The following is a 264,931-nucleotide window of genomic DNA, read 5'->3' on the forward strand; positions in this document are numbered from 1 at the left end:
TTAAGTGCCTTGAATATGAGTGCTAAGGAAAGAGAAGGTATAGGATCCACCCTCCATAGGGGCTCCTAGAAATCATGAAGATCTACGCAAGAAATATTGCAGAGTGTGAAGTAATAGCTGAGAGAGCACTCTAGGCAGAGGTAAATGATGTGAACACTTGGCTCTTTGTCTGCATCCAAGGTAGACTTGATCCTGAGAATTTGAAATTTCACTTAATCTTTTACCCTTTTCATAAATTATACCTCCTAGAAGACATTGACTTAACTTACTTAGAACTCAAGACCATAATCCTATAGAGGAGTCTATGATTAGACAGATAAAAATATGGAAGTACTTGACTGCCATTTCAGGCTCCCAAAGGGAAGTTTTTCAGAGGTCCCCACTATGGCTAAGCTTCTCAAGGATTGGCTTTGTTGTCAGTACAGGGAGGTTTGTTCCTTCTCAGGATTTTCATCTGCAGTGTAATCTAACTAGGGAGTAAGTCCTCTAGTCTTCCAGGGGCAAAAGAATCAGCTTCCCTTGGTTTTGTTCGTGGGAATATGCTTTTCCCATTATCCAGAGCTGCTTGTGGATTCCTAGTTGGTCATTGATATGGAGAGGGCCTGTTTTCTCTGGGGGATTGGCAGAAGCGTCATAAGCCACAGTTGGACCCACTAAGATGCCCATATCCAGAATAAGAGAAGAAGGGGGAGAGGAGAGGTGAAGGATGAGGAGAAAGGGGGGGGGGAAGAAGAAAAAGAAAAATAGGAAACTCATAGGTAGCTTTGGAGCTTACCCAGAGACTTGTTACATGAGCTGACCTCCAACCTGTCAATCCATAGACAAGGCCTTTTACTTTGTTCAGGAAACTCTGGAGATTTGTGGTTTCTAATATTCACGGTGCTATGTGCCAACTCACATAGCCAATTTTGCAAGCAAGTAGTGCTGCCGACACATGACCCATATTTCTCACAAATCCCATTATTCAGTGGTCTTTCTATTCTTCTAATTATACCAAAAAGAGAGTTTCTAGTGGGTAATAATCTCTCTTTGCTAATACTTTGTAGTTGGGTTCCAAACCAAGACCTTTCCTCTATCACAGCTTGAGTACGTTATTTTTATTTTAGAGCCAGTCACGACTAACGGGGAGGAGAGATTCTCTTGGCCTCCTGGGGTGGTGGTCAATGGATTTATCCTTTACTCTTCCTTCCTTTTTGACCCAGTGCCTCATTTGGTTTGACTTGCCTGGGCAGATGGGGAGATACCTGCCCAGAAGATCTCATTCAACGGGCATTGTGTGGTCTGGCTTGCTTGTTTATTTTTTTCAAATCAGATGCTCAAATAGGGCACGTTGTGAAATCCTTAACTAAATTATAGTCCAAATACTTGGTTCCAAGGAATCTTGAAAAAGGAATAATTTCACTGTTTAACAAGTTTGATTACTATTTTTTTAAAAATTACAAAGGAATTTCATGGGATTTAAAGATTCCTTTTTTTATTAAAAAATTGTTTAATGTTTATTTATTCTTGAGACGGAGAGAGACAGAGTGCGAGCAGAGGAGGGGCAGAGAGAGAGGGAGACATGGAACGAAGCAGGCTCCAGGCTCTGAGCTGTCAGCACAGAGCTCGATGCGGGCTGGAACTCATGAACTGTGAGAGCATGACCTGAGCTGAAGTCGGACGCTTAACTGACTGAGCCACCCAGGTGCCCGTAAAGATTCCTTTTTAATCTATAACTCTTATGTTGAGCTTATCTCTGTAAGCTCATATTTTCTATATACATGTATTATCTCCCCTAGACTGTAAACACCTTGAAGGTAAGACTGGTGTCTGCTTCTTTTTGTGTGCCTCAAATTCCCGGTACAGTCATCTAAGGCAGCAAGGCAGATGGGGATGCATGCTGGATCCGGGACTCAGAACCTGGGCCCTAGGCCTGAGTCCACTAGCCAGTGTGACCTGGCAAACTCCAAATGGGCCCCACCTTTCCTCATCTGCGAAGTGAAAAAAACAGGACTAGATGATCCCCAAGGTCTCCGTCTTCCTAAATTATGATCCAGAGAGTCAGTTAGATCTTGAATTGGAAGAACTGAAGTTATTTTCAGCCTTTATCATTAATTTTCCTTTGTTCCTGTATCTCACAAATGAATCACCTAAGTTTTTCCACTTTGGTAGAAGGTATTGATTTTACCTCTACGATAAACCGAAAAGAATCCTGGATGAGAAGTAAATCACTAATATAACCATTAAGTGTTAATAAGTTCCTTGGGGAAACTATTCTCTTTCGTCAGCCAGAGTAGCTTAATTTATTTTTCTTTAAATTAAAAGACTTGCAATACCCGAACAAAAGAGAGTCCCAGAAAAGGTGAGGTATATCGCTGTGGTCTGCCGTCTCTGTGGCCAAAATATGTGTGGTATGTGCATCTGTGGCTGAGGGTGGAGGGTTCTCTCCTTTGCTCTTCTTTCATTTATGAAATGTGGTTGAAGTTAACATCCAGGGATGCATAGAAGGCAGAGATGGGAGGAGACCGACTTCTGCTGTAGAAGGCTTTGGGAAGGGGGTGTGGGAGCGCTCATGTTTATACACTGGCTCCGCATGTCATTCGTTCTGCTATTTACTTGCTGAGTGCCTACTGTATATTCTTCAAGGTGCTGGTATTTGCTAGTTGTATTGCATAGTACGGATGCTGCCTTTTCTTCCTCCTTGTCTCCCTGGTGCTTTGAACCCCTGGAAGCACTGAATAGATATTTGCAAAGGAATTGGCCTCTAAACGCTTTTTATCGTGGCCTGTGGTCTCTTCCACCTGCCCCCAGGAAAGAGCTTGCTGGACCTGAAGAGCTTATACACAGCTGCCTAAATTCTGGGGTCATGTCATGAATAACTGGGTAGCTTGTACACCCAGTGGAGCCTTAAAAAAAAATGTCTTTCTTGTCCTCAGAAATCGGGAGTTTTTTAAACCACTCAATGTTGCCATGTCTGGTACATTCTGTGTTCATGATTTCCTTCCCTTACGTTTTCAGTCTGTTCGGTAAATATTAACTTGTGAGTCCATATTATATGCCAAGGACTATGCTGGTCACGAGAGATGTAAATAGGAAGCAAATTCATTCATTTCCTAATGCTTCTGTAATAAATTACCACAAGTATGGGGCTTAACACAACACAGATTTCTTCTCTTAAAGTTCTGGACTCTTAAAAGTCTGATAGGAGTGGGGCTAGAGTCAGGGCATTGGCAGGGCTGGCTCCTTTGAAAGTCTCTACGGAAATCTGCTTCCTGACTTTTCCAGCTTTAGATCCACCTTGCCTCATGGCTCCTTTCTTGTCTCATGGCTCCTTTCTCTACCTCCAAAGCCAGCGACATAGCATCTTCCAGCCTCTCTCTGTCCCTCTGCTTCCATAATCACTTTACCTCTGTGTCTCTGAAACCTCCAGCCTCCTTCCTGTAAGGACCCTTGTGATTACATTGGGCCCACCAGGATAATCCAGAATAATCTTCCCATCTCAAGGTCCTTAACTTAATCACATCTGCAGAGTCCCTTTTGCCATCTAAAGTAACATAATCACAGGTTCCGGGGATTAGGATGTGGCTGTCTTAGGGGGAGGAGGGGCCATTTTTCAGCCTACTGCGGCAAAGCACAAGGCCTTGCTTACCTCAGAGAGCATAGGTTCTAGTTGCACAGGCAAGACAAAATGGGGTAGGTTTTTTGTATGCTTGCTTCCTTGTCTGCTTGTTTGGTTTTGATGCCTTATTCTAGCCATGAAGTTTCAGTGGAAATAGGTATGGAGAGGGTATGTCTGTTAAATTCAAAATGTATCAAGGTTAAAACTAAATCTCCCTCTTATAAAATGCTACCTTCAAAACAGAACATTAACCATATCATCCAACATCTTACGGTATACATCTAAATTGTTGCATCATCCACATTTCAGCATGAAATGATTGGAATCTTTATTTGCAAAGGGAAGAAATAAGACTTCTCTGTCCTTAGCCTGTGAGAAACTTTGGTCAACAAGTCATGAGTCACTAGCTACTTTGATTAAAATGATAGACATTCTAAATCCCAACCATCCCAAAAGGCAGCTATCACAGGGAAAGAAGAGAACACACTTCTTCATCTCAAGTGTTGGCCACAAAGTCCAGGGTTCTCCTGGTAGAGTTCATGCTCTCGTTGAGACTTTAATTGTCCCTCAAGTTCTTTGTAGTTTTGAAAATGTCAACATGAAAAATATTACCCTGGGGAATTCAAAACATAAATTATAACATTAAGCAAATAAGAGAACCAACTTAGAGAGGGAGAAATAATCTGGTTACAAATAGCAAGAAATATAATATCAGAGGCAGAAAACAAAAATGAGGCCGGGTGGCTAAAACATGGTCTACTAGACAGGTACAGTCAGACTCTGCACTAAAAGCCACCCAAAGAGTACAGTGTCATGAAAAGTCCCAAGGCCCAGAGGCATCCTCATGTGGTCACATTTTGCCTCTACAACCAAGTAGGATTAATGTGGCTGTGAGCAGGCTATTTAACCTTTCTGAGCTCCATGTGTAAAATAGGGACAATACTACATAGCTGAATAACTAACATCGTGTGGGTGCAAGCCCATGCTTCCCCAGGATCTGGCTGATCGATGGGCAGTCAGTGATGACAGTGCTCTGTGAGCAGCCTTGGCACGCCTATCCCTCCGTGGGCACAATGGCCTTCATCTCCTATGGCCCTCCTCCAGTGTAAGGCTGCCCTTGATATTCACTTTGGCCAAACAGAAGTCATTGTTTGCAAGACACGCTTATGATCTGCTTCATGTCCCAGGCATGTTCAAAACACACACACACGCGCGCACGCACACACACACACACACACACACAGTGTCTCCCAGAGGTCGACCCTGTGTCTGTGACTCATACGTGGCAGCAAATTTTCCAAGCAAACTCAAGCACTATAACAAGGGTTTGGGCTTTACCCAATCAGTTGGGATTTGTCTGCAGGCTCATAGGTCATTGCCCCTAGCAAGCTAAAAAATTCACTTTCAAAGTGGTTCATAACCTGTAGAAATGAAAGCGCACAGTGTAACATCTCAGGTAAAAAATCCGATGTCACTCAGATCAGGCTTACCAGCTGAACTCTGGTGATTATGAAGTGAACTCTGTTGTTGGAAACCTGCGTGAACATTAAAGTCTGTCATCACTTTTATTGGCAGGTGCCACGGGCTCAGACAGCAAGAGGGCAGGATGGGAGAGTACTGCCGAGCTGGTCAAACAGAAACAATGGAGAGAAGGAGAGCAAGAGGCAGCAGAGAGAATTTTGATTTTTCTAAAAATGGAACTATTTGTGTAGTGGGGAGTCATGAAAACTTATGGCCATGTGGTTTGTGTTAAGTGTTTCACAATGGTTAAATGTGTTCTAGCACTCGGTGGAAATGGGATTCTCTACCAACTAATTGAATGGAGGAGAAAAACATGGGAGGGATTAGTTTTCTAGAAGGAAAATGAAAATGAGAAAAAAATCATGTCACTTTACTTCTATTCTCTTTTGGGGATTTTGAGAAGATTTATCTTGGCTTTTCTGGAAGGACACATATGCAAATCAAAGAATCATCAAATTTGAAGATTAGCAGGGAAATTTGAAGTAGCCAGGCTAAACTCCCATCTATTCTCAGGACCCTCCACTCAGTATCCAGCTTAGGCACAAAACCTGCAACAGAAGATGTTAACTTCTTCATTTCTTTTCAACGCAGCCCATTATACTTATGAACCAGTCTGGTTTTTATTTTATTTTATTTTTTTAGTTTCGTGAAATTTTTTTAATATGATATTTATTGTCAAATTGGTTTCCATACAACACCCAGTGCTCATCCCAACAGGTGCCCTCCTCAGTGCCCATCACCCCCCCTCCCTTCCCTCCCACCCCCCATCAACCCTCAGATTGTTCTCAGCTTTTAAGAGTCTCTTATGGTTTGCCAATCTGGTTTTTAGAAAGTTCTTCTGTCTACTAGGCAGGAAATCTCTCTCCCTATAATCTCTACCTATTGGCCCTACTCCTACCTTTCTTACGCTATTGACTATCTTTAATAATTTTGCAATTGGGAAAAACTGGAGCCAAGGTGGGGTCAGATAACTTGTACATCATGTCATAGCTACAAATGGCAGAACAGAGATTTAAATCCAGATCCGCCTCACTGCAAATCTCCTGTTCTTTCTATATGTCACCTAGCCTTTCAATCTAGGCAAGAGAAAGGCAGCCTGCCGTCTAGCACGGGGGACAAGTCTGAAGACCCAACAAGAGCGGAGTGCAGAGGAGGGAGGGAAAAACTGGTGAGCGCGAGTGAGATGGAGGCGGGCAGGAGGACACCCCTCTCTGATTGGGGTTACACTTTCTTAAGCCAGGCTGACTGTGGTTATCTGACTATAACTCACATCCAGCTATTGACAGCTTTCCACCTGGTGACATGCTTAATGGCCCATGAAATTCTAGCCCTCAGGGCTCAAGCCTGATATTTATGGTTCCCCACATAAACCTAAAGTGGATTGTAAATGTATCTCTCTCAGATTTAGGTGACTAAAATGGCTGTTCGAAACTCTGGAAGGGATAGTCGACTTTATGGACATGATGTACCAACTTTAAAAAAGATTAGGGTGGGAGGAGGGTACAGAGAGCCGCTGCTCCCAGAAGCCTCCTGGAGTGAGAGCCGCCTTGTGTGCCTGAGGGTATTGATGTTATGGAAGAAGAGGGCCAGGTAGGGGGAGGCACATCAATTTTGTGCCATTGAATAGTCATACATATCGTATGATCAAAATCCATTGTATTGTAATGAAAAAAGGGAAGCTGTTCAGCATAGGGGAGCTTTTCCTAAGCTCCAAAGTAAGCCAAGTGGATATCTGTATAAATTAGGCACGTATGTAGTAGGAGATACCTAAATAGGAAGACTCTGCTTGTTGAAGATTTGTCCTTGCTGAAGTATGGATAACCTTCAGGAGACTGTCTCCAGAAGCAAGCGTCATTTGGTGTTTCTGTTTAGGTGTGTGCATCCTTCAGACTTGATGCCTCTAGAGCCAGCTGTTTCCTCATCTTCGGCTTCTCTGGTGTGAACTTGCACCGTATGCAGGATGTGACTTAAATTTCACCAGCAAGTTCCAACATGCAGATTTTAAAAGGAATACTCCCATGAAAAGATGGGGACATAGTAACAACAACCAAGTGACCACATTTCCCTCTACTGCATGCCCACTCCCCGTTCTAAATTCTTTAGTATTTTTTTCCAAACGTTTCTTTCTCTTCCCACCAATCATAATGTGGGTTGTTAGAAAGGATGTAGTTAGGAGCCGATCTGGCATGTTAGTAAGAAGTCCGGCATAAGAGGCTCAAAGACCCAGGTTTGAATCTTAGCTTTCCTATGTACTATATTTACTGTGTAACTTGGGACTTACTGTCTGAGCCTCAATGTTCTGATCCGTCAAATGGGGGTAAAAACACCAACGAAAAAACATTGTGAAAAGCATGAATGACACCAAGAACTAAAAAGTAATAGGTTTATAAAACAGGAGTATTGTTTGCCAAGGGGTGGTGTAGTTCCCCCTTTATTGCGGAAGAGAATTTGCTTGACCATTCAACTGTGCACCAAATCCTCTCCCCAGGGACCAGCAGAAAATGGCAAGCTTCTTCTGAGTGGAAACAGGGCTCCCCAAATAGACTCTCTGGTCTCCCAGTTTCACCCAGGAGAAAAGGCATTCTCCTAGCAGGCATGTTCACACCATGAGCAATCTTTCTCACCCTCTCTCAGTGGAATTCCTCTCTCCGGTTTTTGAGATATCCTGGCCTCAAGGACAGAGCAGTGGTTTGGAAACAAATTCAGATTTGAATGCATCCCCTCCCCCTTGCTGGGGGTGGGATTTCCAGGCTGCCTTTTCTGAAGATACTTTGTGAGTAACCTGAAGTCGTTATGCCCTCCTGAGGTCGATGTATAAAAGCCAGCGCATAAATAGGAACTAAGGCTGAAGTAAGCATAAATGTTCCCCCAACAACTTCAATAGAGAAAGGCTTGTTTGATCCTCTGGAAACTTCCTGAAACTGAGCTGAATATTTGTTTGTTTTGTGGTAGCTCCCTTTTTTTTTTTTTTTTTTCAAGCCTTGTAGTGCATGGCTGTTGGTTTCTCTGTTTAAAAGGAAAGTGCTCTTTCTCAGTAATGATGCTCGCGTTCTGAACTTGGCAATACCCACTTCTAAAGGCCATTTCATCATAAAGATAAAGTTCTGCTAACTCTTAGACCTCCACAGATAGAGGATGTGGCCAGTTACCATGACTTGTGCTTACCTCCCAAAGGGTGGCATTGGGAAGACACAGCCTAAAAGCGTGTGACAGAAAGTTTCTAGATTTATTTTCACATTGAAGATTTGACCCCGCTGGGGAAAATGTCAACATAAATGACGCTGCAAACAAAACCGTAGCATTCTGACCTTTTAATCACCAAAGACACAAAGACCAAGTTAAAGTGAGTTTGCTATTCTGTTACTTTTCGAGGGCCCTTCTGGTAATTAGCACTGTTGTTTATTATTGGAATATTGGTGGAACTTCAGCTCCACGGATGCTCCGTCCAAATTAGACAGCCCAAGAACAATACGTGGAGATAAACGCCCAGGGGCAAAGCAGGGGGATCATTTGCAGGAGACCGTGATAGTGGTGAGTCCTTCCTTTTGGCTTCCTTTCTGGTAGATGTGTATCAACACCATAAAACCAGCATATGATGTCGAGGTGACAGTTCCTAAGACAGAATGTTCTGATGTTGGAAGAGCTAAGAAACGGCATGTCAGGCCTGAGGTGCTTGGCAGAGTTTTCAGGTACATGTAGTGTTTTCCTACACCTTGTCTCCAAAACGCTAATGTTCCCTGGTGCCTGTGTTTCAGACCCCTCAAAGTGTGGGAGACAGCACTTAAGGCCATGACAGCAATGGTCAGATCCCATCTCTGTAGCCTGTGAACACAGGGGAAATTTGCCAGGTGTCAGATGTAAGAATCGTATATGCCATGGATTTTTTTTTTCCTGGAAGCAATTGGAAACCAACTTAGTGACACTTAAGTCCTTCACCTGCTGCATCACTGTAGCCAGTGGGTGTGAGCCAGAGTGGTACCAAGAAGGGCCCTCATCAGAACAGCCGTGAGAGTTACGGGCTCTGGCTTGGAGTGGAATGTTATACTACGTTCAGAGTCATGGCAACTTGAACTTGGCAGCCATATCTGCTTCTGACATTACAAGTGCCTCACAGCCAAGTGCACCTGTGACGAGAGTTGACCTCAGAGTGGGATGTCGATTGAGAAACCTCTTTACTGTAGCTAACGATTCCTCTGGACTCCTTTTAACAGCTGGATGGTTAAGTAGTAGTTTAAGTGTTGGAATTAGCCGGCACTGCTTTTCGCCTCCCATATATTAACTGTGAGATACCAATGGAATCGCTGAAAGCTTCCCCACCCCCAAATAAGAAGGGTGCTTAGAACTAAAAGGATGTTTTCATATTGTCTTTTGTTTCCATTATCAATGTATATAAAATTAACCCCGTTTGAAATTGAGACACTTCCATGAAGTTAGTAATAAGTTCTCTTTGCAAAAGGGCTATTTTTCAAAGGATTGTTCAGACCGTGTTTCGTGATAGACAGGTTCCAACGTATTTGCACCCCTCAGAACACGCTCCATTTGCTTTCATGTGTTGTGATTAGCTGTGCTTAATCCGTAGCATGTGGCATTTTTCTATAATAGTGCTTCTATAGAAAATTTTACTCCCGGCATGTTGGAGACAAGTTATAATGCTTTGGTTTAAAAAAAAAAAATCTGTCCAACATTTCCAACGGCCACATTTTCCTAAGAAAATGATGTGTGAGCGCCTAAGTTTGAAGTTCCAAAAATTATTTTTGCATTTTCTTCAGGTGATTTTTTTTAATGTTTCTTTATTTATTTTGAGAGATGGGGGTGGGGAAAGGGCCAGAGAGAGAGAGAGAGAGAGAGAGAGAGAGAGAAATCCCAAGCAGGCTCTGTGCTGTCAGCGTGGAGCCCGACACAGGGCTGTGTCCCACGAACCGTGAGATCGTGACCTGAGCTGAAGTCAAAGGTCAGATGCTTAAGCAACTGAGCCACCCAGGTGCCCCCAAGTGATTTTTAAATGACATTGAGTAATGGTATTAACAGCACATCTAATGTTGATGTAATTAGGATATATATCATATTTTACTAATACCAATCTTCTTTAATGTTTGCATATATTTAAAATAGCATGTGGTTTTACTGCCTATCAAGTTTCCCATTTATCTCCACCTCCTTCTGTGTTATATGTGGAAGGTACCTTCGTGTTGCATTCAGATGAGACACTGTCATGCTTTCCAAAGTCTTCCATCCTTCCCTCTCTCTCCTCCCTCAGTCGGCCTCATATTCAGTTAGCCAATCAAAGTCAACGTTACATTTTCCCCTTTGGCCTACCTTCTCCCTCCTCCTTATATAAGCTTTGGTGGCCCCACACCTCTCCAAAGCCACCACCACACCTGGCTGGGCAGCCTGTAATAGCCGTTTCACACTTCCTCCTCCTCACCTGATCCATGTGGCTGACCCACCTGCCTCGAGGGTGTGATGCCAGGGATTCTGAAGACAGCTGGGGCAGGATGAGGGTATAGAAGAGGCACTGTGTAAATAATGGTCACCTTATGGCCTCTATTCTTCTCTCAGCAACAAACACAGCATATGACACGTGTTTTCTCTTTCTGAACAACTTTGAACTTTGAACATCCCTAGCACAGAGACAGCCTCTATGATTAGAAAACCAAAAATGTGGGACTCCTGGGTGGCTCAGTCCGTTAAGCGTCCGACTTCGGCTCAGGTCGTGATCTCACTGTTGGTGAGTTCAAGCCCCGCGTTGGGCTCTGTGCTGACAGCTGGGGGCCTGGAGCCTGCTTCAGGTTCTGTGTCTCCCTCTCTCTCTCTGCACCTCCCCTGCTCGCGCTCTGTCTCTGTCTCTGTCTCTCTCTCTCTCAAAAATAAATAAACGTTAAAAAAAAAAAAAGAAAGAAAAAATGTAGTGGTAACAATATGGATTTTTGGTAACAAACCACTTGTTCGGTGTGCTTTTCTGTCTCTCTCTTACCTTCTCACTCTTGCCTCGGGATTACTTGTCCTTTTGCTCAATCATCCAGCCAACAATTAGCAACAAAGCCAAGGCCCTGGCAGTGATGGAAACCCTGGACCTGCCAAGGTCTCCAGGTGCTGAGAAGAGAGGTAGGTGTCACAGAGCCAGGCTGAGTTGGGGAGTCGCTTTTGCAAAGGTTTACAAGACCCTCTTTTTGGGCTCAGGGAACCAACCGCTGTGGATTTGCTCACAAACATTGTGTCCCATCCGCGAACCTTGTTTCTGAGCAGATTTAAAAGTATAGGGACTGGGATAAAAATTGAAGGCCTCACAACACATCTGAGCATCAGGGAATCAGGGAGAAAGTCTTTGTAGTCAAGGAAACTGAGACCTAGAGGTAGCAAGCTGTACACACAAAGTTGGCAGCAAGGGCCACAGAACGAACTAGAATAAAAGAAATAAGTGTGTGGTCCATTTCCCCGTCCGTACCAAGTGAGCCATTTTAGAATGAATGAGAATAGTAGTCGCATTTTTTCACTGGGTTCCTCTTCTAGGTCATAAACACTTCCTACCACAGGTTACTGAGCCCAAAAATAAATACGGGAAGAAAATTCTTTGCGTGTGTGAGGCACTTTGTATTTTCTGCCTCCTTCTCAATCCTTAATTAAGCTTTGCAGCCACCCTGTGAGGCTGGTCATTACCACTGGGTGAGGAATCGGAGTCCCACAGGAGCTATGTGACTTGCCCAAGCATACGAGCCAGACAGGCCGGGCAAGGTGAGACTCCCAGTTTCTGATGCCCACGCCCCATGTGCAATCCAGCCTCGTCACCCTGGGTCTTGGCACGGGGAAGAAGTAAACAAACAAATGACTATTACATTGCTTTTACTTCTGGGGAGCGATGGGTTCTTATTCAAAATAGGTACAAGGGGAAAAACAAATGGTATGTCACAGCAAAGCTGTTGGGGGAGAGAGGTGCAACTATTTAGGGGCTTGGGGTTCTGCTCTTCCTGAAGTTATGTGTCCCCCTCTAAGTTTCCCTTTATTGCTCACATACCCAGGATTTATTCAGCAAAGGGGCCACATATCTTGCTGGCCAGTGGGGATTCCAAAGCAATACCATGAGGTCGACTCTGTTGTATTCAGGTTCAATACCATGTAGTACCATGCGATGTGTGCTGTAATACAGATATTTATGGAGACAGAAGAAGAAAATTACCCTCCCTGGGGGTCAAGGAACGCTCCACAGATAAAGTGACATTTAAATAGAACCTAAAGAAAGAAGCAGGAGTTTGCTAGTTGGAAACAAGGGACAAGAGCATCCGGGCAACTATGGTAGAGGTGTGATAAATTATGGCTTCAGAATCCACCCCCATATTCAAATCATGTTCCCTATAACCTTCAGTGTAAAACTAAAACACATAATAAGCTCAGCCCTCAACTCCAATGTCAGATTAGGTCTCTCTGTCCTTGCAGAAGTCTCTCACTGCACTCTCCCTGTATCATACGGAAAGCCAGGACTTCTGAGAGCTCCGAGGTTTGGGAGTTTAAGGGGAAGGCACCCAGGGCTGTGTTTCCAGTCATCCCTGGCTCTGAATTGATGCACTCCACTGATTCATTTCCGTTCATTTGATGTCTTTTTTACAATATGTACATGTCTCTCTATGTATACACATATATGCATATATACATGGATATATATGTACATACACACATATGCATATGTACACATGTATATGAAATTCACCTCCTACTTGATTTAAAAAAATCTGTTTCACTGAACATTTTACTGGGGCGGGGGGGGCGACGGGGAAGGATGGGTAGCAAACAATGGATTTCTCTTACAGAAACATAAACCTCACATGGCTCTTGAGGGACCTTTTTGTCACAGCCCTCCAGCCACCATAGGTGGACCACCATGGACTGTTTGCACTTCAGTCACGCTGCCATGTGCCCTCTTGTCTTCTGCCTTTGTCCCTTCCTCCACTCCTGTCTCTCCTCTCTGTCTCACCCTGAGGTTCCTAGTTTTCCCTCTCCCCCTCTTCTCTCTCCTTCCTCCCCTTCCCCCACAGCCCTGCTTTGTTCAGTTGAGTTGTCTCTTGGTTCTTATTGCTTGCATCTTCAAGGTCACCCCTTATCGTGGAATTGTCCTAAGAAACACAGTTCTTTTCCTAAGAAAAATTTTGATATTACAGTGGTTTTAATTTCCATTTGTCTGTGTGTGACTTACCATATGCCTACACATGGCCTAGTCCCTGACAAGAAGTGGGCAAAAATCAGTATTATCTGTTCTCTGAATTAGTTAATCGATTAAATAGTGCTTTTAAAAGATCTGTCTTATCTTGCTGTTTGACTATATTGTAATGTTGCCCTGAATGCTGGATATAAGGAGGTTTAACCACCTTAAAAAGACAGGCCCTGTTGGTCCCCATCGCGTGGTGATGCCCACCAGTCACTAAAGCCAGATTGCCGAAATACTCCAAAGGCCACATTTGTTAAGCCAAGCTGCTACGTGGGCAAGCCTGCATAAAGGCCAAGAATGGAAGGACATATATAAGCTGCAGAAGAGAGTTTGCCTGTTGGGAAAGAGGAAGAAAGAAGCATGGGAACAGGCACAACCATAACATTTAGTTTCTTTTTAAAAGAGCCTAGGGTTGCCTGAGTGGCTGAGTTGGTTGAAAATCTGACTCTTGATTTTAGCTCAGGTCATGTTCCCATGGTCATGGGATTAAGCCCCATATCGGACTCTGCACTGAGCATGGAGCCTGCTTGGGATTCTCACTCTCTCTCTCTCTCTCTCTATCTCCCTCCCTCCCTCTCCCCCACTCATTCCCCCCCCCACTCATTCCCCCCCCCTCCCTCCCTCTCCCCCACTCATTCCCCCCCTCTCAAAAATAAAAATAAAAACATTTTAAAAAAGAGCCCAAGTAGCAATTGTAAAATCTTGGAAATAAGGATGTACATTTACCAAGTCTCTGCATTTTTATATGCTTTAAATATTTTGTAGGTTAAAAAAGATTCCAAAATTGCAAAAAAAAAAAAAAAAAAAAAAAAGGAAAAAGGGAATCCCGTACCATAGATGCCCATTGAAATGGACCTGCTAATGAAGAGGTATTTCAAAATATGGTGCTCTTCCAAGAAGAGAAGTATCTAGGGCCCTCAGCACCCCAAACAGGAGATTGCTCTCAACCACTGTTATCAGCATAAGACCAAAACCTCAAGATTCACAAGAAGTCTTTGTTGCTTGAGGTCTGTGTCTCTTACCACTGTTACGTGATTAAGTCGTGAAAGGCCTGTAAGGACTTCAATACGTGTCCACAGAGGCATTCAGGGGGAGTCCCCAGTTCTTAGAACAGCCTGGTGAATTGTCCCCTCTTCTTACCTCACTCTCTCTGCACAGGGAATGTTACAAAGGACTTTAAGGAATTTTCTCAAAGTAGTCCCGTCCTTATGTCCTTTTCAAAGCAACATGGAAATGGTATGAAAATATATCAATAAAACAAAAAACATCCCGGTGGCTTCCCTGCTATTCTCATAACTTCCTGGGAAGGTGAGAAAAATGCACAGACATTCCTACAGCCACTTTGGTTACTAATAAGTCTCAGAGAAGCCTGTCACGAGGTTCTGTCCAAGTTGCCCCACACTGTCCTGAACCTTCCTTCTCAGTTTATTTATTTATTTGTTCCCATTCTAGAACAGCCAGCAAATGATTTCACACCTTTTTGTTTAGCTGCTAAAAGCAACACAATAACTCCCCTCAGGGCTGCCTCTGTGGGTTCCAAAAATAAAATGGGCTCATTTTCATGCTAAGCATGCAAAGGCTCCTAGGAATTCTAAAGAAAGGCAAAGGAAGGAAAGGAGGAGAAAAGAGGGGTCAGGCTGGGGGTGTTGCTGTGGAAGGTCAGCTTCTGCCTCCAGTTACCAGCTGCCCCTGCCAGAAGGGATAGGTAAAAATAACAGACCGTTCTTAGGCTACAAATTAAAAGGTGATCTAATTCAACCCTGTACTCTGCAGCCTTATCGGCTATCCCTAAACCCAGGGTTATGCTTGGAACACAACCTGTCTTTCACCAAGGATATAGAAGAGTAGTAGCCTCCTTCAGCTTTCCAGAGAAGAAATCTCTTGGGCAGGAAATAGCCAGTAACTTGCTTCCAGGTGAGAATATAAAATCACGGATCTATGAAATTCTAAGTTAACTTCCGAAACTCAAAAGTTTTCTGGGCTTGAGCTGTTATTTAAACGGCACTCATCGTATCCCATATGTTACTGTTAGAACGGTATGTGATACAGATCACATAGTATTATGAGTCCCTGCTAGCCAGCCTGGAATGTGTGAAGAGATTTCCGTGAGAGCTTGCGGGAAGTGTCTGTGCTGCCCACCTGCAATAAGAGGAATCCTTGCTCCTCTGCCGGCCCCCAAATTTAAACATCCAGTGATGGTACCTGCTCGTTGTATTTACGGGCAGGCTTTTGCTTATGTATGAAGACAGACTGTTGGAAATTCTCTCCATTTGTTGAGTCAAAATCTGCTTTCCGGTAGCTTCTACTCATTGGTTCTAGATTTGTCCCATGGCAGATGCAGCACAGAATCTGCCTTTTTATGAGAAACCTTCAAATATTTGACAACTGCCAGCCTTTACAATCTCCTCTCCTTTCACTTAAGCCTTCCCATTTTCTTCTGTTAACACGGTTTCCAGTTTCTTCCCTAGGATGTGATCCAGTTTGCACAGTGTCCCTCTTTTTTTTTTAATATTTATTCTTGAGAGAGAGAGAGAGATGGAGTGCAAGCAGGGAGAGGGACAGAGAGAGAGAGGGAGACACGGAATCCAAAGCAGGCTCCAGGCTCTGAGCCACCCAGGTGCCCCCACAGTGTCCCTCTTGTAACACAGCCCAGAAGTGGACTCACCTGCCCAGAGCACAATGGTATGAATACCTCCCTGAGCCGAAGAACATACAAGTCACAAAGCCTGAGCTTACCTGAGCCATTTCTTTTAGCAGATGTGTTATGCTGTGGAATCATATTCCCTTCCAAGATCTGTGAAGAAAGGATGTGCTCAGCCAACTGTAAATAGGATTGCTCAGAAAATCTAAATGCTACTTAAAGGAACACAATTTTTAAATAGTTTAAAAGGATCCCTTTACATACAAATATTCCACATGCAAATAATAAGTCCTTCTTATTTTTTTTTTCGTTAAAGCAGGTACCCAGAGTGCCTCCGTCTGGCAAACCTAATATAATTTTTTCTGTGTTGAGTATTTGAAAAATTTCTAAACTATGTTTCTTTAAAATTATTCTGGGATTCAGACTTTCTGTTCAAGGAATCCTAGAATCTTTTAGAAATGGAAAGGGCATAGAAAGACTGTCAAATCTAGTCACAAACTTTTAAGAAGATCTTACCACCTTCTCTTACGTATTCATTCCAAATTCATTCACCAAGTGATTGCTGAGTACTTACTCTGCTACATGCATTGTTCTAGGCTTGTTCAAGATAGATAGATAGATAGATAGATAGATAGATAGATAGATAGATATAGTCCCCTTTGTTCAGAGTTTACATTCCCAAGAGGAAAACAGACAAGCAAAATTTCACATAATTCTAGGTCGTGATAGGTGCTCTGAGGAAAGTAAAATAGGCTAGGATAGACACACTAGGTGAGGAAAGACAAATTTTAGGAGGGACCACCTGCCCGAACCGTTGAAAAGGTTTCAACCGCTGCAGAAGCTGGAAGAAGCTTCTTCCAGGCTATGGAAACAGCAAAAGCAAAGTCCCCAAGGTAGAAACAAACTTGATGTGTTCTGGGAAGTGAAATTAGGCCAGTACAGTTGGAAAATATTAATAGAAGAAGAAAGTGATAGCAGATGGGAGTCAAAGAAGACAAAGATAAGCAGGGACTAGATCGCACAGAGCATCAAAGGCTGTAGTGAGAAGCTTGGATTTTATTCTAAGTGCGCTTGGAGGGCTTTAGATAGGGGAGTGGCATGATTTAACTTACTTTTTTTTTTAAAGTTCTATCTACCTGCTGTGCAGAGACAGATTATACAGGGTTTAAAAACAGTTGGAGAGAAACTAGTCAGGAAACTATTGCAGTGCCCTGGCAAGAGATGACAGTGGCTTGTACTGGTGCGGTAGCCATGGAAATAGAAGTGGGTACATTCTCATTATATTTTAGAGGTACAACCAGTAGGACTTGCTAAGAGAAAAACCACTGGAGTCCAGGGAAGCTTAAGTGACTTGCCTAACAGGGAAGAAGGAGAAGGGCACCGAGCAAAGATGAGTACTTAGCCTTGCCATGTACTTCAATCCTATCATTAGTCCTAATAATACTGTGAAAGAGATATTAGTTTACCTACGTTTTATATAGAAGGACCCTGAGGCTCAGAGTATTTCAGTAACTCCAAATCAGACATAGGGTCAGGTTAAGGTGGGATCCAAACTCAGGACTCTTTGACTAGGTATCTCATAGTATCTTCCCACTCTACCACATTGTTTTCCAAAGTGATGGCAGAGGGGGGACCTTGAGGGCAGACTCTGGGTTAGAGCTCCTTCTACACACCTTTTCTTCAAAGTTACTGAAGCTTAATGAGAGCCACTACCGTCATTTGCTACAGATCCCCCAGTGTGCCATTATATTCAACCAAAGCTAAGGTGCCTCTCTCCTCTTTCCATTCTTGCCCCCTTCCCTTGCAGCTCACAACCTCTGAGTGGAGGTCCACTCCTCTCTCTGCAGTTTAACTGCCAGAGACACGAGCCCCTGGACCTGCCTCCGTTCCTGAGGAGCTGTAGCTGGAAATTGCTTGTGCAGGCCGATGACAACTTATCTATATTTAGCAGAAAAAGTGGTGGCAAGGATCTGTCCAGCTCAATTTTTTTTACAGTTTCAATGTTCAGAATCTCACAGACCATCTCTCCCGAAAGGCACATTGGCCCTGACAGTATCTGAGTGGAAGGAAGTTTCCTCCATCTCACCGGGTTATCCACTAGAAGCCTTGTTCCAAGAAATTACGTGGACGTCCATCCTAGAGCAAAGATGTGACGTGCGCCGTGCTCCCCCACCCCCAACACCAACAGCTGCTGGCACTGTAGGCACTTTGATGACTTTCAAGTGTTACTCTAAGACAGGAAAACAAGCACGGAAGGTTTGAGGGGGAAATGGACTATTACATAATTGTTTATGTGTTTAAGTGATACGTACAGCGCTTGATTTTTATTGCTTTTCAATGTGGCATGGAAAAGAAATACAAAGTGCCGTTGATGGTTTAAGAGCAAAGATAAACTTGCCTGGGGTGGGGAGGTGAAAAAAGTGCGGCAGGTATTCTCAAGCGCTTAGTATGATGAAATCATTGCCACGGAGGCTGATTATCACTTAAAGTAACTTAATTCGAGGATGAGGCACAGTTTAGCTTTTCTGGAGCCAGACTAAACCGGATAGGGTATATTGTCCATGACTCTGACCCTCCTCACTGTTGGTCAGCCAGAGAGAATTATCTACTAATGAAAAGCAGAACGATTAAGAAGAGCAAAGAAAACAGGATAGTAGAGACCGTTAAAGAAAAATGGGAATTTTCAAGACAGTGAAAGAGCGCCAATTGGATCACAAAAAGGGAATTTACAGGGGAAAAGAATTGTGTCCGGGGAGCACTTACTTACACACAGCCCTCTACTTTCTGACACGCAAGATGTATCAATCCTTGGTTGTCAAGAGAAAGAAAACCTACTGTGAAAGGGTTTTTATTAGCTTTAGAAATAGAAATTTAAAAAAAAAAAAAAAAAGGTTTTTTCATACCTGCTTCAAGTCCCCAACTTCATTTTGGGTTAAATCTTATTCGGAGGAAAAGCACTTAGTTTAGAAACGTCCTGTCTCATTTTCACAAAATCTCTTCTAATGAGATGAGTTTTAGTGTTGCTATATTTACTAAGGAAAAGAGATGGAGAAGTAGAAAACCCACTTTTTGTACCATTGCACTTCTTGGGGCTAAAGCTTCCAATATTGTATTCCAGAAGTTAATTAATTAACAGACCATTATTAAGGGGGCAGGAAGAACATATGGAATTTGGGGTAAAATGAAAACACAAACTTTTAAAAAGACAAAGAAAAAAGTCACCTAAAACCTCAACACTCTAAGATTTCACTGTTAAGCCTTAAAAAACAAAATTATTTGGCACATCCTTTCTAGAACCTTAATGGGACCACTGTAATTCAGGCTTTCTCTCATGTATCATTTTGTGACAGTTTCTGGCAATTTTCTACAGGTCTATGGGTTGGTATCTTTACTGGTGCCCCAGAAGTCCAAGCAGAGGTGATCTTCTAGCATTAAATATCTTAATCTCCTCACTGGACATTTTCTTTGCTTGAGATGAACAAAAAGATATATAATTCTTCTTTTTTATATCACTGTTCCCATGACTATCAAGAAACCAAGAAAGTCCTTCCTGATTTTCTGTGTCATAGCATGAGCTCCATCCTTCATAGACACAAGAAGAACTATATTTTTCAACTAAGACCTGAAACTTCAAAGGCAGACATCCTCTTTAAACAGTTTTCTTTGTATATCATCTTGGCCATCTTTTAAGGAATTCAGTGTAAGAGCTAAAAAGAACTTCTAAAAAAATTGGGGGTGATGAAACTACTGGCAAAAGAATAGGCAAAGAAATCAGTTAGAAAACCCCCAGATATAATCTTGTGTATGTAAGAATAAACTGAAATATCTATATATGGAATACATAAAAAAAACTGTAGGGACAAGTAGTCAGCAAGTGACCCTATGATAATTGTTAGCTTATCAGGAAAAGAATTATTTTTTATCATACCATGTAACAAGATCTAGATAAAGAAATATTATTTTTCAGAAGTTAAATAGCTAAAAGAGTAATCTCTACATATTTATCTATTCTAGGTGGGTGAAGATTTTTCTGTACTTTAAAGCAATGGAAGAGGTCACTGAGTAAAGGGTCAATAAGTTGAAATACAGAGTAATACAAAATTTCCGTGTGTCAAAAATAACCATAACAAAATCAGAGGCCAAAAAGCCAAATGATAAGAAAATGTATTTTTTTTCCAAAATGGAGGCACAAATCATCTTATTATATAGTGTCTATATAAATTAATGAGCGTATCAGATAAAGGTCATGAGCTGACAATTCATAGAAGAGAAAATACAAATAGCTAATTATACAGTAAACAATTTTCAGCCTCACCAGTGAATACCAAGTTAAATAATAGGGACCTAACAAAGTAGCAAAGATTTTTAAATTACATTAGTCAGTGCAGTCAGAGTTTCAGGAAGACACTGATACACTGTGTTAATACAAATTAATACAACGTTAAAAATGATTACACTCTTTGATCTGGTATTTCTCCTTCTATTAGACTATTCTAAGGTATTGATTTAAGGGGTGCCTGGGTGATTCAATGGGTTAAGCATCCGACTCTTGGTTTCAGCTCACGTCATGATCTCACCATTCCTGGATCGAGCCCTGCATCAGTCATAGCTGTCAGCGCCGAACCTGCTTGGGAGTCTCTCTCTCCCCCCACCTCTCTGCCCTTCCCACATATGCATGCTGTCTGTCTTTCAAAATAAATAAGTAAACTTAAAAAAAAAAAAGAATTTGAAAGGCTAACATTTATGCATACACATAAAACGTTAATTTAGGTATGCCCTAAATGTCCAAAATTAGGAAAATTATTAACAAATTATAGCAGAGTCATATGATGAAAAATTATACTGCCATTAAAACAATATTTAAAGAATTAATAATGGCATGAGGACATACTTTTGATGGATTGAACAAAAACATGGTGTGTGAAATTCTCTGTAAAGAATGATCTCAGTTACATGAAGATAAATCCTAGGAAAGAATACTGGAACCATTCTTAACTGTGGTTGCGTTTGACTAACAGGATAAGATTTGGTGATGTTTCTGCATGCTTCTTTTAACGTCTTTCTAAATTTCAAATTTTCTACCATGTGTATGTATTATTTTTAGAACCTTATGAAAAGAAAGAAAAATTGAATGTGAAGGGGTTTAGAGCCTACCACCCCTAAGACATGCCATTCTGGGGTAAGGCTTATTTTGAGCCTCAGTTTGACAACTGAGGAGAAACAGACTCAGGACAAATTCTCTGGCCTCCCCCTCTCTACCAGGAAGGGCTGGAGGATTCTTAATTTTGTTTTTTAACGTTTATTTATTTTTGAGACAGAGAGAGACAGAGCATGAATGGGGGAGGGGCAGAGAGAGACGGAGACACAGAATCGGAAGCAGGCTCCAGGCTCTGAGCCATCAGCCCAGAGCCCGACGCGGGGCTCGAACTCAAAGACCATGAGATCGTGACCTGAGTTGAAGTCAGACGCTTAACCGACTGAGCCACCCAGGCGCCCCTAAGGGCTGGAGGATTCTTAACCACCAGAGACTATTCTAGCCTCTTATCAGCCCAGGGTCTGCACCAAAGGAATCTAAATAACAAACCTTACTAAAAACAATCTTTATCTTCTGTCGGTTTCCCCTCATATATCTATCTTCCTACAGTTTGCCACCCCTAGAAGTCTAAAACCCTTTTCCTTCGTCTTGTCACTTCTCTATAGGTGTATCTTTCTTTGAGTTATTCCTCATTAAGTATTCCACGTGTTGTGTGCTGCATGAATCAATAAACTTGCTTGTTTTTCTCTCTTTTGCCTGTCCTTTGTCAATCTAATTTGCAGGAATGAACCCAAGACAGGTAGAAGAAAAAGAAAAATTTTCCTCCCCTACAGACTACTACAATGATGATGATGATAATGATGATGATGATGATGATAATAATAATAATAAAAGAACCAATGGTAGGCATCCTTCTCCTTCAGCAGCTTCAGACTGCCTTCTACTTGATGGCAGGCCTAGTTGGATACCTCCAAGCCCATAGAAGCACTAGTATGTACTACGAGTCAGCTTACTCAAAAGGGCAGATTGCTAGGTGTTCTGGGGGAGAGGGTGGATAGCTATTGCCCTTCTTCTTTTTCTTCTTCCTCCAGGTTTAGTTTCCTCTTCTCTTTCTTCCTTTCTCCCATACTTGATCCAAGTAAAAGCCAGGAATTATGAGCACCGTACCTCAACTCCTTTCTCAAAGTGGTGACGTAGGGTTGCTTTCGTCTCTTTCTCCCAGTCTGATAAGATAGACCTGAAAAGGAGAAGAACACGGGTTTCCTACGTGGGTACAAGGAATGGTCTCTGTAAGGAATTGCACGAGCTTCTCCAACCCTTTTCTTGTAGACTGCATCTGGATATGCACCGAACACACTTCCTGAAGGAGTTCATCCGAGAAACAAAGGGAATGTTTAACCTGAACAAAAATATTTTGGTATTTCACAAGGGTAACTCTTAAGGCGACAAACCCCGTGACTACTAATGCTACCACACCACAACCTCTAAGTGAGGCAGATCTGAAAATAAAGGCATTAAGAATGCAGTCTTGCCTGGAGTTGACTCAGGCAGAGAATAGAAGACGCAAAGGCTCAGAATGTGTCTCCAGCCAAGTCCAAGGTTTTATTTTGTTCTGTTGAAATTAAAAGCAAAATGCAGGGTGTACTTTCCCTAACTCATTTGCCCTAACCATTTCAAGCGTGTTTCTGTTGCCGAGGGAATTGAGGGCCAAGTCTCTGATTCATTTCCCCGATGCAACAAAGCATCCTTGGGAGAAAGCGTCACTGTCTTTCGCATGCATTTGCAAAGCCCTGTAAGGTGTTCTTTCCCCTTTAAGTCTCATAGCTGTATTCTGATTGCAGAAAGCACATTTTAAATCAGTAGAGGCAAATGGAATCAAAATCTATCAAGAAACGCCTTTTTAAGGATGATAGCTTCCTCCAGTTTAATTACTATATTACTAATTGTGGCTATTTTCTTCTTTTTTCTTTATACCTAGAATCCAGAAACTAGGAAAATCTAGCTTTTTCCTCTCTCTCTCTCTCTCTCTCTCTCTCTCTCTGCTCTCTCCTCTCTCTCTCTCTGGATTTGAAGCTCTCTTTTCTTCCGTCTCCCCAACAACAACAAAAAAATTTATTCTAGTCAGGCTAAAACACATAATTCAGCAATATGCCACCATCACCCTAAGGTTTAATGTTCTTTCCACTGAAAATAAGTAAAAATAGCACATTGTCCTCAAACTTGGTGGTTCGGAAGAGAAGCACGTGGGGAGAGGATAACCTAACAGCTATCTTTAAATTGCAATTTGAGGGCCACAGTTATTCGCACTCTTCCCTTGCCCTGAGGCTGCACACCCCGATGCGCAATGCCATGGTCATGCTCGTGGCTGCTTGGTCTGGGTGACAGAAACCATTAAAGACAAGCACAGGGCCCAGCTGCCCTTCGTGGGTTTCATTAGCTTACTTGTGTAGGAGGAAAACGGTGTCTGAAGGGCTCTGGACTCGCTAACCAAAATGTTAATGGCTTAAAGACAGTGAGAAATTAGTGAGATGTTTATCAAGTACCTGGAACGAGAGTTGACTTTCTGTGAAACATCACCCTGGACTCAAAGCCAAAACCTTTCTGTTGTCTTCAGTTGGACCTGAAAAGAATAATCGTGTCAGAATTAGTAAGGCAAACAACAGCAAGTGAGGAATGAAAACAAGCTGATATTAAATAGAGCTGAGGGCAAAATACCTGAGCTTCAGTCATTACAGAAGGGGTGGGATTTAAGAAGTTAAAAAAAAAAAAAAATGGTAGCACTCCTTCTGAATGCGACTTTGAATCTCTCAGGCAGGACACTGAGGGGTTGCAACTGGGAGGTGATGTTAACTGGCCTCCTTAGAGTTCAGGTTGAAGTGATTTTTAATGGGAGTGTGTGTTTCATATCTTTTTTTTTACTTATTAGGTAAGATAAACAATTACAATTTAAAACTCTGTCACTACAGGGGTGCCTGGGTGGCTCAGTCAATTAAGCCTCTGACTTTGGCTCGGGTCATGATCTCGTGGTTCACGAGTTCGAGCCCCACGTCAGGCTTTGTGCCGACAGCTCAGAGCCTGGAGCCTGCTTGTCTCCTTCTTTCTCTGTTCTCCCCGTCTCACACTCTGTCTCTCTCTCTCTCTCTCTCTCTCTCTCTCTCTCTCTCTCTCAAAAATAAATAAACCTTAAAAAAATTAAAAAATAAAAAACTTTGAAGTTTCCCTGGTAAAAAGTCTTTGTATGTGTTTCTCAAGAAGAAACTATATACAAGACTTGGGTTGGGAAGTTGATTTTAATCATGATTTCTGTTAATAACTCAGCAATTTCACATGATTCTCCACTTTTACACTAGAGTTTTTCCTTGTGTAAAATGGGAAGGATGATAGAAAGTCTGAACTTGGGAACTTGCCTTTTGGCATGCCCAACGACGCCTGCCTTTTGGCCAATACCCAACTCTTCTCGGCCAGGATCACACATTCTGCCAGTTCACAAGAGCCAGAATTACTCATAACTACTAATTACTTGTCAGAGATCTCTGGATTCTCTGATGAAGGGGCTTTAAGTTCAATGTCATATTATCCAATTGCTAAGCGTTCTTTTTACGGACATAGGGACGAAGAGCACAGAGATCAGGCTGTGCATCAAAGGAAGTTTAGAAAAGCTTAGAGAAAGGTTTTCTGTGTATTCTAAGTGGAGGAAGTGCTTCATGGTCTGACAAAAGTCACCTAATATTTCCACACAATTAATAAGCTTCTCCGAAATGAAATACTTAAATTAGATGGTAACATAAGGTCATCAAAAGTCGACCTTCTCTTTCCTTTACTTGAAAGTGCTCTGTGGTTCTCTCCTAGCAGCACAAACCTGTGTGATGTGTGACATTGGTACTGTCATTTTACTGGGGCTACCACGGCATCACCTGGTCTGGGTGTTCTCAGATCCCAGGGCCTGCGCATCATTGGGATGGAGTTTTCACAAAACCAATGACTGTACATCGGAAGGCTGCCAGTTTTATTTAAGAAGCATTGCTCTTTTGGGGCACCTGGGTGGCTCAGTCAGTTAAGCATCCCACTCTTGATTTAGGCTCAGGTCATGATCTTAACCATTCATGAGACTGAGCCCCAGGTTCTGCACTGACACCATGGAGACTGCTTGGGATTCTCTCTGCCCCTCCCAGTGGTCTCTGTCTCAAAAATAAATAAACATTAAAAAAAAAAAAAAAGTACTGCTCTTTATTCTAAGAGTGTGTCCTTCCTACTTTGGAGATGCTCAGATGTTACTTTCTTTTATGAGTTAACAATAATTGAAAGTGGCAGTGTGGTATTGTTTAACATTTTATTTGATCAGATTTAAACTTGGCAACAATAAATATATTAATCTTCTCACAGTGTCACAACTTTCTTTTCTTTTTACATTTTACTGGTCTGTAAAACCCAAACTCTGGAAAACATCAGTCTGTGGCTCGTTCTGTCTATATGGTAATAGGGAGGATGCAGATAATTGCCATTTTCAACCCAGTATATCACATTCCTTTCCTACTAAAACATGTGTCCCAGCCAATGATAAGTAGGACACCCAAGGTGGTTGAACTGTATTTCTGTCTCTACCCTCCACCATAGGGGTTCCTAAAATTAAGCAAGTGAAAGGTCAAAAAAGGAGGCAGAGGAAAAAAATAATCTGGATAACAAATGAACTGGCTAGTTAATGCACCCAGTGTCAAATGACAAGAATAAAAGCAGGTTCCATGCAATATTTGGAACACACTTACACTAACGAATTATTGTTTATTTTTAATTTAAATTTAACTGGATTTTCTGTAGTTTATCTGGCAATCCTATATCCAAGATTATATGACCCTTTAGAAAATACATAGGTACTCTATCATCTAAACATTTCACATTTAGATATGAAACCTAGACAACATAAAGACAACTAAAAGAGTGTTTTAGTAATAGCCACTTATATGTATTTCATGAATAGCTATTTATAGGGAGAGGCTACTTCAATTCATATTTTATTACATACGTCATTCCTTTTTTATTTTAAATGTTTATTGATTTATTTTGAGAGAGAGCATGATAGAGTACTCACGAAAGCATACCAGCCTTCAGCTGAATCAGGAGAAGAGTAAAAGAAGTTACCTTGCTCCCAGTTGGCTGACATTATGAATGAGCTGATACGCAGTGTTTACAAGTAGTTCCTGCCGAGCCACTCAGCTGCCCACTTCTGAGCCGGCTGCTCAGGTGATGCAGAATAGTTCCCTCCAACCCTCTCTGATGTTTCAGGATCGGAAAGGTTGTGGGTGGGAAGTAAGGAGGAAAGCTAGGATCCTGTGAAACGCTCTTTGATGGACTCAGCTTGCAGCCAACGCAATTGTTCTTTGTTTCTTACTTTTCCTTCCCATGGTAAAACTGACACAAAGTTTAAAAGTCTACATTTTTCCCCCCACCATGCTACGTGGCAAATGTAGATTTCCTCACCTTAGCTTGAAACAAAAGTAATAATAAAACTGTCAAGTAGCACTAGTAACCTCTCTGGGTGATATTTGCAGGGAAATTACTTTCCATCTACAAAGTTGACACCTATTTTCTGTTAGGGAAATGAATTTAGATGAGCTCAAGATTGGCAGGGAACTAGGAGTCTAGGTCAGATACCTGGTGTGCCTTTCATTACAATGAATGTGAATGTGCGTGGTGTTTTGTTTTATTCTCCCCCTCCCCCCGCCGCCACCTCAAGGTTGTTGCAAAAGTAATGCGAGGGGGGAAAAATACGGTGAACAGTGTTCATAGATTCGAATAAATGGAGACTAAAGATCAAAATGTAGAACCGGAGCCGATTTTGTGGTCAGTCCTCAGATGGGCTGCTTAGGGTTGTCATGGGAAGCAGTGTTAGGTCTCACCAGGCTCAGGCGCAGTCTACCAGACTGACTCTGGGCAGGTTATGTTGTCCTCTGGACATCAGGTTCCTTCCTCCTCAAATGAAGGGACTACATAGGCTAATACTAATATGGCCCCTTCTAGCTCTGACGTAAGGAGGCACAGGGGAGAGGACGAATTTTGGAGTTACCAGTTGTGAACAGAACTCATCCACTTACCCTCTGGGGATTCTAAGGCTATATTTTTGAAATAACAGACTTGCTCTCTGATCTCGTGTGCTGACCTTCCGATGTACAAGTGCAATCATTCTTTACGCCTTCGTCTGCCCAGCCCTGTCTTGTCAGAGAAAGATCAGTTGGACCGTGTTCTTGGTCTTCCTGGGAACCCTGTGAGCTCTGTCACAGACTGTCCCTCTGGACTCCCATACACACAGGTCACTGTTATCTTTCTTTTTCAAAGCTGTTACTTACGTTGGATGAAAAATAGGCAGAGTTCAACCATCATAATTATTTACACGGGTACACAAAGACGACACGTCCCATGTTTTTTGTTTTTAAATCATACTCTGGACTCTCAGAGTTTCTTTGCCATGTGCTTTCCAGGCCTTTTCCCCCTGAGCTTATTCCAGTCAGAATCTGTACGAAACACTGCATTGGTCCGTGTTTTGAAACTGAATTTGGATGGGAAAATACATACTTTTCAAGGTCGGCGGTGTATACACAGATTCTGTCCTTTGTAACCATGTAGGAAACATGATGGAAAATAAAGATTTCTATGGGATCCTTTCCATTCTGAGCCCAGAATGGAAACAATTGCATTCTTCTATATTTCCTCATGCTTCCGAAGATGGCTGTCCTTTCCTAGTATGAAATCCTATCGAAAAATCCAAGTGTTCACCTTCCGTGTTGTCCACAGTGTGCTTTTTTCCCTCGCGTTTGTGCCAACACCAGAGAAGTTCATTGGGGTACCTCCCTGGCCTCTCAGGAGCTCTTGTGTTGTTCTAATTCATGGGACACATTCTCAATTTATGCAGACATTCCTCCAGCCCCTCCCCCTTCCTTGACCCTAGTTTTCCCTTATTCCCCATTCTTTGTCCTATGAACCCTTGTTGCCCTCCCCAAGGTGGAAAATTACTGGACAGCCTCTACCTCTGTGCAGCCCACACCTAGAGCATTGGCCTTTGCCCAAGTTATGCCACCCCGTTTGAGATCACCTGACACCATTGTGATCAGTCTCATGACCTGGCAGCATCCCACCTGCCTGCCTGGTTCACTCTTGCTCCATTCAAGTGCCTCTTACCAGCAGGTGCTCATGCATCTTCTTGTCACTCAGGCTTATCCAACACCCACCCTTTTATTCATTCAACAAGATAATTCAAGTACCTCTGTTTGCCGGGGAATGCACTCTGCCAGAGTAAGTCAAAATTCACTACTTGTCCTCAAGGAGCTTAGACTCCAGGGAGGGAGACTGACAATAAAGGGAACGATGAATCATCGGAAACATTGAGAAAAGTTGTGAAGAAAACAGACAAGATCTCTGGACATAGTGGCAAGTTGAGCCTATTTTGGATAATGTCATCTGCAGAACTCGCATTTAGCCCTGCACCTAAACAATGAGAAGACATCAGCCATGGGGAAAAGAGGAGTTGGAGGTGTCTCTCAGGTTTTGGGCTCAGCATGTGAGCAGACTCTAAGGCAAGAACCAGCCTGGTATGCTTGAAAACTGAAAAAAGCCTCTCTAAATCCTCCCCACTTTTCCAGGGCCTTCCTTCACATAGATCTTTGCTGACTGCACCCACTCACCCTCGTTAGTCCATCTCCTGAGCTGTTGTAGGTCATTCAGTTCCACTTATTTGACACTTGTTTGCATGTTGCCTTTTATTATTCAGCTGTGTGGAAGAGCTTTACGGAACTTGAGGTCCATACTTCATCTCTCCAAAAGCATCAATCAGGGTTCTGTTTATATAGGAGGTACCAAAGAAGCACTTGAATTTAATTCAGTTCAATAACCATTAATCAAATGCCTGGTCTACACTAAGTGGTACATGCTAAGTATTTAGCTCAGGGCTAGTGTTTAAAAATAAATAAACCCCAATCTAGCCATGAGAAAAAAAAACATCAGATAAACCCAAACTGAGGGGTATTTTACAATATACCTGCTCAGTATGACTGAAAGCTCTCGAAGTCATCAAAAACAAAGTTCAAGAAATTCTCACAGACCAGAGAAGGCTAAGGAAACATGACAACTAAATGTAATGTGGGACAGGAAAAAGACATTAAGGAAAAATGAGTGAAATCTGAATGAGCTGTGAAATTTACTTAAGTGTCACATAGCCATGTTGATTCCTTAGTTGTAACAAACATACTATAAATCTATAAATCTGAAATTATTCCAAAATAATTTGTTTAAATTAAAAACGAATGAACAAATGACCAAGCCATGGTCCCTGCCTCTGTGAGTTTACACTCCAGTAAAGAAAACATATATCTAAATAAATATTGGCAGGACAGCATGGTAACAGCAACAACAAAATTACATGCCGAGTGCAGAAGGAGCCCACATGAGGGCATGCTGACCTCTGAGAATTTAGGGAAGGACTCACTGAGGCGGGAGGGGAATGCCTGGAGCTAGGTTTTGAAGGATCACTAGGAGTTTGAAGAACTAGGAAGACAAGCCTAGAAAAGATTGATTCCGGCCGTTGTCGCCTTTGACAAGGCATACAATCCTTTCAAGCAGTTTAGCTTTGACAAAAGGGAAGAAAGAGAGAAAAGCAGATAACAGCTTGGGTATTTGCTACAAATTATGGTACAACAGTTAGCAGTCTCATTGTTTGTAGCTAGGACTCAACTGCCCACGGCAGCTGACCCACAGGGCCTCTGAGTGGAGCCCACCAGGCCTCCCTCCCATCACTCTCCACCAGCTGTTGAGGCCATCTGTTTGGTCACCTTGGACTCCCCAGTACAGTGGGGCAAGGCACATTCCCAGTTTCTGGAGGTGGATAGATAATGGGAAAGGACGTGAATGCAGAGAACCACAGGAGGCAGTGACTTGGGGACTGAGGCAAGAGCTCAGTGGTCAATCATGGGCCATTGTCTCCAAACTGGACAGGCCAGAATGTCTGCCACACCCATAGCTGGAGGTAAAGGAGGTAGAAGGCAAATCCATGGAGAGCAAGGGCTTTGCTTTATTGGCGCTGTGTCCCCAGTATCGCAATGCTTGGCTTAAGGTCAGTTCTTCAAAAAGGAAATTGGTGAGTATAGGACAAGACTAACCCCATGAGGCCTGGTAGCCCTCACCACAGGTAAATGAGACGGCCAGCCCACAGGAAGTGGCTGTTGGAATGATGACCTCTCAAATTCTCTCTCATGGGACTGAACAGGAGATCTGAAGATGAGGAAGCAGTTAGGAGACAGCTGACAAGCAGAGGGGACCTTGAGGTAGGAGAGGGCCTCAAAGGACCCTGTGGGAGCTGGTGTTATAGGGGCGCAAAATGACCGAGTGAGCCCAATAGGTAGTGAATAAGCCAGCTGCTGTCAGAACAGAGAAGCAACATCAGGTCCCTTGTTGCCACAAAGCACTTAGCACAGTGCTGGCACCCAAGTGCTCCGTAATTGTTATTTTTGAAGTTGTTTTATTATTCTTATTGGATTCCTAGGAGAACGGTGCTATTCTCATTGCTTCACATGTATCCTTTCAATAAGTGTCCCCTCACTTAGTGAGTTGTTGTTCCTTACAACCAAAACAACAACAACAAAACACACACACACACACACACACAATTCCAAAATTATCCCTGGTCAGAATTATAGCAAGTATGTTTGGCATAGCTCGGCGTGGGCGGGGCGGGGGGGGGGGGAGGCCCTAATCCCTAGGGCTCATTTTCTCTATCAGTCCTACAGCAAAGGTCCCTACATACTAAGACCTTTGTCTGATAGATCTGGTACAGATCAAGGATTTCCTGGTTTGGGGAGAGTTAGGCCCCAGGCACGAGGCTCACTCACCCTGAATTGAGCTGTAGACAACTGGAGAAGTCAGAGGCTGGAAAGCCTGGTGTTGAGACCAACGTGGAAGGGCTTCTGAAGACACATCTCACCCAGCTCCACCCCCAGAAAATGGTACAAAGTTCGTATTTTTACTTTGTCATTTAATCAGTGGTTTCACACACATTAGTATTCTTTATCTTTTGAAAAGGTCACATGGGTACATGATGCAGTATTCAAAAGGATATAAAGTAGACATATGCCCTATCTTCTAACCAATGACCACTTTCTAATGCTGCCTTCCAGAAATAATCCATTCTATGGATATAAGAGCATGATGAATCCCAACACGCATAGTTACATCTACACGCACACACGCACGCACGCGCGCGCGCGCACATACACACACACACACACACACACACACACACACTCTGTTCTGCATATTGAGTTTTTCGATTCCCACTACCACCCTAGAGCTAATTCCATATCAAGGCACACAGAGCTGCCTTAGTCTTTTTAACAACAGTGCTACACAACATTTTGTGGATACACCAGCAGCTATGTAATCCCCTGCTAATCAGTGTTTAGGTTGTTTTCAGACCTCAGTAACACAAACAGTGCTGCATTGAATATCCTCAAACATATACCAGTTTGCCCTCACGCAGATAGATGTGCAGGATAAATCCCCAGACATGGAATTGTTAGGACAATGGGAAAGTTGATTCGTAGTGTCATTGAGTATTGCATTGTGGGCCTCCATAGAGAATTTACCAGTTTAAACGTCCACCAATAACATACGTGATTATACCCTCACCAACACAGAATGCATAGTTGTTTTTTTATTTTTATTGTCTTAAAAGGATTTAGTTTTGTAGCACATATGAACATAAAAGCAAAAGCCTTTTGCATGGCTTTTTTTCTGAAGCCTAGTCTGTCCCTCTGAATGTCTCTCTCTTCTCATCTCCTGGGAAGGTATGTGCACCCATACAATGGCTTGCCCTCTCCCCATTGGAGACTGATTTTTTAAAAGCTTTAATTCTTTCTTTTTCATATTGCAATGGGTTTTCATCTTTGGTGATTTTCATTTGCAAAAAAAAAAAAAAAAAGAAAGTTTTCACTGAATCTTACATTCCCCAATGTAGAGGGTCTCTTAATCTTTCTAGAAAGCAATTGCTGCTGCCAGTATGCCAGGACCTGTTTCTTCATTAATTTTTCCAAAGCCCTTATAATACTGAGGGGACTGATACCAGGGCCGATAATGCCCAGTAATTCTCGGTATTTACAGAGCTTCTTTGTCTGAGATCTCAAAGCACTTGACAGCATTAAATCATCTTTCCCTTGTCTCTCTCAAAAGAATCTTTGAACCTAGAGGGATGATGCACAGAAATGAAATATCTGCTTTCTATCCAGATTGTCTGAAAAGTGACTGGGGAGAGAATACGAACCAACCAACGTAGTTTCTAGCCATTAGCAGCATGTCCCTTTGGTTACTCCAAATTCTGCACTTTTTGTGGGTGCATTTCCAGTGAATTATCAATCGTCTGTGTATAAGCAGCAAATAGAAATGTGGTAAAAGGGTTATATGCATCTGGTAAAAGGGGTTAAGTGATATCAGGAGCGTTGAGTCCCTGGATGCAAAAACAGGTGTGCTCAGGCCTTCGAGCCTCTTACATTCTCTCTGATCTGAGTCTCTGCCAATCTTCTCTGAGGAAATGTATAAATATGACAAAACACCACTTCCTCTAGCCCAGAGAAAGAACGAAGGAAGGGGGGAGAAGGGAAAAAAAAAAAGAAGGAAGGCAAGGGGAGGGGAGGACCTGATTCAGATCTGATGTTTCCTTCTCGAGTTGGATAATACCTTAGGAGTTGAAAGCCCAGCCCAACCTCATGCATCTTGTCTGATTCCACTAGTGAGTAATTGCCTTTCTAAAGAGTTTTTCATCCTCGCTCCATCCTTCTCCTCCCCACCCTTTCTGACCCCCTAGTCTCCACACCCTCCATACCCTACATGTACCACACACAGAATATCAACCATATAGCAAGTGTTTAGCGGGGGAATGTTAGCAAACATCATCTCATATTTCAGATACAGAAACCAAGGGACAGAAAAGCTATAATTTATTTAGTGGTAAGTATTCTATGTTAGGCACACATATCAAAAACTGCATCAACTGGGTCAAGAATTATCAATCAGGGGAGCCCGGGTGGCTCAGTCTGTTAAGTATCTGACTTCAGCTCAGGTCATAATCTCATGGCTTGTGGATTCGAGCCCCGTATTGGGCTCCGTGCTGACAGTGCAGAGCCTGCTTGGGATTCTGTCTCTCTCCCTCTCCCTCTGCCCCTCCTCTGATCACATTCTCTCTCTCAAAATAAATAAACTTTAAAAAAAAATATTTCTACAAAAAGTTATCAATGGGATTGATTTTTTTTTAAATTTTTAAACGATTTATTGCACAAATAATATGGAAGATCAAAGTAAAAGTGAACATCACTGCAATCCCACCACCCCAACTAAACATTCTGCTTTCTTCCCTCTTCCATAGCCTTTGAAATTCATAGTCCTCATGCACATACCATAGTAACCAGTGTGGGCAAGAGCCCAGAGAGCAGAGCCAGGCAACTTGCACTTCTATCCACTTCTACCATTGACCAACTAGGCTTTAGTCCCTGCATCTATAAAACGAGCATCCTAATAGTATGCACTTTATAGAAATGTTATGAGGAATCAATGAGATAGCCACATTACCGCGTGTTACCTGCTCCTATTATTATTAAATTTTGCTTTCTGCTTCTTGAAATGTATCATAAGCAATTACAACAGAATTGTCAGACAGATCCCAAATCCTTACTAAGGTGACTACCCACCCCAGGTGCCACCACTTCTGGGTTCTTGGGGGGTGGGAGGTGGGAAGGAGTCCTTCCTGCAGAGAGAGCCAAGCAGCATCTTTTAGCCCCTCCCCTTTCAGGGCCTCTGTAGACTGCACCTGTCTTGGGCTTCACTACTGTCCTGCCCCTGTCACCCTACAAATCTCAAGGTTTCAGGGGGAAAAGTGGGAAAATGAGAACCACAAAAGTCACTTCACTTCACTCCTTAGAGTTCCCAGGGCCTTGTGTGAGAATAGCTGCTTCCCTCTGACCAAATTATGTTCTGATGATTGCTGTTCCTTTTCAGAATAAAGGTAGTAAGAGGCATTGTCATTTTGGTAATTTTAAAACTTACTATTTTTCATACTTGAAAATTTTTTGTTAATGTATGTCGGCGTATTTCTTAACTTCCAGAGATTTACAGGCATAGCACAAGTAACTCCTATATGCCCCTTTATCACTTTTACACACACATCTATACGTACACATACGTGTGTATGGATATGTATAAAAGATAAAGAAAATGTTTCTCTTTACTTCTTTTCCGGGTGGATTTCCTAAAAATGTGGTCGTTCTCTTCCATGACCACAGCAAGAGCGATCATAATCAGGGAATGTGATGTTGATACAATGCGATTCCCCACCCCACAATCTGTTTCTGTATTTTTAAAGCCTCACTTGAAAAAGCAGGTGTGGGACAAAGATGATACATGTACATCACAGCCTAATTAGGCCACTCGTTCACCTGGTGACCTTCTCGCTGGAGTCGTTCTTCAAAGACCTGCTCTAACAAGACTCCCCTGCAAGCCTGTGCGGGCTGCTCTCCCACCTGGTAGAAATCATTTCTCTGCCGGGCAGTCCACTGTGCAGGCCACGGTGATAGCCCTTTATGTGGTATAGCAACAATTTACCGTCTGTCTCAGCACTGGACTAGGAGCTTTTTAGGGTTCCTGGGGCCCACTTGAGTAACTGACAGATAACTGGTGCTCAGGAAATGTTTGCTGGAAAAAAAAAAAAAAAAGGAATGAGCAAATAGACTAATGCAAGCCTCTGCTGAGTTGAATTTGATAAAGAGTTAGGTGGTGGTGTTTTTTTAATCCATCAGATGCAAAGTTCAGCGGTATGCAATACAGTGGATGAAAATATACACGCATCTTAGGGCAAGCAAAAAAAAAAAAATCATACGTGGGATCTGGCTCATGCCTTATTGCCACTCCTTCCAACTTTTTTTCTCCTCCCTCTGCCCCAAAATATAGTAGCTGCTGAAAGAATACAGTTATATGCAAGGGACGTGTGTAGACTAGCTTCTCAGAAGAGCCGTGCCTGTGAGCCTAAGAAACACAGCCCAGGATTTCAGCTCTTGGCAGACCTGCGCTTTCCATGGTTCCTGCCACGTTAGCACGCAGTAACTTTCCGCGCCGACTCCGGGCTGCGAGGCCGACCGGGGGCGGAGCTCCGGGCTGTCCCCTCACCGCAGCAGCCACCGCCTGTGGGCGCCAGGGTGCCCGGCAACTGCTCCTCCTCTGGCTAACCCGAAAAGCCACACGTCGCAGCCCTGGGAGTGCGCCAGCTGAACCGAGTTGGTGGCAGAACCTGGTACCTTCCAAGGCCCTTAAAGTGGAGCACGGAGTTTGCTGTGTTCCAAGGGCTTCACCTCCTGGAAAGCACTGTCACCAACCAGCCCATCGGTCCTGGAAGCCGCTCCCTCCCAGGCCTAGCTGGTTCCAGTGTCACAAAACAGAGTAGGGAGTTCAGCCTTTACTGATCATCTACCCTGTGTCAGGCACTATGGTAGAGTTTGGCAGTGTGATGTTATTTAGTTTTTATTTTCATGTAACAAATGCCTGTGTGGCGTTTGCTGCGTGCCTGGTGCTGTTCTAAGCACTTTGCAAATACGAACTCATTAAGTCCTCATGACAGCCTATGAAGCGGATACTATTATTATTTTGACTTTTTGGATGAGGAAACTGACACGCGGAGAGGTTAAGTAACATAAACGGGTGAGAGTGGATCCCTGCCCTTGTTTGAACTAATACCATAATGTCTTTTTTCTCTTTCACATTTTCTATGTTATTTTCACTTACTTAATTGTCCTTTGGGCAGTTACCTCAATCCACAATGTTATTTAGATCAGTGTATAAATATCCATTAATACTTCCTGTGCTCTAGATACCCGGGGGACTCCAGGGAAGTCTCAGGCAGAGTCCTCACTCTAGGAACAGTGGCGTGAAACACGGACCCTCTTGCAACAAAGGGAGATGCTGAGAGATGCTGGCCATGGGAACTCCTGGAGTTGAAAGGAAGGCAGAGGACAGTCTTAGGGGCAGGAATGGTTGAGGAAGGCCCCCAAGAAGGTGGATGGAACTCTCTGGAATAGAATCTGCTTTGGATAAATAGGATCAGGAGGAGCCTTGTATGGACGATGGCTTTCTGTGCCTGGAGGCCCAAAAATGCAGGCAAAGCTACGCATCTTCTGCAGAAAGTACCTCAAGCAATGTCTGTGGTTCCATACCTTAAAAATCCCAGAGCCCTAAAATCTTGGGCAGTTGGGTTGTCCTGCCATCTTCTGAGCCACAGTGAGGTGGTCAGGATGGCTAATGCTTGTGTTATAAGCCATCTTGATCCATTATGATGAAGCATTGATACAGAGAAACATGGGAGCAAGACAACTTGTGTGTAGACAGATGTCACGGCTGTGAGAGCAAGGATGAAGGAAAACCAGTTAATGTGTTTAAGGTTCCAGAGTTAGGAGTGAGTTTCTTGGTTTCCTTATATGTTATGATATTCTTATGCAATAAAATTAAAATTTTTTAGCCAACAGAGCAAAGCCAACTATCCCTCAACCCTGCTGATTATGAATGCACCCAAAAGGAATCACCATGATACATCAGCTGTGAAGATGGGTGGCCCTATTTGTAGCCCCAAGGTATTTTCTACCACAATGGATCAGATGCAGTTGGAATGGCTGCTGACAGTACCCAAAACTGAATTCAATCCCCAACAGTCGGAGGAATCAGAACTTGCCTTTGTCTCCAAAGAAAGATGAGCTACTGAAGAAGATGTGTCCGTTTTTGTAGTGGTTTTATTACCATAATCATGCTTTCCATCAAAGAAGCCATTACTGGATATTGAATTCTGGAGAGTACACTTTTCATTATGAAACATTACGGTAAGCAGCTTATGTCCAACATGATTGCAATTAGAGTGTAGTGAACCACAAGAAGGGACAATCCATGTAGGATGCATCAGTGTAAACTCGTTTGCCAAGAACAAGTTTTAACCTTTGTACAGCTGCTGAGGGAAAGGTTCCAGTATTCCCTGTGAGAATACCTGTCAAGTTTTCATTTGAACAGGGAACACCTAGTTTGTGTTTTTGAAGACCACTCCCTTTTTAAGCTGAGCATCTTTGGGCATGTGTCAGCAGGAGGTGTTGGGACAGATGCAAAAAAAAAAAAAAAATTTGAACTTCAAATCCAGCAGATTAGCAAGATTTGGGGAAACGAGAAAAATTCCAAAGAAAGTGTCCATTCCTATAACATGCAAATTTGGGGAAGTGACATTCAAAAAGTAATTCTGGGGGTTCAGGAAGAGATTGTCTTTAAAAGGTAAGACTCAGAGGACAGGCACCTGGCTGGCTCAGTTAGTAGGCCATGTGACTCTTGATCTTGGGATTGTGAGTTTGAGCCCCATGTTGTGCATAGAGATTACTTGGAAAAAAAACTCACAGGAAAGATGAATTTCTGCTCTCTTGAAATGAGAAAGTCATTTGTTTTTACTTTTGTCACCAAAGTCTAAAGAACATATTATCTATGTATCACACAGTTCCTTTATGGAGAGTAAATACATGGGAAAAAGTTGTGTCCACGTAATTTTATGGTGAGTTGAAGCTTGGGGGTGGGCGGGGCAAATACAACATGAAGTAGGCACCTCCTTCCTAATACTTTAATCTAGTCATTCAACATTTAACATATTTATTGGGCACCGCTGTGTGCCAGGTACCTGGAGTGCACACAGGACAGGTTTCAAGGTGTGTGTGTGTGTGTGTGTGTGTGTGTGTGTGTGTGTGCTGTATGTCGGTGTGTACTCCCATGTGTTTTGAGGGGCTGTGTGGGGGTTGGTGGGGGTTATGGGGGGGGCGCGGAATGTAGCAGAGCTGGTAGTCTTTTCACCTTGGTCAAAGCTGAGAGAGGCTTTATCCCTGCTACCCAAACATTGCTTCACTGCCCTTTCTGAGCATGATGTTGCCATCAGATTCTTGGAGTCTCTGGTTACCTCTGCCACACCTGAGGAAAACAAGAGGGGAAAACCAGCCAATGTAAATGTTAATGGCTAAGAAAAGAAAGATACGTGGTAATGGAAGAATGTTGAAGAGCTTATCTGTGGCCCCTAATGGTCCTATATGTATATAATCATTCGAAATTGTCCTCAGCTATAAGCCCCAATCACTTCTCTGTGACTTCATAGTTTTAAGAACCAGAGTCCAGAGTTTGACTCCCATTATCACTCTCGAGAGCACAACACCCTTTTAAAGCATTTCTCAGCCCCAGCTGCCTCCCTGTCTTCCCCATGCACACAGGGGCAACTCAGTCCCTAACACAGTGGAACACTACCCCTGAAACAGCTCTGCTCCCACTTGGGCTCAGCACCTGTTGTCAAGGACTGGAGGAAGCCAGGCTTTCCGCCCTCCAGGAGGCAAACCCCCATCACTAGGTTTGCAGACTTTATGAAGACTGGGCAATGAAGAAGCTCACTGTTACGGGTTTTTATGTATGAATATATGTATAAATATTTTTTGCTTTATTCTTTCTTCCTGATGAATATGGCTTATCATCCACTGTGTTATGAAACTGCATCAGGCATTGAAATTGGCCCATGACGACGCTACCCGTAATACCTCTGTGGGAGCCTGTGGACAGGCTGTTCTCTGAGTGGGATTCTCACTCCCTTTTCTGCTTCTTGCTGAGTTGCTGCCTTGTGCTGCCCTTCAAGGCTTGGTACAAGAGTTCACCTTTTGCTCCTGTATTTTGGAGATAAAAATAGAGGTCCCCAATTTCACTGGCACCAGGTATAATCTTTTTGTTTAGATTAGGTCCACTTATGAGGACCAACTGAGTTCCTCGCCCTGCGTGACATATTTATTCAACAAATATGAACAATGAAAAGGGCATCTGTTGAGTGCAAAGCACTGTGGTGAGGGTCTGAGGCTATACCACTGAGCCAGAAAGCGACAGCCCCTCTCCTAATGGATGGACCAGTGGAGTATATATATAAACTTTGCCTTTGATAAGTTATGCTAAGATAGGAAGGAAAAATTATGGGGCTGCCAGTAGGTTTGGGGTTTTTTTAATGCATTTTTATACTGTGGAAGTCTTCCCCAAAATGCAGTATCTTTTTTTAATGTGAAGCCTATCTATCACAGTAAGAGCATTTCCATCCAGTCTTCTTCAAGTTATTTTCCTGGAGGACCGCTCCAGAGTTACGTGTGATGCTGGGCTGGGAACCGGGGGGTTTCCTAACACCTTGCCACTGACTCAGCAAACCTTTGAGCTAGTTGGGCTGAACCGGGATTTGCCCCAGCCGTAGAACAGAGGTGTGGTCATTCTTATTTGTGCAAAGTGCAAGATTATTCAGGGAAAATCAGTTTATTTTTACCTGACAAGCTTCCTTTTCCAAGCTCTTTTCCTGGAACGAGGTTCTGACATATTTGGGGTCTGTTTTGGTTCCAAGATTAGAATCTCTTAAACTCTCTGACCACTGGAATTCCTTGAGACTTCCCCTAAACACGCCTTTGGGGCTGTTCCAAACTCTGGATTTCTTTCTGAACCTTTCTAAGGACTACAAGGGATATTTTCTAACTTTTAGTTAACAACAGATACCAGTAAAACAACAAACAGAAGTCAGAATTTCTCAATCCTTGCCAACCAGTGACAATCCTTGTGCGATTGGGAGGGTGCCCGGCAAGTGTGGGAGACAGATTTTAATAGACAACGAGGTGAGAGGAGAGAGCGGGTGCATGTGCTGGCATTAGTCTCATACTCGCCAAAGACACGTCATTACACCAGCCCGGAGAAACACACACCCTTATGGGGTTTGATCAACACTTCTATTTAATTGTTTAACACTATCGATTCACATGTGGTTGAATTGACCTTGTTCTTGTTGATACCCAGACCACAAATACATACATGTATATATACGTATGCACTCATACATTAAACGGGATGGAAAGTGTTTTGTGTATGTGAGTGGGTATGTGTTTACCAAATTGTACGTATCTCTTAATACTCTTTCTACGGAGCTTTGTGCGTCTTGGGGAGCTGCATTTGCTTTCTGCCACAGCAGTGGCACTTTCGATGAAAGCAGCTTACCCAGATGAGACATGACCATAACAGTGCTCATGGGCTGCCCCGTGCGAAGGAGCAGGATGGAGTGAGAGAACAAGACTTCTTTCCAAAGCAGCCCTCTCCCCCTCTCAACCTTGAGTCACAAGACTCCAGGCAGCTAAGGGTATTCAGAGCACCCGGCCTCATCAGTCATTCCTTGCTCATTAACAAAAGGACTTGTCATCTGGAGAACTGGTTGCCATGTGTTTATTGTTAGGAGTTCAGGACAAACAGGTTCCAGCAACGCACAAAGGTTTTCTTGGCAAACAGAAAACATAAACAGTTTCCTCATGAGCTAGCTGGATTAGGGGAGAGCAGCTCCCCCAGACCCTGGTTACCATGCGCTGTCATTCTTCCTCTGCCTACCAGGCATTGCCTGTCATGGGGTTTGCTGTGTAAACTCAAATCCCGGTGTTAGCCTTCTCCTCCCCGGTTGCTGATGGAGCCCCTGGTACAGAGTTACCTGCCTGATCCCAGTAAGTGCTTGGAGCCCCATCTCATGAGACTTTGGGGAGAATTTCCCTCCTTTCTCACGTTGCACATGTTGTAGGTTAGAGATACTGGCTGCAGTGTTATGCTTTGCTGTTACCAGCTTCCCAGATGGTTAGGCACACCTTCAGGACTTAGAAACAGTCTAAGGGCTCAGTAGAGAACAGAAGCTGCCCTATGCCCCTTTATCCATGTCCCCTGACCCCAAGCATGGGGTATTACAGGATTCAAAACACAGGTATCAGAGCCATCACCTCAGCCGAGTGCTCGAACCCGAAGATGAAGAAACATGAGCGAGCGTTAGGGCTTTCGACCATGGGTAATGGCAGCTAATCCACCACCACATTCTAGGAAGCAGAGTGGGGGCCTTTGGGGTAGTGCTGTCTTCTTCCCTGGCAGCATGGGTTTACCATGACTCCCTGAGAAGGCTGTTCTGGTCCCTCCTTGTGTATAGAAAGCTGGATGGACCCACAACCTTAACTTTATTAATTTTCTTATCTTAGGATGGGAGTTCTTATCTCTTCTGCTCCCTATAGCAAGATTAGGTACACTCTTTGAGAGATTACTATATACACATGTTGTATGTGTGCAATTATGTGTATATGTATGTATAATCTCATTTAAACCTTATGGTAACTTGACCATGAAGTATGAATATTAATGGAGGAAACTAAGTTTTTCGATGTTAAGCAACTTACCCAGCAACCCACATAGCTAGTGAGCCCCAGAGGTGGGCTTGAATCTAGTTCTGTCACACCCCTGTGTCCTTGTCCTTCCTACTGAGTCTTGCTGTCCCCCTCCCCTCAAGGCTCATAGAGCCAAAGGCAGAAGCAATGTCTTTATAAACCAGGATGTCAGTGAGCTATCTTCCAAACTTTTTAATACTTTTCTTGGGGCTTTCTTGAGAGATATTGAGCTTATTAGTGCACCTGAGGGATGCCTCTTTTCTTCACAGACACACCCCCCACCAAAAGAATCAACCCCTTAATGCATCTACCTACATTACTTGCCTTGCCTTTGCAACTTTCCCTTTTCTATGTATTCCACCACCTCCACCTCCTCGAGCTCCTGTCTAGAGCCCACTCTCTCCAAGTCTGCTCCCCTCAGCTGGTGACCATCCTCCAAAATCGCCCTTCCTTCCTCTTCCTCACCTCTGTCAACATTTGTGTTCCCTCTGTGCTATTGCAAGGGAAGTATTCCATTAAAGCCAAATTGTATTTAAGTTCCATTCCTGAGATAGTTACCTTTTGACTAGAGAGCCCATCAACCTAAATGGACGAATCCCCGTAGAATTCTCTAGTTTCCACCTAAATGTCTAACCTCATTTTAAGAATGAAAAAGGATCTTAGAGAAGAGGAAAACAATATACCTATTTTTCTCACTCATCTGCCAAAAAGATTTTCCTGTTTTCCTTTCTCATCTTTTATCATATACATGTCACTTTTGTGTTTTTGTAATTACGGTATAGACCCAATGTTGTATTCTTTTTTCTTTTTCCCTGCATGATTTCTCCACATCAGACATCACCTGTTTGGTCTGAAGGACAGGCTTACTGAGGTCCCAGCAGCAAATTCATTACCCCATCGTTGTGCCTCCGCAGGAGTTATCTACATGGAATCTGAGGGTCTCCCTTTAATAAATAGTAAAGATAAAGGGTGATATTACTTTTTCAGGGGACTTTGGTGACCCTAATCGTCACACAAAACAAGACATCAAATCCAAAATGTTACGATTATTATCCTCTCTCAGATATTAATTATTTTTAGGATTTTCAAAGGAGATCAGAAAGAGACATTGCTTGAACACCATGTGCCTGGCAGTGTGGCGGGCCTTAAATCATACGACAGCCCTGTGGGGAAGGTACCATTACCCTCATGTACAGATGAGGAAACCAAGGCTCAGAGGGAGGAAGCCCCCTGCCAAAGTGACAAGCGATGGGACAAGATTCTAAGTTAGATACACCTGATTCCACAGCTCCTTCCAACTTACCAGCTGACCTTCTCTCCTCTTGGAAAAACCTTCTGTAAGTTAGCATTAGTCCGAGGCATACCCGAGCAAATGTAACAAAGAAGAGGAAATGGAGAAGGTTTTATGGTCAGTGACACACACGTACATTACAGGCACACAGAGAATATGAAACAAATGTAAATTTATTCAAAAATTATGAGAGAGACAGTTGTAGTGATACATGTTAACAGGAGACCTATTACTCATAATTGATTTTACTAATATTTTAGCATCTGACCTGTTTCTCTTAATTGAATTGAAATGACTTATGCAACACATTTGTTTTACTGACTTTGGAAAGATACAATCACCTTCACCTACACTTTTAATTTTAAAATAGAAGTTTTTTGTTGTTTTTTTTTTTAATTCCTGAACAGTGGCCTTAAAGATAAGTAAAATGCAATTAGAGTTTTCTTCCCTCGGAAATGTCTAGAAAATTGTGGTTATTTTGTTTTAAGGGGAAGGAAAACAACAAAGAGAGGGCATTTTGCACAATGATTGGTGAGGTCACCCTGAACGAAAATAAAATGTCCATTAAACTCTTCCCAAGAATCACAGATCGAGTCACTTGGGAGTCACTACTCTGCCCTGCTTAACTTAGTCGAAATTAGTCATTCCAAAGCCCTTAAAATATAAACTAATTTCATGTTTGCAGAAAATACTTTACCACCGGGAACAGGGTAAATCAGAGAGACAGAGAGGGATTCTTATGGGAGCAGAAGCGTCTCACATCTCAGCTTCTCAGGACAGATAACTTGCTCTGCCAAGTGGCAGAGAATACCAGTCTGCTGGGTTTGCCAATGCCCAGGCCTGCAATATACCAAGGATGAGAATTCAAGAACATACCAGGAGACTGTTCGCTAAAGCAGGTAAAAATTATGGCTCTAACCTCAGGCTTCAACTGGGCGCACATCCACCAGTTTCTGCCCAGGGTTAGTTGAGGCTTGGAGAAACATGCCAAAGTTAGGGGAGGTTCATTTTTGTTTTTCAAGTTGGCAGGTCTCGTCTTGGAAAAGAGACAGAATTGGTATACGGGCTTTAATGGATTATAAGATGATTGGGCGTTGGGTGAGAGCAGAAGGGGGAAAAAAGGCAAGCAAAAAGAAAAAAATCTATTTTTGAGAACTTGCAAGAAATAGGTCTTGCTGGCCAACAGTGGCCCTAGGTTGACATCTGTTGTATGTTAGTTTAGAATGTGTCTGTTTCTTAATAAATGATCTCATAACTTCAGTGATAGCATCCAAAGGAAAATTACAAAATGAGCTTGAGGAAACATTTTTCTGGGTTCCTTCTCCCCGTGCCCAACAGGGAAAGAGCCGATAGAAGCCCTGCCTAGTCTGACTTGAGGCCACCCATTGGCTGGTAGGACTAGGATGAAACATCAGCACCTTTAATGTGGGGTTGAAAAACGGAATGCCAGGAAGTTAAAAGGACTTAGGGGAAAATGTCCTTTGGCCTTCCGCTGCGTGACAGGATTCTGAAGTGGCAGCTAGTGAGCAGAGTAGACTCAGTTAGTCCAGTCAGAGGAAAAAAGCAGCAAAACCAGAGGACCAACATCAGTAATATCTTTGAGTGCAGTGATGAAAGAGCGAGATGGCTCTGCCAGAAAGGCGGGTCTCTTCATCAGGTTTCCCAAAGCAGTTTGTGCCTCTGGCCAGCTGTCAGAGGAAGCGAGCCCTGCCTATTGGCTGGAATTTATTGAGCACCTACTAAGTGCTCAGAGTACTCTAGACCCTTCAGGCCAAGAAGACTCCATCCTTCTTTATTTTTGCCAAACTTCAGATTGTTTGAGATGGAGACAGACGGTGATTTTGTTTCCTACCAGGACAAAGAAAGTAAAATGTGGGAAAGGATAAGGCAACAAACCCACAATGCTAGGAATCCGGTCATATACAGACGCTGAAGACATTGAGAAGGGGTAAAGCCATGGCGAACTGAATCCCTTTTTCCTCCCTTGTGTGACCCGTTCTCATGCTCATTCAGTGCTGGACACCTGGTGGGGTATGGAATGAACAGCCAAGGGGGAGAGACAGAAGAAATCAGAACAAGGCTCTGGCCACTTCTGCTCTGGAGACTCTTGGAGATCTTTTGAGATCTGAGAGATTGAACCCGTTCAAGAGTGAAGAAGAATTTTCTGTTCCCCACTGCCTAGGTAATAATATGCCCAGCCAGACAGAAGGAAGATAATCAAGTGGGAAGAGAAATTTTATTTCCCTTTGTATGCAAAGTCCCTTTGATGTACAGGGACTAGGGATTACCTCCTCCCTCCCTTTTCTCCTAAATTAGGTTAAAGGTTAGTACAGGAAAGACCACTGGAGCATAGACATTAGACAGCATGACTTCTTAGCTTTTCTACAAATACATACACCACTTTTGGTCATCTGAACCAAAACACTTACCTGAACCAAAACACTCTCAGTCCAGAGGTGTTCTGGACGACCATCTGTATGAAAACAAGAATTTTTCAAAAGTCTCTATATTTTATCTCCACGATGCAATTTACCAGCCTTGTACGTGAGTGAAATTGAACGTTTTTATTCAGGCGATTGCCCCGCATCGGATACCGTCTTAAGGAGCCTGTCTGATCCGTTCATTTTCTTTTACTCTGTCTTTCTCTCTGATCTGGGTGCTGTTGCCCAATTGTGCTGTTGCTATCATTACCTACTTAGTAGCAGCAATGGGAAATAAGCCTTAAAAGTGGTAACCTGTCATATTTTTTTTTTTTTATTCTGCTGGTCTCATAAAAAAACTACCAGTCGTTTATTTCATCTCACTTATTGTCGATCAGTCCCGCATTTTTTACCTCCTTACCGTGGTTTTCTTTGTGCTGTGGTTCCCAGCCACGGCCCGCTTCCTGCTGAATTAAACTGCAACCCAGACAAAACCAAAGAGCACGTCTCTCCCAAAGTTCACTCAGAAGGTCGCCCCTGGTGAGATGGACATTGCAGATGTGCTAGAAAGATTAGAAGCCGCTTTGATAAAACCTGCGTCTGTTCTTTGCTTCGGGTCCTCAGAGTGGAAGATCGGATGGATTGCCACTGCCTTGCATTATTTAAGAGTTTTGATGAGCAGCTCCCATCAAAATTCCCCACAGACTCCAGACCGTGTGTGTGTGTGTGTGTGTGTGTGTGTGTGTGTGTATGTGTGTGTGTTTTAAACAGCACTTTGGAATGATTGAGATGTTCAAAAGGACATTGCCAAGTGAGCTCTCTTTGCAGGGTTCACATTCCATTAGATTGTCCTTCCTTAAGGTCTCTTGGTGGCCCTTCTGTTCTATTTGATGGCAAATTCTGTTCATTCCAGATTGTGTTAAATCCCTTTAGCAGCTTCAAACAGCTCTCCCGTGCTGCAGTTTTAGCATTTGGGTGCTGATCAAATCAGTCCCTGGACTTTTGTTATTTTTTACTCCTTTGATGGTTTTCCTCCGTTCTTCTGTTTTCGTTGGTTTCTACTTTCATCTCGACTGTCTGTTCTTCGATGGTGTTATCTATTCATTCGAGAGAGTCCAGCCATTCAGCCCTCTGAAGAAAGGGCCGTTCCCTCACTTCTCTGGCCTGGCTGCCCCAGTGGGTAGTCCATGATTTGTGCCTTTTATCCTGCAGCTGTGGAGGCCCCTCTTTGGGCAACCACTTTGGTGATAGGATAAGGATTAGTGTATCATGATTTCGTTTTTATCAACCTCTTCTGTGTCTTCTCGTTTTTAGTTGAGATGCAGTGGTTTCTGTGACGGGAGGGCAGGCATTTTTATAAATGGCTTCATTTCTGATCATTGCGAACGATAAAAGTTAGGCCACCTCATTTCCATCTCGTGAAGTTGCCACAGATAGATATTTATTGTCATTTCCTGGAGTGTGACCGAATGGTCAGAGCGCTGAATAGAAGTGAGACCTTGAGGATTTTATCCCGGGTCTGTCAGTATCTCTACCTGAGACTTGATGTAAATTGTTTACTCCCACGGCTACCATGTTTTTGTTCTATCGAAATTCCTTGGGGGTGCCTGGGTGGTGCAGTCGGCTGAGTGTCCGACTTCAGCCAGGTCACGATCTCGCGGTCCGTGAGTTCGAGCCCCGCGTCGGGCTCTGGGCTGACGGCTCAGAGCCTGGAGCCTGTTTCCGATTCTGTGTCTCCCTCTCTCTCTGCCCCTCCCCCGTTCATGCTCTGTCTCTCTCTGTCCCAAAAATAAATAAATGTTGAAAAAAAAATTTTTTTAAAGAAATTCCTTGCCATAATTATTGCATGTTATTTTGCCCAATTACATACTTCATGTTTTATTTCAAGAGCCCTAGTCCCAAATAATACAACTTTTAAAGGTAATATAACCTATTATGGTTCTCTTGAAGCTACTTCAGTGTTTCATACCAAGGAAAGGATGGTAAGAGCAAAGTTCTATGGCATAGGGATGCCAGATGAGCCTCCCTTAAGTGTGGAAGATGGTCAGTGTTAGAACTGATCGTAGGAATCAATTCTATGGATCCCCCCTTCCCCATTTGAATGGACAACATATTAGAAGGTACAAGGGAGGCTTAAATAAATTAATGAAAAAGATAACCATAAGAGAGAGAGAGAGAGAACAAAAACTTAAAATTCAAATATCCCTCAAACCTTTTCAAGTTCTCTAACCTCCTAGGGTACTTTCCAATCGTAATACACCGCCTCCCATCAACAATAAGCCTAACTATAAGTCAAAAATCTGCATCGATACTATTAGACATAATCTGACTAGAAAATGTATTACCAAAATTTGGTATTACCAAAATACCAAATCTGGCCCTTCTGAGGCCAGAGTCATGTTGGGTACCAGGCTCTAACAACCACCCTGTGTGTCCCTATCCCACTGCAAGGACTAGAAATTATGACCAGGCTTGGTTTAGGCTCTGCATCATAGGAGTTAGTTTTCTGTAGCCTGTCTAATTAATTAACAATTAATTTGCAACTTATCGGTGGCATATTGTTGAACTATGTAAATTATCTCTTGCGGTAGGAATGAATAGATAATATAAAAACATATAAACTGAAAGGAATTCGTGATAAAAATCTTCTGAAAAAGTATAAGACAGCCTCCTGTTTTACTTTCAAAAATCCTCTTAATGGAAAACTTTCCATAGTTACCAATCTGAGTTCCTCAGAATATAAATTCTTAAAGAACTGGAAATCGGTTTTCAGTATCAAGCATGTGCCAACATTTATCAAGCACTAGACTTAAGGAGTCAGAAACCCTGGTTGAAGTCCCAGCTCTACTCTTAGCAGCGTGACCCAGGCTATGCTGGGAAACCTCCCCAAGCTTTATTTACCCCATCAGTGAGTGGGGATTATGAGCCCTGCCTGCTTGCTCTTCTTCCCGGACATTTGTTAAACGTCAGGTGGTAGCCTTTAGACTGCATTTTCATGAACAACAACAACAACAACAACAACCAAGTACAACTACTAATGATGATGATAAATTTAATAGCAATTCAGAGGTGATCATGATGATTTTAATACAAAAAGCATTATTCTGGAGTCTGGACGGGATGTGCAGTGAAAGCCACAATAATGCAAAAAGTATGGCCCAGAACATTCACAGCAGCGGCTTCCCCCTTGCTCCCATCTAGCCTGGAGCGGAGAGAATTCATCTCGGGACCTTCGGTTCCTGCATTGTAGAGTCTGTACAATGTGAATCTAGCCTGGCAGGTGTAGAGGCAGCAGTTTCTATGACTCCGATAAATTAACTAGTGTTCACGGATGTTTTGCAGCTGCCCTGGAAACAGGCTAGCAGTTTTGAAAAGAATCGCTGCAGCCATAAAGGAGGTGTTGGTATCCTGTGTGTGCCTGTGTAAAGCGTACTTTTAAACACCTACCACCTCACCTGCACGGAGTGAAAACAACGCCCAGTTGTGCCTCTGTTTTTCTTTCTTTTTTTTCCCCCACGCTGAACGTACTTAACAGCTAACCTTTGCTTCTCCAGAATTCTGGCAGGTTAAACATTATTGTATAAATAGCATTTGCTACTGTATAAATAGCAAGTATCTCAATATAATGATACATATTTAAACCTCAGCGTTGAACGCTCAAAATTCAAGTAAACATTTACAAAAACACTGTAGCTTAAAAAAAAAAAGAGGGTATTTGGACAGCTTTTATTTTATTGATATTTGGCTAATATTAGAATTGAATAAAATACCAGTGTATAAAACAGTTATTCGTACTATGAAAATCTCTTTATTTTTCCAAAAGTTTGCAGAGTACTGCTTGTTATAACTGAGAGACCCTCACTGTAAGGTTTTAGTAATTAGAGTTATTATTGAATTATGCATAGCGATGCTGCACCCACAGACGTTATTAGAAAATGGGATATCCCATGTAACTTAATTTTCTGAACTAGATCTCTGTAAGTGCCTCGGGTACTTCCCTTTTATTTTGGTGGGGATGAGGGAGGTCTTTCGAAATAGATGATGTAAGTCCTTGTCTCCTTAGTTCAGGGTTAATCCATTCTTAATGTTTCCAAATCATTATAAACATTAATTATTATGGTGTGTATAGTATGCTGTAATACAGGATGTCCTCAGAGTCCCTGAGGTGTGGCGATCTGTTTGCCCCTACGCTAAATGGCCCCACGCTGCCATACGTTTTATCGTTTTTCATCTCTTCCTTCAGTATTTATTGTTTCTCCTTGCTCCTATGAGCAGAACTCTCCACTCCTTTCGCCGTACTTTTTAATATATTTTATACACTGGAAAATCAGATCTCAAGGTTTGCAGAATTGTGTCTTACGTAAGAGTAAATAGTCTCTGAGTGAATGCCCAAGAGACTTTTCAAGCAGATAGGAACTTGAGTTCTTAAAATTTTCGTGGTATCTTTGCAGATCTTTCCTTCTGTCTTGCTTTCTTCCATGTTCCATTCCACACCACTTTCGAATGAGAGATCTCTAATTATGAAAAGTAGCATAGCAGTTATTTATACTTCTTTAATAGTTCTAATTTCGTATAGCTTAGATAACTATTTGCCTTGTGGATATACTGGCATACGTTCTACTAGTCTTAATGATGATTTTTTTTTTGCGTGTAAGCAAGGGTAAAACTTTTTAACTTCCGTTTTCAAATAGCTCACACAAGGCCTCACCCACAGTCTGTTCCCAGAAAATATCTGATGATTAACTGAGATTTAAACATAATTATCATGCACAAGCTACATACAGATGAAACTTTCTAAGAACTATACTTGTCTGTCATGTTCTGGAAAATGCTTATGTGCTTTTCACACTTTGGTTTAAAAAAAATCAAGGAAGACAAAGTGGAGCATAAATGATAAAAAAAAATTGTAAAGGAGCTGAGGATCTAATCCTTCACAGATATGAATTACAAGAACATCGAGCTTTCCTATGGGATTATTTTGTTGATGGAGGAATTTGTAACTCATAATTGGAATCCCTTTCATTCATTCATTCATTCCAACAATAGCATTTATCGAATGCCTGCTGAGCCCCACCAGGAATGCACAGGCTTATCAGACACAATCTCAGGAAACAGACATTTTGGCCAGAATTTGAAGGTTGCAGTTAGTCAGAGCCCAGCTGCCATATGTTAGAAGCATTCCCCCAGTTAAAACTGAAAGCTTTAAAGTGAAGCTTCACTTGCTCTTAAGCTAGCTTTGATTCTATTAGAATGACGCCAAATATTTCATGTTGTGGGAAGAAACCTGGAGAAGCGGTGTCATAATGTTTTCCTGTTCCCTGACAAGTCAGTCATTCAGTAGCCCTGTCCAGGACCATTTAAAATAGCCTGGAAATAATCGGATGTGATGTGCCTCTGTGGAAAACACTCGCAGGATGCCTGTCGGCAAATGATGTTTTAAACCCTAGGTTTAATTTAGACCTGGTGGTAGGTTCCTTATAAGAATTCAGGTGTTTAAAAAAAAAGTCATCTCAAGAAAAATTAACATACGTCTAAGTTAAGAAACAATATTGCATATAAAATAACGATTCTTGATTCTGAGGTTTTACCTATCTGTTCTGCTGTGTAATCAAACGCACAAACGTAACATCTCTCCCTCCCTACCATTAGCTTCCTTTGCCAGTGAATCATCGTGTTTTGCATCTACTGAAGACCAATAATCTTATTCAGTGTCATTTAATCCTATCTGATCATAATAATTTTGTAAGGCAATAATATGTACACATTTTGAGTGATGTAACCACTGCATTATTTATGCAGCTTCTTTTCCACTGCGTTTTACCATTTATGTTATATCATTATCCTTAGTTGCACACAAGAGGATTGTGATACTTTTATAGAAATTATTGATTTTGGGGGTGCCTGGCTGGCTTATCCAGTGGAGCATGCGACTTTTGATCTTGGGGTTGTGAGTTTGAGCCCCACGCTGGGTGTAGAGATTACTTAAAATCTTTAAAAAAAAGAAGAAGAAAAAGAAAAAATAATGGATGTTTATAGCCTCAAAATCTTAAGGGACATGGTAGATCTTTTTAAGAAAACATTTCAGGTAGATCTTTTTAAGAAAACATGGGTGGCTCAGTCAGTTAAGCGTCCGACTTCAGCTCAGGCCATGATCTTGCGGTCTGAGTTCGAGCCCTGTGTCGGGCTCTGTGCTGACAGCTCAGAGCCCAGAGCCTGCTTTGAATACTGTGTCCCCTCTCTCTGTACCTACCCCACTCACTTGCTCTCTCCTTCTCTCTCTCTCTCTCAAAAGTAAATACACATTTAAAAAATTAAAAAAAAAAAAACAATTCCAGGCAGAATCATATGCTTATTAATTGCATTTAATTCTTTGTTTAACAGGAGTGTTTGAAAGAGAAAAAATCTTGTTTTCAGAGAATACAAACTCTAATTATGTTATTGAAGAATCACTTTCAAACATCCAGAAGATATTTTTGAAATAGAATGGATAAATCATCAATTCTTGTGAATACATATTCATAGTGTAGAGGATGTACATAACCTTTGATCTTGAAGAGTGGGGTTGATTGACAGAGTGAGAAAACACCTATTTTCTTTTTTTTTTTTTTTTTTTTTTTAAGGGTTTTTTTTTTTTTAATTTTTTTTTTTTCAATTTTTTTTCATTGTTGGGGCAGAGAGAGACAGAGCATGAACGGGGGAGGGTCAGAGAGAGAGGGAGACACAGAATCGGAAACAGGCTCCAGGCTCTGAGCAGTCAGCACAGAGCCCGACGCGGGGCTCGAACTCACGGACCGCGAGATCGTGACCTGGCTGAAGTCGGACGCTTAACCGACTGCGCCACCCAGGCGCCCCGAAAACACCTATTTTCTAAAGTGAAAAATTCTCCAAACTATTTAAGTTCCCTGACTACATACCACTAAATGTGTAAAGAGTTAATACTATCCAGATGGCTAAATACATTCATTGCTCATACTGTAATCAGTATATTTTGTGTAGCTCGCCTACCTAGCTACAAACATCTAATGTGTCTCATAAACCACTCCAATTCATTGATTATTGGATATCACCAGTATACCAGATATTAGTGGTTTTCACGTTTACTGTCTAACTTTTAAGGTCTTTAAAAATCCTGAAAGATAGGTATTATTTTTCTAATTTTACAGGTAAGGAAACTGAGGCTCAAGGAATATAAGTAACTTGTTACCAGTCATATAGCCACTAGATATAAGAACCGAGATGAGAAATCAAGTTTTCCAACTCCAATTCCAGTGTTCTTTCCACCATACATACTGCTTTCAAAAGAAGTATTAATTTATTCAACAACTCTTTATCCATCATCTACTATATGCCAGGCACTGTGCTAAGTCTTCGTGTTACCAGAGATACAAAGTCTTAGTGTTACCAGAGATACAAAGGTGACTAAGACAGATGTGTTCCCTGCCTCTTAGAGTCCAGAGGTTTTTTTACCAAAAAAAAAAAAAAAAAAAAAAAAAAAAAAATGTTATGAAGAATCAGGTTTATGGAAAGGGAGGAACAGGATGCCAGTGGGAACTCAAAGCTCATCTGATGTAGGCTAGCAGTTTGTCTCAGACCTCCTGAAGGCAGTGACATTTAAACTGAGACTGTAGGATGGCAAAAATGATAGATAAATAGATATACAGATACATACATATGTAGGTGGATAGATAGATACATAGTTAGAGTTGATTCTCATTATTGGCAGATTCTGTATTTGCAAATTCGTCTGCTCACTAAAATGTGTTTACCCCCCAAATCAATACTGGCCGCCATTTTCAGACTTGCTCAAGGGTTGAACGTCCTAATACACATCCCAGCTGAGGTCTGATGAGGCAGTGCTCTGCCTTCTTGTTTCAGCTCTCATCCTGTAAATACGTGTCCTTTTGACGGTTTATTTAGTGCTATATTTTCCTAATTTTGTGCTTTTTGTTCGTGATCTTACTATTTACAATGGCCGTCAAGCATACTGCTGAAGTGTTGGCTAGTGTCCTCGACTACAAGAATGCTGTGATGTGCCTTACAAAGAAAACATGTTAGATAAGCTTTATTCACTGATGTATAAGCATTATTCAATGTTGGTGAAGCAACAGTATTTATCAAATAAGGTGTCTTTACAAACACAAAGAAAACAAGGTTATATATTGATGAGTTGGCAAAAATGTTATGAGCACAGGCTCAAGAAACCTAACTTTATATTTCCCCTAGGGACAGTGATTCAGTATTTGCTACTTCAGTGGTCCTAGTGACTTTATAGAACCTCAGTGCATTGAATAACAAGAACTGATAACAGATAAATATCTAACACCACCAAGTGCTGGTGAGGGTTTGAGGCAACTAGAACTCTCAGACATTGCTAATAGGAGTGCAAGCTGGCACAGCTACTCTGGAAAACCATTGGGCATTTCTTATAGTTAAACTTCTATATTCCATACCCTCTAACGGTTCTATTTCTAGATAGCTACGCATGTAAAATAAAAACTTATGTTTGCACAAAAACCTGTACATGAAGGTTAGCAAATTTATTTGTGAATGGTAAAAAATGGAAATAACCTAAGTGTCCTTCAGTTAGGGAATGAATAAACTGTGGGATGAAATATTACTGAACAATAGAAAGTAACAAATTATTGGCAAGGGTGCCTGGGTAGCTCAGGCAGTTAAGTGTTCGACTATGGCTCAGGTCATGATCTGGTGGTTTTGTGGGTTCAAGCCCCATGTTGGGCTCTGTGTACTGACTGCATAGAGCCTGCTTGGGACTCTCTCTCTCTCTCTCTCTCTCTCTCTCTCTCTCTTTCTCTCTCTCTCTTTCTCTTTCTCTTTACCCCTTCTCTTTTTGCTTTTTCTCTGTCTCTCTCAAAATAAAAAAATAATTTAAAAAATAAAAAAAAAAATAAAGTAACAAATTATTGATATGCTCAACAACATGGGATGTATCTGAAATGCATCATGCCATGTAGAAGAAACCAGAGTCAAAAAACCACATATTATTCCATTTAAGTGATATTATTTATAGGCAAAAATACAGGGATAGAAAACAGCTATGTGGTTGCAGGGTTTGGGGAAGGGGAATACTCTGGCTACAGAGGGGCACCGGAGAATTTAGGAAGAAAGGAGACGGAACTGTCCCATATATTGATATGGTTGGTGGTAATTCAATTACATACCTTTGTCAAAACTCAAAGAATTATACACTAAAAAGGGTGAGTTTCACTATATGTAAATTATACTTTACTAAGAGATGCAAAAACTGAGATTTACGTGATGAATCAAAATACAGTTCTTCTAGTTTGCCACGAACAACATCAGAAAATACCATTTTGTGCAGCATAGGGAAGGTAGTCAATAAGATGGTAATAATGTTGTTGAGTGGCAGATGGTGATGACACTTATCATGGTGAGCACTGAGTAATGCAGAGAATTTTTGAATCAGAATGTTGTACACCCGAAACTAATATAGTACTATCTGTTAATTATATTTACATATGGGGAAAAAAGGAAAGAAAATGCATTACAACAGGGTACTCCATGGGCTTCACTCTACTTCTAGTTGATAAAACTAGTGTAAAATAAATACCATGTAATTCATGTTATTCTATAAATTGAGCAGTGGAGGCTATGAACATACAAAACCTGTTTTCTTTTCTCTTGTTTTGTAATGCTTGAATTTAACCTGGCCCTTACTGGTTACAGGAAACAGCCTCTTACTGATTTTTTGACAAATGCTGAAATCTGCAATCTATACGATAGTTCTAATATATACATTATTCATAATAGAACAGAACTTGCGTTTGATTGAATTACCCAGTTAGATGGCATTTTGACTTTAGGATTAAAGAGGAGAAAACAAGGCAATAGAAAAAATATGATAATATCACTTATCTTGCTTCTATGTGATTACTTAATGATTGGCAACTGTCACACATGGACGGTTTAACTGCTCACATCCTTGGAAGCAGGGAGACCTACCACCTGACCTTGAGTGTCTTCCAGTTCTAGTATTTCTTTTTATTCTTGCTTGTTCATAATGGCTTTGCCACATTCCCTCTGTTATATTTCAAGGAGCAAAGATGTAAATCAAGTCACCATTACATTTTAGTTTATGAAAGTGACTTTCACCATAAGATATGTACCTTGCCTTTGGAATAGTGGGCAAGTTGGGGTTTCTGTGGCTATTATTATACTTAGGCCTTTACAATAAATTCAATAATACATATCAGTAGTTTCTCAATAATGTGTTCCATCACTCACACAAACAAGTCACTCTTTCTTACTTGTATTATGACATTTTCAAAATTAATTTTATCTATATTTTAATTAAGACGTGTTGTCAAAACGTCTAAAGGCCGTACATGGACTATGTCTCTGTATAAATAACAAAGTCGTGCATGACTATAGTCCATAAATATGGACAACAATTTATTCAAAGTGAGTTGAAAATTAAGTGATTGTGCTAAATATTTTACACTATCAAAGCCATTTGTTAGGTGATCAAATAGGTGAAGGAAATGCTATACTAGGTGATATGTTGCAAAAACTATGAAAAGAGCATCAATTATATTCTTTGGAAAAGCAAAACCCGTCAATATCCCTATCTTGTGCTTTTTCTGTAGAACAGCGTGAACTACAAATTTTTTTTTACATTTTTAACAGATGTGTTCTTCTGTTTGAAGTCTTTTTAGGAGTGCAGTCTTGGCCTTTGTAGCTTTTAGTTTCCTTGCGGCCCTATCGAACATTCCATTACCAGTATTTAGAGTTGTTTAATCATCCTAAAATAAGAAAGAATTCCCCTTAAGAGTTAACTTTGTAGCAAGTGTTTCTTAAATGTACAAATGGCAACATTGTTTTCAAACAGGATAATTACAACTGTGTACAATATGCTTCTTCATTAGTAAGTAATTAAATAATTTACTAAATTGTGCAATAATTCATAATGACACATGCTAGTCTACTCGATTATAGAAGCTAGTGATAAAAGAATTTCTTGCACACATGCCTAAAATTTATTAGAGTAGTAATTCTTGATTCCTGAAAAAGTCAGCTTGCCATTTTCAAAATACTGAGTAATGCTCAATTTAAGGCAAAAATTTTTTTTAATTTTGAGAGTCCGTAACATGATGGTTAAGAGTACAGACCTTAGCATCAGTTTACAAAGGTTGTTCTTATGGTCCCACCATGTTTTAGCCTTCAAGAGAAGGTAACTGGCAAGTTACTTAATGTCTCTGTGCCCCAGTTTCTTTGTCGGTAAAAAGAGAGCTCAGGCTGAATTAAATGTTAAAAAGAGCATAACATAAGTGCCTGCCACAGAGTAAGTCCCAAGGAATTGCTCACCAATGGGAGAGGTAAAAGAAGCAACAGCAACAGTGTTGTATAATTATTGGAAAGCCCTTTTGATTTTGGAAAGTTATCTTTGGGGATATAAGGTTTAACCGGATACTCAAAATCTCATGTGAATTTTGGAGTCTTCTGAATATAACGCCTAACTTCATCTACCTCCTTCCATCTTACAAAATGAAAAAGAAGAGTGCTAATTTTTTTTAACGTGAATCTCACATAGTTAGAAGAATTTAATATTTTTTTTCATTAAAACAGAAGAACATAACCAACCTATTATTGTTTCAGTACTCGAAGCATACTTCCTCAGTGCAGGACTGGACAAAAATAATAGCTGTACTTCTGAGAGCAGAGAAGACTTCTGATCAAATGCCGTCAGCCAAACGAATCCCATCCTATAAGCTGCAGCTTAAATGTGATCATCAGAACCACTATTGACATGTGGCACAACTGTCTGAAATGTCAATAGTTATAAAATGAGTATTTCATAATGCAGAATAATTGATTACTCTGCTTGACTGAACAGAAACATATTTTCTCTGCGAAAGCAAAATAATGCCAGCATTTGCTCCTGGAACGCTCCTAGCTGCGAGACTCGGATTTCCCAATGAAGCCCACCTACTCTGCCGCCCTTGATCATGCATGACAAAAATAGAGAGAACCATCTGTAACTGCTTATCTTTTCTCCATTATTTGAAAATATATTTTTAAGAGACTTCTTAAAAAATAAAATATGGCCCATATACAAAGCCTCTATATTAATAGAACTGTCGCAGATAATTTTCAGAACTTAAATGGATGAGATACAGAATCAAATAACATTCAATTTATCTTGTTCATCCTAAAATGCCCCGCATAGCTTTTCACTCTGATGAAATAACACCCATTTCCAGTTTTATTCTCCCTCTGTGTGCTGTGATGTGGAACTCTTTTGCTCTATGTGTTTTATTAAGTGTAATTTAACTTTATGACTATCAAACCAACTATTAATCCTTACAATAAGCCTATGAAATGGGTGAGCTGCAAAGAGATTTATTTTCTAAAGCGCAATTCTCTTCTTCTGCCCTCAATTATTTTTTTCAAAACTCATCCTCTGAATGTATATAGTTTGCAAAGGTCTCTGCTAGGCACTGTGAGGAAAAGCAGAAGAAATAGTAACAACCTACATTTTGAGCTTTTTCTCTGCCTGCTTCTTGTCCATATGTACTTTATGTTGCTATGAGCCTTCACTACGAGTTTCTTAAGAAATGCGTTTTCTGTCTCTGTACTTTCATCTGTGTCCTGCCCTCCTGTTAAGATGTCCTTTATTCCTTTCTCTATTCATTAGATTCTATTTGCCTTTCAAGGTAGAGTTCAAGTGGCACGTCCTCCATGAAGTCCTTCTCATAAAATTTAACTTTAAAAAAAAAATTTTAAGTTTATTTATTTTGAGAGAGGGAGAGAGTGGGCAGGGGAGAGGCAGAGAGAGAGGAAGCGAGAGAACATCTCAGGCAGGCTTCGTGCTATTGGCACTGATCCTGATGAGGGGCTCAAACCCTCAAGCCATGAGATCATGACCTGAGCTGAAAGCAAGAGTCGGATGCTTAACTGACTGAACCACACGGGTGCCCTGTCATAAAACTTAAGATTAATCCTGCACAAAGTAGCCCCTCTTACTTGTGGTTTACATAGCACCTTATTCTGTCCTACATTCTAAGTACTGCATGCGTTTATCTGCTAGATGGCAAGCTCCTTGAGGGAAGACCTGACGTTTTAATCTTTTTGCTTCCCTCTCCATGTCCTGACACACATTCTTTAAATTGTAATGCACAGAGGTTTACATTGTTCATCAGATGGGAGCTTCCACTCTGATGGCTAAGACATAAGAAAGCGAGACCATAAGGCTCCTGAGACCAAGGAGTAATTTAATTTGTATTCATCTTTGTATTCTTAATATATAGCAGGCACTTAATAAATGCTTGTTCTATACACCTACACACACACACACACACACACACACACACACACACGTTTTCAGAATTGTAAAGAGCTTAGCAAAAGTGCATTCTAATGGCCATTTTAACACATCTTTATTAAGGTCAATAATTTATGCCATGCACAGGCTCTGTGTGTACAACAATGTAGGGACTGGTGGTGGTGGTGGTGAGGGTATTCCCACTCGTAAGCCCTGCTACGTGGTAGTCACTCTGTCCTTTCTTCAAATTGTTTAATCCTCCCAGTGGCCCTACCAGCCTTATTTCACATATGAGGAAACAAAAGTTTGCTGAAATCACTCAGCTAGTGAGTGGGATAAAGGTTGGTTTGGGGCCCAGGTCTGTCTAATGCTGGAGTTTATTCTACCATACCGTGGAGTTCAGTGACACAAAGAAGCCTCCTTGGAGAGGGAAGTTGATGTGGTGCAGCAGGGAGAAAGGGATGGTGTTCCTGAGAAGTGGATAGGACGTGATCCTGAAAGTCGTTCTGGAATGTTTGAGTTGTAGGAGCCCTTCAAGGTCCGTTCCCATTCCTTCATTCTACAGGTGAGAGGCCTGAGGTTCTCGACATGACGCGCCCAAGGTGGCATTGACAGCTAGTTGAGTGTGAAACTTGAACCCAGGCTCCAGGTTTTGAGTTTGCTTCTCTTTTTCATATTCCTTTAACTAAAAAATCATTTCATGGCCTGTTCCCCTTCCAGCTGCAGGAGTGGGGTGAGAACACCCCCTGGGAACACAAGGCAAGAAGGTCTCTCTGGCCTCTGATGTGCACCTCCTTCCTTGCTCCCTTGGCAGGTGTGAGTGTGTGTGTATAGTGAGCCACCTGCTACCTGCCTTTTCTGGGGAGGTTACTCATGTCTGTGTGCCTGCGAACTTCACCCTTTCCCTCATTGTGATGGTTACAAAACACCTGCCAGTTCTTGAATTTCCCAATAGATGTATGAGATATGGGGTTCCAGAAATCTCAGAATCCCTTCACCATTGTCTCAATCCAGCCAAATCTTTCACCTCCAACATCCCATTACACTAATAGCCACACTAATGATTCGCAGCTGTCTGTCAACTGTGAGGTTCAAAGTGCTGTGCAAACATCTTTTCAATGGGCAACCAGACACTGCCTTTCTTTAGGGTTGCTCAGATGACTTGGGGAGTGGACTTCTCTACAGTTTTCCGAGCCAAAGTCAAATGAGGAGAGAGCTTGTTCTTGTCTGAGTCTCCAGGACACCAGGCACATAATACACATTCAGTAAATGTGCTTGATAATGTGACATATGTATGTGTGTGTGAGTGTGTAAAACTGACGATATCTCTTGCCACCAAAATCCAGTTTATTTCACCATATTTCATGGACTATATAGATATATATATACATGCATGTATGTTTACATCTACAACTATATTTGTTACAGATGTAACTACATTGTTTTAAAGTCATGAATGGCAAGCAATCTATATTAATCTGTTCATCCCCTCCCCTTACACTCATAAATAGGTGGGAGGGCCTCTCTGATACCCTTGGTTTCCAGGTCTCACCAATATTATTCCATTTGTAAACGTTCCTTTATGAGACACTGACTTTCCAGACTCAAAATTAAGCACATTTGTGATATGTTATAGGTAAGTCTGTGCCTCCTCTGTAGCTTTCCAAGTAGTCTTTATATAGAATTCTCTGGGTCGGAATCCATTTGGTCTGCAGGAGACCTATGGCTCTATGTCGGTCAGAATGGCCCAAGTCCTACAGATCACAGTCTAGTGGTGGCTAAGAATTCAGTTGAATCAAGCTGCCTAGGACCACATTAACCTTTCACTGATCCCTTTCTTGTTCAGCTAGAAAGAAATTAATTGAATTAGCAAGCTGCCACACACCACAGAGGGAGAATCAGGCCTGGGTGAGACACAGAGCCAAAACGCTCTCTCACATGCAGCAGCAAACTTTGAAATCATCTTGGTACTAGGAGCTACTTGGCCAGTCATGATAAATCTGTTGATCCATTGGTTTGCCAACCCTCTGCAGTAGCAGCTCTGTGGTGCGGTTCAGATTGGTCTACCAAACCCCATTTGATGGGAAACCAAATGTACCCTCATAAAGTATCATTTCTTTATTTAATCTCTGAAAGCGGGAAGATTGGCACCAACTTACCGATCACACTCCTCTCTAGATACCCTGAAGAAATAGAGCAGGCTTTCCTCTTAGGCATTTGGGAACAAGCTGGCATCAGAGGTGTCTCTCCACTTTCTTGCTAAGTGACAGATCAAATGTGAAAACCAATATATAGGGACACAATATGGGGCGGTGACCATCTCTAGAGGACTCTGAGTTGAATTACATGATAAATATGTGGTGTGCCTTCCTTTTCCAAGATTAGCCAACAGGAACATCTGAATCAAAAAGTAATGTATAACTTAATTCTGTTCATGGTGAAGAACTCCCATCCTGTTTAATTATCTCCATGTAAGCAATATTCCTTTTCTATTTTCTTTTCTGAACACTCGGTAAAAAATTTTTAAACATAAAAAAAAATAAAACTTTAAGTGGAAAGACTATATTGCTTAACACTGTTTCCCCCATAGTATTCTAAGCATTTGTTTACTATAATCCAAATACCTATTTCTACATGTTAATATATAGATGGTAAAACTTGAACTGAAATGTGCATCGTTTATGGCTCAAATTTGGTAGTATTGAAGGGGAACATGGATCCTTTCATTCCTGACTGATTTATTTGGTTGAGGATTTAGAATTCCATAGAAAAATTATATTTCAAGAGTTTTGTGTGTGTGTGTTTTTTAATAGCCTCTCATTTTTACTTTCAAAGTTTCATGAGAGCTTTGTGTTAATATAAAGAACAATATTATACCCTGGGTTAACAGCTGACGACATTTAATAGAGGCATTTATTACAAATAGCATCTAGCCACACAGGAAGGTTAAGACTTAATATCTGAAATTCTGTTGCTCATTAGTTGTAGGATGAGAATGAAATACATTTCCAAAGGCTAAGGTCAGTATTACATTATCCTGGAAATGTCTTTGTTGAATATATGTGTAAATATTTCAAACAAGTATTATGAGATTATATTTCTATTGGGGACATATCTATAGAATGAGTGATTCTACTACTTGTAATTGCAGGAGCACACGTCAGGTTACATGTCATTCCCGATTACCGATTTCATTTGAAATGGTCTGGAAATAAATACCGATTACTAGTAATGTAAGACTATTTACCTTGGAGTCAGATGTCTGACAGGCAGGCTAGAGCTAATGGATTTGGTTATTTTCAAAGCATTGTTTTCTAGAGCAGGATACTGTTTTTTAAAGGAACCCTGCAAATTTTCCAAGTTGTATTTCTGTATTCATTTGCAATGAGTATGAAGAGCATACCCATGAACATGCAGTCCCTGATGACTTTCCATCCTTCAACAGTACAAAGGAAAGAAAATTGTGCTGGGGACCTACCTACTGGATAGCTTGGCTGTACTCTTCCCTGTTAGAGTTGTTAGGCCAAGGGAAATCAAGAACCAAATATGAAGGATGGCGTCAATGTAACCGAGGGGCGTTGCCTCACTAGGAGATGCACTTGCATCATGGGAATGTGGTGTGATTTAATTTCATAACTGTAAACATCACAGTGGATATGGTTGATTCATTTGAAATTTGGGTCCACTTCGCTATGGCTGGAAAGCTGAATTAACATGGGTAGGTCTTGGCTTCACACTTTCATAATTTCTGATTTTTGTGGTTTTATTTGAAAAAAGAAATCTAAAGGAAAAACTGCCAGGATGGCGTTAGCTGAAATCAGACTTTTATAAAGCTATGGTTTGATTTAAGGTGTGATGAATTTTACTGACCTTCTAAATCAGGACTGTGTAAATTTTGCCTGGAAAAGGAGGGTTGGGAGGGTGGGGAGTACATGAATCCTAAGTTTTCTAGAGGGCTGATTGTATGCATGTGTTTTAAGTTATAGCCCAACTCAGGGGCAAGGACAACTCAGTTATATGGGAAAAGAATGCTAGCTAGGACTCTCCTTATTTAATCACCATGAAGGCATCCACTAAAAACTATCTGATCTTTTAAGTTGTAAATGGAAATACAGACCATCGGGAAAGAAAGCAGAATTGAAGTTGTGTGAAGGAACAGTAGCAGGTATGCAGACTGGGCTTTTGAATTGTTCTTCCTATTATGCTCAATGGTATGGACACAGTTGGCAAATTTTTAAATAATGTGAACTCTGGGTACGAAGCATCTGAAATTCATCCTAAGAAGATCCATCTGACAATACTGTCAAGAGTTAAGTTTCCATATGGCCAGTAAAAAGGATTAAGCTTCAAAGTTCAGAGGGAATTCACTCTTAGTTGCAAGTTAAAATTCACAGAGTTGACCTTTAGAGGTATTTTTGTTTTCCTGCCCAGAGTGCCACAATGTCTCATTTTTAGGATGTGACCACTAGAGCCTTTTCCACCTGTAAATGGGTTCTCTGGAGAGAATGGAGTTATGGAAGAGCCTGGGAATTCAGTGGCTCAAATGGGCTGGCGATTGGATTATCATTTAGGTGATTCACATAAGAGTTTTCTGCTCTCCTTCCAGGTAACATTGTTCCCCGTGGAATGGGGGAGGCGTAAACAAGGACCTTTGGTGTTGGTGTGATGGGAGATTACCAACCTCTTGGTGGGCGGGGTTCCCCCCGCTCTGGCCGAGCCTCTCCGGAAAGACTTAGGAGGCACTTACTCCACTCCCCGGAAAGGTCCGGGTGACAGCGTTCTCCACGGCCCCGTCTGGGGGACCTACCTTCTGAACAGAGCTGGGGCGCTCTGGGAAATGAGGGTGACTACAGCCTCCCCCCTTCAGGCCAAACCCCGCTTTTTCTCCGGCCAACTGGAGCATTTAACGCCCCGCGGGCTCGGGCGAGGAAGCAGAGTGGCGTGGGGTTGCGTGCCCCTTGCCCCACGGGGTGGGGACAGAGAGTGGTCAGGCGCGCGTTCCGCGGGGCGCTGCGTGCAGAGAGCACCCGGGCGACCACAGGTGTTCGGAGAGGCAAAGGGAAGGCTGGGGGCCTGGGCGCGGGCCGGGGGCGCGGCAGGGCAGCGCGGGCCCGGGGTGTGCCAGCCGAGCCGCCGCCGCTCACCTGCCCGCGGGGGCGGGGCGGGGCGCGGCGCTGGGGCGCGCCTGCCTCCAGCCTCCCGCCTCCCGCCCGGGGAGGAAGCGGAGGGGCGCGGTGTAAACAGAGCGGCGGCCGTGATGTCAGCCGGTCACATGGAGCCTCTTATGGCTCGGGATGGCTCTCGGCGGGCGGGCAGCTGCGGCAGCTGCTGCTGTGGCTCGGGCGGCGGCGGCGCGGCGGCGGCAGAGGGGGCTCCGGGGTCGGACCATCGGCTCTCCCTGCGCTCTCCGCACCGCGGCTTAAATGATGTATTTTGTGATCGCAGCGATGAAAGGTGAGCCGGGAGCCCCGCCGGGGCCGGGTGGGCTGGCTGCTCCGGGGGGCGGGGAGGAGGGCGCGCAGGGGGAGGGGTGGGCGCGCCTGCCCGAGCGCACGTACTGCCCCGGGCTGGGCGCCGGAGCCCCGCCAGGGCCTTCTGGGCCACAGCAGCGGCGCCACCTGAGCCCGGCCGCGGGATCAGCCTGCCTCCTGTAGGGGGCAAAGGCGCACGGGCTGGACCCCCCTCTTCCGCCCCCTCTGACTCCTGTCAGCCGCCCAGGTCCGCCTGGCACCCGGCGGGGCTCTCGGAAGAAAGTTTGCTGGGAGTCGCGGCGCTTCTGGAAGGGAGGGTAGGATCTGGGGAGCTCGGAGGAAGCCGGGGACGCCCGCGGTCGGTCCCCAGGGCCCGCACCCCAGACAGCTCCGGCCTACGTAGGGAAGGCGCTGCGGCCGGGCCGGGCCGTGCGCGCGCGCGGGGACGCGATGTCATCCCTGGGGACTGGTCAGCGCCCCAGGCCTTGCGCCCTCCCCCCGTGGCGGCCCGAAGGCCCCGAGCGGCCGCGGGCCGGGAAAGTGCGGCCGTTTTCACTCTGCGTCCCGGCGCGGCTACTTACGAAAGCGCCCGGGCCCGAGCGAGACGGGCTTCTCGAGCGTGCCAAGACTCTCCCGGCTGCCGCCCGCAGCCGCAGCGCACCCCCACTGGATATTTTGCGTTGTGGAATGGACGTGGGGAGGCAACCCTGCCCACAGGAGTCGCGGGCAGCGGTGGAAGTTAGACCGCGGTGAGGGCCGACCCGCGGGTGTTGGTCGCGGTCAAGTCTCCCCGTCCGGCCTTCCGCCCAGATCAGGATTCCTTAGCAGGCTGGTGGGGGATGGCAGGGGGGACTAGTTGAAGAGAGGATCCATTCGAGGTGTTCCCAGGTGAGGAGGAGAGAAACCGAGGCAAGTTAGGGAAGTTTCTAATGTGAAAGCCAAAGTTTGGAGGTGTGCAGGAAGTCGCCTGTGTGGCCCGGAGGAACCGAGCCACGCTGTTAGGACTCTTGCAAACAGCCCTGGAGAAACTCAGCCAGCAGCACGCTGCCCGCTTGTGCGCCAGCAGGTTCCTCCGGGAGATAATCTGCCCGAGCGGCTTCGCGGACCCGGCCGCTGGGAGTGGGGATTTAGAACCCCATCTGCTTGCGGCGCACAGGGAGCCCCTAATGCGCCGCGTTTTTGCAGACCCGGACCGTCCTGCGGGTTCTGCCCATCCGTGCGGACGCCCGGAGCTCCTTAAACGTTCAGTAGGTTGAGGTTTTGTTGCAGTCCAGGATGAAGGACACTAGTTCGGTGTCTGTGCTGCGTTTACTTTCGGATCACCGAGCTTTGCCTTTCTCCACTAGAGATTGGGTGGCATCTCTTTCATTAATTATTAACAGGCCGAAACGTGCTGGACACTAAGATGAGCTGCTTGAGATGAAATCTTTCTATACGACGTACCCACAGCAAATTTTCTGTCTTTCCCTTGTGGCTTTCGGAAAACGGGATTTAATCATTTTTGGAATATGCAACGGATAAACGAGGGAAAACCTCCTTGTGTTACACGTTCTTAAGCATCTTAAAATCATCTTGTAAAGAAAAAATGTCAAGTTTTTCTCTATGCCCCTCCCCTCCCCCTCAAAAAAACTTTTATGCTATTTCCTTAGTTTTATTAATCCTCTAAGAATAAAACGACCCAAATAGCCTTTGTAGTTAAGATATTTTCCTCCCTTTTTTTTTTTTTTCTTTAAGCTATAAAATAGATTTTGTTGCTTGGAAGATGTCAATGCCAGTCTTTATCCATTTTATGTAGTATAATTTGTGTTGATTGAGGGAAGGGTGAAAAGCTAAGACTGTTTCCCCTAATGAACAGTAACTACCAATTAGTAAGGAAAGTATGTTTTAATATTTTAATTTAATGTGATGCTTTCGGTACATACAATTTTGCTTTTGTAGCTCTAGTACAAAGTCGAGTACTATCCCTTGCTAATATAATCATGAGAATCACACAGCCATCATCCCCCAAAAGCTCTAGCCCACACATTTGTCTTGGAGTGACCTCTGGCTGCCATTAGATAATAGATTCATAGTAATGTGCTTTGAGAAAAGTAGCTCAGTACTGGCGATGCAGTTTTCCTATAAGCGTGAGAGAGAGAAAGAAATAGAATGCATCTGGACAATTAGAATATTTCATTTCCAATATCATAACATCCTGTGTTTTAATGGGATTATCTTGCTTTGGTGCAAATTTAAACTGAAGAAGTAGTTTGTGGGAAAATGAGGAATGCTGTAAATGTTTCCATATCAGATTTAAGGGGAAAAAAGCTGGCCCAGAATCATATTAAATACTTCCCTACTGCCTCTCATTTTTAATAGTTAAATTGGTTCCATATGTAAGAGAGTTTGTATAATTAGATTTTTCATGCAAAACAGAAATACTCTTTACAATATAGCTTTTTGGTACGTGTATGCATGTGGACGAGGGGAGGAGAAAACAAGCGACCATAAAAGAAAAACATTCTCTTTGTTGGCTGATTACTTGTGTTTTTTAAACATCATTAAGTCAGGTCCTTTGAACTCACCAAGGAAGAAAATCCTTGCCTCTGTGTTAGTTGTCAAGTAAGTTTAAGCTTAAAGTGGTTTCATGCTTAGAAGTAATACATCTTCATTTGAGCCATTCTCGTCTCATCCTTCAGTTTTGTTTTTGTTTAATTAACAACAAAATTCCAGTACCCTTTGGATTGCTTCTCGGGCAAACAGAGAGAGCCAGCGATAACATTTGTAATCAGGGAAGCACTAGTTCTGCTCATCAGAAAAGTGCATTGGCCAAATGTCCGGCGGCAGCGGAGCGCTGAAAGGAAATGCAAGGACTTCATCAGTTTCCGTAGATTATATACCCCTTAGCTTCTTGAGGGCTCAGCCTGTGCTCATGTAAATGGAGTTAGAGTGAAGGGAGAGGCTTAAAGGGAATTTCTGTCCCATAATAGATTCTTCCCCCAGCACAATTCATGTGCAAAATGCAAACTTCACCTTACTGCTTTGAAAATACTTTAGGTGTTGGTGATGAGTAGTATTTCCAACTCCAATAAATTTGATTTCATAGTTTTGAAGAATGTGGCCTTTCTTTTTACCAAATGAAATGTGAATTTTATCCCTGGTCTTATTGCAAGCGCCCTATCAATGACACCTTTAGCAGGGATTTTTGTCCCATTTTTGTGACCTTTGATGGGTAGGATTGGGAGAAGGGTGATGGCTAGATCTTGAAAAGAGAAAATGTAAATGGCCGCTCCACGGAGCAGAGTTGATCCGGCAAAGAGGGGTCAGTTCTTTTAAAGACAAAGAGGATCTCTGAATCCATTTGTTCATGGGGGTTGGGAGGGCGGGGGGGGGGTGGGCAAAGCTCAGACCCTCTATGAAGTAGAGAATATTTTTAAAGCGCCATTTTCTTGAGCAGCCTCTTAATTTTATATCAGTCACTTCACTTGAAATGCAAAGTAACATCATACTCAAGTAAACCACTTTGCTCTCAATTTGAGTTGAGTACCATGTAATTTCTTTAAAGCTGCCCAGTTACAAAATAATTTCTAAATGGAAATAATCTGATAGATACATAGATAGATAAATGAATATGATTTAAATCTTAGAGAGTATTTTATAACTAGTAGATAAATTAGTAAATATATAGTAATAGTTCTCACTAGACTCCTTTTTCTCTCACCTTTCCCTTCCAGTCAAGTGAATCACAATGAAATGGATGAGATCAGCAAGTAGATAATTGCAAAGCACCTGCACTAGCACCCAGCCGCTTTGTAATTTGCTCATGGGCATTGAAGGAAATAATATTTACAAATGGCCATTTACTGGGAGAAAAAGTTACTAGATACATGGGTAGATAGATCTGCAGAGGTGGAGTTGGAGTTCAGTTTTCTGAAAATTCTCTTAAATTATTTTAGTCATCAATAAAACCCATCGTATGGAACAAATCTAAGAATACTTTGTCATAGAAATGTTTTGATGCATTCTAAATATTCCCAGTCCTTATTAGTAAGAACTCAAGGTTGCTTTAATCTACATAGTTCATATTTAGTAAGTTTTAGAACCATAGAATCTCAGAATCAGCAGCATAAAATCATGCTTTATGTTTCTCTACTTAAAAAAAAATAACTTGGAAAGATCCACCAGTGACAACACAGGTATGAATTAACATTTAATATTATCTCCAAGACTATATACTGACTCTCTGAGGAATGATTTGCAAGTTTCCTCTCCCTACTTATAGATCCTCCACTGAGGATACCTCCCTTCCACCCCAACCTTTGAGTCATGGCCTTAGAGATTCTTGGAGCTTTCTGTATTTGTTGGTATTGTGTGTGACGTGATGCATGCTTTTTCAGTTAAATTGTCAGAGTGTTATGTCCAAAGAGGTCTAAATAGATAGTAGCATATGATTAGCCCATGTGCAAAATGCAGGAAGGCAGTTGTAAACTTTTGTATCTGGATTTTCTTTTCAAAGTGACATTTGTTGGGGTGCCTGGCTGGCTTAGTCGGTAGAGCATGAGACTCTTGATTTTAGGGTTGTGAGTTCAAGCCCCATGTTGGATGCTGAGCCTATTTAAAAAATAAAAACAAAAAAATAATAAAAATAAAGTGACATTTGTCAGCCCTCATCATATTATAAGGCGGTAATGTGATAATTTAAAAATCTTTGCTCCCATTAGTATAAAAAGTCATGTTACAACCTATTCCATACGTTTGCTGGTAATTTCGTTTTTTGACTTTTATTGCCTCTGAAGTTTACTAGGCATTTCATAAATAAATAGATGGATGATGTTAACCTGTATTTGTTTTGTGCTTTATGTTTTACAAACATTCTTCTGTCACTTAATCCTCCATGGAAAGTCACTGATACTCATGGTGTTTGGTTGAAAAAATGAAGCTCATAGAGGTTATGTGCTGTGGCCAAGCACTTCCGGCGGATAAATGGTAAAGCAAGGGCTAGAGCCCTAATTTCTACTATTTTCATGCTGCCTCCCCTGGAGGAAGCTGTAAAAATGTCCTGGATATAACTTTGTCTCTAGTTAGTGAAAATTATAACTCTGGCATTTATAAGAGGAAAAAAATAGATTCAATTATGTAATGCTTTGCTGAGCCTAATATCTTTAAATTACTATTTAATAAAATCAATTTGGTACAAATGGGGTTATTCTTATTTGCTCATCATTAGCTCTCTTCATCCATGATTTTCATTAAGTCTACTTGTTGTAAGAGGATCTGGGTGAAATGTAAGCATTACCTTTGTAAAGAATATAGAATACTATGAAACGCAGCTAACCTATCTCCATTACGAGAGAATCGAGCTAGAGATTTACCTATATGTGTTCCACTTATCTTTAGGCAAAGGGAGCATTTACAAATGCATCTTCTAATTTTAATATGCCTTTATGTAGAAAGCTGATGAATCCTTGGGCTGGTGAGTGTTGTCCTGGTTGTTTCCATAACAGCTGAAGGGCATGATTGTGGACCTAACTCTTGAGAAATCTGTTGTCTTTTAGGAAATCACAGGAGAGTAAAAGTTTCCAAGTGGATAGATCTGCAAAAGCTCATTTCTTACTTGATGGGTGTTTACTTTTCTGGTGACTGGACTGAGATGTGTTTGTCTGAAAGCAAATAAACATTATTTCATAGAGTCTTGAGGGGAGAAGAAACTTTAAAAGTCATTCAGTTACAGGTCCTATTGGCATTTGGTTCTTCTCCACACACAGCATTCCTGCTAAATGGTTGTCTGGTTATGCCCGAACACCTCTTATGACAGGAAACTCCCAATTGTTAGAGGTAGCTTATTCCATCTTGAATTAGAAAATTCTTCCAATATCAAGCATAAATCTCTCCTTTGTATTTTTAATTCCTTGATTATGACCCTTTCTTTTGGGACTGTGGAGAGCACATTTAACCCGTCTTTCAGGTGAAAGATTGTCAGCTATTTGAAGACTAGAAGTGTGAAACACACACATACACACAGCTCTAGCCCTTAATCTTTGCTGTCCCCTGCTCCACTCATTCACAGTAGGTCTTCCTGCAATCTTAATCAGTTTCTTCCTCAAGCATACTTAAATTTGTCTAAAACCTCTTGACATTTTGCTACCAAAAGTGGAACCCGAGTACTAGGTGTGTTATGACTGACTCAGCACTTAACCACATAGTAAAGACTAAAGACTTGTTAATTTTGTTTTAAAATTTTTGAAGATACACAGGCTAGGCTGTAACTTTAGGCCATCGCATGACCGGTCCCTGTGATATTGTTGTAATGTGTGAAAGTAGATTTTTGACCTGTTCAGAAATGCCTTTAGATGAGCTGAAGTTGATTATTAAATATCTAGGAAAACCAAAGATATTCCAAAAATAATTAATGGAACATAGAAGCATTGTGAGGTGTTTTTCTCCAAAGTAGTGTCAGAGCTGAGATAAGGCTGCCCTCTAGTGGTTACCTATTCACGGAAAGCTAAAAGCGTAATGGTGCCATTGAATTTCCCATCAGGCTAGTGGAGAGGGTCAAAGGTTGAAATTATTTTCTCAGTTGCTGTGGGGCATTCTTCATCAGATTCCAAAGTGTAATTCATTGTTTTAAATGGTTATTAGAAATGTATCTGTGGGGGAGATAATGAATTTCACAAGTTTGCTTGGGAGATAATAAAGGGAAGTTTTAAAGCTGAATTAGGAAATTTTGTTTGGCTCCATAGTAAATTTTAAAATGTAAATGAGATTTGGTTTGTGAATAAACAATTATTATGACCTTTATGGTAATCCTTGTAATTTTTTTTTTTTTTTTTAGTTTCAACCTTAATTCTATTCCTCGACCGTCAAATAAAATTTCAAAAGAGACTGTCATTTTTTTTTTAATTTTTTTTTTCCAACGTTTATTTATTTTTGGGACAGAGAGAGACAGAGCATGAACGGGGGAGGGGCAGAGAGAGAGGGAGACACAGAATCGGAAACAGGCTCCAGGCTCTGAGCCATCAGCCCAGAGCCTGACGCGGGGCTTGAACTCACGGACCGCAAGATCGTGACCTGAGCTGAAGTCGGACGCTCAACCGACTGCGCCACCCAGGCGCCCCGTGAGACTGTCATTTTTTAAAAAAATTTTTTAATGTTTATTTTTGAGAAAGAGACAAAGTGCAAGTGGGGGGAGGGACGGAGAGAGAGGGAAACACAGAATCTGAAGCAGCTCCAGGCTCTGAGCTGACAGCACACAGCCTCACTCGGGGTTCAAACTCATGAACTATGAGATCATGACCTGAGCTGAAGTCGGACGCTTAACTGACTGAGCCACCCAAGTGCCCCAAAAGAGTTTGTCGTTTTGATCAGCATTCTCCCCTTTTAAATCTAGAGCTTTTTTTTTTCCAAAAAAGATAAACATTTAGAAATAAGCAAACTATTGGAGTTTTTGGCAATAAAACAATTTTAAACATGGATGCAAAACTATTAACCACTTGATTTGTGAAGACTTGTGGTTAGATCACTTGGTTCACATAAGTGTAAGCAGTTTGCCCAAAATATAGAGTATATGTTATGCAGGACTTTTAGAATATTATATAGAGCTTATGCTTTAAAACGATGGAAGTAAAAATATGTCTGTGTAATTTTTTAGGATAATAGATAATACAAGTGAATTGTGGGCTCAGATTTTGGTGGTTCGTCAAGTGTGAAACAATCGTAAAACAATCTGATACTTATGTTGGAATCAGAAATAAGTATTGATCCTTAAATATCATGTAAGGAAATGATGCCTTGCAGAAAGAAGAATGAGGATACAGGCTTATGAATGTTGCATTGCTCAAGAAGTCAAGGCTTCAGAGCTGAGCTGAAAACCAGGATAATAATAATGACAGGTAATCACCAAGATTCTCAAGGGTAACAGTGCTCATTTGTTCCTACTGGAAAGGTGCAATTGTATCTTTATGTGAAAAACAAGGAGGGAGGAGAAAAAGCAAGGAAAAGCTACCGTTTAAACTTTTCCATCATAGAAATAAGATAGTGGCTTGGAAGTAAAGACTTGTGGTTAGGTTTCAGACCAGTTATTGAAGCAAACCGTTTTTCAGATGACGCCACCCAGAAGTGTGATTCTTTCACCACATGAGAAATATTCTCTTTCATAGAATGTTATTTTCATTTTGCAGTTGTTGGGTTTTTTTCACCTTCTTTTATTTGTTTATTTCATGTCACATCTTCTGCAGAACACGGAACGTAAATAACTAAATAAATTCGTTTCAGCAGATACTTAGTAAGTGCCTACTGTGTGCTTTTATAGAGCAGAGACACCCTCCTCCCAATTACCTCTTAAGCCGTGAATCAGCATCTAAAAAATGCACCGGGAGATTGGCAGCCACACTTAGCCAGAGAAGGCTGTTTTAAGACCATTGCTCTTCTACGTTTGCAGCTTCTGTGAGCTACACGCCATTTAAAATAAAGGAGAATTTGCGACCCACAGTGAAATGTTACTATAATTGAATAAAGCCAATCATTCTACTTCTGTGTGAACATGATTTCCTTCCAAATCAGCCATAGGTTAGCTCTGAAATCCTGCCGAAAGCAGTGGTTCTGAAACTTAAGACTGCAACGTGTAATCCACAGAGTCTGTTGAAAAGGCCGATTCCTAGGTCCCCCCTGGAGAGAGCCTCACTCTGTCAGTCTGGTCCTCCTGACCCAGGAAGCCCTGTGTTTACAAGTGTCTCCAGGGATTGGGATTCAGGTGGTCCTCAGACCACCAATTCAAATAGTCCTCACCTACTGGAGCTGGGATGAGCCTGGGATTCTCTAGCCCTTCAGCGGTTCCTAAATATCCTTGATCTTCCCAGTCGACTGGGAAGCATTCAAAAAAACAAATGCCCGTTCTCCATCACCACATGAGTGGATCCTGCTTCTGATAGTCTGGGGTAAGACCAAGGAATTTGAATTTGTAAAAGCTCTTCTGGTGGCTGAGGATCCGGTAAGTTTGGGAAGCATTGCTCTGGTCTAACCCTCTTTGACTAGTGTGGAAAGTGGAGCTCAGAAAGGTGAACAATATTAGGCTAAAGCACAAGCCTTTGTTTAGTTCTCGGAATCTCCTTTCGAGCTTAAGATGCCCAACGTGAGCAGTTCCCACCATTATTTGGATGTAATTAACACACTTGAGATAATCTTCTGATTATCTCGGCCTTTCTATACCACCGTGTGGGAGGAAGTGGACATAACCCAAATCTGTTAACCCAAGTGGCCCAAGCAGGCAGAACACCCTGAGACTTTGGTGTGGCAAATGCCTTTGATACTTTCCAAACACTGTGTGCCTTTTCTGCATAAATCTTCCTAGGCAGCTCTGGCCTTCTGGCATTCGGTGAGCCCCGGGGCTGGGTCTTGCCACCATGGTGACCACTCAGTAGGGCTAGGTTAGGGATTGTGCCACAGGAGTCAAGGCCAACTCCAGTGGCAACAGTGATGTCTTTTCTGTGTTGCTTTTCTCAGCAACAAAGTTAAGGTGCTAGCACCTGGCTGTCTCATAGTGCTTCCTATTTACGTGTTTCTCAGGCCCTGCACACTTGGCGGGCCTGCCCACTTCCAGGCGCTGGAGGTAACTAAATACGAATGAGGCAGACACAACCCTGCCTTCATATAGCTTAGATTCTAGAATGATGAAACAGATAAAATTAGAACTGCTTGGGTGATGTGGAAGGCAGCCTGCTCCCTTGCACACCACAATTCCAGACCCCTCTTTCTTTGGAAAACGGCAGTGCAATATCCCATTATTGTGGGAGGTATGATGCTGGGACTGTGGGAGCCACAGTGAACACAGTGGGCTTAGTCTCCGGCCTTTGCGAGTGTCCATTCTGTTGGGAAGAGGCACATAATACCTAAGTGAACACATAAATGAGCCAGATAAGAACAGGTAGTAACAACAACAAGGCTAACATGGCAGACAGTGTGACAGTTTAGAAATGCGTATGGCCTCATGGGTAACTTTTAGGGAACAGAATCCAAGAATGTTTTTTCCAACTGATGGTGAACGTTTGGCAGTAGACTCAGGAAGGAGCTTAGAGGTCATCGGGTCCCTTAGTTCTCAACCTTCTCTGCACAGTAAACTGTCTACAGAGATTTTTAAAGATACTCAAGCCCAGGCTGTCTCCGAGGCTCTTATTTTATCAAGTATTGTTCATTTTTAAGCTTCCCGTATGATTCTGGCTGAGAAACCCCCAAGTCCAACACCCTTGCTTTACACATGAGTCGTTGGTGCCCACTGCAGGGAAGCAGCACTGAGTGGTGCAGACCACTTCCCGCTCCATGTTGGGTGGGGGAAGATGTGGGTTCTCCTCCCAGATCTACTACTCAAATTATTTTCGGGTTACCTCAGTTGCTCATTTTTCCCGTTTGTTAAGTTGGAGAGACTGGAGAGCCATCAAGGTCTTTTCCAGCTCTCCCATTTGATGAAGTGTTTGTATTAAAACAAAAAGGTCGTCGGGCTCTGTGCTGACAGCTCAGAGCCTGGAGCCTGCTTCAGATCCTGTGTCTCCCTCTCTCTCCGCCCCTCCCCTGCTCATGTTCTGTCTCTCTCTGTCTGAAAAATAAATAAATTAAAAAAAAAAAAATTAAAAAAAAAAAAAAAAAAAGGGGCGCCTGGGTGGCTCAGTCGGTTGAGCGCCCGACTTCAGCTCAGGTCACGATCTCACAGTTCGTGAGTTCGAGCCCCACGTCGGGCTCTGTGCTGACAGCTCAGAGCCTGGAGCCTGCTTCAGATCCTGTGTCTCCCTCTCTCTCCGCCCCTCCCCTGCTCATGTTCTGTCTCTCTCTGTCTCAAAAATAAATAAATTAAAAAAAAAAAATTAAAAAAAAACAAAAAAACAAAAAGGTGGTCTGGTTTCTTGTTCAAGACTTGGAAGAAACAGATGAATGCCTTCTAGTTTCCTTATTCCCCCACCTCAACCCTCAGTTGCTGTAAGTGCTTTAATCAGCTAATCCCTTCCTTTCAGAAGTAAAGAAAATTTAAGATAGAAAGAGGTGATTACTTTTGGCCAACTATTTAAATGTAAGCACAAGCAAGCTTTCATTAATACTAATAATAAATATGCCCAGACTTAGTTCTGGTAAATTACAGAAATATTTATCAAATTCTATCCCAAAGCCTTTCCCATTTTTGATGGTTGAGTTAAAACCAAGGAGGTTGGGGGCAGGGAGGTTGCGTAAAAATGGAAACCCTGGAATAGTCTTAACTCTTGCATACCACAGTAATTTTATTCTTTACCAAATATTCCAGGCCAGAAACTCAACAAAACTTTGAGTCTGTCCTAATATATTATTTGCAGTTTATTAGCCAGCAGAAACAGTGTATCTCCTATGTTGCCAGCTTACAAAAGGAAAATAACAGAACTCAGCTCTGTCATGAAAAATAAACTCATTGTACTTCCTCATTTGAAATCCAGTATCTCTAAGAACTTGGGTTTCATTGAAACATTTATTCAGAAAGGTAGCAGTTCATCATTAGCCAGGCTTGTGTGATGTAAGCACCTTAACTTTATTTCCTTTTGGTGTGGAATGTCCCCAGTGGGGTTTGATAATATTCAGCAGTTCCAGAATTGATAAAGGAGTTTGAAAAGTAAATCTGATGGGAGCAGGTAAATGAAATTAGAGCCGTGTCTTTTTCAACAGAGATTTTTAAAGATGAATATATTGCCTACTTTATGTGTATACGTTTAAGAAATGGGACACGCATTGTATACACAGCCATAGGTTTGCCTTACATATTAAATTATGGAAAATCATCTTCCTCTGACTTAAATTGCATCCATAACAGCAAGTATCTTCTGAAATGATACTGTTTAATAAAATAAGTGGTTTGGCAGAAATCTATTTCAAAAGCAGTGTTTCCATCACAAGCAAAATCATGTAGAACAGAAGCGTTTTGTTTCCACCATTGCGGAGAAACAAAGTTGTCTAAGATGAGTTAAGATGTCTTAAAGTTTTGGCCGACTTTCTGAGCCTCCTGCTGGTGTTGCATTCAGAATCCCTTTTAACGTGGCTTGGAAGTTTTCTCTGTGATTTCAATGGCTGCTTAGGGGAAATATTGGCTAAACTACTCATTTTGACTGTTAAGATGGCTTGCGCGTTTTCAGAATGTTTTCATTTGCTAGAAATATGTTCTGCGCTCAGGCTTCTCTCGTTGAAGAAGGTTGGTTACCAGCCATCTGATGATGCCTCAGGGTGTTTACAGACAATGTGGGTGCTGTACTATTTGAGCACAGCCCTCCCCCAACGAAGATAGTGTGGTAATCAGCAGGAATGTGAAAACATGTATTTAAGGGTTGATGCTTGTAAAAGGGGTGCCGTAAAGAAACATGGTTGTTCAGATGTAAGAAATGACTGACAGCTCTCCTTGTAGGCATGCTAGTAACAATAAAGTCTAGAAGTTCAACATCAAAGCGATCACAGCTTACTCCACCAGTGACTTGCACATCAAAGAGGGAGTGCAAGACAAAGGAAGTGCACTGAGGTATGTTTCTGCCTCACAGCCAGATGCTCAGGGGGAGCTCCCATAGCTCCCTTCATGAATGCAAAGTGATTTTTGCAGATCAGCGTCTTCATTTCATAAATGACCGGGAATATAAAAAAGCAGGGCAAACGAGCGTGGTAATTGCTCCCCATCACTTTAAGTTTGGCTAGGAAAGACTCATCGCACAGAGATGGGTCTCTCTGATTTCCTTAAGTAACGATTTCTGTAGCAGTGTGGGCAGCTCTAACGTCACCGAATAGAATACAGGCAATTATTCACAAAATAAGAGAGTACAAATTGGATATATTTCAAGTGCGTTGTGTTGAATTCTGCTTGAGAACAGAAAACTGGACCTAAGTTTGTAGAGTTATGCCTTTCTTTCTTTCTCTCTTGCTTGCTTTTTAATTTTTTTAAATTAACCTTGTGGGTGGATTTTTGCTGAATCAGGTATGCATTACTTAACAGGTGTGTGTGATAATGAAATCTGGACCTGTTAAACCGGCTCTTAATTAATTACCAGATCTGTACCTCAGTTCTCTAAATCAAATGGCTGGTACTCCACAATGCCAAAAGTAAAACAAGAACAGCCTAGATTTGACTCCCCCCCCAACCCTTAATATTAAATTGAAAATAAAATTAACCATGCAAGGATTATGGGTGATTTGAAATACTGTGCCTTTTTTTTTTTTTTGCTTGCCTTTGAAATTTGAAGTTCTTTTATAGTTCGTCTTCAGTAATTTACTCATTTTTAAATGCTATTGAAAAATAGTAGTGCTCTGTGTAGTCATTAATAAATACAAAGCAGCTCTCTCAAGGCTCTGGGGAGACCTAATAAACACAACTGTGTTACTAATTGATGCTATACTGAGCTGACAAAAGTAGTGCATCGGTAAACAGAAGTTAGAAAGCAAAAAGTTAAAGAACTATAGGGGATTATGTAGACATCAAGGGTTGGAAATTATAATAAGGCCTCTTTAGGGGAGCAGTAATTTGCATGTGGCTGAATTAGGACACCCAATTATTTCTGAGGACACTACTAAGAGCTCATCTGAAATACCCCTGAAGTGAAAGGCTTGGGAGGGTTGGGTGTTAGACGGGATAGAGGGGGGACTGAGCAGGTCATATTTCCTGTAACTCATGATAGTTTTCCCAATAGCTTGTTAGAGCAGCTTTCTTTGTTAGGGAGGAAAATGCTGATGAAATCAAGAGTACTGCAATTTCTTTGTTCTATACACACAATTTATGTTGAATTGCCACAATGGAATTTTTTTTTTTTTTCAGCAGGGAGGGCAGGAGGGTGGAGACAGAAATAAACCTTTTAAATCTTCTTTATGTGAACCCCACAAGGACATAAACACTGAGCAGATTAGAGAGTGGATTTATGCTGTTAGTATCCTCTATGCAGTGGTCCTCAGCGTGGGATCCAGGCACCCCTGGGGGCCCCAAGGCCCTTCCCGGGTTCCAAGAGGTAAAAACTATTTGTATAATGATAGTGAGGTACCGTTTGCCCTTTTCACTGTACTGACCATTTGGCATCAATAGTGCCAAAGCCTTGGTGGGTAAAACTCCTGGCATCTTTGCAGGAATCAAGGCACGGACACCGACTTGGACAAGTCGTCATCGTATTTGTTATTACTGCGGGCTTGCTGGTAACAAAACATTGCCAGGTTCATTTGAGAATGTCCTTGATGAAGCAGTAACAATTATTAAGTGTATTAAATTTCGACCCTTGAGTCCAAGTCTTTTTAATATTCTTTATGACAAATGGGAAGTACACATAAAAGCACTTCTGCTACATGCTGAAGGAAGATGTTTGTCTCCAGGGAAAAGTACTGTGCCGTTGAGTTAATAGCTGAACTAGCTGCTTTCTGAGAGGACTGCCATTGTACTTACTAGGACGACTGACTCTAGCTATTTAGACTTGGGTATAGGTCATTTATTTTCTCAAAAATGAACCAAGTGAACCCATCATTTCAAGAAAAATAGCGGGCAGTATTTATTCCCGATAAATTCAGGCTTTCAGGCAAATAGAAGTTTGAAACACGTGCATCCAACACCATTCATTTGACTGCCTCTCAGTATTTCAAGACTTTTCTGATGATGTAGGTGGTGATAGTAATAAATGTGATTACTTGGTATAATCTCATTTGGTAATGAAATATGTCAACATCTGGAAGAGCTTCGTAACTCAATGAACTAATGGTTTCCAAGTGGCCAATACATGGGTAGAAGATTCGTTCAGAGTACAAAATACAGGGGCACCTGGGTGGCTCAGTTAAGTGTCTGATGCCAGCTCAGGTCATGATCTCAGGGTTCGAGCCCTGCGTGGGGCTCTCTGCTTTCATTGCAGAGCATGCTTCGGATCCTTTGTCTCCCTCTTTCTCTGCCCCTCCCCCACTCATTCTCTCTCTCTCTCTCTCTCTCTCTCTCTCCCTCTCTCCCTCTCTCTCTCTCTCTCCCCCCCCCTCAAAAATAAATAAACATTAAAAATAAATGGGCGAAAAAAATAAAATAAAATAAAAATAAATGGGCGCCTGGGTGGCTCAGTCAGTCAAGCTTCCGACTTCGGCTCTGGTCATGATCTCCCAATTCGTTCTCACAAGCCCTGCGGTGGGCTCTGTGCTGATGTGAGGAGACTGCTTGGGATTCTCCCTCTCTCCCTGTCTCTGTGACAGTCCTGCTCATGCTCTCTCTCTCTCAAAATAAATAAATTAAAAAAAAAAAAGAAAGAAAGACACCAGCACTTGGGGAGTTTTGGTGTAGTATCAAAGGCTATCCAAAATTATCTGAAAAAGCTGTAAAATGTATCTCCTTTTTCCAGCTATAAATCTATGTGAGGCCTGATTGTCTTCACTTCAACCAAAAGAACACAACAGATTGAATGCAGAAGATATGAGAATCCAGCTATCTTCCATTAAGCTAGACATGAAAGATGTGTAAAAATGTAAAAAAAAAAAAAAAAAAAAAAAACAAAAAGGAACTCTTCTGATTAACCATTTTTGGGAAAATATATTTTTCCTAAAAAATACTTTGTTAATCTGTAATGAGCTTATTACTGTTATTTTTAAATTAGTTGTAAGTAAATATTTTCTCAGTTTCCATTTCTTATACAGTAATTATTGATATATAACCCACATAAACAAAAGCTCTTTCGGGCTTATAAGTACATAAAGGGATCCAGACACCAAAAAGTTTGAGAACCACTGATGTATGGTTTACTCTAGGAGACAGGAGATTTTTGTGCCAAAGCACGAGGTAATAATAGAGAGGGCTTTAAATTTAGATAAATTTAATTGATGAGCCGTGAATTCTATATTAAGCAAAACTCTTTCAAACATGGATTCAAGAACAAGTTTTCTAATGTCTATTTTCGTTATAAAGTCTTTCCCTTTAATGGCCACAGAAGACCAAAATCATTGCTGATGTTACATTTTCAGAGTTGTCTTCTTTTTTTAATACAACAGAGATTTGGCGTAAAATTGTGGTTTACAGAGGCTTTACGATTTATCTTTAATCATCTGCAACCTACATTAGCAAAAACTGTAGTAAATTACTGCCGTTTGTCTTTTCAGTTTGGGCTTATACTGAGGAAAAAATATTTTGTACCATTAGTGCAACTTCCAGAGCTATCCCCAAATCCTGACAGATGGGAGACTCTCCCAGTAATGGGGGCGCTTTGGGGACTTTTACTACTGTCTGCAGTGATGGAAAGAAAACCCTCACGGGTCTTGCCACACAAGGAAAGGATCCCCTCACCCGCTGTCCATCACCTGTGCTCCCTCAGACCTTCTCTAGGAGGGAAGAGTTCTGCCCAGGTATCTGTTGGCACTGAGAGCGTGGCAAGAAGGCTGAGCCTTCGACTAACTTCAGATGTGCTTGGCAGAATCAGTTCCATTTACTAATTAAATGTATCAAAGTCCAACCTTCTCTGAAATGTCTTGTGAAAAATAGCGTGCAGTTAGAAAGCCATGCTCAAATACTTGTTAATTTTATAATCGCTTTGTTGGCATCTAACATATAGGCATTTACGTTGTCCTCTGTGGCTGGGCCATTGGCCTCTTCGTTGTTATCAAATAGGGGGCACATGGGTCCGGGTGCCATTTGGTTTCCTATCAACAAGCTGTCCGTTGATTGGGAGCAAATGCATTTTGGCACATTCTGCTTTTCCAGGGTCTTGCTCCTGACTGGTAATTCAGGGAGGAGTTGGCACCCCTAGAGCCAGATTGGTGTCAGGGTATCGGGATCCCTCGCTCCTGGCACGGTTTTATTAGCCAATTAAAGGCATCGGCTGAAACATACTCACTGTGTAAACAGAGGTTGTACAGTGGCCCCCAGCTAGCCTGGCCGTGAGAAAAAGCACCTCATTTCCTCTTGGATCTGCCCAAAATGAGGAGGGCTAAGGGGAGTGAGATGGCCTAGTTTCAGAACAGCTCACAATGATAATGTGGGGGAAGGATGGGAGTGGAGAGGAAGGAAATGAAGATGGCATCCTCTCTCCCTGGGCTGTTGAGAAGGTGAAGCTGTAACCTTTGCAAAAAGGGTGAGAGAAGTAACTACATGCCTACTCATGGTGAAAAAGAAAACCAAACTTCCTCCAAATGCCCAAGATAATCATCCTCTTTGAGGTGAAATGGCTCTTGAAACTCTTAGCATTTTCTTGCGAACTGAACTTAAAATAATACATTTTACACATTTTGTTTGGCCTTATTCACTGGTCTTGACCCAGGTGTAGGAAACTATTTAAAAAACCAAAAGGCATTTTTATTCTTGATCTAGGAGTATTCACTCTCTGAAAATTCATCAAGCTTACATTCATGATGTGGGCCTGTTTCTGTAGGCATGTTGCACTTAAGTAAAAAGCTTACTAAAAGGCTGGGGCATTCTAGTGCATTTTTAACGTAAATAATACACTCAGTACTGACAAAATTCTCTAGACCTAAGGCTTTGGAATTTTTCACTGTCATTTAACACACGTTTTGTTTATTCTCTATTCCTTTGTACCACCACCTCACAAACGTAAAATTGAATCTATGACTGTACAGAAGGGAAACTAAAGACATTTATATGAGTCAAGTATGTCTACAAAGCCATAACTATATCACAGAGACTTGAGAGCAGCCCTGTGGTTTTCTTTTCTTTTTCCCTCCCTCCCTCCCTTTCTGCCTTCCTTCCTTCCTTCCTTCTTGCCTGCCTGCCTTCCTTCCTTCCTTCCTTCCTTCCTTCCTTCCTTCCTTCCTTCCTTCCAGCATTGGCTCTTGAATGACCTGTGAGGAAGGTAGAAGGAGAAAGTCAATCAGAAGACACTGGGATACTGTTATAGGAATAAGAATTTCTCTGAAGACTTCATGCTTCCTGTGTGCTTTTTAGCTCTTTGCCAGAGGTTCTGACCCTCCATAAGGATGGCCTCAGGCAAATGGGCTGTTTTCATAGTCCAGCATTTCCCTTCTCATGCTCTTTGGGGTCTCCTGACTTAGCAGCCGACGGCAGCGTCGCCCTCCTTCTGCATAAATATTGAGTAGTGCACCTCTCCCTTCCCTGTGCCCTGACTCAGTGCTATGGTCTTATGTTTCCTTCTCTCCTGGCTCTTCCAGGTGGCATGGCTGAAATGAATAGGAAGGAATGTGAGACATTTGGCATCGGTGTAAGAGCATGAGTGGATTTGGAGATATTTCCAAATAGGAGGTTAAAGTCCCAGAAATGCTACATGCTAGCTGAAGGATCTTGGGCAAGTCGCATACCTCTCTAAACCTCCGTTTCATCAATTAGAAAATAATAAAGAAATTGACCTCACAGGGGTTTTAGAAAGTAGACAGTAATACATAGAAGGTGCTTCCTGCAATGCCTTGCCCGTAACAAGTCCTTAGTACATAGTAGATGCTGAATAAGTGCTGTGATTAATATCACTCTGTTCACATGGGGAATGGTACACATCACGTACACAAGTTTGCAGTAGGGGTAATGACGTCACCCCATCTTAGCTGGTGCACACTTTTAATGCCAGTGCCCTGGCATCTTAACAGAGGCCTTTGCTGGTGCCCAGAGATAGGAGTTACGTGATCTGATCAGATGGGGGTTGACCGAAGGGGCACTTTGATGATATTCCTCATCATATAACATAGGAGGCTTCAGATTCTTTATTATCCCAAGCACTGCCACTGTAAACAGCACTACACATCCTAAGCCTACCATGTTTAAAGTGCTTCTTCTGTGCCAAGCGCTGTGAAGTGCATTATTACCACGCTGAATACTCATGTGAGCCTTTCATCCCTCTTTTTACAGAGTTGAGACTCCAAGAGACAGAACATCCATCCAGGATCACAGAGCTAGCACTTAGGGAGGCCAGGCCTATCTGACTCTCAAGGCTGTGTCTCTAGCCTCCTTGTGATTCTGACCCAAGATCGCAGCACCACAGGAATCCCACAAAAACACATTGTTCCAGACTCGGAGATGGGGTCATCATACACATTGGGGTTGGGGGCTCTTTCAGACCACTTCGGTGGAATGAGGGTAGGTAGTACAGACACAGATATTTACTGAGCCTCTGCTGTGCCAGGCACTGTGTACAAAGTATTAGACCCACAGAGATGAAGAGAGGTGTAGTCCCTGCCTGCAAGGACCTCCCAGGCCATTAAGGACCTGAGGTGGACATACAATCACAACACAGTGAAAGTGCCAGCTGAGAGAAGGAGAGATGCAATGATAACATACAGGAAGAGCCCTCCTCAGGCCGGGGCAGGAACAGCCCTCTGGAGGGAGGAGGTAAAGGCCTGGCTGAGCTGTGAAGTGAAGGAAGGTATTCCTAGCAAAGAAGAGAGCTTGCGAACATTCTCAAAGGGCTGGACAGGGAGTAAGGTGAGTTGGTGGACGGCAGGTAGTTGAGTGTGGCCTGTGGGGCCTGCAGGAGACGAGACAGGTAGAGGAGTCCAGTGCGCTTCAGACCACAAAAGACCCTGGCTGGCCTTCCAAGGGAGTTGTTCTCTATCCGGAAGTGGGTGGGAAGCCACTGAAGGAGGTTGCCCAGCATTTTCAAGGCGCATGGAATCATTAGGAGCAATCAGATGTTCCTGGCATCTTCTTTTCCCCCTTAATCACTTCAGGGGGAAGAAATAAAAAAGCTTTTTGGATGTAGCAAAGGACCCTTCTATGGTATGATTTGGGTTTCTGTGCGGACACTTTGCCTCTTGTGTGCTCTCGAGAGAGATATGAAAGGCATCCGCCACAAGACTCCTTCAATGGATTTTTGCACTTTGCTTGTTATAAATTGATTCAGGGACTTCATTATGATGTCGCTAAGATGAATGGGGCAGTAGTGTTTTGGCTTGCGCTGTCAGGAGGAGGGAAAACAAGTTTCTGTGGTGCCGCAGTTCAATCACGCTGCTTACAGAAGTAGGGCCATGAAAGGATGAAGGAGTGTGTCTTTGATACTAGAAACCCCGTAGCCCTGTTGGTGCTACAAGCGAATGCTTAAATTAAAGGTTGGAGCCAGCTTTCAAGTGTTGACTGTCGAGCAAAAAGCTCAGCCCACACTCGTGCACTTACTCAAGCTTGTTAAAATAAAAATACACTCTCGGCGAGGCTCGTGTCACAGCTAGTGTAATTATTACATTGAAGATTGTTGTTTGAATTTGAGATGCTGGAGCACTCGTTTATTTAAAGATATGCTTGGCAATTTAATACATTAGTCAGGACTTATGCCCACACCATGGAGAAGTAAATATCATTGCCAGCTGCCTCTCGGGTTGTTTCTCCTTCACACGTTCAAGGTAAACACTGGCATTCGGCAGAGTTATCCACAGTGCAGGTGATTTCACTTCCTTTCCATAGTAGCCCAGTTCCTTAACTGACTCAGCTCTCATCTGCCAACAAAGGTAATGATGGCATTGCCCTCAGTGGATAGTTCTGAGGATTAAATAAGATAATACATTTAAGGTGCTTGGCCCATCAGTAAGTGCTTCAGAATGTCACTTTATTATTGGTATTATTATTATCTTTTTTAATGGCGGGGTAGAGTATGACTTAAATGCCACTCTTCTTGTCTGGCTACCAATGGCAAAAGCAGGACAGTGCAACTAACTGTAATAGCTGTGGGCTCATTAGCCCTTTGAGTTATACCCCCTGCATTTCTTGTGGTTGGATTTGCCCAAATTATTCAAGTGTTTGAGAAAGTTGTGCAAGACTGTACAAATATGAGGCGTCACGCTCATTCTTTTATTGGTTTCTCATGGGGTTCTAAGTCACTCTCCCCACTTGCTCTGTCTTGGCTGTGTGAATGCAGGACATCTCCAACAAGTGAATCCACTTTATACCCATTTATTGAGTGGCTTTCTATGTTTAAAGCTACTCAACTTTGCTATGTTGTTTTAAGGTCTGAAATTCAAATGGTGGATATTAAAGATGGGGTATACCCAGTGTCTTTTCTGCAGACGGAACATAGAGGTCAGTCCTCCCTCTCCCCATCTCAGAATGCTGGGATTTATGACCTCTGCAGAATGCTTTGGGATGTTTTGGTCAGGACATTGTTTTGTTTATAGACATTACTCTTAGACCCTGCACTTTTGCATGAACGATAACTTTTTAATGAGGTGACAGAACAGTGGTGAAGTCGATTTATGTGTCGGCCCAGTGTCGTGATGAGTGAATTTTGATAACTCCCTAGAGGAGAGCAGAATTTTGATGGTGGAAGGTGATGTAGCTATAAAAACATCAGTCCCTTAGCTAGTGGGCATTTTATAGAATATTAGACCTATAAGCAAGTTCAGAGGCCGTCTAGTCCGGTGTGTTTACTTCACAAATTAGGGAGGTGGGGGATCAAATGGCATGCCCCGGGTAAGTTAGTAGTACACTTTAAGGACTAGAATCAGTCTCCCGCTCCCTGCCACAATTGTTTCACTGTTCATGCTTCCTCTGAGTGCCGCAAACAGCTTACATGTGATATTATATCAAAAAGGGCTGTAAGTGATGTGTTAGGCCTGTTTCACTCTTTAGCGACAAGATTGTACATTTTTATCAAAAGGTTTGATTGCATAATTATTTGTGTTTTCATAGGAAAGGGCAAAAAATTAATCCCACCCAAGACTGACAGCACAGAGGACCATATGCACCAGAGCTTTAATGTCGGCTTTAAAAGCGCAGAAAAACACAGGAAACCACTTCAAATATACCATCACAAGGAATTCAAACTGTGTCAGAGAAGCCAGCAGAACGGTGTCCCTTCACGCTGAGCACTGTGAAAATCTATTCTTGTTTGCTATGGTCCCCTGTGAAAGGCACAGCGAAATCCCCCTCCTCTTCCCGCCCACCCCAAGAATAAAAAAAATAGCAGAACAGTAAATAACAACCCTCAGATAATACAGATGGGTAAACATTTCCAGAATTGATTATATAAAGTACTGTTGACAAGCCACTAGCAGGCAAAATGAGGAGTCGGGGGAGGGGGGAGAACTTTTATCTGCCAGTCAACTCCGGGCATACAAGGCAGGATAGACACAGAGCAAAATCCATGATTAACATGGTCATGTTCTTCATTCTAACAGCCTAGTCCAGAGGAAGGGGAAACTCAGAAAGGTTAAGTGGCTGGCCCAGGATCACACACTTGACAGCAAAGCCAGTTTGGGGACCCTGGTCTCTTGACTCCTGGTGTAGTGCTCTCACAACTGTAGCGTGACCCCTGAATCGAGTCTATGACACGACCAGCGTCACGGGTGCAAGATGAGGTTCACAGAAATTTCTCTAAATGGATAGCTGTTTTTAAAAAATCCTCCTGAAAGCTGTTCGTGATTTTTAGCATCCCCAGAGAGCAGAAACTTAATACCATATCGTGTAAAACCTTCTTATTGCCAAATTCAGAGAGGAAGGAACTTTTCGTGTATATTTAGTTATTCAGTAAATATTTGCTAAATGCCTGTGCTTGTATTTGCGTGACCCCTGGTCCATGATCAATTCTCCTCTTGTCTCTGAGACAACGAATAAGGGGGATCATTGGATCTGTCCCCTTCACCCCTCAGTCTAAGGGTGTCATGCGCACATCCTCTTACTTTTCTCTGGTTTTTCCTATCCTTTCCATCTGGTCTTTAAATGTCAGTCTCTGTTCTCAGCTCCTTTTTTAGCCCGTGTGGGTTTCTCCTGTTTGTCTTGCTCTCCTTTCGCTGACGTATTTGCATCTCTGTAGTTGCGCTTAATATCTGCTAAATCAAACCATATTGGCTTGAATAGCTTCCATTGATTTGTGAATAAAAGGATGCTTCAGCTGCCCAGCCCTGCTCTTTGTCCGTTCTTTGTCACCAGTAGGTTTAACTTACTCAAACCCTCCTTGTCCTTGTCCCTCTTTTACCCCGGTATTGTTCCTGCTCCCCCTGCTCTAACCAGCTCATCCTTTTGAGCTGTCCTTGCTATAAACACGGTCTGTGTTGGGGGGGGGGGGGGAGGGGGGCGGGTACTGCTGTTTCATTTACTCATTATTCAGTGAATGAGGTGGCCAATTGTCATTTTCTCTTTGCTGTTGTCCTGTTTTCACTTTTCACCACCACCGCTCCCCCAGATTATCATGATGACCAGAATCACTGTTGTCATTAGCTAAACCACATTGAGTATCTACTACATATTGGCTAATATCATTCAGAAGACTTGAATTTTGTAGAAATGGAGTCTGGCTGCTTCTGAGAAGGGATGGAAAACAAGCCTGTTTTGTTGATTATTTTAATTCAACCAATTTTCTACATACAATACTCTCACCACAGAGAAATGATCAGATACTATGTGCCAGAAAAAAGAAGTGTGAAAAGGCACTAACCACAAAAATATGATTTTGTAAGCGTATCATCAGCCTGTCCATTTTACACTTCAGGAAATGCCCTAATCTTCACATTTTTTTTTTCTCAGCTCAAAACCAGTCCAACCCGAAATCCGTATGAAAAATATCAAAACTCTCCAGTCACCTCTTACCTACTTCTTGGCTTTGTCATTCAGCAACTGCCCACTCCTCCCCCACAAAAGCTCGCCTTTTCTTCTTTATACTAGGAAAGCATACAGAATCATACTGATGGTTTGCTAATCTAACAATAATGCTTAGATTCAAGATTAATTTCATTACAGGAAACATGAAAGGAACTCTCAGATGTGTGAGCTCGGAGGCCCCGTTGCCTGTGGACGGGGAAGCCCAGGAGTGTGGTCTGAGGTGTTCTCGGACCTGGGCCTACCCTGCCTCTAACCAGCAGGTGTTAGCAGCAACAAGTCCCCCTGTCCCAACCAGACCAGACCGGACCTCACCACTGCCTGGTGTGGGGAGAAATGGCTTTTTCTCTTCTCAGAAGCATTCTCACACCACACTTGGCCAAGGTGTGTGAATGGGGAAGTTTGGGTCTTGAGTTTGGGTCATGTAACTACATCAATAAGAGCATTAGCAAGAGGAGCCTTCACTGCTGTGCCGCCTCATGGGTACGTTTGGAGGTTCTCACAGACAGGAAGGCCTTTGGGGGCTATTTTGCTATCACTCTCTGAGGCCGCCCAGCTGTTCCATCTCCCCTTGGTTGGGAGAACCTTTGTCTCTGGCATAATAGAAGGATGCACAGGGGTGCAAGTAATGGCAGCAGATATGAGGCATCGTCCTGTCCGTTTTCCAGCAGAGCACCGCTCTCTTACCCAGAGCTTGTTTTTCTGGAAGCCCTTCTCCCTGTGGAGCAGTGGTTCTCAACTGGAGACAGTTCTGACCCCCAAGGGACATTTGTCAATGTCCAGAGACATTTTTGATTATCACCGCTGGAGAGTGCTACTAGTATTTGGTGGACAGAGGCCGGGGATACTGCTACCCATTCTGTACGATGCCGAGGACAGCCACCCAGAATAAAGAAATCACAGAGCCCAAAATGCCAGTAGTGCTGAGGCTGAGGAATTCTGCCATGGAACATGTTCTTTACCTCATGTTCGTCATGGGCCCCTCACACATAACATCTTCATTTTCAACCCAAAGACCTTATATTTAAAAGCATTTAGTTTCAAAAGATAAAGAATTGAAGTGAAAAAATTAAAGCACTTACTTTCACCTTTAAATAAAGGAATAAGTGGGAGACCTCATTGGCATGAGGGACAAAAAAGGGGGGAAAGTAATGCATTAGCAAAAACAGCCAGAGATAATCCACATAAATTAACTCAGTTAAGTTCATTTATACTTGCCTGCATTGGTAGAAAGACTCTGTGGTGAAAGACAACATCTTTTTAAAAGAGAAGCCATAAACCTCAGTGCTTAGTGTCTCCAGGCAGGTGATATGAATGTGGCAGATAGAAGAGGCACCTGGACCTCTGGACAGCACATACGCCATCTGGGACGAGCCACCTCCCTTGGCTCTGACCAACTGTCGCCATTTAGAATCACTGGTCCACCATTGCCAGGTCTTTTGATTTTTCAAGAGAATCTAGAAGTCTGAGCTTCGCTGTGAAAGTCCCTGGTTACCAATTGTTAGAAACAAATTTGAAAACTCAAAAGCTTTGTGTGGCTGAATATTGGGCAGATGAGACAAAATCTCTGGTCTAATACATGGGTCTCACTAGGTTCCCCTGTTACAAAAACTTTAAGTGACTTGGAAAATAAGTCCAAACTCGTTAGCAGAGTGTTCAAGATCCTTTAAGATTAGGACTCACCAACCTAGCTGCCTACTTTGCACCCACTGGCGCCTGTCCACCCTTCCTTTGAGATGCAGCATGCCTCTCTGAACAAACCATGCATGCTCTTACTGGGACCTCTGCCTGGCTTTCTCTCCCTCCCAAACCAGTTTCCACTGCCTATTGAAATGTGATAATCACTCTTCGTGACCCAGATCAAATTACACATGATCTTCCTGAATTCCTTCAAAAAGCTGGGTTTGCTGTATTATGTTATTCTGATCTTTACAACTTAGCATACATTCCTATATTCATCTCCCCACCTCAAGTAATGTAAAAGAGTTGGAGGCTAGGAACCCAGCTGTATTTATTGTTTTCTCCTCCACGTAAACCTAGCCTTTAGTAAACTTAAATCACCTTCTCCTTAATCATCCACCATCATGCATGGTCATTAACATGGCAGTTTCTGTAGGAAATACCAAATTTTCTCCCTTCCCTTTGTATGACCAAATTTGCCCCCCGCCAAATTAAAATAACACTAAAATAACGTTATTAATGGCAGTAATGGAATTATGTAGGGTTTTTTTGTATTATCTCAGACCCTTTATTAAGAGGGAAAAAGTAAAACTTGAGAGGTAATACTTAAAAAACATTTAGAATAGCAATTATATAAGTATTTTTAAATGGTTAAATATTTGCGTCTATACTTAGATGTATAAATCGGTATTCTTTGAACTTGAAGTGGATTTTGAACTGTGCTCTCCATAATTATAATAATCATACATTTTATTTATATACAGTTGGACTATATAGACATTAACCAATTAATTCTTGATGGCATTGCCTAATAAGAAGACTTTCCTTGGTACCCTATTTTTAGAGTGCACATATGAGTGTATATTAATTATAGACCTCTGTTATTAACTTTGCATCCTATTACCCAAATGCTTACTTAACAATTTACCAACAACATCAAGGGATAGGTGGGCAAGAAATTCGTATCAGAATTAACTTCAGTCTTGAAGCCAGGAAGCGAGTGACATTTATTAATCCATCAAATACTTGGCCTGAGTTCAAGGACAATTCATTTTCCTTAAGTGTGTGAGTGGTTGTTCAAAGGGATATGTTGACTTTCTCAATTCAGGTCACATTATAATTAGCTAATTAAAAAGAAAACGGATAAAAAAAATATACGTAATATATATGTGTGTGTGATTGATATATATATATATATATATATGTATGTATATATATATATTTGAGCCAAATTGAGTTTTATTATAATCCTGGTTTTGTGTAGGTGATATAGCTAATAATTAAGTTATCCCCATTAGGTTATGCTTTCAGAAGTTGCTATGGCCTGCTGCCTATCCCATTAAAATACTACCTTTATCACTAATTTTAACATGAAACAGATCCATTTAGAGAAAATCCATTATGAGTGAGATAGAGTAAATTGTTGAATAGCATAGGTTTAGGCTCAAGGCCTAATATAAATGTGATATAAATGGAAATATATTGGACAAATGCAATTTATCTCATTATTCAGGAGTGAGATATTCCAAACGGTTTTGCTAATGAATACATAAAAATAGATTACATGTAACATGCACCCTGTAAGTTGCACTTACAGAAGTATTTTTGCCACCTCTACTATGCCTGGAATTAATCCTGTTTGAACAGCAACAGCACTTGAGTCTCTGGTTACAGGAAGCAGCTCCTTTAAAATTTAAAATAAAAAATAAAAAAATGACACACCGACTTTTCTTCCTTTTTATTTTTAGCTGTGGAAGTTACCTTTATGGAAGAATTCTGAGGAGTACACCAATTTTATCTAAATCTGCTTGTGTTGTCTTCTGTTAATCCTCTATTGTCCCTTGAAATCAGCCCACATGAAAAGAAGGCAGTGTTCTTCAAAGCTCTGACGGGGAAGGCAAAGACTGAGGTTTCAGGAACACTGTCTTTTTGCTGAGATACTGGTAGAACACAATAGATAATATTCACCGAGCTCACAGGGAGGTCACTGCTTGCCCATAGGAGTTTGTAAGCCGTTGGTTGTGGCATTGAATTTAAAAGCCCTAAAGAGTAGGAAGAAAAACAAAGTATAATGATGCTATTATTGCACTGGTTACAGGGTTTTAACTCTGGTATTATTAGGGTATCAAGTTATTTAAATATTAATGCTTCTCGGGGGTACCTGGCTGGCTCAGTGGGTTGAGCATCCGACTTCTGCACAGGTCATGATCTCTCACGGTCCATGAGTTTGAGCCCCACGTTGGGCTCTGTGCTGACTGCTCAGAATCTGGGGCTTGTTTTAGATTCTGTGTCTCCCTCTCTCTCTGACCCTTCCTCGTTTGCGCTCTGTCTCTCTCTCAAAAATAACTAAAAACATTAAAAACAATGAAAAAATAAATATCAATGTTTTTTGCTCTCCTGTGATTTTCTTAGAATAATGATTAGTTTATATTGAGAAAATAGTTTAAACTAGAACCCTCACTGGTTCCCCATCCCCCGATATATTTGAGCAATAAACTTGTTAAAAGTTCAACAAGTCGAAGAGGATTTACTTTCACAGGCCCTATCATTCTTGGTTAGAGGATTGTCACAGATACTAAAAGATCAGAGTTATTATGGCACAGGAGGCTTCAAACACAGGAAAGCGTATTCCGCAGCCCTTGTTGGTACCCCAAACCCTAGCCAGCTCTTATAAGTGAAGGTAAAAGTAACAGGGTGAAAGGGTATGGATGATTCTTACCAAATTATCACTACAAGTTAAACAAACAAACAAACAAACAAAAACAGCTCCAAAAGATTTTAGTTGGTGAGCAGATGTGAAGAGCACCAGATTAGGATAAAGTCAGCAATAGTAACAACGCAAACTGACGTTTATTGAACCTTTTCTATATGCCAGGCACTGAGCTAAGCAGTCAACGTGCATGATCACCCTTAACTTTCATCAGCTCTCCAAGTAGGAACAGTTGCTGTCCCCCTTTTCTAGCTGAGGGAACCAGGGATCAGAGAGGTTAAAGTGACTTGTACGAGATCACACAGTGTTCTTGGAGGAACACTGGGAACTGAGATTTGAATTGAGGTGTCTGACCCCAGAGCCCTTCAACCCTGTCTCCACCGCCACAGCCATTCTGTAAGCATGCCTGTGTGAGCATGCGTATCTCCGACGGTAGATTCATTGCCTCGACCTGTCATTCACAGGCTAAAGGAAAGAAGTGTGTGGTGACAAGCATGCTCCAGTTAGGAGGTATGTGGAAGGCTGCATGTGAGAGCACAGAGTGAACTCTGGACCCAGGCCTGTGGGATACCAGGAGTGTTCTACCCAATCCCGAGTGTCATATTTGCTGGTTAATAGATACAGAGGCCATCGTTACCTGTGCATGTACTTACCATAGTGGAGTAATTTCCCAGCGGCTGCTAACGATGAACCACCGTGAACTAGAACCCGTGTCCCCTGTGGTGTGACCACACAGGGCAATTCATGATTTGGACCTGTGGGGAGCCAGTCGCCTAATAGACCCTTTGGCATATACAGTAAGAGCTACCGTGAGAAGCTCCCATCACCCAAGCGCTGTACTATCTCATTTTCTTTTTAGAACACTGTGAGGTGAAGTGAGGTGAGTGGTAATATCCTCCTGCTACAAATGAAGAACTGAGGCTCAAGGAAATTTCCCTGAGATCTATATAAGTGCCAGCACTGGAATCCTGAGTGTTCTTGACCACTACAACGATTGGAAATACACATAAGGACCAAAATCTCATGACACTTCCCTAATCAAACTTACAAGGTAGACTTCATTTTGAAGTGAAGCGAGACACCTGCTAACTCAGAAGCCTGTTTAATATCTTCTATCCATTAGAATAAATGCCTCTTGAGCCACTATACAATAAGTGGAATCCCATGTGGAATGCTACAGATGTATCTGATTAGGGAAAGAGAAGCAGAAAAGGGCGGGCAGTTGTTTGGCATACCTGATATTTGCATAGTCTGAATCCTGCACATGGTAGGTGCTAATAAGGAAATATTTGTGGTTTATTTCAGTAACAGGGATTTTTGTCTGCATATTTGAATATTCACCTCATTTTGGCTTTGCTTTGATAGGCTAACTCTTCATTTGGGGAGAATTTCAACTTACATGGGTAGAGTTATGGATTGACATTTACTTTTCTTCTCTTTTCCTTGACCCTCTTTAAAATGCGCTGGTAGGGGCGCCTGGGTGGCTCAGTCGGTTAAGCGTCCGACTTCGGCTCAGGTCATGATCTCACGGTCCGTGAGTTTGAGCCATTCTGTGTCTCCCTCTCTCTCTGCCCCTCCCCCATTCACATTCCATCTTCCTCTCTCTCTCCCTTAAAAAAACATTAAAAACAATTTCTTTTTAAATGGGTTGGTATTTTGCAATTGAGATCAGTTATGTCACGGAACAGGGTCCAAAACCTTGGGAGCTATCTTGTGGTTAAGGCTTCTTCCTTAAGTTTTCCTGAGTCTATGACACTGGGTGAAATTCTTGTATTCGTTTCAAAGTCAGAGTTTTAAATTTTCTTCATTACTTTCTTATCATCACAATTATAATTATGTTTCAGTTATTTACAATTAATGTGCATTTTCCATATTTAAAAAATACAAATTAAAACCTCCTCAGGTATGGAAATTTTTATATTTTAAAACATCACCACCAATATGTGTGTGTGTGTGTGTGTGTGTGAAGATGCATATATACAAATGTGTGTACATTTTATAAGCCTTGATTATCTCGAGGAATGAAGATTGTGAATACGTTTTTTCTTTATACATTTCTGGATTTTCTAAATTCTGTTCAATAAGCCTGTGTCAGTTTTAAATAGGAAAAAAAAATGTAGCCTAAAATTACAGTTAAACATTAGCAGCTGCTAAGGGCAGATGGACAGATTGCCCAAGCATCCACATTAGAGGGAGGATATGCACTTGAATACACATATTAAGCATAAACATAACAAAAATGGACTGGCAGTTCAGTTCCTGTGTTAATGAAATATTAAGGGTGTGACTAGGGCAAGCTGACCCTGATTATGTCACATGAATTTGACTGTTTCAGAAGACACTCTTGAAAACAAAAATAAACAAAAAGAAAAGAATTTTACAAAAGCAGTTTTGTCACACAGTGTTTTTTAAAGTGACATACATTTTAAGATCTAGCCAGACTGCATTTTATAGCTGTAGGATCATTTTCAACCTGAATCTCCTTAAGAAGTGAGTCACAATCTCTAGAGAGATCTAAATTTAATACAGTCTCGTAGGGAACGCAAGTAAGAGTCGCTCTGATAAACTTTTTGCTTTGCCAGATATGGATTACACATGATTGGCTGACGTGGGCCAAAAATGAACCAAAACCGCAAATTCAAATCATTCACAGACTTCTTGTTGTAACTTAAATTGCTTCCTTAAGAAAAAACAACCAGTGTAACTTTTGACTGTCTGTAATAAGAGGGGGGAAATGGCCAAAATTTATAAAGTATGGATATTTGGCTTAGAATATTTTTTAGAGCATCAAATTTGTTTTGATTAGTATTAAGTCATTTTTCCATTTCTTAAAACATATCTACTTGAAGCCATTGAGAAGAGATCGAGAAACTTTCTCAAACTGAATGTGCTTTCTGTAAAATTATCCAGCCATAATGGAAATAACAGAAAGGTGATGGCCATACCTTGTGCACCACACTTGATCTGGGAAGGTTAACGAATGTGCTCTTTGGATTACCTTTTTTGCCTTCCTGCCACAGCAGAATTTCACTTAGGATGGATCTGCCCTCTTGCAGCCTCTTCTAGCAGCAACCATCTGAGAATTTAGGAAGTAAGGAAATAGGCCCGTGGGCTGCCAAAACAGAGTCCCAAAGTTCAAGCACTGCAGCTCATGCACTTGACTCAGAGGAAATCCCTTTGGACCCAATACATCCTACTTATAATTGGCTTTTACACAGGTCATCTGACAAGTTTGGCTATCTGGTTACGTTCCAAGCACATAAGTAATTCCAAGATGAAGTATTAATTACAAGTAGAAGGAAGGCCGCATAAGAGCTAGCATATGACTATGTATGGGAAGAAAACAACTGATAAAGAGGAAAATAACTATAAGAAGGACAACAGAATGGGGCATTTAGCTTTGGGACAAAATGTCATATAAATCTTAGAAGTCCTTAAAGTCATTACTTTAGAATAATATAGAATAATTTTGCTTTTCTGGTAAGTTACTAATACATTTTAAACCAAGTTTTATTTTGAGAGAGAGCGTATGCGCATGAGCTCAGGAGAGGCAGAAGTCTGGGGGGGGGGGGTGCAGGGGAGGATCCCAGGCAGTCTCAGAGCTGTCAGCGCAAAGCCCTGTGTGGGGCTCAAACCCACGAACTGTGAGATCATGACCTGAGCTGAATTCGGATACTCAAATCAACTGAGCCACCTAGGCACCCCTTAAAACAAGTTTTATAATGTCACTTCATCAAGAAAGAGCAAGTTATGTTCAAAATACTTTAAAAAGAAGAGAAATATGTCACACTTTTAAAATACTCCATAAAGGGGCACCTGGGTGGCGCAGTCGGTTAAGCGTCCGACTTCAGCCAGGTCACGATCTTGCGGTCCGTGAGTTCGAGCCCCGCGTCGGGCTCTGGGCTGATGGCTCAGAGCCTGGAGCCTGTTTCCGATTCTGTGTCTCCCTCTCTCTCTGCCCCTTGCCCGTTCATGCTCTGTCTCTCTCTGTCCCCAAAATAAATAAACGTTGAAAAAAAAAATTTAAAAAAAAATAAATAAATAAATAAAATAAAATACTCCATAAAACATGTTTAGGATAACTATCCTCTTTGTTTTGATGTGCTTTCTTGGATAAAACTTCAGCTCTTTGGAAATTCAGCAATACCAGATTACTTATTAGGGCTCTAATCAGCTGAAATTCACTGCTGTTTGCTGTGGTGATGCTCTAAAATACATAATGTTCGCAAAGTTTTTGGAGTTAGGAAAATTTACTTCATCGAATTCTTTGAGAGAACCATCTAGAAAATGACTTCTGTTTGTTTCCAGTTTGCAAGATGTTTCTCTTGTAGCCCAAGGGAATGTTCTCCTGATGGATGGTGGGCTTGACTAACTGGAGGACCAAGGACAGAATTTCCTGTGTTCATTCTCCCATCCCAGAGTTTGTAACAGTTGACTCTGGTTATTTGAACTCCAAGGCTGAGCTTGTATCTCATTACATAACAGTGCAAAGTAACTTCACCAAAACATGCTGTTCACTACACTGGCCCTTCCTGTCATGTAACCGTGACCTCTGCAATTTTTGCTCCTTCCAAATGAAGGCCAAACCATACATGTCCTCTTGTACATCTTCTTCTAGGACCAGAAAGCCCTACTTTCTAGTTCCTGGGTAATTGTAACAGCTATGTGCATCTTAGATCTTACTTAAGAAAGTGGGCTAATTTTAGGTATGACTGTAGAGGGATAATGCAGAATCTTCCATGGCAACTTGAAGCTCAACCTTCACAGGATCAGAGCACTAGGCAGAAAGAATACAGGTAGCAGAAAATTCTTCCTGGCAGCAAGTAGGAGGAGGAGAAACTTGCTTAGAACATAAGGAGAAAAAGACATGTTCAGTGACAGTGGGATTAAACCAGTCAGGATTGGCTATTTAAAGAGCATTTATTGGGTACTTATTGCCGTTCAAGCATTTGGGGACGATGCAGCAATGTATGCTCCGATAAATCTGTTCCCTTGTCGTTTATCTTTGAATTGGGGTGGACAAACTAGTGTTCCTAGAGGATGATGACAAGGCAGCATACTCACAGAAAGGAAGATAAGGAAGTTCAAATTGGACACGTGAGTGGTAAAAAGAAGCGTTTATTATAATTTGTAAGGTTTCTTCATTTTAGAAGGTTTTGAAAGGAGGAAGTGAGGTTTGAACCAAAGATGGGGTCTGCAAGAGAGCCTGAAATGGTGAAGAGAGAGGGGAAGCTATGACCTTCTAGGCACAGAGGACTTCATTCGTGGCCAGTGGACTCGGATGCTGACTTTGGCTTACGCCCATAGGCACATTCACCCAGTGCACCTTCTCAGAAGTGTGGGGAGCAGTCAATGGTAACAACCTCACCTGCCAGAGTAAACAGAACTAAGAAAATAGCCTAGACCCCAGAGCAGGAAACGTATTTCCCTAAAATTTTAGATAGATAATACAAAAACTCTTATTTTCAGATCGGTAACTGCTTTAGTTCTCTACTTTTCCATGATAGGTTCATAAAAGAGAAAGGGCATGGGAGGAGGTGAGAATAAATGGTTTAAAGTCAGAATTTTTTGCTGAGGCTAGATTTTCTTCCTCCCTCTTCCTATTTATGCAGCTATCCACAACACCTTCGGTTTTGAGGGTAGATTTCATCTGGGGACAGATGGGGAACACAGAGCCCCTGGTCTCCCATTGAGTGAGTCTAGAAGGAAGGAGAGCATGAAGTAGAAATAAAAGGAGCATCCAGGATGCATCCCTTTTTGGGTTTTTTGTTTTTGTTTTTTCATAGAACTCACCTGAAATGCCAGTTACTCCAAAAGCTTTCAATTTCAGGTAACTTAAAATCCCTCTGCCTTCTTTGCCTCATTGGCAAGTAGAGAGGGACCACTCTTTCAAGTGGGGGAAATGTATGTAACAGAAAGAAAAGGCAGAAAATAGGTCAACAAAGTCGAGTGACCTACACAGATGGGTGTTTCGAGATGTGTCAGCTGTGGTTCCACAGTCACTACCCGGGTTCACTTACGAATATTGGGAGTAAAGGCCGGAAGTGGAAAAATATTTTCTGGGCGGGTGGGAGTAAAGAAGAAGGAGAAGTGGGTTATCTTTCTTCTTTCAAAGAACTACCACTTGAGACATTTTTTTAAAGTTTCCTTAAAAGTCATTTTGCTCAGCAGAGGACAGTATTTCTAAGAAGAGAAGTCAAAAACAAAAAACAAAAAACAAAAAAAAAACAAAAAAAAAAACACAAAAAACCTTCAAACAATTGGAGTGTCCTCCGAACCCCCACCTTCTTCCTCTTCCCACCTGTGAATACAAGACCATTTCTTTTTCCTTTATTGGCCCCATTCTGCTTAAATATCACAAGATCGCACCATCACTTCTTTCAAACAGTAACCTAATACCAAACAGAATTTTAACATAGCCACTAATTCTTTTGAACAAGGCTGTGTTGGCAATTATGAAACAGGGTAGACGTTGGCAAGCGCTTTCAGAATAATTATAGGGTTCCTCGAGTAGTACAGTATAAATAATTGCTGGTTTAAAAGCGTTATTGTGAGCAGCAATTTATACTAAAATTTATATTTGCTCCTTGAAACCAATATACGTCAAGAGTGCCTCGCTTCCACCCCCAACGTCCCCACGCTGAGATCTCAAGGGCTTTGGAACCTTTTGATTCCATTTCACGTTTAACTTAGCAAGGCAACTACAAGGCACGTCTGAGCTGTAGTAAATAAGGGTAAGAGTAATGCATTTAATAAATGGGCATGAATGAAGTAATGAAACCATTCCAGCCCTGGCCACCCGGTGTGCTCCCAGGATACTGACATGCAGAAAGGCCATTTTGGTACAGAGAGAAGCTAAGAACTGCAGCGGTATCACTTTTGCCTGGCAAGTAGGGCACGCCGAAGAACATTATCACCTCCTCTTTGGCTTATGATGGTGTGGATGGGAGGCACAGAGGACTAAGACACAGGAAACTCGTGGAGATAATGCCGCTCTAAAATAGCCAAGGAGACTTATTAAAATATATATTTGCCTCTCTGCGGAAATTTTCATTTTATCCTATCGCACATTAAAAATGGGTAGGTACCTCAGAAAAGCAGATTGGAAGGGTGGAAGGAAGCCCGGGGGCTAGGGGGCTGTTTGTGAAGGACTCTCCTCGAGGGGTGAATGCTGAATAGAAGCACTTCTTTTCCAAGCAGGTGACTGAATGTGTCATCTGCTTGTCTTTCTGTGGATCCTAGTGGCTTCTCTTACCCAGTGTGAGAACTCCCCTGAGATTTTCACATCCTGAATGTTTCTCACCAAAGTAGCTAGTGTTCTAGGATAATGTGTTTTTTGTTTCAACTGCTGTTCCTGGTTTCTGTTCTCTAAAACCCTTTTAAGCCATATTTTCCATGATTGTTCAGTGCTGGCTTTGGTATTTAAATAAGCCTTTCAATGGGTCATTAGCTCTGTAATTAATTCCAGCTATTTTTAAATGGTGCCTTGGTTATTAAAGAGCTGCCATATTCTCAACAGCCTTGTCTTTCTTGGAGCATCCCTAAGCATTAGCTGATTTTTTTTTAGTGCCAAAAATATTGTAATTTTTTTTTCCTCCTTTCCAACATATTCTTCACTGGTAGGAAGAGTCAAATTTTTTGAATGAGGACAGAAAATATTTAACTGTTACACTTCTGTATGATATCCCTGGCCTTTTATTTTTCTTTCAAATGATCTCAACAAATAACCATCCAAGGACTTCCTGTAGGACAAACCCTGCCCACTATTTAACTTACATTTTAAACATCCATTGTGGCAAATCACAGGATTTGAATAGGAAGTGACTTTGTGCAGAAACGACTGTAACAAAATCACCGGCCAGTTAGTTGCAAAGCTTAGAATTAGAACCCAGACCACCTGACTCTTAGTCCGTTCTTTCCATTTCTTTGTGCTTTGTTATGTAATATCAACATAGCTGTTAGTCTCTGTCACACTGGAAGAGGCTTACCAATTCTAATATTAGAACCAGCGAGTCCGGCCCCACACCCTTGGCAGACGTCACAATCAATCACAGCACAGTGCACCTCGACCAGCATCCTAAGCATTCATGAGAACTCCATCTGACTTAGGAAATGAGCTGAAACCCACTTGCCACCTTGACCTTATCGTAATCCCAGGATAAAGCAGTAATTCTTGGTTCAGAAAAGCAGATGGAGATTAACTTTGATTATTGAGTATTATCTGAGATTAGATAAAAATACCAATAGCTCACATAATAATAGTAATAGTGTCTACCATTGTGTGCCAGGCACTGAGCTAATTGCTTAGATGTATTCTTGCATTTGAACCTCCTAACAACCCTGTGAAATAGTTACTGCTATCTCTTGTACAGACGAGGAAATTGAGGACCGGAAAGGATAAGTAACTTGCCCGTGATCACTGAGCTGGTAAGTGGCTGACTTAGCATTTGGGCTCAGATTTATCTCTAAAGCTATTCCTTGGCACCTAACAGTACACGTGGGATGCCTCTGTGCTGTCCATTGTGGACCAGCCTCTGATGTCAGAAGAATAGTTACTACCTTTCTCTCCGTGACAGTTCACCTTCTCCTTCACCTCCAGCCCCTGGCTTCTTTTCTTTTTTTTTTTTTTTAATTTTTTTTTAACGTTTATTGATTTTTGAGACAGAGAGAGACAGAGCATGAACGGGGGAGGGTCCGAGAGAGGGAGACACAGAATCCGAAACAGGCTCCAGGCTCTGAGCTGTCAGCACAAGGCCCGACGCGGGGCTCGAACTCACGGACCGCGAGATCATGACCTGAGCCGAAGTCGGACGCCCAACCGACTGAGCCACCCAGGCGCCCTTGGCTTCTTTTTTTAATCCTGTGAACTCCTTTGGCATCTTTGAGTTACAGGTTCTAGTAAATGTAGTTCAGAAAAGGATGCTTGCCCAGATGATTTTGTTTTTCATTTTTTTAATAAATTAGGTATCCTTTAACTTATTTTGGTCCTTGCCATACAGTTTCCATGCTAGAAGGAAAAGCCTAGGTCTGTCTAGGATATCTCTAGCAGCCTTCTTGTTCCTCTCTACAGTAATAGATTACATGCTAAAAGGGGGCAATAGGGTTCCCTAATTTAATCATTCCTTTGGAGCACCTGCCATATGTCAGGCACTGAGCTTGACACGGGTAATATAGGATGAGGAAGAAAGACGGGTCCTGCTCTATATACCTTCCATTCTAAATGTGTAAAGACAGCTAATAAACACAAAACATTCCAGGGAGTGATAGATGTTATGAAGAATGAATCCAGATATTACAATAACAGATGACTTGTGGGGAGAGGGTAGGAATGCCTCTGGTTTTTTGATTTTGTTTGTTTTTGTTTTTTCCTATGGTCCCTAGGGCAAATATTAAGGGGGACTATAAAAGGTAAGTTTAGGTTCTGTATTTCTAGATACGTCTATAGCTCACTTAGGGCTAGGACTGCGGTTGGGGGAGAATGTCAAGTGGACACAACTGTATTTCAGTGTAATCTTCCTCTTCGGCACCCGCGTCATTTCCCCACTCTGTTGGGATCTTCTCTCCTGATCACTATCTCCACTTCCAGCTGCCCAGCGTTCTGCCTGCCGTGCCAAAGCTTGCCGCCTCTCCTTATCATCACTAGCTGAATCGTGAATGATCCTCTTTTTTGTGTCCTCAAGGTCAGGCCCCCTGTGGCTGCCAGGCCTCAAGTAGCCACCCTGATAAACTAACCTCTGCTCACTCCTCCCACATGAGTGATTTCTGTTGACTCTGGTTCCATTCTTTTCATCTGTGAAGTGGGGACGTTGGGATAAACGTAGTTGAAAGATGGCAGGAGAATGAGCACATGTGGGTGGTGGTTTCTCCTGGGTCTCACCCCAGCTTGGTAATCTTGGGAGAGTCACCTTGCCTCTCTGAGAGCCTCATTTGCCTTGGCTAAAAAATAATGGGTTCGATTGAGCAATCTCACAGGTCTTTACAGGTCTGGAACTCTGTAATTTGGTTTAGCTCTTTAGAGCAAGCTAAACAAAACAAAAACTATGATTCATGAGACAGAGCACCTCTACCTCTATTGTCTAACTCAGAGAAGGATCTTCAGACAAGGAAGGGGGCCCAGCAAAGATATCATTGCAGGGCAGTGGGGGAAATTATTCAAAGCCTTTTAACTTCCCTTCCTGAGGACAGTTAGTGTTAGAATGGACTCTTACTGAGATTATTAATGAAATAAGAACAAAGATGACTCTTCATATGCCCAAACTATGTTTAATATCTTCAACCTTAGAAATAGTAGGTTTTAACGAAGTCAGCCACATCTCCTGACCAGTCCTGTGGCAACTGAGCAGGGACCAGAATGAGCCAAAGCATCAAAATCACATATTTGTGTAAGTGACTAGCTTCTACTTCCTTGTCATCTGTCATTTACTCCATATTGAGGTCAGAGTGGTAAAGCTATTATGCAGTATACATTTACATTAGATTATCAGGAAGACAACGGGCAAGGGCACTGAATCACTCTCACCAGTAATTTCTAAACGCTGAAAATAAATGTGCGTGATCTATTCTACATGGATGCATCGTGTTGTATATTCCCTTTGCAGCCATAGCTTTTACTTAATTGATTTCACTTACGGAATCCTGTGAAATCTCCTTGCAGAAACCTGAAAGATGAAAAGGTACTACTTAATTCATCACTGCCTTGTCTTCTTCTTAAGGGGTTTGTTTACTGTGATGAAGAACAAGTGGTCCACGCCGCGAATCTTCTGCACAAAGTAAATTAGCGGAAAGAGCAGCAAAACCAGCATGGTTCTGCAAAATGCTTCTTTTGTTTTCTGTCAGCATGGCAATGGCGCCACACAATTGAAAACTTATTTTTGCAAGCCGGTGTTCAATGTAATTTTGAGGTGTGAATTCAGCCATTCATTATTTGAACTTTTGTTATTTCAGAATGAAGGTAGCCTTATTTAGATTCCTTCATCTCCTTTGGGAGCCAACATTTACATGATAATCTGTACATCCATTTACATCTTCTTCTGACTGTCCTTGAGGAAAACAAACAGCATCAAAAAGGATTAATTATTTTCCAGTGGAAGCTTGTTGTGTGCTGACAATAACTTTAATCCCTTTAATGTCCAAGTGAGGAGGATTGATAACTGATAACACTTCTATTGATATTTTCCAGATAGGATTCTGTAGCAAAAAAACAAAATTTTAATGCCTTTTAAGTAAGCATTAAAGGGGGAAACCCTTTTACATAGACTATAAATTCTTGGCTTTAAGCAATATTTATTTATTTATTTATTTTAACATTTATTCATTTTTGAGAGTGAGAGAGACAAAGCTCGAGCGGGGGAGGGGCAGGGGAGGGGCAGAGAGAGAGGGAGACACAGAATCAGAAGCAGGCTCCAGGTTCTGAGCAGTCAGCACAGAAACCGACGCGGGGCTTGAACTCCCGGACCGCAAGATCATGACGGGAGCTGAAGTCGGACGCTTAACCGACGCTTAACCACCCACGCGCCCCTAAACAATATTTTTTTAAATGAGTGTGTTTGGAGTTGGATGTGAACAGCTTAGAACATTAAAATTTCCATCTACACATCAAGTCTTAGATGTTCCTCTCCTATACATTTTACTAGGTCAAAAGCAGCTCAAATATGAATAAATAAAACCTTTGGCCATACAGTTTTCAAATATCATTTATATTTTATTTTATAAAATGAGCTACATTGTCCTTGTGATTTAATTGACAGCTGGAAGAAAATCAGACACTTTACATACAGCAGAATTTATGAACCCCTGGAGTCCTATTTGTGACTATTTCACAATACAAGTTAAAAATACATTTTTTTTTTTGCTTTGTTTTGTAGATTAGAAAGGAAGTGTGAGAGGATGGAGAGAGACATTACAGTTTGAATTTATAATTAGAAAACACAGAAAGTGAGTGAAATGAAAAGATTGTTACCATGAGAGTATCACCAGATGCCCCGCCCCACCTCCCAGCACCCAGGCAATCTCTTTTTGAGAATCCACCTTGGGTGTTTAAAAACCATTGCAATAAGCAAGTGATATTAAAAATGGTATATAACAGGGGCGCCTGGGTGGCTCAGTCGGTTGAGCGTCCGACTTCAGCTCAGGTCACGATCTCGCGGTCCTGAGTTCGAGCCCCGCGTCGGGCTCTGGGCTGATGGCTCGGAGCCTGGAGCCTGTTTCGGATTCTGTGTCTCCCTCTCTCTCTGCCCCTCCCCCGTTCATGCTCTGTCTCTCTCTGTCTCAAAAATAAATAAGCATAAAAAAAAAATAAAATAAAATAAATTTTTAAAAAATGGTATGTAACCACTGTAGCAAGCATGACACATATGTGATATCCTGAGAAATTGCCCAATACTTTTTTTTTTTTTTTTTTTTTTTTTTTTTTTTAAATTTTTTTTTTTCAACGTTTATTTATTTTTGGGACAGAGAGACACAGGGCACGAACGGGGGAGGGGCAGAGAGAGAGGGAGACACAGAATCGGAAACAGGCTCCAGGCTCTGAGCCATCAGCCCAGAGCCTGACGCGGGGCTCGAACTCCCGGACCGCGAGATCGTGACCTGGCTGAAGTCGGACGCTTAACCGACTGCGCCACCCAGGCGCCCCTGCCCAATACTTTCTTATCCCAGGTTTGGTCCCTTTCTTTTAAAGTGTTTGAAACCAAAGAATACAGCGAATACCGTTTTATATTTAGCCTATTCCCTTATGCGTTGCTTGTTTCTTAAATCAGTTCATGGGCAATGAATGAGGAGAGGAAAATAACAGCAACCACAAAATACCCTGGTGATATGATAGTGATTACCACTTCCTAATGCTTCCTTCTTACCTAAGAAAATAGCTTTATTTTCTTCTCTCTTGTGCCAAACTTGATTGCATAGAGCAAGAAAGTAGAGAGCAACTCTGGTTTTTTAATGCTGTGCTATTAATTTCACTCCGTACAACATGTTTAATTCCTCATTCCTTCTAACTTTGGGATTAAGTATAGTGTTTTGTTGTGTGTTTACAATACAATCAGGCAACAGACACAGTACTTAAGAGGTGCTACCTACCATCAGACACATCAAGAATGCCACAGATTTTTCTGCTTTCATCACTAAGACTTTGTTAAACTGTACATATCAAGAAGTTCAATAGGAGCAAAGCTAATCTGGTATTTTAATATTTTTATCCACCACATCATTTTGAACCTACACTATGTACCTTTAAGTGTAGTGTTCGTAACTTCTCACTTTCCAAGGTTGAGGATGTCCTCATTAACTTTGTGTTTCTCAGGAAGGAACACGTTCTCCTGTGGAAATTCTTGACCAATTTTAGCAAATTGAGGCCACCTATTCATTTAAGAGTGTTGTATGTGTTTGATTACCTCGAATGGCTTGCCCAAAGATTCTCTTCTGGAGAAGTACCAGCACAATGCCCGAAACGAAACGCCCGAGAGTGGAAAGTCCTAGTATCCATGAGGGGAGGGGGATGACTGGAGTGTTCCTGGAGACAGTGTTTTCGCATGGCTGACATTAATGACAACCCAACGCTACACACTCACTAAATGTTTTCATTTCAGAAGAACATCAAAACCACGGAGTCCTTTTAAGTCGTCTTCTTTTACTGCGAAACTAGAAACCATGCGAACAACTACTTTGAGTAATAACCTGTGTCCCAGCTACAGGCTGTATTAAACTCCTTGTCATATAATTTTCTAATTTGTGTGTAGGTAGTTGTAGCAAACAACCGAGCTTATTTCAGAGTATGACATCAGAAAGCATATTTTAATGCAGCGGTGATGGGTAATGAAATCAGAATTTCCACAAAGTCCACTCTAATTGAACAGTATTGTAAGGAGAGGTAAAATATGAGACTCAGAGTTTCCTCCCAAAGTCATTTACACTATTAGGTAATGAGGCTGATTTTATTTTAACAAATGTACCAGGAGGTATGCTTCCTCGTGAACATTGCCCCCTTCAAAGCAGTCTTCTGGGGAGGCTAAACATCTGTGCCAAAAACGCTGTCCCTGCCAAAAACTAATATGTAATCTCTCTTCTGGAACTGCTTTCGGCTCCTTTAGCAATGTCTTAATAGTCTCCATGGTGGCCATTGTTCTCCTGGAAGAGTGACATCATTTGATTTCTGAAAACAACCAATGGTTAATATGGTGAGGAAGGGACGAGAAGAAACCAGGCCAAGCTGTTTTCCCTTAAGAACAACCACCACAAAAGTGACTATGAAGTGACAAACTTGTCTTTATCAGCACACTGGCACTGAATGTGGTTGCCAGAGAAGCAGTTCAAAGAAGTCTGTGACAACGACAGCCTCGCTCCTATGAAGACCAATCTTCATTTTGGGTGAGAGGCCGGTGCCAGTAATTCTGTGGGAAGAAAATATCGGCGGCCATTTCTCTTCTTCCAGAAAATCAACATGGTGGGTGACAGCCACGACAAAAAAGAAAGGACATTCAAAGGCCGTCTGTGCCTCAGTACAGAAGCACCTCCACACACACGATGCGCGGCCCATATCCAGATATCACCCCCCTCCCGAGAGTGTGCGGTTTTGGCCGTGTCAGAATTACTCCTCCCTGACTAACAAAACTGCACAGTGAGCAGTGAGTGTGGGAAGCTGAAGGGTGGGGGGAAAAAGGGAAACTCCTAGATGGTGACTTCCATTGTCATAACCTGATAGTGATCACTGGAGAATTCTGACGTAAGCCACCAGTTCAGAAATCACTAAGGTGCCGCCAAGTTTGGTCGTGGGGCAGCTGAGTGCCTTTACTGCAGTCTGCACAGAGTTCCCTGATTCTGGGCTGGGCAGACCTCACGTACTCAGCGGTGGGGTTCAAGACCAGGGCGCCGTGGGGATTTCGATGAAGGGTTGGTGGGGCGCCGAAGCATTCCCGCTGGGAAGTCCTTTGGAACAATCCATGTTGTGTCCCATTGGGTGGTTCCATGTGTTTGGGGATATTTAAATTGGTTTCCTTTAAGTTTCACTTTGTAAGGTTTATGAGATGCTGCTGAAGGATGTATAGAACTGCCGCCTGTTTTCTGGTCCCTGTGCCTTTCTCCGAGGGACCGTTTTTGTCTTGCTACGGTTGGGGGAGGAAGAGCTACACCGGAGTGAGATGAGTGGCAGTATTCCCGGGGAAACCATTCTTCGATCTGCCAGTCATGATCTCAGACCCCTTGGCCCACTGGCCATTTACACCGATGGCCAAAGTCTTTGTGAGCGGTTTCCTCCAGTTTTAGCAATTACTCTCTCACTAGACAGAGCAAACATGAATTCAAATAACAAGGGTTTTCCATTTTCTCCTTTCTTACTCCCGATTTTGTCAGTTGTAGGTGAAAGAAAATGGAAGTCTTGGCAAATGAACGAGGGTGGAGAGCCACACGGCTCCTTGTCCATTTGACGGGTTAGGAGAGGGCTCAGAGGCTGTGGCATCCTGTGGGACTGAGGGCTCCCCAGCCTCCTGACTCTCCGATGGGAGTTACACTGAAGGCAGCCTGTCTGAGACTTTCAAGTTTGGTCTTCTCTATGTTAATCTCTTCCTTAAAACCTCATTAAGGAAAACTCCTGGAATGACACATATAAAAACGAGATAGACCTTTTAAAATCATTGTTACCACTGTTCCTGAGAACCCCCTGCCTTATTGAGGACATTATGTTTTTCACAAAGTGCCTTGAACTTTAATGTAGGTACTCAAAGAATATTTGTAAACTTATGCCCAAAGAAAACATTCTTTGAAATTAACTAGTAACATCCAACTCAAGAACGAAAGGCAAATAATAGATTCACTCTGAAATGAATTGTACTGAGTGGGCCATGAAATGCTCCCTCTTGAAGACCATTTACCTCAACAGACCAGAAAAGGGGAAAGGATGGCTCTATTATAGATGGAGTAATTCACTGTCAAGAAACATTTTGAAATGGAATGGGGCACCTGGGTGGCTCAGTCACTTAAGCGTCTGACTTTGGCTCATGTCATGATCTCATGGTTAATGGGTTTGAGCCCCACGTTGCGTTTCCTGCTGTCAGCACAGACTCCACTTTGGATCCTTTGTCTCCCTCTCTCTCTGTCCCTCTCCTGCACTCATGCTCTCACTCTTTCTCTCTCTCAAAAATAAATAAACATTAAAAAAAAAAAAAAAGAAACAGACTGATTCTTCTCTGGTAGAGTTACCTGTCTTGCTGTTGACAATGGTACGTTTTATGGTAATCAGTTCATCTTGTCTAACTGACAACTCAAAAAGCTGATTCCAAGAACAGGAAACTGGCTTCAATAGAAATATTTGTTTATTTTAGAGGGTGGAGTTGGGTAAGGACTGATCAAACTTAATCTTGTGACGTATTTTAAAGGATGTTTTAAATGAACACTAATTCCTCATAGATGCTAGCCGTCTTTCTGGTTATTGGCAGGTGTGTTTGAGGTGTGGCTGATTTTTTTCAAGCAACATACCAAGGTTGTGCACCCGAAAAAAATCTTGTCCCATTCAGAATTTCAGTTTGGAAGCCTGAACGCTTATTCAAATGATTTTTTCTAAGCCTTAATTCTCTTTTTTGAACTCTTGTTTCTTGGAATTGCTTTCAGTAGCTGCATCGGGTTTCTTTGAATAACAGCTAAATCAAAATAAAGGCAGGTCGCTGTGAGTAGTTAGGTTGATTTTCCTAAAGCACTGGGCTGACTCCAGCCACCCCTCTGGGCATTGGTTCCCCAGCATCTCAGAGAGAAGACTCTTGTCTGATGAATACGCTTTTGTGCTGTCACCAGACAGTTCCTCAGAGGTTACTTCTGTATGTCTTAATGGTCCTTGACATGACCTTGGACTTGGCCCTTGACATCTATTGCCTTAGACAGTTGTAGCTGGGAACCATGTAGCTTGAGGTCCTCAAATGCTTTGCTGTTGGAGGTTTTGTTGTGAAAAATAAATAACAATGGGAAATAGATTTGCATTACTGATGCTACTTGCCATGGGCTTTGCTGCTTTGGATTTAAAGCAAAAGCATACGATTATTGAGGGTGGGGGTGGGAATACAAACAATCTTACCCTGTATCAGCACATTCTATTCAAATTGTTTACTTTGAAGGGAAAATAGGACTTTATTTTCTATCAACACCAAGTTAGCATCGTGTTGCTAACCATTTCTTCTGTCTGTCTCTTCTATAATGGCAGGGCATGATATTGAAAGGAATACTTTTTGACTGATAGTAGTAAACATTTTTTCTTTCATAAGACCAAAAAAGGGAGTGGGGCAGCGGCAGGTGTATAGAAACAAAGCGTTCCAGCTCTGGTAAGAGCTCTGGCAGAACTTTTCCTGTGGACCTCGAGGAGAACATTTCATTCTATTCTCTTTCCTAAACCAAAATGCGATGAAAACAGATAATTTGGTTGCCAGGTGGTCTTCCCTTCCAACTTCTATTACAACTTTTTCCCTGACTAGATGACACCCTGCTGGGTTTTGCCATGAAAAAGATGTCCCTACTGTTGGAGAAATGACAGTTCAACTCTCTCTTAATCATCAAATCACAGTATAATAGAGCAGGACTGGATCGGGAAGATTGTCTGGTGCCACAATGCACCTAAGATCAGATGAGCCCTGGAGAAAGAGGGTTGCAAAGTTTCTCCGGTGTTTGGTAAATTGCACTCAGTGACAGGTGCTTTTAGAAGCCTCCTAACCCTTGTAGTTCAGTCTTTTTGCTATCTCACCACACAGCTCTTAGAAACCTCTCCCACTTCCTCTGCTTACCACCTCTCCAAGATGCCAGCCTTGCCGTGGGCTTTACCTAGAAAGTGGGTCGCTGACATAATACACACTGGTCTCTTTCAATTCTGCTTTGTATCTGCTTCGTGTTACTTCTCATGTTAGGCCTCTGCATTACAAATAAAGCTGCTGTTTCAGGGCGCCTTGATGGCTTGGTCGGTTAAGCGTCCCACCTCAGCTCAGGTCATGATCTCACAGTTCATGAGTTCGAGCCCTGCATCAGGTTCTGTGCTGACAGCTCAGAGCCTGGAGCCTGCTTCGGATTCTGTGTCTCCCTCTCTCTCTTCCCCTCCCCCCACTCACACTCTGTCTCTCTTTCTCTCTCTGAAAAATAAAAACATTTAAAAAAAATTTTTTAAAAAGTTGCTAACCTTGACTGTGTCTTTATCTAAAAGGAGTGTACTGACCTGTTCTTCTTTCTGCTGCTGGTTTTCTCACCTCCACTTGCAGCCCTGAGCGGATAGTACTTCCCTTAAAACATGGGTGAGGAGGAAGAGGATTGCTAACATTTACAGAGCACTTACTGAAGGCACTGGCTCTTCAGGCACTCTGCCGGGTCCGCTTTAATAATGAAGCAGCAAACATTTTTTTTTTAATTTTTTTTAACGTTATTTATTTTTGAGACAGAGAGAGACAGAGCATGAACAGGGGAGGAGCAGAGAGAGAGGGAGACATAGAATCTGAAACAGGCTCCAGGCTCTGAGCTGTCAGCACAGAGCCCGGCACGGGGCTCGAACTCACAAACCGCGAGATCATGACCTGAGCCGAAGTCGGACGCTCAACCGACCGAGCCACCCAGACGCCCCGGTAGCGAACATTTTAAAGGCAAGGAGAATCAGAGGCAGAGACATTAAGAAACCTGCCCAAGTTCACATGGCTAGTAAGTGACAGGGTAGGGATTCACCCCCAGGATCTAGAGCTTGCAAAATGAACCTCCACACTTTACCTTCAGGGTCATCCCCAACTCTTTCCTTTCTTCTCCTTTGGAAACCTGTTTGCACTTCCATCCTTAATTCGTATATGGCGGAGCTGACACAACGAGATGTTGGTGGGTTCCACGGGCCCTCTTTGCGTCTCTGGTGTCTGGCCGTGCAGGTTGCCAGCAAGTAGTGGTAGGAGTTGCAGCTGGATGGACCTGTGTGTGAGTGTGCGGCATGTGGCATATGGTGTGTGTGTGTCAGAGAGAGAGAGAGATGATTTAAGATGGTAGCAGCTCTGGGCATTAAAAAGGACCTGCTATTCTGAGCTCAGGCTGTGACAGTGAGATGTGCCTGTAGCAGCTGTTAGCAATCAGAGTGTGTTTCCATCTGATGTGAAATGCGCTGCCATCACTTGTGAAGTGGATTTCAAAACCTTGCCACACTGAAGTAGCAGAGTGTATGAATGGTGCACTTTTACTGCAAATTAGAAGAATTCGCTTATTCCCATGATAATGTCACACTCACTCACTCAAGCGATCTTAAGTAGCAAAAGCGCACATCGCCAAATGCTGGATGGCTGATGAGGGTGTGTGCAGGACGGTTGTAGAATGTCATCTGAAACGTGTTTGTCTGCAGGCAAAAAGCAGCTCCGTGGACTAGAGGAGCCGAAACTGAAAGTGGAGTAAGAAGGACAGTGCCGTGAACCTTATTTTGTGATCTCTCCATGGCTGTGGCCTTCTTACCTCGTCTCTCGTACCTGACTCACATGAAAATAGGTAGCTTCAAGATAAACACCCACGATATGCATTTCCTTTTGTTGGGAAAAAATGACATTTATTAGGTATTACAGTCTGTGAATTGATGCCCAGTCTGATGTTGAGACCTTCTTAAAATAAATCTGACAATCTCTTTACTTGGTCAGAACATTCCTTTTCCTCCTGCCTCACAGCAATTTAATATCCCCAAGGCTCTGCAGCCTTTTTCGTTTTTCCCTTTCTTACGAAGAAGTTGCTACCAGCGCCTGCTTTCTCCCCATGAGAATAGACACAGAAACAACTGTGCTTCAGCGGTCAGCAAATATTGTTAACCATTCTCTGGTTGATCTCCTATATTATAATAAAGAATGGAAATGTTACTTTAAAAAGCAAGGGGAAAGAACATGCATTTAGAGAGAGAGAGAGTCAGGAAAAAAACTCCTCAGGTCACCTGTCTGGTCATTCTCATGCCTGGCTGAACTGGTTGCCTAAGAAAAGCACCATAAAAGATAATTGCAAAAAAATACTATTGAACTGCAATCCAGAAATACATCTGTGATACAGTTGAAGGCTTAGAACTTGACATATCTATTGTTTAGATGTCATTGGCTATGTCCTGGCAAGAAGAGGTAGAGAACCAGCCGAATTTTTCTTCCAGGAGTTGGTCGCTAATCCTTCAAGATCATAATGTCTTAAAATGATTACTGTAACAACATCTACACTTCTGCTTCTGGCAAGTCCAAATAATTTGCTTATGACTTTTAATAAAAACCAGACCTTTCCGTGACTTCTTATCCAAAGCTCCATTCTCCCTATTAATTCTAGGGAGATTTTGGGAAGCAGGAAATAACACAGAGGTGGAGGGGCATCTGGGCTGTGGGACGATCCTCTTTGTTACCCTCATCCTAGATCTGTGGACCAAGAAATGTGTACCCGTGGCTGTGGATGTATTGTCATTTTAGTCCTCTGTGGCTACTATAAAGCAATATCAATTTATTTCCAAGGTTTGAAGTTACAAGTTATTTTCAATCTTTTGCCATGAATCCAAACTTGATTTGATTAGAGAATGAATATTTCTTAAATGACATAATCTACTATTCAATGAATAGTAACTGATCCAAAAAACAATCCAAGCCAATGGAAAGAAGCAATGGGTTCCTGATAAGCTTTGATGATATAATCTGGATTCTTATTATTTTGACCCACTTCTGCACGCCTCCATCCAGCTGTGGTGGTGGTGGTGGGGGGAGCATAGAAATTACACAATTGGAATTAACAATCAATAGCTGACTTTTTAGGCAGGAGATTTTGGCCCTTTAAGGAGTATTATGAGGCAAACAGAATGTTTTGATTGATTTATTCAGTAAACTATGATGCTATATGCTGAGCATACAAGGGGTCGGACTCACATGAAGCCATAGAACAGATAGATTTAAGCAAATGTCTTATTTGTTGTAAGATCCATTTCTATGTCCCTAGATTGCTCTGTCTTTGGACTTGTAATTGAATCACCAGGTTTGTTTATTTTTGTAATATTATATGCACACATTAAAAAAACATAAAAGCTTCTACGTTGAAATACCAAGATTGCGCAATGAGGATAGCTTGAGGTATGCATAAACGTGTGAAGTTAAGAGAGCTGCCAAATGGAGTGTCAGGTGTGAAAATTGGTGGGTAATGGTATAAAGTAAGATTATTTCATAAAATGCAGTAAGAGTAATTCTGATGTTCTTGGTTAAGCAGAAACTAGATAAGATCTCCAGATTTGGTCTGGTTTGGTTTTAGAGATGTTCTTCTCTGTTATTGTGAAAAACAGACTTTAAAATGATGAAAGCAAAGAGCTGACCCCGTTGCCCTCGACTGCAAGCGAAGGAAGATTTAACCTAAATGGGGCGCAGTTGTTCTTGTTAAGGAGAAAAAAGGAATTGGTATCTAGAGCGAGGTTGATCGCTAGAAAAGATTAGATGCAGTTCTGTGAGTCAGGTGACATTTTTTGGCCTAGTATTATCCAGGAGAATATAAGGGACACACATTTACTGTTGGAAAAGAAGTTATTAGGGATTTACCTTGATTTGATCATAGTCTAACCACTTAGTAAAATAAAATGGATTCTTTTTCCTGCTGATATGACAGTTAACCCACACTGAGAGATTCAAGAGAAGAGTTTTTATTAGATATTTCTGATTGCAAGGTCCTAGAAAATCTTCAAGAATTAAATATTGAAAAAGTGTAGTCAATTCTAGAATCTTAGAGGAACCTTATCCCAACTGAGAATAATTGGCCAAATGGCCAGTTGCCTTTGTCTTGGTCCCTGATTGCATAGAACCCCACACATTCCCAACAAGTATGTTTCACTGTTTACAAAGGCAGTAAGAGAGGTTAGATAGGGAAGACAAAACAGAGAAAAGTATTCATATTGCTGACATTAATGGCATCCTCTTTTAGTGACTGAGAATTTCTTCAGTATTTGCCCACTGGATGAGTACAGTGAAGATTAAGAAACTGCCTCTCTTGCCATTCAAGTATTTTACTCAAGGTTGAGTTGGTTATCAGGTAGTTACCCAAAGAGGTCAAGAGTCAATTACTTTAAATGGCGGTGTTTTGTACATTACTGTGTAGCAGGAGGGTTCTAGACGGAACTGGATCTAAAAATCAAAGCCATCCACTATTCCTCTATGCGAAAAATCTGTTTCTTCTCTGATTTGACAGAATTTCCCTGTCTGGAGACAGAAACGCTCATCTGGATTGGGCTTTTAGCAAAGATACATAAGCATCAGGGAATATGAGTCAGTTTCTCTGGAAAGCTTTATCTAGTAAGGATAGAAACCTATTACAAAGGATTAATATTCAGTTCCCATTGTCAGAACTACCTGCATATTCACAGAAAGCCACATGAGAAGATATGCCTGTCTTCCTTATTCTTCAGAGATTTCCTGCATACACAACTAAGCTCTCTGAATTCATATGGGGCATTCTGGCCTAGTGTTTTAACTCTTATGCACCTAACTCATACATGTATAAATTCTGAAGGAAATGGCCAAAGCCCCAAAATTCTAATTTTGTCTTATTTTAATTCTAGTTTGTAGATGCTTGCTCTTGACTGTTTCAGGTGTGTTTATTTGTATGTATTTTGGCGGGTATATACAGTACTTTTTTATTAAAAAATCATTTTTTAAAAGGCTGTTAAGTTTTGGGGCACCTGAGTAGCTCACTTAAGCATCTGACTTCGGCTCAGGTCATGGTCTCAGTCGGTTAAGCATCCAACTTTGCTCAGGTCATGGTCTCACAGTTCGTGAGTTCGAGCCCCGCATTGGGCTCTGTGCTGACAGCTCAGAGCCTGGAACCTGTTTCGGATTCTGTGTGTCTCTCTCTCTCTGCACCTCCCATGCTCGCGTGCGCATGTGTGCGCGTGCTTTCTCTCTCTCTCTCAAAAAGAAATAAACATTAAAAAAAATTTTTTTTAAAGCTGTTTTCAGCAGAAACAACAATCAAGTTAAAGATTTTAAGAAGTAGCTTTAAATAGTAGGTAAAATATAGGTGTTTTGTAAGAGAGCAGAATATGTGGCAGGAGTTTGTTTTTTTTTTAACGTCTATAATTTGACAAGGTCCTTTGGGTCAGACATCAGCTTAACACCGAGGCTCAGGATGTCAAAGTATGACAAGTGTGTTTATTGTTTACCATGTGGGAACCATGCAGTTTCCATGATGCCCCTGCAACACTGCACAAGCCCTGGTGAAAGTTTAGTTTCAGTGACTTTGCTTGACACAGCTGAGATGGAGAGATGACCTCTCCATCTGTGTGTCCTTTTTTTCTTAAGTTGAGACTAAAATAGTAAGATCTGAACCTATTCGTCCTTCGAGAAGGCATTTTGGAAACCACCAATTAAAACCAAAACAAAACAAAACAAAACTCAAGTCTAGCTAGCAGATGAAAATTACAGTTCTGTGTATTTTTCTTTATTCGCTTTGTGGAGAAGCCTGTTGTGGGTAGTGAGGGCACGGCGTCCTGGCCCTTGCCAAGAATGATATGCCAAGCTTCCTAAAGCTTCCCATTTATATAAGTCTTTTCATCTTCAAAGAGCTCTGCGAGCATTCATTTGCCACCACCTGCCTGGGAGGTAAGAATTATTCCCATTTTGTGGACGGAGGAAGTGGGGGTGTGAGTGATTTGGTGACTTGTTTGAGGCCACCTAGGGAGTCAAGGGTCAGAGGGAGACTTGGAAGTGTTGCAAGCTCTGCTTCTTCGGTAAATCAGCCTACAGCGCTTTCTCCTGCCATTTCCCCTCGAGAGCCCCAGATTGATGATAGCATAAACCTGAAGGCATCAAATAATCCTGAATAGGAAAGAGACGCCAGGTCAGTCTTACTCGTGGCTGCCTCTACGATTAAATCTCTGGGAAATCTAGACCTAGAGAAGAAACCATTTAACCCTCCCGAGATTCATTCTCTGCATCTGTAAAATGGGGATAATAATACCCAGCAGCCTACTTCAGAGTTGTTGTAAGCATCAAAATCAAAACAAGCTAATGAGAACAAAAACTTTACAATTTGTTACACAATTCTGCAAAAATCAGATGTTATTATTGTTGCCAGAAACGACCACGAGGCTGCACTGCAAAGGGGGTAGGGCTTTTCTAATTAGGTGGCTAATTGCTTTGGTGATGTTTAGGGAGGATTAAGTACTGTTATGAAAGAATCCAAAGTCCATAGAAGGAAGGACCATAACAGAGAAACATACTAGTGTTGGTATATATTTAGTAGACAAAATAAATGGCAGAACAAGTTGATCATTAGTTTGTATAGGCTGCAGCTGGAACTTGGCCCTCCCCACCCTGAAGGACCACTGAGCATGCCTGGGCTGTGGAACATACCCATGCTGTACTCCCGAGCCGTGCATCCAGGAAAACAGAATGTGCCGAACTATTCAAAGCCCACAGTCTCTTCCCCTCCCATCGTGGAGAGGTAATGAGAGCTCTCTGCAAATCCTGCGGCGGCCTGTGGCCTCCAGCGGCAGCCCTGAGAGAGTGGAGGAAAATCATTTTGCTCCCTGAATTGTTCACCACTAGTACACACAGTGCCTTTGCACATTATGAAGGACGGCACCATGCCTGCAAGGTTGGTTTGAGAAAAAGGTGCTTATCTGGGCAGACAAATCCGTGCAAAGCTCCCTTACTCCAGGCTGTTACAGACACCCTTCAGGCTCAACAGCCAGGTGAATTTCAGCCCCGACTTTTGTCCCCTCAGTGGGACCCCATTGGGCAGGGCACACTGTCCCTGGAACTAGGAGGTGGCTAGACCCAGAGGAGCCATGAAACTCTAGAAGCCAGGAGCAGGTAAGCAGGTGTAGCGTCCACCAGCCGGCCTTGACACGCAGGCCAGCCTGCCATCCAGGCAGCCACAGAAGCTTTTAATACCCCAGCAGTTTTAAACTGGGGATAAAATAAAGTGTCTAATCCATAAAGGACTCAAGCCATTTTACCGAAAATAAAAACCAAATGCCTTAGGGTTTTTCTTTTTTAATCTTTATTGGTTTTTCTGCTTACAAAAGTAATACATGCTGCTTGTAAAAAATTCAAATATTAGGGGAATATGTAACATGGCAAGTACAAAGTCCTCCACATTCTCAGCCCTCCAGAAAAAAAGCTGTCCACAGATTGGTATAAAAGATAGTTGTTTGGGAGTTTTGGTTGTTTTGTTTTTTGGGGTTTTTTTTTTTTTTAAGCGGTAGTTCTCGATGGTTTTTGCAAGACACACAAACTCGCGTTAACATTCATCCATATAACTTCCTCTCTCGGGTGCATCCAAGGTTGGGCCATTTTCCTGGCAAGACAGCAGGAACCCCGCCCTGTTCAGTCCAATTCAAGAAAGTATCTGGTTGTGTATGTGAGCTAGAGTGGTAGATATTATTGAGGTAACCGTAGGCCCCTATTAGTTTATTCTTTATATGAACCAATAAAAAATTTAATTTTTTTTTACTATTATTAGTAACAAATTCCTTGTGACACACACCATAACGGATGGCCATATACGGCCGCGTCGTAGCATTTAAGTGCCAAGGCTGTAAAGGATTGCTGTGGTAGCTGGTCTGAACTGCCTGTCATATTATTTGGGGGATAAGCAGCTTTTCTCTATCCCCACGTTGGAAAGAGCTTAAAGTCTGGAGAAAAGACTTTAATTTCGCTATAAGGCAGGATTTCTTATCAACAATAGCAATAATAATAACTACTATTTATTGAGTGCCAAATATTTCTGTATGATGTGCATGTGTATCTACATAGAATACATACACACAATAATCATTTATGTGCTGTATCATGTCTACATTATTTCACTGGATCTTCAAATATGAAACAGAGGCTCAGAGAGGTGAAGTAATTTGCCCAACCTTAAGAATTGTTAAACGTTGGTGTTAGTCATCTTAAGGTCAAAAACTCTACTCGAAATTCTATAAAATGAAGAAGAATGTTCTAGAAGGTTGATGATTTCTTACAATTATAAAGTACTTGGTTATAAAGTAATGACGTATAACTTCCAGAAAGATATCTTGACATCGGTTCTCAGTAGTTATGTAAGTTTAACCAAATCATTTGTGTTGTGTCCTTTGCATCCTTGGTGAGTGGTGGCACACCAGTCATAGTATGTTCCTGATGTTTGTTATTGGAGAAGGTTAGCTTGGCTGAGAACTATGGTGGGAAATGGGAAAAAAAAAAAAACCTAAACTTTTGAGTTAAACAAAAAAGACAAAATGTGTCCAAATCCCAGCCTTCCATCTCCCTAGCTCTCTGACTTTGGGCAAGTTATTTAGGGTCTCTGAGCTTCAGTTTTCTCATCTGAAAAATGCAGATGATGGTGATGGTGATGGTGATGGTGATGATACCACCTTCCTCATAGGGTTATTGGAGAAATGGATATAATGCCTAACACATTATAAGCCAAATACATGTTTCATATTATTATTGTTAGTTATAAATCCATTAGATTATCATGACATCACCTTTTCCCCCATTGAATGGGTACAGCTCTTGTACAATTGTATTTTTTAATTCTTTGAGAGAATGGGTATTTTTCTCTGGACTAAGATATCTCCCCAAAAAGGTACTGAGGAATAAGTGAAGTGTTAAGAATGCCATTGTCTATGTTCTTGTCCCTTTTATAATGAAAAGTAAAAAGCCAGCCTTTTCTCAAAGTACAATGTGAAATGACAGCCCAGCCCAAGGACCACTTGGCTAATTAGCACACTTGCATTCCAGGATTTCCTGACTCCCCGCTGCCACTTGTTGTCAGCTCCTTGAAACCGCAGAAATTTGCCTCTGCAGGTGTGGAGAGCGTGCTTGAATTACTTAGGGTGCGTGAGAGAGCAAATTATTTAGGCAATAGAGCAGAAAATGTGGGCAAATTAGAATTTTTCATAGCAAGATTGTGCATTGTTAAGCCAATTCATGATTATATGTGTACGTCTTGCTTCAGATATTCTGCTACACAATGAACGTCTTTGCTGCGATGAATATGTATGTGGACTAATTTAATCAATATACTTGTGACAGTAGTGGTGTCTGACAGAACTCATCCTTTGAAAGGCTGGCTGAGTTAATGTGTGCAGTATATATATGGGCCAAGACTCATAATTTGTCTTAAAAGAAGATTATTTTGAAAAGACACAACACTGCCTGTTAGAAAATGAAAAAGCCTGAGGGATAGAAAGCAAAGGGCAAAAGGGATTTTTGTCCTTTTCCCTCTTACTGGTCTGGAAACTCAAATTTAAAGAACTAAACTGCTTTCCTTTTGAAAAAATATTGCAAGGCATTTTTTTCCTTCATTGATACATTTGAATTCTGTGAATTGACTAAAAGGTGGAGGGAAGTGGCTTTTATGCATTGTTGGATTAAATGGAAGGTTGAGTAAGTGCCCCGCTCCAATCTGCAAATGTTTGCTTTCTGGAAATATCAACACATGTGATCAGATCACATTCAGACAGTTTGCTTTTTTGGAGCAGGTGGATTTTAATCATTTCCTAAAGAGCACTTGCAACTGAAATTGTCTTCTGAGATAAGAGAGCCACCCGGGGGGTAAGCTAGTAGAATAGTTTAATCTGGCCAATCAGAACACCTGAATTTTGCTTTGGAGACTGCTCCCATCACCTTACTATGAGATTCCTAGTGAGGCTTTTCCAATTCTGATTCTTTGGCCAACATTGTCCCCTAGAACTAAGCACAAACACAGCGGGAGTCAAAGGTCTGGGTAAATGACCCCTGCTTGAAAATACAGGTCAATATACAGTGAGTCCATTCAGACTAAGCATCTTGGCCTCCATAAATCTTGTGAAATATGTCTCGGGCTTGAGTGTCCTCCAGATCTGAAGACCTGGGAGCTGAAGCAAGGCTGAACCCCAAGAATTTGGGAGCCTGACTCAGACCAGCAGAGCTATGCAGTAGTTGGTACCAAACTCTGGGTTTCTGCTACAACCACCCTTCACCAACCGCCCATTCCCCAGCCCGAGCCAAGCCATGAGTCATTCTGAGGGTGGAAGTTCCGGGCCCGGATCCCAGGGCTCCCCCCATCATGAGCAGACCCCTCTGTGCCTTGCACATATCACTTGCAGGATGACAGGAGCCACTGGCAGGTGTTTGGGTCTTACCTATTAAGGTGATGTTTACATCATCATTTCACTTCTCATGGATAATCCACTGTGACCCCAGGCAAAATGAACAGCAATGCGTTATTCTCCATTCGATCTAGATACAGCTTTACTCAGCATTCCCAATATTGGAGGGCCTTCATATCTTTTAAAGAACTAAATAGGTGTGCTTGATCTCACTATTGTTAAGCTGGAAGGAAGGTAACTCTTGAAAGGTCCAAATTCAGCACTAACATTGCTTTAATTGCCTCAGGTAGTTTTGATACAGACTTAAACTATAGGGCCTAATGAGGTTCATCTGTGTCTAATTTCTGTGATTACGGCTTGAGGTAAGACGTAGGAAAAGCTCAGTGTCCGTCTTTTTATTTCACATATAAATTTTGTGTAATAGATGGTCCAGATACTTCGTGTTGCCTAATTATTTTATTCCTTAGGGGTTGGGGGAGGGGGGGCGGAGGCTGGTTCTCATTATAGACTACTTAATTCATATGGGAAAATCCAGGCCATCACTCTCAGCTGACATCACCTTCCAGAATGTCTCTACTACCACTTGGCTTTTGTGTCTCAAAAAGGTTGGACATAACTCTATCTAGATCTACAGACACTATGTGACACAAAACTTGGCCTTGACTATATTAAAAATACTGGAGAAGCCATAAATGTGAAGCATTATTAGAGTTCACATTTCATAAAGAATTTCCTTGAAGAAATCAAACAAGACATCAAGATGTGGTGGAAGATTTAGAAATGATCATTTTTGTTAAATGCAACCTTATAACACATTAAGCTGTGTAACTCAGAGTAGACAATATATGAAAACACCATTATGTACATATTAGAAAACCTCCCCATTACAGAAAATGTACTGGATGTAAGATGTCAAACAATCTTTAATTCTGGACAATGAAGCCCAGTATGTCAACACTAAAAGCGATCGACATGAAAAGGCCTCTCCTTCTAGAATAGCTTGCACTCCCTAAAAGTCACTGCAGTCCTGTACTAGTCCCCTTGAAAGGAAGTTAGCAGGTACACATGGTTTATAATGAGGTTAAATCCAGTAATTTAATGTATGCTGTTTCTGAGTATCAAATGCAAACATTGCATCAAATCCACAGTAAGAGGTTGTGGAAATTATTCCAGGATATGGGATTACGTTAGAACTAAGAGTGGGCTATATGTATAAGTGTGTTACTTACATCGTGCAACATAGCCCTTAGGTTAAGTCATTGCTTTGTGTAAGGCGTGGAGCCAGTTTGGGGCTATATGGAAATGAAGTCCACTTATGCTCTTGCAATTGTGTTTGTGTGTGTGAGTTAGTAATCTATGATACTATGATATCCATAGTGAAGCCCATGAGAAATAAAATTTAGCAAAATGGAACATTCCGGGTAAACTGGTGAACGTTGCCATCCTGTATCTCCAGCTCAGTGTTGATCTTTATTTCACATACAAATTATATTTAATGGGTGAGCCAAGAACTTTGTTTTGCCTAATTACTCTATTCCTTAGGTTATTTTTTTTAATCCTTAATTTTGTTCTTTCCAACCAACTGTGCTAAAGATCTATTGTGTTTGCTCAGAAATGTGCTTTGTCATCTTTGAGAACTTTGGTGTCATGTATATTAGTCTTTGGGTGGTGTTCCAGTATGAGGCATCTTCAAGTAATCAGTTGGATAGAAACACACACACGCTGTACCAGGCAGTCAATTTCCAAATTGAAGAACTCAGAAGCTACATATACGATTGTTCAGGATTCACCATTATTAAATTCAGCTAGGATATTAACTTAATGGTTAAAAGGTTTTGATCATACACAAATGGACTGATTTTTAACACATGGCAGCTACATTAATTAAAAAAGATGATTAAGGCATTCTTATCTTGCCATCATATGTAACTTATTAATATTTTGAGTTGAATCATTTTCCTAAGCAGTCTTGACTTTTTGGAGTATATTTTTTTCCCTACCAGTGGAGCTACAGTGCTCAGCCAAGACAGATTTATGACCTTTTAAAAATAATGATGGAAAATGAGATCGGAGGAAACATTTTAGTATCTGCTTTGCTCTGAGGCCTAAACTGCGAGCTCTCCAGTTCTTGAAGGCTTTGAAATGCTGATTCCAGTCTTCTTGTGGGTTCTTAAACACCTTCTCAAATGACCCATTTTAATAACCCGAAAGCTATTATATAACGAGCAGCCATAATTTAGTCCAGGGCTCTAGGGGGACCCTCACAGTTCAGCAATGAATAGTTAATGCAGTATAATGTTTAGCAGGTTATTAGTTTTCACTATACAAATGCTGATCAGGGAACGCTTTTATAAGGTGTTTAAAAGAAAATGTAATTAACTGGTTGCGTGCTTCTGTTGCAGCTCAAATTGAAATTATTCCTTGCAAGATCTGTGGAGACAAATCATCAGGAATCCATTATGGTGTCATTACATGTGAAGGCTGCAAGGTAAGCCTTTTTAATTGTTGTTGTTGTTTCTATTAATGCTGGAATGTATCTTTGCGATGTTACTTCTGCTATGTCTAAAAATTCAACTCCCTGGCATTTTGAGTGATGAGAAATGACAGGACGGAATAAATATTTTGGTGTTAAATTATAATTAAGGAAGTCGTATATATTTTTATGCCTTCCATCAAACTAACAGGAAGCTAGAGGAAAGTATTTGAGCATTGCTTGTCACTTCCAATCCTGGAATTGACTGAACTGATGAACAATCCCTTTTGGGTTTTTTTTTTGTTTTTTTTGTTTTTTAAAGAAATGACTCTGGATTTCTGTAGTGTCCCTGTTTTAAACTTTATAAGAAAATATTTCCAATGGTTTAATCAGAATGTAATCAGAATCTTATTGTTGGCACACATATGTTGATATATCTAGCCAAATTACAGCAAAGCCACTGGATAGAACTCGGTTCTGGTCCTAATGCCACCACTGTCCCTCTTGCTTGGGCTTGTTTTAATCTTTTAGTGACTCAGTTTCTTCATCTATAAAGTGGGCATAACACCTGTTCTTCCTACCTTTTAGAACTATTCCAAGGATAGCGTGAAAACCTGTAAATAAAAGTCCTTGCAAACTGAAAAGTGCTATTTAAATTGAAATATTTTCATTCTTATTGCTGTTGTTACTACTTAATTATCGCTGGTGCTGATCGAGGGCAATACGTTCAGCACAGGCATAATGTGGGAATGGGAATAGAGATGTTTATCCTCATCATTCAAGACCTCCAAACCCAGATTGCCTCTGTTATTCAAATTTCAATTTATTAAGATTTAAATCCTCCGGCTTATATTGGAAGGGCCTTGAGACAGCTTACAGGATAAAACAGTGCAAAATAAACAGGCAAGAAGCTATTTAAACATGCAGGAGGCCTCTGAGACAGTTGATTGCCACTGAACCAGGCCTGATTAGCCCTAAGGCGTTTTGAGGCTAAGGCAAAAAAATAAAATAAAATCCACAAATTTGGTTAGCTTTCCTTCAGTGAAATTAGAAAATATAATGTCATAAAATACAAAATCACCTTCTGATAACAAATAACTACTGGGAGATTTCAGGGAAATTTGCCTCGTAATTTCTTTAAGTCTTTGTTTTACTCTTAATCATGGTAACATGTGTTGCTTTGTACGCACACAGATCCGCTGTATTGATCCCATCTTGGTGCTTCTTGAGCTTTCTGCACACCGCCAAGCACGCTTTTTTTTTTTTTTTTTTAATCATCTGCCTTTTAGGAATAAGGGGTTTGCTACTTAAAGGGGATTTTGAATTGTTCATCGTTACATCAGTCCTCAAGGCCTCAGGTTCTAGATTACTAAGAAAAAAAATTATGTCCTTTTACTTCTTCAATTTGCCCTCCCTCAAAATTAATCAATTAGGTAAACAAAAGTAGACACAATGAAATCAACTGCGTGACCTATGCCATCCCAGGATGTAAGGGAGGGGTGGTCTGCCTGCAACGACTGACATCCCATTGATTTTCAAAGTTAATTCAGCTGACGTGGCTGGGCAGCCGTCACACTTCACCCCCACCTACTCTGTGCTCACACCTCGTCCTGCTGGAAGATGACCCAGCCTTTCTCGGTGAAGGGAATATAGACGGCGATGCCCCCTGCCAGAAATTCCAAGCAAACATGATATTGTGCGCTGCACAGCGCCTGGGTATTTCCTGAAGTGGACAGGGTCCTGGGCATTACCCACGTGTCCCTTCATTCTGCCTGAGAAGCTGAGTACTCTCTCTGAGTCTCTTAGTAATGCCACGTGTCGTTTTCTGTGCCAGCCAGAGTGAATACCTAAGAGTGGCATCTGAGTCAGGGCCAGGGTAGAGGTGGGGGCCCCCTCATATGAATACCCAACAATTCAGAAGATTAATTAACAACAGGCTGTTCAGTAAAATCAGAATTGTCTGAGAACCACTGGGTTTACATAGGCATAAACAATGTGTTTTCTTTTTACTCCCAATGTTTATTCATGACAAAAATAACAGCGATAAGAAAACAAAAGGCACAAGGTGCCTAGGTGGCTCAGTCGGCTAAGCGTCCAACCTCAGCTCAGGTCATGATTTCTCGGTTCGTGAGTTCAAGCTCCACATCAGGCTCCACAGTGACAGCTTGGGATTCTCTCTCTCTCTCCCTCTCTCTCTGGACCTCCCCTACTTGCACACATGTGCGCTCTCTTTTTCTCTCACTCTCTCTCAAAATAAATAAACTAAAAAAAAAAAAAGAAAGCAAAAGGCAGCTATTATTTCATAGTTATCACTTTTCTAGATTCCCTTCCGGATCTCATACCGCCTCAATGCCAAAGTGAGGGTTTTTTTGGTTTTTTTGTTTGTTTGTTTCTTGGTTATCTGTGGTTCTATTCTCCTGTCCTGTTGACTTTATACACTGGAAATCACAAAGACAAACAATTAAAACTTAGTTTTATTAACAGATTGGGCCTATGCCCAGCCTGGGACCAATGCAGGGGTATGTGTTGATATTTGATGCGCATGGTATTTGCTCTGCAATTATAATTTCTCTCTGCTATAATTAATATTTTTATCTCTAGTTGTGGTGAAGTCTAGAGACTTCTGCTTTTGCCGCTGATGTTAATGATTTATCATGCTCTAACCAGGTGAGGGTGGTTACAGCATCATAAATTGTAAATAGTTTATCTCTGTGATAGGATCATTAGCCATAAGGATAATTTCTAATTATATATATAAATAGATATCTAATGAAAGGAAGGAAAGGGACTCAGTCATTTTTGGAGCTAATCACTTTGTGAATGTATTTTAAATTGCATTTTAAAGTCAACCACCTGAAACCATTAGAAGCCAGAGAACCTATTTAATTGCTGAGATGATCATTTATTTTACCACATATTTACTCAGGTAAGCATTGCACATCAACAGCAAAACTGATAGAAGTTTCATAGCTGTTTCTCTGCTTCTCGGGTGTTCCCAGCTCACCCTCTCCATGTCCCCTTTGCTACCTGTGGAGAGACAGTATTGCGTCACTTATGATCTGACTCTGGAACAAGACTGCCTGGGTTTGAATCTAATTCTTCTGTTTACTGACTTGAGCACCGACCCAACCTCTCTGTGCCTCTTTCCCGTCTGTAATATCAAGATAGTGATTGTAGTTATTTCCTGGGGTTATCACATGCATTTAGGTAAAGCGCTGAGAAAAATGCCAGGCGTATAACAATCACTCAGTAAGTGTTGGCTGTTGTTATAATCATTCCTAGCCAAATTCCACATGCTTGAGTCATGCTACTGTAGTCAGCTATCATTTCTAGGACAAGTAGGGGTCAAGTCTTAATTTTGTGACCATTTGCTATTTGTTATGCAGACCTTGCTAATAAAAGCAAAATAATGAGAACCACCCCCACCTTGGGGCCAGGCACCATATAAGAGCTGTAAGGGGTCCAAAGACATAGAAGACCTGATCCTTCCCTCAAGCAGTTTATGATCTAGTTGTAGAGATGAGGTCTGCATAGGAAAAGCTAAATAGTAAAGCAAGAACTAAATCCTAGATTTAGTAAGCCAGAAAAAAAAAATTTAAAGGGGGGAGGAAGTTCAGGAAGAGATCCACCCATTTAAGGTCAGTTGAATTTTGACAAAGATGCCAATTTAATTCAATGAAAGAAAGATGGGTCATTTCAAACAATGTTGCTGAAACAACCAGACATTAATATGAAAAAGGAAAAAATTAACTTCACGTTTATATCTTTCCCTGAAAGCAAAAATTAACTTAAAGAATGTACTAACTGGGGCACCTGGATGGCTCAGTGGGTTAAGCATCTGACTTCAGCTCAGGTCATGATCTTACTGTTTGTGAGTTCAAGCCCTGCATCTGTGCTGTCAGTGCAGAGCCCGCTTCAGATCCTCTGACCCCCTCTTTACCCCTCCCCCACTCACATGTGCCCACATACACATGTGCTCACTCTCTCGCTGTCTCTCTCAAAAGTAAAATAAAACATTTAAAAAAAGGGTCAGAGGAGCGCCTGGGTAGCTCAGTTGGTTAAGCATCTGACTGGATTTTGGCTCAGGTCGTGATCTCATGGTTCATGAGATCAAGCCCCGTGTTGGGGCTTGGGATTCTGTCTCTCTCCCTCTCTCTGCATCTCTCACCCCCTGCCCCACTCACTCTCTCTCTGTCTCAAAATAAATAAACATTTTTTAAAAGAAGAGGAAGAAAAAAAAGAATATCCTAAGAAAACGACATAATGCTGTATTATTTCTAGAAGGAATCATGTTTTTGTAACAATAGACATACAAATATTTCCTCAGACCACACACTGAAGTCCTTACCTTATTTTAAAAAATAATAAATTGGACTTCATCAAAATTGAAAATTTGTGCCCTTCAAAAGCTATCATTAGTAAAACGAAAAGGCAAGCCATGTACTGGAAGAAATAGAAGGAAAAAAAGCCAAATCTGAAAATAAATAAAAGGACAAAAATAATAATAAAAAGGAACAATAACAAGAACCATCTCTTCACAAAACCCGGACAAGGAGCCAATAAACACATGGATACAGTCTCAAGATCTCTAATCGTTAGGGAAATGTAAATAAAACCGCAGGGAAATACCATGACATATTCACCTGAGAGACTAAAATTAAAATAGAACAAAACAGCAGCAAGACGAAGAAGAACAAAAACTCTGCGAATGATAAACCTGATGAAGATAGAGAAACTGGTGAATTTCCCAGTCTCCTGTCATCTGGGGGCGGGGCTGTGAAGTGGCACAGCCCCTCTGAAGAAAGGTGGCATCTCATAAGCATCAACCTAACATATGACCTCACACCCGATCCTTGGTGTTTCCCGGAAAGAAACACAAGCACCTGTCATGGAAAGACTTTTCTGTGAGTATTTGCAGCCCCTTTATTCACAATGTCCACAAAGCTTTGGAAAGAACCCAAATGCCCGTCAAGTGAAAAAGGAGTAAAAGTGGGTGGTGGATGGATAAAGAAGATCCATAGAGTGGAATGCTGTTTGGCGATAAGAGAGAATGTACCCTGTATGCACAAAACAACATTCTGGTAAATGAGAGAAGCCAGAAACAGAAGAATACATACCGTAGAATTGCACTCAGAAATCATTCTAGAAGAAGTACCAATCTTAAATCTATAATGGCGGAAAGCAGATATCGTTACCTAGAGCCAAGGTGAGGAATGACCGCTAAGGGAAGGACACTTTTGTGGTTTGTGGCAATGTTCTAAGGTGGCGGTAGTTACACAGGTGTGCCCATTGTCAGAATTCTTCAAAGTGGACTCTTCACTTAGTGGTGCGTTTTTGTATTTAATTTATGCCTCAGTGAAGTTCATTTAAAATATACATAAAAATGGGGCTCCTAGCAGTGTCCGATTCTTGATCTCGGCTTAGGTCATGATCTTGCAATTCATGGATTCGAGCCCTGCATCGGGCTCTGTGCTGACGGTGCGGAGCCTTCTTTGGATTCTCTGTCTGCCAATCCCTCTCCTTTCTCTCAAAAAGAAATAAACATTTAAAAATAAAATAAGGGGCACCTGGGTGGCTCAGTTGGTTAAGTGTCTGACTCTTAATTTAGCCTCAGGTTATGATCTCACTGTTTATGTGATCAAGGACCATGTTGGTCTCAGCACTGACAGCACTAAGCCTGCTTGGGATTCTTTCTTTCTGCCTTCCCGTGTGCACTCTCTCTCTCTCTCAAAATAAATAAATAAACCTAAAAGTTTAAAAAAAAATAATATATGCACATAAAAAGAACAAAATCCTGGAGTAATGTCACAGTCTATGATGTGGCACAAACAGCACATACCCACTAGGCAGCAAGAACCCACAGACGGGAAAGTCTTGGTTATATTTTGTGGACAACATATAATCCGGTTTAAGTGGGGCAAAGGGTAGCTTTCTGTGGACACTGGAAAATAAGGACAAATAGGTACGCCATTCCCAAATTTATAAAGAGTCCATTATGCCAAGGTTTTTATTACGAAGGTACTTTACTTGTTCTCTTGAAATAATGAGGTAACAGTATACCAGCCTTGGTCATGTCTTGAATGTTGCATCTCAGAAAAACATAGATAATAGGTCTGCAGGGGTGTGGGTCTGTCACTAAAGATATTTTTTAGGTCTTGGAACAGAATTGAGTCTTAGCACTGGATAAGTTAGTAGGCGGGTGTGGGGTAAACTGAGGCAGGCCTGCCTGGGAGGAGGGGCTAGGCCATGGAATGGGCAGGCAGAAGAAAAGGCCAGAAGTAAAACAAGAGGCTGCAGATATTAGGGTTGAGGTTCAGTCTTCAAAGTGAATAAAACTGCTGAAGTGTTTATAGAAAAATGGCACTGGTTGAGGTTTCCTTTGAGAAATGGCCCTATTTGTCATTCCACTTCCCTTCCCAGCTTCATTGTTAGATACAGTGGCTGCTCAGATGATGATGAAGAAAAATTTATCTCATGATAAAAAACACAGGTTTTTTTTAAAATCTATATTCTTTAGATTTTGTTGGATATACAGTTTCAACTTTAACTTTTTAAATAATAATGTACAGTCAAGTGTTGGAGTTAGCAAATTGATTTCTGATTACATTTAAGACCTTTTGCTCTTGATAGGGTAACAACAGACTAGCGTTTGTTTGTCACATACTTATTCATCAATTAATATATGTAAGATGATGTCTTATGCAAAGTTTGCTTTTCCACCCAGAGAATTTGGAGGAGTATCTTTGCATTAACAGTATGCTATCTGAGGGGCGCCTGGGTGGCTTTGTTGGTTAAGCTTCAGACTCTGGATTCTGGCTCAGGTCATGATCTTACGGTTGTGGGATCGAGCCCCACGTTGGGCTCTGCTGAGCATGGAATCTGCTTAAGATTCTCTCCCTCTTCTTCTGCCCCTCCCCCCTTGCACATACACATGTTCTCTCATATGCACTCTCTCAAAACAAATGATTAAAAAAAAAAAACAATATGCTATCTGAGGTTAACAATAAAAAGCCTTTCAAAGATAGCCAGAGTGCAAAATTGGTACTTTTCTTTTTTTCTTTTTTTTCCTGAAAGAGTTAAAGCAATTTCTGGAGCTTTTTATGTTTTAGGCTAAAAAGAAATGTCCATAAATATTCCATTTAGGCTCCAACTGTTTCTTAGAGGATTTTAATATTTTTATTTCAGTTGTGAAATGTTACTAGCTTTGGAGCAATTTTATCCACTTTTCAACAGTGATATATTCCTGCCCAACACTTTTATTTTTTCTTAAGTTTATTTATTTTGAGAGAGAGAGAATGTGTGTGCATGTGTGCAGGGGAGGGGCAGAGAGAGAGTGAGAGAGAGAGAATCCCAAGCAGGCCCCACGCTGTCAGCACAGAGTCCGATGCGGGGCTCAAACCCAGGAACCATGAGATCATGACCTGACCCGAAATCAAGCATCAAATGCCCAGCCGACTGAGCCACTCAGGCATCCCTAACCCTTATTTTAGTGTTTTAGAACACCGGGACCCAATATTAGAGCTAGCCATTTAAAACAAAAATTAGACTTGGCTGTTTCTGCATCCTGTGACATCAGGGTTTCGGTTCTGTTATATACAGGTGATAAGAAAAAAAATGTATGTAGCTCACTCTTCCAGTCCTGTGATGAAATACACTGGTAGTAGAGTGTGTTAAATTCCAATGTGCATCCAGATGATTTGGATTTTTTTTTTATTGTTGTATTTTTTGTTTCTTTGTTTTGGTCTTAATCATGTCTCAGTAACTACTGCCCTTCCTCGGCTCACAGGCAGTGCTGGGCTTATGGCCTTGTCCTCAGCAGGGGCTCTAACGTAGTGTCCGACTCTGGGCAGGGCCCCTCATGCTTGCCTGGGGAATCCCTGCTGTTCAATGTGTTCGTTTGGATTGGGTCTGAGTGTCACAGATCACAGTATGCCAAAGCAGACGTCTACGCTTACCAAACATGACACGTGAGGTCAGCTTTAATCAGAGATCATTTGCACATACAATTCTACAGGGAGGCCGGTCATTATTGAAGGAGAAAGTTGTTCAGGAGATCTGTGATTCCATGATTTATTGCTACCAGATGTATGCTTGTGGAGCTGTACCAGCTAACTTTTGCGAATGAGGTTGCCTATTCTTTTCTGAAGAACAAATTCTCTTCTTCATTTGCTTCCTTGGGGAATATTATTCCTGCCCCCACCCCCCCCCCCCTGCAACTTAATTCTATCATTTCCCTCTGCCTCTTCCTGTCTCTGATTTTAATCTATTCATGCCCTCTCCTCCCCCCTCAGTAAGATTACGTTGGCAATTATTTTTTCTTTCTTTCTTTCTTTCTTTCTTTCTTTCTTTCTTTCTTTCTTTCTTTCTTTCCTTTAAATACTTAACTCTCTCCCCATGTTTATCCAAAGATGTTTCTTCTTCCTCGCTCCCATATTTCTGAATATTCTCAACAGAAACTTCCCGAGAGAAATAAAATTGTAACAGTTCATCTTTTACATAAGGGATTCTCTGCTGTGACAGGGACACACACACACTCTCTTCAAGAGCTCCCCCCCCCATTTCAATTTTTTAGTTGTATCGGAAAATACAATAATTTAGGCAGGCATAGGAGCATTCACAATAAATCATAGAGTTATGAATAAATCTTGGTTGTCAAAAGCAAATGTGTAGCCGTTCCAAAGCGTCTGCCATTAGAATTCAGCAAGGCAGCTGTCAGCTGTTTTCTTGTAATTAAACAGCCAATGAACAGCTAATTAAGACATATGTGTATACAGAAGTGGAAGTGGGTATGTTAATGAACTGTAGGAATCAATTCATTAAGTGAAAATTGTCAAAAGACCAAACATCGGATCAGCATTTCAGCCTATGCCTTACTGAGAAGGAGCCCCAAACAGGAGGGGAGCCCCCTCAGAGCAAGATCCTCTGAGCACCTTTCCAACCACACCCATCGTCCTCCGTCCAGCCAACCCTCACCTTTGGGCAAAACTATTAATAACCCCCATAGGCAATGCCATGTTTATTAAGTAGATCCAGCAAATGAAAATGTTTTCCTACCCATATGTAAACCTGGTATTCAGTACCCTGCGAAATGTCACCTCCCTCTCCTGTGTCTAAACCATTATGCGGAGCTTTGAGTACAGAACTGAAAAGTGGGCCTTTTGCGTTTATTTGTTTGGTTTTGTTGTTTATCTGCTTTTGTTTGATCTGCCTGACGTGTTTGCCTCAATGCTTTTTTGGTACTGTATTAAGAAGCCTACGGCATTTAGAATAAGATGCACCCAGGATTCAGCCCTTCCCCTTACCTGCTGTGCGACTTTGGACACATGGCTTAGCCTCTGTGCACTCTGATTTTCTCATTGTAAAACAGATACCGTAATACCCACTTTGCAAGGTTGACGTGAATTACGGACCCATAATGTTTGCAAAGTGTCCTACAAAGTGCCTGGTATTGAATAGGTGTTCAGCATATGATTGTCACCACAGGTTTTAATCAGTACCATCTTTTTTTCCCTCTGGTCATTCATTCAACAAGTATTTGTTGACTTCTTGAAGTACTGGGTTAATTACTGGAAAGAAACAAAGCAGTCAGTGAGGGAGACCTGGCTCTGAGCGTATACATGGGAGGGGCCCCTCAACCAGTCTTGGAAGGGGCAAAGTCAGAGAAAGTGATTATCTCAGTGAATTCTTAAGAGAAGGGGAGAGGGGCGCCTGGGTCGCTCGGTCGGTTGAGCGTCCAACTTCGGCTCGGGTCGTGATCTCGCGGTTTGTGAGTTCAAGCCCTGCGTCGGGCTCTGTGCTAACAGCTCAGAGCCTGGAGCCTGCTTCGGATTCTGTGTCTCCCTCTCTCTCTGCCCCTCCCCTGCTCATGCTCTGTCTCTCTGTGTCTCAAAAATAAGTAAAACATTAAAAAATAATAATAATTTAAAAAAAGAGAAGGGGAGAGCTTCTGGGAAATGGGGGTGAAATTGGGGGGTTGTGGGGGTGGCTGTCCTATGAGGAACTGTGAACACAGCAGTTTAGGCTTGGCCAGAGTATGACTTTGAGAAGAGGAGTGAATGTAGGAGACAGTTGCCTGGATAGGTGGTTGTGGCCTGGTCAGTAGTAGAGAGCTATTCAAGGGCTAATAAGCAGAGAAGTGGCCTGATCAGGTTTATGTTTTATTTATTTTTTTTTTAATTTTTTTTATTTTTTTAAATTTTTTTTTTCCAACGTTTTTATTTATTTTTGGGACAGAGAGAGACAGAGCATGAACGGGGGAGGGGCAGAGAGAGAGGGAGACACAGAATCGGAAACAGGCTCCAGGCTCTGAGCCATCAGCCCAGAGCCTGATGCGGGGCTCGAACTCACGGACCGCGAGATCGTGACCTGGCTGAAGTCGGACGCTTAACCGACTGCGCCACCCAGGTGCCCCATCAGGTTTATGTTTTAGAAAAGATCTCCAGTGACTGTATGAAAATGGATTGGAGAGAGTGTGAATGGAAGCAGGAAGTCCATTTGGGAGGCTGTATAATAACCAATTCAGGAAATTACAGATATGAAGCATTGAGAAAATTGCAGTAAAGATGGAGAGAAGTAGATGGATTTGAGAAATATGAAAGTGGCAAGAAACAGCCTAATACGGTGACTGCTTGGGTGGGGGAGGGGAGGAGGCAGAGATGCAATGAAGCTTATCGTTCTGCCTTGAGTAACTGGGATGAAGTTGGTCCCTTGGCTGAGCAAGCAAACACCGAAGGAGACAAAGCTAGGAAACAGGCGGTGGGTTGGGATATGTTCTGTTCTGGAATGAAGACAAAACCATTCAGCTGAAGTTTCTAGAGTGTGTGTGTGTGTGTGTGTGTGTGTGTGTGTGTGTGTGTTACAGGGTTGGGGGTGACAGGGCTATAGAAGGCCAAGCCACAGCTTTGGCGAAAGGCGCATCCTAAGTAGGGAAGATTCATTCAGATAGTGTGATGGGAATCTGGGGAAGAACTGGGTTCAGTGCAGTCACTTGCTGGTCAGTTTTTAACAGCTGACTCATTGGAAAACAGTGTCTGTCTGTATATACCAAACTTCAGTGTATGTTTCATGGATATGTGACACAATTTACAAGTAGTAAAATCTACAATATTCTTCATTATAAACGTATAGACAAATGGTTGTCACTAAATGCCCCCAGTGATCTTTGCTGAATTCCTCCATCCATAGGTACAGTTGTAGTTGATGACAGACTGTAGTGCCAACATGAATGTTGATACTTTCATTTACATTAATGAATAAGAGGAAAATGAAATAAGGAAAACGTGTTTTGGAACTTCACTCATTCATCAGTGATGACATGAGCAACCTCTTTCCAGAATCAGATAATAGTTTTTAAATACTAGAATACTTCCTCACATTTGTTGTGCTATTCACAATGTGGTGGGTATAGACATTGTGTACTTTTCTTAATTTTTTATTTTTTTTTAAATGTTTATTTTTGAGAGAGAGAGAGAGAGAGAAGGAAACAGAGTGTGAGTGGGGAAGGGGCAGAGAGAGAGAGAGAGACACAGAATCTGAAGCAGGCTCCAGGCTCTGAGCTGTCATCACAGAGCCTGACGTAGGGTTCGAACTCATAGACCAGTGGATCATGACCTGAGCGGAAGTCAGATGCTTAACTGACTGAGCCACCCAGGTGCCCCAGAGACATTACATATTTTAACTTTAACCCACATTATTGTTTTCTTGATCACTTTTTTTTAATTTTTTTTTTACATTTATTTATTTTTGAGAGACAGAGAGAGACAGAACGTGAGCAGGGGAGGGGCAGAGAGAGAGGGCGACACAGAATCCAAAGCAGGCTCAAGGCTCTGAGCTGTCAGCACAGAGCCCGATGCAGGGCTCGAACCCACGAATCGTGAGATCATGACCTGGGCCGAAGTCGGACCCTTAACCAACTGAGCCACCCAGGCACCCCTTCTTGATCACTTTTTAAATCTAGACAATAGGAAGAACAATAAATCAAGCCCTGATTTGTAGCTTTTGCCAGTTTCCATGGTATAAATACTCCCAGCACATGGTCAATTTGAGGCCTCCCAACCTGACATCCCATTGAAGACAGAGCAGGGAAGACAGAGCAGGGAAGATTCACTCACAGTAGCACACCATTTGTAGCAGCCACACCATCTGGATATAATTGATGTAAATAACCTCAAGAGCATGGATAATAGCAAAATAATAATAAAATAATGAGTTAATTTTTAATAATGGCTATGTTTAACAATTGGTTCACAGAATTCCTGAAATTTTAACACTCTGCTCTTGCAACCTGCTGTGAGGCTTCTCCCATACATCATGGCCTCAGTCCCAGTCCTGGGGAACTCCAAACTAGTAGGACTGGTGAACAATTTCGTAGCGTAAAGTCAAAAGTTAGGCAAGAGAATTTCCCAGAGGATGGAAGCAGAAATGGAAAATAAAACTCAATGAAAGGCACTTTGAAAGGCTAGGTAAAATCAGGAAGGAGACACTGGAGAGTTGTCTTTGAGGCTGTTGAAATTGATACAAACAGTTGGTGTGTATGAGGAAATCAAGACTGTGTGGCATCACTTTTGTTAGCCCAACACTTGAGGGAGAGATACTTAAGTGAGACGGTACCACGCTTAAAATTAGGACAGTGGTGTTTGAGTCTTAGTAGTAATACTTAATCAGGCATGGGACAACCTTAAACCAGTCATTAACCATTCTGAGCTTCATTTTTGTTATCTACAAAATAAGAAAACTAGAGTAGATCTTAACAAGGGAAAGGCAGTGGAGTCTTCAGGAGCCTTTGTTAAAATATTTATCATATAAAAGTGATACCTTTTGGGGTTTTTTACCTGCAAAAATGGCACTTTCATATTGTTCAAACTATATATGTGTTCAGGACTATATCCCCAAAGGTTCTGGTTCAATAAATTTCAGGTGTACTTTTTAAACGCTTCATGGGTGATTCAGATGCACCATCTGTTTGAGAACTACTGAACCTGATAATCTCACAGCTTCCTTCCAGTTCTAAAGACCTGTTTGTATTACTCTCATTTACTATTTGCAGTAACTGCACGTTGGTATGCTGCCACTAGGTGGTGATCGTGTGCCACAGTCACACCAAGTTCTGCTACCCTGAAGTTCTCTCTGGTCAAGTCCACCATGTTCACAATGGCACATCTCCATGTATTTTGACATCCATAAAAAAATGTCTTCTTTTAAAAAAACCAAAGAAGTAATTCATGAGCTCATCTTTTGGCAATACAACTCCAAAATTATGAACTTAATATCTTTTCTAGCTAACACATAGCTTCGGCACTTTCTCTCTTCTTTATACATACCTCTTCAGTTCCACCCAAAGCTCCATGCACTGGCTTGTGCTATTTACCCTCTCTGTGTGGCCTCAAACTCCCCCAACTCCTAGAACTTGTGTCACAGCTCACTCATTTCTCACTCGGACCCTCTACAGGATTACTCCCCAGTCAGTAAAATCCTTTACTATTTATGAACGTATTTCTACCTCTACCTTTCTTCCTCGTCCTTCTTGCTCTTCCAGTCCTCCTCCTCTGAGAAACCCCAAGGAATGCTGAAATGAAGGGAGAGCGAGAGAGAGAGAAAATGAATGAATGAGTGAATGAAAGAAAGAAAGAAAAGAAAAAAAAGAAAAGAGAAGAAAAGAAAAGAAAAGAAAAGAAAAGGGAGGGGAGAAGAAGAAAGAAAGAAGGAAGGAAGGAAGCAAGACCAAGTCCTAATTCTCTCTGAAATGCAGAGTTCAGTGTTTATCTGAGTCATACAGGCTTGCCCTCTGTCTCTCTTCATGGCTCTCACCTTATAACCCTACTTGACCCATCCCATCTGGTATGTGATAGCTCCCCTCGTGGGCATGACTCTGTTGTCTTAGTCCAAAAGGAACATCTCTTCTCTGGCTCTTACCCACTCCTAGAACTTTCAGCAGACACTTGCTCAGCTGACCCAATGAAGAATAAATGGTGAGAAGAGCATGGTATGTCTGTTTGCTTGCCTGCTTTTCCCAATCCCTTCAAAGCTGACACATCTAAAGAAGTATAGTTGTTTTCCAAGCTGATAGCGTGGAAGCCAGACATTAGTTCCAGCCTCAGTGCCATTGCTCAAAGCACATGTGGAATGCTTCATGGATTTTCCTTGCGATTTATGGCATAATTACTCAGACATCTTTAATGGTACATGTCTTTAATGATTCATTGTCCTTGAAGTAAGTTTGCTGTTATTTGTTGTTTTGTTTTCCAAGTAAGCCGAAGTAATGTAGACCTAAATAAGGTGAATAAAAGGAGACGTGATCTTCTGGTCAGAAATGAGGGGAAATTGTGAGATCATGGGACTGGTTTTCTCATCTGACTCTAACCCACATCAGGAGGTGACTGTGGAAGAGAAATCTGTAAAATGCCTGGGCAGTGCCCTTTCGTCTGCTAAAGGGGCTAACCTGAAGGAAAACAGCAATTTCAGAGTATATCAGTCTTGCTGCTTTATTCATATCTGTTTCTTTGCCTAAGTTAATGGTTGCCCTCTATGAGAACAAGCAAGTGGGAATCCTTTTGGCATGCAAGGGAAGCAGAAAAATAAAAAAGAATGAAAGTGTGAGTTCTGGAATTAAGCCACATGCATTCATCCCCTGCCTTTACCCCATGCAAAGGTGGAGCTCTGAGCAAGTCATTGTACCTAAAACCAAGGAATTGATGATGCCTTCCTCATACTGCCCTTGTTATAATTAAATGATGTCATCCACGTAAAGCACAGGGTGCCTAGCACATAATCACTGTTTCAACAATACCTTCGATTTGTTGTAATCAGGTAGGTAAGACACACAGATGCAAAAATGTCATGAAGGATGAAGATTTTATACTCACAGGTCCCTAGGAAAAAGAGGTGCAGCATGGCATGCAGGGGGGACCACAGTGGGAAGGACCAGGATCAGTCAGGGGTAGAGGGAGCAAGGGGAAAATGTGGGCAAGAGCCTTGTTGTGATTTCCCCTAGAAAGGAATGGGCAGGGCAGGATAAGCAGGTTTAAGATTGGCTAGTTTTCATAATTTTAGCCAGCTCTGGCTGCCCTAGTTGTCTGGTACCTGGTCCTGGGGTAATTTGGTCAGGGCACTAGTGGCCCAGAGTGTGAGAGCATTATAGAGGAGGTGTTTGGGTATACGGGCTCTGGATTGGTTGGTTTGCCTATGAAGAGTGTGTTCCCAGGCAAGTTGTTTGAGATGTCTAAGAATTAGCTAGCCCTGGGAAATGTAATCTCTCCTTGGGTCACAAGGCCCCAAGATGTCAAAGCATAAAAAGTATGGAATAAAAACATATGGTTAATACAAGTACTCATTAAAGTTTTTCAGTCATTATCATCATCATCACCATCACCATCCTCTCTCAGTGTTCTCTGGTAGCAGAGCAAATTGATGGCTTCTATGCAAGCATTCTGGAACTTACTAGTGATGGTTGATACTAATTTGAATTTAGTAAGTGCAAACTAAAAAGTGGCATCCTTTTTTGTTAATGACCCGAACATTATTCGAGAGCTGTATCTAGTTCTGAATTTCATATTTTTGAAGAAAGTGGAGAAACCTGAGAGGATTCTGAGAAGAAATACTTCAGGTGGAGGAGAAAGGTGACAGATGCTGTGATTTGGTTTACAGGCACGGCATTGGGAAGTGGGGTGGCCATCCACAAGTACTGCTTCCATTCACATAAAAAGGAGATCACTCAGACATTTCTCCGTATTCGATGATCATGGAACAAAATGGAGCAGGTTAACTGTGAAGCAACAAAATTCAGCTTCGACTACAGGAAAAGCAAGTGATTCCTGATCCTAGGCACCTGTGGTGACAGCGAACGTGGGTTGGTCTGAGCGGTAGTAGTCTCAAGAAAGAAATAGACACCTTTCAGCTTTGACAGAGATTATGCATCTCAGACAAATTGAATACCTAGCCAGGTGACCTCTTGGTATCTCTTTCTAAGGTTTATCTGCCTCTGTTACCATTTATATTTTCCTGAATTCTCTCCATTAAGTCCCAAAGAAAGCTTTACTTCTTCTCACTTCCTTTTCACAGAAGAAAACACACACACACACAGACACACACACACACAACCAATGAAAAAGCCCACAGCTTTTTTTGAGAAAAGAGAGATTGCTTCACAGAAGAGGCCAGACTCAAAATAAGAGAGATTTAAAGCATATCAGACAGACAGTCTGAGACCCGGGATCCCCAGCCTTGCCCATGTTTAGGTTAGTGAGTGGTTTGGCAGAGAGCCAAGAGCAGGTGACAGGTCAGTGCTCTTCCCCCTCCCATCCCAGGTTGACTTCCTAAACGAAGAAATGGGAACTAAGGTCATATCCATCATACCTATTGACTTAATCCATAGTCACCCACCTGTCACAAAAGAAAGCAGATGTACTAGATTGCACTTCCCAAGTAGTTCATATACATTTCCACCTACATATTGTAGAAAATTCAGAAAGTGCAGATAAACAGAAAGATGGTTATTTTTATCATCTTTTCGAGTCAGTATTTGTATTTCTGAAATTCCATTTTTAATGGTTTCTGAATGTATGGATATCCAGTTATTTTCCAATTCACTAATGTAAAATATTCAGCATCTTTCTAAATTATTTTGATATAACAGATACTGTGTATGATAAACATCCTTGTAGATAAATCTTTGTACCATTCTTAATATTCCTTTAAAATATATTCGCTAAAAGATAATTACTGGGGCGCCTGGGTGGCTCAGTCGGTTAAGCGGCCGACTTCGGCTCAGGTCATGATCTCTCGGTCCGTGAGTTCGAGCCCCGCGTCGGGCTCTGTGCTGACAGCTCAGAACCTGGAGCCTGTTTCAGATTCTGTGTCTCCCTCTCTCTGATCCTCCTCTGTTCATGCTTTGTCTCTCCCTGTCTCAAAAATAAATAAAACATTAAAAAAAATTTTTTTAATATATTCGCTAAAAGATAATTACTAATTTAATAAATAGACATGTTTTTAAGGATTTTGATACAACTGCCAAATTGACCTCCAGAAAAATCTTTTGATGGGATAGTACATTTGTCAGTTTGTCCACTACTCTGTCAGTTTTTCCGGATTTTACCTCTCCCCTCTCCACTTGTGTCCCCTTTATTGAGGTCATGTATCTTTAACATTAAGGATTTGAGGATAATAATGCTCTTTTGTACCCTTCATGGCTTTACATCATAGAAATGACTCTGGTCACCTTCCTTTTCTTCACTACCTCCCTAGCTTGTGAAACCACTAAGAGATAAGTCAACAAGAAAAAGACAACCAACGGCCCCATATGTTTAGAAATCAAGAAATATGCTTCTAAATATTATATTAAAGAAGAAATCTATTGGAAAATTAGAGCATGTTTTCAAGTGAATGGTAATGAAAATGCTACATAGCAAAACTTGTGGGTTACTTCTAAAACATAACAAAGGGGCGCCTGGGTGGCTCAGTCGGTTAAGCGTCCGACTTCAGCTCAGGTCACGATCTCACGGTCTGTGAGTTCGAGCCCCCCGTCGGGCTCTGGGCTGATGGCTCAGAGCCTGGAGGCTGCTTCCTGTTCTGTGTCTCCCTCTCTCTCTGCCCCTCCCCCGTTCATGCTCTGTCTCTCTCTGTCTCAAAAATAAATAAACGTTAAAAAAAATTTAAAAATTAAAAAAAATAAATAAAACATAACAAAAAGGAAAATGTGCAGCTTTAGGAAAATGATAAACACTGAAAATTAATGACATAGGGAGGATCCAGCTCAAAAAATTAGCAAAAATGAGTGAGTGAATGAATGAATGAATGAATGAAATCCTTGAGATCAGTACTTCCTTTGGCATCTTTTTTTTTTTTTTTTATAATTTTTTTTAACGTTTTATTTATTTTTGAGACAGAGAGAGACAGAGCATGAACAGGGGAGGGGCAGAGAGAGAGGGAGACACAGAATCGGAAGCAGGCTCCAGGCTCTGAGCCATCAGCCCAGAGTCCGACGCGGGGCTCGAACTCACAGACCGCGAGATCGTGACCTGAGCTGAAGTTGGACGCTTAACCGACTGAGCCACCCAGGCGCCCCTCTTTGGCATCTTTGAATACCCTCTCATTTCCGAAAATGGTGCTTAACAAATCAATGGAACTTGATGAACATCAGATTGGATTTGCTAAATTAAGGCCATAACCCTGAACATGTGGTATTTCCAAACTGTCAGAGGTTGAGGAGTATTCCCATTCTGATTGATCAACCAAGGTCATCCATCCAAATGTCATTTAAGTTCTTGGGGCAGTCGCTTCTGTCTTAGGAAATGCAAGATGCCTGGTGTGGTGGAGTTAAGTGGGCTAGTAGAGATTACCCGCAGTAGCAGGATTACAGCCACCATGAGTTACACTGAGGCAGCATTTTCCTTATCTCTGGACATCCCAGAGAAGTGTTTTGTGTTTATTCCACTAAAAATATTTTGGAGATAAAGGTTAAAGATAAGTGACTTTGTACCGATCCATCAAGCACATGGTTTGTTTGTCAGAAGCTGAGAACAGGGTCTAATCCTATGCCTTTCAAATAGGCAACCATCTGTTGGAGTTAAAGAAAGTTTCGCATGTGTAAGGGACAGAGGATTAAGCTCTGGGGATCAGTTTTACCCAAGCAAAAGAAGTGACTTTAATTTCATTAATGGTCTCCTGGATCATTCTGCTACAACTTTAATTCTCCATTAAACATTAATGCTGCTCAGCGCTTAGTATACTGCCTTTAGTATCATACGGCTCAAACTGACACTAACCTGTTTTATATTTTATAACTGAATCACAGGGCTTTTTCAGGAGAAGTCAGCAAAGCAATGCCACCTACTCCTGTCCTCGTCAGAAGAACTGTTTGATTGATCGAACCAGTAGAAACCGCTGCCAACACTGTCGATTGCAGAAATGCCTTGCCGTAGGGATGTCTCGAGATGGTGAGCCCTCATAATTTGAGTTGTAGAGTGGCATGGGCTTGTGAAAGTGCCTTCTGAGACCTGGACCCAGATCTGCCAAAAGATGTCCCCTCTGTCCCTCCCCCTCCCCTACACCACCCCACCTTCTCTGGTGGCTTTTTGGGTTCCACAACAGTTACTTCCCCCTCTGTAATCCATTGGAGTCAGCTGGGGGTGGGAGTGGCATGGAAGAGAAGCAGGTGTGGTCAGAACACCTTCAGATTTTTTACATTTAAGACATTACAGGTTGATGAATTGATTGAGGGTAAATGTCATCTGAGGACCTAAATAAATATACCTCTTATAGGCACTTTCCCCAGTAAGAAATATAAGCCAGAGCTAATCATCACGTGCTTGACACTAGTAAGCTTATTGGCAGTTGGAATGAATTAGCTTTTATGTTAACTGGGTGTTTTGAATCACATACCAACGTCATATATTTGAGTTTAAAATTTTTTTATTACTTTTTTTTAATTCCAGTGTAGTTAACATCCAGTGCTAGGTTAGTTTCAGGTGTACAATATAGTGATTCAACATTTCCATACAACACCTTGTGTTCATCATGACAAGTGCACTCCTAAATACTCATTGTCTATTTAACCTGTCAGTCTTCCCTCCTACCCTCCAATAGGCTTTAAGAGTACCTCCAGTTAAAGTTATTATTTCTTTTTCAACCGAATATTTTTTACTAAAAGCATACTTTAGGATACATGCTTCTAAGAGATAAATGTAAAACATTCCATCCATGAAAAATAGAATACACATTTTCTTTACGTTTTTTTCAAGAATCCCCTGGATAAGTCACATAAAAAGAGACATAACAAATATTATAAATTTAAGAAGACTGAAATCATACCAAGTATATTTTCCAACCACAATGGTACAAAACTAAAGATCAATAATAAAACAAAGCCGGAGAATCTACTATGTAAATATTCAGTATTTAATATATAAATATTAAACACCACACTACTGCACAAGCAGTGGGCCAAATAAGAAATCAAACAGCAAATCAAAATATATCTCAAAACAAAAGAAAAAGTCATATATTTGTACCTAGAGAATGTGTGAAAATAGTACAAAGCATGGCTCAATGACAATTTTTTTTTCCTTAAAAGAAAGTATGTTAAAAAATAGAGGCCATCATTCAATTGTAAAACATTTCAAGATCTTTCTGTAAAACTGTCTTATGTACATGGAGTAATCAACCCCAGATTTCAAGACAGTTATTCTTAAACGGGGAAACTGGGCACAAAGTATAATGGATACTTTTATGAATATACAGGCTGGCTGGCTCTCTTAAGAGATCCCTTGAAGGAAACATCTCTTTCAGTGGAATTTCAGCATGTGGAAAATATTTCAGAACGCTGGGCAGGCATTCTGAAAGCCTGTCTTTCCCCCTAATTAGATGTTCTTGGGGCCCATAGGCCTGTCCAGGCACAAGTTGTGATGTCCTTCAGTAGTGGTGCACAGGATGGCACCTGTGTAGCAACAAAAATGTGTGGGAACAAAAAATAGAAAGTTTGGGGCATGAAAAGATGCAAGTCACAGAATTTATATTCTCAGAAATTCCTGTGATTGGCAGCTCTGCAGATCTCATCTTCCGATGGCACTAAACCGACAAAGTTAGGCATTTCTCTTGTGAACGTGTAGGCTAAGATCACAAGTTGTGTGCGTACCTATGGTTATCCGTCCCACTGGGTATTCTATTATGTTGGGGCTTATACAATGACAGGCCTGAAACCTAGAGCTCAGAACAGCTTGATCGCTGCCTAACCAGCCCCACCCAAGTTTGTTACCTGAGTCGTGGAAACTGGAAAGTGACCGGGATCCCACTCCCTTGTTTCCTATGTGAAAAGGAACAACATGTCTTCCTTGGCAGAAAATGAATCTCCCAGCTGGTCTGGGTGGTGGCCCTGGATCCCAATTTCACTTCCATCTATTTTGTCTCCTGCCGCAAAACTCCAAGTATTATAATGATAGCCAAATGGGTGCATTCATCCACCTAATCGGGTATTAATGTAACCATAATCAATTAGTAGATCTTAGTCCCTCCAGCAGAGGATTTATCTGCATACACAGAATCAGACTGACAATGGATAAAGAAGATGTGGTTTATATGTACAATGGAATACTACTTGGCAATGAGAAAGAATAAAATCCTGCCATGTGGAGCAACGTGGATGGAACTGGAGGGTATGATGCTAAGTGAAATAAGTTAGTCATAGAAAAGACAAATATCATATGTTTCCACTCATATGTGGAATTTGAGAAACTTAACAGAAGACCATGGGGGAATGGAAAGGGAAAAAGACAGTTTCAAACAGAGAGGGAGGCAAACCATTAGAGACTCTTAAATACAGAGAACAAACTGAGGGTCAATGGGGGGAAAGACGAGAGGGGAGTGGAAAATGGATGATGGGCCTTGAGGAGGGCACGTGTTGGGATGAGTACGAGGTGTTGTGTGTGAGCAGTGAATCATGGGAATCTACTGCCAAAACCAAGAGCACAGTGTATACACTGCATGTTAGCCAAGTTGACAATAAATTATATTTAAAAAAAAAAAAAAGAATCAGGCTAACAAATAAATGGGTTACTGGGAGAGTTCAGACCAGGAAATCGTAGGGTTCCTTTTATCAATTATCTGGTGTTTTAAGAGAGATCATTTGGGATTCTGAATGAACTGGATAGTTAATACACGCATTGTTCTACTTTAAATATGGGGACACATCGGTGCCTTGGTGGCTCAGTTGGTCTCAGGTCACGATCTCAGAGTTCACAAGTTTGAGCCCCACTTCGGGCTCTGTGCTGGCAGCTTGGAGCCTGGAGCCTGCTTCAGATTCTGTGTCTCCCTCTCTCTCTGCCCCTCCCCTGCTCACACTCTGACTCTGTCTCTCTGTCTCTCAAAAATAAATGAACATAAAAACTTTTTTCAAATATGGGGACACATGGCAAGGAGAAATTTGCAAACACAAATTTTCCCAGCAGGGATCTTACGCATTGTTTGCCCTTCCCAAAATTCCAGTACTCTTTCTACTGGAGGCTAAACAGCAGAAAGTCACTTAAAGGTGGGCCCCAGGGTTTCACAAGGGTCACCATGACCCAGAAGGATGAGGGGGGCTTCTTAGGTCACATAGACTCAGAGATATAATTCAGGGAATTGCAAAGGCCTCATCCAGTCTGTTTAGGTCTCTCAGCAAAGCCCCAGTGTCGGGCCATTGGATTGGGAAGGAGCAAATGAATGAATGCGTGAAATGAATGAAAGTTGAAGTTTGGCTGCTTGTGCCTCGTTGTACCTCTATGAGTCTGCATCCCTGTACACTGGTCTGAACCCTGGGAAGAGAAAGAGGTGGTCTAGGCAGGCTGCATGGGTGGAGAATGAACAAGCCCATTAAGTCACCTGTCAGTGATTCCCACTGGGCGTAGGGTTATGTGACAGCAGGAAAACATACGTGGTCATTGCCTTTCCGCCAGTCCTGGGTCTGTTTCTGAAACTTTGCTCCTCTGGGATGTGGAGCCAGCAAGCTTGTGTGGGGTGGGACTGCTTTCACCCCTGGATCATGTCCTCATTCTGTGGTTATGTGGTTTTTGATTGAGATTGTCTGAGACTTAAAAGGAACCCCTGAAGCATGCTGGAGAGAATAATAAAGAAGAACGTATTGTATATGGTGCGGTTTGGCTTTTTTCTTCCAGCTGTAAAATTTGGCCGAATGTCCAAAAAGCAGAGAGACAGCTTGTACGCAGAAGTGCAGAAACACCGGATGCAGCAGCAGCAGCGAGACCACCAACAGCAGCCCGGAGAGGCTGAGCCGCTGACTCCAACCTACAACATCTCGGCCAACGGGCTGACAGAGCTTCACGAGGACCTCAGCAACTACATTGACGGGCACACCCCTGAGGGGAGCAAGGCAGACTCTGCTGTCAGCAGCTTCTACCTGGACATACAGCCTTCCCCAGACCAGTCAGGTCTTGATATCAACGGAATCAAGCCAGAACCAATATGTGACTACACACCAGCATCAGGCTTCTTTCCCTACTGTTCTTTCACCAATGGAGAGACTTCCCCAACTGTGTCCATGGCGGAACTAGGTAATGACCTCCATGTTTCCATTGTGATGCATTATTCATTCCCTTCCAGATAAGTGGGATATGTTGGACTTTCCCGTAATAAGTTATGGTACTTAAATGGTACTAAAAGAGAAATTCGCCTTTACCATATGGGCCACTTCAGATTTTCACGCTGCCCCTTTGCTTTTGACTATGCCCTATTTCCCATCGCATATCAAAGAAACGCACTGACCTGTCAGTATCAGAGAGGGAACAGCATCTCGGTTCAGAGATTTAAAGCGGTCTTTAAATTCCACAGAGGCTATAAACTCAGGAAACAGCCCCATTAATTTTGTTCATTATTTTCTTTAGTTATATTCCAGGTATTTCTTTATACCTGGAGTCATAAAAATGGCAGCCCACACCCTGAACCTGGTCCATACACATGTTTTTTTGACCCTGAGCCCGGTCCCTACGCAAGCAGAGTTGTAAGATTTTTGAATCGGTTGCTAAAATTTTAAACCTAGACAATTCTGCCTAGAAGTTCACATTTTCAGCTTCTTGTGAGAGGAAAAAAATGATCTAAGTACACTGGACCAGTATCAGTGAGTGACAATAAGCAGCTGGCCCCAGATAGGCCCTAACACGTTTGCGTGTTTTCCCATTTTATATCACTGCCCAGCTCCTGTTGGCATCTAGGTTTTGCAACCGTGGTGTATTCCATAAATGTTAAAGGGAAATTGGCATCTTTATTTGCCAAAATGGTTTGGTGATGATATTGGTGACAACACTGGTATATTTCATAGACGAAGACTCACCATGCAAAACAAAACAAAATTTGTCGTTTCCTAATTCCTGTGAGACATTGTTGCTTTTTGGGAAATGTGACCTAGCCATATTGATAACACAGACAGTGGAAGACTTGCCATTTCAAGGAAGTTGTGTTAACAACCCTCGTTATAATATGTGATCGATTTTTAGGTACAACACTGTTATTAGAGAAACTTTGATTAGAAACTTTGCAGTTCTAGAATTTGATGTGCTCCTCCCTGCGATTCTTCACACAAGGTTGCAGTCCTTTGGGATATTTCAATTAGTTGCTGTGGAGGTGACTAAGTTAACACGAGGAGAGAATGGAGACTTCAGATGGAAAAGAACCAGCAGGTTCTGACTTGCACAGACATTCTTAGTTCACAGAAATAACGGTTGTGTTCTTTAGATGGTTTCTCCACCTCTGTACCCCATAAAACATTTTAAGTGAAATTTATATTTCCAGTAAAATCTTTCTCCAAATAGAACAAATTGAATGTTCTTTACGGTTTTTACACAAGCACCTCTTTATGGGTCTAAATTTAAATCCTCAAGAGCAGGGACATTTTAAGCTCGGTCTTTAACCACTGAACAGCATTAAAGGTGTATCACAGCTCTTTTGATTAACAGAGGAACCTCTGAACTAGAAGCCAAGCTGAGCAGAGGTAGGTTTGATATTTTTTTCTTGAACTAGAACAAAAACCTTCCGTTTTTGTCGTGAAATCTTGGCTGGCCGAGACTTAAGCAGGACTGTAATGAAAGTGAAATTTTCAGAAATGAATACGCATTTGATTGAAAGCTGACATGATATCATGAAAACTGACCTGGCTCACTTTCGGTGTGCTCCCACCTTATCATAAATACATTTGAATCTGTCCTGTTTGCTTGTCAAATAGTTAACTCTGGAATAAATCCATAGGGCTTAGCCAAAGCATTGCCCTTAAATATGGCCCTGGGGCTAAATGTGCGCTAATACCTAAGTGGGGCCACAAATGGCCAAGCCGTTTCTCCCTGACCCCACACGTCCATGTCCTCTTCCACAGTTGTCACCTCCCTCTGCCGTCTGGGAGCCCTGTAGCCTCTTATGTTCTCCATGCTCTCCTAAATTAGGGCTTTTTCACATGTACTGTGGCCCTTTCCAGAATGACTCAAATTAGCTTATCACTAGGGTTAGTCCCAAACCTAAAACTAAGCAAGAATTTGTCTGAAAAGAATATAATTGGGTTATAATTTTCTTCCCCATTTACATGTACAAAATAGTTTGAGGAGCTAAGGGTAGCATAGAAGTGGCCAAAGACTTTGCTGCTCCTTCTTCATAGCTACCTGGAGTTCCCTGATATTTCCTCTGGGGCCTTAAGTCCTGCTGTCTTTTTTTTTTTTTTCATTCCAGTATAGTTAACATACAACGTTATATTTGTTTCAGCTGTACAATATAGTGATTCCTGTCTTACTATCTTAACTAACACTCCTGACTTCATTGTAGGCGAAATTTTGTCATCAGATTTTAAACAGATGAAACCAACTCTACAGTTGGAGAATAAATTGTAAATTGACATATCTTAACCTCAGTTCTATCTTTCAACAATAGTATCTACAATCCATGACTTTCAGTGGAAATACATCTGCATTCCTGGCTAGGAAATTTCGCCCTTGATGTACAGTTAGTACCTGAATTATACATTGCAGATAAACAACCTACGTTCATTAAAAAAAAAAAAAAAAAAGCTAGCTGCACGTGTCACTGTAATTGATAACTAAAGCCTTGCGCAGAAGAGACAATTATTGGACAAAAGCCCTAGTCAAAAAGTCAGCTCATATGGTTTATGGTCCTAGCTTTGCTATAGGTTGTACAACCCATTTTAAGTCCTATAACCTCTGCAAGCTGCAGTTTCCCTGCCTGCAGAATAGAAAGATTAAGAGCACAGACTCTGGTGCCAGATTGTGTGTGTTTGAATCACTCGCCACTTGCCAGCTGTGATGCCTTGGAAAAGCCACTTCGCTTTTGATTTCATCATCAGTAAGAGGGCAATAATACTAGCACCTGCTTCCTAGGGTTGTTATGAAGATTAAGAAAATTTGTATATTCGGAATATATGTGTCTATATATATGGGTCTAGCACATAGAGCTATATAAACATTAACTGTTATCATCCTTACTAATGGTGTCATTATCTATAAACTGAGGAGAAGGTGGACCAGGCGATGTCCAGAGTCCCTTCCCGCTATGAAAATCTGTGACTGAGAAGTCAGGATTTTCTATCTGAAGTACCTAGACCTTAGCTGTGTTGAGGAAACCATTGTGGTTGAGAAGGTGAACGGATTTGCCCATCACGAAGTGGGTTATCTGCTGAACTCACACCAGAAACCAGGTCTCCTAACCCTTCCAGAGTGTTTCTCTAAGAGACCACACTAACTTAACTTTTACTCAGTCTGACCATATTGTCCTTTGCTGAAATGGAGATTTAAAAATAGTAGTGTCTGAAATCTTACACTTGCCAAATCAACTGTGAATTGTAAGCAAAGGCAGTTGGTGAGAATGCAGGCACTGCCCTCTACTGGCTCGATGTGTACATTACGCCATTCCTTGTCAGCTCAGATAGGCAGGGAGGGGTGGGAACAATTCTGGGGATGAAGTGAAACAAGATGCTGACCACATTAACTGGAAAAGAAGCATGATCTGGAAGGGAATACTACGAGTCTCTTCCCATTATTTACCTCATAGGGGTCTTCTGGCTTCCCTGCAAACGCTTTATTTTTTTTCATATCTGCAAAAATCATTGGACTATTTGCACAATTATTTTCTTGTTTCTGGCTCCTCATTGTTTTTGTCTTTACTCCCCTCTTCTCTCCATAAGCTTCACTGATTCTATGACACATCATTTATCGGCTTCTCCCTCTTTTGGTCAGTGTCTCTCTGTCTCTTCACTTCAGTTTTTTTCTTTGTTTGTTTTGTTTTCGTGATATTCATTTATGTTGTGTTTGTGTCTGTGTGTTGCCAAATACAACTGTTAAGATTTATTGTGTTTCAGTCTCTAAGGAGATTCTGGTTTCAAGCTTCACTTAGGTGAACCCACTCTGTTTTCACACAAACAAGTCTGATTCTGTCTAATGAAAGCAGTAACAAATTTCCAAACAGACACTCTTACTGGGATTGCCAAGGTTTCACTCAGCACCATTTTTTTAAAGGGCTTTCCTGTTACATAATCAAGACCGTGGAAGGGGATCGCTTTTGGGTATGGTTTCATATTCATGGAATCTTGTCTGTTCTTTTAAAATACTTTCATCATCCTTCTCTTCCATAACATTTATTACCAACCTACTGCACGCTTTTAGTCCCTCACTGTGGACTGCAGCAGCCTTCTGATGACTCCCCGGCCTCCAGCCTGTGCTCCAATCCACCAGTCACAAAACTGCTTGTTCTGTTTCCCCAGATACAGTGCTCAGTGTGTCTGCTCCACCTTGAGAATTCTGCGGACTCCTTCTGTGAAGCAGGTCCAACCCCACATTCCTAATATTCAAGCTTCTCCAGAATTTGGACTCTTACATACTCGTGTTTCTGTTTTGATACTATCACTTTAGCCCATCTGCCTGTCCCCTGCACATGCCATCATTTGTTCCTTCATCTGTCATTCCCTTGAATACGAAACCGGCCCACCTCTTCGCACCACTGACCTCTGCCTGCCAAATCCTCCCTCCTCATCCCTCAGGGTCCACGTCACATGCTCCTCTCCTGCCAAGAACCATTCTCTAATTCCCCTCACGTTTCCCGTCCATGACAGTGCTTGCGATCTTTTTGTCTCTTCTGATATAATTCAACTTGATGCTGAATTGCCTAATGTCTTGACTTGTCCTTTTAGCGTGTGCATACATGTTCACCAGATTATAAGTTCCTAGAGAAATTTCTTTGGCATATATTTCTTTTAATATCTTCAGACTGCCTATATTCCAGTATAATAAGAACAAATGTTTATGCATAAGAACATATGTTTATGTTAAGCGCCATAGTAGGTGACCCTCTCTGTTTTAAGTGCTCAACTCATTTAATTCTTACAAGCTCTTTGAAATAGGTACTGTTTTTGCAAATGAGAAGACCGAAGCACCAAGACATTGAGTAACTTACCCAAGGTCATACAGCTAGTGAATACAAGAGCTGAGTTTCAAACGCAGGCAGTCTGGTGCCAGAGTCCACCTCTTAACCACCACGTTATGTGTAATGGCATAGTGGCCCTCGGTAATGCTTGTTGTGCTAGTTGCTGGAAAAATAAAAGAAAGAAATCGTTGTTTTCACACAAACATCCCATTTCCCAATTTTTCAAGAGAAATCCTCCCGAGCTCAATGTATACAGCAGATGTGTCTTCATAAAAATGCCAAGAAGAGGCTGTGTCAGTCATTTCCTATTCTTGTCCAGGTCAATAATTGTTCACTCCCAAACAGTGTAAGGCCACAGAAGAAGGTCAAGGTCAGGAGGGTCTTTGAAGTCCCCAAGACTTATTGCTAAATACTGGCTTTGCCTGTCCTTCATCTTCATGTTCGAAAATACAGAATAGTTCCAAATTGCTCATTTAAATATGTAAAGATAATGAAAACTGGTTCAACATGTTGCTTTGTACGTATTACTTTTTAAACCACATAAGTACAGAAAACCCTGATTATCCAAAGAAGAACTTGGCTTTTCATGTTTGTGATCTGTTTTCTCCTTAGAACACCTTGCACAGAATATATCTAAATCACATCTGGAAACTTGCCAATACTTGAGAGAAGAGCTCCAGCAGATAACGTGGCAGACTTTTCTGCAGGAGGAGATAGAGAGCTACCAAAACAAGGTATACTCTGAAGAATTTTACCCAGGATTGAGGCAACGGTGGGAAGGGTGTTTATGCTAGAGATCTGATCAAGAACACAAACAGACTAGACAATGAATGTATTTCATCAGATATCAGATGTCTGTTTAAAAATCTGTCTCCTAGAGGGGCGCCTGGGTGTCTCAGTCGGTTAAGCATCCGACTTCGGCTCAAGTCATGATCTCACCATCCCTGAGTTCGAGCCCTGCGTCAGGCTCTGTGCTGCCAGCTCAGCTTTGGATTCTGTGTCTCACCTCTCTCCCTGCCCCTCCCTCTCTCACACTCTGTCTCTCTCTCACTCTCAAAAATAAATAAACATTAAAAAAAATTTTTTTAATCTTTCTCCTAGAGATGATCATCTACTTGGGGCTTTGTCTTACTGAGATGCCAGTGTGTGAAATTTCTGCAATAACAAACCGATTTTGTTGTGCTATGACTTTACACATATCTCCTATCATGTGTCCATGGGAGCTGGAGGAAGCAGTGTCCAAAAGCCCAAATGAATTGAGATTTGTCCTGATATCACAGTGAAAGATTTCAAGCTCTGGAAGCTGATAGAAAATAATCTCAACCTCGTGTTTCCAGAGCACTAGAGAGTGTGTACAAAACAAGGTTTGGAAGCTATTGCCATAACTCCAGTGAACCTAGCAACGTGAGGCTGACAGAGAGCACTGCTTCTAGCCTTTTTCTTTACACACTCTGATCAACAAGCCCCCAGAATGGAAGGGCAGGGCTGGAGAAAGGGAAGTTTCAGTTATCCATTCTGGCGTGGGAAAGGGAAATGCTGTGGTTTTTCCTAATAATTATAGAAAGGTAGGGCTAGGAATGATGATAGAGATTATCCAGGCTAATCCTCCCCTGCATTTTACAAATGAGGAAACTAACAACCCTTAGCATATGGTGGGGGATTGAGAATATCAGGACTAGACCGTGACTCCTGGCTTCTAATGCAGTGTTTCCTTCACCCCCATCATATTGGTGGAAACAGTCTTAAACTAAGATGGGGGGAACACATGAGCAGTGTAACAGATCCAGGGTATAGATACCCTGTAACTAAAGAGTGGGTATGTAAAAGCAGGTAAACAGGAAAGGTTGAAGAACGGCAACACATCAGTTTGTTTGCCTTTGAGATAGCGGCCAACCAGTGTTACAAAGGGAAACCAGAAAGCAGTAAGAAACAGCAAGGCTTATGAAATGGGATTCAGAGTCAGAGATGCTGGGATTTGAATCCCAGCTCCAACACCTCCAGCTGTGAAACCTCTGTGACCATTCATGTCCATTTATGGGAAACGGAAAAATGTTCGTGGGGAAATGAAACAAGACAAAGGTGTCAGAAAGCATCTAGCTCAAAGTAGGTGCACAGTAAATGTAATTGACTCCCCTTTTCCTTCCCTTCCCCCAGTAAAGTGGTGTTAAATTCCCCAAGGTAAAATGATTGCTCAGAAGAAGATCCTACTGGGGCGCCTGGGTGGCTCAGTCGGTTAAGTGTCTGTCTCTTGATTTCGGCTCAGGTCACGATCTCACGGTTTGTGAGTTCAAGCCCTGCATTGGGCTCTGCACTGATGGTGCAGAGCCTGCTTGGGATTCTGTCTCCCTTTCTCTGCCCCTCCCCTGCTTGTGCTCTGTCTCTCTCAAAATAAATAAATAAACTTACAAAATAATAATAATAATAAAAAAAAAAGAAGATCCTACTTTGCTTCTCTCCGAGGCCCAAGGGTAAAGCAGTGGCATGTGTTGCTTTCCTGCCTCGTGTTTTCACCTGCTCATAACATCTTCCTCCCGTCCCTTTGCCACCAAGACGGTAAAAGAGGAACTGGAGGAGACGAGGGGGGCTTGGAAGCAGTCGTTAGAACCCAGATGTTCATTTTTAATCCTCTAGCTTTGTTTAATCTGTTTCCAAAGAAGGATTTTACAAAATACGAACAGTTAAAACGAGTGTGTCAAGGATATGGGTGACCGTGTATGTCAATGTGCTTCGCTTCTCAACAGCAGCGGGAGGTGATGTGGCAATTGTGTGCCATCAAAATCACGGAGGCTATACAGTATGTGGTGGAGTTTGCCAAACGCATTGATGGATTTATGGAACTGTGTCAAAATGATCAAATTGTGCTTCTCAAAGCAGGTATGTGCTTTCTGCAAGTGAATTTTGAGATCTCCTCCTAACCTGCTTTCACCCGCTTATTAAAGAAATGCTTGGTAAGGAAGGTGTCGGGAACAGTTTTCCTCCAACGATGATAGCTCGGGTTTCTCTTAGCAGAAACTGAGTCCTTGTTAAAGGGTTTTGAGCTATCTGCGGGAAACACTGCCTCCATTTTGCTTCTCCTCTGAATGAAACAATTAATTTGAAGGACACCTGCGTTCCCCCATCTTATCATCACCTGTGTGTTTCGTTTCTCCCACTCCAGACTCTCGGGAGGGAACAGTAAGTTGTTAGGAAGGTTATTTGTGGCACTCAGAGGTACGCCCCTGGTTTTTTGGTTTGTTTTAATAAATAGGAATCAATACGTTTTCCCGGCAACTCTGAGACTCTGTAATGCAAGACAGAAGAATGCCAGAGAAGTAATTTGTAACTCCATCTGTCTTCAGGAATACAGGCCTTCATTAGCTTCAGCACACATCTTTAATTCCACTCGTGAACTTTGCCCCTTTAAACAGACAGCTGATGTGACAGGGAGCCGTTTGCCAAATACTGCCCCTGCTGCACTGAATCGCAAAGGGGGCTCTACATTCGTGCCTTCAAGCTAGATGAGTCTCCACCACGATAGAATAATCGACACCATTTCTGCCTTCGCTTAGGTTCTCTAGAGGTGGTGTTTATCAGAATGTGCCGTGCCTTCGACTCTCAGAACAACACCGTGTACTTTGATGGGAAATATGCTAGCCCCGATGTCTTCAAATCCTTGGGTAAGGAAACCTGGCTACTCTGTCTTTAAACCGGGGCCCTAGGAAAATGTGGGAACCCCGCCAAAGAGCTTTTGCATGGAATGGAGGCTGTTATTTGGAAACAAAAATGAAAGGGTTTTATACTTCTGTTACTTTATAGTCAATGCAGAAAATGCACACGTCTGTCTTATATTTAAAGGGTTAGCGTTTCATTTCATCTAGGTGGAAATCGAAGAAATTTATATTGTCTAACTTTCCAGTTCCCTTTTGGATTTTAAGAACCAGATTTTCAAAGGATACATTATTCACGTAAATGAGAGGATGTGATTTGATACATAAAATCAAGCAAATAGCTAAATGTCTGCCCTTTCCGTACTTCTCCAATAACAACCATTAATAAGAATGAAATGCAGATATCGTAGAAACAAAGTATTGCTAGGTGAAACTGTGACATGTACTATAAAAATTAATTAGTTTAGATTTCTGTAATTTGAAGTGGGATGTAATCATTAAGAATGAAACGCTATCCAAGATAATGTTGTTAAATGATTTTAAAAACAGTTAAATGATAGAAGGTCTATGTACTTTAGTAAGGCCCATTGCCGTTTAAATATGTACACATAATATGCAAAACTGAACGAGTAGACACCAAACTTAACCAATCTCTTGAGGATGGGTTATTATTTTATGGGACTTCCACATTTTATGTTTTCAATTCTGTAATAGCTATAATGATTTTTACCACCATAATATGTCATTTGTTATCATTTTTAAGGGTGCTTTAGATCAAATACAGTAGAAAACAGAAAGTCAGTGAATGTAATGTTTCAGTTAGATTGTGCCCATTCGAGTCTACCGGTTAAGATAGTGGGTTCTGGGGGTGCCTGGGTGGCTCAGTCACTTAAATGTCTGACTTCGGCTCAGGTCATGACCTCACTGTTCATGGGTTCGAGCCCTACATTGGACTCTGTTCTGACAGCTCAGAGCCTGGAGCCTGCTTCAGATTCTGTGTCTCCCTCTCTCTCTGCCCCTCTTCCTGCTCGCAGTCCGTCTCTCTTTCACTCTCTCTCAAAAATAAATAAAACTTTTTAAAAAATTAAAAGAAAAAAAAGATCACGGGTTCTGAAGTCGGGCCGCCTGACTTTGAACTTCAGGCTGTTACTTCCTACCTGTATAACCTAAAGTGCATAATTCTTCTAAGTCTGTTTCCTCACCTCTTTCGTGGGGATAATAATCATAATACCTCTCTCACAGAGCTGTTGTAAAGCAGTAAGATACCTTTTAGAGTGGTGCTTAATGACGTAGTAACCTTGCAACAAAAGTCCACTGTCATTATTTTGGATGATGATGATGGTGTTGATAGTGATGATGGCTAAACAAATTTTTCTTTTGAGATTTCAAACTGTTAAACTGTAGAAATGTTATTACTATCCCCATGGATTTTGAACTACTACATCCTTCTTCATCTTACTCTATGTTTTTCTCCTAGGATAATAACCAAAATCCTAAACTGTCTTTAACTTTGGCAGGTTGTGAAGACTTTATTAGCTTTGTATTTGAATTTGGAAAGAGTTTATGTTCTATGCACCTGACCGAAGATGAAATTGCATTATTTTCTGCATTTGTACTAATGTCAGCAGGTAAGAACCAAATGACAATGAAATGTCAGGTAAAGAATTCTTACAAGGTACATAACTTTTAATGGCTATAGAATATTGAGGTGCCTACAAAGAAAGGTTGCCACCCTTATTAAATCTAATCTTAAGTTTTTTTCAAATAACAACCCCACACACACACATGCACATGTATGTGTGTTTAAGACTTCGTGCCATTCTGAGAAAATCTTAAGAAATGAGAATTGACCTGAAATCATTATTACACTGTATGTTAACTAACTTGGATTTAAATAATATTTAAAAAAAAATTTTAAATGGAAGCGAAAATAATATAAAAGGCCGGGGGGGAGGGGGCAAAACATAAAAGACTCTTAAATGTAGAGCATATAGGGTTGCTGGAGGGGTTGTGGGTAGCGGGAAGGGCTAAATTGGCAAGAGGCATTAGGGAGGACACTCCTTGGGATGAGCACTGGGTATTAAATGTAGGGAATGAACCACTGGATTCTACTCCTGAAATCATTATTGTACTATATGCTAACTAACTTGGATGTAAATTTTTTAAAAATTAAAAATATTTTAAAATCAAATTTAAAGAAAGAACGAAAAAAAAATTTTTTTAATGCGAATTGAATAAAACCCAGTCCATAATTAACCTCCTCATAACACAGGAAATGCTCTGGGAGGGAAGGGCTGCCCTTCTTAACACAAATCTTCAAGATAACATGGTTTTTAAAGCATCCTACTTTTTCTTAAGATTCTTTTGGATGTCACCCACAAGTTGACCTGAATTTATCTGTGTTTTCAACTAGTACTGCCTCTTGGGGATAATCTGCTTTGCAAATTTACTATCTTCTGTTTGGAATTCTTATACCTAAAGACTGCACATTAACAACCCTTCAGTTGTTTGGAATTCTCTTGACAATTTTAGTTGCCTTGGATTCTAAGGCAATTTTCTTATTTACCAGAAAGGCAGGCATAATTGCTATGAGTATTTTATCCAGAAATGTAATTATTAGAAAGATTTGAGCATCGAGGCACCTGGGTGGCTGTCGGTTGAGTGTCCGACATTGGCTCGGGTCATGATCTCATGGTTTGTGAGTTTGAGCCCCGCGTCAGGCTCTGTGCTGACGGCTCAGAGCCTGGAGCCTGCTTCGGACTCTGTGTCTCCCTCTCTCTCTGCCCCTCCCCTGCTCGTGCTATGTCTCTCTCTCTCAAAAATAAGTAAACATTAAAAAAAAATTTTAGAAAGATTTGAGCATCTGTGATGGTTTTGTTTGTCCTTGTGTGAATATGGCCTTCAATTTAAATGGCTATTCTTTTGGAAGGAGAGGACTCTCCCTTCATTTAAGTACCAGTAAAAATGGAAAGCTTTACCACTCGGTTTTATAGCTATCATAGATCAGTTTTCCATTGTTTTAGGAGCAAATTTTGAACAAGGAGTAAGACTGGCCTGTTGTTCTCTAACTCAGCACTGTGGTATAGTTGTGTCTAAGAGTCAGGAGGAATTGGGGTGTCCCGAGACCATGGAGGAGAAATTCTAAGAAGTATCATTTTTCATGTGTAGATCGCTCATGGCTGCAGGAGAAGGTAAAGATTGAAAAACTGCAACAGAAAATTCAGTTAGCTCTTCAACATGTCCTGCAGAAGAATCACCGAGAAGATGGAATCCTAACAAAGGTAAGAGTAAAAGATGGTCTGGCTGGCATAGCCTGAATCATCCCTTGCCATAGATCTCGCTGCCAGCCACCTTTGGAAGTCATCTTACCAGACCCCAAAAGTATCTATAAGCAGTAGGCTACTGACAAGAAAGAAATGTCTCCACTTCAAAAAATTCCAATGGGCCAAAATTCAGGTTACGTTCTACCATCGTTGGTTATGAAGTATCCTGCAATAATAGGGCAATGGTAGAATTTTTTTTTAAGCATTTTAATACATTCTGGAAATCCTCCTTCTATTCCATCTAAGTTGGGCATAAAGCAGAGCTAATGTTCTGCATTGACATAAATTAGAGAAAGAATCTTTGAATTTAGAAGGAGGAAGTTATAAAGGACTAAAACAAGCAGGGTAATCACATAGTCTAATATTAGTTCTATTTCCATTACATTCATTCATAATCAACAGAAAGTGACTTGTATTTTCTTCATCAATTTCCCATTACTACCCTGTATTCCAAGCAGAAGGCTTCATTTTTGCTAATTATTACCTTTTGCAATAAAAATATAATTAGGATGTCAATTTAAAATACGTTAATATTCTTCAGTGCTAGTGCTTAGTGGTATATATTTGGTCTTAAAAAAAAAAATCAGCCCAATTCTTTCTTAGACTATTCTATGCATTTTATTGTTCAAGAAGATTGATTTGACAGGTTTGGGTTTTTCTTCCTGCTTTCTCTTCTTTTCTCCCAATAGCTAAGTTCATACAGAGAGGGGAGGTTGGGGGTTAACTGCTGTTTTGTGTTTATTTTGCACCTCTTCAACGAGAGATTGAGGCAGGAATAGAAAATAGAAGAAGAGGTCTCTAGACTCGTACTTTCTTCTCCAACTTTTTGCCCCAAGGCAAGGGTACCGTCAGGTTCTTTTATCATAGAGAGCACCGAACATGTGGACAAGATCCACGATCCGTGGAACATGCTTCTTAGGATTATTCTGGTTGAGCTGATACGTAGTGTGTATGGTGGTTTAGAGTTTTAAAAAAACGTGGTTTCAAGCTGTTACTATCTTCAGCTGGTAAATGGCTGATGCTGGGACTTCCGTCCAGGCCTTCTGACTCTTCTTTTTTTTTTTTTTTTTTTTTTTTTTATTTTACTCAGGGCCTTTTGCTCAGACCCAGAATTGCTTTGTTTCAGGCAAAGGGCTTTCCCAGAAGAAACTTGCTGTCACTGGAGTTGGCTAGTACTAGTGCTGCCTAAAATACGTGGGGGATGCCATCATCTCTAGTTGCAGTGACCTCACCTGCCCCTGACTACCTCCTTGTCCTCTTCTCTGTCACCAGATGTCTTCTTTCTCCACAGTGGCAGAGGGCAGGGTTGAGGACAGTAGAGCAGAAACCATGTTGGAATAGGAGGAGGAGGTGAGAGGCTTGGGTTCTCATCTCAACTCTGCCACTCTTGCTCGTGAACATCTTTTCGGGTTGTTATATTATTTGTCTTCAGAATTGTATTTCATGTATACTTGATACTCTACGATGTACCTAAAATGTGTTTTTACCAGTCTTCCTTATTGAAGAAGACGTAAGTCGCTTCAAGTGAGTTTCACTGTTATAAACAACATTGTAAAGATCATCCAGGTTCTCTGATTTGTGATGCTCATGTCTGTTCTCTCCTCACAACATGTCCTTTCTTCCACTTGCAGTTAATATGCAAGGTGTCTACGTTAAGAGCCTTATGTGGACGACATACAGAAAAGCTAATGGCATTTAAAGCAATATACCCAGACATTGTGCGACTTCATTTTCCTCCATTATACAAGGAGTTGTTCACTTCAGAATTTGAGCCAGCAATGCAAATCGATGGGTAAATGTATCACCTAAGCACTTCTAGAATGTCTGAAGTACAAACATGAAAAACAACAACAACAACAAATTAACCAAGACACTTTATATGGCCCTGCACAGACCTGGAGCGCCAACACACTGCACATCTTTTGGTGATCGGGGTCAGGCAAAGGAGGGGAAACAATGAAAACAAATAAAAGTTGAACTTGTTTTTCTCATGCATATGATTTCCATTATGCCTACAGATATGGACCCTTTTTCTGTCTCAACTTCTCAATCATTGACCTCTGTTTACAACTGAAGGAGGGTACTAAAGTCGGAGGATTTCCTTTTCTTGTAGCTCACTGCCCACAGACTTTCTGCAGAGTCACCAATCTGTCGGTAACAACAGAGAGTCCAGCAATAATCGGTGACTGGTGTGCATAGCGGAGTTGCGGCATTATTTTGCACAACTTGCTCTCTGTTTCATGAAGGAAGTTTTTATTTTTCCACCGATTATTGCCAGTCAGCAGGATGGCATGAAAAGGGTCCATAGCACTAGCAACAATAGCATTATAATATATTACAGGGTAAATGGGCATGAAGACTATATATAGCTAAAAGAGATATTGTTTATATATTGTTTTAATTAATATAAAATGTAGTTACTGGTGTAGCTTTTCCTGTTGAATTGATAAGGCACTTTCATTTTGCACCTTTTTCTTTAAATTAAATGCTAGCGTGTTCACTGTCGTGTCGCATGTGCACCAGAAACACAAGTTTAACTGAGAAGGCTTGGAAGGTACGTCAGGAGGTATTTATGCTGCTGTTTACAAATTACTTTTAAAAGACTGGCTGGTCATATCTAGAAATCACGATGTGGATTATTTTTTTTTTTTTTACACGTGAATTCGGAATTAGAACTCTACCTAAATTATACTTTGCTTCGTGGTAAGTTTAAGGATAGATGTGTTTATGCTTCATACAAAGTTGAATGATCGATTGGTGCTATGGACTTACACCATCACGTACATTATTTTTAAAAAAGCTTTTTTAAATGCCACCTCATGGAGGCAGGGGAGAGAGGGGAGGCTCATTTTACACAATTCTATAGTTATATGGAGTCCATCTCAACTTGGAACTCTTAATGCTTTGAGAACAAATCAGTAACCCAAATATTTATTGGAATTCAGCTTTTATTATAAGAAGGACCCAAAGATTACATCTGGAGCAAATACACACTCCCCATGTGAGGACATGAAGCATTTACTTTGTGAATGATTATGTTCTTGGTATAATCTAGGAACCCTAAGAGGATATCTCAGAGTAAACTAGTTCTAGACTAGCTGCCTCTAGATGCTATAATTCTAGAATATTGCTCTCCATAGCTCACAGACCCTGGATAGAGGGGCGAGAGAGGCATGCAGTGCAGAACCAGTTTCTCTTACTTAAATATGAAATATTTTAAGCATTCAAAGTGAAGTTGATGTTAAGCTGCAAACATTTACTCTTGTATTTATCTTCACTAGAAAACTGTGGACTGTAATTTATTTTATTAAATATTTAGAAGATTGTTTGGCTTTTGTGTTCAGGTGAGAAATATTGAATGTTCTTGTTTAATTTCATGTTTTGGGGTTTTTTTTATTTTAATAATTCCCAGGGGGGAAGGGAAAATGAACAGTCTGATATACAGGTGTGCATATTTGAAAAAATAAGTGCCCTTTAGAAATGTAGGCATTTAGAAGATGATTTTAGTCACCCTGGGGGTAGGATTCAAACTTGTGGTCTGACATCAAAGACCACGTTTGTACAGAAAAGGAAATATCTTCCCATAGCATAAAGGTGGGAGTGTCCAGGCAGCCCTTTATAGCAGAGAAAGTGTCTCTACCACCAGGGTCCCTCCTGAATCCTGATGTCACGTGGATAACAGCATGGGCTTCCCAGAGCCCGATACTCTGGCTTTAACTCCACTGATTTTCTGACTTGTTTCCTGAGGGATTTGGAGAAGAGGAAGGGATTATTCACACAAAAGTGTGTATGAAGCCTAAATAACATCTTAAATTTTTTTTTCAAAAATATAGTAAGGGTTTAACCATAAATAGAAGACGCAAGTAATATTTACTTAAATTTCTTACAAGTATATAAAACTTTATGTGAGTGTTTATACAGAGAGGTTAACTATCAGCATATAGTATTTATATTTGGGCAAGAAGGGTTAAATCAAAATTTTAATTTAAATAAGCATAGTTCCTGTAAGGATCAATAGTATTTATACTCTGAAAAGAGTACCACGTTTAGTTCAGTTATTTATTTGTCCATCTTTTTTCCTATTATTTCTCTTGTGGGGGAAAATGGTATGGTATTGTTTTTTGGGGTGGTTTTTTTTTTTGGTTTGTTTTTTGGTTTTTTGTCATTCTGATTCACTAAATTTGGGGGTGGTTTGATTAAAGTATATTAACTTCTTTTTAACCAAAGCTTTCTGAATATGACCAGCCTCAGGTGCTAGCGCATTAAAGAGCAACTAAACCTAATTCCAGTGTCCACTTGTGAAATGAAAAGAGCTAATTGAACTTCTCTAAGGGTGAGAGAGAGCATAATGTTGAGCTTAAAAGAAATTCCTTTTCCCAGAAGGGATTTTGCATGTACCAAATGCAAAAAAAAAAACAAAAAAACCAAAAAAAATGATGCTTAATCTCAATAGTAGTCCCACCATGGTGACATTGCTTTTAGAGTAAACCAAGATACATTGACATGATGCTGCTACCAGATCTTTCTGAAAGAAAAGCAAGGTGAGGATTTTAAGAGCAAAGTACATTGACAGTGTAGGGACAGAGCAGGAGAGGTGTGCTCGGTGAACAGAGGGAACAACTATTATTTGGATAAAAGTTGGGATCTGAAGTTAAACAAATTCAGTTTTAAAAAGTGAAGTTCAGAAAAGGATGTGAAAAATTTTGCATTTATATTTTCTTTCTTACTATAGAAACACCTGTGTGATGACACAAAATACTTGGTGATACAGAACAATTATTCTTAAGAGTGCTTATAAACTAAAGTTTCCTAAACTAAAATATCCAGTAGTCTTTGAAAGATTGGAATCACATCATTGTTATCCCAGCTGCTATGTCTTGTATACAGTTTTTCATATAAGGTACGTAAGGCTTTTGTACAAAGCCCGAATACCTTTGGTTACAATGGTGTCAAATGATTGCATTATACTCTGGAGAACCTGGCCTTGGTCACAATGAAAACAAAAGTGCAGATGAAAGTGCTTTTTTGGACAGTTTGCAAATTGTGTTAAAGCTATGGATTTTTTTTTTAAGTGTTCAGCATCCTAATTTGCGTTAAAGCTATGGATTTTTTAAAAAAAGTCTTCAGCATCCTAATTCACCCTTCCTAATTTAAGGAAAATATGACTTATGGCACTGCTTCTAAGTTTGGTTGTTCTTTATAGTGTGGATACCCGGATCTCTGTGAGCGTATGGGGGTGGGCTGAGGGCCAGGGAGGAGGGAGTATGTGTGGGTGGGTGTGTATGCAGGTGTGGGTGTGGTTTTCGTGTGTATGATGTGCGTGTGTCGGACCGCTTCTAGGCTACTAAGTGTCAATGGAAAAGAAAATGTATTCAAAATACTTAAATCAAAACTAGAAGATGGGGGAAAAAATGACTTATTCTATACAAAGCCTTGTCTGGACCACTTTAGAGAGACTTCTATTTTTTTAACCCTTCTATAAATATTTGATGGCACTTGAAATATTCCTGCAATAAAATGTGATTTGTGTAAAGAAAAAAAAAAGATTTTGTAATGTGAAACAAAGAAAGAAAGTAATGTAATTTTCTAAAAAAAAAAATACAAACAAACAAACTTTGTATTATTTTCTTGATGGAATTTGTCTATCTGTCTTTGGGAAACTTTTTATTTCATTGAATGTGCCATAGTAGAAATATGTGTTTTTAGTTTTAGACTAAGGAATAGCTGTTTGTGTTCCGACATTCCAAAATGCAAAACAACCTAGTGGAATCTTGAATGAAAAGGTTTAAGTAGGATGTAAGCTTCTCTCATTGTTGCTTTTTTGCACATGTTCTCCATTCCTCTCTAGTGCAATATGTACATAGAGCACTTGCGGGTGTACCTTGATCCCTCAGGGAAAAAATACATATTTGTACAGTTTTGGTTTGTTTTGGGTTTTTTTTTTTTTGGTTGGTTTGTTTTGTTTTGTTTTGTTTTTGGGTTGTTTTTTTTTTTTTTGTTTTGGTATGGTTTGGTTTTTTTTGCCTTTTGTTTTTGGCTAAGGAATGTCGATTGAATCACTTGTTATTGTTGAGGGGCAGCCAGATAATAATCCTAAAGCCACTGTTTTCAAACATTGATTGTTTAAATCACGTGTCCTTCCAGTGCTATTATTTTAAGGTAATAATAATAAAAAAAAGTTATTTTCTGACAGTTCTTTGTGCTGATTGGTGGAAAAAAAAAGGGTAAATAAGCACCTTATGATTGACTTACTGTGAATGACAATCCATCTTGATATCAACAATAGAAACCCTATCACTTTGGAGTTGGGGTTAAGAGTCAGAAACAATGTGCTCAGGGATCTCCTAAAACTCTTCAAACAGGGTGGCCAGTACTACTGGGACAAATTGTGTTTTTTATTATTAATAATAGTGATAATAATGCTATCCCTCAAGGCACAAGTGAACTGTGTAGGACTGCGTGTGCGTGCGTGTAAACTCTTCACTATCGTCTTGTTTTGTTGAGTTCAAAATGTATGTGTTCTTCAGTCTTGTGTGGTTAAAAACATGGAATAACTTCCAAAGCAGTACTTCACAAGATACATTAATAGGCGATATACCAACAGGGAGTATCACTTCAAGTGCATTTCCACATACTCCATTTACCTTTCTCTAATAATTAAACCATCCATGATAAATATATTCATAGCATTATATATTAGGAACTATTTCAAATTCTACATGGTGTGAAAAAAATTGTTGAAACCACTCATGAGATGAGAGCCTGCTTATTGGTGCAGTGAAACAGGTGAAAGTTTGAACAAGTCTTTTCAAATGCTAGCAAATAACTTATTTTAATTGTGTTCTCCAGAAGCAAACCAAAAAATCCCTCTATGTAACACCATTCTTTTACTTCCACATTTAGAGTTTTCATCCGTTGAATTAATACAAGAGCTAATGTTTAAAGACAATATAACAGCACCACAAGCCAGCTTTTAGGTTACGTTGGACATTTTTGAACTGGAGCGTCGCTCTTATGTTTCCTTGTATTACTTTTCATAAGGTCAGTGAACCTCAGTATACTGTTGGCTTTGATTCTTCCATACCTGGAATACACATTCAGAAAAAGTTTTACATATTTTCTTACTCCCATAGCAGAGTATAATTTGGGAAAACTTTCCATGTTGTTTAGATGAAAAAGAAACTTTGACCTTGTTGGTTTTGATATTAAAGACTATGGAACATGGCAGAAATCTCTGTCTCTCCCTGTCTCTCTCTCTTACTCTCTCTGCCTATATATATGTATACACACACACATACATATAGGTATATATACATACACATATACATATATACATACATATGCATATATATAATCACACACAGGTTATTGACGTTTTCACATGCTGTATCATGTGATTGCCACTTCTTACTTATAAAGATATGATACAACAGAACCCTATGAAAACAACTTTATACTATGGATCAGATTAACAAATGTAATTGCAATAGTAAATCTTGATCTGTTGCTAATGTCTGTAATACAAGTCTTCGTTCTATCTCTAAACGCTAGTATTATTAAAGAGGTGCCACCAGATTTGATTTTTTATTAAAGAGGCCTTCCTATTATTATTCTTGAGGTATGAGAAGGCGGCAGATTTGTAAATGTCTTTACATAGCAATCGGTTTCACTTCTGGGTCTGTTGCTTGTTTGTGTGAGATCAGTTTTGTCAGGCTCTCAGAATAATTTTTAAAATAATCCAGAAGCCTGGCTTTATACCAAGGAAACATCACAGATAGAGGGATCTCCGTGTTTAACCAGACCCTCAGATCTTAGAGCAATAAATACATTCATTCAGTCATTTACTTACAAATGAATGACAGAATATTCAGTCCAAATAGAGATGTTTTTTCAGCAATGCAACATAAAATGGAGTCTTGTGTTGAGAAACTGAACATGAATATTTTAAATAGATGCCTATAGAATCTGTGTTTGCTGTTTACATTTAGTGTGTTTGCCACATTTCCTTTTACTTCTTTCCTTCTAAGGACTAATGAAAGACAGCTTGCTACTAGCATTGACACACTGCACACGCCATTATGTTGTTCTCTAAGAGCAACTAAACTCTCTCCAATGTCTGTGTGTTTCCTTTTCACTCATTATGACTTTAATGTGGATGAATACCATTTCTAGGAACTTGGTTATTATTAAACAGATTGCATATGTAAATGCAGATAATTCTTGAGCAATATAGTGAATATGATTTCACACACAAAAAATCCATATGTACTGTACACATCTTCCTGAATCCGAAATTCTCTTCTTATCCACAGTGGTTTGAAATCTCATATAAAACAGTGGTAAATTTTAAACGTTAGGACATTAGCTGGCTGCTTCTTTAAATGTACCTGTATCGTCTGCCTGCTCCTTTTGTGGAGATGTGTTTTTGTATTGGATGTTTGGGCCAATGGGAGGCTTCAAGCTACAACATATTTTCCCAGTTTAAATATATTTAACATATGACAAACCCCAGACAAGGCTTTTAATATGTATAAAGAACTGCAGTGTTAGGTGGTTTATTTGCAAACCGTTTTCAATGTTGTCCATTTTTATGGCACCTTTAACGATATTCTTGTTTCCAAAGTACAAAAAAAAAAAAAAATAGGTTAAATAATCTAGCCATAACTGAATGTCAAGCAATAAAACAAATGACTTTTGTGCATAGACTTAAAAAAATACAAATTTTAGACATCTGCATGTAAATGCAATCTCTTGTTTACTGCTTTCTTCAACTTGAGCAATTGATTCCTTATTTACTATTAACTTAAGAACTTGTAATGGCCTGTAAACATTTTCTCTCTTACTCTTCTTTCAAATTTACCTTTGTCCCTGCTTTTAAGTCATAATATTTAATGTTGTTCTGCACATCTCTATACAGTTAACTTTTTGGCTTTCATTCTGTATAGATAAGAAAATGTTATATTATAAACAGCCTACTCAGTGCAAATATTTATCTGTTTATCAAATCCACAATATGCTGTATAATACTGGTTTTACTATATAATCTATTTTAGACATAGCTGTTTAGAACTAGAGTGTGCTATTTTTGTGTTTTTCTGATGTGTGGTGCTAGATAAGTTACTTTTGTGAACAACAAAAAAATCCCTTTTATTCCTAGACAATACCACCTTTGGGTCTTGTTAATTTCACTGAGTATAACTATATATTTGTATATATATACATATATATATATATATCTACCTGTTCCCACTGGCAGCTGTATCAGAGTGCTGGATTTGGGACATGCTTTTCTCTTTAAATACATAATATCATTATATAAATTATTCTAGAGTGTATTTAATTAGGATAAAATTACTTCCTTAGTATGGATATTTGACATCTATAGGGTGAATTTGTTTATAAATATGGATACATGAAAATTTATTAGCATTTACTTTATGTTTGCTACTTGGCTTTATACCGTATCTCCTGAGATGAGAAATAATTTGCCAGGCCTTCAAGATCCTAAAGAAACACTCTAGTTTAATGGAGTAATACTTTTGTTTTTTCTTACGAAGGAATTATATTATTGGCACCTGACAGAGTTGTGTACTTAGCTCCTATTATAGATGATAGGCATTTATATAAAATATCCTTGGTGGCTTGATGGCAGAAACTTTCCCCTCCTACCTGAGCCATGGGAAGCATAGAGATGTCCACTATCATGGCAGAACATGGGCCATAAAGCAAATTTGACAAGAGATGTTCTGTTTTAATATGACCTCAACCAGTTCCATGAACTGAGTGAAAGACCTTCACTTTAAAACTCTTTCACCTGTTCTCCCAAGACCTATTGGCATTCTTACAAATCAAAGTATATCAAATATCTGACTAAGGATGTAGTTAACCTTATTAAATATTGATTAGAATTGTTCTGTAATATTACTGAATTTGTAAGATCTTTAGCAAAGATTTTTGAGCAATTTATAAATATAGAGCAAATGTTTCTGTTTACTGCACTTTTTGTAATTGAAGGTAATAAATTCTCAAGCCATGGTTATTGGCTTCCGTGCACTGCATATTTACCCACAATTCTAGACATTTTCCATTTTTATGGAAGAGTTGCTGTTACCTTAATTATAAATGCAATCATGTGGTTAATGAGAGCGAATGCTAAGAGTTAACCTTTTAAAGTGAATTGGCTACAGTTTAGGGAGAAATCTCTTTTAAATACAAATCACGTCATTCCTTATTGCTTCACGTAGAGATTGAAACCTGTTTTTGTTTTGTTTTGTTTCGTTTTGTTTTTCAGCACCATTTAGCATCCTAAACTTCCTGAGGGTAGAGATTGTATCTCTTCGCGTCTACACAATGGCCAGCACACGTCAGCATTTGATAACTGTTAAATGACAAGTGTGCCCAAATTAAAACTTTTTCCTGGGATTTTTTTTTTTTTGGTAAATTTATAAAGTATGTCAAGCCTTATGGTTAACACTTTCTTCTACAACCAAGTAATAAAGCCACATTTAAAAAGACCACATGAAATGCTGATTCTAATTGTGTGTAGGTCTTAAGGATTAAGCACACAAATGTCACAAAACTCTGTGAGTAACAAACTCAGCCTTGTGTAAATATACATGCAAGTTTGGAAACAGTAATACTGTACCTATAAATATATGCTGTCTGTTTTGTGTACAGTATGTAAAAACTCCTTTTCTGCCACACTAAAAATGCAAGCCATTTACGGGAATCCTAAAAACAGTATTGTACTAAAACTTTGCTAATGATCTTTATTAGAGGATCATCCAACTTTTCACTTACATTGGGTTTTCTTTTCAATTCACTCTTACGGTAGTCTGCTTATTTCCAGCTGTTTGTTATTTTATTGAGTCCTCAATTTAAAAAAAAAATATTTTGATTCATTTTGTAAATACAAGCTGTAAAAAAAAAAGAGAGATTTAATGTTGTCTTTTAAATACTCCGATTTTCATTCTAATATGAATGTTGTTATATTGTACTTAGAAACTGTACCTTTAATATTACATTACCTTTATTAAAAGTGCATTGAACACATCAATTTTAGATGTGCTTTATGTACTGTTATCCTATAATAAAACTTCAGCTTCTAATGGAACACTTGCCTGTTTTTCTTCTTTTTTCTTGGTTATTGAGTTGCATTGAGTTCGCTGGCTCACATTTTGTCTCCAGAAAATGGACCAGAAGAACCTTGCTATTCAAAGTGCCATCCACAGATCATTCGCACTGGCATCACCTGCAACCTTGACCTTACTAGAAATGCAGGATTCTAGGCACCTTCCCAGACCTACTAAGTCAGAATCTGCATTTTTACAAGATCCCCAGGTGATTGGTTTGCAAATTAAAGTTTGAGCAGTACTGGTCTGTAGTATAGTCCTTTTTAAAAAAATTAATTCATTTCCATTTGCTGAGGGAAAATGTATAGAAGGATCAAGCTACCCCTTGGATCAGAGAAGTCGAAGAAAGAAATTTTAACCAGTCTGTTGATTGGACACAGCTACCAGAAATGCAGCATTGAGGATTCTCAGGCTGTTTGCTGTCTCAAAGAAGGGTGCTACGACTGATTAGTGGTATCTGCCCTGATGTATGGGAGGGGAGAAATCCTGAATGCACACCAAACTTTGTCATCTTTGCTTTAGAAATCATTACAATGGAATGTCAGAAATGATACCAAAGACAGAAAAATCCGTCTTTACCTGAGCTATCTTTGCCCTACTCCAGCCCAACCACCGCTTGTGTAGATTATATAGAAGTAAACTAATAAATTTAACATCAGCTAAGGATCACAATATTTTAATGATGCAAAAACCCTCATCATAATTTATTTTGAAAGGAGGGTGCCCTGGTGGCTCAGTCAGTTGAGTGTCTGACTCTTGATTTCAGCTCAGGTCATGGTCCCAACGTCATGGGATAGAGCTCTGCATGGGGCTCCAGGCTGAGTGTGGAGACTGCCTGAGATTCTCTCTCTCTCTCTCTCTCTCTCTCTCTCTCTCTCCTTTTGCCCCTCTCCCCTTCTCACTCACTCTCTCTCACTCTCTCTTAAATAAAATAAAATATTTTGAAAGTAATGTCAAGAACATTCAGATTGTAAACTACCCTGAGGTCAGAATAAAGGCAACAGAGTTGGTATTTTCCTCTACATGCATACTACAATACCTAAGTGTCTCTTGCACTCAGTAAAATAAATATGTGAATTGACCCCAAAAGTTGCTTCATGTGAGAGTCCCTAATCCTGCTTTTATTTCCAATTGCCTCAGAGAAGAGGAAGAAAAAGAAATATTTGTAGACTGTCAAGTTCTACATAATTACAAATATTCACCACCTTCTAGCATCTCAGGAAATTAAGAATTAATGCACATAATGGAGTTCAAATTATGAAATCTGTCACATCCAGGCCTTTGGCCAAACCCATGCCTAACCTCCTTCTGATGAAAACAATGGTTTACACTCACCTCCGCATCATGTATTAACTTGCCCAGCTTCCAGAGGGATACCAGAACAGGAGTATAAGAGGAATTTCTTACCTCCTGTATATAATGGTCTCATGTGGGAATAGAAAGGAAAACAAACATCTGGTTAAAAAACTCTTGGAGAAAAAGCAAAAGTAATAATCCTAGTAAGACCTGACCGCAGTGTGTCTCTTGGTTGGTACTATTACTACTAAGCTTTGTCTCATAAGCCAAGATCAGTCTAGCCCCTCAAAATTAGACTTCCACTTTTAACGTGCATTTGGATTAAACAGACCAGTGCAGAGCAGGCCTTGACTTCTCACGACAGGTCTGCAAAAAGACTATGCTCGCGAGCTGCAGAGGGTAACCGCTGACGTGCTGAGATGCAGCTCAGCACGTCGACTTCCCCTTTTGAACAAGAAACTGAAGATGGGCCCCAGTGGTATTCAAAGCCCTAAAAGAGGCGGTTAATATCATATAAGCCACCAGAGACCAGAAGAATAAAAACATTCTTGCCTGCGGGATTTCAGGAACATGGGCGCAAGCAGGGAATTTTTGTCAGAACACTCCTTCTTCTTCTTCCCAGAAGAATCACACTGATGGATCCCCAACTTTTCTTAATGCAAGCCTAGACTCTCCGGAGGGGCAGAAGTCTACTACTAGATTAACAGGCACTCTGTAATTGCACTGTACCACCAGCAGTAAGCTGGAGAAAAATCCTGTTTTATTTTTTTTTCTAACGTCATTTATCTCTGATGTTGGAAAGAGATAAGCTAGCCTTAATACATTTGACTTTGCCTCTGGATTTTTTTTTCTCCTCAGGAGGGGTACTATTGACTCCAGTAAAATATAGGCATGTCTCAACAATCCATTTGTTGTTTTTCCACTTGATGGGCTTCTCAGACAATTTGTTCACTCCAAGATGACTTCCTCTTTGTGGGGGAGAAGTTGTTTCAACTATTACTTGTTTTGTGCTTGGAGAACAAAAACTAATTTTAATATTGGCCTCAGCCAAAATTATGATCATAACCTCCTAACAAATCTCACACCCACCTTTTCTACCCTTCTTTCTTTATCCCTCCAATAAAATACATACTGTGCTCTAAAGACGAATATAAATAATTACTTAATTATCCTCCTTGAAATTATCTCTTCTGTCATCAACCCCTCTGTGGGAGAGTTAGATGCTCCCTACAGAAGACCAGCATTCAGATGAACAGTTAGTTCTGGGTTTTCTATTTATTTGTTTGTTTTAGCACAGGAACCATGTCATACAGAACACAACAAAATAAACTTCACAAATTATCTTCTGAGTGGGAAATTTTGAACTCTTTAGCCATTCTCTTCTGAAACAGGATATCTCGAGCCAGAGCACTAAGCTGGTTTTCAGAAGTAATGAGAATTCCCTCCCCACTTGAAATAGGATTTTTTGCTGAAAAGCCCAATTTGAACAAACTACTACTGGCAATAGTATTTCCCCCCCATAGTCCTGAATCAATTACTAGATTGAAACCTCTTTGCTAGAGAACTATTTCTGGACTCCCATCTTGAAAGATCCTTATGGATGATTGTAAGTTCATGAAGCGATTTCCTGAGTGAAGTACTTACCAGGCAATAAACTCTCTAAAGCTAAGTTCACCACAAATCAGGCAAAGGAAGCTCATTGGCTGAACGGTAGGAAATGACTTGGAACTAATAAAAAACAGATGACCGTGCATGTTTCTCTGTCTCTTGGTCCACAAGAAGAAACACAAATCTAGAAGCAACTGTAATAACTTTACTTAACCAAGTGGTCGCCCTTTTAAGAGTTCTCTTTGAAATTTGGTCCAATGAAACATCTTGTAAATTCAAACTAAGTACCTACTGCTAAATACTTTTAATATGAAACTGACTTCTCATTCAACCTCTGAGTTTGTTTGTTTTTCAATTTAGCAAAAATGGAAAATCGCATCTTTCTTCTGCCTAAAAACCCATTGAATAAAATGGCACAATCACTTTGGAAAACAGTTTGGTAGGGTCTTAAAGAGTTAAACATAAGTTTACCATAGAGCCCAACAATTCCACTCCTTGGTATCTGCCCAAGAGAAATGAACATACAAACTTCACACAGAGGGTGGTATACAAATGCTCGTAACATTACTCATAACAGCCAAAAAGTGGAAACCATCTAATGTCTGTCAACTGTTGCATGGATAAACAAAATGGGGCATATCTGTAAGTGCCCTACAATCCAGCAACAAAACTACTAACACCTACTACAATATGGATGATCTTGAAAATACTTTGCCAAGAGAAAGAATCCATATTGTATAATTTTTTGTCTGGAAAAGGCATATCTATAGAGATGGAAAGCAGATTAGGGTTTGCCTGGGGCTAGAGAGTGGGAAGAGAGATAAAGGGGCACAAAGGATTTATCAGGGTAATGGAATGTTTTATAACTTGGCAGAGTTGACTGACAATTGCAAAACTCCATAAATTTACTAAAAATCACTGAATGATACAAATAAAATGGGTGAATTTTATGATACATAGATTATGTTTTATGATACATGGATACAATAAAGCTGTTTTAAACCTACTACACACACACACTGGTTTCCACATCACCAAGAGCATAAAACCTAGCTTAATTCCCTAACATAGCATGAAGAACCTCTCTGGCCCCTTCTCCCCTTTTCAATCCAATGAGTTTCATTACCCCCCACACCACACACACCATATGGGAGTAGCTCTTCCCCTTCCCCAGAACATACAGTGCTGTTTCACATTTCTGCATTTTTTCCAAACCTGAAAACCCACAGGTCTCTTCTCTTCTCTACCCAGGGAATTCCTACTCATCTTTCTTTTTTTTTTTTTTTAATTTTTTTTCAACGTTTATTTATTTTTGGGACAGAGAGAGACAGAGCATGAACGGGGGAGGGGCAGAGAGAGAGGGAGACACAGAATCGGAAACAGGCTCCAGGCTCTGAGCCATCAGCCCAGAGCCTGACGCGGGGCTCGAACTCCTGGACTGCGAGATCGTGACCTGGCTGAAGTCGGACGCTTAACCGACTGCGCCACCCAGGCGCCCCCCTACTCATCTTTCAAGACTCAATGTAAAATAAACTTCCTTGAAGTGGTATCTAAACTGTCTCAATCAGAATGAGTTTATTCCTCATTGTGTTCCCATAGAATCTGTGTGTGTGTGTGTGTGTGTGTGTACTGTTTCTCATTTGTATTATAATCATTTGTTTATAATGCCACCTCCACTGTTTTTTTGTTTGTTTGTTTGTTTTTATTTTATTTTTTTTTAATTTTTTTTTCAACGTTTATTTTTGGGACAGAGAGAGACAGAGCATGAATGGGCGAGGGGCAGAGAGAGAGGGAGACACAGAATCGGAAACAGGTTCCAGGCTCTGAGCCATCAGCCCAGAGCCCGACGCGGGGCTCGAACTCACGGACCGCAAGATCGTGACCTGGCTGAAGTCGGACGCTTAACCGACTGCGCCACCCAGGCGCCCCTGTTTGTTTTTATTTTGAGAGAGAGAGAGAATCCCAAGCACGCTCAACACTGCCAGCATGGAGCCCATTGCGGGGTCAAACTCACGAACCGTGAGATCATGACCTGAGCCAAAGTCAGACACTTAACCAACTTAGCCACCCAGGCGCCCCACCACTGTGGGGTTTTGTAGGGCAGAAAAAATATATACTGATGGCTATTTTATGTTGAATATTTACTCTTTGCACTTTTTTTTTTTTTTTTACATATTACTTCTAATCCTCACAATTCTGTAGGGGAGATATTACAGTCTCCGTTACCCAGATGAGGAAACCAAGGCTCACAGAGGAGACACAACATGTCTAGGATCACACTGCCAGTAAGCAAGAAAACTGAGATAAAACCCTTATCAGCTAGACTCCAAAATCCATGTTCATTTCACTAAGCTGCTTCTGGTTTACAAGCAGAGCATAAAGAATAAAGGAGACAGGGCACCTGGGTGGCTCAGTCGGTTAAGCGTCCAACTTCAGCTCAGGTCATGATCTCACAGTCTGTGGGTTCGAGCCCCGTGTTGGGCTCTGTGCTGACAGCTCAGAGCCTGGAGCCTGCTTCGGATTCTGTGTCTCCCTCCCTCTCTGCCCCTCCCCTGCTCATGCTCTGTCTCTCTCTGTCGCAAAAATAAATTAAAAAAAAAAAAAAAAACAAGAATAAAGGAGACATACATTTAATATATTGTAATGGCAAAAGTTATAAGACCTAATTTTTAGGATCCACTTTATCACTTATCATATAATGTTGGAAAAGTCATTGGACAACCTGGCCCTTAGTTTCCTTAACAGGAAAATAAGAAGTTAGACTAGATAATCTCCAAAGTTCATTCTGGCTCTAAAAATTCTGATTCTATGTGCTATCTTGCAACCACTGGAAATCAAATAGACCAAACCAGAGTATACTCTTTGATGATAATTTGTAATCTCAACACAGGCCACGTATGGTGATGTTACTATATCACACTACTATGTGCTGATAACAGCAGCATAAGTGCCTGAACTATTCTTGAACAGTTTCGTAAGCAGCTGCTAAACAGTAGGACAGGATTCCCAATTCTCTCTGACTGCATGCTTTAAGAGACAGTACCCAACACTTGAAATTCTACACTGCTTTGATGTCCATCTCTGTCCTAGCACAGGCTGTCAACATCACTCACCTAATAAGTGCTACTTGCACAGTGCCAGTCATTGCTCTGGCTGATTTGCAAGTATTCATAAGCACTGCGTCCTAACCTGCCTCTGTGCTACAACTCATTTAATACATTGCCAGATAAACTTTCCTGAAACACAGAAACTCTGTGTCATACTTCTGCTGATAAACACCCCCACCCAGCCCAGCATTTCATTTCTTATACAATAAAGTCAGAATCCTTAATCTAACTTATAGGTTCTTGTGAGGCCACATCCCAGTCTGTTTTTCAAACCCTTTTCCTCTACTACTTTTCATAGTCCTTGCATTTCAGATAAAATAAATTACCTAAGGGTCACTGGATTCAAGGGAGATTTTTTTTTTTTTACATTTATTTATTTTTGAGAATCAGAGTAGACAAAGCTTGAGCAGGAGAGGTGCAGAGAGAGAAGAAGACACAGATTCTGAAGCAGGCTCTAGGTTCTGAGCAAGCGGTCAGCACAGAGCCTGATGTGGGGCTCAAACCCACAAACTGTGAGTTCATGACCTGAGCTGAAGTCAGAGGCTCAACCGACTGAGCCGCCCAGGCGCCCCAAGGGAGATTTTTAATAGAAGTATAATTTCTCTCTGAACATAGCTTTACATAATATCATAAATCATTGTAAAATTTAGGACATGTTTTTCTGTTAGCATACACACTGGACTCTGTTCATGCAATAGATTTATGTGGCTCCTTGTGCTGGTCTCTTTCTAGAATGTCCTTTCTCATCATCCACATACTTCAAATTCTTCAAATGAGCTGACATGTCAAGTGTCCAATGTGGTAACTGATATATAAGTATTCAAAAAGTATCATTAGCTATTAAAAGCTGCTTTTTGTCCTTCTCACTAGTAATTTCTCTCCCTCTGAATGCGTACAATTTCTCTTACGTAGCTTACTACTTTCTATTTTGTTTTATAATTATTTAATGTGAATGAGATTCCCAATGATCAAAAGCTCCTGGAAGAACTGGTATTCAGTCTTAGGCCTATATATGTAACCAGCACCAAGCACAAATTGTAAGTGCTCAATAAATCTTTCCTTAATGAATGAGAACAAAATTAGTGGGAGAGCCAGAGGGGCTGCTGGTGGAAACTGACATCTAAAGTGGGGTGTGACATCTAAAGTACCGTGTTGAGCACAACTTCCTCCGTTATTTCATGCAATCCTTTAAAAAATACTACCAAGTAGGTGCTAATAATATCTCCACCTTACTGATGAGGAGACAGGGTTAGGAAGCTAAGACATTAGCCTAAGGTCACAACCAAGTCTGATTGGGTCCTTCCAGTACTGTACTTGTGGCCCGTCCTCCTTTTAATTCATCATCCCCTCAAGGTCGAGGACTTTCTAGGACAACACGCAACCCCTGGCTCCTTCCTTCAGGCCAGCCGCGACGCACCGGATCTCGCAATTTCTAGCCGAAATACCCCGAATACGAGGAGTCCTCGGGCCCCGCCCCCGGCGTCGTTGCATACGTCATTGCGCAGGGCCGAGACGGCGCGGCTACGTCCTTTAAATAAGGCCTTCCGAGGGCGCGCGCGACAGTGTAAGGAGTGGGGTGGAGCGTGTGTGGAGTGGGGGCCGCGGCCCGGGTCAGAGCCGCCGCGGACTAAGAGGTGGGCGGAAAGGCTGCTTTGCAGCAGAGGCGCGGAAGGAAGGGCGCTGCCCTGCAGGCGGGCGTTCGTGAGGGCGGGAGGAGGGAACATGGCGGCCCCCTCGGCCGGACTAGGACCCTCTGCCCCGGGTTTTGGCGCGGCCCCCTCCCACGGCTTTGCTCACCCCTTTAACTTGCCTTTCTGGAACCTTGTTTCTCCTTCCGCCCCCTTCCCGCAGCCATTCCTTTTACCTTCATCGACCCTCCCTCCCCAACCCCACAACGGGTCATAATGTGAGAGGTGGGATTATGTAGGAGCAGGTCAGGCCCCTCAGGTACCGAGAGACCGACTCTTAAATGTGACTGCTCCTTTCTCACATACCACTTTATCAGTCCGTTCCGGATGAAGGAGAAGCAGTGAACATAGAGTGGTCAACCCAGATTTGAGTCCTAGTGATTCCTCTGTATGATCCTGTGAAATGTCACTTAAGGCACCTGGACCTCAGCCTCCTCAAAAGTGAGATTCTTTTTGAAAGCTTCTTGATAACCAGGGAGTTTTTGTCCAGCATTGCTTGCCAGAATCTGCCCCATGCCGTGTATGTTTAGGAAAACGGAAGCAAGGTTTATTTGGCCATTAAGGGAGTGCAGGGGATCTGAGTTAGGACTTACAGCGCCATGCTCTAAGTGATTTAGTATGTAACCAATGAGAACACCATTCTGTTTTGACCCTTTTATTTCCTCAGTAAGTGTCCTGAGAGTTACATTACTGGAGTAAGTTAAATGGAGAAGGACTCCTACATCAGCATTGCTGTTCTGCTCCAAAGAACCTTGGGAATATTCATCTGTCTGCTGTATTCTCTTTTAGGTGTCCCTGTCAGTTGAGGGTAGGTGTTAAAGGTTCTTCTTACACCTAGGTTAACAGCCCCTGGCCCAGCCGGTCACCTGCTTTTGATCCTGACCTTTGGTTTTTCCTCGGTTGAGCGTAGATTCTGGAGAAATCCTGCCTCCGTTGGAGCCTGCACTGCCAGGCAGCAGAATTGTGGGCTAGAGTGAAGCAGAAATCTAGAAATATGAGCTCCATGATGGCCATGGGTGAACCCAGGCTGAACTGGTGAGTTACATCTGTTTGTATTCTACAGAGGAGTGAAGTGGGACTGGTGGCTGGTTTAGCAAAGGAGAGTTTCTGGCCTGGAGAGATTTGGAGGAAACACGAAGATGATACAAGTTTAATGGTTAAGAATGTACCTGGATCTTGTCTTCACGTACTGAGCACTTTTGAGTTATAGCTGATTGCACTTCCTCTCCTAAAAATGACAATAGTTCATCACTCAGATTGCTACTAGGTATTGCTTCATCATGTATTTATTGTTGGTCTCTCAGCGAAGGAGACAGGCTAGAATTTTCTTGTGTACAAGAACCTTGCCTGTATCTGTACAAGTAATAGAAAAACCTCTTTAAGAATAGACAAGCTTCATTTTGTTAGAGTCTATATCAAGTGGTTACATAAATGCATAGACTGTTTTAGAAATACATGAGAACTTCACAAATAGCAGACTCAGTAAGCGTGGTTTTGTAGGGATCTAATACATAGCTGCGTTAGATCAGTTTAACACACATTTACTGAGCATCCACTCTTTGCTAGCCAAAGAGAATACTAAAGTTACAAGAGATGACAAAGCTGATTAAAATAGTACCTGACTCAGAAGGTTCAATCAGTATGTGCTCAGTAAGTGTTTTTTTTGTTGTTGTTGCAAACAGTACTCCCTTCCTTCAGGGAGCTCACTGTCCCTGAGTCTCTGACTTTGTTTTTGTATGATATACAAAATCCTTATAATTTAATGAGATTTCACAGATAGAGTACCATAACGAGTCATAAGAAACTACATTGGTACATAGCAAGTAAGACATTCTAAGTTTTATCATTTGTACTTTAATCACAGTGGTTTTTTTTTTTTTTGATAAACACTTTTAAAAACAGAAATTAGTGTGGAGCAAATATGCTAAGATTTCCTATTTGGGGAATGGGCAGCCAGAAGTTACCATTTGATAGACTGTTCTACTGTAAGTTGTAGAAGGCATGTACATTTATGCCCCTTGCCATAAAGAATGTATTCAGATGCAGCACAGATGCTCTTAAAATGCCATTGACATTGTGAAACCAAATGTGAACCTTTGCACAGTATTGTAGCCCTTTTCCACAGAGTCCTAATCATCTTTATCCTTTATAGATTATGGTTCTCATTGTTTTTAACTTTCTAATTCCTTCAGCCAGCTTTTATTAGATGCCTTCTCTATGGAAAGCATTGACTATAATAGCTTAGTCTCTAATTATGATGTTATGGAAAATCATATAAGACCTTGAAGTGGTTTTAGCAGAGGCACCCCATTTATCACATTGGCCAAGTTAATGAAAATAGGTAAGATATTCAGTCTTTGTAGTGTCTTTTGGCCTGGCACAATAATGCATGGTACAAAACTAAGAGCCTGGGGTGAGCCCTGCTCCTGACAGGCTCTTATTATATATCAGTCTGTTCTTTGACTCTTAAGTATCTCTGACATTTAATTGGGTATTAAGGAGCAAGGCTGATTATTTGAACTGGAGAATTTCAGAATGAGCCTAGGCTAAAAGCTACCCAAGTAAAACATCTAAACTCAAACATCTGGTACATGAAACTGAAATTATAAAGAAATGATTGTCCTGGAAAAGGGTATAGGGGGCAATAGTAGTTGTAAACTACAGTTGTACCAGTGTGCTGCTTAGTCTAGCATGAGATTCTGAATTGTCAAATGTAAGTTAATTACTTTGTTTCACAGGGATGTTTCCCCAAAAAATGGCCTTAAGACATTTTTCTCTCAAGAAAATTATAAAGATCATTCCATGGCTCCAAGTTTAAAAGAACTCTGTGTTTTATCTAACAGGTAATGTATTTATTTATTTGGCTATTTGTTTTTATATTTGATTGTTAGTTTTCTGGCAGTTGAAGTGTTATAAATGTGTCCAGTATTAAACATTCAAATTATAGAAATGTAAAAATTAGAAAATGGAAGAACCCAGTACCCAAGGATGGCTAGTCTTTGGTTTGTTTGTGTGTGTGTGTGTGTGTATAAATTTTTTTCAGATCTTTCTCCACATAGATATAAAAACAAAAATGGGATCATATTATAAATAATGTAAAATACTAAGAAACTGTTTTACAGTTTGCTTTTTTCATTTAAAATAATATTTTGTGTAGTTTTCCATGCCTCTACACATAGCTTAATCTTAATTGTTGCTTAATACTTCATTATATAGATTTACTTTCAATTCATTTAGGTAGTCTGAATTTGCAAAATATGTTCCTCTGTTTTTGTAATTATAAACAGTACGTTGATGAAATTCTCGTAATCGTTTTCATAAGATAAATTCATAGAAATTGAATTGTTCGGTCAGATGGTGTATGCATTTTATATTTTGATAGATACTGCCAAATTCCTCTCTGCTATGAACATGCCTGTTGAGTGGTAATTTTCCCTTCTCACTGCTTGCCTGCCTGTAACATCTCCTTTCCTTTGTGATTGGCTGTTATTGTGGATGAATCTTGAAACCAAGTAATTGAATTTGCTAGAATGGACTGTAAATATGCCAAGTGAGGAATTGGGGAGCTTCTCTAGAGTTCAACATTTACGTTCATCTTTTCTTCACTCATTTTGCAGTGGAGGAAGCATATTTCCAGCCTGTATATGGAATGGGCCCCCATCTGTTCTGCCTTCTCAGTACCCTTTCTGTCAATTAGCATCTGCTCTTACTCCTGTATTTTCATCTTTCAGTGTTTAAAGGTGCTCAAGTTTTTCCTGCTCAATCCCTGGATTCCATGTTACTTTCTTACTTCTGCTCTCATTTGTACTTAGACTTCTTTAAAAACTCGTGTGTGTTTGCTGGGAGGAAAAGGGGGACAAAAAGTTGTAAAGCGTACAGAAATCGTTTGACAAAATGGCAATAATAATAAGTCCATCCCTTCAATAATTACTTTTTAAATGGATTAAACTTTCCAGTCAAAAGACAGATTAGGAGAATGGATGAATAAAACAGGAGAAAACACGTCACTGCACATCCCACTGCCTTTGCTTTCACTGAACATCTCCCTGTAATCTGGCTTCCACCCTCGGTAGTCTACTAAAACTGCTCCTCTCAGGATCATCAATGAGCTCTTGACTATGAAGACATCTCACTCTCCTGGCTTTCTGGTGATAGTGATATTTCTGTCTCTTTTGCCTCAGCCTCATTATATTGGCTCATTAGACTCACTCTGGTACTTTTAAGAAATAATGATTTTGTACTCTCAACCCAGCTTTTGGAATCCAAACCTTTAAGGATGACTCTGGAATCAATTAATTGACCCCACTGATAATTATTTAGGTTATTTCCATCCCTTTCCAATTTTATACATGTGCTGATATAAGTAGGATAAATTCCTATACGAGGAGGGTATGTATGTTTTTTATTTTGATAGATGCTGCCAGATTGCCATTAAAAACATTTTAAAAATGCTTTTTTGATTATCAGATGAATAAATAAGTTCACATAAAAGCAAGCAGATGTTGTATTAAAGAGGCAATTTTAAAAGCAACATTCTTGGGGCGCCTGGGTGGCGCAGTCGGTTGAGCGTCCGACTTCAGCCAGGTCACGATCTCGCGGTCCGTGAGTTCGAGCCCCGCGTCAGGCTTTGGGCTGATGGCTCAGAGCCTGGAGCCTGTTTCCGATTCTGTGTCTCCCTCTCTCTCTGCCCCTCCCCCATTCATGCTCTGTCTCTGTCCCAAAAATAAATAAACGTTGAAAAAAAAAAATTTTTTTTTTTTTTTAATTTTTTTTTTTTTTCAACGTTTATTTATTTTTGGGACAGAGAGAGACAGAGCATGAACGGGGGAGGGGCAGAGAGAGAGGGAGACACAGAATCAGAAACAGGCTCCAGGCTCCGAGCCATCAGCCCAGAGCCCGACGCGGGGCTCGAACTCACGGACCGCGAGATCGTGACCTGGCTGAAGTCGGACGCTTAACCGACTGCGCCACCCAGGCGCCCCAAAAAAAATTAAAAAAAAAAAAAAAAAAGCAACATTCTTGCCAAGTGCATAATTATAATGTCTTTGCTAATATCAGCTATAGAAGGTTGAGTAAATCCTGTATAAATGTATCTATAGATTTTTTTCAAGCTGATTTTGTTACTCAACTTGTACCATTTCTTGAGGATACCTTAATTTCTTTTTTTAATTTTTTAAAACTTACTATCACATAAAGAATTGCCTTTGTTTATTTGAATCAAAGAATGCCTGCCAATTGTAATATCCTGGAAGAGGAGGGTAAAGATGTATGTCTTTACCTTTTCTTAAAGGTAAAATGAACATATATCTTAAAAAAAAAAAAACAACACTGCTCACCGTTTTATGTACATTTATCTCAGCCTTCGTCTTTTCAGGCTAAAAATTTTTAATATTCATCTTCTTTATCCTGCTTCTTAATTATTTTAATGGTTCTTTTTTTTTTTTTTTTTGAAATTTATTTATTTATTTTGAGAGAGAGCACTAGTGAGCATGAGCAGGGGAGAGGCAGAGAGAGAAGAAGAGAGAGAATCCCAAGCACAGAGCCCTGCGCAGGGCTGTAGATCATGACCTGAGCCAAAATCAAGACTTGGGCACTTTACCAACTGAGCCACCCAGGCACACCGTATTTTAATGGTTCTTTTCAAGTTTGGTTCTAGTCAGCATATCCTAGGTGTGGGTTATAGTCTGAATTACGTAAGGGAAAGGATATCTTGCTGGCAATTGGGTACAGCTCCTAAAATATTTTCTTCTTAGGATATGCTTGTTTTTCTTTAGATTTTTGTATAGCACAAAACAATTTATTAGTGTAACTTACCTTTTGGCACAGAAAAAATAAAGACACAAGACATTGATTTCATGTTTCTAGTCTTTTTTGCTCACGTTAAATTTTACTAAGTTTTGTCACAGTAAGGAATGGGTTTTCAGACTGTGGTAATTTACAGCTGTTTTCTTGATGGAAATATTAGAAAAAAATGTAAAATTTTTATTATCCATAATTTTGTGTGTTTTGCCTTCTCCCATCATATTCAGGAAAATATTGGTAACTCTCATTACTCTGCTTTCAGTAATATGAGATTTTTATTCAGCCCTTCTCCCTCTACTGAAAAGTAAACATTTACCTTTTTTTAAATCAAAGTTTCTGATTGTAGATATTTATAACTGAGCTTTAAACCAGCAAGGGGGAAAGTAGCTTCCAATTTTAAAAATTATGAAATTTTAACGTGTCGAATATAGAAAATTAAATCAATCCAGAGGGGAAGGAAAAAAAAAAAAAGAGGTTAGAGTGGGAGAGAGCCAAAGCATAAGAGACTGTTAAAAACTGAGAACAAACTGAGGGTTGATGGGGGGTGGGAGGGAGGGGAGGGTGGGTGATGGGTATTGAGGAGGGCACCTTTTGGGATGAGCACTGGGTGTTGTATGGAAACCAATTTGTCAATAAATTTCATATATATATATATATATATATAAAAATCAATCCAGAAGGTACAGGTAGACTTTAGATGGAGGCTAGAAGCACCATTTCCAAATGCTACTTTAAGAAGCCACCTAAACCAGTAGACTTAAAGCATAGGAAACTAAGTTTGAATTCTGCCTTTTCTTCATAGAAACTTTAAGAAAGGAGAGTGGGTAGTTGACAAAATGAAGGGGAAAAACTTCAAACCATCAACTGAAATAAAATATAATGCTGTAAATGTGCATAGAGAAACCCTGTCAGATGCTTTTGGCCTGCGCCCTGATGAAGATTTTGACAGCACTGCACACGGAAATGATCTTGATGTGCTGCCATTTCATTCTTTGCTGAATGTAGCCAATTTAAACTGCTAGAATTTCTTGACATTCCTACTCTGGCATATCTGAGTCAGCATCTTGTTGCTGCAGCAGCTTAATTAAATTTGCCAGTTTGTGCCACAAGGACAGACATGTTCTCATATTCAGAGAGACAGCTGTGAAGCAGTATTGTTAAGAGTTGAGGACACAATACCATTAGGTTTGAATAGCTCTCAAGACATTTTCTAGTGAGAAATCAATTTGCTGTAATACATTTCTCCCAAGATCAGCAGTTAATATTCATTTTGTTAACCTAAAATATGCTTATTTTTATACAGTTATTGGAGAAACTTTAGTAGCTAAGTGTGTCTTCTTTCACCTGTATTATTTTCAGAGCCAGTCTAAGCATCTGTATTTTAATTTCCAAAATTCTTTTCCCATCCACTAACCAGCTCTTTTGATTAGTTTTCCATCTTTAGTTTAGCTCTAGAAGAGTACTCTTGAATATTTTGCTTTATTTTTTTTTCTAAGAATCTTTGCATTTTTACTGTATTTGCTTTAGTATTATAAAGCTGATTTAAAACAAATTAGCAGTGGTTTTAGATGGGGCTCACCTTTTATCCAGATACAGATCTAGATTGATAATTCTCAGCTTTATCAGTCCAACACCATCCCACTTTTCATAACAAATATTTATAAGAGATGAGATACCTCCTTTACTAGCCTGAAATGGAATTAGCCTCCGACATTATATTTAAAAGTAACGCCCGAGATATATAAATGTGAAATCAAAGAAAAGAATACTTATTAAATATTTTAATATGTAAATGCATAGATACTACTGCACTAGAAAATATAATGCAGTAGTCAGATGCACCAGCTAAAATGAACAAGGTTAGATTGAAAAGAGGTTAATATAAACTGTGCCATAGAAGAATCATAAAAATAAAAGAGAATAAAATGTATTGGTAGGATAAGTAATAACAGACCAGGTTTGTTTGTATATGATCAGAGAAAGCCTAAAGGGACCTTTGAAAGTTGTGTAGTACACTCTCGTATGTTACATTACAGGCATCTAGTGTTCCTTAATCTCTCTCTACATGCCTTCTTTTGTGACAACCCGGATGTAGCCACAGGCTTCTGTAATTCCCCAGAGAAATTAATACTGTCATGATTGCAAGCCACAGCTCTGAATATTTCTTGTGTCTCCTCTTTCTCCCTCTTAATCCCTTATCCCATTACCTTAGGATTCTTCTCTATCACCTATTCAGTATGTACCCAGTTTGGAAACCTCAGATCTCCATAGTTACATTGTATTAATGTACATATCCATTTGATTGCAAAGTTTTAGAGAATAGAGACTGTATTGTGCCCCAGTGTCCAGCGTTAGCCTGGCACATGATAGTCACTCAGTAAATATTAATGAATGGGGAGATGAAGAATGAATCAATAGACAGCCATCCTTCTCATTAGTTTCCCTTCCTCTTGTGTTATTGTTGTTATTTAATTTGGAACCAGATCACGGTGAACAGTTAACTGCTATGGAAAATAGAATTATAGAGGCTAAGGAAGTGTAGTTGTATGTGTGTGTATTTGTGTACTTTAAAACTCTCTTATTAAAAGTGTAGATTGCTAGGGCACTTGGGTGGCTCATTCATTTAAGCGTCCAACTCTTGATCACAGCTTACTTAGGTCATGATCACATCGTTTGTGGCATTGAGCCTAGCATTAGGCTCCATGCTCACGGCACCAAGCCTGCCTGGGATTCTCTCTCTCCTCCCCACCCCCCTCAAAATAAATAAATAAACAAACAAATATTTTTTTAAATGTACGTTACTACATTTGAATACTAGGAATAGAGACAGATTATGAATAAGATAAGAACTTCATGTTCATATACCTCACTGGGGCAGAAAGATGGTTTTTTAGAAATTGCAGGTATCGTTTCATAGATATGATAACAGGTTCTGTAGTTACCACTTTCTCGTCTAGTGCATTTCATCATAGATAATACCAGATTTTCTCTTTTGCATTCATTCAAGGCATAAAGACATTTCCATGGATTCAGCCATGTACTAGTGATAGAGAATTGTACAGCTTTTCTAAAACCACTGTTGCTTCCATAAAATATGGCACACAGTGTTGGAATTTTGTTTTTAAATCTTGAGATAATTAAAGCAAAGGAAACTAGAAAATTTAGAATTTCAATCAATTTGTGAACTTGTGACTTCATCGTATCCTGCTTTTAGTGGCTTTTGTTTATATTAACGGATGTCACTTACTGAAGAATTTAAGCTTTTAAAAACAACTCGCATCGTTGGGGTGCCTGGGTGGCTCAGTGGGTTGAACATCCAGCTCCTGGTTTCTGTTCGGGTCATGATCTCACAGTCTTGCAGTCAAGCCCTGAGTCGGGCTCCATGCTGAACAGGGAGCCTGCTTAAAATTCTGTCTTTCTCCCTCTCCCCCTGTCCCTTGCTCACACTCTGTCTCAAAAACTAAAATTAAAAAAATAAATAAAAAAATGAAAACAACTTCTATTGTAATAAAATGTAAACATGGAATATCTGCATATATAATAGATTGGAAAGAGCAATTACCCCTCTTGAGTAAAGAGAAAATAGTTCCAAATTGAATAACTTATCTAAGGAGTTTGCCTCTCCCTCTCCATCAGATAATTGAAGGTAAACTTGTAATGTGATCGTATTCTGCAGAATACTTAATTTACACCAAATGGCTAAACATCAAAATGCAGGTGGCAGAGTTAGATAATAATCTGGAATTTACTATGTTAATCACGCTATATTCTCCCTGGTGATTGAGAATCATGAAGTTCCATGATAGTAATCTTCATGTGAAAAGCACATATTTGTAAATTGTATTTTTTTTTCCAGACGTATAGGAGAAAATTTGAATGCCTCAGCAAGTTCTGTAGAAAATGAGCCGGCAGTTAGTTCAGCAACTCAAGCAAAGGAAAAAGTTAAAACCACAGTTGGAATGGTTCTTCTTCCAAAACCAAGAGTTCCTTATCCTCGTTTCTCTCGTTTCTCACAGAGAGAGCAGAGGAGTTATGTGGACTTGTTGGTTAAATACGCAAAAATTCCTGCAAATTCCAAAGCTGTTGGAATAAATAAAAATGACTACTTGCAGTATTTGGTATGTATGCTATTCTTCAGCTTCAGTAAAAAATATTTTAACTTTGCTTTTATGTTTTTAGGTACAATCCTATTAACAAAAATGGAAATTTAAAGAGTTTAATTGATAGAGCATTGGTGCTTTCATTCTTTTGTTGGTTCTTTTGTAATAGGCATTTTCCTTTAGTTCTGAGCATATTTCACTCCAGTTCATCTTAAGTACTAGCAATACAGTTTTACAATGCTCACAAACAATTTTAAGTTTTTAATTTCTTTAGTTTTAAGTTTTCAATTATATAAATGATGCTGTATTGAACATCTTTGTTGCAAACTCTTTGTTCACATTTATACTTGTTTCCTTAAGATAAATTCTTAAAAATATAATTGCCTGATCAAAACTATACATGTTTTTAAGGCTTCAATCTGTATTTATACCTGAGTAAATTGTTCTACAAAAAGTTTAAACCAATTTGTACCAGTATTGTATGAAAATTTTCTTTAAAAAAATATGTATCTTCACTAACGCTGCGCATTACCTTTTTGCCTCTAATTTGATATGGAAAATATGGTGATCCCTTGTTTCATATTAATTTACAGTGTTTGGTAATGAAAGTAAGTCTTTCCTATGTGCTTATAAGCCATTTCTATTTTTTTTTTTTTTATAACTTGCCTATTCATGTTGTTTGCACATTTTTCCATTTGGATGTTTGTCTTTTTTTATGTTAATTTAGAGCATTTTATGAAAAAGCTTAATGATTCCTAAATAGGTAGTACAATAGTCATTTGCTTTTTTATTTTTATGAATTTTTTTAAATTGAAGTGTAGTTGACATGCAATATTGTATTAGTTGCAAGTGTTCAACATAGTGTTTTAACATTTACATACAATGTAGTGTTTTTAATAACATGTTTGCCATTATTATATAATAATTCTTACTATGTTTCTGATTTCTGCTTTGGATGTGATACTTTAATTAGTCTTTAAATCCAGATTATTAGAGCAGTGATTGAGAGGTGATTGTTTTTAATTAAGCTTCTTATTCCAAGACGTGTCTACTTTTTTAAAAATCAGGATATGAAAAAACATGTGAATGAAGAAGTTACTGAATTCCTAAAGTTTTTGCAGAATTCTGCAAAGAAATGTGCACAGGATTATAATATGCTTTCTGATGATGCTCGTCTCTTCACAGAGGTAAAAAAAAAAAAAAAAAAAATCACATTTATTTAAACTGCCGAGAAATAAGCAATAACAGCATTTTAAAATGTGTGATGATCCTGCCAAAATCATATGGAAATATCACCAATTTAGAGAACAAATTGTGTGTAATAGGTCTTTTATTCATCACATATTTTAATAATGGAAATACTAGCATCTCAAAATCATATACTGTAGCATATTCATACTTGTTTTTATTAATAATATGTATTATTGTATTGGAGTTTATCTAAAAACATCAACACTGGTCTGAATTTTTTTAAAGTCTTTAAAATTAGTCATTATACACAACATTGTAATACCCTTAACACTATTGAACTCTTAAATGTAAAAAATGGTTTAAAATGGTAAGTTTTCTGTGTATTTTACCATAATTAAAAAGAAAAAACTGGTCACTGTAAATTGGGGGACAGCAGAGGATTTTAGTTTTACCATTTTTTGAACACTTTTTAAGGTGAAATTTTGCTATTAATATCAACTAAAAGAATGATTCTTCTAAATAAAAGGAAGCATTACGTGTTTATTTTCTCCGAACCTATATGTGATATACTCAAACCAAGTATCATATTTTTCCATATAGAAAAGGAATTGTAGCTTTTCCTATTTTAATAGTGCCTTTGAAAAGACCAGAATGATGGTTTTAAAACCTAAGTCACATCCCCTCATGTCACTGGTTTAAAATGGTTTCTCACTTCACTCAGAAAGAGGTCTTTACAGAGTTCTACAATGCCCTTTGTGATCACACCCTCTCAATCCCCCCCCACACCAGCCTGCTTCGTCTCCTACATACCTCCCTCCCAGTTGTTCTATTCCAACCTACTGGCCTTTGTGTTACTTGAATACTCCAAGCATGGTCCTGCCTTAAGGCTTTTGGCTCTTCCCATCTTTCTGGCAGCTTTTTCCCAGAGAAGGGCATGGAGTAGTGTCTTGATTTACAGTCTCTCTCTGTTCAGATGCCAAGTATCAGTGGGGATATCCCTAATTACCCTAAAAACATAACATCGCTTTCAGGGTTCCCTTTACCATGTTGATTCTTTTTTATTGTCTTTCTCCACAACTTGTATGTAAGTACTTTTTTGTGCACTGCTGTGTTCCCAATGACTAGAATAATGCCTGACACACAGTTCTCAAGTGCTGAATTTAACTACGTGAATATAAAAATGTTTGTTGACAAAGTACATTATTTGATAGCTAACAATCAGCGTTAAGTCTTATTTTTTAGTCAGATTGACTTGGCAACATATTTTGTCTAATTTACATTTTATATCTCCACCCTAAAGGCTCACTGATATTTTCCTGATTTTTTACAGTTTAAAAATTTTAATTTTATATTATGAAATGCAGTATACTTACGGAAAAGTATATAGACCAAATATAAACAGCTTAACAAATAATTATATAGTGAACACCTATGTAACTCTCTTCCAAGTTAAGCAATAAAACATTTCCAGTAACCCACAAGCTCCCTATGTATCCCTCCTGATGGTAACATTCTTCCTCCTTGAGAAGTTATCAGTGATACAAGTTTGGTATTGATAATTTCCATACCCTTTATTTTGGTACTTCTTTAAGCTCACTTTTGCCTTTTTTTTTTGAGTTTTAAGTGAACAGAAATCTTCCTTCACTCAATAGGTTTGTGAGATGCATGTATGTGTGTAGTTACAGTTCATTAATTTTCATTTCTGTCCATTGTTAATTGTATGAATAAACTACAATGTATTCTATTGATCACAATTTGAGTCATTTCCTATTTGGAGCTATTCTAAATAGTGCTTCTGTGACAATTCTCATACATGTCTCTTGGTGCACATGTGCACATTTCTACTGGGTATATACCCAGGAATGAAATTGTTGGGTCATAAGTATGCATATTTCAACTTTAGTAAATAATATTAACCTGTTTTCCAAAGGATTATACCAATTTACAGTCTACCCAGCAGTTTTGAGAGTTTTGTTGCTCTATATCCTCAAGTTGACACTTAAGGTCATTTCACTTTTAAACAATCTAGAGGATATATATATATAAACTAAGACTTCATCTTTTCATATACTAATTGGTCATTTTGTATGAATCAGCTGTTCAAGTTTTTGCTATTTATTCTAGTAGATTTTCTTTTTGTTATTGATATGTGGGAGTTCTTTGTATATTCAAAATACAAAACTTTTAATGGGTTGTATATGTTGGACCCTTTTTCTTCTATTTGATAAAAAGGACTCTTTTAATCTACAGGTTCCTCCTCAATTCCTTTCTTTTCCTTAAACCTTCTCTTTTCAAGAACTTGGGTCATTTGACCTATAAAGTTTTCCCACAGTCTAGATTTTGATTGCTTATTAGCAGTGATGTTCATTCAACATGTTCTCTTTTCTCTGTATTTCTTACAAATTGTCACTGGGATCTGGAAGCTTGAACAGATTTAGTCTTGGCCAAAGGGATTTAACACATAGATTTTTTATTCTTTAATCAGGTGGGACATAATGTCTGGTTGTTTCTTTGTGTGGTGTTTGCAGCTCTTCATGCTCAGTGCCTAGATCTGTTCATTCACTGGGGTTTGCAAGATTGTAGGATTCTAGTTGCATCATTTATTTGTATTTATTAGTTGGAATAATTTTATTAAGATATGTTTTCCCTTATGTATTTGGTCCCCCAATTCATGTAGCGGAAAAAATGCTAGATTCTTTTACCCTTATGTGCGAGTTTCAAAAAAATTGATTCCTTCTTATTCTCCAAAGTTGATCGGTGTTTTCTTTTTTAAAAATATTATTATTAAATCATAGAATTAAACATGTTTGATGGGTTTTAGTCCACTGCAGTTACTCTTTTTGAAGCTCATACAAGACCAACTTCAGCCAGTGACAGCTCTTTATACTGGCTTTTGAGTCTTTTTTGTTTAAGTCTTTTTTAACGTTTATTAATTTTTGAGAGACAGAGACAGAGTCTGAGTGGGGGAGGGACAGGGAGAGGGAGACACAGAATCCGAAGCAGGTTTGAGGCTCTGAGCTGTCAGCACAGAGCCCAATGTGCAGCTAGAACTCACGGACCAAGAGATCATGACCTGAGCTGAAGTAGGAGGCTTAATTGACTGAGCCACCCAGGTGCCCCGTGGCTTTTGAGTCTTTTCGAGTCATTCTGGTAAAATCTATGAGGCTTGTACTGTACAAATTTTTTTTTATACGATCTCCCTATTTTCCCTTACTTTCTTAAAAAAAAGATTGTACTGTATCTATGTTGTTAGAGCATATAGTCATTACATACTAAATAAGCTCTTTTTTTAAAATCAGTGTTATTGAGGCATAACTTACATATAATAAGGAACCATTTTAAGTGCATGTCACTGAGTTTTCACAAATGTATACACCTGTATGATCATGACCACAATCATGGTACGGTATATTTCCATCACACTAAAAAGATCTCTTTGCCTCTTTCTATCCATGGCCCTGGAAACCACCAGTATGCTTTCTGTCACCATGGATTAGATTTGGTTTTTTTGGAGTTTCATAAGAACTGAATTGCACACAGTGTATTCTTGTGTCTGACTTCTTTCATTCAGCATTTTTTGAGACTCATCCACATTGACACAAATATGTATAATGTGTTCATTTTTATTCCTTTTTGTTTTATTGTATGATTATGCCAAAATTGGTTTATCAGTTCATCTGTTGATGGGCATCTGTATTATTTCCAGTTTGAGGCAATTATAAATAAAGCTACTGTGAACATTCTTATACAAGTTTTTTTAGGAACATTTTTTTTCATTTTGGGAGGGTTAAAGAACTAGGGGTAGATTTTCCAGATCGTATGGCATGTGTAGTTAAATTTTATTAGAAACTGCCAACCTTTTTCATAATGGATGTACCATTTTACACTCACAACAGTGTGTAAGAGTTCCCTTGGGGCGCCTGGATGGCTCAGTCGGTTGAGTATCCCAACTCTTGATTTTGGCTCAGTTCATGATTCCAGAGTCGGGGGATTGAGCCCTAAGTAGTGCTCTGCGCTGAGCATGGAGCCTGCCTAAGATTCTTTCTCTCTCTCTCTCTCTCTCTCTCTCTCTCTCTCTCTCTCTCTCTCTCTTCTTCCTCTCCCCCCCCCCACCCGTGCTCTCTTTCTCTTAAAAATAAGTTCCAGTTGCTCTGTACTTTTGCTAATACTTAGTATTGGTAATCTTTTTACATTTTAACAACTTCTTGGGTGTCTCAGTGTGGTTTTAGTTTCCTTAATGAGCAATGATGTTTTAAAATCTTTTGCTGATTTTATTGGTTTTTGTTTTTATTGAGTCTTGGAAGTTCTTTATGTATTCTGAATACAGGTCTATTATATTTGTGGTTTTCTCCCAGTTTGTGACATGTTTTTTCATGTTTTTATAATGTCTCTCAAAGAACAGAATTTTAATTTTAATGAAGTCTTATTTTTCAAAATGTTTTATGGTTGGTGCTTTTATGTATTCTAGTATAGAAATCTTTGCCGACCCCAAGTAGTTCTCACCTGGGATCATGTTTACTTCTTTACCCCTATGGACTTTAGCGATGTCAGAAGACATTTTTGGTTGTCACAATTGGCAGAATGCTACCAGTATCTACTGGCTAAAGGTCAGGGATGCTGCTAAGCATACTACAATGCACATGACATCTCCACAACAAAGAATTATCCAGCCCAAAATGACAGTAATGCTTGTGTTGAAAAACCCTAACCTAGAGGTTTTATAGTTTGAGTGTGAATGTTCAAGGTTTTTTTTGGTGTAAGATGCGATGTTGGGATCAAAGTTTATTCTTCTTTTGAATGGATATCTAGTTCTAGCATAATGATTCTCACCTGAGAGTGCTTTAGCCTCCCAGAGAACATTTGGTAATTTCTGGAGACATTATTGATTGTCACAACTGAGAAACGAGTTCTTGTGGCATCTACTCAGTAGAGCCAAGAATGTTGCTAAATACCTTTAAGGGTATAGGATGCCCCGCCCACCACAAAGAAGTATCTGGTCCAAAATGTTGAAACTGTCAATGATGAGAAACTCTGCCTAGCACTATTGGTTGAAAAAGCTCTTTTTTCCCTCATTGAATTGCCTTGTCACCACCAATATGTGGGTTACTTTCCTGACTTTATTTTATTTCATTAATCTATATATGTCTTTATGGCAGCATCACCTAGTCTTCTAGTAAGTTTTGAAACCATGTTGGGTAAGTCCTGCAACTTTGTTCTTTTTAAAAATTGTTTTTGGCTCTTTTTAGTCCTTTTTATTTCCTTGTAAATTTTGGAACCCACTTGTCAATTTCTACAGAAGAGCTAGGTGGGATTTTAATGGGGTTTTTTGAATCTGTAGAACGTGTATTTTACAAATATCTCTTAAAATAGTGTTTAGCTAGATTTTTTTTTCCTTTTCTTTTTGAGTAAACTCTTGACCTCTCTTGCCTTTTAAATGGAAAGGTTAGTCATTTACATTCATTATGATAATTGATGTACACAGACTTGTTTGTGATTTCTTTTTGTCTTTTTTACAGTTCTATTTTTACTTCTTTTGAGGGGATTGATGTTTTTTCTCCTTCTTTTCCTCTTTATTAATTTGGAATTTGTTCATTGTTTTTCTGTTCTCTTAATGATTACACTTGAATTTTTACAATGAATTTTTTCCCTCACTGAATTGTCTTGTCACTATTGATGTGTGGGTCAATTTCCTGGTTCTATTCAGTTTTATCAGTCTATATGTCTGCAGAAACCATAGAACATTTTGACTTTCATTACACCCCTCCTGACTGATATTGTTTAATGCTGTCTCTTATTTAAACCTATCTACATTATTATTTTATATGGGCAATATTTGTTTTATCCACAAATTTTGATAATTTTTTTGACTTTCAGTCTCTTCTCAAATCACATTCTGAGATCCTCTTCATTGTTCCTCAAATGCTACGTGTTCTAGATGTTTGTTTGATGAGGGTCTCTTGGTGATAAAGAATCTTTTGGTTTGTTTATCTGAAAATATTTTTTTTTTGTTTTTCTGATTAGATGGTTTTACTCCATACATAATTCTAAGTTGACTGTTTTGTTTCTTTATCTGAAGATAATAATTCTTTGTCTGGTGAATGTTACTGTTATTGAAAAGTGTGAAAAAAAAAAAGTGTGTTATCAGGGGGCACCTGGGTGACTTAGTCACTTAAGTGTCAACTCTTGATTTCAGCTCAGGTCATACTCTCATGGCTTGTGACATCAAACCCCGTGTTGGGCTCTGTGCTGACAGCATGGAGCCTGCTTGAGATTCTTTCTCTCTCTCTCTCTCTCTCTCTCTCTCTCTCTCTCTCTCTCTCATTCTCTCTCTCTTCCTCTCCCCCTCCCTCCCCAAATAAACATTAAAAAAGAAAGAAAGGTGTGTTATCTGTCATTTCTTTTAGGGAATCTCTCTTTTCTGTCTTGACTGTTCTTTATATTAGGTGGTTTACTGTTTCATTACAGTGTATGTGTGTTTAAATGATGCTTGGTTCATTATGTTTCTTGTATCTGTAGATTCCTTTCCTTCTTCAGTTCTGAAAAATTCTCAGCCATTTTCATTTATTGCTTTTCTTTCATTTTCTCAACCTGTCTTCCTGAGATTCCCATATTGCCTAGGTCAGACCTCTGTCTCTTTTCCATTTTTCTGTCTCCTTCCTCTTGCCACCCTCCCTCCTTCTCTCTCCCTCCCCGCCTCCACTTTTTAACTGTGGTAAAATATACGTAACATAAAAGCTACCATTTTAATCTTTTTTTTTTTAGTTTGTATTTATTTATTTTGAGAGGGAGTGTGTGCACACAGTCAAGTGTGTGTGAGCGGCAAAAGGGCAGAGAGAGGGGAGAGAGAGAAATCCCAAGCAGGGGCCCAAATGCAGGGCTTGAACTCAGGAACAGTGAGATCATGACCTGAGCCAAAATCAAGAGTCAGATGCTTAACCAACTGAGCCACCCAGGTGCCCCTATTTTAATCGTTTTTAAGGACAGTTGAATGGCATGAAATACTTTTATATACTTTTGTGAATGTAATTCTACCACCCATCTCTAGAACTTTTTCATTTTCCCAAGCTGAAACTCTGTACCCACTAAATAATTCATTGTTCCCTCTTTTCCCCAGTCCCTGGCAACCACCATTCTACTTTCTAGCTGTGAATTTGACATTTGACTTTTCTAGGTACTTCACGTAAGTAGAGTATTTGTCCTTTTGTGATTGGCTTATTTTACTTAGAATGATGTCTTCTTCAAGGTTTAGCCATGTTGTAGAATGTGTCAGAATTTCCTTCCCCTTTTTAAATTTTATTTTTAGTTGTGGTAAAATACAACACAAAATTTACTATCTTAAGTGTGCAGTTCAGTAATATTAAGTATATTCATATTGTTATATAGCCAATCTCCAGAATTCTTTTCATCTTGCAAAATTGAGACTTTATACCTATTTCTGAACTGTTTCTGCTCTAACAACACTTCTATACCAACTATGTGGGTTTTTTTCCCCCACATCAACCAGTATTCCACCTCAGGACAGTAGGCCTAGGGTTTCGATGATGCTTTTCTCTAGTTCAATAATTTACTATAGAACTCAGGTAAGCACTTTACTTACTATTTCTAGTTGATTGTAAATGGAGGAGAGAGATGCATTTGGCAAGAAATGGAAGTAGAGGCATAGAGCTTCTATGCCCTCTCTATGCACACCACCCTCCCAGTACCACCATGTGTTCACCACCCTTGGAGCTCTCTGAACCCCGTTGTTTAGGGGTTTTTATGGAGGCTTTGTTTCCTAGGCATGATTGAATAAACTATGGGTTGTTGGTGAGTAGGTCAACCTGTAGCCCTGTAATGGGCCTTGGACTTTCCTGGCAAACATCCCCCACCCTGAAGTTATCTAGGAGCCATGAGTCATCTCTGTAGCATACAAAAGACCTTCCTTCTTATCACTCAGGAAATTCCAAGGTTTTAGGTGCCCTGTGTCAGGAACCAAGACAAAGACCCAATAGTAGTTCTTATTTTATCACATCCATTAAACAATAACTCTCAACTAGGATTCATCCATGTTATGGCATGTTTCTAAATCTTCTCTTTTAAGGCTGAATACATATTCCATTGTAAGTATTTGGACATTTTTTTATCCATTCATCCATTGATGGGCACTTTGGTTGTGCCTTTTCATGAATAATGCATCTGTGGACACGGATATACAAATACCTGTTCAAATCTCTGTTTTGTAAGGCGTAAGTGTAAGAATCACGTGTTCAGCTCCTCACCTCACGGGATCTTGCCACAGGTGGAGGCATTTGCCCTCGAGCCACCTCAGTTTTCATGGGTTTTCTTACTGCTCACTGCTCCTGTTTCTTTTCGCTCTAGGTGTTTGGGGGTTATTTATTTACTTAGGGTCCTTGAGATTCTTTTTGCTTTGTACCAAGTCCAATAATGCATAAAAATTGTTAGCTTTGATTTATCTCGTATCTAGTGGGATTTGGGTAGAAGTCCTCTTCAAAGTACCGACCCTACCATACTGCCAGAAGTAGTGTCCTTTAAATTTTTAAGTTTCAAACATGTATGATACTATGTTTTTCCTTTCTGGCCCAAAATAAAATTAGGGAGCTGAATCATTTTCACCTTTCTTTGTAATGATAAATCTGTATTGTGTACATGTATATGCTTTTGGTGTATTTAGTTTTCAAGATATTTAGAGTGTTAAATAACATTCAGAGGTTGGGTGATGGGAAATAGCCTGAATCTCTTAACCTCATAGCTGTTTTTCAAAGACAAATAAATTATTAAAGCGTCTTAAATGTATCAAATAATGATTCTTTAGTTGCTTAGTACCTACCAGTTATGAAATACCTTTAATAATATATAGTAATGGGGGCACCTCAACTGGCTCATTTGGAAGAGCATGTGATTCTTGATCTCGCGATTGTGAGTTTGAGTCCCACACTGGGTGTGGAGATTACTAAAAAAACAAAGCGCTTAAAAAAAAATGGGGTGCCTGGGTAGCTCAGTAGATTAATCGTCCCAACTCTTGATTTCAGTTCAGGTCATGATCCCAGGGTGGGATTGAGCCCCATGTCAGGCTCTGCTGAGCATGGAGCCTGGTTAAGATTTTCTTTCTCTGTCCTTCTCTCCAGCTTGTCCTCTCTATCCCTCTCTCTCAGATAATAATAACAACAGCAACGATAATATATAGTAATCTATCTCATTATAGGAGTAAAACTGTGTTAGATTTTCTGTGACTCTCTCTCTCCCTGATTAGTGAATTCAGTAAAACCCTGTGAAACATCCAGTAGAGTTTTACCAAGAAAGATGTGCCAGTGAATATCCAAGTAGAATAGTTTCTGTGTCATACAGTTCTTATATATTGCTTACCTTTGCACGTATGTTCAACTTCTTATAATGACTGCCATAAGATGGGAATGTTAGGGGTGGAAGTTAACTAATATAAATAAGGAACAAAGGTTTTATGCAAATTTCACTTTGCAGTTGACTAGGATTTTTAAAAACAAACAGAATTTTTCCATATTAACCCACATCTGCCTTAGTTGCAAGTATATCCTGAATAAAATATCAAAGTCAGCATTGAAAAGCATGGATTGAGGGAGAAAATGTGAAAGACGGGGCAGTAAGAATTAAATAAGAGGAGAAGGGGATATAAAACTAGATGAAAAGATAGACTAGAGTAAAGTTACTGATTTGTAACTTGACAGATTTCATAAATGTCTGAAGTGAAAGAGGATATAAAGATATTACAAAGATATGCTTATTGCTAATTACTCTTATGATGTAAAATATATTCTAAAAGGTTCAGATTAGATTAACAGGAGAAAAAAACTAAGTTTCTTAGAAGATGATATACATGTGTTTTATGGGTTTTTTAAAAAATACTTATTTTTGAGAGAAAGTGAGCGCATGTATAAGAGCAGGGGAGGAGCAGAGAGAGAGGGGGACAGAGGATCTAAAGCGGGCTCTGTGCTGATAGTAGACAGCCCAATGTAGGGCTCGAGCTCACAAACCATGAGATCATGATCTGAGCTGCAGTTGGACCCTTAATCAATTTAGACACCCAGGCACCCCTATGTACATACGTTTTTTAATTATAACCCCACTCCCACCCGAAAGTGCTGTGCATGTTTGAGTTATTTACGTGTTATCACAATTGTCATACATTCTGCTTGAGTAAAGCTGTGAATTTTATTTCCTTGTTGATCATATTTCCTGGTAAGTTATTAGTATTTTGAAAAGTTTGGAGAGAAGAAAATACTAAATACTCCATCATTTATAACTTTTGTTATTTACTTAGTTCTTAAAGTTCTTTTATTTATTTTGAGAGAGAGAGTGGTAGGGAGAGGCAGAGAGAAGGAGAGACAGAATCCTTCGCAGGTTCTGTCCTCTCAGTGCAGAGCCTGATGCAGGGCTCAAACCCATGAACTGAGATCATGACCTGAGCCTGAGATCAAGAGTCAAATGCTTAACTGAGCAAGCCACCCAGAAACCCCTGTTACTTATTTGTTTAGATTGTAGATTATAGTGGTCTGTGAGATAACTACTTTGTTAATTTATTGTGCTTGGGAATCATTAGTGTATTAAACTTATTTATTTCTAATTAGTCATATAACTGCTTTTATTGAAGGAAAGTGTGTTGAAATTTTCATGTGACTTTATTTCCTTGACAGTTTCTTAAATAGCACAGAAAATATGATGCATCTTTTCTATTTTTAAATTTTAATACAGTTGTTAGTTTTAATATTTTTAAATATCAACTTTTAAGAAATTAGGTTAAAAAGAATTATGAAAAATAAGACATTAACTAAAGGAATATACATTATGCTTTGATTATTGGAAGTTTGATTAATGAGATGAATTTAATATTTCAGTGAACAATTATATAGTCCCATGTAACTAAGTTATTTTTGTTTTATTATTGCAGATGTATGATACAAATGATTGTCTCTTAATTTCTATTCCCTAGAAAATTTTAAAAGCTTGCATTGAACAAGTGAAAAAGTATCCAGAGTTCTATACTCTCCATGAAGTCACCAGCTTAATGGGATTCTTCCCATTCAGAATAGAGATGGGATTAAAGTTAGAAAAAACTCTTCTCGCATTGGTAAGGTTTACCAATGAAAGTATAAACTTATTTTTGTCTGAAACATCATCTGTATTTCACAGACAATATTTATGTTTAAATTTTGAACAATAATGAGATAGAACTTTTAAAATATGCAATACAAATGGGTCTTCTTTATTTTGTGGATAACACTCCTTGATATTTTTTAAAATGTCACTACTAACTTTATTTCTTGATTTTCTTTTCATTCCCACCTTTTGTAATGTTCCTAAATGCAAAGAAGGTAACCTTTTTTCTTTTAAAGGTTTTTATTCACAATCATTGGAAGTAAGTGTGGGTAAAGAGGATATTTTAGAGTTTCTGTTCTATTTGTACCTCATTAAATGAGAGGTTAGAATTTAAAGTAAGGAAGATTACATGGCACCCTGGTCTTGGACCTTCTTTGAAAAGAAAAACCCATGTATGCAGGTTTTCCAGCAAAATCATGGAAGTCTTGACTTTGAGAAGGTCCTAAAGTAGAGTGAAGAATGTTAAGTTGAGGGTTTCATATGCTGAAGAGAATACTTGTCTTAGGGGAAAAATATGTAAGATATTTGGAATAAGACATTCCCTTTTTTCTTACTTAGGGCAGTGTAAAATACGTGAAAACAGTATTTCCCTCAATGCCTGCAAAGTTACAGCTCTCAAAAGATAACATATCTACCACTGAAACACCAGAAAAAACAGCTGCAGCTATGCATTACGTAAGTAGACAAGTGTTTTTGAATTTTCCTAAGTAATCTTCTGTATCTCATAAAGTACATAACCATCTTACTGTTCTAAAGTCCCCTAGTGGAATGTCTCCCTTCTTTTTGGTACTTCCTCGAAGAAATTTCCAATAAATATAATCAAGTAACAAGTTGTATTTTGTTTTTCAGGATATTAGTAAAGATCCAAATGCAGAGAAGCTTGTTTCAAGATATCACCCTCAGATAGCTCTAACTAGTCAATCATTATTTACCTTATTAAATAATCATGGACCAAACTACAGGGAACAGTGGGAAATTCCAGTGTGTATTCAAGTAATACCTGTTGCAGGTTTGTGATTTGCTGTATCAAGTAACGCTCTCAAAAGCGGAGTGGACCAGTTCTATTTCAACTATCTAAACATAGATGATCATTTGTCAAATTAAAAAATCCTAAGTTTTGATTTAAGGAGAATGTGAATTTTACATTTATACTTAGTAGAACTTTTAAATAGTGCTACTCTAGAATTGATACTCATGCATGAGTTCTTAGGTCTACAGAACCCGTACTCATTTTGTGGGGTGAAAGAGAAAAATAATTACGGTTTAGAGTAGCCAAAAATACTTGCAATAATGAGTTTCTTCTTTCACTGAAATGAAAGGAATGCAGAACTTTAGTAGATAGCCTCAGATGGGTCAGTTTCCAGGACTTATTTACGTGTCTGGTACTGGAATTCAGAATGAAAATAGGTCTGTACTTATAAGCATAGGATAGTCTTTCTTTGGACAGTCAATATCTTCTAGAATTAATATTATTTTGTATAATATTATTTTGTGTAACAATTGTAGTAAATACAGAACTGTGTCTAATGAACACAGTTTAGAGCTAAATGTAATATATTATCTGTGGTAAAAACTTTGTCACTTTTTGGAACTAGAGTCTTGTAAGAACTGAGTAATAATGACAGCAAAAGTATAACAATAAAAAGCAGAAAAGCTTTTTAAAAATCTGTTAGAGAACATTTTTCTAGCCAAATTCTCTCAGCCTTATATCTCTAAAGATCACAAGCTCAAGAGTGGCAAATACATGAGACATGTGCTACCACTTTCCTATTCTATATTGCTTTGTTTGGTGATCTTTCTGCCCTGTATCTTGTTTGTTTGTTTGTTTCTTTTAAATATAACTACTAGAAACTAATCACCCTCTTTCTTCTGTTTCTGTTTTAAGGTTCAAAACCTGTTAAAGTAATTTATATTAATTCACCACTTCCTCAAAAGAAAATGACAATGAGAGAGAGAAATCAAATCTACCATGAAGTTCCATTAAAATTCATGATGTCCAAAAACACATCTGTTCCAGTTTCTGCAGTATTTATGGACAAACCAGAAGATTATATGTCTGAAATGGAAGTATGTAATGCTTGCTTCCCTTTTTTTTTTTTTTTTTTCAAGAAATGTTTATCCTTTTGAAGCATAAAGTTTTACTGCAGGTCTTTAAATCTAATAGTTAAAATACAGGCACTATATTGAAACTTAAAATTGAACCCCAAGTCAAGCTAGACTTTGAGCAACTAATTTAACCTCCCTCAGCCTCAGTTTTCTCCTTTTGTAAAGGAGAGATGATAATACCTTCTTCACAAGATTGTTGCAAGGATTAAGTTTGATATTACATGTAAAATGCTGAGTGTATATGTACTAAAAACTTAGTGGTGGTGGTAATCATGATAGTGGTTTTATTTAATTGACTTCATTCATATTCAGGAGTTCTTAAGTATGAAAAGGAATAGATGAGTTTGATTGGTGCAGAAAAGTATTTGGCCAGATTGTTAATTCTTTTCAGTACACTCATGAGCAGTGTGACCTTAGGCAAGCTTTCTAATTTGTCTCTGTATATGGTTTGCTCATCTTCAAAATGGGTTTCATGATAGTACCTAACTCATATGATTATTTTGGATTAAATGGGTTAATACACATAAAACATTTAGGACAATGCTTGCCTCTCCATAAATAGTACTTTTATTATTTTGTGTCTTTAAAAATATTTTCCATGATTCTTAAATTAAGACATTCTGTTTAGACAAAACTTTATCCATTCATTTTACAAATATTTATTAAGCAGATACTGTTCTCAGCACTGAGCATACAGCAGTGAATAAAAATAAAGTCTCTTTTTCTCTCACAGCTTAGGTTAGTGATGGAGGATGCAGATAAAAGCATAGCAAACAATCAGGTTGTGATAAATCCTATGCAGAAAAATAGAGTAGGTTAAGGGGAAAGAGATGGGAATGTGTCTATTTTAAATTGATGATCAGGACTTTTCCAATGACAACAAATATGAACAGAGACCCGAATAAAGTGAGAGAGCAAACAAAATTGGAAAATAAAATTGAAAAATGTTTTTTATTTTATTTATACCTAAGAGCTCATACTATCTTGAGGATATTGGCCTTCTGTCTTTCATATTTGTTTATATGTTTTTCTCTGACATTTGCCTTTAATATATTTATGGTGTAATATCATAAAGCACTTCCAACATTTCTTAAGTTTTCTTTTTATACATTTTTTAAATATTTTCTTACTCTTTATTTTTGAAAGGGAGAGAGACAGAACATGAGTGGGGAAGGGGCAGAGAGAGAGAGGGAGACACAGAATCCAAAGTGGGCTCCAGGCTCTGAGCTGACAGCACAGAGCCCAACACGGGGCTCAAATTCATGAGCAGTGAGATCATGACCTAAGCCGAAGTCAGAGGCTTAACGGATTGAGCCACCCAGGTGTCCCTCTTTTTACACATTTTTAAATCTACCTTATACTTGGTGTGAGGTGAGTGTCAGGAAGTAACAAGTGCTGTGAAGAAACATGAAGTAGGTTAAGAGGAAAAAAAAGTAACAATAATTTCTTTCTGTGATAACAAACCAAGTATTTTGGACCTTTATCATTATTGATAACAACGAAAACCGCTGGACACAATATAAAGTTTTCTTTCTTAGCATCATCAAAGAGCTAACAAGACAGTGAGGAATTACAGGGCTGAGATACTAGAGAAGACCAACATCCAGAGAGCTAAGTCTGTCACTCAGAGAGTCATTTTTGCCCTGAGTGTTATCTGCCAGTTTTGAAGAGGCAGCAAAAAATGAACTTTGTTTTTGTCAGGATCACAGGACTAGGGTGAAAAAGTCAGAGTTTAGTTTTCTACCAAGGGCTTGAACCCTACAGGGCTGCACCCCAGGAGCAAGAGTGAACTAGAAATAAATTCACCTTCTCAGAGATTGTAGCCCGAGTTTTCAGGCCTTCAACTTGGATTCAAATGCTTTTGGATTGCTAGTGTTTCTAGACACCTAGTAAGAGCAAATGAAAATTATTCTTAAAGAAACATAATGTCATTTTGGGCCTCAAATTATTTCTACCACTAACTTTTTAAATAAAGCATCAAGAAAACATTTAAAGATAACTGAACCCACAAGGAGAATAGGTACCAAGAGCAAGAACCATCAGAAACAATGACCATAGAAATAGACTGAAAAATAGATCCTACAGTTATCAGTCACAGATTATTAGCCAACTCTGTTTAACATACAGCATTCAAAGAAATTAAAGCCATGCTTGAAAATTTTGATGAGGAACTAGAAACTTTTGAAAGAGTAGATTTGAAAAAGAACTAAAGAAAAAATTTTAAACTGAAAAATATAGTAAGTGCAGTTAAGAATTTTCTAAGTGGGGTTATTAGCACATTAGATGAAGCCGAAAGGAGAATTGATAAACTGGAAGATGAATCTGAAAAGACTATCCATAATAAAGCACGGACAACAGAAAGAAAATAGGGACAATAGAGCAAGAAATATAGAGGATATAGTGAGACCATTTAACACATGTAGTTCTACCCAGAAAGATATTGTAACAGAGATAATTGGACCAAAGCAATAGTGGGAAACAAAAAAAACCTCTTAAAAGCCACCAGAAAAACAAAAGGCACATTACTTGTACAGGACTGAGAGTTAGACTGGCAAGTAATTTGCAGTAACAACAAGGGAAACCAGAAGACACTGGGAACAATATGTTGTGCTAAAATAACCCCTACACTAAAATTACCTAACCCATGAAAATATCCGTAAATAAAAAAATCAAAGATATTTTCAGATAAAAATTGACTTTGCTACCAGCAGATCGCCTCTGTTGGATGTTCTTCAGGCACAAGGAAAATAATCCCAGACAGAAGGAGCATGGTAAAAGATGCAGGAGGGAATGAAGAAAAACGAAAGTGAAAATAATGTGGATAGGCTCTAATCTGTAGGTGAGTACAGGGACACTCAGGAAATTAAGAGAGTTGTGGGATGACCTGGGCCCTAAAAACTCTAGAAACTAACCAACTAAAGTTCTTTCCCAGACAAAAGCCTTCATTCAGGCTAGTAGTACAGTCCATATTGAGCATAACAAGGACATTAAAGGTAAGGAAAAGAAGTTTTTCTATAGCTGAGGACGAGGGGAATAGAGAAAGCAGATTTCAGAATGTACTTAAGATTTTACACACACACACACACACACACACACTTATATACATACATACATACATTCATTCGTACATACTTTGTAGAGGAGTGAAACATGAGCTTAGAGCCATGAAGCTCAAAAAGCTGACTTGGCCTGCCCTCACACGGAATTGTCCAGGAACAGGAGAATCCATCCAATTTAAAGAGGAACAACAGAAGATTGTTGATGGAAGCTCTTACAAAGGTATTCCAAGAAAAAAAGATAACTTCTATAACATTTCTATAATCATCTGAAGAAAGATGTACCCACAAAACATGAAATGGGTTCATCCTTTACTATAAAAATCTCAATTCCAAAAATGTAGCTCAGAAGTACATGAGGAGGGGCGCCTGGCTGGCTCAGTCAGTAGTGCGTATGTCTCTTGATCTTGGGGTTATAAGTTTGAACCCCACTTTGGGTATAGAGATTACTTAAACATAAAATCTTAAAAGGAAAAAAAGCACACTAGGAAAAGAGCAAAAAGTATATGCAAAGTATTCATTCCAGCACTATTTGTAGTAGCAAAAGATTGGAAACCATCCACATGTCCCTTAAAAGGGTTTTGATTAAATAAACTGTATGTCTTCGACAGCATACTGTGCAGCTATTGAAAGGAATGAAAAAACTATAGACAGGAATCTACAGAGTGATACCCAAGATATATTGTTAGGTGAAAAACACAAAGAAGATGACATTTTGTGTAATGTACTACTATTTATTTATGTATGGGGAAATACAAATATATACACACATAAACTGACTTGCTTATATTAAAAAGAATAAAAATCCTGCATATAATAAACCTAAAACTGGGAGAAGTATGGAACAAAGTAGGGGAAGCAGGATATCAACTAGATTTCTCTAAATGTACTTTGTTTCACACTTCTGACTTTTGAATCACTTTTGTTTTATGTGTCTATAAAACGAATTTTTAGGATGTTATAAAAGCCAACCTAAGCTGAAATGAAACAAATTAATCCACAATATATCAAGTTAGTAGTTTAACCACTCAGTGAATTATTTTAAATGATTTGAAACTCATTAATTTGACCATACATCCCAAAAGATTTATATCCTAAGTTCAAAAAGAGCTGCCAAAAAATCTTAAACTGCATTTAGTAACCATATTGTTAGTAATGATACTGCTTTTGTGATTTTGAGCATATTAGATAATTTCCATGGTTCCTTTATATTAGGAACCAAGAATTTTGGAGATACGAGAGAGAGTAAATGCCAATCAAAGAAGTTAAGTAAAAGCCCTGTAATAATATTGGAATAGTATCAAAAACATGCCAGAGCCACTGAAAGGTTTTCTGTTGACCAGAGATGTGTCAGTTTGACATGACAAAGAATGGCTGCAATGGAATAAAACATAGAAAATATGTTAAAACCCATGAATTCATAATGATAATTTTTTAAAAAGTACTAGTCACCTTTGGAGGGTGTTAGTGCATAAAGTCATGCTAAAAACTGGTTTAAAAAATACCAGATATTTGTCTTGCCTTTCCAGTGCAATCTATATTTAGGGTAATGATAGAATGTGATTGTCACCATTTTTCAGCTAATAAAATAGTGAATGAATCTAAACAGTGATCATCAGGGCACCTGGGTAGCTCAGTCGGTTGGGCGTCCAACTGGATTTTGGTTTAGGTCACGATCTCACAGTTAGTGGGTTCGAGCCCTGTGCCAGGCTCTGTGCTGACAGCACGAAGCCTGCTTGGCATTCTCTCTCTCCCTTTCTCTCTCTCTCTCTCCCCCCCCCCCCCCCACACACACACTAAATAAACTTGTGAACAGTGATCATCAGTGATGGCTGCTAAAATTGATCAGTGAGGTGTTTCATAGTGGGTAGATTAAGTTGAGGACCCTTGATGACTCGATAGATCAATTATAGTATCACAAAAAGAAAGACAACCAGAGACATTATTAGCCTCCTGATTGAAGTAGAAAGTACACAATACTACCATATTCAGGTTAAAAACAACAACAAAAAACTGCCCGAGGGGCACCTAGGGACTCATTCAGTTAATCATCCAACTCTTGATTTCAGCTCAGGTCATGATCTCACATTTGGTGAGTTTGAGCCCCATGTGAGGCTCTCTGCTAACTGCTTGCAGAATCTGCTTGAGCCTCTCTTTTTCTCTCTCTCTGCCCCTCCCCCGCTTGTGCCTGCTTGTGGGCACGCAAGTTCTCTCTCAAAAACAAATAAATAAACGCTTTTTTTAAATTAAAAAAAAAAAAAATTGTACCTGAATCTAATCAAGCTACTAGGTTGTTTTAATAGGAAATTTAAGGGATAGAAGAATGTGTTAAGTGACATCAGGGAGATGTAGAAGTTAAAACCCAGAATTAGAAATTTTTGTAGGATAACTAATTTGTTTTTTTTCTACAAATATCTGGTGATGTGGGAGTTGGCAGAGTATGGGAGAGAGGCATTTGACAAATCAAAATTGACAGATATGTCAACCAGATACAGTGTAGGGATCTTGATCCTGATTCCAGTTAACAATTGTAAAAGACCTTTATCAGGCTGGGTAATTTTAACACTGATTAGCTATTTTATGACATTAAGAAATTATTAATTTTTATTGATATAATTAATGATATGTTTTAGAGAAGAATCCTTTTACAGCTACATACTGAAGTATTTACAGATAAATGGTATTTAAAATTTTATCTAAGTTTGTTCTATTAGAGATGAGACCATTGTTTTTCAGTTCATTGATTTTTTGTTTTATAGTTACTAAATTTCTTCACTTTATTATTATGATTATAATAGTATTATTTTTCTATATCTTGAAAAGGCTGTGAATGATATTTCCGATTTTTAATGTCTAGTGTTCTATTTTTTGTTCCTTTTTAACTATTCTGCAATTATTTTAATTCTTTTATCCAATAATTGGGAATGTTTTTTAATGTCTAGGTGCTTGGGTTTATTGTTGTTTATTTACATTTTTCTTAATGATTTCCAATTTTATTTCCTTCTAAACAGAGAGTAAGATCTTAGCAGATTCTGCTTTGTGCTATATTGATGTTTTCTTTGTATGTTAATTTATAGTCCATCTTTGGAAATGCCCCTTGGATTCTTGGGAGGGAAAAGGTATATCTTTGCAGTCTGTGTATATGTTTTCAGTCATTCATACATCATTTAATATTATATGTACTTTCTATATCCCTGTTTTTACTTAGAAATAGTATATTATTGACCAAGTGCAATTGTATTTCTGTCAGATTGTCCTTTTATTTTTCAATTTTGACTCCATATTTTGAAGTTATTTGGCATGTGAAAAATCATTATTAATGGATTTCATCTTTTTTCAACATAGGATTCCTTTTTCTGTCTAATGTTTTTTGCACTGAATTCTGCTTTGTTGAACACTTAATATTGCTATCTCTTATCTCTGTTTCTTGATGTTTGTCCCATTGTTTTGTTTTTAACCTTTCTGTGTAAGAATGCCTCATGTAAACAGCATATGGTTAACTTTTTTACTTTTTTACTAAATCTGGTGGCCTATTTTAATAAGAGCTACCGTTTACTGAGAAGCTCCTTACTATGTACCAGGGACTATGGTAAGAAACTTTTTATATACAAGTCCTCATTTAATCCTTAGAACAAATCCAAGAAGATGACCCTCTTATCACTGTTTAGAGATGAAGAAATTGAGGTTCACAGAAGTTGAATAATTGACATAAGTTGTTCTTTCTTACTACATGATTACTGTCAGAATATTTCTCTCTCAGATCCTAACCTGTATGGCTAGTGGGTATGTATAGCTTGTAACCAAATTTTTATGGTATTTATCTAAAGTCCTTTGCCAGATTGAGGAGAGATCTATTGCTACTTGGGGAGAGGACAGTTTATTTTTGAATAAATTAGACCTGTTTATAGTTCTTCCGTTACCAAAACAATACATGAAAAACTATAACCTCAATGATTTGATGTCCCAGAATACAATAAAATCATTTCCTGTCCATATTAGAGGAGTTATTTTCTCTGAGTAGGTATAGAAAGTCACTGTTGATGTTAGGGATGCATTGGAGGCTGGTGACGCTTCCCCAGCTGCGGTAGAAAGCAGCTTCCTCATAGGGGCAAAGAGGCTTTCCTCCTGGTCACCTCATTACAGTGTATATACAGTGGGTATCAGTGAAAATCCTTTGCATTTCTGTTTGGCCCCACATTTGTTCTTTGTGGTTCTCTTTTCGATGAGTGGAAATTCCTTTTGGGATGTGGGGGTTCACAAATTTGTCTTTGTTTCATCAACATTTCAGTAGGAAAGTAAGGTTGAATCAGTTAGTTGGTAGTAGTTTATCATCCTCTTAAGCAAGAACCTTTCAAAGCCATTAGACATTTCTTTCTCCTTTTAAAGAGCATGAACTATCTATGTGATGTGTAGAGGCATTAAGAGATAGGTGAGGACTGTCCTGGAATATCTATTAATAGTTTACCAATATGTTTTCTTAAGATGTCTTATGAAGTTAATGAGTGCCGAAAAATTGAGACCCTTGAAAATTTGGACCTGGATTTTGATGGTGACGTCACAGAACTTGAAACTTTTGGAGTAAACACCACCAAACCATCAAAGTCACCAAGTCCAGCAAGCACTTACACAGTACCCAACACAACAGATACCCCCACAGCTCCCAGCACAGCAACCACATCTGTGGCACCAACTGCTCCAGACATTTCTGCTCATTCTAGAAGTTTATCTCAGATTCTGATGGAACAATTGCAAAAGGAGAAACAGCTCATGACTGGTATGGATGGTGGCCCTGAAGAGTGCAAAAATAATGATGATCAGGGATATGTACCATGTGGTGAAAAGGCATCAAATCCTGAGAAGTCTTTGGTGCAAGATAGTGACTTGAAAATGTCTGATTCCTTACAGTTAGAAAGTTCTACAGAAATTGAAACCTCTAATAAAAATGATATAGCTACTGATACAGTATATGCCCCTGAAAAACTAAATATTCTAGAGAACACAGACAATTCAAAGGAAAAGACTGTTACATCAGAAGCAGTGAGAAGTGAAGATGTAATTCTTTGCAATAGTGATACAGATGAAGACTGTTTAATCATTGACACAGAGTGTCAAAATAATAGTAATGGAAAGACAGCCGATGTGAATACTAATTTAAATTCTAAACCAGCTAGCCCCAATTCTTCTTCCACACAGGCTTCTGTAGGAAACCAGACTAATGCTACTTGTAGTCCTGAAGAGTCATGTGTTTTAAAAAAACCTATCAAACGAGTATATAAAAAATTTGATCCAGTTGGAGAAATTTTAAAAATGCAGGATGAACTCCTAAAGCCAATTTCCAGAAAAATACCTGAATTGCCCTTAATGAATTTGGAAAATTCTAAACAAACTCCACCTTCTGAACAATCCTCTGCTCCTTCAGATGCCTCTAGTTGGCCAAAATCTGTTTGGCCTTCTGCGTTTCAGAAGCCAAAAGGACGTAAGTAAATATTTACAAAGACCTTTGTATTAACTGTTTTGCCTCTTCCTTATCCTTCAGTTTTTCTCCCGCATTCCCTCACTTTCTCTGTTATAACCTGTCTCATATAGAAATATATATATATATATTTTTTTTTTTTTGAGAGGGAGAGTGCAGGGGAGGGACAGAAGAAGGGAGAGAGAGAGAGAAAGGGAGGGAGGGAGGGAGGGAGAGAACATATTAAGCAGGCTCCACTTCAAGCACGGAACCTGACACATGCAGCTTGGTGTCACAACCATGAGATCATGACCTGAGCCGAAATCAAGAGTCACATGCTCAACTGACTGAGGCACCCAGGAACCCCCTGTCTCATAATCTTTACATCGTCATTGAGATTTCATTTTTCAGTGTACTGTTTATCCAACATGTACAGTGGCTACTGTCGCTGCAGGTGATATGGCTCACTGGAATGATGAAGGGGAAGTGATCAAAAATAATCATCAACGTTTATGAGTTCAAAATTGACTAATTTGTGGTGTCAGACCGGAGTTTTATACTTTTTCACATTCTGAGATAGATATAAAGTTGCATCTCAGCTCTGCCTGAGAAGTCTTCCCAGAGTTGTTAAAAGGCCACATTTTTGGTCTTCTTTTTCTTCTGTTGTTTGGTGAGAGGAGGAGGAGGGTTGATGTAAAAAATTTTTTTCGGTTGAAAAGCAGGTTAGGGAAAATGACATCACTTTTTTTAAAACTTTTTTTCTTCTTGCTTCATATGTTGTTTCACTAATTTAACGTTGGTGTTAATGAAGGTAGTAAAAGTTTTGACTTCAGCTCTTGGCTGCAGTTCCTGTAAAAGTAAACAGAAATGGTACTAGTGTGAATGTTCAACTCAGAGAAATAGAAAGTAAAGTTGATAGAAACCTAAAATTAGATAATGGAATTATTTTATTTTGAATTATGATAGATAAAGAGCTAATGTATTTTGAAATAAAAATGAGAAATATAATTATTTTTAAAGGATTGCCATATGAACTTCAGGACTATGTTGAAGATACAACAGAATATGTAGCTCCGCAGGAAGGAAATTTTGTTTACAAGTTATTTAGCCTGCAAGACCTGTTGTTACTTGTGCGATGCAGTGTCCAGAGGATAGAGACCAGACCACGTTCTAAAAAACGGAAGAAAATCAGAAGAGTAAGTTGTTACCTCGGGAGTTAGGATGTGGTAGTATAAGTAGATAATCAGCAAATATTTAACACGCCATTGTTATGAAGTTTAATTTTAAATTGTTGGTCACTCTAGAATTTTTCCAGGTTGAGCTGAGGCTTTTTGTTTGTTGTTTTTTTAGTAAAATACTGAAAGCACTTTTAATAAGGGAAAATGGAAAGTGTTAAATATAAAATTCATGAATGCTCATAACATTCTTGCATGAAATTTATAAACTTTATGAAGAATGGCACCATCGTAGATTTGACCTAGGCTGGCACATATATTCCTGCTTTCTGTGAATTTGGAGTTCCATTATGACTTATTAGCCCCTTTCTCTCTTACTTTGGGGATCTTCTTGACTCATTTTAGAAGTACCACATCTTGACAGGTGCGCTTTCACACACATTTGAAGTCTTCCCAGAGTTGTTAAAAGGCCACATTTTTGGTCTTCTTTTTCCTCTGTTGTTTTTTTTTTTTTGGTGGGGGGAGGAGGAGGAGGGTTGATGTAAAAATTTTTTTTCAGTTAAGAAGTTCTTACTACAGTTTGAGTAATTGGTTCTTAAATAGTTTTCTGTATTTGATATTTGAAGTTGTCTTTGAGATTAGTTTGGTTTTTGTGTGATCACTGAATTCTGGTAAAAAGGAACCTCTATATTATAACTGATTATAGTGATGTCTTTCATTTTTACATAAGAGAATTTTTTCCGTTGTGTACATTTGTCATTTTGTGTGTGTGTGTATTTTTTTTAATTTTGATGTCTCTGTCTCTTGCTTTCTAACCTACCTCCTAATAAGAATCCTTAGTGATCACTTTAAAATGTCATTATAGTTGCAGCTAGGAATCAGGTGATCAAAATTAGTGATGCTTTAGCATTGACCCTTGTGGATCAAGTCCCTGATTACTACTTTGTCATATTAAGGAGTAACTGGGAAAAGGAAGGAAGGAGGGAGGGAGGGAGGGAGGTGGGGAGAAAGAGAGAGAAAGAAAAGAAAGGGAGGGAGGACGTGCCAGCCTTTCCAAGCTGCTAATAGCAGTGTCTATCAAGAAAAAATTCTAAAAGGAACCCATCAGGATCTAGGATCTTTGTCCAGCAGAGTCTAGTGGACTTGGAGGATCTTTTGCTTGATGATACTGTTATCCTTTGTTAAATAGAAGGAAGATTGTGAATAAAATTTTTAATTCTTTTCATAATTTGGCTTTTATCAGTGGTTAAGACTTGAAATTTTAGAAACCAAATGGTTTTGAATTAAATGTATGTAATAGGGTTTTTTATAAGAGAAAGTCAAGGAATGACAGAATACTAAAAATTTTATTTTAGTCTGCTCCTAGATAAAGGCTAATATTCTCTAAATTAAAAGATTTTACCTTATTTGCTAATTTTTTCCCTTCTCGTGTATACTTAACTGTGATCAATTTAATGGCCATAGCATGAATGTCTTAAATATGTGTCAGTGCTATGGACTGTGTTTTCAGTGTTTTATTTCTGTAATTTTTACTATCTCTCTGATTTATTTGGGAGCTAACCTCATTTCTTTCACTTTCTACCCTGTGAACCCTTAGCACTTTGTATTGATCTCCCAGCTGCCAGCAGTTAGTAACTATTGGTGGCCAGTATCTCTTAAGAAAGAATAGCTTTAGGGATATATTGGGTACCGAGTTAATTCTTGAAACAGATAACCTATTAAGGACATTGTCATTCACTTGACTAAAATGCAATTTGTAAATATTGAGACACAACTTTATAGTTAAGAATTCACTCTTCATCAAAATATATCAAAATAGTCAAGCCCCAAAGAATATCTATAGCCTTAGATATAGAATATAAATAGCCTTATATTTTTGATTATGTCAAAACCAGAGTAAAATTGTAAAATTTTCAGTGAATTCTTATCATGTTGTACCTTTTATTATCTGTAATAGTTTAGTACACATGGTTAAAATCCCTTAGTAGAATGCATTTCCCTTGGAATCATGTCTGACTTACTTGTTTCTCCCAAATGTTTTATATCCTAGAAACACAATAAACAGGTATTCTATAAACAAGAAGAATTGAGGGATGAGAGAGAAGAGGGTGTTATTAAGGAAGAAATTATTTCAGGGAAATTTAAGCACTAGTTTGAAAAGTTTTAAAGTAGCCCTATTTAAACTCTAGGTAAGAAAGCATTCTCATTAATATTTACTACTTAAAAACCAACTTGTTTAGATAAAGCTTTAAAATACTTAAAAGTCTCTTCAACCTCTGATACTAGCTATTAAGTATCTATTTAGGAATTCATGTAAAAGCTTAGAAAGGTTTATATGAGTAACTGGAAGACAGAACCAATAAAAGCTTTCATTTGGGGAAAATAGGAGTTACTATTCAAGGTAGAAAGGAAGAGTAAATATAATTTTTTCTTAATTTACCTATTTATTTTGAGAAAGAGAGTGAGAGAGCACACATGCGCGTGAGTAGGGGAGGGGCAGAGAGAGGGAGAGAGAGAATCCCAAGCAGGCTCCACGCCACCAGCACAGAGCCCATTGCAGGGATCAAACACACAAACTGTGAGATCATGGCCCGAGCCAAAATCAAGAGTCAGACAGTCTACGACTGAGCTACCTGGGTGCTCCAGTAAATTTAATTTTTATAGTTTGAAAGCTTTGTATTTAAAATTTCACTTTAATTTTGGAATAATACCATAAAATATCCAGACTTTTCTTTCCCTTGGCTTCCTGGAGATGGCAGTAGAATACACACAGAAATTAAAACCAGATTCAGGACTTAGTTTTATAGATACGGCAGTATTATCAAGGAAAATTTACTCACGATCCAAAAAGAGTATCTTCTCTATCAGTTATTCAACTCTGCTGTAAACTGACTCTGTCCCTGAGCAAATTTCTCAACCATTTTAACTTCTCCTTCCTTATCTCTAGCTTATCGTTGCAACTATAAGCAACTGTCAATGTGGACTACCAATTGCCAAAGAATTATTATATAATAAAACGCTTTTAGCAGTAAAATTATCGTTATCACAGTGTAATTTGTTTTTAAATGTGAAGACACGTAGGAGCCTTATACTTGAGGTTTGGCCCCCTGGAACAAGAGCTTATTAAATATGCAAAACCTAAAGTACAGAATTGTTGGAATATTATATTGTGCACTTGAAACTAATATAACACTGTTAATTATACTTCAGTTTTTAAAAAAAGAAAAACCTTGTTCTTCATCTCGGATTCTGCATTTTAAAAAAGCTATTCCCCGGGTTATGCATATGCACTTTGAAATCTAAGAAACACTGCTTTAAGAGTTTTACAACATTCAAAGGTAATCTTATGAACCAAACTTACTGTTGAGAAAAATTTTACTGGATTTGAATTGTTCTTACCACCATCATTGTTCCAAGCACACTAAATTTGCCACTTTGCGAAAATCAGGAATTCTGAAACGTTTATGAAATATTTTCAAGTATATGAATAGTGACAGCTTAGTATAATTTCAAAAGTACTAACTAGCCATATCACTTTGAATAAATTTCTTGAATCATGTATTTCTCCTTCTGCAGCTGCAAATGAAGAGACTATTAAACGTAGAATATTCTTTGACAGAAATGAGATAACATGAGCATAGTGAACATGACTAACATACTATTTCAGAAGCATGTATATCTTTGCATTTACTCGTTTAGACCAGTAATGGCCACAGTTATTTTACTTAATCTATTTAGTGTCCTGACCAATAAACTCTAAATGGATAATTTACCAGGTATTTAATGTTCGGAACAAAGCCTTTGTATTAATGAAGATAAGGACACTGACAGGTGTTAATGTAGGTATTAATGCCTATACATTCATAGAATGAAAACAAGCTAGTCAGAGCATTTGAGCCTGAGACCATGTGTTTAATGCTTTAAAGGGCCAAAAATTTTTTTCCTTTTTTATCCTCTGAGAATTAATAGTATAAGTCTTTGGTTCCTAGCATCCATCTTTGAACCTTTGGGCAAATATGTGTTATAGGCTCTGTTACCAGGTTTCTAATGTCACTTACACAGCCTGATAAAATGTGTGCATATGTAGGGAGGTATGTGGATTTGGGGTGGAGATGGGAGGCAGGTAGCTGTTGGTTCAGGATATCTTATCTGTCCACCTCGAATTCTACTGTGTCTGAACGGATGAAATAAGATTAGGTGAAAGTATTTTGAAAGTGGCAGAACTATATAGGCAAATGTATTTGCTATGAAAAGTAAATTAATGGAGCTTTGAAAAAGCATAACCTTGCATTTCAGCAATTTCCGGTTTATGTACTACCCAAAGTGGAATATCAAGCTTGTTATGGAGTTGAAGCTCTAACTGAAAGTGAACTGTGTCGCTTATGGACTGAAAGTTTGTTGCATTCCAACTGCTCGTTTTATGTTGGTAAGTTACACAGGAGGCTTTATTCTCCTTTTTAATTCCTTTGTAAAAACATACTTTTGTTAATCAATTATAAATACTTCCATTCTGTACTCTTTGTTTTCAGTTTTCTTATTGTGTTAACATTTTTTTCTATTAAAACAGCATTCCTCCTGCAGACTTAAATGGTGGGGTGTGACTAGTGAGATCAAATGTTTTCATTTCCCTCTTACTCATTGTTCAGTTGTACTTGAATGTCAACATAGTCCTTTTATTTTTAAAATACTTAGTTTATTTTACAGTATAATAAACTAAAACTGTAGAGGTGTTTTCTAACAAGCTTCTTTTAAACTGTTACTGTGAACATATTTTGAAATTTTCTTAAAATTATAATGACATTTGAATTTTTTCAAATAACATTTTTTTACTTTGTTTCTGTTTTGCTATTTGAGGGGGTGGTTAGGGATTTGATTTGTGTTATCTGGGTTCACGTACAGTTAACATACTTCACATGAAGGATTACTTACCAGTCATTATTGATACTGCTCCCTCCAAGTGGAATGTCTCATCCCATGTTTTAATTCATACCATATGTCTCAGTCCATCCCAAATATCTCAAGCTGCCCTTCTGTGAAGTCATTTCCTTCTTTTGATGTTTCAAGGTAGTCTTTTTTTCACCACTTTTATGACTTGTTACTTTGTATTGTGTTGTTCCTTTTGATACTTATCCTATCTTCCCAGTAGACAGTAAGTAGTTTAAGGTCAGTGTCTGATGAAACTTTGTATTCTCATAGTGCTTAGCGTAATTCCTGGTGTGAAATAACTGTTACGAGTGTGTTTTTCTTGCTTAATCAGAAAAAGGCGACTCATCTGAAAATTTTTTCCATATTTTGGTTAACCAATATTTTGTCTTTACTGTGTAAGAGTATTAATAAGATAACTGATTTGCTCTCTCTGCTTAACTCAAAAACACAAGTGGCTAAATGTCCTACCTGGTAGTGCACTAGCCCCCTCCTCCTGTTTCATACTCAGTGCCCGAAGTTCTTTTAGTTTTCAGCCACTGACCACAATTGCAGTGTTCCTCCAAAAGACCTCTTGCCATGAAACATACCAACAGTCTTCATGTAAGCTACTTGAAAGCAGTTACTAGCCACATCCATTTTAGGAAAGGATGAAACAAAAACTGAGCACTTAAATCCTGTTTAAAGCACAGAAAGAATAGAGACTCATGACGAAAACAATACGAAGTGGTGGGGTTTTTTTGTTCGATTTCTGATGTACTCTAACAGATAAAACTGCCATCATCTATATGGCTTACTTCATCTAAAGTATTCTTTGAAGTCCAAGTAATTATTGTCCTGTGTGCTCTTTATCCTCCGTAAATCTTACCCACTTATAAGCCATTCATTTTAATTTAATGGGATGGTGTATTTGGTTTCTCTGACATTTGTTTGATGAGAAACCTATGTTGCATGGTTGTGTTTTCTTTGGGTTTGGGGATAGGTTTGAATTTTTATGTGGGCGTGAATATGTTTTAAAATGTTGTTTTAAAAGCATCTATGGGTTAGAGGGTTGTTTTTTATTGTTGTTTCATGTTGCTGTATTACTCTTTTAATTTTCAGAAAAATGTTACATCAGGAAGGGAGTGTAGGAGAAAGGGCTCCTAAGTAAGTTTTTTTTATAATTACTCTCTGGAAATATAGAAAGCAACAGTCATTTTTGTTATTGTTGTATCTAGAATGACTGAATATAATTAAAATAAGTTATATATCAGTTGTGAAAGTGGTTTGTGTGACTCATTACTGAATCTCTTTATAGTTACACCTAATATAATGTAGACTTAGTGGTTTTGGTTTTAAGAAGAGTGTCTGTCTACAGATAGTCAAAAGGTAAAGGAGCTGTGTATAAAATACTTAAGACATCCCACTTCAGAAGTGTTTATTATTGCCCTTTGACATCCAAGTAACAGACTAAATTGGAAATGAGTTGCTAGATATGAGTTACAGTATACCCTTAAAAGCTGTAATGTGTTTCTTTTCAAATATTCTGTTCTTTGATCCTCCCTGTTAATAAGTTAGTTTTCCTCACTACACTCCTCCCAGCCTCCCAAAGTACAGCTTATAGAATATTGTTTTTTTTTCTTCTTTGGTTTATTATGTATCTACCACTCACAAACCAAGTTGTATATTATCAGATGCACTTGAAATGCTCTAAAATCATCCTTAGAAACTATTAAATACATGTGTGCGTGTGTGTGTGTGTGTGTGTGTGTATGTGTGTGTATAAAATAATAGAACAAAAGAATATAATAGAGCTCTCATTTATGAAGTATGTAATGTGGGTCGACGACTATATATCCATTATTGCTAATCCTCACTATTCTGTGAAATAGATGATGTTTATCTTTGTTTTACAGAGGAAGAAACTAAGGTTCTCTGTGTTTATTGCTCAAGAGTACACAGTTGCTGGGAAATCCAGAATTTATATCCGTATCTCTTCTGATTCCACAGCCTGTGCTTTTTCCATTATAAATAGAGTAGCGGAAATCATGCTAAATGTGGGAGTGAGAAGATATGTGTGTATGATTACTATGTATTTTATAATTGTTTGCCTGAGCCTTTTCACTTATACATAATGAACATAATATTTTGTTCAACTTACTTCAGGGACTGTATATACAAACCTTTTTTATTATAATTATTACCTAATATATTGCCCCAAAAGTAGACTTCGTGATGAAAATAGATAACTGCAAGACAGTGAAGGAAGATTTTGTATATTTGTGCTGAGGAAAAAGCTAGTAAGCTAGAATTAGGTGAAAATATGGAAGATCATCTTTATGATACAAGAGTTAAAGGATTTCTTATCCAAAAATTAAAAGCAGCCTAAAACAAAGAGCAATAACTTCTCTATACTTACACATAATTTTTAAATATCTACATAGTACTCTTTCCATTCTAAGAAAATAGAATAGTTGTAAAGTACACCATTGACTTGATGTGTTTTTGTCTTCCATTTTTAACTTTTTAAGTATAATACACTTTCAGAAAATGGAAAGAGTATAAATGTACAAATCAAGGAATTATAACAAAGCCAGTACCTCTGCAACTAGTACCCAGATCAAGAAGCTGAAAACTACCAGTGACCCAGAAGATCCCCAAGTGATCCTTCCCAATCATTGCCTTCTTCCTCTTCTCCATTTGTAGTCATAATTCCAATGTGATAGTATTGTTTTCCCACTCCATACATATGGAGCCATAAAATAGGAGTTTTTTGCTTATGCCTTCTTTCAATTAGCATTTTTGAAATTTATCCATATTGTGTGAAATTTATCCATATTGTTACTGTATGTAACAGTAGTTTACTTTTGTTATTTTGACATATTCCTTTATAAGAATATACTACAGTTTATCCATTTAACTTTAGGAACCTGTCTGGGTGGTTTCCATTTTAATGGAACTCTGAACATACTTGTAAATGTCTACTAGTGCATGCATACATGTTGCTATTGGGCATATGCCAAGGAGTGGAATTACTAGGTTATGTATGCTTTCAAATTCAGTAGATAATTTCAGAAAGTTTTCCAAAATGATTGAGACAACTTACACTTATACTAGCAATATGTGAGGGTTCCAGTTTTTTTTCACATTCTTGCCCATACTTGGGCTTCTCAGTTGACTTCATTTTAGCCATGCTGGTAGGTAGATAGTATTATTTCATTATTGTTTTACTTTGCCTTTCTTTGGTTGTTTATGAAGTTGGACACTCTTTCATGTGATTGAGCATTTGGATGTTCAGTTTTATGAATTGCCTATTCAAACTTCTTGCTCATTTCTCTGTTGTGACATTTCTGTTTGTTTGGTCCTTCTTTATTGGTTTTAAATGTTACAGATATTTTTCTCCCACTCTGTAACTTGCCTTTTCAGTCTGTTAATGCTATCTTTTGAACTTATTATTTCCTTTATGATTAGTGCTTTCTTTGTCCCATTTTATTTTTTTTTTCAACGTTTTTATTTATTTTTGGGACAGAGAGACAGAGCATGAACGGGGGAGGGGCAGAGAGAGAGGGAGACACAGAATCGGAAACAGGCTCCAGGCTCTGAGCCATCCGCCCAGAGCCTGACGCGGGGCTCGAACTCACGGACCGCGAGATCGTGACCTGGCTGAAGTTGGACGCTTAACCGACTGCGCCACCCAGGCGCCCCTCTTTGTCCCATTTTAAACTGCATCCCCCAGCAAGATCATGAAGATATTCTCCTATATTATCTTCTAGAATCTTTGGGGTTTTTTTTCTACCCCTTCTATTTAGATAGACAGTTTATGTGGTATTTTTACATGGAATATCAAGATCATATTTTCAATTTTTAGCACTCTTTATTGAAAATACCACCCTTTCTCTGCTGCTCTCCAATGTTACTTGTATTATAAATCATATATGTGAATCTAATTCTCACTCCCTGTATGTCCTTCAGGCAGTACCTGTTTTAAGTACTCCACCTGGAGTAATTACTTAATTTTTCTACCTACTCTAGCTAGACAATTAACACTGTTTAAATCACTCTAGCTTTATAAAATGTTCTATGTTGTAAAGTGAATCTTGTCAATTGGTTTTCTTCAGGAGTTTCTTGGCTATTCTTGGCCCTTTGTATTTACAAATTTTGGAATCAGCTTGTCAGTTTCTACCAACAACAGCAAGAAGATTGGGATTTTTGTTAACAACTGCATTGACTCAATGTGGAGCAAATTGATAGCTTCACAATAACATATCTTCTAATCTATGAACTTTGTATATTTCTCTATTTATATCTTTAATTTCTCTTAGTATTTTACGATTTTGTATGTAGAGATCTTGTATATCTGTTAAGTGCATTTTGTTGGTGTTTGGTATTTTTAAGCTATTGTAAATGGTATTTCTGACATTTTACTTTCTTATGGTCTGTTACTAAAATATAAACTTTATTTGCATGTTGATTTTGTATATTGATCTTCTATCTAACAACTTAGCTAAACTCACTTATTCATTCTAATGATTTAGATGTTTTAAGTAACCAATCATGTCTTCTGCAAACAATGACCATTTTATTTCTTCTTTCCAACCTTTATACCTATTTTTCCTTGCCTTCATTACCTAGCACTTAATTAGAGGGTGAATAATGGGCATTTTAACCATATTTCTAATCTTAAGAGGGAAGGTTTTCAACATTTCACCATTGTGTTTGGTATTTTGCATAGGTTTTTGTAGATACCTTTTATTATAATAAAGAAGTTCCTTAGTATTCCTAGTTTAAGAATTTTAATCATGAATGGGTAAAAAAAAAAAAAAACTATCAGTTATTTTCTTCCCATTTGATGTGTTGCTGTGACTTTTTTATTCTAATGTGACATATCCTGTTGATGAATTTAAAATGTTAATCCAACCTTGGTGCCCCTGGGTGGTTCAGTTGGTTAAGTGTCCATCTTGTTTTAGGTTCAGGTCATGATCTCATGAGTTCATGGGTTCAGGCCCCATGTTGGGCTCCGTGCTAACAGTGTGGAGCCTGCTTGGGATCCTCTGTCTCTCCCTTTCTCTGCCCCTCCCCCACTCACACACACACACACATACACACACACACTCTCTCTCTCTCTCTCTCTCTCTCAGAATAAATAAATAAATTTAAAAAGAAAATGTTAATACAACCTTGTGTTCCTGCCATAAACCCAGCTTGCTCATGATATATTATTCTTTTTATATATTTACAGATTTAATTTAATATTAATATTAATTTTGTTAATATTCTGCCATCTGTGTTTATGAGTGAGATTGGTTTGTAATACCTTGCCTAGATGTCGATATTAAGGTTATGTTTATGTCATAAAGTGAGTTCAGATGTATTCCCTCTTCTTTTCTTATCTGATAGAATTTCTGTAAAGTTGGTGTTAATTCTTCTATAAATGGTAAATTTTACTTAGGAAGCATGTCAGCCTAAAGTTTTCTTTTTTGAGAAGCTTCTAATTATCAATTCTGTTTTTAAATTAGTTTTAGAGCCATTCAGATAGTTAATTTCTTGCATCAGTTTCGTAGCTTGTGGTATGTGTATGCTTTTAAGAAATGTTTTCAGTTTAAATTTTGAAAAGTACTGGCATAAAGGTCTTCATAATATCCTCTTCTCTTTTAATGTCTGTAGTACCTATAGTAATTACCACATATTAGTAATAAATCTGAGTTTATATATTACTTCTATTTGACTCATTGGTTTAGAGACCTTTGTCTTAGTGCTTTCTTGTGAATTGAATATATTTTTATTCCATTTATTCCCCTTTATTAACAGAATAGTTCTTTGTTAACATAAATATATATATACTCTTTTGCTACTTGTTTTTTTCTTTTCTCTTTTACTCCTCTTTTAAAGGTTACTCTAGAGGTGTGCCAATACAGTAGCTCCTAGCCTCAGGTGACTATTACAAATTTATTAAAATTAAGTAAAACTTAAAATTCAGTTTCTCACTTATACCAGCCATATTTCAAGTGCTTGAAACCTGCATCTGGTCACCATATGGGACAGTGCGTATATTTCCAAGCATCACAAAAAGCTCAATTGGAGAGTGCTACTTTAATAATTTTAACATGCATCCCTGACTTATCTCCATTAAAAAGTACTCTAGGCTTTTCTCAGACAATAGTATTTTATTTTTGTATACATTATTATTAGTATATACTTTTGATATTCATTTACATTTATTCATGTTATTTACCTGATTTACTGCTTTTCTTCTCATATTTCTAAGATTCAAACTAGTGTCATTTTTCCCTGTCTGAAGAATACCCTTTATATTATCTTTATTACAGATATGTTAGTGACAGAGAATCCCAGTTTTTATTCATCTAAAAGGTTTATTATTGTTGTTGTTGTTGTTGTTAATTATTTCAACTTTATTCTTGAAAAGTCAGCTGTCCATGTTAATTTTTTGCTCCTTTGAAAGTAACCAGTCTCTTTTCTCTGGCAGACAAAATTTTATCTTCCTCCTGGTTTTGAACAATTTTCCCACAATGTGCTTAGTTTAGATTTTCTTTGTAAATATTCCTTTTGGGGTTCATATTTCTCCTTGAAAATGTGACTTGATGACTTTGAACAATTTTGGAGAGTTCTGTCAGTATGTCCCCAACCATCATTGCTTTTCCATTGTCTCTCTTTCTCCTCCAAGATTTTAGTTGCAGTGTTATTATCTTATTGTAACCCTAATGTCCTATATTTATTTTTCTTTATTTACCTTTCCTTTTGACTCTTCATGCATCGTTTGATATTTTTTTTCTACTTCATTAATTCCCTCTTCATCTGTCCCTGATACACTATTTAACCCATGACTTGAGTCCTTAATTTCAGTTATTGTATTTTTCAGTTTTAGATTTTCTATTTGGCTCTTTTCTTTCTTTCTTTCTTTCTTTCTTTCTTTCTTTCTTTCTTTCTTTCTTTCTTTCTTTCTTTTTTTCTTTCTTTCAGAGAGGGACAGAGCTCGTGGGTGAGCAGGGGAGAGGGGCAGAGGAAGGCAAAGGGAATCTTAAGCAGTCTCCACACTCAGTGTGGAACCTGACATGGGTTTGATCTCATGACCCAGGATCATGACCTGAGCCAGAATCAAGAGTCACGCACTCAACTGACTGAGGCACCTAGGCGCCCCTGCATTTGCTTCTTTTTTTACAGATTATAGTTTTGTATAGAAATTCTCAATCTTTCCTTTGTCATATTAGGTAAAATTATTTTAAAATCTGTGTCCAGTGCCTCTGTTTCCTAGATTTCTTGTGGATCTTTTCTATTTTCTTTTATGTATTAGTTTCCTAGGACTACTGTAACAAAGTACCACAAAGTAAGTGGCTTAAGACGACAGATATTTCTTGTTCTGGAGGCTAGAAATCCAAAATCAAGGTGTCACTGGATCATATTCCCTCCGAAACCTGTAGGAGAGAATCCTTCAGAAGATAGAATGCTTTTTGTCATCTGGTATTTGCCAGCAGTTGTTGACATCTTTGAATTGTAGATGCATCACCCTTATCTCTTGTTTCTCTCATCAAAAGGCATCTTCTTCCTGTGTCTCTGTCTTCTTCTTATACAGACACCAGTCACTTGGATTAAAGGCCCACCCTACTCATCTTAATAGGACTTCATCTTAATCTTTAATTATATCTGCTGTGATCCTGTTTCCAAGGAAGGTCATGTTCTAAGGTACTGTGGATTAGGGATTCAGCATATCTTTTGTGGGGGACACAATCTCACGTTTCTTTTTTTTTTTTTCCATGTTATTTCATTGTATGCCAGGCTGTTCTTTATCATGGGCCAGCTGTTATATATGAAAAATTGTAGAGATAATGAGAAAGCTAAAATGTATCTTCCTCTAGACAAGACTACTTAAAAAGTTTTTTTTATTTGAGAGAGAGAACATGCAAGTTGGAGAGAGGGGAAGAGAGAGAGAGAGAGAGAAAGAGAATCTCAAGCAGGCTCCGCACTCACCATGGAGACCAATGCAAGGCTTGATCCCACCACCCATGACCTGAGCTGAAATAAAGAGTCAGATGCTCAACAGACTGAGCCACCCAGATGGCCCTAGACAAGATTACTTGCAATCTACCCTAATTCACTTATAGGGAGTTAGATCATTTAAAGCTTGACTTTGGACCCTAGAAAGACCAGTCTGTTTCTCACTTACTGCTAGGGTATTGCTATTCGGGGTCTGTGTAGGTAGGAGTTGATGTAGCAGGACTGACACTACCAATCATTGGAAAGACCTGTGTAAGGTCTTGTACAAGACCTGTGTAAGGTCTTGGAAAGACCTGTGTAAGACCTTGCAAGGCTGGCTCTTAGCTGATATGTGGGAACTTAGATAGTAAACCATTCTCTATACTGATAGAAGACTTTCTCTAACTGATAAGGATAGGTCATAGTACCCACACTGTACAGACAATATGGCTTATATTGAACATCTGCCTTCCTTTGAAAGTTGAATTTTGGTATGTGCTAGGCATTGCGCACCTACATTATGAACCTCCAATAAAAACCTTGAGTGCTAAATCTCTGATGAGCTTTTCCAATATACAAAAAAAAAAAAACTTGTTGCTGGAAGAATTAAGGTGCATCCTATGTGACTTCAGTAGGAAGGGACTCTTTGTTTTTTAATTGTGGTAAATATACATATTTTAGAATAACCTAGAATTTACCATCTTAACCATCGTAGTGTCCAATTCAGAATACATTTTTAGCGTACAATTCAGTGGTATGAAGTACATTCATTGTGTTATGCAGCTATCACCACTGTCCACTTCCAGAATTTTTTCATCATCCCCAAACAGAAATTCGGGAGAGACTCATAGATTTCAACTGGTTTCCTCTGGACCTCACTCCACCCACCTTTTCCTTTTGGTCATTTTTCTTTTGCTTTGTATCCTTTTGCTGTAATACGTCTTATCCATGAGTACAGCTATATGCTAAATCCTATGAGTTCTTTTAAAGAATCACCAAATCCAGGGACCCCTTTTTACACAAGGTCCCAACTCAGAGTTTAGGTGTTCACTTCATTGATAGATCCCGAAATACAGTTTTGTTCCTCTGATTCTGAAAGACTATTGAAAGCCCTGGTTCATTTCTTAGCCTTTCATTGCTTTTTCCAGAGAAAAGCAACCACAAAGACCAGGCTCACATCTCTAGGTTTCTTTCCTCTAGTTGGCTTCATTTACTCTTTACCCACACAAATGTACTCCCAATCCCTTTTCCTGGTTGCCACTAGTAAACTTTGTACTTTAATTGTATCGATTGCCCGTCTTTGGGCTTCTTGTTGATTGATCATATCTCAAGCTCCTAAAACAGTATCTGGCACATGGAGATACTCACTTATGTTTAGAATGAATAAGGTTGCCTTTGATTACTGGTTGAAGGAACAGTAAAAGTCAAGGAAAAGGGGAATGGTAAAAAACAAACCATTTAATTTGTATACTAGGTGTGCATAAGATAAGCCACTGGGATGTAGGAAGAGAATATTGTAACTCTTATTTATTTGTTCTCTAAAGAAAAGTTAAACATTACTTGTATTATTAAGTATGTGGATTGATAAATCGTACTCTCTCTTTATGTTGTCATACAGTCCTGTCACGTATAATACTGAAGATATCTTCATTATCTCCACATAGCACACCTCTAGAGAGACATTGTATTCAATCCCTTCCTTGTAAACAGCCACCCCAAGAGTTGTGCCGTACAGCATCCTTGGGTATGTTAAGTATGATTTTCTTGCCAAAAATGAAAGATGTTACTTTTTTTAATGTTTATTTATTTTGAGAGAGAGCAGGGGTTAGGCAGAGAAAGAGAGAAAACCCCAAGCTAGTTCCATGGTCAGTGCGGAGTCCAACACGGACTCAAACCCATGAACAATGAGATCATTACCTGAGCCAAAATCAGGAGTTGGTTGCTTAACCGACTGAGCCACCAGGCACCCCAAAGTGTCACTTATTGTAAACAAAAGCAAACAAAAAACTTACATATCTGTATACTTTAAAAACTTGGAATCAGATTAGAAAAAAAAAAAAGAAACCTCTTTTAAAATCTTCCAGAGAGCCTCAAGGATAGGAATGCAGGCCCTGTCGTAATGTTTGTAAGAAAAACTGGTTAACAACAGGGAAGATGGACTTTAATTAGTAGAATTCAGACAAAGACTTTTGTGTAATTGGTGTGTGGTGTTAAAAACAATCACTGTCACTCTTCAGTAAGCCCAGCAATGAGCCATTTGTTGCATTTAGATCTTTGTATCATTGGATCTTTTTTTAGCTCTCACAGACCTGTAGTAAAATGAATTGAACTTTTTTTTTTTTAATTTTTTAATGTTTACTTATTTTTGAGAGAGAGAGCGAGCAAGCAAGGGAGGGGCAGAGAGAGAGGAAGACACAGAATTTGAAGCAGGCTCCAGCTGTCAGCACAGAGCCCGATGTGGGGCTTGAACTCGCAAACCGCAAGATCATGACCTGAGCTGAAGTCAGATGCTTAACTGACTGAGCCACCCAGGCACCCCAAAATGAATTGAACTTTTAATCCATCCTTCACATAGTTGTATCACACAGCATTAAACCAAGATTTCTCAAAACAAAGCATAGTTATTCATACATTGTATATTATTTTAACTTTTCCAAGATAATTTGCTCTGTTTTAAGTGCTCTGTTTAAGTTTTTGATGTGTGTAGACCACTGCTATAAGCAAAAGAGAAAAGTAAAGTTCAGAATAATTAAGTAACTTATTCATAGATACAGAGTTTTTCGGTTGGCAGGACCAGGATTCATTCAGTTTTTAAGTGTTAATAACTTCGCCATAACACTAAAAAGGCCTACGGAAGAATTGGGGGAGGGAGGTGTAGGTGTTAGATGTAACAAAAGTGAAGTACTTTGTATGTGAAAATATTAATCAGTGTAAATTAAAACAACTGATTTTACTGTGTTCTAGAAACTGAATTCTTAAAGTCTTGATTAGAAACTTTCCAAATGCTCATATATTCATGCACTCATGCACCACAGTCCTTTCTCAAATGTGGCCTGAGTTTTCCTTTTGACCATTGCTAGCCACTCCTCTATTTAATTTGAGCATTTTGTTATTTTTTCCCCATCCAACCCTGGGATCTCAAGATTTTGAGGAAATTTAAGATGATTTTTCTTCAGAAATCAAAATTGGGGAACAGTGCATTAGATCTTTTGGAGAAAACAGTGAGGATAGAGTTTATCTGCATGATTGAGCGATTCAGATAAAACTTACCTTACAAGAAAGACAGTGATATAAGATCGGAGTTACTTTCTTTAACTGAAGAGCACGTTGGTTTGTAGGACATGCGTTCAGTGATTTTCAAATTTGATTGTTCATCAGAATCACAAGTAGGGCTTGTGAGAGTAGAGATTTCTGGCCCTGACTCTATAGTGTCTAGCTCAGTAGGTCTGGGAGGGGACCTAAGGCTTACCATTTCTAGCATGTTTTCCGGTGCTGCTGCTGTTGCTGGTCTGGGGACTGCACCTTGAGAACCACTTCTGTAGCTCATAGTCTCTTTTTCAGGTAGAATAAATGTACTGTTTTTTGTTTTTTTTTTTTTTAATATATGTCTGCTTCTTTACCATGAACAAGTTCTCTTCTCCTCAATTGCAGTATTTTTTTATCCTCAAACCCCATAAAAACATTAAGAGATGCTCCTTAAAGAAAATTCCTGAAGTAATCTTACCACTTGTGTATCTACCTTCTAATCCTTTTTATATATCAGTTCTATATAAATGACAAAAGACAGTCCTGTGAATTTGCAGTTTTAAGATACACCAGTTTCAGTTACTTTGGTATTTTTACTGTAACTAATCGTATAAACTCCGGACTTCACTGCTGACTCTCCAGTCCACACAGACGCACATCATGACCAGTGACCAGTTATGTCACATTTTCCAGTCTGTCAGTGGTGACTGTGTACCTGTGTCCCGAGTTCACACACAGAAAACAAAGTGTGTCGTTGTGTTCCTTCCTTGCCTCCCAGTGATAAACTCATGACATTTTACAAAAGTGGATAATCACACAGATAGTTGGCCGACCACGATTAAAGCACAGCCAAGAAATATACAGCGATACTGCTGGAAGTGCAGTTGGAATTGAACAGAAGTGGGGTTGCAGGAGAAATAGCCAACCGTGGAATGTCAGCACCGCTGCTGTTCAAGAGAGCGCAGATGTGTCGCCACGGGAATGAAGTGAAGGCCAACTTAGGGACACAAATGAGGAAAGTGGTTGTGACATAAAGGATGAAGAAGTGACACCAGCATAAGATTTTACATTAAAGGAACTCTTGGAGATGTTTCCTGACATCAGAAGTATAGAGGATACAATGTTGGAAGCTGATCCTAACTTAGAAAGGAGTATGACAGTTCATAGCACAGAAGAGATGCTTGCTTTCTATCGTAAGTTGTACCAAAATAAGGTGACAAGCAGTGTTCAAACTGCTCTTGATAAGTTCTCTATAAATAAAATAATCTTCAGTGTTTGTAATGTTGTAAATTCCAGTATATAAATAAATATTAATTTTACTATCTTTTTCATTTCCATAAATATTTAAAATTGATGGGGAATTCATCAATTCCCCAATTCATAATGTTTTGACAGAAAGTTTTAATGGTTATGGAACAACTGTATTTTTCCAGCTGATCATTAAAATTGCTTGCATGGTTTCAGTTTGTATGGTTATTTTTATCATCCCATACTGCATGCAAAGCAAGGATTGCCTGTGTATATGTATGTATGCATGTATAGGTGTGTTTGAATATATGTATGATTTAATGCCTGTATAGAAAGCCTTTAGTTGTATTACACAAAGGCTTTATTTGTACTCTGTAAATTAATTTTTCCCACCTTTGGATAGCCCAGTTTGATGTACAAGAGATTGGTCATGGCTGAAGGGCAGTGGCCAAGAAACTTTCCATCCCAAGCCTTCCTCGGCTGCCCCAAGGGCTGAGGAGATAAATATCTCAAGTACACAGGAGTCATTTGAGGCCCACACGTGAAAATGCTCAAATATTGAGAGAATTTTAAACTCCTTGAAGAAGTAGGGCTCCTAGCACTTAGTCTGGCCTTCTCTATATAGTTACCTTTGACCATATTTGACATATACTATATTTTTTACTGAGATTTCTTGAAAAAGATATGACTTATTAATCTCCTCAAAGGCATATTTAGTAAATGTCTAAATATATTTTATTATATTTAATACTCCCTTTCTACAGTTATTAAAGCAGTCATTAGAAATGCCACTGTATAATGAGTGTTAGAAATGCAGAGGTGAAACTAAAACTTGGCATAGGAAATAACAAATGGACGTGGGACAAATGGATTCATTGTTTTAAGGTAGAGCATCTGATAAAAATGTTTCTAATTATTTTTATGAGCACAAAGCAAATGAAAGGGAGCTATATATAAAAATGACATGTGCACTTTTTGTTGTCCCAGTGATTGACATCAGCTTCCCAGGTAATGTGTTTTGATAACTAAATATTGCAAGTTAAAAAATAAAGACAAAAAGTGATATTTTCAGCATTGAAGAGTGTTACATTCTTGTCATACTAATTGATGTTTTTAACTCTGGTACAAAGCATGGTTTTTGTATTGACTTGATTTTGTAACATTTAACTCAGGGCTATCTTTAAAATTTTTTTTTTTTTTTTTTTACATTTTATTTATTTTTGATAGAGAGAGACAGAGCACAAGTCGGGGAGGGGCAGAGAGAGAGGGAGACACAGAATCCGAAGCAGGCTCCAGGGTCTGAGCTAGCAGCACAGAGCCCGATGCGGGGCTTGAACTCAAAAACCGTGAGCTCATGACCTGAGCCGAAGTCGGATGCTTACCAACTGAGTCACCCAGGTGCCCCCAGGGCTATCTTTTATATCATTCTTCCTTGGTACATTTTATTTATTTATTTATTTTAAATTAAATTTTATTATTTTTAATTTACACCCAAATTAACATAAATTGCAACAGTGATTTCAGGAGTATATTCCTTAGTGCCACTTAACCCATTTAGCCCATCTCCCATCCCACACCCCCGCCAGTAACCCTCTGTTTGTTCTCCATATTTAAGAGTCTCTTATGTTTTGTCCCCCTCCCTGTTTTTATATTATTTTTGTTTCCCTTCCCTTATGTTCATCTGTGTTGTCTCTTAAAGTCCTCATATGAGTTAAGTCATATGATATTTGTCTTTCTCTGACTAATTTCTCTTAGCATAAATACCCTCCACTTCCATCCACGTAATTGCAAATGGCAAGATTTCATTCTTTTTGATTGCCGAGTAATACTCCATTGTACGTATATACCACATCTTTTTAAAAAAAATTTTTTTTAAATGTTTTTATTTATTTTTGAAGGAGAGACAGAGCATGAGCAGGGGAGGAGCAGAGAGAGAGGGAGACATGGAATTTGAAGCAGGCTTCAGGCTCTAAGCTGTCAGCACAGAGCCCGATGCAGGGCTCAAACTCACGAACTATGAGATCATGACCTGAGCTGAAGTCAGACGCTTAACTGACTGAGCCACCCAGGCGCCCCTGCACATCTTCTTTATCCATCCATCCATCCATAGACATTTGGGCTCTTTCCATACTCTGGCTATTGTTGATAGTGCTGCTATAAACATGGGGGTGCATGTGTCCCTCCGAAACACACCTGTATCCCTTGGATAAATACCTAGTAGTGCAATTTTTGGGTCATAGGGTAGATCTATTTTTAGTTTTTTGAGGACCCTCCATACTGTTTTCCAGAGTGGCTGCACCAGCTTGCATTCCCATTCCTTGGTACATTTAAAACCTAAGTGTTGGGGCGCCTGGGTGGCTCAGTCGGTTGAGCGTCCGACTTTGCTCAGGTCACGATCTCACGGTCCGTGAGTTCGAGCCCCGCATCAGGCTCTGTGCTGACAGCTCAGGGCCTGGAGCCTGCTTCAGATTCTGTGTCTCCCTCTGTCTCTGGCCCTCCCCCCATTCATGCTCTGTCTCTCTCTGTCTCAAAAATAAATAAATGTTAAAAAAAATTTTTTTTAATTAAAAAAAAAAAAACGTAAGTGTCCTGTCTCAACCTATTTTGTTGTATAAGGTACATGTTACTTTTTAAAATGGAAGTGTTGTCTTTTGCTACGTTGTTTCTTAGAATTCTGGAATTATGTCATACTTGTAAGAAAGTAGGACCTTAAGCAGAGTTTGTTGTTGTTTTTTTTAACCATGGGGAATCTTATGGTGTGCTTTAATAGCCAGACTTTTTTAAGCTTTATTGCAGTATAATTGACAAATCAGGTTGTAAGATATTTAAAGTGTACATCATGATGATTTGATATACGTGTACACTGTGAAAGGATTCTTCCCTTTGATGATTTATATTTAAGTTCTACTCTCAGCAGATTTCAATCATACAGTATAGTGTTATCATCTATAGTCACCGCACTACATATTGGATTCTCAGACTGTGGCTGAAAGTTTGTACCATTTTACCACCTCTGTCTATTCCTTCCTCCCCCAGCCCTTGGAAACCACTTTCCTACTCTGTTTCTATGAGTTTGACTTTTATTTTTAGACTCCACATAATATTTTCTTTTTCATTCTTATTTTCCTTAACATAATGCCCTTAAGTCTGTCTATATTGTTGTAAACAGAATTTCCTTCTTTCTCATGGCTAATATTCCATTTTTTATGTATACCACATTTTTATCCATTCATCCGTTGATGTATGCTTAGGTTGTTTCCATATGTTGGCTGTTGTGAATAATTAAGCTGGATTTTTATAATCTAATTCTTATCTTAACCAGGTGTGTGTTAGAGATGTGGAGAACGTACCCAAACTATAAATCTGACTATCGCTTACTTTGATAATAGGTACATATTTCTCTAAAAATTTAATCTCTATGAAAATGCAACATTAATAGGAAATAGAAACACCAATATTTTAAGTTAGGGGTTTTTTTTAATTTTATTTATTTTGAGAGAAAAAGAGAGTGTGTGCGAGCAGGGGAGGGGCAGAGACAGAAGGAGACAGAGAATCCCAAGCAGGCTCAACACTGTCAGCACAGAACCTGACATGGGGCTTGATCTAATGAACCGTGAGATCATGACCTGATCTGAAAACAAGAGTCAGACACTTAACCAACTGAGTCACCCAGGCCCCTTATCAGTTGTTACTCTTAAATTTGGGACTTAGAGGTTAGTTTTTGGTGTGCATATGTGTAAACTTTTCTATATTCAGCAAATATTTTAGAATTAATATGTATGTCTTTTATAATCTGACTTTAGTGTCATTTTAAAATGCAGCTTTACTTAACAAACTTAATAAAATGTATAATTCTCTTTTAGAACGTAAAGTTCCTTTACAGGTGTTACATTTTTGTAAAAACATCTTTAAGGAGATTGGATAACTTTTTTTGTTTTTCAATACTGCAATTGTTCTTTTTAAGTTTGATATTTTGTTTTAGGACATATTGATGCATTTACTTCAAAGCTTTTTCTGCTAGAAGAAATTACCTCAGAAGAATTAAAAGAAAAACTCTCAGCACTCAAGTAAGAAAGTTTACTTTGTGGTGGGATTTTAAAAACTTGTTAATATGATCACTAATTTTCATTTATCTCTAAATATTGGTTAAATTTAAATCATTTATTTTCAAGACTTTTATACCTTTTATACATTGAGGCTTCCCCTGACCCAGTTTGTGATCCATCTGTATTAATCATCTGCATTTTCCAATTAAATGGAATACCAGTGGTTCCAGTCTTTCTACTTCAGACAGAGAAGGCTAGAGGGAGAGTAGTAGCCCAGCATCTGGGAAGTGCATGAGAGCACAAGTCACTCCTTTTCAGGGATGGGAAAGAACAGTATAGTCCTAGACTCTTAGCTCCAAGCTTTCTATTTAGACATCCTGACTTCTAAAAGTTTCCCCTGTGCCACGGATGACTGTACATCAGATTGAAATGAGTTTATTGTGCTCAGGACTCCACGTACCAAAATGCAAAGGAACATAATTTACAAACGTTATCTAATTTGTATGTCACAGCTTTCGAGAAAAGACTGGTGGTAGTATTATCCCCATTTTACATGTTGGGAAGCTGGGCCTTAGAGTGATTTGCTCCAGAGCACACAGCCAAGCTAGAGTGATAACCTTGGTAGTGAAGATGTTTGATTCACCAGTAGGATGAGCACTGTCCTGACTTAGACTGGTTGCAGAGTTCCAGCTTTGGGGCTTGACACAATTTTTGAAGGATTTCAGATTCAGTCTTGAATTCTCTGCTTGTTCTCAAAAATGTCCACTACTATTATAAGGACTACCTCTTTTGAGGGGTAATTTTTTTTCTTTACATGAATAAAAAATGTTTTCCATGCATTACTCACTGCCTGCCCCACCATTCCCAATGAAACCTATTTTTTAATAAATAGTTGAGGAATGAATTTAGGTCTAGAAAAGATACAAAAGAAATATATTTCATTTCCCTTTAACTATCCTGTCGCCACTCAGTGGCTTCTCTGGCATCACACATTTAAAATACCTCTCAGTTACTTTGGAAGCTAATTCACCACCTTCTCTAAAAGGCAAGCTCTTTGCAGATTAGTTCTGCTGAAGACTTCTGAATATTTTTAAAGTTTATAATTTGAATATAAAATTGTGATTTCTTTACATCTGATTCACACAGGTCAAATACTTTATGATTGTGAAGAGAAATCAGGAAATGGCAAAAATTAAGTAAATTTTTAAGTCTTTTAAAACTTTTTTTTTTAACATTTATTTATTTTTGAGACAGAGAGAGAGAGAGAGAGAGACAGAGCATGAACGGGGAAGGGGCAGAGAGAGAGGGAGATACAGAATCGGAAGCAGGCTCCAGGCTCTGAGCCATCAGCCCAGAGCCCGACGCGGGGCTCGAACTCACGGACCGCGAGATCGTGACCTGGCTGAAGTCGGATGCTTAACCGACTGAGCCACCCAGGCGCCCCAAGTCTTTTAATTTAATCATATTTTTGGCATTCTCTATTTTCTATTATTTTATGGGTTTTGTTTTTTTTTTTTTTTGCTTTGTTAATGAGGGTATTTCTCTTTCTGAGAAGCCACAATTGTTAACAATACCTTTTTTTTTAACATTTAACTTTACATGAATTTCTTCTGTTTAATAGGATTTCAAGTTTATTTAACATCCTCCAACACATTCTAAAGAAATTGAGTAGGTAAGTATTTTTTGGACATTTTGCGTTGATATGTATGATTTTCTTGGGTGAAAATTCATAGAAACTTGGAATATATACTATTAGGGGTAGATAAAAAAAAAACAGAAATGCAACATTTATTCTATTTTGTCAAGATTTAAATTGTGAAAATATAAATAAAAGGATAATATAATAGTACCCAGCTTACTAGTAAATAAACATTTTTCTGTAAGGCTCTGTTGTATTGGTTTCCTATTGTCACTGTAACAAATTACCACAAATTTACTGGTTTAAAACAGTGCAGACTTACTCTTCTACAGTTTTGGAGGTCACAAATCCAAAATCATTTTCACGGGTCTAAACTTATGTCAGCAGAACTGATTCTTTTTGGAGGTTCTAAGATCATAATCATATTCCTTGATTTGTGGCCTCTTTCTCCATCTTCAAAGTGCATCATTCACATTTCTGCTTCCTTTGTCACATTGCACCTTAATCACATTTGGAAAGCCATTGAAGGTAACATTCCAAAGTTCTGGAGATTAAGATGTGGATATTCTGGGGGCCATTAAGGAGCGTAGCCTAGCTATATTGTTTATATATTCAGGATAAGGAAGCAACATAGAGCTGGTGTTCAAAACTCAGTAAGTCCAGAGAAATCTTGAATATAGATTCCCCACCTGAGTATTTTTATCAGACTGTTTCATTATGTGAACCTTTGCATTCCTGTTATGCCCTTACTAAAGATAAACTAAAAAACAATTCAAGAGTCTGAACTAAAAGTGAAAAAATCTCAAACTTCTGAGTCTATACTTATTATGCAACTTACTATGTTAGTTTCCTTATTTATAAAATGATGGTGTTGAGTTTATTAATTTCATAGGTACTGTTCAGTTCTGTGATTCTGTGGCAGAAATTTTATTTTGTGTACTGTGTTCTTCACGTGAAGCACAGTACTTATACATGACATTTGTCAGATGCTTTTTGAAATTTTATTATCGATATCTTAGTTTGTGTATTCATTTCCTACTGCAGCTATAGCAAATTCCCACAAAATTCATGTTGTAAAACAATACAAATTTATTATCTTTCATTTCTGTTAAGTCTAACAGGTCTGCTGGGCTAAAATCAAGGTGTCAGCCAGAGTGATTTTTTTTTTTTTTTTCTGTAGACTCTGGGTATGATCTCTTTCCTGGACATTTGTGAATTCTAGAGGCCACCTGTATTCCTTGGCTTGTTGACCTCTTCCTTTTTCAAAGTTTCAAAGGCAGGTTAAGACCTCACATCACATTGTTCTGACTTCTTCATAGTTGTATCTCCCCGCTGAGTCCCTTCTGCCTCCCTATTCTACATTGAAGGACTCTTCTGATTACCTTGGGCCCACTAACATAATCCAGGAAAATCTTACCATTTTAAAATCAGATTAGAACTTTAATTCCATCTTAGTTCTGCTTTGCCAGGTAATGTAATATATTCACAGACTCTAGGGTTTAAGGTATAGGCATCTTTGGGAGGTCATTATTCTGCCTACCATGGTTAGTACCCATCCATGTACATTGCACTGTATGGTGCTTTGAAGACACTCTTCCTTGAAGTATCCCATTAATGGGAACAGGGCACCTGGGTGGCTCAGTCGGTTAAGCATCCGACATCAACTCAGGTCATGATCTCATGGCTCATGAGTGTGAGCCCTGCGTCAGGCTCTGTGCTGATAGCTCAGAACGATTCTGTGTCTCTGTTTCTTTCTGCTCCTTCCCTGCTTGCACTCTGTGTCAAAAGTAAACATTAAAAATTTTTTTTTTAATTTCTAAAAAGAAATTAATGGAACATAACTTACCAAGTTTGTAGGCAGATGCATTTAACTAAAGTATGATTAATCCTTATTTTAAATGATATGGGAAATAGCTGATGTTCTAGCACCTTTGAGCTAGAGGAATATAAAATCCCAAGAAAGCACAGGATGTTAATCATAGCCTTTTGGCTCTTTATGTTGATATACTGAATTCCTTAAAGGTTTCTAAGGAGACAAGGAAAATGTAGATTTGTTGTTTGATAGAAGTGATTATTGTAATGGTAGAGAATCATAATTAAGGTTATGGCCTATGGAGTTCAATCCCCTGAGTGTATATCTAAGCCCTGCACTCAGAACTTTGGGCAGATTGTTTAGTGTCTCTAATTTCTATTTAGCTCTAATATGGGGTGAATAATTAAAATTATGCCTTAAAGATTTGTTGTTGAGAATTCAATAGTAAAATGGTTTTTAAGCAGTATAATAGTTAGCTCATGATAAACATTCATACCTATCAGCTACTGCTGTTATTTTTTTTCTAATAGCACCTCATATTTTGTGATTGTCCATTTTTTTCCTTCCCCTTTCTTTTAAACTATATCATATTCACTTCTATATCTCTTAATCTTTATATTACTGGATACAAAGCAGGTTCTTTGTTTGTTGTGTATGTACACTCCTGAAATGGTTTTCATTATATGTTATCCATGGATTAGAGAATTAGACTGTTTCCCATTAAATTACCAAACACTTAAAAATTGATTGAGATAACAGTAAAAAGAAAGTAATTATATATCCTGAACTTTGGAATAAGAATTAAAATAATTTCCTAAAGGTGGCTTAGTCGGTTAAGCGTCCAGCGTCGGCTCAGGTCATGATCTCTCAGCCCATGAGTTCGAGTCCCGCGTCGGGCTCTGTGCTGACAGCTCAAAGCCTGGAGCCTTCTTCGGATTCTGTGTCTCCCTCTCTCTCTGCCCCTCCCCCACTCACGCTCTGTCTCTGCCTCTCAAAAATAAAGAAATGTAATAAAAAAAAATAATTGCCTAAAAATCATGAAAATAGTCAAAAACAAGACTTACTAAAAGTTATTTGGTCATATAAGTGTTTTTAGAGGTGGTATTCCCTTCCCATAATTGTTTTCAATTTTACTAATAGATCATGATTGAGAAAATGCTGTTGAAATTGACACAGTGAGCCAATGAGTTGTATTTCCTTGTATGATTTAGCTTGCAGGAGGGTTCCTACTTGTTGTCTCATGCAGCAGAAGATTCTTCACTCCTGATCTACAAGACATCTGATGGAAAAGTTACTAGGACAGCCTACAATTTACATAAAACACATTGCAGCCTTCCTGGTGTACCTTCCAGTCTCTCAGTTCCCTGGGTCCCTTTAGATCCCAGTCTGTTACTACCATATCATATCCATCATGGAAGAATACCTTGTACTTTTCCACCTAAATCACTAGGTCCCACACCACAACAAAAGGTAAGATCTTTTTGGCAATTAAATATTCCATTAGGTTGTTTATCTGTTTCATTGACAGTACAGTATTTTAACATCCTGTCCACATTTGCTACATTAATCGCAATATCATTCTAAAAACTATTTTCATAAGAGTAGATAAAGTTTTATGCTTTAATGAGTCCATTTATTATCAGTGGAAGTTTCTATTTTTGTAAGGTTTATAAGTCAACTAAAGAAAATTCTAATAGCTTGTCCAGTGGGAGCATCCACCTGGTTAAATCCCTGTGTTCCTATGAAAAGCAAAGTTACATTTTTTTCTGATTTTTATTTATTTATACTGTTTGATATCATTAAATGTTTGAGACAATTTGCAGAAGAATATATACGATAAAATTACGGTGGTACAATTAAAAATTGATAAGTAGGGTATAGAAAAATAGAAAAGCAAGTGTTAGCCATTAGTGAATGCAGCACCTTATTAAATGTACGCTGAACTGTTAAGGACTAAATTGTGTTTACAAAGTATTGTATAATTCCATATTTATTGAGTTATAATTAACATTACTCTCTTTGTAGAATCCTTCCTGGAAATACCAGTTGAATGACTTTTACCTGTCTGAAACTTTTGTAAAGCCATGGCTAGAGAAACTCTTCACCATGTCACTCATTCTTTATATCATATAAGATACTCCATTTTGGGTTTAGTTGTAGGAAGAGTTTTGTTCTGTACAAGTGGATCTGAATGTTCAGGAAGTAAAAACTGAGTGTATTTTCCTTCCCTGCTGCCAAAAATCTTTGAGTCAAAATTATTGTCTGAGTTCCATCATCTTACCAGTATGTGTGTCCTGGAACAGCTATCAGTTACATATTCTATGGATATCTTCTCTTTTTTTCTCCCCCCCATGGTATATTAATCTGTGTTTTCAAATCCTTTTAGAAATGGCTGGAATGCAAATATTGAGGATCTTTTTATAATTTAGAGTAATGATGTTGTTTATATTTTTCAGTTCTTTACCCTAATGTTACTGTATGGGAAGATCTTTTTAGAAATGAGAACTCCTTGCTCATTCTTAGCTAACTCTGGCCATGAAAACATATAAATATGGTTAACTAGTTGCTATAAGTGAAAGAATGGATAAAGTTAACATTTTAAATCATTTTGTCTACAGTTCTGGTTTGTTATTTCCAGTTTAAATTTCATTTGACTAGTGATTTTTATAACTTCCTAAGGCAAAATTTTCTTCACTAACTTAAATCTAATTGAAAACTACTTTTGAAAGATTTATGTTCAAGGATAAAGATTTCCATTTCATTTGGAAGTCCTGATTATAGTGTCTCACCTGTGACATACAATTCTGTATGGGGGTGACTTATTCCTTTTTGGTTTAATACTTCAATACGATTCCATATGTTCAGGGTTTGGCCATATAAATACAAAAGTAAACAGTTCACTTATATGTATATGACTGAGTAGTTGCTGGTTTGTATTTTTTAAGACACTTCATGTATTCAGTGCCAAGGACAAACCCTTAGTGAGATTATCTAAGATGCAGCTGTTAGGTCCAGTTAGATAATTAATGCTTGGTTTGATATGTTTTCAAGTCCTTGAAAGTTTTTGGTCATCTCTTACACATCTCGCTACAATCTAGCTTTATGTCTGGTGGGAATTACCTGACCTTCCTCCCTTACTTCCTCCTAACCAGGCCATGGGAATGGGACTCCAAGTCAAGGTAAGCAGACAGGGTTTCTAGCCTTAGTAGCAATAGGAAAACACTAAAGCTTCAGGAAACCTAAGGATGTAACACCCTACATGAAACAAAAATCATCCACATATTTAATGGTGTAAAAACTCATGTAACAAATATTCCTGTCTCTGATACAATCCTTTAGTCCCTAGTCCACTTGCAGTTCTCATCTTTGTGTAGTGCCTTAAGTACTAACCCTGAGAGATACCACAGTGGAGTCTATATCTGCCTCTTGCTTCATGGAGGAGCACTTCATAGGAGGATTCCCCTTGCTTCCTATGCCACTCCTGACTTTTTCCACTTCCAGTACTTTTGCAGAGGCTCTGTGCCCATCCCTTTTCTCTTTCTACAACTTTGGTAATAGATACTCATTAGACACACACACACACACAAAATCTCACGATGGAAGTTTCACAATGCTTACTTTCCTCAGCGATATAGTAGATACAATTTAGGGTCATCACTATACTCTTATAGTAAATATCAGCTGAGTAGGGAGTGGTATAGATAATCTGAAAATCACAGCCCTTTTCTAATCAGTGCATTTGAAAAGTTCATCAGATTCGGACAGACACTGGCAGACTCAAATCCTAACTGGAGTTTGTCCTTTCTGGTCATCTGATGGTAAACTAAAAAATACCCCTGAAGAGATAACATACTAGGTTAGGGAAGCTGGAGTCTGGTGCATCCTGAGTGAGCCAGTAGCCCCTTAGAGCAATGCTAATAATATGTCTCATATTTAGGAATATGAGTGTGCTTGGAGTAACAATATTACCCATCACCACCAGGTCTGGAATTCACTGGACAAGATGCGAAGATACAAAGGGTGCAAGGTGGCCAGGGAAAATAGAAGCAGAAATGGACAGGTCCTGGGGAGATGGTTTTAGGCTGTATGGCCTTGGCCCTTCTCTGCAAGGCCTGAGTTTCTCCATTACCACTTGTCAAAACTATGTTCTCTTAGTGTCTAAGGAGATGACAGAATTTCCAGATCTCATCTTTAGCAGGACTACAGTTAGCAAGGGATTGTGTCCTAAGAATACGTCTTCTCTCTTCTGTAGGCTGTGTGGACTAGAAAGTGAGGGTGGGCAGCTACTTTTGCTGAAGAGGAGTAGATATTAAGGTAGCACCAGCCCCCCACCAAACTTTCTTCCTCCCACTTCCCTTCTTCCTTTTTTCCTCTGTAGCCTCCTTCCAATTTTTTCTTCCCATTTTTCTTTCTTGCAAGAATCTTCTCTTTCAGCTTCTCAAGTTTTCCTTTTTACTTGGGTTCTTTTTTTGCCTTCCTTTTTTTTCCCCACATTTATTTTCCCTCGTTTTCTCTGCAGACTTGGCTATTTTTCTTACTCTTTGTCTCTTTCTCCATTTTATAATTTTTCCCCCTCTTAACCACCTCCGACCTTTTTCTTGTATTTCCTTTCTCTCCTATCGTTTTTTTCATTTCTCCCTTTCTTCTGTCCTTCAGTCTTTATTGCAAACACGTTGCTCAAAAAGCCTGTCATCCTATCATTTTCTAATTTAACATTTCAGCCTCTTCCAGGTTTAACACACAGAGTAGTTTCTCCCTTCACTTCTCTCCACCTACCCTGATCTATTCCTTCTGTGATTGCATTTGAAAGTTTAGTACTTTACACTGTGTCAAATTAAAGTTTGTTTAGAAGCAGCCAGGTGGCTGGAGATTAAAAATATATAAAGGACTATTTGCAAGGTAATTAGTACATATATAAATAATATGGAGTTGACTGTATATAAATATGTTGTAAACATATTAAACTATTTGCTTCCTCTCCTAGGTTGGTGGAACAAGAATGCCTACACGCAGCCGCAGGAATCCAGTTTCCATGGAAACCAAAAGTCTGCCTGCTCAGCAAGTTGAAAATGAAGGAGAAGCTCCAAATAAAAGAAAAATAACTTAAGGACTCTGCCATGGAAAATGAAGAAAAACTGGTTTTAACAATGTTCAATTTAGAAAAGTTGGAGGGGGAAATATACCCAGAATATCACTGGACAAGATGAACATTTTTCTTTCAGTGTCCTTGAGAGTTCTTAGAGTGCCTTGAAAAAATATGTTGGCTATGTAAAGGAATGTTTCAGCTAAAATGGAATGTTATACTTTTACCACTTGACGTTTGAAGAGAATCTAGATATGTTTTAACATTATCATGGCAGGGAAACATATAGAGGAGAAAAATATTTTTATAGTAGACCTTTTCCAAAAACTGTAAATAGGAAAATCATTTGCTTTTTTTCAAGAGCAATATTTATCATTGTGTGTTATGTTAACAATTTGAATTATATCACCAATCTGTTGAGATTGGCTCAAAAAGCTGAATCTTGGCACTGTCAGAAATAATTTTGAGCAACATAAACCTTGCTTCTGATGCATTGTGACAGTTTTTATATACTATTTTAAAATGATTGTTGCAAGTTAATAAAGTTAATATCTTTAAAAACTTGATGCAATTTTATTGCAGAAGCCAAAAATTAAAAATAAATAACTCCATGCCTCTGAAAAGTCACAAGTTAACAGTTTTCTTGTTGGTCAACCATCAGTTTTTTTAAAAAAAAAACCTTCAAAAAATAAAAAATAAATAAACCTTCTGTGGCGTTATAGGTTTGGTGATGAATACCTCTATCTCTTGGCACAAATTTCAGCTGAGTGTTAAAATATGCTGCTGAAAGCAGAGATGATCATGTTTTCCAGAAAAATCTCATTATTTCAACTGATAAGGCTAATATGTGATACATCATAAGCTATTTTTTTCTTATCTGTACTGATTAAATTTCCTAAGACCACAGGAGATGAATTTGGAAAAGCTCATCATCAGCTGATGTTACTGTAGCCAATTTGGACTTAAGAAGGAATGGACTTATTTAATTTTTGTATCTTGTTCTTTAAATTTGAATTTTTTTTTTTCAATGTTTATTTATTTTTGGGACAGAGAGAGACAGAGCATGAACGGGGGAGGGGCAGAGAGAGAGGGAGACACAGAATCGGAAACAGGCTCCAGGCTCCGAGCCATCAGCCCAGAGCCTGACGCGGGGCTCGAACTCACGGAGCGCGAGATCGTGACCTGGCTGAAGTCGGACGCTTAACCGACTGCGCCACCCAGGCGCCCCTGTATCTTGTTCTTTAATGTGCAGTGAAAGTTTCAGAAATATGTGCACTGTTTGTAAAATACATGTTTTGTAATCCAAAGTTATATCTGCTTTGTTTTTGGAATTTTTAAATGTGTTTTATGCTAGTAAAAGAACTAGTAAAAGAACTAGTAGAAGAACTAGTTCGAGAAATCTTCTTAACTATTATAAGTAACAGTTGAATATTTTTATTCTCAACTACCAAGTTTTGTTTTGATTTTTATAATCGGTTATAAAATATTTTTTAATGCGTAATTATTAGTAAAATTGTTTTATGTATTTTAGTATGTAACTTCCTCATCCTACCATTCCCCCTTTTTTTTTTAATGTTTATTTTTGAGAGAGAAAGAGCACGGGGAAGGGGCAGAGATTTCAAAGCGGGCTCTTTCCACACTAACAGCCGAGAGCCCGATGTGGAGTTCAAACTCACATATCACAAGATCATAACCTGAGCTGAAGCCAGGTGCTTAACAGACTGAGCCCCCCACGTACCCCCTGCCATTCCCTTTTTAAAACATTGAGCTTTTTTTTAATGGACTTGAGCTTTTTTTTTTTTTTTCAACTTTGTCACATGCTTCCATATCCCAGACATATTTTAGTTGTGAATCATTTGGCAGTGAACTAAGGGAGAGGCAGGGATTCCCTTGGAATTTGCTCTTTTAAAAAAAACTAGACGATGATTTCTTCAGACTTCTAAATACCAGAAAGACTTGGCTTTCAATTTTTAATATTATTTTTTACTTAGTAAAACGGGTGGTCCTACAAGTGATTATTTTGAAATTATCTTAGCCATAAATTTGAGTAACCCTGATAAATATATAAATCCAGCCTTAGTTTTTCATTTGTGCTTAATCAAGTCTCTTATAGCATGTATTTGATCCTGTTTGTGCTTTTTCCTTGATTTTTAGTACAACCATACCTCCTTTTATTGCACTTTTCTTTGTTGCACTTTGCAGGTAGTACTTTTTTTTTTCTTTTTTACAAATTGAAGGTTTGTGGCAACCCTGGGTCAAGCAGAGTCAGTGTTGGAAAGAATGCAAAGGACCTGGTTTGCTTACACCCATGGTGAAGGTATAATTTATATGTACTTCTTGGAAAACATTTAGTTCAGGAAATGTCTGAGTGTATTTGTGTGTCACACAGTCTTAAGTAGGTCCTCCTTGTTACTCTCATATTCTTTTTTCACATACCATAGTATTTGTTTATTTGACTTACTGTCTTTCTTCTTGAATAGACTACAAGCTGTGTAAGAACAGAAGCATACTTGTTTTGTTCATACTATGTCACAAACACCTAACCTGGTATTCTGTCTTATAGTTCCAGCTTAATAGATAGAAGTTGGATGGATGCCTAAATGAAAGTCTAGGTATCAAGGACAGATTTTATTTTTTCCAGGAGCTAACATTCTGGTGGAGGACATAATACTAAACTATGTGGTAAGTGCTCTGATAAAGTAATATAAAAAAGTCATATAACCTGAACCTGATAATTAAGGCAAGTTCTCTGAGGTGAAGCCTGAGGTGAGTCTTTTCGAAGTGAGAAAGGGTTATAAGGAAAGAATGAAAGATCTTCCACATAAAAAGAAAGAAGCATGTGCAAAGGTGAAAGATGGCCAGATTGTACGCTCTGAACTTGGGATTTGAGAGAAAAAGCTATTGGCCAGGGACAGACATGCCATTCCATGACATTTGAATGTTGTGCCATTTGGGAACTAGTAGTAAATTTAAAGACAACATGAGCAGGTAGTCTTTTGAAAAAGCTTGATGGCATCAGTCTAGAGAATGAAATAGAGGTGGGAAAGACTGTAGGGAAAGAGAAAAGTTGAAAAGCTGTGTTACAATAATTGAAAAATGGTAAAGGCCCTGAATTAAAGCAATAAGAGTAGGGCTAGGCTCAAGTGACAGGAAAATAAAATGGTAACTTAGTGAAGCAGTTGGTGGGAAAAGTCAAATATGGTTTCCAGAGAAATCCCAATTTCTCATTTGGGATACTGGGTAAATTGTGATGTTACTCATTGAGAGGGAGGAGGACAAGTGTGGATAGGAGTGGCAATGTGGATAGGAGTTAAAATGTTCGTTTCCTTTCATTATTCCTTGGATTCTGGGTTTGGATGCAGTATGGGTTATATATTGCTGCAAAAGAAACTACCCCAAATTTAGTTAGAACAACAAACATGTATTAGAGTTTCTGTGGGTCAGGAGATGCAACTTAGCTGGGTGTCTCTGGCTCCAGGTCTTTCATAAAGTTGCAGTCTGGCTGTTGGCTGGGGCTGCAGTGATCTCAAGGTTTGGGGCTGGAGCATCTACTTTCAAAAAGGTGAAGCCCGTGTTCCACTATTTGTCGTCAGGAAGCCTTACCCCACTGCTTGTACCTCTTCATAGGTCTCCTGGACTATCCTCATGACAGCAGGTGACTTACCCCAGAGTGAGCTATCCAAGAGAAAGAGCAAAGAGGGCACCCAATGTCTTTTTGTCTTAGAAGTCAAATACTGTCACATCTGGCATATTCTCCTCATGAGATACAAGTCAGTAAGTGCACACTCAAGCTCCACCTCTTGAAAGGAGGACTATGGAAAAAATTTGTGAACATGTTTTTAACTATCTCAAATGTCGTGAACATTTTAGGAATGCAGAAGAAGAATTCGGTTTGAGGTGGAGAAAAAAGAAAGGACACTGTTTAGTGTCTTATTACCAGTATGTTGAATCTAATAGAGGTAGTTGACATCAAAGAGGGTTGATAATTTGAGTTTTGAACTCAGGAGCCTGATCTCATTAGTACGGATTTGGGAATCGGTATGTCTGTGGTGACTGAGAGAAATAGATAAGGTAACATAGCAGAAATGAGCATCACGAGAGGAGGATCGTGAAAGGAGCCCCAGAGAAAACCATATAACTTCAGTAAAAGGAGAAGTTTCATTAAAGTGGCTAGTATGGAAATCAAGTGTATAAACATTAAGGAATAAGTTGCTGGACAGTTTCGAGGCTGCATGCGGTCTCTGCTATCTCCTCCTGACATTGCCAAACAACCATGTCATCAGAATCAAGCAAAAAACAAGCCCAAAGTGATCCAAAGTGATGGAGCTCCATCCGAAAGGAACCATAACCATTCTGACAAAGAACAGGAAGGTAAATACTAGAGCAAGGAGGCTGAGGCAGACCTGTGGGACCCTGGCAGAGACTGAGCTGTGCAAGTACACACAGGAGTTGTGGAGGCTCATGGCTGAGATCCAGGAGCTGAAGAAGATGAGAAAAAGACTGAGATGGAAGATGAGAAGATCCAGAGCTGTGTGCATTTCATGACTCTGAAGAAGCTTAATCGATCAGCCCATATCAGATTGAAGAAGGCAAGAGATCAGACCCATGAGGCCAAGTAGAAAGTAGATGCCTGTCACGTGCAGCTCCAGAACCTGTTGTATGAGGTGATACACCTGCAGAAAGAAATCACCAAATGTCTGGAGTTTAAGTCGAAGCATTGAAGAAATTGATCTGGTCAGTTTAGAAGAGTTTTATACGGAGGCTCCTCCAGATATTAGCAAGGCTGAAGTCACCATAGGAGACCCTCACCAGCAAACCCTTGCATGTCTGGACTGGGAGCTGCAGCAGAAGAAAAGGCTGACAGAGAAGTACGTAGAGTGCCTGTCCAGCAAGGAGGAGATCTTCAAGGAGACTGAGGTAAAGAAGGGTACCTCAGCAGCCTCCAGGCTTGCCTCAGTAGCATCACGCAGGCTTCCCTCCCAGTGTAAGAGTACCTATTCATACTGTTTGACCAGGCTCACAAGCAATATGAGACAGCTAAACACCTGCCATCTCCCCTCTATATCCTCTTTGTCCAGGCCGCTGCATGTAGGCGGGCCTGTCATAAGACATTGTGGCGATTGAAGGCAGTGTGGACAAAGCCAAGGCTCTGTTTAAGCCTCCTGAAGACTCCTAAGATGATGAGAGTGACTCTGATGCTGAGGAGGAACAGACCACAAAACGCCAGTGGCCCTCACTGGAAGTTCAGTTTGATGACAAGTGCATGGAGATGCTGAAGAGGCACCTGCTGCCTGGCATGCTGGACCTGAAGTGCAAAGATGACAGTGTGCTTCACCTGACTTTCTACTACCTCATGAACCTCAACACCATGACGATTAAAGCCAAAGTGATGACCACCACGGAGCTGATCACCCCATCAGTGCAGGTGACTTTCTGTCTCCTCACTCGTCCTGAGCTGTTTGTATCCAGGAGATCACAGAAAGAAGACTCTGAATCCAGCCATTCAGTATCAGTTTCAGTGGCATCCTGACTTTGAGAGACTATGTGCTTAAGCCATATTTCTGGGTACAGAAGCTAGGTGACCTCCTCTTCCCGCAAAGAATAGCCTCAGCACACGGTGATTGCTGAACACTTGCCGAGCGCTGGCCACATGGGGACCACCATGAAACTGCTGAAGACTAGGGTGCAGTCCCACCTGGCCCTCCAAAGTTTGCATCCTTGGAACATGGCATTGAACCAGTTACCAGTGGTTGACAGTACCTCTTCCCTGCAAAGGTTGTCTCCTGCCTGGTGAAGTGGGTCACAATTGCCCATGAGGATTACTTGCAGCTACATTTCACCAAGGACATTGTGGAGATGGGACTAGCTGAGGACACCAATCTCTACTCCTGGCACTCATGGAAAGGGGCACAGCCAAACTCCAGGCTGCCATGGTGCTGAACCCCAGCTACTCCTCCATCCCACCCATTTTCCAGCTCTGTCTGAACTGGAAAGGGGAGAAAAACAGTAGCAATGATGACAACATTCAGAGCATGGAGAGTGAGGTCATCGTGTGCTATAGGAGCTATGTCCCTCAGTCGAGCCATCATCTCTTGACCAACCAGCTGCAGTGCCTGTGTGTGCTGCTGGATGTCTACCTGGACGTGGAGAGCCATGATGACAGTGTGGAGGAGCCCAAGGAATTTCCCCAGGAGATGTGTCTGCGGCTTTTCAGGGGTCCCTGCAGCATGAAGCCATTTAAATATAACCAACCTCAAGGATTCTTCACAGCCTGTTGATTCTTCCTGGCCTCTAGACTCTGCCTCTGCTCTCTGCTCTAGCCCACTTGTGGCTCTTGATACTCTCCAAAGACAGGATTTTTATTTATAGCCTATTAAAGTATCACTTGACCAAGTAAATAAATAAACATTAAGGAATAGTAGAAGGTGAGATGGAAACAATGAAACTCTTCATTGCCAAATGATCACCAAAACTTGGAAATAGTTTCATTAGTTGGATCTTCTTTTGCACCTGCAAAGGAAGTTAACCCGTTCCTTTCCATTTCTCCCTGGATTATGGCTTTGGACATTGTAAACATTTTAGACATATTACAAGGAGGCATGGGTTTAGGGTAGAGAAGGGAAATAACACTTTAGTATTTTATTATGAACACACTAAATCCGAAGTGTCTCACTAATTTGCATACTAAGATGTTTGTTATGTGTTACAGGTACATGGTACCTTTTTAATCAAACCGTATAAGTATTTGATATCAACTGTATTTTCAGCACAGAGCCTGCTTTGGGTCCTCCCTCTCCATGTTCCTCCCCTACTTACCCTCTCTCTCGTTAAAATAAGGCACACTGCATTTAAAGAAAAAAAGCAAGCATAAAAAAGTATTTGATATCAAGATTTATTGAGTTTCTCACTGAGATGTATGTAGAAATAAAGGAGATGTATCTCATTGATCCATTCTCACCATGTTACCTTGGCTAATGTCTAAACTTATCAAGGTATGTAGGGGCAGACACACAAAGCATCTATCTGGGGATTGGATCTGAGCTGCCAAGAAAAAGTTACTGAAGGAGTTGAGGCCCAGATGTCCATTTCTAGATGAGAGGCTTAGATTGCCTCATCAAATAGGAAGATTCAAACAGTACAGGGTTTGCCTTGGCATACACGTTGGCTTTCAATATATGAGCTATTGTTAGAAAGGGATCAAGCAAGGAGCTATTGCTGTCCATGCATGGAGTAGCCTGGCTAATTCTCTAAGGAATGGGAAGAAAAGCCACAGTGTGAATTAATCAGTGTTTTGAAAGTGAAGAAACCTAAAGAGTCTGTGATTAGTAGGTTGAATTCCTCCTTCCCTTTTCTTGAGCATCTGCATTTCTTGGAGGGGGAGGGGGAATCTTTTCTCCAGCCCCTATCCTAGGTTTGGCTTACCCAGAAATGTACAGCACAGGAGAGTATATGCATGTCAATCATAAGAATCACATTGCAGTAAGGCAGTGCTACGCTGATGCCAGGGATTGCAGCTCCCCCGAGCCCTGCTTTAATGCAACATCCGCTTTAGCCAGCTTTTACCAACACACAGATTAGCCATCTAGTCCCTGCCTGCATGCTTTTGCACGTAAAGCTCTACCTGCTTGGATTTATTATCACCAATCGGAAGTTTCATTAGAGTGGCTAGTCAGTGGGAAATCAGGTTTATAAACATTAAGGACTTAACTAGAAGGTGAGGTGGAACAATGAAATTCTTCATTGCCAATTGATCAGCAAAACTTGGAAATGATTTGATGATGCTTTTTTGAGCATCTATTGGGGGTAGTGCATTATGCCAATTTCTTGGGATTTAAAGATAAATAAGATTGGGTTTTTTTGGTCTTAAGGGTAGTATCTAATCTTGTTGGAGAGATAGATGTGTGCAATTAGCTGTAATACAAAGCAGAATTTAGCACAGTAGTGCATAGGAATAAGAAAAGGGGGTGCTTGACAATAAGAGAAGCTCATGATAGAAATGACCTTTATATTTGGTTTGAAAGACAAGTAAAATATTAATATGGACAAAAAAGGAAGCAGAAGGGCACCTGGGTGGCTCAGTCAGTTGAGCATCTGCTTTGGCTTGGGTCATGATCTAACAGTTCATGAGTTCGAGCCCCACATGGGGCTCTCTGCTGTCAGCACAGAGCCTGCTTCAGATCCTCTGTCCTCCTCTCTCTCTGCCCCTCCCCCATTTGCACTCTTGCCCTCTCTCTCTCTCTCTCTCAAAAATAAAAAAATAAAATGAAAAAGGAAGCAAAGCATTACATCATGAGTAAAAATCATGAAAAGTGCTGATTTTCAAGAATAGCAAATATGCTCATGTGACAAGCATGAGGGGGAAAGAAGATAAATGGGAGATGAAGTGGAAGAGGTAAGTTAGAGCCTGAGTGTGGAGAGTATTATTATTCCCAGATAGTTTGATTTGATTCCAAAAGCAGTGAGGAGATGTTGAAGGCTTTTTGAGCAATATGACATCAATTTTAGGATGCTTACAATATAAAGAATTATTTAGAGAGAGGAAAGACAGGAGGTGGAAACTCTATGAATTAGCAAGTGGATGGAAAAGGTGTAGATTGGGAAATCATTTAGTTAGCAGCTATCAGATTTGACCCTATCCCCCAAATGAATGTTCACCTCATGTAATATAGTCACAAGTAGGTAATAGACACTAGGTGTTGGGAATACAAAGATGAATTAAAGGTCATGGCACATGAAATAGCTTGTGTGTGTGGAATTATGAAAGTTTCAAAGACAGCTGAGATTTTTAGCCTGAGTGCTGCCACTGACTTAAATGAAGATATCAGAGGAAGAATGTGGATTTGGCAAAAAGACAACTAGTTATGTTTTCAACCAAATGTCAGCAGTACAATTAAGGTGATGTCCTATGGAACCTGTAAACTCAAAATGTGGGTCTACAACTTAGGGGGGAGAAGTATCACTTTTGGGCTGATAAACCAGGAAATTGGGGCTGGCATGTCTGGGACCATGCTGGCCTTTTCTTTCTTTTCTTTCCCCCACTTCCTCTTTACTAGGGCGAAGAAACTGGGAGTTTGGTTATATACTAGATTAACTGAGCTAATAAATACACTGAGAATCATGGAGAAGGGGAAGGCAAGAATCAACCCTGTAGTATTGGACTGGAATTGGAAGTATCAGAATGAATCCAGGGTCCTTAATATACAGAGAGAGTGGGAGAAACAGATAGAGCTGTGTGTGTGTGTGTGTGTGTGTGTGTGTGTATGAATACATAGTTTCTAACTCTGCTGATAGAGCCTAGAAGCAATGATACTCTAGAAACAATGAACACACTTAGTGCCCAGATCTTGGTTTCTAAATTTTCTTCTTCACTAAAAGAAATCAAAGCTCCTTGGAGAAATTATTAATTCCGAGACTGAGCAGGGAGAATACAAGATGAACCTGGAGCATCATCTTGCACCAGAAAATAAGAAAGTGCTCAAAGAGTGATGGGTGCACGCCAAAAGAACCCAGGAACTAGCTTAAAGGAGTTCTTATGTCTGGGAACATTTGAGCATGAAATGATGACAGTAATGTTTTATAATGCTTTGAGTAAAATAGTAATCCACAAGCTCATCCTGGCATAAAGGAATAAATAAATGGGGAAGAAGGAAATACTGTGTTCTACAGTTGATTTATTGCCAACCAATAAATCCAGAGGGAATGATGGAATCAGAAAAATCTATTTGCAATAATTATAGAAATAATTATTTATCTAAGAATCCTTGAAGGGTGCTAAATATGGTGGGTGAAAACTTGATGGCAAATAGAAATACTCACATAGTCTTAAAGAATCTCCCTATTAGATAGTTATTATGAAGTATAATATACCTATTTGTTTACCTAATCCTGAAGAAATCTGGCAGAAACTATCTTAACCAAGAGATTAAAATTAGAGTCATCAGTAATGAGACAAATCACCAATGTATGTTTCTTACTATGCACCAAGAAAAGCACAATATTACTTAGGTGGTATATTACTGTCTGACTCACTCAGTGTTATTCTATTTCATTTTAGATCAACAAAAGACATACAAATTCAGATTAAACAATTTGAGAGAAACCGTATATCAAAACCTCTTGAAAACATTCTACCTGGCAGCCAAAACTTGTCTGGACAAATCTATTTTTCTTCCTGGTGCGGCAAAAAAAAAAAAAAAAAAAAAAGGCTACTCTTTGACACAGTTCTGAGGTCTGATCATCTGCAGGTAATGTTCCCCGATGCCAAGTAAACATAAGACATCCACAGTTTTTCGAGTTGTTCTTCCAGCAAGCCTTTGCCCAACTTACTCTCCAGAAATAAACTATAAGGTTTTTTGGTTTTAGCCTGTTAGACTCCAAATAAACAAAGAGGATATTGTGTCCAGAACCAGTTTTACTGACTGCCTTATTCTCCATGAGATATTATTTAAATTTCCTCCTGAAGTGTGCAACTCAAAGTGAGAAATGAGTCCAGAATAAATGATCAAGTGACTGCAGTCTGTTTAAAGTTAACATTTCTCGACGACTAAGATGTAGAATGTATTTTACAAAGTTTGTGTTTTGTTCTAACACTATGCACACAGCAGTTTTACTAATGTGAAAAATAAATAATGGAATGCACTTTGCAAGTATAATGTCTGCCCTCTGCCCCACAAAAAGTGATGCAGATTATAATTTCCGAAGTGCCACAACGGGCAGCTGGCACGAGTCTCTGTCCAATTCCAAAATGCAGTTTCATAGAATTGCACAATGAGTTCTTTTGAGTTCAAGAAGAGGGTGAGGGAAAGTGAAATCACAGTGCATGAGACTTGAATGTCTCTGTGTATGTGTGCATGTTGGGAGGCTAATAAAGTGGTGGGTCAATCCCTAATTCAGTTTGGCTTTTTTTTAATGCTACACTCTAGTGCCTGAAAACTTTTACTCTTGAGGAGGAAGGACTGTGTAACTTACTAAGTGCCTAAGGCCAAAATGTCATTTTGCATATTAGGGAGTGCTGAGTTTGCTGTCAGCCAAGCCTTCTGCCTCCCAGGAGCGGGTGCTAGAGTTAATTCTTATCCAGCAGATGGGGGAGTCTTTAGAATGTTAAGACTGTCAGCTGCAACTCAGAGAAGTATGAGAAGTTGAGTCTCAGAAGTAGACAGCCCAGAGTCAGAGTTTGTTGGAAGAGGCATGGGGTGTGGAGAGGAGGCGGAAGTAGGGAGCTCTGAGTTAGAGTCTCCACTCCTTCATTTCCTAAGGCCTTCTCTCTCCCCTCTTTGAGTTTCGGTCTTTTCATCTGTAAAATCCTGATATTTATACTTTCCCAGCATATTCTATAGGCTCTAGTGGACTTCCAATAAATATTATAAGAAATGGCTCTAAAAGTTCTTTTTAAACTGCAGGTCACATTGGGGCGTCTGGGTGGCTCAGTCGGTTGAGCGTCTGACTTCGGCTCAGGTCATGATCTCGCGGTCTGTGAGTTCGAGCCCCACATCGGGCTGTGTGCTGACAGTTCAGAGCCTGGAGCCTGTTTCAGGTTCTGTGTCTCCCTCTCTGACCCTCCCCCACTCATGCTCTGTCTCTCTCTCTCTCAAAAATAAATAAACATATTTAAAAATTAAAAAAAAAAACTGCAGGTCACTACATAAATGTCAAGTATCATCAGGTCAAATCAATGAATGATGTCTTTTGATCTAAAACTTGAAAGGAGTTTGCCAGACTGGAAGGGAAATTTCAAGCTCAGGGACAAAGTAGAGTCAATGTTCGTTGGTGCAAACATGGAAAGCATGTTGGAATGGCAGGTCATTGGTGTGGCTAAGACATGACCAGGGTGCCTTTGGTTGAAGGGACCCAAAGGATCTAAGAAAGCATGCTGTGGAACTTGTCACTGAAAAGCTTTGATTGCCTTAGAGACTGTGGCATTGCCTTGAGGTGGGGAATAAGGAAAAGCTTTTTAATTTTTTAAAGTATTTTATTTATTTTTGAGACAGAGACAGAGTGTGAGCAGGGAGGGACAGAGAGAGAGGAAGACACAGAATCCAAAACAGGCTCCAGTCTCTGAGCTGTCAGCATAGAGCCTGACGTAGGGCTTGAACTTTTGAACCACAAGATCATGACCTGAGCTGAAGTCAGACGCTCAACCAACTGAGCCACCCAGGCACCCCAGGAAAAGCTTTTTTTTTTTTTTTTTTTTTAATTTTTTTTTCAACGTTTTTTTATTTATTTTTGGGACAGAGAGAGACAGAGCATGAACGGGGGAGGGGCAGAGAGAGAGGGAGACACAGAATCGGAAACAGGCTCCAGGCTCTGAGCCATCAGCCCAGAGCCTGATGCGGGGCTCAAACTCCCGGACCGCGAGATCGTGACCTGGCTGAAGTCGGACGCTTAACCGACTGCGCCACCCAGGCGCCCCCAGGAAAAGCTTTTTAATGGAGGTGGCAGTAGAGATGGACAACACGGTTGAACTTCTATCATGGAAACTATGGCAATATATAATGTGTAGGATAGATTTGGGGGCAGAATGGAACGTAGGGAAGCCTGAAGGCAGGAATATCTGGGAAAGCTATTTTTCAGTCTAAACTGAAGGTTCTGGTGATCCATCTTACTTGGCCATCTGTCACCTCTGTTTTTGCAGTACCAAATAATACCTGCCATGTTTGGGAGAATGTGGCCTGATCTTAAATCTCCTGGAGTTGGACAAGTCAGAAATGGAGTGATAAGTAGGGCAGACCCTCACACGAGCTTGGTCAGATGCTTTCTCCTTCCTCCACAGCCCCAAGTTAAATGGAGTAAGGATTTCTTTGTGGAAAAAAAAAAAATTATTCTTTGGGGCATTAAACTCTAATTATATCATTTGGAAGTACACTGTAAATCTGGAAAAATGTTGGTATCCTCCCAAGAAAGTCATTTGAAAAAAAAGAATGGTTAGCTCTTTAAATGCCACTTTTACCTAGTTGGTCTCTTTCCTAACCTTTTAAAACTTGGACTCTGGGGTAAACGAAAGAAAAACAAAATGAGCCAAGCAGCTGAGCCCAGATGCCCAAAGTGAAACCCAAATTGCCCTCCCTTTAGAGGCTTGAGGGCCGGGGTAAGTCATGCTATGGGCTCCTCCCCAGGACATTTTAATATTTGTGTGATAATTATGTTAATGGTAAGTGTTTAAAACGAGTACTATATCCTTGAATGAGAAAGTTGACTTAATCAGTTAAAATAGTAACATGTTGACCAGTTCTGCCAGCTCATGTGGGTCTCTACCATGCCTCCTGCCCCTCGTTCCTTTCCGGTTTCATATCTGAGAACGGTATGAAGACTTCAAGTATTTTTTTTTCACAATACAGAACAGTTAACTTTATTATGTGCATTACTTATTAATAGACTAATTTGTTAAAAAACTAACAGAATCAATGTTAGTGATTCTGAGAAAGATTTCTGTTTACGAAGGAAGAGTACCACTCGAGGAGAGTGCTCAATCTTTATGAGGAGTGATTGGCAGGGGTCTCTAGCCTGACTCTGCATCCACTAATTCTGTGCCTTCTCTTTTTCCTCTCCAGGTGTCCGGGATCATATCTAAGTTTGTTCCAGCCATCCAGAATACTCTACAATGCCCCTGGCTCTGGAAGGGGAAAGGGACTGACAGTGTTAACTGAATCCATTTTGAATGAGACATACATCATGCCAATGTCATTCACTGGAAACTGTAACCAGCTTGGTTGGCTAGTCCCTTGCCCATGGAATATTGGTTTTTCAGACTTTTTTTGATGTATAAGTACCTTAACCATAGGTATGTCATTACTGAAGATTCCATTTCAGTCCACTATATTTTTGGACATTCTCACAAAAAAGTACCTTTTTTGTTTTTTAATTTGAGGGGGAGGATGTGTGCATGAATGGGGGAGAAGGGTAGAAGGGGAGAGAGAGAGAGAGAGAGAGAGAGAGAGAGAGAGAAAATCTCAAGCAGGCTCCACACTCAGTGTGGAGGCCAACATGGGGCTCATTAGGCCAACATAGGGCTTGATCTCACAACCCTGTGATCATGACCTGAGCCAAAATCAAGAGTTGGATGTTCAACCAAATGAGTCATTTAGGCACCCCCCCCAAAAAAGTAATTTTAAATTTTATTACATGATTTTGAATATTTAGTATCTCAGGAACTCTGAAAACTTTATTGGACTGATAGATATTCACTTCAGACCTCGTATCAGAATGATCAGACTTCCTTAAAACCAGAAAATCAATACTGCTGACTCCATCAAACAATGTAAGTAAGTAAGGGCTTAATCATGGTTTCCTGTATTTTTAACTCCAGTTGAAACTCCTACTATCCTTTGCCCGTTTAGTCATGAGCCTTGGCTCAGAATGACCTCTAGCTGTTCAGCTCCTCTCAGTAGACCCAGATTTGCCTTAGGCTCTGAGGAAAATACTTAAGTAGAGGAGTTCCAAAATTTTTTTCAAATTTTCACATTAGTGGCATCAACCAAATAAATATATACCGTCTCTAGTGACTATTCCTTTTTACCTGTTTTTATACCAGAATGGTTTGCCTAAAAACAATCACACCTCTGCATTGACACTGTCCACAGATATAGAATACATGTCCACAGATATAGAATATATGTTACATTTCCTCTTCTGTGGTTACACAATGACTTCAAATAGCTATGAGTAATTGAATGGATTGGCCAAGACAGAATGTCTTACTTCCTTTCTCTAATGGTTAACTGTATTCGTCATTCTCACATTGGGCTTCCCTGTACTTTGATTTCATGTCTCATACATTTGTCAAATTGTAATTACTTACTTACCTCTGCTACACCTTGAGGTTGGAGTTACCATTTTTCCTATTATGAGTTTGCTGTAGTCCTGTCCTAGTGCCTGGCATATAGTGAATACTCAATGTTTATTAAATTGAGTGAATTTGTCTTGGGAGTTCCTTGATTTTTATAGTTAGGCACTGGCTGCTTTTTCAAGACATGGATGATCAAAATCAACTAGGCATTTATTTGTACTATTTTAATAAGCATTTTAGCAATTTCATAGAAAAGATGTGTAAAACATTTGATGAAAAAAACATTCATGTAAGTGATATTTACAGAGGAAAGATGGGGGCACTCAATGTAGGGACACATCCTGGGAACAATTTCTCAATTAGGAGTATTGTGAGTTACATTGTTTTTTTTTTCATTCTGTTTCAATCTTAACAGTTTTTCTCAGATTCCTTCCTTTGGAGCTACAGCATAACCTGAATATTAGAATTGTTTTCTTTACCCCACCCTAGTTGCTATAGCTGATGAGTCATAGAAACCAGAGAAGGGAAAGACCAGTGAAATCATCTGGTTCATCTCCAAATTAGGGAGTGGAGGCTTGGGATTTGGGGAACACTAACCTCTCATTTAAAAAGGGGGGGGGGAACCCAAAAAACTGCAACTAGAGCTGATTAGAGCAGCTCACCCATCTGTCTGTCTTTTGCTTCTAACCCCATCTTGAGATCTACCCTATTAGAAGACAATCAGGAATTCTTTCCAAGGGCCCCAGGAGTACCAGATGCCAAAGTGTTAAGCTGAACTAAAGTTGTACTGCCTGAGTAATAAAGTTGGATTATGAATCTTCCAAAGATTATTTTAATGGAGTCTTAAAGAATTTGAAACTCTGTTTTAGTAAGACCTTATAAATTTAAGAGCTAGCAAAGGACTTACAGATGGTCTGGGCTAACGTGTGCAGTTCCCAGATGGAGAAATTAGGATGGAAATGATGAGATTACAGGTATGCCTAGGTCAGGACCTCCCAGTCTGTTTCTCTTTGTGTCAGAATAGCCTAGGATCCTCCCTCACAGTGCTCTCCTCCATCACCTTCCTCTCCTCCTCCTTCTCTTTTGCATTATTTGAAGAAATGGCATGAATGATTTACCACTGGTGCCTACTCTTCACATCAACCGAGTCCAGGTATCACATGTCCTTGGGTCACAGAGGCAGGCACATGCCACTTTGGCCCCACCTACAGCCTTTCTACCATACTCCTTGCTTCCCTTCTGCTTGCTTCTGTGTTGTTTCAGCTACTGAACCTTGGCTTCATGTCCTGTCCAGAATCTGCTCTTGTCCTGTGGACTTTTTAACAAGTCGTAGTGTCCTTTGCCCCTCCCTTGGTACCTAGCTTAGATCTACCTCACTTCTGATGTTCTTCCATAGCATCCTGCACCGTCTCTGGTCTCTTGGGTTACAAAACTGGCTCCATACTGCTTTTTGCTAATGTCCCCTTACAGAGTGGGGAGGAATATTTGTACGCTGTCAGTAGTGATAGCATCTGCATATGTGTGTCCCCAGGGTAAATCCCCTTATCTAGTTACCTGAGTGTATCACACATTCACATTATTAGAAATCTAAGTTCCTTTGCAGCATTAGAGATATTCAGCAGTTTCCTGTTATTTTTATTTTGATAATATTCTACACAGACTCATTTTACTATAAAGTGATGTTTCTTTCGCAGCCATAGCTATACATTTGAGTAACCTAAGGACTAAAAACGTGCTGGGATCCATGATCCAGCGTGTGAACTAAAGCAACAACTATATATGGGTATATTCAATTACACAAGGGATACTCTTCCCAATTTGGACAAAAATGGAATGTAAAGAAATGGAATGGAATGGAAAGAAGAAAGCTGATCATATTTGATAAAAGTGATCTAGTGATCTACTTGTAAAGAGTTACAATTTTGTTAAAGTACTTGCATTTAGAAAGTCTATTATGCTTATTTTAATGAGTAGATAAAACCTGTTTATGTCTAGTAACATCCATGTGCACATACATGATTAATGGGCCTAAATATACTACATTTGCACATTAAGGAGTGAGTTTTAGAGCTCAAAGAGAACTTGAAGATTTTCTAGTCAAACCTGTTTTCTGCAGTTTGGGGAAGGCTTATCTCTGCTCCATGAAGCTTCAGCTGAGATAGCTCAACTGGAGACTGGACGGTCCACTTTCAAGATGGCTCACGTAGCTGGCAAGTTGGTACTGGCTGTCAGTTGAGGACCTTGGTTCTTCTTCCTATGACTTTCTCCACAGGTTACTGCTTGGGTTTCTTCATGGCATGATGGCTGGATTCGAAGGCAAGCATCTCAAGTATGTAAGGTAGAAATGCATTCATGATCTAGCCTCAGAAGTCACACAGAGTGATTTCTGCAGTTAGTCTGTTTGTCAAATAGTTCATGATGCGGTTCTGGGATATGGGGATACACTCTTCCCCTTGATGGAGAAGTGGCAAGGTTCTAGCAGAGCATATGGGATGGGAAATATTGTTGTGGTTATCTCTGGAGAGTATAACATGTTCTGTCTTCGGGCTGTCACAACAAACTACCATAGATTGTATGGCTTGTAAACAACAGAAATTAAGGGGCACTGGATGGCTCAATTGGTTGAACGTCCAACTCTTGATTTTGGCTCAGGTCATGATCTCATGGTTCACGGGATTGAGCCCTGCATCAGGATTGGGATCTGTGCTGGCAGCATGGAGACAGCTTGGGATATTCTCTCTCTCTCTGTCTCTCTCTGTCTCTCTCTCTTTCTCTCTCTCTCTCTTTCTCTCTCTTTCTCTCTCTCTCTCTCTCTCTCCCTCTCCCCCCCTCCCTCTCTCCCCCCCCCAACCTCAAAATAAATAAACATTTTTTAAAATCTCTTAAAAAACAGGGTGCCTGGGTGGCTCCGTCAGTTAAGGGTCCGACTTTGGCTCAGGTCATGACCTCGTGGTTCACGAGTTCAAGCCTCACATGGGGCTCTGTGCTGACAGCTCAGAGCCTGGGGCCTGCTTGGGATTCTGTGTCTCCCTCTCTCTGCCTCTCCACCACTCATTCCTCTCTCTCTCAAAAATAAGTAAAAATATTTTTTAAAAATCTCTATTAAAAAAACAACAGAAATTAATCTCTCACATTTCTGCAGCCTGGATAGTCCAGAATCAAGGTCTGTTGAGAACTTACTTCCTAGTTCATAGATGGCTGTCTTCTCACTGTGACTTCATGTGGAGAAAGGGTGAGGGAGCTCTGTGTGGCATCTTTTATAAGGACACTGATCCTATAGGAGTGCTCTGCTTTCATTTCCTAACTGCTTCCCAAAGGCCCTAACTCCAAATACCTTCTCATGGAGGATTAGGTTGCAATATATGAGTTTTGGGATGAGAAAAACACTCAATAAAATACAATAATTTTTTGCTTTCCTGGAGGTTTTTATTTGATAGTTTTTCTTGACAGTCTCACTAATTCATTCCCAAACCACGCAGTAAAGCTATTCATTTCTTCTTAGTGCCTTCAAACACCTTGGGCAATTACTTCCTCCCACTCCTTTGAGGCCTCCAGTTATCTTCTCCAGTCTAGACTGTTTGCTCTGTATACCTGCTGCATAGTTGTTCTGAGTTCTCTCCTCCTCGTCTTTCTGAGAATTCTCTTCACATAGTTTTGCATTCAGTCCCCAGTTGTCTAGATCCAGTGCTTCCTATTTTTGCTTTATTCTCTTGTTTTGGTGGAGCACGTCATTCAGGAGCCTCCGAAGAAAGGGTGTGTAATGTGTAATGGGATGAATGGTAATGCTCAAATTATGTGTCCATATCCCAAGCCTCAAAATCTGTGATTATTTCCTTATCTGGAAAAAGGATGTTTGCAGATGTAATTAAGTTACAGATCTCAGAATTAGAGCATTCTTGATTACCCACGTGGGTCCCAAATCCAATGACAAGTGTTCTAATAAGAGACAGAAGCCAGGGGTAGGGAAGGTGTCTGGGTGGCTCAGTCAGTTAAACATTAGATATCAGCTCAGGTCATGATGTCATGGTTCGTGAGTTCGAGCCCCATATTGGTCTCTGCACTAGTAGGGGTGCCTGGGTGGCTCAGTCAGTTAAGGTCTCTGCACTGACAGTGCGGAGCCTGCCTGGAATTCTGTCTCCCTCTCTCTCTGTCCCTCCCCAACTTGCTCCACCCCATTTGCTCACTCTGTGCTCTCTCGCACGTGGACATGCACTCTCTCTCAAAATAACTAAATAAACTTAAAAAAAATTAAAAAAGACAGAAGAGGAGAAGACAGAAACAGAGAAGAAGACCATGTGAAAATGGGGAGATACTGGAATATTGTAGCCACCAGGTATGCTGATAGCTACCAGAAGCTGGAAGAGACAAGGAAGGTTCTCTCCCAGAGCCTCCAGAGGGAGTATGGCTGTGCGGATACCTTGATTTCATACTTCTGGCCTCTGGAACTGTAAGAGAATACATTTCTGTTGTTTTAAATCCCGAGGATTGTGATAATTTGTTATGGCAGCCCTAGGAAACAAACACAGGGTCCAGGGGTATAAATAGCATTTTTAAAATTCTTTCTTTCTTTCTTTCTTTCTTTCTTTCTTTCTTTCTTTCTTTCTTTCTCTCTTTCTCTCTTTTCTTCTCTCTTTCTTTCTCTCTTTCTTTCTCTCTTTTCTCTCTTTCTCTCTTTCTCTCTTTCTCTTTCTTTCCTTTCTTTCTTCTCTTTCTTTTCTCTTTCTTTCTCCTTCCTTCCTTCCTTCCTTCCTTCCTTCCTTCCTTCCTTCCTTCCTTCCTTCCTTCCGAGTTAGCATATAGTGCAATAATGATTTCAGGAATAGATTCCAGTGATTCATTCCCTATGTGTAATACCCAGTGCTCATCTCAAGTGTCTTCCTTAATGCCCCTTACCCATTTAGCCCATCCCCCCACCTACAGCCCTTCCAGGAATCCTGTTTGTTCTCTGTGTTATATATATATATATATATATATATATATATATATATATATATATACACACACACACATACATTGTGTGTCTGTGTATATATATACGTGTATATATATACGTATATATATACGTATATATACACACACACACACACACACACATACATACCACATCTTCTTTATCCATTCATGTGTCAAAGGACATGTGGGCTCTTTCCATACTTCAACTATTGTCGATAGTGCTGCTTATAACATTGGGGTGCATGTGCCCCTTCAAAACAGCACTCCTGTATCCCTTGAATAAATACCTAGTAGTGCAATTACTGGGTTGTAGAGTAGTTCTATTTTTAATTTTTTGAGGAACCTCCATACTGTTTTCCACAGTGGCTGCACCAGTTTGCATTCCCACCAGCAGTGCAATAAAGATCCTCTTTCTCTGCATCCTCCCCAACATCTGTTGTTGCCTGAGTTGTTAATTGAGGCATTCTGACTGGTGCGAGGTGGTATCTCATTGTGGTTTTAATTTGTATTTCCATGATGATGGGTGATGTTGAGCATTTTTTTCATGTGTCTGTTAGCCAGCATTTTTGAAAAATGTTTCTTATGCATGCATCCTTGATTTACAGTGGGATGGGTATAGAATTCTAGTTGCAAACTAATGACTTCATATTTCTTTCCTAATACATTTATAAGTTGGCATTCCTCTGTAAATAAGAGCTTCCTTATCCTATCTTTTGTGTATTTTTTAAACTATCAATTTAGACAATTCAGTGTACTATAATCAGTTCCTATCATTTTTCCATCAGTTCCTGTCATTTGCTCAGATTATCCCAAAATTTAGCGAGGAGAGCCCCTTAAAATTGGCTTTTGTGTCTTTTTGATAAGTTTTTTTAACACAAAGCTCACATGTATTTTCTCTGCCCCATTTCTGGAACCAGCCCTTTCTCCTAGCAGAATTGTTTCATTTACTGGAAAATAGTATTTAGAAACCAAGATTTGAATGCTGAGTATAATGCCATTCTTATTTCTTACCCTTCATGTATGACCTTTAAAAATCTCTGGACTCTTAGGAATTTCTCCCTGTTTCCATCCAGTGTTCTGAAATTTCATGGTAATGTGTCTTTGTGTGTTAGGCTTGTTATTTTGTTGTTGTTGCTTTTTTGTTTTTTTCTATTTATTGTGACTTTCAGTGTAAAATCTCATGGCCATCAGTTCTAGAAAATTGTCTTTGATTATTTCTTGATGATTTTCTTCCCTTTGTTTTACCTATTTATTCTTGCTAGAACGCCTATTATTTGAATGTTAGATTTTACAAATACTCTTTTCTTCTTCTGGCCACATATTCAAATACAAGCCATTATTATGTACTGATTATATGCAGCAGGGCTCAGAGAAATAACAACTAAATGGCTAGAGAGACTTTAAGCCATATAACAGAGGACTTGGAGCCAGCCTTTGTGTCACTGCAAAAATGGTGGTATGTGAAAAATATGGTGTAATGGAAAGGCAGAAACATATATTCTAGTCTCAGCTCTGCTACTTACTAGTTTAAGTACTGTGTTAGATTGTTTGCACAAGTGATTTCCAACATTTCCTTCCACCCCTCTCAGCACATGTCACTTCCTTTATGAAGAGGTGGAATCTATTTCCCCTCCCCTTGAATTTGGGTTAAATGACTTGCTTTTTGAACAGTGGGATACAGACAAATTGACAATGTTACCGTCTAGGCCTGGAAGCTTCCACTTTCATTCCTAAAAACTATCAACTACCTTGCTGCAGAGAGGCCCTTTTGGATCTTCCAGACTCATCTGGGTCTCCCTAGCCACTGCTAAATAGACCAGAGATGAGCTGACCCAGCGAATTCTGCCCTTTGCAGAATCATTAGCAAATGGTGGTGGTTGTTTTAAGCCTCTAAGATTTACAGGTGGTTTATTTCCTAATATCAGTAACTGAAACAACTTAGTACCAGATATGGAGTGTTGCTGTAACAAAAACCTCAAATATGTGGCATTGACCCTACTGCCAGGCAGTAACCAGACAGTAGATGGTTAGTGGATGTTGAAAGAGTAGTGAGGAGGTTGGAGAAAAAGGCTATGTATTGGCAGAATGTTTAACACCACTGTTGCCTATGGTAACATCAATGATAGAAAATGTGCCTAATGAACTCTGAATCTAGCCAAGGAGGTTTCCAGGAAGAATCCTGAGAATGGTCATCTTTTTGCCTCTTAAGATTAAGTATAAGAGGGGGAAAAATCACTAAAGAAAGATGTTTGGTTTCCAAACAGAATTGTTAGCCAGTACAAGGTTTACAAAGTAAGAAATGGCCTCGGGATAAAGATCAAATCATGTGTGGCTACAAAACCTTCTTTTATTTTTAAGATTTCAGAGAGATTTAATGCGATACTTTGAAGACTATCTCAGGTCTTTTAGGAATCTTAAGTGCTTTGGTCCAGCCTGACAAGCACCAAGTAGAGAGAGAGGTCTGTTTAAAAAAAATTTTTTTATGTTTATTTATTTTTGAGAGGACAGAGCATGAGCAGAGGAGGGACAGAGAGAGGGGGAGACATAGAATCCAAAGCAGGCTCCAGGCTCTGAGCTGTCCGCACAGAACCCTATGTGGGACTCGAACCCATGAACCGTGAGATCATGACCTGAGCGGAAGTCAGATGCTCAACTGACTGAACCACCCAGACACCCTGAGAGAGGTCTGTTTTTAGCAAGCATAATACATGTGAATTTTGGAGCATGGAGTTAAACCTCATTAAGATTTACAGAAGACCCATAATGTTTTTGAGAAAATTGTATTGGATATAAATTTTGGAGCCTGGAATGAACTTCACTAAGATTTATAGAAAATCCACCGAGTTTTAAAGGTAAGTTTTATTAATAAAACTGTCAGCTTGGACACAAACAGGACAAAACGAAAAGTTTCTGGACCTTTGAGTTTCTACTGGCATGAAGTATATTGAGAGAGCTACTCAGCCACAAATTTGGGCCATTCTTATCTATCTATCTATCTATCTATCTATCTATCTATCTTTATTTTTGAGAGAGAGAGAGAGGGGAAGGGGCAGAGAGAGAGGGAGACCCAGAATCCGAAGCAGGCTCCAGACTCTGAGCTGTCAGCACAGAGCCCGATGCAGGGCTCGAAGTCACGAACTGTGAGATCATGACCTGAACTGAAGTCGGATGCCCAACTGACTGCACCATCCAGGCACCCCAAATATGGGCCATTCTTAAGGAAAAGGAAAGACATCTCAGACAGTGTAGTCAAGAGGCTGAAAAGCAAAGCCCAACACTGAGAAGACAATGGATTGAAGCAAGGATCAGCAAACTACAGCCCATGAGGCCAATCCAGCCTGTTGCTGTTTTTGTATAGCCTGCAAGCTAAGAGCCCTGGCACCTTCACCTTTTGCTTCTTGAAAAGCCAGCACCATTAGTACCCTGGTGTAGAGATGAGGACCTGGAGGATGAGAGACCAAGAGACAGAGAGACCTAGCCTGCTCTCAGACATTCTAGCAACCCCTGCTGAGTCACTAGACAAATGGGTAAAGCCACTTTTGATTTTCCAACCTTAGTTGAGCTGCCCCACCCAGCATCATGTGCAACAGAGTCAAGCTGTCCCTACTGAATCCTGTCCAAATTGCAAAATCATGAGTAAATAAGCGGTTATTTATGTTTTAACCACTAAGTTTTGGTGGTAATTTGATATCTTGCAATAAATAACTTGAGTGCATTATTTAATTTCTGGACTGGGTAGGAGATTTTATTTGGGTTTCAGGTTCTTCATCTATAAAAATTAAGGATTGGGCAAGTTGGTCTTGAGATCCCTCTCTGCTCTAACATTCTGTTTCTGTGTGAATAATTCTCTTCTATCCTTTTTGTGAGTGCTTATCATTGCTAGGTAGGTATTATTAGCTGTGTTGAGGTACAGCAGACAAAGTGTGAGTAAAATAGAGGCTTTAGGGGTCAGTATGCACAACAGTCACCTCATCTGAGATCCTTTGTAGTAAACATCCTCCCCAACTATGGGGGGAATAGAAAGGAAAAAGAGAATCTTTGCACTAAGATTAAAAAGTTCCTTTGTACTGGCAGAATTGGTCCCACGCTCCTCAGAAATAGCAAACCATGGCTTCTAATAGCTTCAGCTTTATGATACTATCAGTGTAAATTTCTGTAGCTTGAAGCAAACTCTGGCTATTGCCCAGATCTTTATGAATTTGCTGAAGTCGTAACTAAGATAAGCAAAAAAACAAACAAACAAAAAAAACAAAAAAAAACATTCTTTTGGATACTTGGTGGCTTTAATGTATTCCATGATTTGAATTTAATCTTATGCTCTGTAGAGGCCCCACCACACACAGGTAGGAATAAGAAGCTGTGCACCATGCCCTGAAAGGAATAGAAAAGAGGTAGAATTCTGTCCACCTGTGTAGTCTGTTTCCCTTTCTGTTCCAAAATGTTCTGAGGAGTAGGCAGATAAACACGATTTGTGCCTGTAAGGCTTTGAGCCTAAATTTAAGAGCTGTATATAAATGTAAAGGGTGGGGGGGGGGGTGCCTGGCTGGCAGCCTGAGTTCTTGGTTGTGGGTTTGAGCCCCATGTTGGGTGTAGAGATGACTTAAAAATAAAATCATTTAAAAAAAAATGTAAATCAGAAATTGTACCAAAAGAGTTGGTTTATTTTCTATTTGTCCTTCTGATAGGGCCTATTATATATAATTACAAAGGAATGAACTGGGTAACAGTGAGCTCAGGGGTGAGTGTCCATAGACCCCCTTTGTGGCTAGCCTGCTAGGTGACCGTGAGCATGGCAACCTGTGTCTCTTGGCTTTCCTATCATTTTCTGATTCCTAAGAGTGAAATGAGGCTCAACTGGAAAGTGAAAATAGACCTTACAGTAGATGGAAGATTAAAACACAGAAGCACGAGTAGAGAAGAGTTCGGTGACTGGTGAGAAAGGAAGTACTTCAAAGGTGCAGGGAGACGTCCTTGGGATTCTTAGTCAAACATTCCTGCTAGTTTGAAGTTTGAATGCAGTATTTGAGCAGTCACACACAAAATCACGTTTGCTTACATGTTTCCACTGTGGCTTGTGGAAAATAGCAGGGGAGAAAAAGCAAGAAACTGAGCGAAACCAAAAAGGCTGCGGAAGAGCGGCAGTTATGAAAGAGGGAAGGGAGGAACTTCTTTGTTGGAACTCGAGGCTCAAAGCCACCGGCCCCACCCAGTCCGGACGGCCTGCCACGAGGACGCGCAGCGTGCGGAGCGGGGTCGTGCGAGGCGTGGAGAGAAGCTGAGCGGACCGCGCTCCGGAAAACGGGCTCCTCCCGGGCGCGAGCGGGGTGGGATCTTGGCTCCTGGCTTCGGCCTCCCACCCGCTCCTCCCACCCCAACCCTGGCTCCGGGCCCTACTGCCCGCTGCGAGGCCCCAGAGAGCCAG

General features: G+C 39.9%; 2 protein-coding genes and 1 pseudogene across 5 annotated transcripts; all 3 read left to right on the forward strand.

The window, feature by feature from the left end:
- The first annotated feature begins 63,593 nt into the window (after positions 1-63,593).
- RORA (RAR related orphan receptor A) lies at positions 63,594-161,381 on the forward strand. Its single transcript, XM_030318042.2, has 10 exons — positions 63,594-63,733; positions 122,031-122,116; positions 140,889-141,030; positions 144,742-145,137; positions 150,608-150,729; positions 152,737-152,869; positions 153,544-153,651; positions 155,160-155,270; positions 156,811-156,923; positions 158,597-161,381. The coding sequence occupies exons 1-10, from the start codon at positions 63,703-63,705 to the stop codon at positions 158,759-158,761; spliced, it is 1,407 nt and encodes a 468-aa protein (XP_030173902.1). The 5' UTR covers positions 63,594-63,702; the 3' UTR covers positions 158,762-161,381.
- A 14,285-nt stretch (positions 161,382-175,666) lies between these two features.
- On the forward strand, positions 175,667-240,478 carry ICE2 (interactor of little elongation complex ELL subunit 2). Of its 4 annotated transcripts, XM_030318044.1 has the most exons (17): positions 175,670-175,742; positions 176,464-176,604; positions 176,707-176,831; positions 178,535-178,639; positions 185,455-185,716; positions 186,766-186,885; positions 197,853-197,990; positions 198,578-198,694; positions 198,869-199,028; positions 199,905-200,086; positions 207,664-208,657; positions 209,654-209,829; positions 214,105-214,234; positions 231,176-231,260; positions 232,861-232,911; positions 235,903-236,161; positions 239,676-240,478. In XM_030318044.1, exons 3-17 carry the CDS (start codon positions 176,791-176,793, stop codon positions 239,796-239,798), a joined length of 2,943 nt encoding a protein of 980 aa, XP_030173904.1. In that variant the 5' UTR covers positions 175,670-175,742; positions 176,464-176,604; positions 176,707-176,790; the 3' UTR covers positions 239,799-240,478. The 4 variants fall into 4 exon arrangements, with proteins under 4 accessions (XP_030173903.1, XP_030173907.1, XP_030173904.1 ...); XM_030318043.1 differs by lacking the exon at positions 176,464-176,604 and having other exon boundaries at positions 175,667-175,742; positions 176,635-176,831; XM_030318047.1 differs by lacking the exon at positions 176,464-176,604 and having other exon boundaries at positions 175,667-175,742.
- A 3,074-nt stretch (positions 240,479-243,552) lies between these two features.
- On the forward strand, positions 243,553-247,838 carry LOC115515854 (annotated as a pseudogene).
- The last annotated feature ends 17,093 nt before the right edge of the window (positions 247,839-264,931 follow it).

This window comes from Lynx canadensis, chromosome B3 (genome assembly GCF_007474595.2).
Source record: "Lynx canadensis isolate LIC74 chromosome B3, mLynCan4.pri.v2, whole genome shotgun sequence".
In the NCBI taxonomy this organism is placed as follows: Eukaryota; Metazoa; Chordata; class Mammalia; order Carnivora; family Felidae; genus Lynx; species Lynx canadensis.

What these genes read in the sequence shown, in the direction of transcription:
- RORA (XM_030318042.2), top strand. Translation starts at nt 63,703, where the DNA reads ATGATGTATTTTGTGATCGCAGCGATGAAAG. An exon ending in TTACATGTGAAGGCTGCAAG is followed by an intron (nt 122,117 to 140,888) that starts GTAAGCCTTTTT and finishes ACTGAATCACAG; the next exon opens with GGCTTTTTCAGGAGAAGTCA. An exon ending in AATTGTGCTTCTCAAAGCAG is followed by an intron (nt 152,870 to 153,543) that starts GTATGTGCTTTC and finishes GCCTTCGCTTAG; the next exon opens with GTTCTCTAGAGGTGGTGTTT.
- ICE2 (XM_030318043.1), top strand. Translation starts at nt 176,791, where the DNA reads ATGAGCTCCATGATGGCCATGGGTGAACCCAGGCTGAACTG. An exon ending in CAGCTGCAGCTATGCATTAC is followed by an intron (nt 198,695 to 198,868) that starts GTAAGTAGACAA and finishes TTTGTTTTTCAG; the next exon opens with GATATTAGTAAAGATCCAAA. An exon ending in GTCCCACACCACAACAAAAG is followed by an intron (nt 236,162 to 239,675) that starts GTAAGATCTTTT and finishes TTCCTCTCCTAG; the next exon opens with GTTGGTGGAACAAGAATGCC.